This window comes from Canis lupus, chromosome 10 (genome assembly GCF_003254725.2).
Source record: "Canis lupus dingo isolate Sandy chromosome 10, ASM325472v2, whole genome shotgun sequence".
NCBI classification, from domain to species: Eukaryota; Metazoa; Chordata; class Mammalia; order Carnivora; family Canidae; genus Canis; species Canis lupus.
In genome coordinates this window covers 34695244-34983601 of record NC_064252.1, presented here as the reverse complement: position 1 = coordinate 34983601, position 288358 = coordinate 34695244, and the positions used below count along the sequence as shown (strand labels likewise).

The following is a 288358-nucleotide window of genomic DNA, read 5'->3' as shown; positions in this document are numbered from 1 at the left end:
ACTGGGGTGCCTGGTGGCACAGTTGGTTAAGCATCCAATCTTATTTTCAGCTCAGGTAGTGATCTCAGTGTTGTGAGATCAAGCCCTGCATGGTGAGATTGAGCCCCACGTTGGGTGATGCACTCAATGGAGAGTCTGCTTAAGACTCTGTCTCCCTTTCTCTCTGACTCTATTCACCCCCTTTCTCTAAAATAAGTAAATAAATCTTTAAGATACTTGTAAGATTTAAATTACTTTAAGATTTTAAGAAATAACATGCAATTTCTCATATATCTTTTAAATTGAGGGATAATTGGCATATCACATTATATTAGTTTCACATGTACAACAGAATGTTTCAATATTTGTATATCTTGCAAAATGATCACAAGTCTAGTCAACATCTATCATCATATGTAGTTACAAAAAAATTTTTTTTGTGATGAGAACTTTTAGGGTCTTCTTTCTTAGCAACTAATGCATGACATGGTAACTGTAGTTAATAACACTGTATTGCATATCTAAAAGTTGCTAAAAGAATAGGTATCGTGTTTTTTAAAGGAAGTGTCCTTAAAGTACTTTAATCAAATACTTACCATAGTATCATTTATTCCTTTGTTTGATGGCTTTATTTTAATGAAGGTAATCTATGTTCATTGCAAACATTTCAGAAAACACAAAGCATTTCATTCATGCTTACCAATGGGCAGTGAGGTGGTTCTCACTTACTAGTAGTATTAGCATTGATAATGAGCATCCAGACTTGTCTGGATATTTCCAGAGGAGAAATCTCAAACTGTGGAACTATTGGGTCAAATGGGATACACACATTAAACATTGATATGCATTGCCACACTACCTTCCAGAAAGCCTTCACCAAGGGACCCATTTTCCCCACATATGTGCCAATAACTGGTTTTGGCATTTGTAAATATTTTTTGTCAATCTGATAGTTAAGTTGAATATATTTGGTATGTTGCTAAACACTTAAATTTTTATTTTCAAAATCTTTTACATATATTTTTAGATGTCTATGTTTTACTTATGGGTTTATAAGAGCTTTCATTAGTAAAAATATTAACCTTTGATTATCAATATTTCCTTCCAATTGTCTTTGAACTATATTTATGGCTAAGAGGTTCATTTTTACAGAGTCCAATATCTACCTTTACCTTGAGGTCTGGTTTCAGTGATTAACTTTTCTTTCTTTTTCACTTTTATCTTCAGATAATTGTAGATCCACATACAGTTCTTTTAAAGATTTGTTTATTATTTGAGGGAGGGAGGGGGAGAGAGAGAGAGAGAGAGAGAGAGAGAGCTCAGGAGTGGGGGGAGGGGCAGAGGGAGAGAAACTCAGGCAGAATCTGGGCTGACTATGGAATCCAATGCTTGGCTGGATCTCACCACCCTGAGAGTATGACCTAACCCAAAATCAAAAGTTGATTGCTCAACTGACTGAGCCACTCAAGCTCTGATTCATATACAGTTCTAAGAAACAGTACAGAAAGATTCCATACACCCCTCACTCAGTTTCCTCCAATGCTAGTATCATGCATAACTATAGTACAGTACCACAACCAAGAAATTGATATAATCCATTGACCATATTCAGATTTCATCATTTTTATGTGCACTCATTTGTGCCTGTGTGTATTTAGTTTGTATAATTTGATCACATATGTAGACTAGTGTCACCACCACATTCAGGATACAGAATGGTTCTATGGCAAAGATACTTCATGCTACTTCTTTAAGCCACACCCTTTCTTACCCTTTCCCTGGAATATCCTCAATACCAGGCAAGCATGACTCTGTTCTCTGTCCCTATAATTTTGTCATTTCAAGAAAGTTACATAAATGAAATAATACAGTATCTAACCTTTTGAGGTTGGCTTTTTAAATTTTTGGTGTGATATCTTTGAGATCTGTGCAAGTTGTATCAATAGTTTTTCCTTTTTATTTCTGAGTAGTATTCCATAGTATGGAAATATCATGGTTTGTTTAACCATTCACCCACTGGAGGATATTTGTGTTTTTGCAGCTTTTGGCTATTGCAAATAAAGCAGCTGTGAACATTTGTGTACAGATTTATGTGTGAACATAAATTTTCATTGCTTTAGGATAATGCTCAAGAATGTAATTGCTGGATCATATAATACATGTTTAGTTTTAGAAAAACTGCTATACTTTTTACTAGACTTATTACCTTTTCACATTACCACAAGCCTGTATAAAACGTAATATATGCCATAAGCAAGTGGGAATTATGGCAATCCAAAAATGAGCAATCCATTTTCTTCCCATCCTTGCCAGCATTTGGTGTTATCATTTTTAATTTTAGTCATTCCAAGAGATACATAGTAGTATCACACTGTGGTTTGAATTTGGATTTCCCTAATGGTTAATGATGCTGAATATCTTTTTATGTTATGTATCTGTATGTCCTATAATGAAATATCTTTTTATGTTTTTTGGCATTTTAAAATTGTATTTTACTTTTTAAATGTTTTTCATTATTGAGATTTGTGAGTTATTTATGTATAATTCTACAAATAGTTCCTTTGCTGGATATGTGGCTTGTAATGCTCATTCCCAGACTATATCTTGTCTTTTCATTCTATTAACAGGGTCTGTCACAGAGAAAAATTTTTATGAGATCAAATTTATCAATTTTTCCTTTTATAGATTGTGTTTTTGGTGTCAGATCTAAAAACACATTGCCTAGCCTTAGGTCCTGATGATTTCTTTTTTTTAAGTTTTACTTAAAAAAAATCATTTGTGTGAGTCTATTTCTAGTTTTTCTTTTATTCCTTTCTATTGATTTCTGTATCTGTTTCTTCACGATTATTATATTGTCTTCATTTTTATAATTAGATATTAAACCTTAATATTAGACAGAATAATTTCCCCTACTTAATTTTCTTTTTCAAAATTGTTTTAGCTATTCTAGGTTCTGTGTGTTTTCTCCTGGATTTAGAATAAGTTTGTCTATCTCTATAAAAAAAAAACATCTTTCTGATTTTGATAGGAATTACATTGCACTGATATATCAGTCTGGGGAGACTTGATGTTTTTACTGTGTTCAGTCTTCTGATCCTTGAACACAGTATACCTCTATATATTATTTCTTTCATCAGGACTTTGAATTTTCAGGATATTTATCACATAATTGTTTATATTTTTTTAAAGGTTTTATTTATTTATGAGAGACACAGAGAGAGAGAAAGAAAGAGAGAGAGAGAGAGAAGCAGAGACACAGGCAGAGGGAGAAGCAGGATCCATTCAGAGAGCCTGATGTGGGACTCAATCCCGGGACTCCAGGATCACACTCTAGGCCGAAGGCAGGCGCTAAACCGCTGAGCCACCCAGGGAAACCCTGTTTTGTTTAGATTTACCAAATGCTTATACCTAGGACATTTGATTTTCCTTAGAGAAATTATAAATGTCGGGGGGGGGGGGTCCCTGGGTGGCTCAGCGGTTTGGCGCCTGCCTTTGGCCCAGGGCGCGATCCTGGAGTCCCGGGATCGAGTCTGACGTTGGGCTCCCAGCATGGAGCCTGCTTCTCCCTCCTCCTGTGTCTCTGCCTCTCTCTCTCTATGTCTATCATAAATAAATAAGTAAATCTTTAAAAAAAGAAAAGAAATTATAAATGGTATTGTGTTTTTACTTTTGGTTTCCACGTATTCATTGCTAGTATAAGAAATGTGATTGACTTTTGTGTGTTGATTTTCAATTGTACAATCTTGCTAAACTCACTTCTTATTCTAGGAGGTTTTGTCATTGTTTTGTTTTGTATTTTGTTTTGAGTTTTGTGTGTGTGTGTGTGTGTGTGTGTGCGTGTGTAGATTTCTTGGGATTTTCTCCGTAGATAATCATGTCATCTGCAAATAGGGAAGTTTATTTGTTCCTTCCAATCTTTATACTATTACTATTATTTTTGATTGTCTGGCTAGAGTTCCCCAGTACTATAATAAATAAGACTAGTGAGAACAGATGTGCTTGGTTTGTTTTCAATCTAGGAGGAAAGGATTTTGCCTTTTACTCTTATGATGTTAACTATAAGGTTTTTTTAGATGTTCTCTATCGAGTTGAGGAAGTTCCCCTCTATTTCTAGATTGCTGGGAGTGTTTATCATGAGTGAGTGCTGGATTTTGTTAAATGCTTTTCCTGCATTGATTAATATAATCATAAGACTCTTTTTAATGTGTTGATGTGGTGGATTACGTTGCCTGCTTTTTGAGTGTTGAATTAGACTTACATACATGCCATAATTCCCACTTGCTTATGGCATATGTTACGTTTTATACAGACATGCCTCAGAGATACTGGGGAGTTAGTCCCAGGCACCACAATAAAGCTAGTATAGCAATAAAATGAGTTAAATGAAATTTTTAGTTGCATTCAGCATATAAAAGTTGTGTTTATCCTGTACTGTTGTCTATTAAGTGTGCAACCACATTATGTCTAAAAACACCAATGTGAATATCTTAATTAAAAATACTTTATTGATAAAAACTGCTAACCATCATCTGAGCTTTCAGTGACTCCTTTTGCTGGTGGAGGGTCTTGCCTCCATGTTGATGGCTGCTGACTGATCAGGGTGGTGGTTGCTGAAGGTTGCAGAAGCTGTGGCAATTTTTAAAAATAAGATAACCATGAAGTTGCTGCATCAACTGACAAAATGATTCTTTATAGCAAGCAATACTCTTATAGCATTTCACCCAAATTTCAAAATTGGAGTTAATTTTCTCAAACTCCGCCACTGCTTTATCAATTAACTTTATGTAATATAATATTCTAAATCCTTTGTTGCCATTTCAATAATATTTACAACATCTTCATCAGGACTACATTCCATTTCAGGAAACCACTTTCTTTGTTCCTCCATGAGAAGCTTCCCCTCATCCATTCAAGTATTATCATGAGCTTGCAACAATTCAGTCCCATCTTCAGATTCCAGATCTAATTCTAGTTCTCTTGCCATTTCCACCACATCTGCAGTTTACTTCTTCCACAGAAGTCTTGAACCCCTCCAAGTCATCCATGAGGATTGGAATCAACTTCCAAATTCATGTTAATGTTGATATTTTGTCCTCTTACCATGAAGCAGGAATGATCTTAATAGCATCTAGAGTGGTAAATACTACTTTCAATTTCGTGAAGGCTTTCAATTTACTTTGCCCAGATCCATCAGAATAATCATAATCTATGGAAGCTATAGCCTTACAAAATGTATTTCGTAAGTAATAAGACTTGAAAGTCAAAACTACTCCTTAACCCATGGTCTGCCAAACGGATGTTGTGTTAGTAGGCATGAAAATAGCATTGATCTTGTTGTCCATCTCCATCAGAGCTCTTGGGTGACCAGGTGCATTGTCGATGTCCAGTAATGTTTTGAAATGAACCTTTTTTTCTGAGCAGTAACTTACAATAGTCAGCAAACTATGTTGTCAATAGATGTGCTGTCATCCAGGCTTTGTGTTCCACTGATAGAGCACAGCAGAGTAGATACAACATAATTCTTAAGGGCCCTAGGTTTTTCAAAATGGCAAATGAACATTGGCTTCAATTTAAAGTCTTCAGTGACATTAGACCCCAATAAGAGAGTCAACCTGTCCTTTGAAGCTTTGAAGCTAGACTTTGACTTCTCTTCTCTTCTCTTCTCTTCTCTTCTCTTCTCTTCTCTTCTCTTCTCTTCTCTTCTCCTCTCCTCTCCTCTCCTCTCCTCTCCTCTCCCTCCCTCCCCTCCCCTCCCCTCCCCTCCCCTCCCTCCCTCCCTTCCCTTCCCTTCCCTTCCCTTCCCTTCCCTTCTCTTCTCTTCCCTTCTCTGAAAGTCCTAGATAGTTTGCTTTTCCAAAATAAGGCTGTTTTATCTACATTGAAAATCTGTTGTTTAGTGTAGCCACTTGCATTAATTATCTTAGTTAAATCTTTCGGAAAACTTGCTGCAGCTTCTACATAAGCACTTGCGGCTTCACCTTGCCACTTTATGTTTTAGAGAAGACTTCTTTCCTTAAACTTCATAAACCAACCTCTGCTAGGTTCCAACATTTCTTCTGCAGCTTTTTCACTTCTCTCAGCTTCACAGAATTAAAGAGAATTAGAAACTTTTTCTGGATTAGGCTTTGCTTTAAAGAAATGCTGTGGCTGTTTTGATCTTATATTCGGACCACTAAAACTTTCTCCATATCAGCAATAAGGCTGTTTCACATTCTTATCATTTCTGTGTTCATTGAAATAGCACTTTTAATTTCCTTCAAGTGTATTTCTTTTGCAATCACAGCTTGACTGTTTGGTGCAAGAGACCTAGCTTTTAGCCTTTCTGCTTTTGGCATGCCTTCTTCACTAAGCTTAATCATTTCTAGCTTTTGATTTAAAGTGAAAGATATGCATCTCTTTTCACTTGAACATATATGGGCCATTGCAGGGCTAATTACAATATTGGCCTAATTTTCCTATTGTCTCAGGGAATAGGGAGGCCTGAGGAGAGGGAGAGAGATGTGGGAATGGCCAATTAGTGGAGCAGTCAGAACACATACAACATTTATTGATTAAGTTTGACATCTTATATGGATGCAGGTTCTGATAACCCCAATTGCAATACTAACATCAAGGATCACTGATCATAGATCAGCATAACAAATATAATAATAATGGAAACGTTTGAAATATTGCAAGAATTACCAAGATGTGATACGAAGACATAAAGTGAGCAAATGCTGTTGGAAAAATGATGCCAAGAGACTTATCAGAGAGTTACCAAAACCTTCAGTATATATATATATAAAAAAAGCAATATCTTCAAAGCACAATGAAACATGTTACGCTTGCATATCATCTGTATGTTGTTCTACCTGCTCATATTTTGTTGAGGAATTTTATCCTTAAGTTCATGGAAGATATAGGCCTGTAGTTTCTCTTTCTGTATTGTCTATATTAGGTTAATAATAGTCTCATAAAATTAGTTGAGATGTGTTCCCTCCTTCTCCACTTTATGAAAAAGATTGTATAAAATTGGTAATAAATTCATTTCAAATATTTGGTAGAATTCTCTATCAAAACCATCTGGAACTGGAGATTTCATTTTTAGGAATTTTTAAATCATGAATTCAGTTTCTTTAATGGTTATAGAACTAGTCAATTTGTCTATTTCACCTCTGCAGTTTTCAAAGAATTGGTTCATTTCTTCTAAGTTGTTGAATTTGTGAGCATAAAGTTCTAGTAGTCCCTATTACCCTTTCAATACTTGCAGGATCTGTGGTGATATCTCCTGTTTCATTCCTAATATTGGTGATTTGTGTCTTCTTTAACTTTTACAGTCTTGCTAGAGGGATATCAATATTATCCTTTAAATTTTTTTAATTTAAATTTTAGTTAGTTAACATACAGTACAATATTGGTTTCAGGAGTAGAATTCAGTGATTCATCACTTACATACAACACCCAATGCTCATCACAAGTGCCCTTTTTAATACCCATTCCCCACCCATCTTGCTCCATCAACCCTGTTTGTTCTCTGTCATTAAGAGTCGCTTATGGTTTGTTTCCCTCTCCTTTTTTCTCCCTTCCCATATGTTCATCTATTTTGTTTTTGAAATTTCACATATGAGTGAAATCATATGGTATTTTTTTTTCTCTAACTAACTTATTTTGCCTAGTATAATATACTCTAGCTTCATCCATTTGCATCTGTCATTCCAAATGGCAAGATGCATTCTTTGTGATAGCTGAGTAATATTCCATTGTGTGAATATACTACTTCTTTTTTTTTTAATTTTTATTTATTTATGATAGTCACAGAGAGAGAGAGAGAGGCAGAGACATAGGCAGAGGGAGAAGCAGGCTCCATGCACTGGGAGCCCGACGTGGGATTCGATACCGGGTCTCCAGGATCGCGCCCTGGGCCAAAGGCAGGCGCTAAACCACTGCGCCACCCAGGGATCCCTATACTACTTCTTTCTTCATTCATCAGTCATTGGACATTTGGGTTCTCTCCATAGTTTGTTAATAATGCTGCTACAGACATTGGGGTGAATGTATCCCTTCAAATCTGTGTTTTTGTATCCTTTGGGTAAATACTAGTGCAGTTCCTGGCTTATAGGGTAGCTCTATTTTTAACTTTTTGAGGAATCTCTGTACTGTTTTCCACAGTGGCTGCATCAGTTTGCATTCCCACCAACAGTGCAAGAGGGTTTCTCTTGCTCCACATCCTTGCCAATACTTATTGTTGCTTGTATCATTAGTTTTAGCTATTCTGACAGGTGTGAGGTGGTATCTCATTGTGGTTTTGATTTGTATTTGAGGGATATCAATATTATCTATTTTTTTTCAAAAAGCCAGCTTTCTATTTTGTTTATTTGTCTGAATAGATTTCCTATTTTTAATTTCATTTGCTTCTGCTGTTGTTTATATGATTTCCTTCCTTCTGCTTGCTTTGGGTTATTTTTCTCTTCCTTTTCTAGTTTCTTGAGGTAGGATTATCAGTGATTGGTTTGAGACCTACTTTTCTAGTATTTAATGCTATAGGTTTCCCTCTTAGCACTGCTTTAGCTCCATCCCACATATTTTGATATGTTGTATTTTCATTTTCACTCAGTTCTATGTTTCAAAATTTCTTTTGATATTTCTTCTTTGGCCCATGGATAATTTAGAATTGTGTTAATTTCTAAGTGTTTGAAGATTTTTCTGTTGTTTTTCTGTTACTGATTGATTTTGTGCAGTTTATTCTGTGGTCTAAGTTTATGGTCCAATGGTCCACAATATGCCACATCTTGGTGAATGTTCCACAGATGCTTTTAAAAAGTATATTCTGCTGTTGGTGGATATATTGTATATAGGTCAATTTGATCCTGTTGGTTTATTGTGTTGTTCATTTTTTCTATTTCCTTGTTGATTTTCTGTCTGGTAGTTTTATCAATTCCTGAGAGTGGGATATTGAAGTCTCCCAACTATAGTTGTGGATTTATCTATTTCTCTTTCAGCTCTACCAGTTTTTACTTCTATTAGTATTTTGAGGCTCCGTTGTTTGAAGGTGCATGCACATATAGGACTTTTATGTCTTCCTGGTAAATTGACCCTTTTATTATTGTTATGTACTCTCCTCTTTTTCTCCAGTAATTTTCCTTTTTACTTTTTTTTACTCAAGAGTCTATTTTATTGCTGAGTGAAGTAAGTCAGTCGGAGAAGGACAAACATTATATGTTCTCATTCATTTGGGGAGTATAAATAATAGTGAAAGGGAATATAAGGGAAGGGAGAAAAAATGTGTGGGAAATATCAGAAAGGGAGACAGAACGTAAAGACTGCTAACTCTGGGAAACGAACTAGGGGTGGTAGAAGGGGAGGAGGGCGGGGGGTGGGAGTGAATGGGTGACGGGCACTGGGGGTTATTCTGTATGTTAGTAAATTGAACACCAATAAAAAATAAATTAAAAAAAAAGAGTCTATTTTATTTAATATTAACATAGTCATTCCTGATTTTAAAAAGTCAATGTCTGCATGTATATTTTTCCACCCTTTTACTTTGTACCACCTGTATTATATTTGAGTTTCTTATAGATAGCATGTTATTGAATTATTTTTATCTACTCTGCCAACCTCTTTTTATTAGTGTATTTAGAACTATTTATATTTAAAGTAATTATATATATAAATCTATATATACAGATATATACAGATACAGATATATATATCTGTCATTTTGTTATTTGTTTTTCTGCCTGTTTCTTGTTTCTCTGCTCACCTTTCTTACCATAATGTGGGCTCTTGAATTTCTTTTTTTGGTAGTGTTTTGAGTATATCACTTTGTATAGTTTTTAAATGGTTGCTTAGAGTTTTACTATATGTGTATATATATATGACTTATTGCAGGCTACTGGTATCAACATTTCAATTCTTTGAGTGAAGTGTAGAGACTCTCCTTCCATTTTAAGTCCTTTACCCTCACTACTTTTACTATTTTTATTTCTTGAAAAGTTTTTTAAAAATATTTTATTTATTTATTTGAGAGAAAGAGAGAGAAGGAAAGAAATCAAGCAGGGGGGAGGAGCAGAGGGAGAAGGAGAAGCAGCCTTTATGTTCCAGCAGGGAGTCCAATGTGGGGCTCAGTTCCAGGACCCTGGGATCATGACCTGGATGGAAGGCAGACACTGACTGAGCCACCCAGGCACCTTACCCTTCTGCTTTTAAAACATACTTCCCTAGTGTATTTTCTTTACACATTGGATACCATATCAGATGGTATTTTAATTTTAAAGATTAATTAGAGTAAGATAGCCTATTTGCCCATTTCAATGCTTATCTTTCAATTCTGAAGTCCCAGGCCTTCTTCTGTTATGATTTCTTTCTTTCTTTCTTTCTTTCTTTCTTTCTTTCTTTCTTTTTTGTTTGTTTGTTTATTTTCTTTTCTGCTTAGAGGATGTTCTTTAGCCATTCCATAAGACTAAGGTTTACTAGCAACAAATTGTCTTAGTTTTCCTTCATTTGAGGATGGCTTTATTTCCTCTTCATTCTTAAAGAATCTTTTCATTAGGTGTAGAATTCATGGTTGACAATTCTTTCAGTAGTCGAAAAATGTGTTGCTTCCTTCTGGCATTTATGGTTTCAGATAAGAAATCTGATGTTATTAGAATTTGTGTTTTATTATTAATTTGTCATTTCTCTTTAGCAGCTTTCAGTATTTTCTCTTTGCCTTTAGTTTTCATAAATTAAATTATGATGCATCTTGGCATATATTTCTTTGGATTTATCCTACTTGAGTTTTCTTAGCTTCTTTAATATGTAGCTTATTATTATTATTTTTTGTAAAAGCAAATTTGTCAAGTTTTGGTCATTACTTCTTTTTTTTTTTTTTTTTAATTTTTATTTATTCATGATAGGCACACAGTGAGAGAGAGAGAGGCAGAGACACAGGCAGAGGGAGAAGCAGGCTCCATGCACCGGGAGCCTGACATGGGATTCGATCCCGGATCTCCAGGATCGCGCCCTGGGCCAAAGGCAGGCGCCAAACCGCTGCGCCACCCAGGGATCCCTGGTCATTACTTCTTTAAATATTTTTTCAGTCCCACTGTCCTTTTCTTCTGGGACTCCAGTGATAGAAATATTAGTTCTTTTGTTGTTAGCCTACAATTCCTAAAGACTTATGCAGGTCCTAGAGTCATTTATTTTATTTTTTATTCTATTATTTCTCTGTTGTTCAGATTGGGTAAATTCTTCTTATTCAAGTTCCCTGATTCTATCTCTCTTCTTCTCTGTGCTATTGAGTTCATTCAGTGACTTTTAGAATTTCATTTATTGTATTTTTTCTGTTCTATATGTTTCATTTGGTTATTTTTTAAAAAATGTAATACTGGGGCACCGAGGTGGTGCAGTCAGTTAAGCCTCTGACTCTTTGTTTTGGCTCAGGTCATGATCTCAGAGTCCTGGGATTGAGCTGTACATTGGGCTCTGTGCTCAATGTAGAGTCTGTTTGAGATTGTCTTTCTCCCTCTTCCCCTCCTGCTTGTGCTCTCTATTTCTAAAATAAATAGATAAGATCTTTAAAAAAACAAAATCCATAGCTCCTACTTCGTTGCTGAGATTTTCTTTTTTTCATTTAAAAGAATTCCTAATGGCTTATTTAACCTTTATAATAGTTTTAAAATCCTTGTCAGATATTTCCAACATCAAATTCATCTTAGTATTGAGGTCTCTTTACTTTTTTAACTCAAGTTATGATTTTTCCTCCTTCATGGTATGATAAATAATTTTCAATTGTATCCTGGAGATAAATATAGATACATAAATATAAAATCTATATCTATATCTATATCTATCTAATATATTTTTTTTTTACTTTGACTATTACTTTGGGTATAGTTGACATGCAGTGTTACTTTACTGTCAGGAGTACAACATAATGATTTGATAAGCTTATACATTGTTGAATAAAAGTGGCAAGAATGACATCCTTGTCCTCTTCCTGATCTTAGAGGAAAAGATCTCCATTTTTCGCCATGTTACCTGTGGGTTTTTCATATATTGTGTTTATTTTGTTGAGGTATGTTCCCTCTAACCACACTTTATTCAGAGTTTTTATCATGCACGATGTTGAATTTTGTCAAATGCTTTTTCTACAACTATTGAGATAATCATATTATTTTTATCCTTCATTTTGTAGATGTGGTGTATCATATTGATTGATTTGTGAATGTTAAACCATCCTTGCATTCCTGGAATAAATCCTAGTTGATCATGGTGAATGATTTTTTAAAAATATTGTATGTGGCTTGATAATATTTTATTGAGGATTTTGCATCTATGTTCTTTTTTTTGTATATATATTTTTTATTGGAGTTCGATTTAGCGTCTATGTTCATCAGAGATATTGGCCTGTAGTTTTCTTTTTTGGTAGATTCTTTGTCTAGTTTTGGTATAAGGGTAATTCTGCCCTCATAAAATATATTTGATGGCTTCCTTTCCTTCTTTTATTTTTTGGAATAGTTTGAAGACAATAAATATTAACTCTTCTTTAAATATTTGGTAGAACTCACCTGTGAATCCATCCAGTGTTGGGTTTTTATTTTTTGGTAGTATTTTGATTACCAATTCAATTTTCTTACTTGTATTTAGTCTGTTTAGATTCTCTATTTATTCCTAATTTAACTTTGGAAGTTTATATGTTTCTAGGAATTTATCCATTTCACCTAGGGTGCTCAATCTGTTGACATATAATTTTTCATAGTATTTTATAACTCTTTGTAATTGTGTAGTATCAATTATTATTTCTCTCTCAGTTTTGATTTTATTTTTTTGGGTCCTTTCTCTTTTTCTTGATGAGTCTGGCTAAGCATTTAGCATTTGTTTATCTCAAAGAACCAGTTTTTGGTTTCATTGATTTTTTTTCTACTGTGTTTTTAGTCTGTATGTCCTTCATTTCTTTTTGTGATTATTTCCTTCCTTCTACTGGTTTGGATTTTTGTTGTGGTTGTGCTTCTTTTTTCTAGTCCCTTTAACTGTAAGGTAAAATTGTTTACTTAAGCTTTTTATTGTTTCTTGAGGTAGGCCTGTATTGGTATATATATCCCTCATAGAATTGTTTTTGCTGTGTCCCAAAGATTTTTAACCATTGTGTTTTCATTTTCATTTTTCTCCATGTATTTTAAATTTTCTTCAATTGTTTCATTGATCCACTGGTTATTTTGCATCATGTTCTTTAGCTTCCACATGTTTATGGTTTTTTTTTTCAATTTTTTTTCTTATGACTTATTTTTACTCATAACATTGTGATCAGAAAAAGGGCATGCTATGATTTCAGTCTTCTTAAATTTATTGAGACTTGTTTTATAGTCTAAAATGGGATCTCTTCCAGGTAATATTCCACGTACACTTGCAAAGAACATGTATTCTATTGTTTTGTATGGTATTTCCTATATGTTTTGTCCATCTGGTTCAATGTGTCATTCAGAGGCACTATTTCCTTGTTGCTTTTCTGCATGGATTAACTGTCTATTGATCTAAATGGGGTGTTAAAGTTCCCTACTATTATTAAATTACCATCAACTTATCTTTTTATGTCCATTAATATTTGCTTTAAGTATTTAGGTGCTCCAGAGTTGAGTGTGTAGATATTTGCCATTGTTATATTCTTTTGCTAGATTGATACCTTTATGATTATATAATATCTTTCTTTGTTTTTGTCTTTTATTTAGTCTATTTTGTTGGATATAAGTATTGCTACCTTAGCTTCTTTTTTTTTTTTTTTTTTTGCAACCATTTGCATGGCAAAAGTTTTTCCATCCCTTTAATTTCTTTTTTTTTTTTTTTTTTTTTTCATCCCTTTAATTTCTATTTGCATGCATCATTAGGTCTGAGGTGAGTCTTTTTTAGGTAGCAAATAGATGGGAATGGTTTTCTTTTTTCTTTTTTTTTTTTTTTTTAATCTATTCTACCAGCCTATGTCTTTTGATTGGAACATTTAGGCCATTCTCATTTAAAATAATTATTGATAGGTATATACATATTGCCATGGTGTTCCAGGACCAAAGAGTTTCCTGAAGGGTTGCCCAGGATCTGAGGTGGGTGTAGGCTGCTAGGTACTGAGATATTCTGTGCAGGAAGCCTCCTGGCAGTAAAGTTAAAGCTAAAATGGGCACGGATTGATAGGTATCCTGGATATTTTGGATATTATAAGAATCCATATCCCATTTAATCTTCTTGTTTTTAGTGAACAGTTCCCCTGTTGAGATGTACCATGAAGGCTGGATGGATATGTTATTTTCAGTTTCCCATGGGTCCTTCTAATATCATTTCAGCAAAAATGTAGTCAGTAGGTGCTATTGGATGGAAACGGTGGTTCATTTTGATGCCAGATCCCACAGACCTCTTGGTTGGGAAATTGGGGCATCATCTGCTTCAACCAGGTGAGAGATGGATGGAAGATCAATAATTTTTTCTTGAGCTATCAAATATTTGCACAGCCCTGCTAACATGACTTTGGAAGGGGAATAGCTATGCTAATTGCTTCTGTCAGGTAAAGATGGAAGATTGTCTCCCTGCTCAACCATACAGACTGTGTGGAAAAATTGGAATAAGGCTTGCTTCCATAGGGCAGAGGGTTAGAGGGAAAGGCCAGCTTCTTGCTTAGTCTTGCTGAAACTGCAGTAGGTAGGGGGTAGTTTTTACATTTACTTTTGGCTGGAGTACAGTGGATATTGCCAAAAGTGTTTTCTATTTTCGACTCCCTTTTTCTTGGACTTTGGTTAGAGGTACTAGGCTTTTATTGGAGTTTACACACACACACACACACACACCTTTTTTTCTGTGACTATTGACAGTTCTGGATTGGAGGCATCTGTGGCTTTTTGTCTAGGATGTAGGGAAGCAGTAAGGAAACCCTGAGAGCTCACCACACATTATCCCTGAAGTTCTGAAATCTCTATGTAGTCCATCTTTTCCCCACTCTTCAGTATTCTTATGTTTTTATGTCATGTTTTGCTTAGTGTTTTGAGTTATAAAGGTGGACATGGAAAGATTAGGATTATTTCATCCTATCCCAAACTGGACAACAAATTGCTTTTGCTATTATTTTTAACTTGGTTTGTTGAAAATATAAGTCTTTTCAATCTATATCCTACTGGCATATAAAATTCCTAGTCATGTTACTTTCAGCCATCCTTTTGTGTTTGGAAGATAATTTTCAATAATAGAAATGATAAGGGTAGGAAAAAAATTAATCAGCTTTACTGATAAATAATTATTTTTCAATCAAGTTCATCCATTTTAAGTTCAATGAATAGTTCAATGAATTTTGACAAACACATACAATGTGTAACAACAACCACAATTTAAAATATAGAATATTTACATTATTTACATATTTACATTAACCCAAAAAGTTCCCTCCTGCTCATTTTCAGTCAATTCCTTCCTCTACTTCAGTTCCTTCCCTACTTCAACCCCAATGTCAAAAACCATAATGAAATTTTGAAGCATATAGTTATTTTGACTCTAGTTTCTTTTTGTGTGTGTGTGTGTGTATTTTTATTGGAGTTCGATTGGCCAACATATAGTATAACACCCAGTGCTCATCCTGTCAGGTGCCCCCCACCAGTGCCCATCACCCAGTCACCTCATGCCGCCACCCAGCTCCCCTTCCAATACCCTTTGTTCCTTTCCCAGATTTAGGAGTCTCTCATGTTCTGTCATCCTCTCTGATATTTCCCACTCATTTTCTCTTCTTTCCCCTTTAATCCCTTTCACTAATTTTTATATTCCCCATATGAATGAAACCATATAATGATTGTCCTTCTTTGATTGACTTACTTCACTCAGCATAATACCCTCCAGTTCTATCCACATTGAAGAAAACGGTGGGTATACGTCCTTTCTGATGGCTGAGTAATATTCATATATATATATATATATTCCAATAAATATATATATATATCACATCTTCTTTATCCATTCATCTTTTGATGGACACTGAGGCTCCTTCCACAGTTTGGCTATTGTGGACATTGCTGCTAAGAACATTGGGGTGCAAGTGCCCTAGTATTTCACTACATCAGTATCTTCGGGGCAAATACCCAGTAGTGCAATTGCTGGGTTGTAGGATAGCTCTATATTTAACTTCTTGAAGAATCTCCACACTGTTTTCCAGGGTGGCTGCACCAGTTTGCAGTCCCACCAACAGTGTAAAAGGGTTCCTCTTTCTCCACATCCTCTCTAATATTTGTTGTTTCCTGTCTCGTTAATCTTCACGATTCTCACTGGTGTGAGGTGGTATATCATTGTGGTTTTGATTTGTATTTCCCTGGTGGAAAGTGATGTGGAGCATTTTCCATGTGCTTATTGGCCACGTGTATGTAAGACTTTAGTGACATTTCTGTTCATGCCAACTGTACATTTCATGATGGGATTCTTTGTGTCGTGGGTGTTGAGTTTAATAAGTTTCATGCAGATCTCCGGTACTAGCCGTTTATTGATATTCGATTTGCCAATAACTTCTCCAATTCTGTAGGTTGTCTTTTAGTTTTGTTGATTGTTTCTTTTGCTATGCAAAATATTTTTATCTTGATTAAGTCCCAATTGTTCATTATCTCTTTTGTTTCCCTTGCCCTGATAGATGTATCTTGGAAGAAGTTGCTGTGGACAAATTCATAAAGGGTGTTGTTACCTGTGTTCTCCTCTAGGATTTTGATGGATTCTTGTCTCACAATTAGATCTTTCATCCATTGTGAGTTTATCTTTGTATGGTGTAAGAAAGTGGTCTAGTTTCATTCTTTTGCACATGGCTGTCCAATTTTCCCAGCACCATTTATTGAAGAGACTGTCCTTTTTCCCGTGGATAGTCTTTCCTGCTTTGTCGAATATCAGTTGACCATAAAGTTGAGGGCCCATTTCTGGGTTCTCTATTCTGTTGCATTGATCTATGTGTCTGTTTTTGTGCCAGTACCACACTGTCTGATGATTGCAGCTCTGTAGTACAATTTGAAATCTGGCATTGTGATGCCACCAGCTATGTTTTTTTTTTTTTTTTTCAATAATCCCCTGGCTATTCGGGGTCTTTTCTGATTCCACAAAAATCTTGGGATTATTTGTTCTTACTGTCTGAAGAAAGTCCATAGTATTTTGATAGGGATTGCATTAAATGTGTAAATTGCCCTGGGTAACATTGAATTTTCACAATATTAATTCTTCCAATCCATAAGCATGGAATATTTTTCCATCTCTTTGTGTCTTCCTCAATTTCTTTGAGAAGTGTTCTGTAGTTTTTAGGGTATAGATCCTTTACCTCTTTGGTTAGGTTCATTCCTAGGTATCTTATGCTTTTGGGTGCCATTGTAAATGGGATTGGCTCCTTAATATCTCTTTCTTCAGTCTCATTGTTAGTGTATAGAAATGCCACTGGCTTCTGGGCATTGATTTTGTATCCTGCCACACTGCTAAATTGCTGTATGAGTTCTAGCAATCTTGGGGTGGAGTCCTTTGGGTTTTCTAGGTACAGTATCATGTCATCTGCGAAGAGGGAGAATTTGACTTCTTCTTTGCCAATTTGAATGCCTTTTTTTTAATTTCTTTTTTTTTGACTTCTAGTACTATGTTGAATAGCAGTGGTGAGAGTGGACATCCCTGTCGTGTTCCTGATCTTAGGGGAAAGGCTCCCAGTGTTTCCCCATTGAGCATGATATTTGCAGTGGGCTTTTCATAGATGGCATGTAAGATGCTGAGGAATGTTCCATCTATCCCTACACTCTGAAGAGTTTTGATCAGGAATGGATGCTGTATTTTGTCAAATGCTTTCTCTGCATCTATTGAGAGGATCATATGGTTGTTGCTTTTTCTCTTGTTGATATGATCTATCACGTTGATTGCTTTACGAGTGTTGAACCAACCTTGCATCCCGGGGAAAAATCTCCCTTGGTCATGGTGAATAATCTTCTTAATGTACTGTTGGATCCTAGTATCTTGTTGAGAGTTTTTGCACCTGTGTTCATCAGGGATATTGATCTATAATTCTTCTTTTTGATATGTTCTTTGTCTGGTTTTGGACTTAAGGTGATGCTGGCCTCATAGAATGAGTTTGGGAGTATTCCATCCCTTGCTATCTTTCTGAACAGCTTTAGGAGAATAGGTATTGTTTCTTCTTTAAGCATTTGATAGATTTCCCCTGGGAAGCCATCTGGCCCTGGACTTTTGTGTCTTGGGGGGTTTTTGATGACTGCTTCAATTTCCTCCCTGGTTATTGGCCTGTTCAGGTTTTCTGTTTCTTCCTGTTCCAGTTTGGTAATTTGTGTTTTTCCAGTAATGCATCCTTTTTTTCTAGATTGCCTAATTTATTAGCGTATAGCTGCTCAGAATACGTTTTAAAAATCATTTGTATTTCCTTGGTATTGGTTGTGATCTCTCCTTTTTCATTCATGATTTTATTAATTTGAATCTTTTCTTTTTTTTTTTAATAAGGCTGTCTTATGGCTTATGTATCTTATTGATTCTTTCAAAGAACCAACTCCTGGTTTTGTTGATCTGTTCTACAGTTCTTCTGGTCTCTATTTCATTGAGTCATTGAGTTCTTCTCGAATCTTTATTCATTGTCTCCTTCTTCTTGGTGTACGGTTTATTTGCTGTTCTTTTTCTAGTTCCTTTAGATGTGATGTTAGCTTGTGTATTTGGGTTTTTTTCCAATTTTTTGAAGGATGCTCGTATTTGATATATTTCTCTCTTAGGACTGCTTTTTGCTGTATCCCAAAGATTTTGAATGGTTGTATCTTCATTTTCATTAGTTTTCATGAATCCTTTTTAATTCTTCTCTAATTTCCTGATTGACCCATTCATCTTTTAGCAGGATGCTCTTTAACCTCCACGTGTTTGAGTTTCTTCCAAATTTCTTCTTATTATTGAGTTCTATTTTCAAAGCATTGTTATCTGAAAATACGCAAGGACAATCCTAAGCTTTTGGTATTGGTTGAGACCTGATTTGTGACCCAGTATGTAGTCTATTCTGGAGAAAGTTCCATGAGCACTTGAGAAGAATGTGTATTCAGTTGCATTTGGATGTGAAAATATGTAACTATCTGTGAAATCCATCTGGTCCAGTATATAATTTAAAGCTCTTGTTTCTTTGGAAATGTTGTGCTTAGAAAATATATCATTTGCAGAAAGTGCCATGTTGATGTCTCCCAGTATTAGTGTATTATTATGTAAGGATGTCTTTACTTTAGTTATTAATTGATTGACATACTTGGCAGCTCCCATAATTAGGGACATAAATATTCATGATTGTTAGGTCCTCTTGTTGGATAGATCCTTTAAGTATGATATAGTGTCCGTCTTCATCTCTTACTACAGTCTTTGGATTAAACGTTAATTTATCTGATATCAGGATTGCTACCCCTGCTTTCCTTTGAGGGCCATTTGAATGGTAAATGGCTCTCTAACCTTTCATTTTCAGGTGTCCTTAGGTCACAAATGAGTCTCTTGTAGACAGCAAATACATGGGTCTTGCTTTTTTATCCAGTCTGAAACCCTCCATATTTTGATGGGATTATTTAGCCCATTCACGTTAAGAATTACTATTGAAAGGTATGAATTTAGTGTCATTGTAATACCTATACTGTCCCTGGTTTTGTGGATTATTTCTTTGGGCTTCCTTTTTCCTTTACAGGGTCCCCCTTAATATTTCTTCAGAGGTAGTTTGGTGGTCACTAATTGTTTCAATTTCTGCCTATCTTGGAAGCTCTTTCTCTCCTTCTAGTATGAATGAGAGCCTTGCTGGATAGAGTATTCTTGGCTTCATGTTCTCATTTAGGACCCTGAATATATCCTGCCAGCCCTCTCTGGCCTGCCATGTCTCTGTGGAGAGGTCTGCTGTTAGTCTAATATTTCTCCCCATATTAGTTATGGATCTCTTTTGTCTCTTGCTGCTTTACAGATTTTTTCTTTATCTTTGGAATTTGCAAGTTTCAGTAGTAAATGTCAAGGTGTTGAACGGTTTTTATTGATTTTAGGGGGGTATCTCTCTATCTCCTGGATCTGAATGCCTGTTTCCCTCCCCAAATTAGGGAAGTTCTCAGCAATGATTTGTTCAAATATGCTTTCTGGCCCTCTGCCCCCCTCAGCATTCTCTGGAACTCCAATTATATGTAGATTTTTACTTCTGAGGCTGTCATTTATTTTCTTTAACCTTTCCTCGTGGTCTTTTAATTGTTTTTCTCTTTCTTTCCTCAGCTTCCTTCTTTGCCATTAACTTATCTTCTATGTCACTCACTCTTTCTTCTACCTCATCAACCCTTGTTGTTAGGACCTCCAGTTTGGATTGCATCTCACTTAATTGATTTTTAATTTTGGCCTGATTAAATCTAAATTCTGCAGTCATGAAGTCTCTTGAATCCTTTATGCTTTTTTCCAGATCCACCAGTAGGTTTATAATTGTACTTCTAAATTGACTTTAATACATCGAATTATAATCCAAATTCTGTAACTCTGTGGCAGAGAGTATTGTTTCTGATTCTTTCTTTTCTATTTAGTTCTTCCTTCTAGTCATTTTGTTCAATGCAGAGTGGCTTTATGAGGGGTGGAGTCAAGAATATCAACCACAACCTAAGTAAATTTCACCCTAGATGATTCTGACGAGGTCAGGGACTAGAAATTGAAAACAAAGATCAGAATGAAATAAAATAAATGGACCACTAAAGTGAAAAACAAATTTTAAAACAAAGTAGTAAAAAAATAAAAGGCCAAGAATTCCAAAGGAAAAAAAATAACAAAGAAAAGAGATAAAAGGAAGAGAAAAAAGGAAAAATAAAGAGAAAAAAAGAAAAAAGCAAAAAAAAAAAAAAAAAGGAGGAAAAAAAAGGGTGAGGCGACTGGGAGATGTTGGTGGTGATGAAGTTGTAGTGGAGGGAGATGTAGTCTACCTGAGGAGTCCTAGAGGGTGATCCTCTTGGTTTTGAGTACATTAAGTTCTGTATGTTAGAAGATTCTCAGTCCAAAATTTATATAAACCAGAAATACTTGTAGAGAGCCTCAGCATTGACCACATAAACATAAATGAGATAAAAGAGTGGGGCAAAATGGGAATGAGGAATCTCACTGAATGAACCTGCATGGTATATGATTTGGTTCTGGGTCCATGCTGGTCATGTTTTAGAAGGTATTAACTTCTGCCATTGTAGAACAAAATGAGGCAAGAAAACAAAAAGCACTAAACATGCGTACAATATATGCAAAACAAACATATCTTGTATATCTCCTGAAATTAAGCTGAGTATGTTCAAGGCAATCTAGAAGTGGAAAATATATCTGGGACTTGTAATTGTAGAAATATGAAAGTCAAAAAGGAAGAAACTTAAAAATGAAGAGGTGGTAAAATTTGTAGTTAAGGATGGGAAAAGAGAAAAAAAATTGGTAATTTACAGTCTGATATAAAAACGAGTTGTACTGGAAAAAGGAAGAAAAAAAAATCGGAGGGATATCCTCTAGTTGTATTTACTGTAAACCCCTTCACTTCCCCTGGAGCTTTCCAGTGGTGCTTGGTCTAGCAGTTGCTCTTCCCTGGTTCTTCCAGCTGGTCTTCTGGGGGAGGGGCCTGCTGTGCTGAAACAATAATGGCAGTGGCCAGATTTCCAGCTCAGGTTTCAGCTCCCCACTAGCAACTAATGCAGTCTTCCAGTCTACACTGGCCCACATGCTTCCGGGACGGCATTGGTGTGCTGATATGCACAGCTTGGGGGCGCTCAGCGGCTGGAGAGTCCTCACTGTCCTGGGCCCTCCTGATTCCACCTTCCCGGGGGAAGTGCAGGATAATGGGCTGAGTCTGCTCCTTGTCCTGAGATCCGGGGCCCTGTGCTGCTGGAGTCTCGCTCCCAGGGCTGTGGCTCCTGAAGGCAGCAGGGCGCAGAGCCTCCACCTGGAGCTCCACCTGGAGCCGCCACCTTACTGACTGGCTTCTTCCAGAAGCCCTGTCGGGTGTGTGCTCCAACACTTTACCAAGATGGGTCCAGAGTTTGTGGCGTGCTTTCCCCCAGTGCACTTCCTCTATTAGTGACTGCAGGAGACTGGAGGCTTCACTGCCCCTTCTGCGATTCTGCTCGATTTCCCTGCTAATTGCCTTTCAGTCCAAGAAGAATCTGGTGCGGATTTCTTAAAGTTCTCACTTCTCCAGGGCTGGGCTCTCCTGTCCCACAGGCTTTTGCCACTGGCCTTAGCTGGGTTACTCGTGGGGCCCCTCCCCCACTTGATTCTTTTTTCTTTTATTTTTTTTCCACCTTTCTACCTTGTTAGAAGCAAAAACCCTTCTCTCTGTAGCGTTCTGGCTGTGCTCCCTTTAAATCTCAGGTCGAATTCATATGTTTTCAGGATGGGTTGAAAGTTACCCAGGTAAGTTGGTAGGGCCAGGTGAGTTGAGGATGCTACTCCTCTGCCATCTTGCCAGCAGCCTAGTTTCTTTTACTTAGTTTAATGTTTATAAGATTAATCCATGTTGTTACACCTTTCCTTTTTGTTCCTTTATTATTGCTAATTAGTATTTCCTTGCATGAATGTATCTCATTTTGTTTATTTATTCACTGGTTGTTAATCATTTGAGTTGTTTCCTATTTTCAGCTATTTTTTTGATAAATTAATTTTTTTATTGGTGTTCAATTTACCAACATACAGAATAACACCCAGTTCAGCTATTTTGAATAAAACTTCTGTAAAATTTCTCTAAGCATTATTTCATGGGTGTGTGAAAAGCATTCATTTCTCTTGGCAAATACATAAACATATGATTGCTGGGATTATGGTAAGTACCTTTTAAATTTTGTGAAAATCTGCTAAAGTGTTTTCTAGACTGGCTGTACCATCATCATTCTAACAGTCAGTGAATGAGAAATTTAGTTGTTTAGCATCCTTGCCAACACTTACTATTATCTGCCTTTGAAAATTTAACCATTCTAGTAAGGGCGAGGTGATATTTTATTGTGGTTGCAGTCTGCATTTTTAAACTTTAAAAAAAATTTCATTTATTTATTCATGAGAGACACACAGAGAGAAAGGCAAAGACACAGGCAGAGGGAAAAGCAGCCTCCCTGTGGGGACCCTGATGTGGGACTTGATCCCAGGACTCCAGGATCACACCCGGAGCCAAAGGCAGACATTCAACTGCTGAGCCACCCAGGTGTCTCTTGATCTGAGTTTTCTAATGAGTGTCTTTTAATATGTTAATTTACACTTCCATATTTTCTTTTTTACATATCTTCTTTGGTGCAATGTCTGTTAAACATTTTATCAATTTTTTTGAGTAGTTACTCTTCTTATTAATGAGTTGTAAGTGTTCTTTATATATTCAGGATACAAATCCTTTTATAAACATATGCTTTACAAATATTTTCTCTGGCTTACATATTTATTTTATTTAAAAAAAATTTTTTTATTGGAGTTCAATTTGCCAACGTTTAGCATAACACCCAGTGCTCATCCCGCCAAGTGCCCCCCTCAGTGCCCATCCCTCAGTCATCCCCACCCCCCACCCACCTCTCTTTCCACTACCCCTTGCTCATTTCTCAGAGTTAGGTGTCTCTCGTGTTTTACATATTTATTTTCTTAAAATATTTTTTGAACAATAAAAAGTTTTATATTTTTGGTAATAGCTTTGTTGAGCTAAAATTTACATACCACAGAATGTACTGTTTTAAGGTATGCAATTTACATTTTAATTTTGATGAAATGCAATTTCTCAACTTTTTTAGTATAATTCTTTTTTGTATTCTTTCTAAAAATTCTTGTCCAATTTATATTCATCATACTTTTTCTCCTGGATTTTCATCAGGAGTTTTATAGTTGTAGCTCTTATATGTAGGTCTACAATCTACTTCAAGTTATTTTTTAATATGTGTTAATGGTTTAGGTTCATTTTACTTACTTATGGAGATCTAATTTTTCCATTACCATTTGTAGAAGACTAATTTTTGCCTGTTGTGCTACTTTGGTTCCTATATCAAAGATCAATCAAACATTGTGGGTCCATTGCTGAGCTTTTTATTTTGTTTTATTTATCTACATATTTATTTTTATGCCATTTTCAGTCTTAGCTATTTTAGTTTTGCAGTCTTAAGATTGGGTAGTACAGGGGCACCTGAGTGGGTTAAGACTTGATCCCAGGATCCTGGGATGGAGCCTCACACCAGGCTTCCTGCTTGGACGGGAGCCTGCTTGTCCCTCTCCCTCTGTTGCTCCCTATGTGCTCTCTACTCACTCACTCACTCACTCACTCACTCACACTCTGTCTCTGAAATCATCAAATAATGAATCTTTTTAACAAGTAAAATCAGGTAGTACAATTTCTCTAACTTTGTTCTTTTTTAAAGTTGTTTTGGCTATTTTAGCTCCTTTGCACTTTTATACAAACTTTAGAATTAAAAGAGTACCTGCTGAGATTTGATTGGAATTGTATTGAATCTATAGATCAATTAGGGGAGAACTGGCATCTTAATAATGAGACCTGTGATTCATTAACATGCTATAGCTCTCCATGCATACAAACCTTCAAAAACTTCTCTCTGTGGTATTTTGTAGCTTTCTGTGTACAAAACATGTACTTTTGTCAGATTTATCTCTAGGCCTTTGTATTTGTCTATGCCAATATTAAAGATATTTTTTCCTGAATTTAAACTTCTAAATGTTCATAGCTAGTATATAGAAATGCAGTTAATTATTATATAATATCATATCCTATAACCTTGCTAAAGTCAGTAGTTTTAGTAACTTTTTGTGCATTCTTGAGAATGTTCTACATGGACAATCGTGCCATCTGCAAATAATTCTTCCTTTCTGTTGTTTACCTTTTGTTTTTTATTTCTTTTCTTTGCTTATTGGCACTAAGATGTCTAGCACAATGTTATTTAGAAGTTGTGAGAGCAGGAATGTTTGCCATATTCTTAGGAGGAAAGCATTTGGTTCTTTTGCTATTAAATGTGATGTTAGCTCTATTTGTTTTTTGTACATGTTCTTTGTACGTGTATTTTTTCAGGACACGGAAGTTCCCACCAATTGTTCATTTGCTGAATTTCTTTCATGAATGGATATTGAATGTTTTCAATTTTTTTCCATATTTAAACCTATGTTATTGTTTTCAGTTTGTTAACATGGTAAGTTACATTAATTGATATTTGAATGTCATACCAACTTTGCATTTCTGGTACAGCCCTATTTGGTCATGATATATACATTGTTGGGTTTGATTTACTAATATTTTGTTAAATATTTTAAAAAGTATTTTCACAAGGCTTATTGGTATGCAGGTTTCTTTTAAAATCTTTGTTGGTTTTGGGGCAGCCTGGGTGGCTCAGTGGTTTAGCGCCACCTTCAGCCCAGGGTATGATCCTGGAGACCCATGATGGAGTCCCACATCAGGCTCCCTGCATGGAGCCTGCTTCTCCCTCTGCCTGTGTCTCTGCCTCTCTCTCTCTCTCTTTGTGTCTCTCATGAATAAATAAATAAAATCTTTTTTGAAAAAACCTTTGTTGGTTTTGGTATCAAAACCTCATTGGTTTTGGTTTTGGTATCATTAGTTTCTGCACTGGCAAAAAATTGATATTATTTCCTCCTAAAATATTTGGTAGAATCCATCAATAACGCTATCAATGACTGCAGTTTTCTTTGTGCAATGACCATATGCATATTCAGTATTTAAAATAGGTGTAAAGCTATTCAGCTTACCTTTTTCTTGAATGAGCTTTGGTAGTTTGTGTCTTTCAAAGAATATGTCCATTTTTTGGACATATGAATGTAATAATGTAAATTATAAATTTATAATATGTAAATTGTCAAGCTTATTAGCAAAAGTTGTTTATGATATTCCTTTGTTATTTTTGTAAAGATTTTTATTTCTTTATTCATGAGAGACACGTACAGAGAGAGAGGCAGAGACACAGGCAGAGGGAGCAGCAGGCTCCATGCAGGGAGCCGGACGTGGGACTCGATCTGAGGTTCAGGATCCGGCCCTGGGCTGAAGGCAGCACTAAACCACTGAGCCACCAGGGCTGCCCCCTTTGTTATTATTTTAATGTCTGTAAGATTCATAGTGATAGCTTCCCTATCATTGCACACATTGGCACACATTGTCCTAAGGATGACATTATGCTCCCGTTTCCTTTTCTGTCCTTTTGGCTATTTTGTCACTCATTTTGCTTCTCCATATTTTATAACTTCCACAAAATAGTTTTCTATTCTCTCTCTCTCTTTCTCTCTCTCTCTCTTTTTTTTTAGTTATCGCTATACCCAACATGGGCCTTGAACTCCTATCTAAAGATCAAGAGTCACATGCTCTACTAACTGAGCTAGCCAGGTACCCTAGGGTTGCTATTATTGCTTTAAGCAGTGATATTATTTTTAAATGTTTTAAAATGAAAAAAAAAGTGGTTTTCTTTGTCCCATCTGCTGGGTTTTGTTGAGGCTCTTGCATCTTGCATTTGTAATTTCATCAGATTTGAAAAAAAAACTGGCCATTACCACAAGTCTTAAGAAATTGAAAAAGACTGATTAATCAATCACAAGAAAAAAAATCTAGAAAGACACAAATACATGGAGGTTAATCAACATGTTACTAAACAATGAATGGGTCAAACAAGAAATGAAAAAGAAAAAAAAAATACCTGCAGACAAATTAAAATGAAAACACAAAGTTCCAAAATCTTTGGGATACAGTAAAGGCAATTCTAAGAAGGAAGTTTATAGCAATGCAGGCCTACTTCAAGAAGTTTTAAAAATCTCATGGGATGCCTGGGTGGCTCAGTGGTTTAGCATCTGCCTTCAGCTCAGAGTGTGATTCCGGAGTCCTGGAATCAAGTCCCACATCGGGCTCCCTGAGGAGCCTGCTTCTCCCTCTGTATGTCTCTGCCTCTGCCTTTCTCTGTGTGTTTCTCATGAATAAATAAATAAAACTTGAAAAAAATTTTTAGAAAAGAAGCAAGAAAAATCTCAAATAAACAATGTAGCATTACCCATGAAAGAGAAAAAGAACAGCGAAAAAAACTAATTAAATTATAGATTATAATATTTATAATTATAGATTTATAATATTTATAGTAACACATATTTAATATTCTTGTGTGCTAATCAATCATGTGTCAGTTCTGGGTTCATTTGTATTAGTTGAGATTCGTTTGTATTAATTGCACCTGTTGTATCAATTGAAAATTTTACATTTGGATACTGGATTTTATTGTATTATTTTAAGAGCATTGTACTTTGTTTCAGTGAGCAGTTCAGTTTCCTATAGATGGTTTTATAGGTTGGTTTTAAAGTTGTTGTGTTTTTTTTTCCAGGTGGGTATGAGGCAGCTTTTATTGTAGTGTTTTACTTTAACTCCACTACTAAGGTAGGACTATTCTGTCTTCTGGGGTCTTGGCCCAGAAGTATTATAAAGTCTTTCATTTGCCTGAGTGAGTTCTGTTGTACTGATATTCCACTTTCTGGTGTTCTTCTCATGCCTTGTGTAATTTAATTTTATGTAGTTTTGTGTAATTTATTTTAGCTGACAGGGAATCCCACACATCTCTGAAATGCTGTTTCTTTTAAGCCCTTCCCTTTTAGTACTCTGCTGCACTGGCTTCACATTATGATCTTTTTCTTTCAATTCAGTTAGTCATCTGGGATCACGTTAGGTTCCATTTCCCTGTGCCGCAGGCTAGACACTGCCTCCAGGAAGGAAGCCGAGACAATTGCAGGGTTTACCTTGTTTGATACTCTTGTCTCAAGGATTATTTTCCTGCATTGCTTGTTGTTCAATCTCTGAAAAAAAACTTTTCATTTATTTTGTTTGTTTTCTAGTTTTATTGCAGGAAGATAATTTCTACAGTAGTTTATCTTTAATGGGTGGAGCGGATGTTATGGATAATTCTTTATTTTTACTATTATATTGTCTTAAAAAGTTCTTGCCAGAAGAAAACCTGAAGTACATTTTAAGTTGAATAGCATTCAGTGTCCAGGATATTTTATAATAAATTCAAGGTCAAAGTAAAAACAATAATTATCATAATTGCAACCTAGTGTGAGTATTTGGAAACCTATAGGGGATATTGGAGAGATTAATTGTTGTTTGCACATCCTGTGTGTTGTGCCCAAGACTGTGAATCCAAGAAACCACCAAGGAGCCGACACCGATGGAAGCACATGAGGGTTTATTTACAAGCTCGAGCTTGGGTCCAAGTATACTCCATACAGCAGACCGGGGACTTGGACCCCGAAGTGGGTTACAGTTGGGTTTTCTATGGGCTGGTCTAGGGGATCTTCAGAAGAGGTGGAGGAATTTTTTCCATTCCAATATGGGGGAAAGGGTGGGGGAGTTTCTTAAGATCTGATACGGGATTCTCTGCCGAAGGCATTCTGAGCTTTATTGAGCTTTATTGTCTTTCCGATTTGTCCTGCATAGGACAATCGGCAGTTTTCCCTGTAAAGTTCAGCTCTTATTCCCAGGGACATAAGATGGCTGTACTTGTGCTAATGCTAAACTTGAGGTGGAATGGCCTTAATTTTTCTCGGCCTCCACACTGTGATGCACTTCTATATTGAAATGTAGTTGCAGCTAATAAGGACATGGTAAGAAGAAAAAGTAAGGAAAGGCCCATCGGAGTCAACAGGGAGTTACCATAGTCAGAGGGCAGAAGATTGATTGGTTGATTGATTGATTGATTGATTTTTCGCATTTTTTTATTGGAGTTTGATTTGCCAACATATAGTATAACATCCAGTGCTCATCCCATCAAGTGCAGAGGACAGAAGATTGATGACTTTTTTCCCTTAAGGAAATGGCAAAAGAACAAATCAGAAGATGAAGTAGGAGGAAAGCTGGGGAAGGCAAAGGCAAAAGAGAACTTGTGAATAACAGTAACTTCAAAACCAACAATAGAGATACATATATCCTCACAGCCCTTTGTGCCTGAGGGAAATCCATGGAATCCAAACTGCAGGGGATAGGTTCTCAGAAGCAGGGGTTCTGGGCTCAGCATTGCCACTTACTTTGCAGAAAGAACTTAAGCTAAGAGGATCAGTCACCTTCTACAGTCAGGATACAACAAAATGAGCCTCATCCCATGAGGATTACCACATGCAATTGGATGCAATTCCCTTACCCAGGGCAAATTAGAAAAAAATAAATCAAATTATTTTCTCTAACAGTGACTTTGCTTTTAGTTTCCAAAGCAAGTATTTTAAATTTGAACTTGAATTTGTTGACTATTAACCAAAAATGTGTACTTTTTTCTTTTTAGTCACAGAGGCCAATTAGTCCCTTGAACATCTACCTGACTTTTTTTCATTAATGACTATGCTTGCATACTATTTCACAGCATATCTTTTTTTCTTAAGATTTTTTAATTTATTCATTTGAGAGAGAGAGAGAGTGAGAGAGAGGGAAAAAGAAACATCACAAGCAGAGAGAGGAAGAGGGAGAAGCAGACTCTCCACTGAGCAGGGACCCTGATGTGGGGATTGATCCTAGGACCCCTGAGATCATGACCTGAGCTGAAGGCAGACGTTTAACCAATGATCCACCCAGGCATCCCCACACCATATCTTCTGTGTGGTTAAAGTAAGCAATCACCTAAAAAGTTTGATCTGAAGGATACTAAGAAGGGTCACCTGCCTGAAATGCTACTTCCATATGTTTTCTGCAAAGTCAGAAGTCCCACTGTGTGATGCCTCCAAGAAGGGAAATGCCACAAGCTGGTTGCCCTGCCCTGGTAATGTATTCGCTTATTTTCCTTGTGAAAAACGACTGAGACCAGGCCACGGAGAAATATCAATTGGGTGGTGGTAAAGAAAGGAGTATAACTTTCTTGGAAAGTTCTCCGGAGTGGACAACTGTGGAGGATTTAAAAACTCAGGATTAGAGATTATTAAAGCAGGAGATTAAAAAGAGGAAGTGAAGGGAAACCAAACACAAATTTCATCCATGTGTTTACTTGGGGCAAGCCCTGGTCCAATGTCTCATATGGCTTGCATTCCCAGATTTTCAGTCCAGCTTATGAGTCCATGGCTGATCTACCACTGATCCACCTGGCCTCCTGGCCAAAGGCATATTTTTTTTCTCTTTTACAATTTTACTTTTATTCCAACTTCAAGGTATAATTGACAAAATTAGAAGATATTTAAAGTGCACATGATGATTTGATACACATCGTAAAGAGCTTCTCTCATCAAGTTACTTAGCACAGCTATCACCTCACATATTTATCTTTTTTTGCGGGGGGAGGAGTGTTGAAAGTATTCTCAGGTTTCTTCCTTTAGGACACTTCACAGTGGTAACCTTCAATGTCCCCATATTACACGTGAGAAACAGACCTTAATCATCCTAAACTGTGGCTAAAAGTTTGTATTCTTTTACTAGCCTTTACCGGTTTCCTCCACCCTCCAACCCCCCAGCAACCACTTTTCTACTTGATATTTCTATGAGCTTGATTATTTTTTTAAATGTTTTATTCGTTTGAGAGAGCATGCACTAGTGGGGTCCGAATGGCAAAGGGAGAGGGGGAAGCAGGGAGCCTGATGCAGGACTCGATCCCAGGACCCCGAGACCACAACTTGAGCCCAAGGCAAATGCTTCACTGCCTGAGCCACCCAGGCGCCTCTTGACTTTTTGTTTAGATTCCACATATACATGATATGCCGGAGAATGTCCCATGCTACCTGACTATATAAACACTGGGTATAACCCTGCCTCTCTCTTAGATCCCACACGAAGATAACAAATGGCCAACTATACAGTAAGACAAGCCTTTAATTCACACTAAAAGGAAATTCACCCCAGAGCATTCCTTCCTTGTTCTGATCCTATCAGTAATATATATGTTGGAGGATTTATATTACTTGGTGGTTTCAGAAAGCGCTGGGCTGATATTCATAACCAGTTTATTTCTGTAGATCTTTCCTTTTCTCACCCTACATTCTTTGGGCTCTAGTCAGTTACTTTTATTATAGGTATATTATGTAGTGTGACAACAGAGGTGTGGCTAGTTAGATGATGGTCCATTCTCTCAAAAGTTCTTTGCTTCTATATAAGCATGCTCACCACATTCTTTTTTTTTTTTTTTAGTTTAGCTTTATTAGACTTTATTGATCTGATAAATATTTTAATGTACATTAATCCATGGAAAGTTTGGTTGTATCCAGCTAGGTCAGGTGTTCTAAAAACAAATGAAAATTTTCTGAAACCTCAATTATATAAAAAAATGTGAAAATTGAGATTTTGATTTTACTTTTTAAATTTTTTGTAGGTGATTCAGAATTGAAATAACCATTTATCTAGTTTCCCTACTCTATTTTTTTTTTTTTTTGCTCACCACATTCTTACCCACTTCCTAACCTCAGACAGAGTAGCATAATATTTATATCACAAAAATAGCAAAAAACATTGATCAAATTTGGGGTCAGGACTAGGAATGGACTGTACAAAAAATTTGTTACTCTGAAGTTTGAGTGGTTAGTTTTGTTGTTGTTTTTTTTTTTTTAGATTTTATTTATTTATTCATGAGAGACAGAGAGAGAGAGAGAGAGAGAGGCAGAGACAAAGGCAGAGGAAGAAGCAGGCCCCATGCAGGGAGCCCAACATGGGACACCATCCCAGGACTCCAGGATCACGCCCCAGGCCAAAGGCAGGCACCAAACCACCAAGCCACCCAGAGATCCTGAGTGGTTAGTTTTTTATATTACATTCTGAACTGTAATGTGTAAACACTAATAAAATAGTACCATATCTTTTGAACTGTGACTGTGTCCTGTTATCTAACAGGATGTGTTCACACTCACACAGACAATGCTTAAATATTGCATGGCGGTGGTCTGGGTTTTTTTCTATATGTTAATTGCTCTTCACCTTGTGATTTGTTGTATCTTTCCAACTTAATCTTCCTCCTTTACCATCTTCCTTCCTCCCTTCATCTAATACACACCATCAGAATAGACTCTCTAAAAACCACTATACAAATGTCCTCTTCCTGCTCAAAAACATATAAAGTTTGCTAATTACCTATTTGTTAAGCTCAAGTCACATAACTGGCCACTTTTGGGCAAAAACTGGTGACACACTATGAAGAGCAAAGCAGACTTCCATCATTGGAGTTGTCTAGAGGGTACAGTCCTGCTGTAAAATGTACTAGAGGTAGCATTTCTTCCATCACCATTTTCTCACTGTTCTATCCCTCCTTATCAGAGAGCTACCCAGGGTGTGGGCCTGAATGAACTGACCCTGCTCACCAGAGGTTTTTGGCCCAGGGTAGAAACTATATCCATCAGATTAGTTAGGTCATCTCTCCCCACACATTTGGAAGTGGGCTCAGAAGCCCCAGTTAGTCTATATTGAGCCTTGAACTAAGCTGGTAGACTGCCATATTTGTACCCCATGTGTTACACAACACAGACAACTGCCTCTAGAGAGAAAAGAGGAAGGCAGGTATCAAAAAGTCAGTAAGAGAAATACAATGATTTGGTATAAGTCAGTACTCACATAGGATGCTCAGACCCCTCTAGGAATCATAAAAATGCATAATGACACAACAATCATTCCTGCCAATCAGATTAGCAGATAAAAAGAAAATGGAATACATGCAGTGAGGATGGTGGATGGACAGAGAGAACAGAGCCTGCTCAGCGGACTCCTGGAGGCTTTCTTGCTGCCTCCCAGGGCTGCTGGAAACCTTGTGGGCATGTATCTGTGGGCCTGGTTCCCTGTTGTTCCAGGCTCAGACTCAGAGTTACAGTGCCCAGAGTTCACCCCAGTGTTTCAGCCATGGTTCTCTAAAGCACAGAACTGATCAGGGTGACTGTGCTGGACCAGAGCCTGGTGCCCCCGCAGACCTTTGGCATTGTGCTGGCTTTCCCTAAAATTTAGGCAGAGCCACTCTGGTCCAGCCAAGCAGGCTTTTCCAAGTTTGCATTTAGGAGCAGGAGTTAAAGTCTCAGTCCCCAAGGAAGTCTAGGACCTGTAAAAATAGAGCCATTGTCTCTGAAGTTCAGCCAAGAAAGTTTTAGGGAATGATTACCTAGTGGTCATCTAAAATTCCGATGTCTAAAATAGAAATCCTAATGTCAGTCCACTGTGAAAAATCACACTGTTCCACTTGTCTCTAGTCAGATAAAAGTAACTCTAGCTGTTCATGTAAACCAACAATAAGAAACTTTGGTGTCATTTTGGATTCCTCCTTCTCAGATTCATACCCAGACTATTAGGATATCATTTAGGGTATACTAAATATCCAACCACTGCTTCTAACTGACTCACTAGTGAGAACTACTGTCACCTCTCACCTGGGTTATGTTGTGGCCTCCTGGCTGCTCCTCCTGCCCCCATCCCCTGAGCCTATTCTCAGCACAGCAGACATAAAGTAGGCCAGCCCATTCCTGCTCATATCCAGCAGTAGTGTCCATTCACTCAGATGAGGAGCCAAAGTCTTACCAGGAAGGAAGATCCATATGACTTCTCTGGTGTTGCTTCCACTTCAACAGACTGGATCATACTGGTCCTTGGAGACACTAGGCACATCCTTATCTCAGGGCTTTCACACTGGCCTTTTTTAAGTCTGGAATGTCCTTCCTCTGAAACCCATGTGGCTGACCCCTTTCCTCCTCTAAGACCAATCTCATCTACTAGTTCCAGTTTCATCTACCATTGGAGCCTGCCTTGACCTCCCACACTTCTCAATGCCTCTACTCCCCGTATGTCCTGCTCTGCTTCCCCTCATGGCACCTAGTCCTTTCTAATGTGGTGTATAATTCTGTCATTTATTATGTTTGTCTACCTCCTACTCCTTGTTCCATGAGGCCAAAGATGTTTCTCTTTTGTTCACTGAGGCATTCAGAGCACTTGGAATGATGGCACATGGTGGCATTCAGTGAATGTTTGTTGAATGAGAAAGTGAATGATTAGTTACATCTTTCATCTCTGGAAAATGGGTATCAAGTTGCCTTAGATACCAGGTACAAAGGCAGAGTGAGAAGCTAACACCAAAATACTTACCATATAACTTGCAAGGGAGAGAGTGCTCTAGAAGGGGACTTTTACTTTCGACTCTCTATTCTGTATTGCTAGAATTTTTTTATATTTAACTAATATTACTTTTATAATTAAATTGCTTTTCATTTTTTAGAGAATGAATTCAACATATGAGGGAAAGAGTCAGAGACTGAGAGGACTGTTGAGCGTGAGGCCAACTGGAGGCCTGGTCCTAGAGGCCCTGGGGCCCATTCCAGACCTTTTACAGGCAGTCTGCATTTCTTGCCTCCAGGGAATGTTCTTAGACACAAGCAACAGAAACTGGATGGCTGATTTGAGCTGAAAGGGAATTTATCACAAGGATATTCTCAGATACAGGCTTGGATAAAGGGCAGGAACAACCAGAAGCTGACTTAGCCAGAGCTGCAGTAGGAACTGTGCCATAGGACTGCTGTCTTCCTCACCTGGCACCCCTGCTGCAGGTTACTGGGTGCCTCTCTGCCTGCTGCTTCTGCCTCTGGATGCTAGGTGTTGCTGCCCTTACCACCATCATCGAAGAAGATTCTCCCATTACTGCTTCCTCTCATCACTGGCTCTCGATTTAAAACCTGGGGTGGGTGCATCTGGTTGGCCTAGCTTTGCTGCTTGTCTTCTAGTGGCAAGCGAAGCTGGGAAAAGGAATATTTGACTTTTTTTTTGTCCCCACAGTAAGGGATTCTCCAAATAGAAAAAGGGGTTCAGAAACTTGGCAGCCAAAGCATCTCAACAGATATCTGCAACAAACAGGTTTATGTTATGAGAAACAATAGTGGTCTGAGAGAGAAACAAATTTGAGGTGGTTTTAAAGGGGGATAATCTGTTGGGAAATGAGCCTTTAAAGAGAATGTCCTGCTATGATGGGACAGTGCTTGTTTTGTAGCTTGCCAATGAAGTACTCCATCTCCACAGGAACTTTCCAAAACAGCTCTGGGAACTGGAGGGATGTGTACCCATTGATTGACTTGGTGGACCCTCTGTGGAGGCTGTGCTGTGGAGCAGGCAGTGCTGGATCTAAGGGTGGGAAAGGGGTGCTCTAGAACTATGGCCAGCCTGGCTTTAGCTTAAGGAAGAAAGAGAATGACAGAACCAGGGAAAGCACTCAGAAGACAGGTAGTGGGGATAGATGGGTGGGATGTGGCTGGGAGATGAAGACAATGAGGGCCCAATAGGTAGGCTCTCTTTTAGCTCCTTGACTATCTCCAAGTCACCACATGGGGGTGGTGTGCAGTGAAGGCTCTTGGAAGCCTGGCCTTACCTACATCTCATATCTCCCCATCCCAGCCAATATGGCCCACCTACTGACTCCTCCCAGACAGGTCAGAAGCACTCCTATCCCTGAGACTTCAAGCCCACATCCCTACCTTCAGCTTTCAGTGTCTATCGTTCAGCAATAAAGCTAAAAAATTGGGAAGAAAGGAAAAAGTGTCAATTTCTTTCAGTGGGCTGAGATTAGAGTTTCCTTAGATGTCTCTTTTTCCCAAACATTGGTTAATATGGATACCACTAATTAGGATCTTCTGAGAAGACCCATGCAAAATCACTGAAGATAGAATTGAAGCCCCAGGACTCATCAAAATACAGATGAAACCACTCATCATTCTTCATAATCTAAAGTATGCTGCTGCCTTAGCAACTGAGCACAGAGAATGCATGTTTCAATGTCAAGCTCCAAGCTTATATCACAAAATGTGGAACAGTCACAAATTGCTCTTGAGTGTGGGGGAGGGGGCAAAAAAGGGAAAGTGAACCAACAGCCACTCCCCTACCATGCATCCTAGTATATCCACCATCTCTTTTGGTTCTAGATCCCTCTACCTTTCTTTCTTTTTTTTTTTTTTCCCTCTACCTTTCTATAGAACTACTTATTTTCTATTTCCAAAATTACTCTACTTCAAGTTACTTTTTACTCCACCTATAATTCATATATTAATAGGGTTTCCTATTCCTCCTTAGATATGTAGACTTTGACCAAATCTTTGGAGGTCTGAAGATCTCCCAGGACTTTATTTTTTTTTTAATTTATTTATGATAGTCACAGAGAGAGAGAGAGAAAGAGAGAGAGAGAGAGAGAGAGAGAAAGGCAGAGACATAGGCAGAGGGAGAAGTAGGCTCCATGCACTGGGAGCCCGATGTGGGATTCGATCCCAGGTCTCCAGGATCGCGCCCTGGGCCAAAGGCAGGTGCTAAACTGCTGCGCCACCCAGGGATCCCTCTCCCAGGACTTTAAAAAAATTCTCTGCCATTACTTTTTTTTGAAAATTTACATAAATGGATGTAAAATACACAGTGCAATGGATTTCCACAAGCTCAATATACTGTACAAATAGAACTCATGTCAGAAAAAGATATTTTTCCCAGAGCCTCAAAGCTTCCTTCAAGAAACCATCTGTGACCACCCTCCTGTTTGCTCACTAAGGAACAACTTCTCATGACTTATTATTTTTGTCAGGCACAATTCTGCTTTTCAAGAATTTTTAATTAATACTCATAATGATTCTCTGAAATAAATACTGTATCTCCCCCATATTAAAGATGAGGAAATTAGGGAACATAAGCATTAGGTTACTTGTCCAGTGCTCACTGCTATTCCATAGCAAAACCAGTATTCTATCTAGAGTCACGTTCTTGAACCTGTGCTATGAAAAATACCTTGGCAAACAGGAAAAACACTGTGCTTAAGGAAAAGCATGAGTGTCTATGTATACTCTGCAACTGGTTTCTTGAACGCTCTTGAGTTTGTGTCCTTTACACTGTGGGTCAGAACCTGTAGGACATGTGAGGCTCTGAGCAGAAAAGGGACTTGCCCCAAGGGCCACAGCTAGTAAGACACAGAGTCCAACTATAACACAGAATAAACTGTGAATCATTCTTTTTAATTCCTGTCTGCAAAGAACTCATGGAGCATTTGGCCAGTAGGGTTACATGAGATGTTGTAGGCCCACCTCAGTGTTCTACCCAGGGTTGCTGCTAAACTTTCATAACGTCCTCACCATTTTATTTCTGAACTATGAGCAAACACAGTTTACTACTAGAATAAGACAAGATTTGACATCAGTTTTATACATATTTTTCATTTTTGTATTTGTATGTTGTATTTGTTTACAAATAAGTAGACATGAATGGAAAGAGTCCTTATGCAATTACTTGAATTTTGTCAAAGTTATAGATAAAAAATTATACAGCAATACTAATAAAAGTTATTATAGATGACCCATATGCTAACAACTGGATTAGTTCCAATGCTTAAATTGTTTAAATGAAGAACTGAAAGTTACCTGAGTTGTAATGAGACTTGATATCCAGGAATTAGAATGAGGCTTATTCTCAATACCTACTACAATATTTTAAATTATCCCTTTGTTAGGCACCGGAATATGGATCCATGGCCCAAGGTAAAATGAAAGATTCTTGAAAAGCAATATTTCTTTTGTGAAGTGGGAGAAGGTTTATCGGAAAGGGAAATATTCGTTTTTACACTAGATCTTAGATCACTTTTTGGAAAAAGTATATGTAGAAGTTAAAGATCTGGAAATTAATTCCTTTAAAACCATCCATGCATAGGTTTGGAATGAAGATGGTGGAGTTAGAAATTCCAAAAGTCTTCCTTCCATAAAAACAGTAAAAACACTGGTGAAAAATTGTCAAAATCAATTTTTACATAACTCTGGAAACTAACTGAAAGTGTGCAGCAAGCAGGGAGCACAAGACAGTGAGAAATCTCTTGCTAATGATGCTCATGACTAAGCTCAAAGACAAGGTGTGAAGAATCCTCAGTGGTTTTGAACAAGAGTAAATAAATGATTACACAGTGGATTCTATTTTATGTTCATAAATAATCTAATACACATAAAGTGTACCAGAAAAATATAAATTCTGTGTGGAAAAGGAAAATGTCTGGGTCCCAAAACAATCAGGGTTTCTGGTCTGGGTGCCCATTCTGCTGTCCCACCAGAGCAAGGAAGCTAATTTTATCTATCATCTATCTATCTATCTATCTATCTATCTATCTATCTATCTATCTATCTATCCATCTATCTATCTATTGGTTATATGCTGAGCTTTATCTTTTTTATAAATTTATTTTTTATTGGTGTTCAATTTGCCAACATACAGAATAACACCCAGTGCTCATCCCATCAAGTGCCCCCCTCAGTGCCCATCACCCAGTCACCCTCATCCCCCGCCCACCTCCCCTTCCACCTTCCCTAGTTTATTTCCCAGAGTTAGGAGTCTCTCATGTTCTGTCTCCCTTTCTAATATTTCCCACTCATTTTTTCTCCTTTCCCCTTTATTCCCTTTCACTATTTTTTATATTCCCCAAATGAATGAGACCATATAATGTTTGTCCTTCTCTGATTGACTTATTTCACTCAGCATAATACCCTCCAGTTCCATCCACGTCGAAGCAAATGGTGGGTATTTGTCGTTTCTAATGGCTGAGTAATATTCCATTGTATACATAAACCACATCTTCTTTATCCATTCGATGGACACCGAGGCTCCTTCCACAGTTTGGCTATTGTGGACATTGCTGCTATAAATATCGGGGTGCAGGTGTCCCAGCGTTTCATTGCATCTGTATCTTTGGGGTAAATCCCCAGCAGTGCAATTGCTGGGTCTAGGGAAGATCTATTTTTAACTCTTTGAGGAACCTCCACACAGTTTTCCAGAGTGGCTGCACCAGTTCACATTCCCACCAACAGTGCAGGAGGGTTCCCTTTCTCCACATCCTCTCCAACATTTGTGGTTTCCTGTCTTGTTAATTTTCCCCATTCTCACTGGTGTGAGGTGGTATCTCATTGTGGTTTGATTTGTATTTCCCTGACGGCAAGTGATGCAGAGCATTTTCTCATGTGCTTGTTGGCCATGTCTATGTCTTCCTCTGTGAGATTTCTCTTCATGTCTTTTGCCCATTTCATGATTGGATTGTTTGTTTCTTTGGTGTTGAGTTTAATAAGTTCTTTATAGATCTTGGAAACTAGCCCTTTATCTGATACGTCATTTGTAAATATCTTCTCCCATTCTGTAGGTTGTCTTTTAGTTTTGTTGACTGCATCCTTTGCTGTGCAAAAGCTTCTTATCTTGATGAAGTCCCAATAGTTCATTTTTGCTTTTGTTTCTTTTGCCTTCATGGATGTATCTTGCAAGAAGTTATTGTGACCAAGTTCAAAAAGGATGTTGTCTGTGTTCTCCTCTAGGATTCTGATTGATTCTTGTCTCACATTTAGATCTTTCATCCATTTTGAGTTTATCTTTCTGTGTGATGCATGACAGTGGTCTAGTTTCATTCTTCTGGCATGTGGATGTCCAATTTTCCCAGCACCATTTATTGAAAAGACTGTCTTTTTTCCAGTGGATAGTCTTTCCTCCTTTGTCGAATATTAGTTGACCATAAAGTTGAGGGTCCACTTCTGGATTCTCTATTCTGTTCCATTGATCTATGTGTCTGTTTTTGTGCCAGTACCACACTGTCTTGATGACCACAGCTTTGTAGTACAACCTGAAATCTGGCATTGTGATGCTCCAACTATGGTTTTCTTTTTTAAAATTCCCCTGGCTATTGATTGATTCCACACAAATCTTAAGATGATTTGTTCCAATTCTCTGAAGAAAGTCCATGGTATTTTGATAGGGATTGCATTAAATGTGTAAATTGCCCTGGGTAACATTGACATTTTCACAATATTAATTGTTCCAATCCATTAGCATGGAATATTTTCCATCTCTTTGTGTCTTCCTCAATTTCTTTCAGAAGTGTTCTGTAGTTTTTAAGGTATAGATCCTTTACCTCTTTGGTTAGGTTTATTCCTAGGTATCTTATGCTTTTCGGTGCCATTGTAATTGGGATTGACTCCTTAATTTCTCTTTCTTCAGTCTCATTGTTAGTGTATAGAAATGCCATTGACTTCTGGGCATTGATTTTGTATCCTGCCACACTGCTGAATTGATGTATGAGTTCTAGCAATCTTGGGGTGGAGTCTTTTGGATTTTCTAAGTAGAGTATCATGTCATTGGCGAAGAGGGAGAGTTTGACTTCTACTTTGCCAATTTGAATGCCTTTTATTTCTTTTTGTTGCCTGATTGCTGAAGTTAGGACATCTAGTACTATGTTGAATAGCAGTGGTGAGAGTGGACATCCCTGTCGTGTTCCTGATCTTAGGGGAAAGGCTCCCAGTGCTTCCCCATTGAGAATGATATTTGCTGTGGGGTTTCCGTAGATGGCTTTTAAGATGTTGAGGAAATTTCCCTCTATCCCTACACTCTGAAGAGTTCTGATCAGGGATGGATGCTGTATTTTGTCAAATGCTTTCTCTGCATCTATTGAGAGGATCATATGGTTCTTGTTTTTTCTCTTGCTGACATGATGAATCACATTGATTGTTTTACGAGTATTGAACCATCCTTGCATCCTGGGGATAAATCCTACTTGGTCATGGTAAATAATCTTCTTAATGTATTGTTGGATCCTATTGGCTAGTATCTTGTTGAGAATTTTTGCATCCATGTTCATCAGGGATATTGGTCTATAATTCTCCTTTTTGGTGGGGTCTTTGGTTTTGGAATTAAGGTGATGCTGGCCTCATAGAGTAAGTTTGGAAGTATTCCATCTCTTTCTATCTTTCCAAACAGCTTTAGTAGAATAGGTATGGTTTCTTCTTTAAACATTTGATAGAATTCCCCCTGGGAAGCCATCTGGCCCTGGTCTTTTGTGTCTTGGGAGGTTTTTGATGACCACTTCAATTTCCTCCCTGGTTATTGGCCTGTTCAGGTTTTCTATTTCTTCCAGTTTTGGTAGTTTGTGGTTTTCCAGAAATGCATCCATTTCTTCTAGATTGCCTAATTTATTGGTGTATAGCTGCTCATAATATGTTTTAAAATCGCTTGTATTTCCTTGGTATTGGCAGTGATCTCTCCTTTCTCATTTATGATTTTATTAGTTTGAGTCTTTTCTCTCTTCTTTTTATAAGGCTGGCTAATGGTTTATCTATCTTATTAATTATTTCAAAGAACCAACTCCTGGTTTGTTGGTCTGTTCCACAGTTCTTCTGGTCTCAATTTCATTGAGTTCTGTTTGAATCTTTATTAACTCTCAAGGAAGCTAATTTAGAGTCACATCTACTGCTAAGTACCATGCTCAGTCCCAAACACATAGGAAGTCTGACCAGAGAATTTAGACAAATAGGGAACACATTCTATTGAGCAAGAAATCTAGCCAACAGTGCTACTCAATTGTTCTCTGTCGATGGTACTAACTACCTCAAAGCTCAGCAGTGGCTTCACTCCAAGATTGACTCAAATAGCAACACTCAATAGGACATTGCCAATTGACACACTCCAAACCCCAAGCTAAGCTCACTGGCAAAGGATTGTCTCTGCCAAAGCAAACCTATAAATATTAGAAGAGGTGGCTCCTGACTCACATATGCATATATCAATGTAAATAATCAAGAATCACAAAAAAATCAGGCAAACACGATACCATGAAAGGAAACTAAGAAAGCTCTAATAGCTGAGCTAAGGAAATGGAGGTCTATGAGCTCTTAGACTAAGAACTCAGAATAATCCTCCTAGAGGTTTAGTGAAATATGAGAACACACAGACTATGAAACAAAATTAAGAAAACAGTGCATGAACAAAGTGAGAAGTTTTACAAAGAAATGGAAACCATAAAAAAAATAGTCCCCTGAAAATTTTAGAGCTTAAGAATACAATGATTGGACTGAATAATTCAATAGAGAGCTTCAACATCAGACTTTCATGCAAAAGATAGCATCAAAGAACTAGAAGATGGTACACTGAAACTATCTTGTCACAAAAGCAAGACAAAAAAAATGAAAAAAATGAATAAAGCCTATGGAACTTATGGCATGCAATAAAAAAAAACCTATATGTGATTATGAGAATCCAAGATAAGAGAAAGAGAAAGGGACAGGAGGCATATTTAAAGCAATAATGACTGGAAATTTCCTGAACCTGGAGAGAGAAATGGATATTCACATCCATGAGGCTCAAAAGACCCCAAGTCTGTGGAACCTGAGTAGGTCTACACCAAGATTTATCATAATGTCAAAATTCAAAGACAAAGAAATTATTTTGAAAGCAGAAAGTGAGAAGAGAAAATATACACAGGATCTCCATGAGCCAATCTTGGATTTCACAACAGAAACTTTTCTTTTTTTTTTTTTTTTTTAATATTTTATTTATTTATGACAGATACAGAGAGAGAGGGGCAGAGACACAGGCAGAGGGAGAAGCAGGCTCCATGCACCGGGAGCCCGACGTGGGATTCGATCCCGGGTCTCCAGGATCACGCCCTGGGCCAAAGGCAGGCGCCAAACCGCTGCGCCACCCAGGGATCCCAACAGAAACTTTTCAGGCAAAAGAGAATGGATTGATACATTAGAATACTGAAATTTTAAAAACCTATCAACCAAGAATGTTTTATTTGACAAAACTGTCCTTCAGAAATAAAGGAGAGATAAAGACTTTTCCAAACAAACAAAAGCTAATGAGTTCCTCACTACTAGACTTGCCCTATGAGAAGAATTAATACCTATACTACTTAAACTCTTCCAAAAATATCAAAGAAGGAGGAATACACACAAACTTATTTTAAGAGGCCAGTATCACCTTGATACCAAAGCCAGATAAGAAGACTACAAGAAAACTATATACTAGTATCCCTGATGAATATAGGTGGAAAAAATTATCTTTAAATATTGGCAAACTGAATTCAGCAGCACTTTAAAGGGTCATACAACATGATCAAATGGAATGCAAGGATGGTTCAACGTATGCAAATCAATCACTGTGACACATCATAGTAATAGAATGGAAGATAAAAACACATGAAAATAATAAATTAAAAAAAACATGAAAATATTTCAGCTGAAGCTCTCTATTGGATTATTCAGTCCAATCATTGTATTCTTAAGCTCAATACATATAGAAAAAGCATTTGACAAGAATTTGACAAAATACAACTTGCTTTCATGATAAAAACCCTCAACAAACTGGATCTTGAAGAAATGTACCTCAACATGGTAAAGGCCATATATGGCAAACCCACAGCTAACATCATACTCAATGGTGATAATTGAAAATTAGTCATGTAAGATCAGGAACAACACAAGGGTGCCCGTTCTCAACATTCCTATTCAATATAGTACTAGAAGTACTTCTGCTAGAAGTCCAAGCAGAACAATCAGGCAAGACAAAGAAATAATAGGTATCAAAATTGGAAAGGAAGAAGCAAAGCTGTCTCTATTTTCAGATGACATTATTTTATGTAAAGAAATCCTAAAGACTCTATCAAATAAAAAAAAACCTTGTTATATCTAATAAATAAATTCAGTATAGTTGTCGGACACAAAATAAATGTACAAATATCAGTAGCATTTCTATACACCAACAACAAACTATCTGAAAAAGATATAAAGAAAACAATCCCATTTAAATTGGGATAAAGGGATCCCTGGGTGGCACAGCGGTTTAGTGCCTGCCTTTGGCTGAGGGCACGATCCTGGAGACTTGGGATCAAATCCCACGTCGGGCTCCCTGCATGGAGCCTGCTTCTCCCTCTGCCTGTGTCTCTGCCTCTCTCTCTCTCTCTCTGTGACTATCATGAATAAATAAATAAAATCTTAAAAAATAAATAAATAAATAAATTGGAATAAAAATAATAAAATACTTAGAAGTAAACTTAACTAAGGAGGTGAAAGATCTGTACACTGAAAACTGTAAGACATTGATGACAGATATAAAAAAAGAAACTCACAAATAAATTAAACAATATTCCATGTTTATGAATTGGAAGAAATAATAGTTAAAATGCCCACATTACCCAAGCCACCTATAGACTCAATGAAATTCCTATCAAGATTCCAATGACATTTTTTACAGTAGAAAAAAATCCTAAAATTTGAGTGTAACAGTGAAAGATTCTGAATAACCAAAACAATTTTCAGAAAGAAGAACAAAGCTGGAGTGTCCATACTTTGTGATTTCAACTGTACTATAAAGCTATAGTAATCAAAATCTAATGGTACTGGCATAAAAACAGACACATAGACTAATGAACACAATAGAGAGACTAGATATACGGTCTTTGAGAAGAGAGGCAAAATACTCCATGGAGAAAAATAAAATTGCCTCTTGAATAAACGTTGCTGGGAAAAGTGGATATATTCACATGTAAAGGAACAAATCTGGAACCCTATCTTAACATCATTCACAAAATTAACTCAAAATAGATTAAAGACTTACATGCAAGATCTGAAATCATAAAACATAGAGAATAAACTACTTGATATTGGTCTTGGTAAATGTATTTTTAAAAAATAACACCTAAAGCACAGGCAACAACAACAAAAATAAATAAGTGATGCTACATTCAAGAACCTCTTCATAGTAAAAAAAAATAATCTACAAATGAAAATGCAACATATGGAGTGGGAAAAATATTTGCATATAATATTAAGAAATTAATATATAATATATAAATAACTCATACAACTCAATTTTATGCAAAAAAAGACTAAAGAAAATGCAAAGAACCTGAATAGATATTTCTCTAAAGAAAATGAATAAATGGACTACCAGCATAAAAAGATGCTCAACATCTAATCATTAGGAAGATACAAATCAAAACTACAATGAGATATCATTCCTGTTAGAATGATTATCATCAAAATGACAAAAGATAACAAACGCTGGTGAAGGTATAGAAAAAAAGGAACCCTTGTACACTGTTGGTGGGAATGAAACTGGTATAGGTAGTATGGAAAACACTATGAACTTTCCTCAAAAAATTAAAAATAAAATTACCACATGATTCAGCAATTCCACTTCTGGTCATAGAGTTGAACAAAATTAAATTAGCAAGTTGAAAAAAAGAAATTAGCATGTTGAAGAGGTATCTGTACTCCCATGTTAATAACAGCATTATTCATAATAGCCAAGATACGGAAACAACTTATATCCATCAATAGATTAATGGATAAAGAAAATTTGGTCTATATATCAATGGAATAGTATTCAACCATAAAAATAAGGAAATCCTGCCATTTGAAACAGCATGGGTGGTCCTTGAGGACATTATATTAGGTAAAATAAGACAAATACTAGATGATCTCACTTATAGGTGGAATCTAAAACATAAAACAAACAAAAATCCCCCTGCTCAAACTCATAGAAAAAGAGATCAGATTTATAGTTACCAGAGGTAGGCGTGCTGAGAGGGGATACTGAAAGAAGAGGTACAAACCTCCAGCTATGAGATAAATACCAAGAATACAATATACAACATAACTATTATTATCACCGACATATGTTTTATTTGAAAGTTACTAAGAGCTCATCACAAGGAAAAGAATTTTGATGTAATTATATGAGGAAATGGATGTTAACTAAACTTATTGTGGAAAAAAAAAAAAAAAAAAGAATGCCTGGGTGGCTCAGTAGATTAGGCTGCCAGCTCTTGATTTCAGCTCAGGTCATGATCTCAGGGTCCTGGGATCAAGCTCAGCATTGGGCTCCCTGCTCAGTGGGGAGTTCGCTTAATGATTTTCTCTCTCCTTTTCCCTCTGGCCCTCTCCCTGCTCTCTCTCTAGGATAAATAAATACATATTTTAAAAAACACTAAACTTTTTGTGGTATTCATTTCCCAACATATGTATGTCAAGTCATTATGGGGTATACCTGAAATTTATACAGAGCTGTGTGTCAATCATATATCAATAAAATTGAAAAAAAAAGAAATTTTGGTCATAAAGACAATATATAGTCAGTGACAAGCTAGATGTAAGTAAATAAAGTGTATCTCAGATAGTTGTAGGTACTATGAAAGAATACAGATGACAGAAGAGAGGGAAGTAGTAGCATATGTAGAAGCTGTTCTGGACCCTTGTTGAATAAATAAATTGTGTTGACAAGACTCACCCATGGAGACTAGGTGATTGAAGTTCTCCTGTATCACTCTCTATACAGCTTTCTCTAGGATTTGTCCAGCAGGACTCTCTCTTCCTGGGTGACATCCATAGCCATATTCTAAGGTCACTGATCCCTACAACATCATATGCATTCTGATTCACTCAGGGCCATCTTTACTAAAGTCCCAGATAGGATTCAACATGCTGGGGACAGAGGGCTGTGTGCAATAGAAAGCTCAGGTTGCCTTTGATGGTCTGACCCAATGTTTTTCCTTGATGACCTGGTATGCACCTTTCACATATGCTCAGAGTTATACACATACTCTGAATACATAATAACTTCAGTAAAAAGAAATACCACATAGACTGAGGTTTGAAATAACCTGGATGTTCCCCAATAATGTTTGTGTTGTTTTGAGTTACTAAGTTTGTTACACAGAAACAGAAAACTAATACTGGTATCTAGTCTTCCTTCCCGTTTTTACCCCAGTACTGAATCTAAATAATGCCTGAATCCTTGCTAACAATCTCCCAGCACATACATGAATAGCCCTGGTCTGAGGCATTTACTCATATCCAAGTAGCTGTATATGGATTTGGATAGCTCAGGAAAATAGTGATAATAGTGATATCTGATAGCTCTTGAGCACTAACTAGGTGCCAGTTACCACACAGCCTTTTATACCCATAACTCCATTAAACTCCCACAATGGTCCCATAAGAGGACTGTAACTAGGAATTAATATTCAAGTTATCTAATTCAGCCTTATTGAAACATTAGAAATCCCAGGCTTAATCCCAGAAGGCTTAAGCCCAAGGTTACAGAACTCCCACATGTTGCTTTTTTCAACTCTTACTGCAATACAGAACACTTAGAAGGTGCTCCTATATTCTATGGGCACGGTCAAGATATCCTTTATTCACATACTCTTCTAAGGCTGTGACTGTGTACCCTTTTCTTGTCATAGTCAGAATTCAGTTAGAAACTGTCTTTCTGATTCTAACAGTACTAATGTATTATGTTTTCAACACAAGCTACCTGTAATATGAAGTATTGTCTGACTATGAATGATTTAAAAATATAGGCAAACTCAAATATCTCATGCTGAAAATTTACAATTTATAAGCAATTCTACAAAATACTTTAGAAGCTTAAAGAAAGGTGTGAGGACACATTTAGGAAATGTCATGATATATTTGGGTTTTGTTTTGATTAATTTTTGACTGGATGTAGTATTCATTTCTGTCATCAAAATGTATTTAAAACACCACACATGCATATCAAAACATCAAAGTTATTAGAAGGAAAGAAACAACAAAGATTAGAGCAGAAAAAATGAAACAGAACTAAGAGGATAATAGAGAATACCAATGAAACCAAGAACTGGTACTCTGAAAATAAAATCAACAAACCATTACCTAGACTTGCCAAAAAAAAAAAAAGTGAAAGAGAGGAAAAGATAGAACTCAAATACAAAACAAAAGAGGAGATGTTAAAAGTGATACCAGAGAAATACAAAAGATCATAAAAAACTACTATAAATAATTATACAACAACGAATTGGACAACCTAAGGGAAATTGCTAAATTCCTAGAAACATACAGCCTGCTAAGACTGAATCATGATGAAATGGAAAATCTGAACAGATTACTAAGCAGGTAGAATTAGTAATCAAAACCTCCAAAGAAACAAAAGTCCAAGACCAGATGGCTTCACAGGTGAATTATACAAAATGCTCAAAGAGGAGTTAATATCAATATTTCTCAAACTATTTCAAAAAATAAAAGAGGAGAGAATTCTTCCAAACTCATTTTTTGAAACCAGAATTACTCTGATACCAAAACCAGACAAGGATTCCACAATGGTCCCAATGTTCACTTAGCAAAAATCCTCAACAAAATATTATCAAACCAAATTCAGTAATACACGAAAAGGACCATATATGATTTCCCTTTGCCTCAGGACACATATCTAGGAAAATGTTACAGATGATATGAGAGAAATTATTTTTGCTGTCTTCTAGAATTTTTATGGTTTCAGGTCTCACACTGAGGTATTTTATCTATATGAGTTTATTTTGTTCATGGTGAAAAAAGTGGACCAATTTCATTATTTTGCACGTTGCTGTCCAGTTTTCCCAACATCATTTGTTGAAGTGACTCTTCCCCATTGGTTATTTTTGTGTCCTTTGTTGAAGTTTAATTGATCATATAGTTATAGGATTATTTGGGGGATTCCTATTCTGTTCAATTAATCTATATGTCTATTTTTGTGCCAGTACCATACTGTTTTGATTACTACAATTTTGTAGCTTAAATTGAAATCTGGAATTGTGATACTTCCAGCTTTGCTTTGCTTTCCCAAGATTGTTTTGGCTATTCAGGATTTTTTGTGATTCCAAAAAAATTTTGGCTTTTTGTTCCAGTTCTGTGGAAAATGCTGTTGATATTTGATACATTAAATCTGTAGATTGCTTTGGATAGTATGGACATTTAAATAACATTAATTCTTCCAATCCATGGAATGTCTTTCCATTTTTTGGTGTCATCTTCAGTTTATTTCAATGTTTTTATAGTTTTCAGAGTTCAGGTCTTAATTTTATTCCTAGGTTTGTTTGTTTTTTTTTAATCTTTGGTGCAATTGCGATTAGGATTGTTTTCTTAGTTTCTCTTCCTGATACTTCATTATTAGTGTATAGAGATGCAACCAATCTATGTATTAATTTTGCATTCTGCAACTTTATTGAATTTATCTGTTCTAGTAGTTTTTTTTTTCTTTTTGGTAGGGTCCTTAGGGTACTCTATATATAGTATCATACTATATACAAATATATTTAGCATTTAGATGTTTTTTATTTTTTTCCTGATCTGATTGCTGTTGCTAGGACTTCTAATACAATATTGAATACAAGTGGTGAGAGTAGATATCCTTGTCTTCTTCCAGATCTCAGAAGAAAAACTCTTAATTTTTCACCTTTGAGTATGAAAACCACTGTGGGTTTTAAATTTATGGCTGTTATTATGTTGAGGTATGTTCCCTCTAAACCTACTTTGCTGAGAGTTTTTGTCAAATGCCTTTTCTGCCTATTGGAATGATTATATGGTTTTTATCCTTTCTTCTGTTAATGTGATGTATCATGTTGATTGATTTGTGAATATTGAACCACTCTTGCATTGCTGGAATAATTCCTTCTTAATTGTGGTAAATAATTTTTTAATGTATTGTTGGATTTGGTTTGCTAATATTTTATTGATAACTTTTGCATCTGTGTTCACCAGGGATATTGGCCTTTCATACCTCTCCCCCCTTTTTAGTGTCTTTATCTGGTTTTGGTGTCAGGGTAATATTGGCTTTCCTTCTTCTTTTACCTTTTGGAATAGTTTTAGATGAGTAAGTATTAACTCCTCTTTGAATATTTGGTAGAATTCACCTGTAAAGCCATCTGATTTTAGACTTTCATTTGTTGGGTGTTTTTTGATTACTGACTCAATTTCATTGCTAGTAATTTGTCTGCTCAAATTTTCTATTTATTACTGACTCATTTTGGAAGTTTATATGTTTTTAGGAACCTAAATATTTCTTCTAGATTGTGCAACTAGTTGAGATACAATTTTTCATAATATTCTCTTATAATCTTCTGTAGTTTGTGATGCTGCTTGTTATTTCTCCTCCTTCATTTCTGATTTTTTCACTCTCTCTCTCTCTCCTCTTTTTAACATGTCTTAGTTTTCAAGGTAGGCTTATATTGCTATAATCCTTCCTCTTAGAATAGCTTTTGCTGCATTGTAAAGACTTTGGACCATTGTGTTTTCATTTTCATTTGTATCCATATAAATTTTTAAATTAGGCTCTATGCCCAGTGTGGAGCCCAATGTGGGGCTAGTACTCATGACCCTGAGATTAAGACCTGAGCTGAAATCAAGAGCTGGATGCTTAACCAACTGAGCCACCCAGGCACACCCTCCAAGTATTTTTAATTTTCTCTTTGAAAAAGAGAAATGAAGTGACCCACTCATTGTTTATTTACATAGTATTTAGCCTTCATGTGTTTGTGTTCTTTTCAGATTTTTTTCTTGTGATTGATTTCTATTCTCATATGATTATGGTCAGAAAAGATGTATGATATGATTTCAGTCTTTTTAAATTTATTGGTACTTATTTTCCAGCCTAGCATGTGATCCATTCTGGAGAATGTGCACTTGAAAAAAAAATGTATATTTTGATATTTTTTGGATGGAATGATCTGAATATATCTATTAAGTCTATCTGATCCAATGTATCATTTATATCCTTCTTTCCTTGTTTATTTTCTTTCTGGATTATCTATCTGCTATGTTAGTGGGATGTTAAAGTCTCTTACTTTTACTGTATTACTAGAAATTTCTTCCCTTATGTCTATTAATAGTTGCTTTATGTATTTAGGTGCTCTCAACATTGGGTGCATATTTACAATTGTTATATCCTCATATTAGATTGTTCCCTCTATCAATATGCAGTGTTCCATTTTCTCTTGTTACAGTATTTTCTCTGAAGTCAATTTTTTGGATATAAGTATTGCCATCTCAGTTTCCTTTTCCTTTCATTTATATGGTAAATATTTTTCCATTCCTTTATTTTCAATCTGCATGTATCTTTAGGTCTCAAATGAATCTCTTATAGGCTGCATATAGTTGGGTTTTGCTTTTTTATCCATTTAATCACACTATGTCTTTTGATTGGAGCATTTAGTCCATTTACATTCAAAGTAGTTATTAATAGGTATATACTTATTGCCACTTCATTACTTGTTTTATGGTTGCTTTTGTAATTCTTCTCTGTTCCTTTTTTCTTCTGCTCTCTTCTCTCATGGTTTATTGGCTTTCTTAGTGATATATTTGGATTTTTTTACACTTTACTGTTTTGTATACTTATTACAGATTTTTTATTTGGGTTACCATTAGGTTTATATAAAACCTCATGCATATAGCAGTCTATATTAAGTTGATGGTCACTTAAGTTTGAACACATTCTAAGAAGCACAAAAGTTTTACTCTCCACCCTGTACATTTTATGTATATGTGTCATACTTAGCATCCTTTTATATATGAGCCCTTTGACTTATTTTTATGGATATAATTTTACTGTGTTTGTGCTTTAACCTCTGTACTGTTTTTATAAGTGATTAATCTACTATTTTAATTTTGTTTGTATGTATCTATGAAAGTTTTTCCTTTCCTAATTTTCTTACTCTTGATTATGGCCTTTTATTTCTCTTATATACTTCCCTTTAATATTTCTTGTAAGACTGGTTTGGTGATGATGAACTCCTTTAACTTTTCTTTGTCTGGAAAATTCTTTATCTCTCATTCCATTCTGAATGACAGCCTTGCTTATAAAGTATTCTTGATTGAGGGCTCTTTTTCTTTCAGTACTTTGAATATATCACATTACTTCCTTCTGGTCTGTCTAGTTTCTGCTGAAAAATCAGATGATAGCCTTATGGTATTTCCCTTGTATATATATAATCATCTGTTTTTCTTGCTGCTTTTAAAATCCTATCTTTATTATTACTTTTTTTTTGGCAGTTTTAATTATTAAGTGTCTTGGTGTGGATCTCTTTGAGTTGCTTTTGTTAGAGACTGTCTATGCCTCTTGAATCTGGATTTCTGTTTCCTTGCCTAGTTAGACGAGTTTTCAGCTATTATTTTCAAATACATTTTGCCTCCTTTTTCTCTGTATTCTCCTTCTGGGATCCTTATAATTCAAATGACATTATTCTTGATGATGTTGCTCAGTTCCCTTAACCTATTCTCATTTTTATTATTTTTTCTTTTTGCTCTTCAGCTTGCTTGCTCTCTATTACTCTCTTCCAGGCTACCATCCATTTTTCTGCCTCCTCTAATCTGCCATCGATTCTCTCTAGTGTATTTTTAATTTTGGTTATTGGTTCTTCATCTCTGATTGGTTCTTTTAAAATATTTTATCTCTTTATTGAAGGTCTCACTGAGATTCTTCACCCTTTTCTCAAGTCTACTAAGGATCTTTGTGACCATTACTTTGAAGTCTTTATCAAGCATATTGCTTATCTCCTTTCCGTTTATCTCTTTTGCTGTGAATTTGTCCTATTCTTTTTTTCATTTGGGACATATTTTTCTGCATCTGTATAAATAAGAAAATTAATATTTAATAGCCTCTGCAAACAGGTAATATTTTAAACAGTTCAAAATATGAAAAACTTAAAAGTTCACAATAAAAATATCTTGATTTACCTGAATATGGCTTGAAAAAGTTCTACCTGAGCTTTGACTCAAAAGCCACTTCTGATGATTCTCTCAACTTAGAACAAATCATCATAAATCTTAATAAGCTTGTAACTAATGATACTGCTTTTTCAGCAAGAGTAGACATATCAAAGACATAGGATACAGTGCTGGGAGTAAGCATTAATACTAAAGCAGATTTAAGAATCTGGAGTGTGGAAGCGAATGTTCTCACATAGAACTCATCCATGGAGCCAATGATTGTAGTGAGGAAGTTCTGTAGTCTCCGAGAAAGACTGGACCATTAGTAGGAAATACTCCAGACACAGATTTTTCTGGAGACACAAGAAATTCCAAAAAATCTTATAACATAATCAATGTGAACACTGGAGAACTAGGAATCTATTGTCTTTTTTTTTTTTTAAGATTTATTTATTCATAAGAGACACAAAGAGAGAGACAGAGACATAGGAAGAGGAAGAAGCAGGCTCCTCACAGGGATCCCTCACAGGGATCCAGCCTGAGACTGGATCCCAGGACCCTAGGATCATGCCCTGAGCCAAAGGCAGACACTCAACATGCTGATCCACCCAGGCGTCCCTAAAGTCAATCTACCTTGGCAGCTGAATGAAACAATTACAGTAACATCCACATTTGATGGATTTAAGAGTGAGCTTCAGTGGACAAAAGAAACTCCTCTGTGTCCAGATGTGTGAATGGTTGGGTTTATAAGTAACTTAGGTATCTATCTATCTATCTATCTATCTATCTATCTATCTATCATCTATCTATCTATCATCTATCTATCATCTATTGCCATGAAAATATATGGCAAATAAGCTGAGTATATTTTAGTGGTCCCCAAAATTCAGTGTTTTCTACCTGACATTAATTTCAGTTATTTGTGTATAATGTATCCTGTGGTTTTGGTCTGTTGTTCTGTATTCTGCTAAGTCTGTCCACTCTTGATTCAGAGCTGTTCCCTGGGTCTTTTATGTTCCATTTTGCTGCTGTCAGCAACCTTCACATGGCAGCTTTAGGTGGCTGCTGGGCATCCAGGCAAGTCTTGCCTTGAATGTGGCAGATACAAGAAGTTCTGTTTGCCACATTTTTGACGTGAATATCTGTCTATGATAGACCAATACTATTAATGCATAGAAGAGAAAACACTGAAATTTTAAATGTTTTGTCATAGATAAGACAATAAAAGTTTTTTCCATAGAGTTACAAATATTGATTTCATCTTAGTTTTTCTATGCATAGTTCTAAAAGTTTGTGCAAAAACACATTTAGTGTTTCTCTGTAACTGTTTTTAGTCATAAATAAAAGCATAGCACTCTCCTGCTTAGGGAGGTAAAAGTGATGTAAAAGAGAGATCCTGCAAACAATTTTTCCCCCATGGTGTCAAAATTAGTGACCTTCTTATCTGAAGGCTTCAGATATGGGCAATTGTAATCCACAAAAAAGTTTGGGAGAAAATGGTTTACACATGGATAATCTATGTAACACATAACATGGGACACTGTCATCAAAATTATCTCAATCAGGTTTAATGTGAGGCTAGAGAAAGGTGAAGTACTAGGAAAGAAATGACTCTCAATTCATGTCTCCCCATCAGGTCACCATGTGGGTTTGTGGGGTGGTCATGCTGATGAGGAAGACAGAGGGCTTTATTTCTAAATTTAAGGAATAGGAGTAGGAATGATGAGAGCCAGAGCAAGGTCAGATTCTGCCTGGCTCAGTTCTGAGGTGTGATTTCTGACACTCCTTCAAAGAGTTGCACAGTGTCTTGGCAGTATTTCCTCCTGTCCCTCCCTTTCCATCCTGAAAAGACCTCTCTTTGTCTCATGCCCTCCCCATTGAGTCACTTCCAAAATAATTCTTCCTTCTCATCCTAAGACTTCCACTTCCTCCACAGTTGGTTTTTCCTCTGATCTTACTCTTCCTGGCATCAATTCTTCTACCTGCCTCCCCTGAATTCACTCCCCTTCTCCTTCTGTCCCTCAGTTCTTCCCCACTCAGAGTCCCTTCTGTTTACCATGCCCCATGGCTCATGTCCATTGCCTTACCCTCAGCTCCACTCTCTGCTCTTTTAACCTGCCCTGAGTTTACCACCCCAACCCTTCCTCACTGCTTCTTCTTCTCATACCTCACACTCATCTTTCTTTGTCTTCAGTTCACTCTCCTCCAAAATGTTTGCTTCCCTTCTGTGTGATTCCCCTTTTGCATCAGTTTACCTCTCTGCCCTGTCACCAATTATCCTCTTATCCTCTTCCCTCTGCTGAGGTGGCTGCCCCTCTAAACACATCCTCTCCCCACCCACCTCATTCCAACCCCCGCTCCCGGCTCACTCTTCTTACCTCTCTCCACTCCTTCTCCCATAGTTCACTTCCTCTTCCCTCTTTTTAGGTCTTCTTCCTCACACAGACTCCTTCTTGCCCCTCATTCAATTTTCCTTTCCAATATCTCCTCAGCTCTCTTCTCTCCTCAGTTTGCCTCGTGGGTCCTCTCCTTCCCTTGGGCCACTTTTCTCCTCATTCCCTGTCTGTCCTCTCTCTCCTTAGTATACTTTCCTTCTTCTCTCCTTCACTATCTCACTTCCTCTGCATCCATAACTCCCTTCTCTTTCACCATCTCTGGCCCCTCTTTCCTGAGTCAGTCTACCAGCTCTCATTCCACCTCCCCAACTCAAGTCATCTCAGCTTGGCTCTCTCCTCCCTCCTGATCTTTTCCTCCACAGATCTCCTCACTGGCTTCAAGTGACCTGTCCCATAGTCACCAGACCTGTCATTGCATCTCTCCCCAGATTTGCCACCACTGGGCATGTGGGCAGAGATCCACTCTCTTCCATGAGTCTTGCCTTCCTCCAACAGAACTCAGCTCAACTCTAAACATTCATCCCTTCACTAGCACCAATTGGCCCTGTCTGTCATGGCCCTAGCTGGTCATGGGGCACAGTGCCAGTCTGAAGCTTTGGTGGGAGGTGTGGGGGAGGGCTCTGGTGCTTGTCTCGGCTCCTGGACAGCCACCTGGAGCCAGAGCAACAGGCAGTCCTGCCCTTCAAGCTCATATAAAACTCCTTGAATGCTATTCCTGAAGATTCTGAGAGGGCCCTGGAGAGGGCAGAAGTTCATCCCGTGATTGTAACCACATCAGGCCAGTCCTGAGTTATCTACCCACCAGTCTCCTCAGGCAAGGCCACAGGTTAAATTCATAGCACAGCAGCCCACAAGATAAATCCCCACCCAGGTAAAGTCCTCTAACCTGTAAGCCACCTTATAAGCCCCTCTTATCAATAATTTAGTGCAATGCTCCTATAGCAATATGATAGTTCTCACATAAGGGGTCTCCCTGTTTTGTCCCCCAGCACTGGGCAACATATTGACCTTTGCCAGACTATCACTACTCCCCCTGGGACGCACACTGAACCTAAACTTCAAAGGGAAATACTCCCAGGGGATCAACTAGGCTACTGTGTGCTCTCCCCAAATAGGCAGAAATCCCAAAGCTATGGAATCACCTCTAGACCAATTAAATGAGCACATCCCTCGATGAGGCTGAGCCTTTATTAATTTTTGGTTCTACCATACAGCCAGGGTGAGCAAAAGTCAAATTGTGAATGCAGGGGATGAACATCCAATTCAGGGTCTGGGCACATCATGGAAGAGAAAGGGCTATGATTAGGCAGGTTCATGGGGTGTCAACACTAGTTAACAAGGGAACAAGAGAACAAGCTAGTGGTTAGGGGTCCAGACCCTGGGGACAGCCCCAAGGGGTTTTGATCCCAATGAGAAATCTGTGGACTTGGACTTGTTACTGAACCCTTCTGTGTCTTTCTATGAGTGTCCTCACTTCCAAAGTAGAGATAGGACTAGTACCACTATGTTAAAGTTGTTAATGAGAATAAATTAATTTATACTGTAAATATAATTTTTTTTGTAAATATAATTTTTTATAGGTAGTCAGTATTTCATCAATGTTTGGAAATAAAAATACCGGAGGATATGACAGTTGGGTACATCACTGGTCATCATCTCATTTTTGTATTGAAATGTTTTCATAGCCAATCTGTAAAGTATTTTCAGGTCACAGCATTTCTAAATAGCCTGATCTGCTAAAACAAGAACTAATTTCCCCTGAGGCTGTCTGTATTAATTTTAGCTGTAGTCACTGCACCAAAACCAACTCTGAGTGTCCTCTGGTGGCTAAACTAAGAACTGCCTCCCTCCTCCCTTAGGAGTTTTCAGGAGTGGGGTGCCTGTTGCAGGGACCTCCCCAGAAATAAAGCAGATGGTCCCTCCTGGGAGGAGCTTGCGCTCACATTCCAGTGGGATTTACCTATGTGTGTCAGGTAGATTAATGCCAGGAAGAAATGATAAATTAGGAAGGGAGTGGCTCCAGGGCAGCCATTCTGGTTCATTTCATTTTGCAGTTGGGGAAGGATGAAAGCCATGTGGAGGGAACAATCCCAACACAGAAAAGTGATATGTGTATTGTTGATTTAATTTTTATTGTAATTTCAAGGACTCTTCAGGATATTACCAACCTTTTCAAACACAAATTGGTGCCCACTTCCTCACCTCAGCCATGGGAGCTTCACTCCTCTCTGACACTTCACCCCATAACCGCAGCTCCTTGCCCTGCACCAGCCATGACCACAATGTAATTGAGTTGGTGAATCTGCCTTCCCCCTTTTTGATTCGGTCACCCCTTTCTCACCTCTTGGGGTCCCACTTTGCCTTAGATATTCAGAGGGTGTCTCTTCTCTGGCACTACCTCAGCCCTCCTTTTGTCTCTTGGTCTCTTCACCTCCATGCTCATGGCTTAGCTCCTCTGGCCTGACTTTGCTCTGTACAGACAGCATGGTTTTCTGTGGTCCACACACCCTGTCCCTCTACCTCCTCTCATCCTCCCTCAACATTGCACTCTGGTCTCCCCTGGATGCCTGGCTTGGTCTCCTCCCTACCTCTTTCTTAAGTCCCTTCTCCCTGAGATTCCTCCCAGCCCCTCTGCCTCACCCCTTCTGTGGGACAAGGTCTCTTGCTCCCATTCATTGCTTGGTCCTCCCAGGCCTTTGTCACCATCCATGCAGTTTCTGCCTTCCCCTCAACTCACCTTCCAGTGGTCCTCTGCCCCACCCTCCTCAAGCCTTGCTTTAGGACTCCAACTCCCTTCCACTGAGTCAAAGATGTCTTTGTCTCCAGTTCAGCTCATCGGAGTCTTCTTAATCTTCTTCCCTTCCCCAAAATTGGCCCCAGGTCTTTGTTCCCATAGGAATGTTCACCCATAGTCTCTCTTCACTTAGGATGGCACCTTTAGTCTTGGTCACCTTCCTGAGATGCCATGCCCATGAGCCCTGACTATTCTCACACCATCCCTCACAATTCAGAGCAGCTCCCTCCAACTTCCTTTCCCCAAATCAAACTCCCCAGGGCCTGTAATATCACCTCCATAAATCTCAGCCCTGCTTACCTCTCATTTGGATGCCCAAAGCCTTAGCCTAAGTGAGGATGGCCAGGTTCTTTCTTGTAGCATCCAAGGGTCATGGTCTGAAACTTTGCGGTGGCTCTTCAGGCTGTGCTTTGCTCCAGGGCGCCCACATAGGGCCACTCCTCCTCACTGCTACAAGGAAGGGCCATTGGTAGTTGCCCTGGCATCCTCTGAGATGGGCCAGGAGAGAGCACAAGTTCATCTCATGATTCCCGTCCAAACTCTTGTTGAGGCCCAGTCCTAAAGGATACTCCAGCCAAGTTCCCCATAAAGGATCTGTTTCCCTGACACACTAGAGGAAATCCCAGCATCTGATGGCCCCCAAGGACCTTGATCACCATCTGGTAAATCACAGTCAAGGCAATATGTCATGCCTCACATGCACTAAAACCCCAATAGAATCCTGGAAAGGAAATAGCCACTGAAGGGATCCCCAAACTCTGTCCACACATCTCTTTGCATGACCTCTGGAATACACAAGCATGAAACCAACTGAAAAAGCTGCAGCCAGGATAGAAAAAGCTGCAGCCAGGACAGAAAATTCATCAAATGAATTGATGGGCCTCCTGAGGTGTTTGAGAGTGAGCTTAGCTATGACTCTGGAGGGCAGGTAGCTCCCTTGGAGGATAGAAGTAAGAAGATAGTGCAAGTAAATGCCCCTTCTACCTCTCCCACCCCCTGGCCTGGGCTTCCAGCCTGGCTCCAGAGTGCTGAGCAGAAATGGAATTCAAAACCCCATTGTCTCCATGGAATCCAGAAATAATTCACAACACCAAAGCCTTAGCAGCCATCACTATAATATTCCCACATTGCTTCCTTAATAAAATTCAGACTCTTAGGATGGTGAGTAGAAGTTTCACAACTGTGAATGAAGTGAGTTTGAATTGAGTTTAATCTCCTTAAAAAGCAGATTAATGTCCCTTTGTTACTGGCACAGTAGTGACATCGTCATTTAAAAAATATTTTGTTTTGAAATAATTATAGAACTTATAGAAAAATTGCAATAGCAGTATAATGAATTCTTTCTGATCCTTTCACTTGGATTCCCCAGCGGTTATGGTTTTACCACATTCCACTCACCACAACCCCCAACACCCATCCTTGTGATGGTCTTTTCTTCAGTCTTGCTTACTTGCTTTTTGGTGGAGAGATGTGCAAAACCACAAACACCTTCTGTTGGTTTCAATAACTGAGGGCTCTCCCTCATCAGGACAAACTGTATTCTCCTCCTATGCACCTTTACCTCCATCACACACATACACAATACCAATATGCCATGACTCTGCAATAACTGGCCCTCACATCCTGTGTCATTCCCCACTGGGTCTTTCAGCACAAGCTTAGGTATATTCTTTATTGAAAATGTCTTTAAAATTTGGTGAACACAGATTCGGGTCTGTAGAATAAAACAATATCTGTCTTAATGTTCATGTATACATTCATATTTTATAGAGACAGGTCAATAACCTCCAAGTGAAAGACCACTTGGAACATATATATAATTAAATACAATCTGGATTACTCCATTCAGCAAGAGAGAAATGCACCATGGGAATCATGGGCCATTTTCAAAACAATTGTTAGAAGAGTCTTATTATATATAGACTTTGCACTTAATGTTAGTTGATTTTGGATGTGGGTTAAAATAAGCAGAATTTTAATCAGGGTGGTGTGTATCAGTAATCAGGGATGCTTTTATGATTGGTAATTTCATCTCTAGATAGGTAATCCCAGAGCAAAACTATAGTTGTAGTCAATAAAGAAGCACCAGTTGTCATATTGGCTTGGAGAAGGGGGATAGTCAAAATTTTATGACTTGGATGATGTCTTCTTTGTCTCTGTTCACATCGGATTACAGAGTAGACTTGTACTTCCCTTGACCCAGGCCATCTGATGGTCTTATGATACTGATGTTCTGTGAAGGTATTTATGTGCACCAGGAACTGAGGGAACCAGGTCACTTTCTGGATGGCATGGGCTGCTTTTCTCCTTCTCTCACATTCTGATGAGAGGTGGGGGCAGGAGGTAAGCTGAAGAATAATATCTCATCTGCTGGGGGCATTCATGGGATCTGCTTTGGACCCCAGATCTTGGGCAAATACAAAAGGGGAATAAAAACTTGGCAGAAAATAATGCAGCCATAATGGCCTGGTTGGGGTGAAGGGAGCCTGGGCTAGTATCTTCCAGGATCTTCAGCAAAAGGAAAAGCTAGCATGTAGGCACCAAGAAACCATTCTCTTTAGGTCCACTCCCTCCCCAGTCTCTCTTGATGCCTGAACATGAGTCTCTCCTGTATCAGGAACACAGATTATTTTCCTTCCTTCTCTCCAGCTCTCCTCTACTCACTGCTACCCTCTTCCACTGCCACATCAGCCAGCTCAATTCCTGAAACTGCTCAGACATTAGCCCCACAGGACTCAGGGTTGCAAAGTGCTATGTACTCCTCAAGGCCAGATGCCAGCTTGGAGTAGATGGAGGAAATAGGAAAGGCTGAGCAGGAACCCCATGTCCATGTGCCACAGCAGCTATACTATGGCACACTTGAGAACATTTCAAATAACAAGTGAAACTGATATGAAACAAATTTCTCTCTCTCTCTCTCTTTTAAAGATTTTATTTATTCATGAGAGACATGAATAAAAAATAAGAAAAATGACTTTAACTTTTACACTGAAAATAAATGTGTAAACCAGTCATAACATAACAGAATGGAAGGACACTTACACATCAGATCCAACAGGGAAGTGCACATGCAAGTGTCCTCAGGGCTTATTCAGTTCATACACTTTAATTGTCAGGTTGACCCCGTGAGTCATTCATACCAGTAGGATGACCATCTGAAACTCAGAGAAAAACTGTCTCAAGGACTTGCAGTTTATCTTTGTGAAACAAACTTTGCTTCTGTTTTTTTGGGGGACCTGAAGGCATTTTGACCTTTAGGGGGGTTTTCCAGACTTTCTTCTCTATCTTGTAATTTGACCAAAAAGAGTAATAATAAGGAAAGGTATGAGTAATTAGGATTACTTCAATCATATTTTATTTCAAATATTTTATTAAAAGTAATTTTAAAAACTAGGAAAATACCTAAGAATATTCATTCATTGCATGCAATGGAAATAGATACAGATTAAATATATTTCTTCCCATTCAATCCAGAGCTGCTTTTCAGAACTGTTCTCCATCAATAGTTCAGTTAAACTATCATGGCTGATGTGCTTATGGGAGCACCAAAACTGGTATATATATATGAGACTTTGGTGAATATTACTTTAAACCAAAGCCTAAAAAACTTAACGAGTAACAGAGCCACCTAATGGCACTTGACCGTCCTATTGCATCTTTCTACCTCTAGCTTCAAATCATTATAGCATTTAAGTCATCATCTGTTTCTTTTTTAAAAAATATTTTATCTACTCATGAAAGACATAGAGAGAGAGAGGCAGAAATATAGGCAGAGGAAAAAGCAGGCTCCCTCTGGGGAGCCTGATACAGGACTTGTCCATCCCAGGACCCTGGGATCACGATCCGAGCAAAAGGTAGATGTTTAACCGCTGAGCCTCCCAGGTGCCCCATCATCTATTTCTGAGGGAAAATCTGGTGTACTCCTTCCTTTGTAAACTTTAGAACATGAAACATGATAGAGAGAGAGAGAGAGATATTACCAATAATACTAATATTTAAAAAGCTAAAGAGAGATATGGAAAAATAATTACATGTAATAATGACAGTATATTAAGGCTTCATGCATAAAAACACAAAAAAGGATGGATAATTAAAATAGTTTTCCAGTCGTTCTTCCTAACCAAATTCTGCAGTAGTTAGCAGTATGCACAGAGCCGTGTCTTCTACTTTTTTAATTTAAATTAAATTTGCCAACATATAGTATAACACCCAGTGCTCATCCCATCAAGTGCCCTCTTTGGTGCCCATCACCCACTTGTCCCTTCCCCTGCTCACCTCCTGCTCTGCAACTCTTTGCTCGCTTCCCACAGTTTGGAGTCTCTCATGGTTAGTCTCTCTGTCTAATTTTTCCCCACTCAGTTCCTCTCCTTTCCTTTACAATCCCTTTCACTATTTCTTATAGTCCCCGTATGAGTGAAACCATATGATGATTGTCCTTCTCTGATTGACTTACTTCATTCAGCATAATACCCTCCAGTTCCATCCCCATCAAAGAAAATGGTGGGTATTCGTCTTTTCTGATGGCTAATATTCCACTATATATATAAACCACATCTTCTTTATCCATTCATCTGTCAAAGGAAACCATGGCTCCTTTCACAGTTTGGCTATTGTGAATATTGCTGCTGTGAACATTGGGGTGCAGCTGTCCCGACCTTTCACTACATCTGTATTTTGGGATAAATCCCCAGCAGTGCAAATGCTGTGTCTTAGGGTAGCTCTATTTTTAACTTTTTGAGGAACCTCCACACTGATTTCAGGAGTGGCTGTATCAGCTTGCATTCCCATCAACAGTGCAAGAGGTTTCCCCTTTTTCCACATCCTCTCCAGCATTTGTTGTTTCCTGTCTCATTAATTTTCCCCATTCTCACTGGTGTGAGGGGGTATCTCATTGTGGTTTTGATCTGTATTTCCCTGATGGCAAGTGATGTGGAGCATTTCTCATGTGCTTGTTGGCCATGTCTATGTCTTCCTCTGTGAGATTTCTGTTCATGTCTTTTGCCCATTTCATGATTGGGTTGTTTGTTTCTTTGGGGTTGAGTTTATTTTTTGTGTGTATTTTTTTATTGGAGTTCGATTTGCCAACATACAGTATAACACCCAGTACTCATCCCATCAAGAGCTCCCCTCAGTGCCCATCACCCAGTCACCCCAGGTGTTGAGTTTAATAAGTTCTTTGTAGATCTTTGATACTAGCCCTTTATCTAATATGTCATTTGCAAATATCTTCTCCCATTCTGTAGGTTGTCTTTTAGTTTTGTTGACTGTTTCTTTTGCTGTGCAGAAGCTTTTTATCTTGATGAAGTCCCAATAGTTTATTTTTGCTTTTGTTTCCCTTGCCTTCATTGATGTATCTTGTGAGAAGTTACCGTGGACGAGTTCAAAAAGGGTGTTGCCTGTGTTCTCCCCTAGAATTTTGATGGATTCTTCTCTCACATTAGATCTATCAACCATTTTGAGTTTATCTTTGTGGATGGTGTAAGAAATGGTCTAGTTTCATTCTTCAGCACGTGGCTGTAAAACTTTCCCATCACAATTTATTGAAGAGACTGGTCTTTTTTCCAGTGGATATTCTTTCCTGCTTTGTCGATATTTGTTGACCATAGAGTTGAGGGTCCATTTCTGTGTTCCCTATTCTGTTTCATTGATCTATGCGTCTGTTTTTGTGACAGTACCAAACAGTCTTGATGATCACAGCTTTGTGATACAGCTTGAAATCTGGCATTGTGATGTCCCCCAGCATTGGTTTTCTTTTTCAATATTCCCCTGGCTATTTGGGGTCTTTTCTGATTCCACAAAAATCTTAGGATTATTTGTTCCAACTCTGTGTAGAAAGCCCATGGTATTTTAAAAGAGATTGCATTGAACGTGTAAATTGCCCTGGGTAGCATAGACATTTTCACAATATTAATTCTTGCAATCCATGAGCAGGGAATATTTTTCCAACTCTTTGTGTCTTCCTCAATTGGTTTCAGTAAGTGTTCTGTAGTTTTTAGGGTATAGATCCTTTACCTCTTTGGTTGGATTTATTCCTAGGTATCTTACGCTTTTTGGTGCAATTGTAAATAGGATTGATTCCCTAATTTCTCTTTCTTCAGTCCTCATTGTTAATGTATAGAAATGACACTGATTTATGGGAATTATTTTGTATCCTGCCACATTGCTGAATTGCTGTTTGTGTTCTAGCAATCTTAGGGTGGAGTCTTTTGGGTTTTCTATATACAGTACCATGTCATCGGCGAAGAGGGAGAGTTTGACTTCTTCTTTGCCAATTTGAATGTCTAATGTCTTATTTCTTTTTGTTGTCTTATTCCTGAGGCTAGGATGTCTAGGATGATGGCGAATAACCATGGTGGGAGTGAACATCCCTGTCATGTTCCTGATCTTAGGGGAAAGGCTCTCAGGTTTTCTCCATTGAGAATGATATTTGCTGTGGGCTTTTCATAGATGGCATCTAAGATGCTGAGGAATGTTCCCTCTGTCCCTACACTCTGAAGAGTTTTGATCAGGAATGGATGCTATATTTTGTCAGATGCTTTCTCTGCATCTATTGAGAGGATCGTATGCTTCTTGTCTTTTCTCTTGGTGATGTGATCTATCACGTTGATTGTTTCACGATTGTTGAAAGAGCCTTGCATTCCAGGGATAAATCCCCCTTGGTCATGGTGAATAATCTTCCTAATGTATTTAGGATCCTACTGGAGAGTATCTTGTTGAGAATTTTTTGCATCTGTGTTCATCAGGGATAGTGGTCTATAATCCTCCATTTCGGTGAGGTACTTGTCTGGGTTGGGGATTAAGGTGATGCTGGCCTCCTAAAACGCGTTTGCAAGTATTGCATCCCTTTCTATCCTTCAGAACAGCTTTAGTAGAATACATATTATTTCTTCTTCAAATGTTTGGTAGAATTCCCCTGAGAACTCATGTGGCCCCGGACTTTTATGTCTTGGGAGGTGTCTGATAACTACTTCAATTTCTTCTCTGGTTATTGGCCTGTTCAGGTTTTCTGTTTCTTCCTGTTCCAGTTTTGGTAATTTGTGGTTTTCCAGAAATGCATCCATTTTTCTAGATTGCCTAATTTGTTGGCTTATTGTTGCTCATAATACGTTTTAAAAATCGTTTGTATTTCCTTGGTATTTGTTGTGATCTCTCCTTTTTCATTCACTATTTTATTAATTTGAGTCTTTTCTCTTTTGTTTTTAATAAGGCTGGCTAATGGTTTATGTATCTTAATTCTTTCAAAGAACCAACTCCTGGTTTTGTTGATATGTTCTACAGTTCTCCTGGTCTCTATTTCATTGAGTTCTGCCCGAATCTATATTGACTCTTTTCTTCTACTTGGCGTAGGCTTTACTTGCTGTTCTTTCTCCAATTCCTTTAGGTGCGAGGTTAGCTTGTGTATTTTTTTTCCCACTTTTTTTGAGGGAGGCTTGTATTATAATGTATTTCCCTCTTGGGACTACTTTTGCTGTATCCCAAATATTTTGAAAGGTTGTATCTTCATTTTCTTTAGTTTCCATTAATCTTTTAAATTCGTCTCTAATTTCCTGTTTAACCCATTCATCTTTTAGTAGGATTCTCTTTAACCTCCATGTGTTTGAGTTTCTTCCAAAATTTTTCTGGTGATTGAGTTCTAGTCTATAAGCATTGTGGTCTGAAAATATGCAGGGGACAATCCCAATCTTTTGGTATCTGCTAAGACCTGATTTGTGACCCAGTATGTGGTATATTCTGGAGAAAGTTCCATGTGCATTTGAGAAGAATGTGTATTCAGTTGCATTCAAATGCAAAGTTCTGTATATATCTGTGAAATCTAATTTGTCCAGTATATCATTTAAGGCCATTGTTTCTTTGGTGATATTCTGCTTAGAAGATCTGTCATTTGCAAAAAGTGTCATATTGAAGTCTCCTACTATTAGTGTATTATTAGCTAAGTATGTCTTTACTTTGGTTATTAATTGAATGATATGCCTGGTGGCTCCCACATTAGGGGCATAAATATTCATGATTGTGAAGTCTTTTTGTTGTATAGACCCTTTAAGTATGACATAGTGTCCCTCTTCATCTCTTACTACAGTCTTTGAAATAAACTTTAATTTATCTGTTAGGATGATTGCCACCTCAGCTTTTTTTGAGGACCATTTGAATAGTAAATGGTTCTCCACCCCTTCATTTTCAGGTTGGAGGTGTCCTTAGGTCTAAGATGAGTAGACAGTAAACAGATGGTCTTGCTTTTTTATCCAGTCTGAAACCCTGCATCTTTTGATGGGATCATTTAGCCCATTCATGTTCAGAGTACCTAATGAAAGATATGAATTTAGTGTCACTGTAAACTTACTCAGTTACTGTTTTTGTGGATTGTCTCTTTCTTTCACAGGGTGCCCCTTAATATTTCCTGCAGAGCTGGTTTGATGGTCATATATTCCTTAAATTTCTGCCTATCTTGGAAGCTCTTTATATCTCCTATTCTGAATGACAGCCTTGGCTGCATGTTTTTCTCATTTAGTACCCTGAATATATAATGCCAGCCCTTTCTGGCCTGCCAGGTCTCTGTGGAGAGATCTGCTCTTAATCTGAAATTTCTCCCCATATACATTAAGAATCTCTTGTCTCTCGCTGTTCTAAGGATTTTCTCTGTATCTTGGAATTTGCAAGTTTCACTATTAAATGATGAGGTGTAGAACAGTTTTTATTGATTTTTTGTAGGGACCTCTCTATGTCTTGGATCTGAATGCCTGTTTCCTTCTCCAGGTTAGGGAAGCTCTCTGCTATGATTCGTCAAATATACTCTGTGGTCCTCTCTTTCTCAATCTCTTCTGGAATCCCATATATTCTTCCTTCTCAAGCTATCATTTATTTCCCCAAGCCTTTCTTCATGGGAATATTTTTCTCTTTTTTCCTCAGCTCCCTTTTTTTTTCCCATCAACTTGTCTTCTATGTCACTCACTCTCTCTTTCACCTCATTAACCCTAGCAGTTAGGACATCCAGTTTGGACTGCATCTCAGTTAAAGTATTTTTAATTTCAGCCTGATTAGGTCTCAATTCTGCAGTACAAGAGTCTCTAGAGTCCTTTATGTTTTTTTCCAGAGCCACCAGTAACTTTATACTTGTACTTCTGAATTGAATTTCTGACATCGTTTTAAAATCCACATTCAGTAACACTGTGGCTTGAGAGTATTGCTTCCAGTTCTTTCTTGGTGGCAAAGTCTTCCTTCTAGTCTCCTAGTCATTTGGTCCAGTGCAGAGTGGTTGTATGAGAGAGCAGGGTCAAAAATAGGAATCCTGACAAAGTAAAACACACCCTAGAAGATTACAAAGGCGTCAGGGAACAGAAAATAAAAGAAAAAGAAGAACAGAACAAAGTAAAACAAAAGACCACTAAAGTGAAAAACAAATTATAAAAGAAAGTAATAAGAATTTAAAAAATAAAAACAAAGAAGAAGGAAGGCCAGGGAAGAGGGGCAAGATGGCGGAACAGTAGGGGTCCTCAACTTACCTGGTCCCACAAACTTACCTAGATAACTTTCAAAACATCCTGAACACCTATGAATTTGACCTGAGATTTAAAGAGAAAACAACTGGAATGCTACAGAGAGAAAAGTTTTCACTTCTAACAAGGTAGGAAGGGGGGTGGAGAATAAAGTGGGAGGGAGGCACCATGACTAGCCAGGCTAAAGCTGAGAGGCAAAGCCTCTGGGGCAGGAAAGCCCAGCCCTGGAAAAGTGAGAATTTTTAAAATTTGCACCAGAGTTTTCCCAGATGGAAAAGTCCTTAGCAGGGAAATCGGGCAGAATCGCAGGAGGGGCCGTGAAGCCTCAAGATTCCCGGAGTCTTTTTTTTTTTTTTTTAAGATTTATTTATTTATTTTTATTTGTGATAGACAGAGAGAAAGAGGCAGAGACACAGGAGGAGGGAGAAGCAGGCTCCATGCCGGGAGCCTGACGTGGGACTCGATCCTGGGACTCCAGGATCGTGCCCTGGGCCAAAGGCAGGCGCCAAACCGCTGAGCCACCCAGGGATCCCCTCCCGGAGTCTTTATTAGAGGAGGGGCGCCTGGGGGAAAGCTCACCACAAACCGCGGGTCCATCTTGGTAAAAGGCTGGAGCTCCACAGCCCTTGGGGCATTTGGGAGAAGTCAGGGGGTTAGGCAGGTGGCTCCAGAAGGAGGTGGCTGTGCCCTGTTCCCTTCCAGACAGGCAGCCCGTGAGAGCCCAGTTCCAGCCCACAGGGTCCTGGATCCCAGGGTGCCAAAGTGGACAATGCCGGCGATCCTGCATTCCCCCTGGGACAAGTGGCAGCCAGGAGGCACAGGACAGTAAGAACTCTCCTGACGCTGGGAGCCCCCAATCTGTGCAGATCAGTGCACCTATGCTGCCCAGGGAGCATCTAGGCCACTGCGTACTGGGAGACTGCATTAGTTACACAGGGGGGGCCTGACTCCAGAGCTGGAAATCTGGCCACCACCACTATTGTTGCTCCTCTTTGTTTCACCCTGTCCCCGGGAGAGGAGGGGCCTGAAAAGGAACAAAGGCCTCACAGGGTAAACAGCTCACACTGAGCCCAGCACCTGGTGAGGGATGGGGCATCTCAGTCCAGGCACACACATCAGAGAATCAGCACAGCAGACCCCTCCCCCAGAAGACCAGCTGGAAGAACAGAGGAAGAGCAAATTTTTGACCTAGCAGTGCTGGAAAGTTCCAAAACCAAAGGAGAATGGGGGAATATAGTATATAGAACTAGAGAGTCCCCCTTTAATTTTTAAAAATTTTTTCTTCCTTTTTCCATTACAACTCATTTCCAATATTTTTTCTCTTTTCCCATTTTACCTACAATATTTTACCAGCTCTTCATTTTTAAGTTTCTTCCTTTTTGACTTTCAGATTTCTACAATTACATATCTTAGATATATTTTTCGCTTCTGGATTCCCTTTAACATATTCAATTTAATTTTGGTAGATATAAGAGATATGCGTTTTTGTTTTTTGTATTTGTTTTATCTGCCTCATTTTGTTTTACAATGGTGGAAGTTAATACCTTCTAAAATATGACCAGCATACACCCAGAACCAATGGAATACCGTGCTGGTTCATTCTGTGAGATTATATTCTCTCTTCAATCCCATTCTGCCCCCCTTTTTTTATCTCGTTTATGTTTTGGTGGTCAATTTTGGGGCTTTCTACAAGCGTTGCTGGTTTATATAAATTTGGGATTGACCATCTTCTAACATACAGAACTCATTACACTCAGAGCAAAGAGGATCACCCTCTAGGACCCCTCAGGTAAACTACATTCTCTCTCCACTACCACTTTTCACCACCACCATCCCCCGTGCCCACCCCATTTTTTTCTTTTTTTCTCTTTTTCAGCTTTACTTTTTTTTTCTTCTTATTTTTTCTTTTTCTTTTTCCTTTTTCTTTAGGGTTTTTGGCCTTATATCTTTACTCCTTTGTTTTAAATTTTGTTTTTCACTTTAGTGGTCCTTTTATTTTGTTCTGACCTTCTTTTTCATATTCTGGTCTCTGACTTCATCAGAATCAGCTAAGGCGGAATTTACTTAGGTCGTGGTTGATATTTTTGACTCAGCCTGTGCATAAAGCCACTCTGCACTGAACAAAATGACTAGAGGAAGAATTAACTACAAAAGAATCAGAAACAGTATTCTCTGCCACAGTTACAGGATATGGATTACAATTCGATGTCAGAGGGCCAACTCAGAAGCAAAATTCTAAAGCTACTGGTGGCTCTGGAAAAAGGCACAAAGGACTCTAGAGACTCTGTTACTGTAGAATTGACATCTAATCAGGCCGAAATTAAAAATATTTTAAGTGAAATGTAATCCAAACTGGATGCCCTAACTGCTAGGGTTGATGAGGTGCAAGAGTGAGAGATAAAAGAAAAGTTGATGGTAAGGAAGCTGAGGAAAAAAGAGAAAAACAATTAGGAGACCATGAAGAAAGGCTTAGGGAAATAAATGGCAGCCTGAGAAGGAAGAATCTACATATAGCTGGGGTTCCAGAAGTCCTGAGAAGGAGAGAGGGCCACAAAGTATATTAGAACAAATCAGAGGGGGGCGGGGTGAGATGGCAGAGGAGTAGGGTCCCCAAGTCACCTGTCCCCACCAACTTACTTAGATAACTATCAAATTATCCTGAAAACCTACGAATTCGCCATGAGATTTAAAAAGCAAACAGCTGGAACGCTACAGAGGGAAGGGTTTTCACTTCTAACAAGGTATGAAGGTGGAAAAAAATAAAAAATAATCAAGTGTGGGAGGGCCCCCATGAGGAGCTGGGCTAAGGCCGGGCAGCAAGAGCCTCCAGGACAGGAAAGCCCAGTCCCAGAGAAGCGGGAACCTTAAAAATCCACACCAGATTCTTCCCTGATGGAAAGGCACTTAGCAGGGAACTCGGGCAGAATCCCAGGAGAGGCAGTGGAGCCTCCAGTCTCCCAGGGTCACTAACAGAGGAAGTTCCCCCCGGGGGAAAGCGCACCACAGACTGTGGGCGGATCTTGGTAAAGGGCTGGAGTGTGCACCCGGTGGGGCCTCCAAAGAAGCTCAGGCAGAAGCTCTGGATGGAGGGAGCTGCACCCTGCTGCCTTCGAGAGCCATGGTCCCAGGAGGAGGATTCCAGCAGCGCAGGCCCTGGATCCCAGGGCGTCGGGGGACACAGCCCACGATCCTGGCTCCCCCCCAGGACAGGCAGAGGCGGGGAGGGCACAGGACGGTGAGGACTCTCCTGTGGCTGGGAGCACCCAAGCTGTGCAGGTCAGCACACCTGCACTGCCCCGGGAGCATCTAGGCCAGTGCAGACTGGGGGACTGTAGTAGTTACTGTGGGAGCTAACGCCAGGGCTGGAGAGCTGGCCACTGCCAGTGTTGTTGTTCCTCCTTGCATCACCCTATGCCTGGGACGCAGCATGGCCGCCAGGTACAGGGGCTTCACAGGATAAACAACTCCCGCTGAGCCCAGCACCTGGCAGGGGGTGGGGCAGCTCCCCCAGGTGCTCACGCCTGAGAATCAGCACAGCAGGCCCCACCCCCGGAAGACCCCACAGCAGGCCCCACCCCCAGAAGACCAGCTGGAAGGACAGGGGAAGAGCAAGTTCTTGAATAAGCATCGCTGGAAAGCTACAGGGAAAGTTGAGGGATTTACAGTATATAGAGCTCTGGTTACCCTGGGTACCCTTCCCCTTTTTTTTTCTTCTTTTTTCCAGTATAACTCATTTTTATACCAGCCTAAATTTCCAATTTTTTTCTCTTTTCCCACCTTAACTACAATATTTTACCACCTCTTCATGTTTAAGATTCTTCCTTTTTGACTTTCATATTTCTAGAATTACAGGTCCTAGATATATTTTCCACTTCTAGATTCCCTTCAACATACTCAACTTAATTTTGGGAGATATACAAGATATGTTTGTGTGTGTGTGTGTGTGTGTGTGTTTTGTTTTCTCTGCCTCATTTTGTTCTACAATGGCAGAAGTTAATACCTTCTAAAACATGACCAGCATGCACCCAGAAACAAGTGGTATACCATGCTGGTTCATTATGTGAGATTCCTAATTCCCAACCTGCCCCTCCCTTATATCATTTTTGTTTTGGTCGTCAATTGTAGAGTTGTCAACAAGTATTTCTGGTTTATATAAATTTGGGACTGAGCATCTTCTAAGTAACAGAACTTAATATACTCAGAAACAAGATCACCTTCTAGAACCCCTCAGGTAGCCTATATTCTCCCTCCACTACAACTTCTTCACCACCACCATCTCCCAGTTCCCCCTTTTTTTCTTCTCCTTTTTTCCCACTTTTTTCTCTTTTTTTTTTCTCTTTTTTTTTTTTTTTACTTTTTTCTCTTTCTATTCTTTTCTTTTCTATTCTATTCTTCCTTAGGGTTCCTGGCCTTTTATATTTACTACTTTGTTGTAAAATTTGTTTTTCACTTTAGTGGTCCATTTGTTTTATTTCATTTTGATCTTTGTTTTCAATTTCTGGTCTCTGACCATGGCAGAATCATCTAGGGTAAAATTTACTTGGGTCGTGGCTGATATTCTTAATACAGCCACTCTGCACTGAGCAAAATGACTAGAAAGAAGAACTCACTGCAAAAGAAATAATTGGAAACAGTACTCCCTCCCACAGAGTTACAGAATTTGGATTACAATTCGATGTCACAAAGCCAATTCAGAAGCACAATTATAAAGCCACTAGTGGCTCTAGAAAAAATCATAAAGGATTAAAGAGACTTCATGACTGCAGAATTTAGATCTAATCAGACTGAAATTAAAAATCAAGTAAATGAGATGCAATCCAAACTGGAGGTCCTAATGATGAGGGTTAATGAGGTAGAAGAGTGAGTGACATAGAAGACAAGTTGATGGCAAGGAAGGATGCTGAGGACAAAAGAGAAAAACACTTAAAAGACTATGAGGAAAGGTTAAGGGAAATAAATGACAGCCTCAGAAGGAAAAAAATCTATGTATAATTCGGGTTCCAGAGGGCGCTGAAAGGCACAGAGGACCAGAAAGTATATTTGAACAAATCATAGCTAAGAACTTCTTTAACTTGGGGAGGGAAACAGGCATTCAGATCCAGGAGATAGAGAGATTCTCCTCTAAAATCAATAAAAACCATTCAACACCTTGACATTTACTAGTGAAACTTGCAAGTTCCAAAGATAAAGAGAAAATCCTTAAAGCAGAAAGAGACAAGAGATCCATAACTTATATGGGGAGAAGTATTAGATTAACAGCAGACCTCTCTACAGAGACCTGGCAGGCCAGAGAGGGCTGGCAGGATATATTCAGGGTCATAAATAAGAATATCATGCAGCCAAGAATACCCTACCCAGCAAGGTTCTCACTCAGAATAAAAGGAGAGATAAAGAGCTTCCAAGATAGGCAGAAACTGAAAGACTATGTGACCACCAAACCAGCTCTTCAGGAAATATTAAAGGGGACTCTGTAAAAGAAAGAGGAAGCCCAAGTAAATAATCCACAAAAACACGGACTGAATACGTATTATGATGACACTAAATTCATATCTTTCAATAGTAACTCTGAACGTGAGTGGACTAAATGATCCCATCAAAAGATGCAGGGTTTCACACAGGATATAAAAGCAAGACCCATCTATTTGCTGTCTACAAGAGACTCATTTGAGACCTAAGGACACCTACAGTCTGAAAATAAAAGGTTGGAGAACCATTTATCATTCAAATAGTACTCAAAAGAAAACAGGGATAGCCATCCTCATATCAGATAAATTAAAGTTTATCCCAAAGACTGTAGTAAAAGGTAAAGAGGGACACTATATCATACTTAAAGGATCTATCCAACAAGAAGACCTCACAATCATGAATATTTATGCCCCTAATGTGGGAGCTGCCAAGTAAATCAATCAATTAGTAACCAAAGTGAAGACATACTTAAATAATAATACACTAATACTGGGAGACTTCAACATGGCACTTTCTGCAAATGCCAGATATTCTAAGCACAATATCTCCAAAGAAACAAGACCTTTAAATGATACACTAGACCAGATGGATTTCACAGATACTTACAGAACTTTACATCCAAATGCAACTGAATACACATTCTTCTCAAGTGCACATGGAACTTTCCCAGAATAGACCACATACTGGGCCACAAATCACGTCTCAACCAATACCAAAGGTTGGAATTGTCTCCTGCATGTTTTCAGACCAGAATGCTTTGAAACTTGAACTCAACCACAAGAATAAATTTGGAAGAAACTCAAACACGTGGAGGTTAAAAGAGTATCCTGCTAAAAGATTAATGGGTTAACCAGGAAATTAGAGAAGAATTTAAAAGATTCATGGAAACTAATGAGAATGAAGATACAACCATTCAAAATCTTTGTGATACAGCAAAAGCAGTCCTAAGAGGAAAATACATCACAATACGAGCATCCCTCATAAAATTGGGGAAAAAATCAAATACACAAGCTAACCTCACACTTAAAGGAACTAGAGAAAGAACAGCAAATAAAACCTACACCACGTAGAAGAGGAGTTAATAAAGATTCGAGCAGAACTCAATGAAATAAAGACCAGAAGAACTGTGGAACAGATCAACAAAACCAGGAGTTGGTTCTTTGAAAGAATTAATAAGATAGATAAACCATTAGCCAGCCTTATTAAAAAGAAGAGAGAGAAGACTCAAACTAAAAAAATCATGAATGAGAAAGGAGAGATCACTACCAACACCAAGGAAATACAAACGATTTTAAAAACATATGAGCAGCTATACGCCAATAAATTAGGCAATCTAGAAGAAATGGATGCATTTCTGGAAAGCCACAAACTACCAAAACTAGAACAGGAAGAAATAGAAAACCTGAACAGGCCAATAACCAGGGAGGAAATTGAGGCAGTCATCAAAAACCTCCCAAGACACAAAAGTCCAGGGCCAGATGGCTTCCCAGGGGAATTCTATCAAACGTTTAAAGAAGAAACCATACCTATTCTACTAAAGCTGTTTGGAAAGATAGAAAGATATGGAGTACTTTCAAACTCGTTCTATGAGGCCAGCATCACCTTAATTTCAAAATCAAAGACTCCACCAAAAAGGAGAATTATAGACCAGTATCCCTGATGAACATGGATGGAAAAATTCTCAACAGGATACTAGCCAATAGGATCCAACAGTACATTAAGAAGATTATTCACCATGACCAAGTAGGAATTATCCCTGTAATGCAAGGCTGCTTCAATACTCATAAAACAATCAATGTGATTCATCATATCAGCAAGAGAAAAACCAAGAACCATATGATCCTCTCAATAGATGCAGAGAAAGCATTTGACGAAATACAGCATCCATTCCTGATCAGAACTCTTCAGAGTGTAGGGATAGAGGGAACATTCCTCAACATCTTAAAAGCCATCTATGAAAAGCCCACAGCAAATATCATTCTCAATGGGGAAGCACTGGGAGCCTTTCCCCTAAGATCAGGATCACGACAGGGATGTCCACTCTCACCACTGCTATTCAACATAGTACTAGAAGTCCTAGCCTCAGCAATCAGACAACAAAAAGAAATAAAAGGCATTCAAATTGGCAAAGAAGAAGTCAAACTCTCCCTCTTTGCCGATGACATGATACTCTACATAGAAAACCTAGAAGACTCCACCCAAGATTGCTAGAACTCATACAGCAATTTGGCAGTGTGGAAGGATACAAAATCAGTGCCCAGAAGTCAGTGGCATTTCTATACACTAACAATGAGACTGAAGAAAGAGAAATTCAGGAGTCAACCCCATTTACAATTGCACCCAAAAGCATAAGATACCTAGTAATAATCCTAACCAAAGAGGTAAAGGATCTATACCCTAAAAACTATAGAACACTTCTGAAAGAAATTGAGGAAGACACAAAGATGGAAAAATATTCCATGCTCATGGATTGGAAGAATTAATATTGTGAAAATGTCAATGTTACCAGGACAATTTACACATTTAATGCAATCCCTATTAAAATCCCTATCAAAATACCATGGACTTTCTCCAGAGAGTTAGAACAAATTATTTTAAGATTTGTGTGAAATCAGAATAGACCCCGAATAGCCAAGGGAATTTTTTTTAAAATTTTTTTTAGCCAAGGGAATTTTAAAAGAAAACCATAGCTGGGGGCATCACAATGCCAGATTTCAGGTTGTACTACAAAGCTGTGGTCATCAAGACAGTGTGGTATTGGCACAAAAACAGACACGTAGATCAATGGAACAGAATAGAGAACCCAGAAGTGGACCCTGAACTTTATGGTCAACTAATATTCGGCAAAGGAGGAAAGACTATCCACTAGAAGAAAAACAGTCTCTTCAATAAATGGTGCTGGGAAAATTGGACATCCACATGCAGAAGAATGAAACTAGACCACTCTCTTGCACCATACACAAAGATAAATTCAAAATGGATGAAAGATCTAAATGTGAGACAAGATTCCATCAAAATCCTAGAGGAGAAAACAGGCAACACCCTTTTTGAACTCGGCCACAGTAACTTCTTGCAAGATACATCCATGAAGGCAAAAGAAACAAAAGGAAAAATGAACTATTGGGACTTCATCAAGATAAGAAGCTTTTGCACAACACAGGACACAGTCAACAAAACTAAAAGACAACCTACAGAATGGGAGAAGATATTTGCAAATGACGTATCAGATAAAGGGCTAGTTTCCAAGATCTATAAAGAACTTATTAAAATCAACAGCAAAGATACAAACAATCCAATCATGAAATGGGCAAAAGACATGAAGAGAAATCTCACAGAGGAAGACGTAGACATGGCCAACAAGCACATGAGAAAATGCTCCGCATCACTTGCCATCAGGGAAATATAAGTCAAAACCACAATGAGATACCACCTCACACCAGTGAGAATGGGGGAAATTAATAAGGCAGGAAACCACAAATGTTGGAGAGGATGTGGAGAAAAGGGAACCCTCTTGCACTTTTGGTGGGAATGTGAACTGGTGCAGCCACTCTGGAAAACTGTGTGGAGGTTTCTCAAAGAGTTAAAAATAGATCTTCCCTATGACCCAGCAACTGCACTGCTGGGGATTTACCCCAAAAATACACATGTAGTGAAACTCTTGGACACCCGCACCCCGATGTTTATAGCAGCAATGTCCACAACAGCCAAACTGTGGAAGGAGCCTCGGTGTCCACCGAAAGATGAATGGATAACGAAGATGTGGTCTATGTATACAATGGAATATTACTCAGCCATTAGAAACGACAAATACCCACCATTTGCTTTGACGTGGATGGAACTGGAGGGTATTATGCTGAGTGAAATAAGTCAATCGGAGAAGGACAAACATTATATGGTCTCATTCATTTGGGAATATAAATAATAGTGAAAGAGAATAAAGAGGAAAGGAGGAAAAATAAGTGGGAAATATCAGAAAGTAAGACAGAACATGGAAGACTCCTAACTCTGGGAAACGAACTAGGGGTGGTGGAAGGGGAGGGGGTTGCGGGGTGGGGGTGACTGGGTGGCAGGCACTGAGGTGGGCACTTGATGGAATGAGCACTGGGTGTTATTCTGTATGTTGGCAAATTGAACACCAATAAAAAATAAATTTATTATTAAAAAATAAAAAATAAATAAAAAGTTAATCAGATAAGGAAGAACATTATGATAATAACCCTCTCTATTCAATTAAATTTTTATGCAAATTAAATTAAGTAGAACTGATACCATTTGTAAAATATCTGAAAAAATTCTATGTATTATATATACAATATGATATAATGTGTATATCCAGACTTCCTTAAAGTTAGCTGCTATAATGGCAAACATGAAAATATCAGTTTTTAACATTACACAAATTCATATTTACTTCACATAAAGCATAAACATAGGCTTTCAAGTAGCAAGTGACTTGTCCTATTGAATTTTCTCCAAATAGAGATTCAGAGACTCAGCTGAACAACTGGATTTGCCATAATCAATGTGTACCTTCAGCTGTGGGTATTCTCACTAGGATTATTCCTCTCAGTTGTAAGAGGGAAGTGTTGTAGATTGTGAAGCAAGTTTTCATGGTGTGAACATGTATAGGGTAAATATCACTGCCACCCATACTTACTTACCATGGACTACTTGTGAAATGTGAATTATCTTCATCTGTGGGGCATTCATAGGTTGCAGGTGAGAGCATCACAAAGAACTTGCTTACTGAGCAGATCTCTTGGTGCAGGGTGAATGCCTACACAGGCGGCTGGAGCACAGGAGTACTCATTGTCCTGGGGACTGTACATGGCTTCTTGTCGATTTTGGAACCTCCACAGGAGTCCTGTTGCTCCCATTCCATGTCCAGCCACTTTAGCCATGTTAGAGGAGACTTGTATACCTGTGCCTGCCAGAGGCCACCCAAACGAACACCCCATCCAGTGAGGATGGAGCCAGAGATCATATCCTCCTGTGCACATACTTTCACAGTTCCACATCCCAACGCTCTTTATACATCTGGGAGTCAGAGGCCCTAAAAGAAGCAGGGATGGTCCAGGTCTCAGTACATAGGAAGATCCCAGAAGAAATGTGACTACTTTGGCTTCCTTAGAACAGAGTTCAACCCTCTCAGCACATTTACTTTGGAAACTAGAGTCCCTAAGATCCTTGTTATCCTTGCACAACCCCTTCCAATATGGGCCATTTTACTCACCTCATCCCCAGAAGTACATGGGCATACACAAATGGAAACAGACTTTTTCACAGTTGGAGACATTGAGGGATGGTTAAGGAGAGCAGAATCCCTGCAAGGGACAAAAAAAGAAGAAAGAAGTTGGAGGCACAGACAAGGGGCATCTATTCTCCTGGTGATACATCTAGAGGTCCACAGCATGAGAGGGACTCTCAAAGTCCCCATAGCCCTGCCTGGCCATATCCCAGTAGTCTCCAGAGGATAAGGCCAGGGCTCCTAATGTCAACAGCTCTCAGCTCCTGAAACTGGGCACATATCCTTCAGTGTAGACAGGGGCTATAGGAAAGGACTCAGTTTCCTACACTACAAAATGTGTACTTGATGTGTCTGACCACAAGGATTATGTCTGTTTGGAAAGTTTTTAGACCTTAGTTCAGAACCAAAAGCTCATTGTTCTCTGAGAACATGGACAAATGCTTTCCACTCCATGAGTTTTTCAGAGAAAAAGGAACATTGGAGCTTGGCAAATGAGGAGTTTGGGTGGAGAGGAGGCAGAGCCATGGACTGAATAAGAAGGGTATAAGGGACAATATCTGTCCTAGTTGGATCCTTAGAGTCTTCATTTGAAAGATGGGTGTAATCACGACCCTGGGTGAGGTGAGGATGCCTTGTGAGTAAATAAAACGCCTCAGAGTGTAGAGGAGAATAGGTTATCAAGAGTGTCTTTTGAGGTTCCTTCCACAGCCCTGGAAGCTGCTGGAACTGAAGCTTTATGCTGAACTTTATGCTGTGGAGAGCCTCTGCCCCAAAAATACCCAATTAGTTTGCTGTGTGGTGCTGCAGCGCTAGTGCTGGCTACTAGGAGGCAGGTAGCGGTGTCTGTGGTGTTACTGAGCATTTCTGGAGCAACTTGAGAAAGGATAATACAAAGATTATTTTGGCCATGCCTCTACCTCAGAAACAACATGCATGTCCTATTATTAGTCATTATCCCTACAGAATGAATTAGTCAGAATCATGAAGGAGAGGCTCCAAGATCTTCCCATTTATTCTTTAAGCAGCTATGATCTGAGCACTCACCCTGTGCCAGATGACTTGGTGGGCCCCAGTGCAGTGCTGAAAATGGCCAAGTTGTTTCTGCTGTTCAGGTGTTCAAAGTATGTAGGACAAAAGCTTGAAAGCAAAGATATGTGACAGAAAAGAGCAAATACTATACCCCAATTAAAACCACACTGTGGTAGGGAGGGCTGGGGAGTCACAGGATAGGAAGATCTGGAAGGCCTCCCTGTTGGGGGCAAAATGACAAGAGGGAGCAACCTGCACAAGTCTGGGAGCAGAGTGTCAGGCAGAAGGCACTTCTGGGGCAGAGTCTCTTAGACAGAAGCTAGTTTGGATAGATAAGTTTAGAAAAGTGGCCAGAGTGTGGTGGAAGCTGGGAGGGGAGAACAACGGATGGGGGTAGATGGTGGGGCCAGATGCTGAAGTTTGGTAGACTGTGTTAGCTATCTCTTTCTCTCTGACAACACTGCTGTAAAACTGAGTCTGGAGCTGGAATCTGTACACAGCTTAACCAAGGTGTCTCTGCCTCAAGTTCTCTGTGTGGTGTAGTCTGTGGCCTCACCTGAGGCTCAGCTGTGGTAATATTTGCTCCCAAGTGCCAAGTATCAGGATTTAACTTAAAATTACTGTTTAAGCTCCTTTCTGCCTTTTGGCCTGGGCAATCCCTAGGTTCTTCCTTTGTGGGCCTCTATATAAGGCAGTTCTAAACACCAATCTTGCTTTGTATAGTTGAGGGAAGACAAGAGTTGACATCATAACTCAGAGACCTACTAGCAACCAATCAGAGCTTACAGAGAGATATAGACCAGGGACGACGGATACCACCGGGGACCATGGTGGAGTGAACCTCATGGTTTATTCACTACAATTGCCTAGACCAAAAAAACTGAAATGGGATTTAAAATTAATGATTGTGGGGACATCTGGGTGGCTCAGCAGCTGAGCATCTGCCTTTGGCTAAAGGTTTGATCCCGGAGTCCTGGGATTGAGTCCCACATCAGGCTCCCTGCATGGGGCCTGCTTCTCCCTCCGCCTGTGTCTCTGCCTCTCTCTCAGTGTGTGTCGCATGAAAAAATTTTAAAAATATTTTTTAAAAATTGACTGTTAGGTTAACATATGAATTTACTCATGTGTGGCAGTTAAGAAACAAAAGAACCAAGAAAAAAAAGAGACAAACTAAAATCAGACTCGAATATAGAAAAGAAATTGGTAGTTACCAGGAGGAAAATGGGTGCAGGAGTGGGTGAAATACGTGAAGAGGATTCAGTATACTTACTGCTAAGAGCACTAAGTAATACACAGAACTAATGAATCACTATTGTTCACCTGGAACTAATAAACATTGCATTTCATAATATTATTTCAAAAATAAAGACAGTCGGAGTAGGATATTAAAGACTACCATATGATTTCTAAGTTTAAGAGGTCTCATCAGTAAATGTAAATCTAAAATAAAGTTGAACGAAAATGTACTAGACAAAAGTAAAGCATGGTTATATGATAAGATCCACCTCAGTGTTTGAAAAAAAGAAAACATCTTGTGAGAGTAATAGGTGTAAAAGAATTTTAATCAAGTCCTTGGGTGTTTTTTGTTTTCTTTCTTTTATGTTTTCATTGAAATTCGCTTTGTCAAAATACAGTATAAGGCCAAGCACTCATCACATCAAGTGCTCCTCAAAATGCTCCTCACCCAGTCATTCCATGCCCCCACCCACCTCCACTTCCTTTATCCCTTGTCCGTTTCCCAGAGTTAGGAGTCTCTCATGTTTTGGGACCCTCTCTGATTTTTCTCCCTCATTTTCTCTCCTTTCCCCTATGATCCCTTTCACTATTTCTTGTATTCCCTGTATGAGTGAAACCGTATAATGATTGTCCTGCTCCGATGGACAGACTTCACTCAGCATAATACCTCCAGTTCCACCCACGTTGAAGAAAACAGTGAGTCTTCGTCATTTCTGATGCCTGAGCAATAGTGCATTGTATATATTACACCACCTCTTCTTTATCCGTTCGTCTTTCCATGGACACCAAGGCTCCTTCCACAGTTGTCTATGGTGGCCTTTGCTTCTATAAACATCGGGGTGCCAGTGTCTCGGCCTTTCACTATCTCTGTATCTTTGGGGTAAATCCCAAGTAGTGCGATTGCTGGGTCATAGGGCAGCTCTTCTTTTCACTCTTTGAGGAACCTTCACACTGCTTTCCAGAGAGACTGTACCAGTTCACATTCCCATCAATGGTGCAAGAGGGTTCCCCTTTCTCCACATCCTCTCCAGCACTCATGGTTTCCTGTCTCATTAATCTTCACTATTCTCACTGGTGTGAAGTAGTATCTCATTGTGGTTTTGGTTTGTAGTTCCCTGATGGCAAGTGATGTGGTGAATTCTCTCATATGCTTGTTGACCATGTCTACGTCTTTTTGGTGACATTTATGTTCATGCCAACTGCCCATTTCAGGATTGGATTGTTTGTGTCTTGGGTGTTGAGTTTAATTAGTTCTGTGTAGATCTCGGGTCCTAGCCAATTATTGATATGTCATTTGCAAATATCTTCTCCCATTTTGTAGGAGGTCTTTTCGTTTTGCTGAATGTCTTATGCTGTTTTTACTTTTTTTTTTTTTTTTTTTTTTTTTTTATTTATTTATGATAGTCACAGAGAGAGAGAGAGAGGCAGAGACACAGGCAGAGGGAGAAGCAGGCTCCATGCACTGGGAGCCCGATGTGGGATTCGATCCCGGGTCTCCAGGATCGCGCCCTAGGCCGAAGACAGGCGCCAAACCGCTGCGCCACCTAGGGATCCCTGAATGTCTTATGCTGTGCAGAGTCTTTAACTCTTGTTTAAGTGCCAATAGTTTGTTTCCTCTCGTTTCTTTTGCCTTCATTGATGTATCTTGCAAGAAGGTGTGTGGCCAAGTTCACAAAGGGTGTTGCCTGTGTCTACTCTTGTATTTTGCTGGCTTTGTGTCTCCCACTTAGGACTTTCATCCATTTTGTGTTTACCTTTGTGTCTGGTGTAAAGAATGGTTAGTTTCACTCCTCTGCATGTGGCTGTCCAATTTTCCCAGCACCATTTCTGAAGAGACTGTCCTTCCAAAGGTCTCTCCTCCTTTGTCGAATACCAGTTGACCATAGAGTTGAGAGCCCATTTCTGGGTTCTCTTTTCTGTTCCACTGAGCTAGGTGTCTATTTTTGTGCCAGGACCATACTGTCTGAGGATCACAGCTTTGTAGTACAGCTTGAGATTCGGCCTTGTGATATCCCTGGCTCTGGTGTTCTTTTTCACTATTTCCCTGGCTATTCAGAGTCTTTTTCAGTGCAGGCAACTCTTCTGAGTCCTTGTTCCAACTCTCTGAAGGAAGTCCATGGAATTTTGACAGCGACTGCACTGAACGTTTAAATTGCCCTGGGTACACCTGCACCCCAATGTTTATAGCAGCAATGTCCACAATAGCTAACCTGTGGAAGGAGCCTTGGTGTCCATCAAAAGATGAATGGATAAAGAAGATGTGGTCTATGTATACAATGGAATATTACTCAGCCATTAGAAACGACAAATACCCACCATTTGCTTTGACGTGGATGGAACTGGAGGGTATTATGCTGAGTGAAATAAGTCAATCGGAGAAGGACAAACATTATATGGTCTCATTCATTTGGGAATATAAATAATAGTGAAAGAGAATAAAGAGGAAAGGAGGAAAAATAAGTGGGAAATATCAGAAAGTAAGACAGAACATGGAAGACTCCTAACTCTGGGAAACGAACTAGGGGTGGTGGAAGGGGAGGGGGTTGCGGGGTGGGGGTGACTGGGTGGCAGGCACTGAGGTGGGCACTTGATGGAATGAGCACTGGGTGTTATTCTGTATGTTGGCAAATTGAACACCAATAAAAAATAAATTTATTATTAAAAAATAAAAAATAAATAAAAAGTTAATCAGATAAGGAAGAACATTATGATAATAACCCTCTCTATTCAATTAAATTTTTATGCAAATTAAATTAAGTAGAACTGATACCATTTGTAAAATATCTGAAAAAATTCTATGTATTATATATACAATATGATATAATGTGTATATCCAGACTTCCTTAAAGTTAGCTGCTATAATGGCAAACATGAAAATATCAGTTTTTAACATTACACAAATTCATATTTACTTCACATAAAGCATAAACATAGGCTTTCAAGTAGCAAGTGACTTGTCCTATTGAATTTTCTCCAAATAGAGATTCAGAGACTCAGCTGAACAACTGGATTTGCCATAATCAATGTGTACCTTCAGCTGTGGGTATTCTCACTAGGATTATTCCTCTCAGTTGTAAGAGGGAAGTGTTGTAGATTGTGAAGCAAGTTTTCATGGTGTGAACATGTATAGGGTAAATATCACTGCCACCCATACTTACTTACCATGGACTACTTGTGAAATGTGAATTATCTTCATCTGTGGGGCATTCATAGGTTGCAGGTGAGAGCATCACAAAGAACTTGCTTACTGAGCAGATCTCTTGGTGCAGGGTGAATGCCTACACAGGCGGCTGGAGCACAGGAGTACTCATTGTCCTGGGGACTGTACATGGCTTCTTGTCGATTTTGGAACCTCCACAGGAGTCCTGTTGCTCCCATTCCATGTCCAGCCACTTTAGCCATGTTAGAGGAGACTTGTATACCTGTGCCTGCCAGAGGCCACCCAAACGAACACCCCATCCAGTGAGGATGGAGCCAGAGATCATATCCTCCTGTGCACATACTTTCACAGTTCCACATCCCAACGCTCTTTATACATCTGGGAGTCAGAGGCCCTAAAAGAAGCAGGGATGGTCCAGGTCTCAGTACATAGGAAGATCCCAGAAGAAATGTGACTACTTTGGCTTCCTTAGAACAGAGTTCAACCCTCTCAGCACATTTACTTTGGAAACTAGAGTCCCTAAGATCCTTGTTATCCTTGCACAACCCCTTCCAATATGGGCCATTTTACTCACCTCATCCCCAGAAGTACATGGGCATACACAAATGGAAACAGACTTTTTCACAGTTGGAGACATTGAGGGATGGTTAAGGAGAGCAGAATCCCTGCAAGGGACAAAAAAAGAAGAAAGAAGTTGGAGGCACAGACAAGGGGCATCTATTCTCCTGGTGATACATCTAGAGGTCCACAGCATGAGAGGGACTCTCAAAGTCCCCATAGCCCTGCCTGGCCATATCCCAGTAGTCTCCAGAGGATAAGGCCAGGGCTCCTAATGTCAACAGCTCTCAGCTCCTGAAACTGGGCACATATCCTTCAGTGTAGACAGGGGCTATAGGAAAGGACTCAGTTTCCTACACTACAAAATGTGTACTTGATGTGTCTGACCACAAGGATTATGTCTGTTTGGAAAGTTTTTAGACCTTAGTTCAGAACCAAAAGCTCATTGTTCTCTGAGAACATGGACAAATGCTTTCCACTCCATGAGTTTTTCAGAGAAAAAGGAACATTGGAGCTTGGCAAATGAGGAGTTTGGGTGGAGAGGAGGCAGAGCCATGGACTGAATAAGAAGGGTATAAGGGACAATATCTGTCCTAGTTGGATCCTTAGAGTCTTCATTTGAAAGATGGGTGTAATCACGACCCTGGGTGAGGTGAGGATGCCTTGTGAGTAAATAAAACGCCTCAGAGTGTAGAGGAGAATAGGTTATCAAGAGTGTCTTTTGAGGTTCCTTCCACAGCCCTGGAAGCTGCTGGAACTGAAGCTTTATGCTGAACTTTATGCTGTGGAGAGCCTCTGCCCCAAAAATACCCAATTAGTTTGCTGTGTGGTGCTGCAGCGCTAGTGCTGGCTACTAGGAGGCAGGTAGCGGTGTCTGTGGTGTTACTGAGCATTTCTGGAGCAACTTGAGAAAGGATAATACAAAGATTATTTTGGCCATGCCTCTACCTCAGAAACAACATGCATGTCCTATTATTAGTCATTATCCCTACAGAATGAATTAGTCAGAATCATGAAGGAGAGGCTCCAAGATCTTCCCATTTATTCTTTAAGCAGCTATGATCTGAGCACTCACCCTGTGCCAGATGACTTGGTGGGCCCCAGTGCAGTGCTGAAAATGGCCAAGTTGTTTCTGCTGTTCAGGTGTTCAAAGTATGTAGGACAAAAGCTTGAAAGCAAAGATATGTGACAGAAAAGAGCAAATACTATACCCCAATTAAAACCACACTGTGGTAGGGAGGGCTGGGGAGTCACAGGATAGGAAGATCTGGAAGGCCTCCCTGTTGGGGGCAAAATGACAAGAGGGAGCAACCTGCACAAGTCTGGGAGCAGAGTGTCAGGCAGAAGGCACTTCTGGGGCAGAGTCTCTTAGACAGAAGCTAGTTTGGATAGATAAGTTTAGAAAAGTGGCCAGAGTGTGGTGGAAGCTGGGAGGGGAGAACAACGGATGGGGGTAGATGGTGGGGCCAGATGCTGAAGTTTGGTAGACTGTGTTAGCTATCTCTTTCTCTCTGACAACACTGCTGTAAAACTGAGTCTGGAGCTGGAATCTGTACACAGCTTAACCAAGGTGTCTCTGCCTCAAGTTCTCTGTGTGGTGTAGTCTGTGGCCTCACCTGAGGCTCAGCTGTGGTAATATTTGCTCCCAAGTGCCAAGTATCAGGATTTAACTTAAAATTACTGTTTAAGCTCCTTTCTGCCTTTTGGCCTGGGCAATCCCTAGGTTCTTCCTTTGTGGGCCTCTATATAAGGCAGTTCTAAACACCAATCTTGCTTTGTATAGTTGAGGGAAGACAAGAGTTGACATCATAACTCAGAGACCTACTAGCAACCAATCAGAGCTTACAGAGAGATATAGACCAGGGACGACGGATACCACCGGGGACCATGGTGGAGTGAACCTCATGGTTTATTCACTACAATTGCCTAGACCAAAAAAACTGAAATGGGATTTAAAATTAATGATTGTGGGGACATCTGGGTGGCTCAGCAGCTGAGCATCTGCCTTTGGCTAAAGGTTTGATCCCGGAGTCCTGGGATTGAGTCCCACATCAGGCTCCCTGCATGGGGCCTGCTTCTCCCTCCGCCTGTGTCTCTGCCTCTCTCTCAGTGTGTGTCGCATGAAAAAATTTTAAAAATATTTTTTAAAAATTGACTGTTAGGTTAACATATGAATTTACTCATGTGTGGCAGTTAAGAAACAAAAGAACCAAGAAAAAAAAGAGACAAACTAAAATCAGACTCGAATATAGAAAAGAAATTGGTAGTTACCAGGAGGAAAATGGGTGCAGGAGTGGGTGAAATACGTGAAGAGGATTCAGTATACTTACTGCTAAGAGCACTAAGTAATACACAGAACTAATGAATCACTATTGTTCACCTGGAACTAATAAACATTGCATTTCATAATATTATTTCAAAAATAAAGACAGTCGGAGTAGGATATTAAAGACTACCATATGATTTCTAAGTTTAAGAGGTCTCATCAGTAAATGTAAATCTAAAATAAAGTTGAACGAAAATGTACTAGACAAAAGTAAAGCATGGTTATATGATAAGATCCACCTCAGTGTTTGAAAAAAAGAAAACATCTTGTGAGAGTAATAGGTGTAAAAGAATTTTAATCAAGTCCTTGGGTGTTTTTTGTTTTCTTTCTTTTATGTTTTCATTGAAATTCGCTTTGTCAAAATACAGTATAAGGCCAAGCACTCATCACATCAAGTGCTCCTCAAAATGCTCCTCACCCAGTCATTCCATGCCCCCACCCACCTCCACTTCCTTTATCCCTTGTCCGTTTCCCAGAGTTAGGAGTCTCTCATGTTTTGGGACCCTCTCTGATTTTTCTCCCTCATTTTCTCTCCTTTCCCCTATGATCCCTTTCACTATTTCTTGTATTCCCTGTATGAGTGAAACCGTATAATGATTGTCCTGCTCCGATGGACAGACTTCACTCAGCATAATACCTCCAGTTCCACCCACGTTGAAGAAAACAGTGAGTCTTCGTCATTTCTGATGCCTGAGCAATAGTGCATTGTATATATTACACCACCTCTTCTTTATCCGTTCGTCTTTCCATGGACACCAAGGCTCCTTCCACAGTTGTCTATGGTGGCCTTTGCTTCTATAAACATCGGGGTGCCAGTGTCTCGGCCTTTCACTATCTCTGTATCTTTGGGGTAAATCCCAAGTAGTGCGATTGCTGGGTCATAGGGCAGCTCTTCTTTTCACTCTTTGAGGAACCTTCACACTGCTTTCCAGAGAGACTGTACCAGTTCACATTCCCATCAATGGTGCAAGAGGGTTCCCCTTTCTCCACATCCTCTCCAGCACTCATGGTTTCCTGTCTCATTAATCTTCACTATTCTCACTGGTGTGAAGTAGTATCTCATTGTGGTTTTGGTTTGTAGTTCCCTGATGGCAAGTGATGTGGTGAATTCTCTCATATGCTTGTTGACCATGTCTACGTCTTTTTGGTGACATTTATGTTCATGCCAACTGCCCATTTCAGGATTGGATTGTTTGTGTCTTGGGTGTTGAGTTTAATTAGTTCTGTGTAGATCTCGGGTCCTAGCCAATTATTGATATGTCATTTGCAAATATCTTCTCCCATTTTGTAGGAGGTCTTTTCGTTTTGCTGAATGTCTTATGCTGTGCAGAGTCTTTAACTCTTGTTTAAGTGCCAATAGTTTGTTTCCTCTCGTTTCTTTTGCCTTCATTGATGTATCTTGCAAGAAGGTGTGTGGCCAAGTTCACAAAGGGTGTTGCCTGTGTCTACTCTTGTATTTTGCTGGCTTTGTGTCTCCCACTTAGGACTTTCATCCATTTTGTGTTTACCTTTGTGTCTGGTGTAAAGAATGGTTAGTTTCACTCCTCTGCATGTGGCTGTCCAATTTTCCCAGCACCATTTCTGAAGAGACTGTCCTTCCAAAGGTCTCTCCTCCTTTGTCGAATACCAGTTGACCATAGAGTTGAGAGCCCATTTCTGGGTTCTCTTTTCTGTTCCACTGAGCTAGGTGTCTATTTTTGTGCCAGGACCATACTGTCTGAGGATCACAGCTTTGTAGTACAGCTTGAGATTCGGCCTTGTGATATCCCTGGCTCTGGTGTTCTTTTTCACTATTTCCCTGGCTATTCAGAGTCTTTTTCAGTGCAGGCAACTCTTCTGAGTCCTTGTTCCAACTCTCTGAAGGAAGTCCATGGAATTTTGACAGCGACTGCACTGAACGTTTAAATTGCCCTGGGTACACCTGCACCCCAATGTTTATAGCAGCAATGTCCACAATAGCTAACCTGTGGAAGGAGCCTTGGTGTCCATCAAAAGATGAATGGATAAAGAAGATGTGGTCTATGTATACAATGGAATATTACTCAGCCATTAGAAACGACAAATACCCACCATTTGCTTTGACGTGGATGGAACTGGAGGGTATTATGCTGAGTGAAATAAGTCAATCGGAGAAGGACAAACATTATATGGTCTCATTCATTTGGGAATATAAATAATAGTGAAAGAGAATAAAGAGGAAAGGAGGAAAAATAAGTGGGAAATATCAGAAAGTAAGACAGAACATGGAAGACTCCTAACTCTGGGAAACGAACTAGGGGTGGTGGAAGGGGAGGGGGTTGCGGGGTGGGGGTGACTGGGTGGCAGGCACTGAGGTGGGCACTTGATGGAATGAGCACTGGGTGTTATTCTGTATGTTGGCAAATTGAACACCAATAAAAAATAAATTTATTATTAAAAAATAAAAAATAAATAAAAAGTTAATCAGATAAGGAAGAACATTATGATAATAACCCTCTCTATTCAATTAAATTTTTATGCAAATTAAATTAAGTAGAACTGATACCATTTGTAAAATATCTGAAAAAATTCTATGTATTATATATACAATATGATATAATGTGTATATCCAGACTTCCTTAAAGTTAGCTGCTATAATGGCAAACATGAAAATATCAGTTTTTAACATTACACAAATTCATATTTACTTCACATAAAGCATAAACATAGGCTTTCAAGTAGCAAGTGACTTGTCCTATTGAATTTTCTCCAAATAGAGATTCAGAGACTCAGCTGAACAACTGGATTTGCCATAATCAATGTGTACCTTCAGCTGTGGGTATTCTCACTAGGATTATTCCTCTCAGTTGTAAGAGGGAAGTGTTGTAGATTGTGAAGCAAGTTTTCATGGTGTGAACATGTATAGGGTAAATATCACTGCCACCCATACTTACTTACCATGGACTACTTGTGAAATGTGAATTATCTTCATCTGTGGGGCATTCATAGGTTGCAGGTGAGAGCATCACAAAGAACTTGCTTACTGAGCAGATCTCTTGGTGCAGGGTGAATGCCTACACAGGCGGCTGGAGCACAGGAGTACTCATTGTCCTGGGGACTGTACATGGCTTCTTGTCGATTTTGGAACCTCCACAGGAGTCCTGTTGCTCCCATTCCATGTCCAGCCACTTTAGCCATGTTAGAGGAGACTTGTATACCTGTGCCTGCCAGAGGCCACCCAAACGAACACCCCATCCAGTGAGGATGGAGCCAGAGATCATATCCTCCTGTGCACATACTTTCACAGTTCCACATCCCAACGCTCTTTATACATCTGGGAGTCAGAGGCCCTAAAAGAAGCAGGGATGGTCCAGGTCTCAGTACATAGGAAGATCCCAGAAGAAATGTGACTACTTTGGCTTCCTTAGAACAGAGTTCAACCCTCTCAGCACATTTACTTTGGAAACTAGAGTCCCTAAGATCCTTGTTATCCTTGCACAACCCCTTCCAATATGGGCCATTTTACTCACCTCATCCCCAGAAGTACATGGGCATACACAAATGGAAACAGACTTTTTCACAGTTGGAGACATTGAGGGATGGTTAAGGAGAGCAGAATCCCTGCAAGGGACAAAAAAAGAAGAAAGAAGTTGGAGGCACAGACAAGGGGCATCTATTCTCCTGGTGATACATCTAGAGGTCCACAGCATGAGAGGGACTCTCAAAGTCCCCATAGCCCTGCCTGGCCATATCCCAGTAGTCTCCAGAGGATAAGGCCAGGGCTCCTAATGTCAACAGCTCTCAGCTCCTGAAACTGGGCACATATCCTTCAGTGTAGACAGGGGCTATAGGAAAGGACTCAGTTTCCTACACTACAAAATGTGTACTTGATGTGTCTGACCACAAGGATTATGTCTGTTTGGAAAGTTTTTAGACCTTAGTTCAGAACCAAAAGCTCATTGTTCTCTGAGAACATGGACAAATGCTTTCCACTCCATGAGTTTTTCAGAGAAAAAGGAACATTGGAGCTTGGCAAATGAGGAGTTTGGGTGGAGAGGAGGCAGAGCCATGGACTGAATAAGAAGGGTATAAGGGACAATATCTGTCCTAGTTGGATCCTTAGAGTCTTCATTTGAAAGATGGGTGTAATCACGACCCTGGGTGAGGTGAGGATGCCTTGTGAGTAAATAAAACGCCTCAGAGTGTAGAGGAGAATAGGTTATCAAGAGTGTCTTTTGAGGTTCCTTCCACAGCCCTGGAAGCTGCTGGAACTGAAGCTTTATGCTGAACTTTATGCTGTGGAGAGCCTCTGCCCCAAAAATACCCAATTAGTTTGCTGTGTGGTGCTGCAGCGCTAGTGCTGGCTACTAGGAGGCAGGTAGCGGTGTCTGTGGTGTTACTGAGCATTTCTGGAGCAACTTGAGAAAGGATAATACAAAGATTATTTTGGCCATGCCTCTACCTCAGAAACAACATGCATGTCCTATTATTAGTCATTATCCCTACAGAATGAATTAGTCAGAATCATGAAGGAGAGGCTCCAAGATCTTCCCATTTATTCTTTAAGCAGCTATGATCTGAGCACTCACCCTGTGCCAGATGACTTGGTGGGCCCCAGTGCAGTGCTGAAAATGGCCAAGTTGTTTCTGCTGTTCAGGTGTTCAAAGTATGTAGGACAAAAGCTTGAAAGCAAAGATATGTGACAGAAAAGAGCAAATACTATACCCCAATTAAAACCACACTGTGGTAGGGAGGGCTGGGGAGTCACAGGATAGGAAGATCTGGAAGGCCTCCCTGTTGGGGGCAAAATGACAAGAGGGAGCAACCTGCACAAGTCTGGGAGCAGAGTGTCAGGCAGAAGGCACTTCTGGGGCAGAGTCTCTTAGACAGAAGCTAGTTTGGATAGATAAGTTTAGAAAAGTGGCCAGAGTGTGGTGGAAGCTGGGAGGGGAGAACAACGGATGGGGGTAGATGGTGGGGCCAGATGCTGAAGTTTGGTAGACTGTGTTAGCTATCTCTTTCTCTCTGACAACACTGCTGTAAAACTGAGTCTGGAGCTGGAATCTGTACACAGCTTAACCAAGGTGTCTCTGCCTCAAGTTCTCTGTGTGGTGTAGTCTGTGGCCTCACCTGAGGCTCAGCTGTGGTAATATTTGCTCCCAAGTGCCAAGTATCAGGATTTAACTTAAAATTACTGTTTAAGCTCCTTTCTGCCTTTTGGCCTGGGCAATCCCTAGGTTCTTCCTTTGTGGGCCTCTATATAAGGCAGTTCTAAACACCAATCTTGCTTTGTATAGTTGAGGGAAGACAAGAGTTGACATCATAACTCAGAGACCTACTAGCAACCAATCAGAGCTTACAGAGAGATATAGACCAGGGACGACGGATACCACCGGGGACCATGGTGGAGTGAACCTCATGGTTTATTCACTACAATTGCCTAGACCAAAAAAACTGAAATGGGATTTAAAATTAATGATTGTGGGGACATCTGGGTGGCTCAGCAGCTGAGCATCTGCCTTTGGCTAAAGGTTTGATCCCGGAGTCCTGGGATTGAGTCCCACATCAGGCTCCCTGCATGGGGCCTGCTTCTCCCTCCGCCTGTGTCTCTGCCTCTCTCTCAGTGTGTGTCGCATGAAAAAATTTTAAAAATATTTTTTAAAAATTGACTGTTAGGTTAACATATGAATTTACTCATGTGTGGCAGTTAAGAAACAAAAGAACCAAGAAAAAAAAGAGACAAACTAAAATCAGACTCGAATATAGAAAAGAAATTGGTAGTTACCAGGAGGAAAATGGGTGCAGGAGTGGGTGAAATACGTGAAGAGGATTCAGTATACTTACTGCTAAGAGCACTAAGTAATACACAGAACTAATGAATCACTATTGTTCACCTGGAACTAATAAACATTGCATTTCATAATATTATTTCAAAAATAAAGACAGTCGGAGTAGGATATTAAAGACTACCATATGATTTCTAAGTTTAAGAGGTCTCATCAGTAAATGTAAATCTAAAATAAAGTTGAACGAAAATGTACTAGACAAAAGTAAAGCATGGTTATATGATAAGATCCACCTCAGTGTTTGAAAAAAAGAAAACATCTTGTGAGAGTAATAGGTGTAAAAGAATTTTAATCAAGTCCTTGGGTGTTTTTTGTTTTCTTTCTTTTATGTTTTCATTGAAATTCGCTTTGTCAAAATACAGTATAAGGCCAAGCACTCATCACATCAAGTGCTCCTCAAAATGCTCCTCACCCAGTCATTCCATGCCCCCACCCACCTCCACTTCCTTTATCCCTTGTCCGTTTCCCAGAGTTAGGAGTCTCTCATGTTTTGGGACCCTCTCTGATTTTTCTCCCTCATTTTCTCTCCTTTCCCCTATGATCCCTTTCACTATTTCTTGTATTCCCTGTATGAGTGAAACCGTATAATGATTGTCCTGCTCCGATGGACAGACTTCACTCAGCATAATACCTCCAGTTCCACCCACGTTGAAGAAAACAGTGAGTCTTCGTCATTTCTGATGCCTGAGCAATAGTGCATTGTATATATTACACCACCTCTTCTTTATCCGTTCGTCTTTCCATGGACACCAAGGCTCCTTCCACAGTTGTCTATGGTGGCCTTTGCTTCTATAAACATCGGGGTGCCAGTGTCTCGGCCTTTCACTATCTCTGTATCTTTGGGGTAAATCCCAAGTAGTGCGATTGCTGGGTCATAGGGCAGCTCTTCTTTTCACTCTTTGAGGAACCTTCACACTGCTTTCCAGAGAGACTGTACCAGTTCACATTCCCATCAATGGTGCAAGAGGGTTCCCCTTTCTCCACATCCTCTCCAGCACTCATGGTTTCCTGTCTCATTAATCTTCACTATTCTCACTGGTGTGAAGTAGTATCTCATTGTGGTTTTGGTTTGTAGTTCCCTGATGGCAAGTGATGTGGTGAATTCTCTCATATGCTTGTTGACCATGTCTACGTCTTTTTGGTGACATTTATGTTCATGCCAACTGCCCATTTCAGGATTGGATTGTTTGTGTCTTGGGTGTTGAGTTTAATTAGTTCTGTGTAGATCTCGGGTCCTAGCCAATTATTGATATGTCATTTGCAAATATCTTCTCCCATTTTGTAGGAGGTCTTTTCGTTTTGCTGAATGTCTTATGCTGTGCAGAGTCTTTAACTCTTGTTTAAGTGCCAATAGTTTGTTTCCTCTCGTTTCTTTTGCCTTCATTGATGTATCTTGCAAGAAGGTGTGTGGCCAAGTTCACAAAGGGTGTTGCCTGTGTCTACTCTTGTATTTTGCTGGCTTTGTGTCTCCCACTTAGGACTTTCATCCATTTTGTGTTTACCTTTGTGTCTGGTGTAAAGAATGGTTAGTTTCACTCCTCTGCATGTGGCTGTCCAATTTTCCCAGCACCATTTCTGAAGAGACTGTCCTTCCAAAGGTCTCTCCTCCTTTGTCGAATACCAGTTGACCATAGAGTTGAGAGCCCATTTCTGGGTTCTCTTTTCTGTTCCACTGAGCTAGGTGTCTATTTTTGTGCCAGGACCATACTGTCTGAGGATCACAGCTTTGTAGTACAGCTTGAGATTCGGCCTTGTGATATCCCTGGCTCTGGTGTTCTTTTTCACTATTTCCCTGGCTATTCAGAGTCTTTTTCAGTGCAGGCAACTCTTCTGAGTCCTTGTTCCAACTCTCTGAAGGAAGTCCATGGAATTTTGACAGCGACTGCACTGAACGTTTAAATTGCCCTGGGTACACCTGCACCCCAATGTTTATAGCAGCAATGTCCACAATAGCTAACCTGTGGAAGGAGCCTTGGTGTCCATCAAAAGATGAATGGATAAAGAAGATGTGGTCTATGTATACAATGGAATATTACTCAGCCATTAGAAACGACAAATACCCACCATTTGCTTTGACGTGGATGGAACTGGAGGGTATTATGCTGAGTGAAATAAGTCAATCGGAGAAGGACAAACATTATATGGTCTCATTCATTTGGGGAATATAAAAAATAGTGAAAGGGAATAAAGGGGAAAGGAGAAAAAAATGAGTGGGAAATATCAGTGAGGGAGACAGAACATGAGAGACTCCTAATTCTGGGAAACGAACTAGGGGTGTGGAAGGGGAGGTGGGCGGGGGGTGGGGGTGACTGGGTGGTGGGCACTGAGGTGAGCACTTGATGGGATGAGCACTGGGTGTTATTCTGTATGTTGGCAAATTGAACACCAATAAAAAATAAATGTATTTAAAAAAATAAGAAACGACAAATACCCACTATGTGCTTTGACGTGGAGGGACCTGGAGGGTATTATGCTGAGTGAAATAAGTCAATCGGAAAAAGACAAATATTATATGGTCTCATTCATTTGAAGAATATAAAAATTAGTGAAAGGGAATAAAGGGAAAGGAGAGACAATGGTGGATAACCGTGGTGAGAGTGGACATCCGTGTCGTGTTCCTGATCTGAGGGGAAAGGCTCTCAGCTTGTCCCCATTGACAATGATACTTGCTGTGTGCTTTTCATAGATGGCTTTTTTTAGAGTATCAATAACTAGAGTTTTTAATTTATAAATGTAATAACACGTATTTTTTAGTTTCAAAACAATCTCAGAATTACAAAATTTGCAAGTACAGCACAAAGACCTTTTCCCCCTGAAATATTTATCTATAATTTGCTGACATGATGCCCTTTCACTCCCAAATGCTTTAGTGTAATTTCCCCCAATCAAGGACATTTTTTTAATATAACCACAACAGAATCATCAAAATCAGGACATTAACATTTTTACAACTAATCTTCAGAATCGATTCAGTTTTCACCAGTTGTCCCCAAATAGGATAAAGATACAACTTAAAATCATGTGTTGCAGTTGATAATGTCTCTCTAGTCTCCTTTAGATTGAGACAGTTTCTCAGTCTTCTATCTCAAGATCTTGACACCTTGAAGACCTCAGGTCAGTTATTTGCTATAATGCCCACGGATTTGCTTTTTTCTGAGTTTTCTCTTGATTCAATTCAGGTTATGCAACTTTGCCAGGATTACTACAAAAGCCATGATGAATTCTTCTATTGCATATTATTTGGTGGAGAACAATTTCAGTTGCTTATAACTAAATATATTCTCTTTGATCATTGTTGAAAGTGGTGCCTTCCAGGCTTTTCTATTACTTCTCTATAACGAATTCATATTTTATGGGAGATTCTATATAAATATCCCATTTCTCATCAAACTTTCCACTTAATCATTTCTTTTATTCTTCTTATTTTTTTTATTGGAGTTCTATTTGCCAACATATAGCGTATAACCCAGTGCTCATCTCATCAAGTGCCCCCCTCAGTGCCCACCACCCAGTGGTGGCCATGTGCCATCAAGAGAGGCTAGATGAAAACAGGCTACAAAGCATACTTACTTCTGAGAGTTGACTACAGGTGCTGTCCCTTGCAGTTCCACACTGACTGGGGATTTACACTCATACATCCTCGTTTTATATGCTTGTAAGAAGCTGCATGTGAGGCAAGTGGCAAGCTACAGGCATGGGATGCTAGTGCCTCCGAGTTCAAGACACCTTTTGCAATGGAAATTCCTACAATAGAATGCTATTTCCTTGTAACTCCCATAGGTGCAAGTATACTTATAAACTGGCTACAGACAGACTTCCTTCAGAGAATTGAACACAGAGGCTGTCCCTGGAAATTTCACATTGCCTGGGGATATAATATCTGACATCCATTTTAGATGATTGTCTGAAGCTGCGTGAGAGCTAAGCAGCCAGTTGCAGGCCTGGAAGGCTGTGTCTTCGAGTAGAGTACAGCGCTTCAAAGGAACCTCCTCACAGAGTAAGATGCTAAGTTCTAGCTCAAAGAAGAACGAAGCAAGTTGAAATCTGGCTAAAGACATCCTAACTTCAGAGAGTGCAGCTTCTTGCAGGACACTCCCGCATCTGACTGCCTGTAGATTTAGCATGCAACATCCCTACATTGGATGCTGGGATAAGCTGTGTGAAAAGCATGTGGAAGTTGCAAGCCCAATCCCCTGTTGTATCTGATTCAATACAGCGATTTCCAAGAAAGATACTCAATAAGAAAGGAGCCAGGTTCTTTTTTTTTTTTAAGATTTTATTTTTTCACGAAAGACGGGGGTGGGGGTGGGGAAAGATACAGACAGAGGGAGAAGCAGGCTCCATGCAAGGAGCCTGATGTGGGACTAGATCCCGGGACCCCAGGATCATGCCCTGGGCTGAAGGTGGCGCTAAACTGCTGAGCCACCCGGGCTGCCCAAGGAGCCAGGTTCTAAGTGGCATAAATGAGGAGCTAGCTGACATCTGGCTTGAAGGAATAAGTACTTCCGAGAGTTGAGCCTAGGTGAGTTCCCTCCCACTTCCACACTGCCCAGGGATTTATTTTCAACATCCTCAATTAGGTAGCAGACAGAAGAGCATGAGAGGCAAATGGAAGCTGCAGGCCTGGAAGGGGTGAGTTCAAGACACCTTTGCCACAATCATACGGCAGAATGAAGTTAGCCACTAACTCCCAGATTACGGGGTCTAGCTGTATGCCGGATTCGAGGCATACTCACTACTGGGAGTTGATTACCACCTGTAGCTCCCCAATCCTGACTGCCTAAACACTTAGCTTTAACATCCTAATGTTCGATGCTTGACATGTTGCGTGAGAAGAAAGTGTACATTGCAGGTCCAGATGTCTGGTGTCTCCCTGTTCAATAGAGAGATTTCCCACAACATCCTCACTAAGAAGGGGGCTAGATTAAAATTGCCATCAATGAGAGCCTAGTTGAAACCTGGCTTCAAGCGTACTTACTTTTGAGACGTGAGCTGATGTACTGCCACTTGCAGTTTCACACGGCCTGTGGATTTAGTTTCTAACATCCTCCTTTGGTAGGCTTGACAGAAGCTGTGTCTGAGGCTAGTGGCAAGCTGCAGTCATGGAGGCCTAGTGTCTCCGAGTTCAAGCCACCTTTTGCAATAGAAATTCCTACAGTAGAATAGTGTTTGCCTGTAACGCCCATAGGAGCATGTATACTTGTAAGCAGGCTACACGGCAGAATTCCATCACCGAATTGAACACGGGTCCTGTCCCTCCCACTTTCACACTACCTGCGGATGTAATTTCCAACGTCCTCTTTTTATGATCGTCAGAAGCTGCCCAAGAGGTTAGCGGCCAGTGACAGGCCTGGAATGCTTGTGTCACCAGGGGAGTACAGCACTTCAATGGAACCTAATCACGGAGTAAGGTGCTAACTTCTAACTCGAAGAAGAACGAAGCTAGTTGAAGGCTGGCTTGAACACCTACTTACTTCTGAGAGCTGAGCTTCTGGCACGACGCTCCCGCATCCTGACTGCCTGTGGACTTAGCTTCCAACATCTTTATGTGAGATGCTGGCAGAAGTCGTGTGAAAAGCACGTGGAAGTTGCAGGCCCATATGCCTGTCGTATCCGATTCAATACAGCGATTTCCTAGTACTATGCTCAATGCGAAGGGAGCCAGGTGCTAAGTGGCCTAAATGACGAGCTAGCTGACATCTGGCTTGAAGGCGTACTTCCTTCTGAGAGTTGAGCCTAGGTGAGGTCCCTCCCAGTTCCACACTGTCTGGGGATTTACTTTCCAACAACCTCATTTCGAAGCTTGTCAGAAGCAGCATGAGGATCTGGTGGCAAGCTGCAGGCCTGGAAGGCGTGTGTCTCCAAGTTGAAGGCTGCCTTTGCCTCGGTCGATCCTACCTCACAATGACGTTTGCCACTATCTGCCATAGGAGCGAGTCTAGCTGTATGCTCGTTTCGAGGCATGCTTACTTCTGGGAGTTGAGCACACGTGCTTTCCCTTGCAGTTCCACACTTCCTGTGGATTTACTTTGTAATATCCTTAATTTATTTGCTTGTCAGAAACTGCGTTGAGGCAAGTGGCAAGCTGCAGTCATGGAGGGCTAGTGTCTCGGAGTTCAAGACACCTTTTCCAATGGAATTGCCTACATTAGAATGATGTTTGCTTGTAACTCCCATAGGAGCATGTGTACTTGTAATCTGGCTACTAGACAGACTTCCTTCAGCTTGTGGGACATAGGTGCTGTCCCTGGCACTTTCAGTGCTTGTGAATGTAATTTCTAACATCCTCTCTTAGATGATCGTCGGAATCTGTGAAAGAGCTAAGTGGCCTGCTGCGGGCCTGAAAGGCTTGTGTCTCTGTGTAGAGTACAGCGCTTCAATGGAACCTCGTCCTTAAGTAAGGTGCTAAGTTCTAACTTCAACAAGTAGGATTCTAGCTGAAAGCTGGTTTCAAGACATCCTTATTTCTTAGAGTTTAGCTTCTTGCAGGACTCTCACACATCCTGACTCCTTGTAGACTTAGCTTCCATCCTCCTTAAGTTAGATGCTGGCAGAAGTTGTGTGCAAAGCATTTGGAAGTTGCAGGCCCAGATGCCTGTTGTATCCACTTCAGTACAGCGATTTCCTAGTAATATGCTCAAATTGAATGGAGCTAGGGTCTAACTCGCATAAAAGAGAAGCTAGCAGAATCTGGCTTGAAGGCATAGTTACTTCTAAGATTTTAGTTAGGTGATGTATATATACCATGGCCTTTCTCCACAGAGTTGGAACAAGTAGTCTTAAGAGTTGTCCTGAATCAGGGAAGCCCATGTGGTTCAGCGGTTTAGCACCACCTTCGGTCTAGGGCATGATCCTGGAGTCCCGGGATCGAGTCCCGCCTCAGGCTCCCCTGCGTGGAACCTGTTTCTCCCTCTGCCTGTGTGTCTCTGCCTCTCTCTGTGTGTGTCTCTCATGAACAAATAAATAAATCTTAAAAAAAAAATAGTTGTTCTGAATCAGGGAAGATATCCACTATCTATCTAAGATAGCCACAGCTAGCTCGTCATTTAGGCCACTATTCCCCTGAATAGCCAGGGGAATGGTCAAAAGAAAAACAGAGCCGGTGGCATCACACTACTGGATTTCAAGTTGTACTACAAAGCTGTGATCATCAAGACAGTGTGGTACTGGCACAAAAACAGATACATAGATCAATGGAACAGAACAGAGAACCCAGAAGTGGACCCTCAACTCTTTCATCAACTAATATTTGACAGAGCAGGAAAGACTATCCACTGGAGAAAGGATAGCCTCTTCAATAATTGGTGCTGGAAAATTGGACTATTATGTGCAGAAGAATGAAACTAGGCCATTGTCTTAGGCCAGACACAAAGATAAACTCAAAATGGATGAAAGACCAAAATTTGAGAGAAGACTCTGTAAAAATCATTGAAGAGAACACAGGAACACACTTTTTGAACTTGGCCACAGCAAGTTCTTACAAGGTTTTCTATTTCTGCAAGGGAAACAAAGCAAAAATGAACTATTGAATATTAATCAACATAAAAACTTCTACACAGCAAAAAAAAAAAAGAGTCAACAAAACTAAAAGACAACATACAAAACAGGAGAAGATATTTGCAAATGACATATCAGATGAAGGGCTAGTATCCAAGATGTAAAAAAAAGAACTTATTTAACTCAACAGCAAAGAAACAAACAATCCAATAATGAAATGGGCAAATGGTATGAACAGAAATTTCACCAAAGAAGACATACACATGGCCAACAAGCACATGAGAAAATGCTCCACATCACTTGCCATCAGGGAAATACAAATCAAATCACAATGACATACCACCTGACACCAGTGAGAATGGTGAAAATTAACAAGGCAGGAAACCACAAATGTTGGAGAGGATGTGGAGAAGGGGGAACCTTCTTGCACTTTTGGTGGGAATGTGAACTGGTACAGCCACTCTGGAAAGCCTTGTGGAGGTTCCTCTAGAGTTAAAATAAGACCTACCCTACAATCCAGCAATTGCACTACTGGGGATTTACCCCAAGATACAGATGCAATGAAAAGCCAAGACATTGGCTCCCCAATGTTTATAGCAGCTATGGCCACCATAGTCAAAATGTGGAAGGAGCCTCGGTCTATGCAAAGATGAATGGATAAAGAAGAGGTGGTAAAATATATACAACGGGCTATTATCCATCAGAAAGGATGAATATCCACCATTTTCTTCGACTTGGATGGAACACTGAGTGAAGTAAGTCAATCTCAGAAGGACAATCATTATATGGTTTCACTCATACAGGGGATATAAAAAGTAATGAAAGGGATCATAGGGGAAAGAGAGAAAATGAGGGAGATAAATCAGAGACAGTCACAAAACATGACTCCTAACTCTGGGAAACGAACAAGGGGTTGTGGAAGGGGAGGTGGGCAGGGGAATGTGGTGACTGGGTTACGGGCACTGAGGGCCGTACTTGATGGAATGAGCACTGGGTATTATAATATAATATATGTTGGAAAATCGAACTCTAATAAAAAATATAATAAATTGATATGTGGGATCCCTGGGTGGTGCAGCAGTTTGGCGCCTGCCTTTGGCCCAGGGCGCGATCCTGGAGACCCGGGATCGAATCCCACATCAGGCTCCCGGTGCATGGAGCCTGCTTCTTCCTCTGCCTATGTCTCTGCCTCTCTCTCTCTCTCTCTCTCTCTCTGTGACTATCATAAATAAATAAAAATAAATAAAATAAATAAATTGATATGTAAAAGTAAAAAGGGGTGATGGTTGTGGTGAAGTAGTGGTAGTAGAAAAAGAATGTAATGTCCCTCGGGGATCCTCGAGAGTGACCTTCTTGGTTCTGAGTGTTTTTTGTTCTGTATGTTAGAAGATGCTCAATCCCAAACTTATATAAACCAGAAATACTTATATAAAGACCCAACATTGACCATCAAAACATAAAAAAGATAAATGAGGGGGACAGAATGGGAAGGAAGAGAGAATATAATCTCACACAATTAACCACTTAGTTCTGGGTGTATGTGGTCTTGCTTTAGAAGATACTAACTTCCACCATGGTAAAACAAAACAAGGCAGAATAAATAAAAAATAAAACCCATATCTCATATATATCTACCAAAATTAAATTCAATACATTGAAGGAAATCCAGAAGTAAAAAATATATCCAAGACATGTAATTGTAGAAATATTAAAGTCAAAAAGGAAAACACTTAAAAATGAGGAGTTGGTAAAATATTGTAGTTAAGGTGGGAAAAGAGAAAATATATCAGAAATTTTTATCTGATATAAAAATGAGTCATAATGGAAAAAGAAAGAAAAAATAAAATAAAATAAAGGCCCCTCTAGTTCTATATATTATTTTCTCTCAGTCCTGAAGCTTTCCAGGACTGCTTGGTCAAGAACTTGCTCTGTTGTGCTGGTTCTCAGGTGTCCAGGGGAAAGCTCACCACCAACCAATGGCCCATCTTGGTAAAGGGCTGGAGCGCCGCAGCCCTCGGGGGCATTTGGAAGAAGCCAGTCGTTAGTTGGGTTGGCTCCAGTTGGAGGTGGCTGTCCTCCATTCCCTTCGGAAGAGGCGGTACCCGGGGGTGTGGGTCCAGCAGCACAGGGCCCCTGGATCCCAGAGCATTGAAACAGACAGAGCCCAGGATCCTGTGCTCCCCGGGACAGGCGGAAGCCGGGAGGGCCCAGGACACCGAGGCCTCTCCTGCCACTGGGCACCTTCAAGCTGTGCAGATCAGCGCACCCTCGCTGCCCCAGGAACACCTAGGCCAGTGTGGACAGGGAGACTGTTAGTTACTCACCGGGAACTGACTCCAGAGCTGGAATTCTGGCTGCCACCAGTGGTGTTTTTCCTCCTTGTTTCACCTTGTGCCTGGGAGACACCCAGGGGACAAAGGCCTCACAGGACAAACAGCTCCCACTGAGCCTGGCACCAGCAGGGGGCGGGAAGCTCCCTTAGGCGCAGACACCCAAGATCACTACCCCAAGATCAAGAGTCGCATACTCTTACCAACCACACGGAACCAGCCAGGCCCCCTTTGATTGATTGATTGATATTAGTTGAACCAGACATGCAGCGTGTGTTCAGGGAAGAAATTAAGCCCACCCTTTGAAGTTTTGTGGAATCATTTGGACCTTGATAAGTGTTAAAGAAAGCATAGCTTCCCTGGGAGCCCAGAGAGCTGGGCCCATATATGTTAAATGTTGACAATTTCCTTTACCAGTAGTCCTTTAACTGATGATTTATTTAAAGTGCTATTCAATGGCAAACATTGTTCTAGGATTGGGATATAGCAAGAACATTCCATGATTTGGAGATAACTAAAGCTCCCCCCTTGTGGACTTAATGTTCCAGCCAGATGCAGAGATAGGCGTGCAAGCAAAGATACAAAACATGGCACTGGGTGCCTGACTGGCTCAGTCAGTGGAGTGTGAAACTCTTGATATCAGGGTAGTGAGTTTGAGCTCCACGTTTGATATAGAGATTACACAAAAATACAGTATTTAAAAATAATAAATGGATGAACAAAACATGGCATCAAAGGTAAGTGCTTGCTTCAGAAAGAAAAAACAAACCGGAATGTCTAATCTGCAACCCATTCCTCATCAACCCTACTTTCACTGCTTTGCCCAGATGACATCCTCCACAGTGATGGTCCCACCAAAGTGGGAGTGGACTTCTTTCATTATAAGACCTGTGTTCTCCCTCATCTGCAAGGAGAGAAGAGCTGTGAAGGCAGGAGTTTGGTGGATCAGCATACATCTAAGCAATAATCATTCCTGAAACCAGTAGCCAAAGCTCTGCCTCCTTTTAGGACCTAATGTCTTTAAAAAGCCTGTATGGCCATTGGCTTGGAAGAAGGGGGGAGGCTGAAATATAATTATGAAGAACAAGTAGAGGAAGAAACAGAAGCTGCAAAAGAGAAGGACAGATTTCACCAGCTATAGCCTTCAAAATGTTCTGGTGTCCTTTCCTAAGAGAGGGCCCACCCTCTGTCAAATGTTTCCTACAACTCTTCACTAATTGTCAGAGCCCAGCAAGCACATCTCCATGCCTCCAACACCTCTCTGCAGTCATGATTTGTAGCATCTTCAGTCTATTCTCTCGTGTGACTAGAGTATCGTGTATGTAAAAATTCTGCTGCTGACAACATTGAGGGGGGATTCCGACTTTTGTTCGTTTTGAGGTGTGTGTGTGTGTATCTATCGCTGTGCAGCTATCTGATCCCCAGGCTGTGTCATCTTCACACTGAACTGGCTTGAAACAACATTTCTTTATTATTTCTGGTGCTGGCATTGGGTGGCTAGCTGGGTTCTACTGGTCGACCCTGGACTCACTCGTGCAATGACTTTCTGCTGGAGGGTCAGCTGAGTTTGAAGGTCCAGCTTGGCCACATTCATGTGTCTGGCAGTGGGTCCCAGCTGAGCACTGGCTTCTCTTCTCGATGCCTCCCAAGCTGGGAGCCAGACCTCAGGGCCACCCTGTGGGGGAGCTCCTGAAGAGCAAGCTGCCCGATGGGGGTGAGCCCTGGGGCTGCCTGTGTGTGGGAGTCAGGATGGGGAAAGGGCTGGGGTCCCTCAGTCTCCTGTGCTGCCAGGCCCCTGGGCCAAGCCCCTCTCTCACCCAGCCCCTTCTTGCTAGGGCGTGGTGGTTGCTTTCCACAACTTGGTGCAAGAGATCCAGCAGCACGAGGTGCGCAAGCTGAGCCCACCTAGTGACGGTGGCCCAGGTGCATGAGCTGCAAGTGCCTTCTGTCCTTACATCTCTTCCAGGGCCATGCTGACAGCCCTGCTGGCCCTCTGTGCCCCAGGAGCACAGGCACAGGGCAAGGAAGGGAGGAAGCACCCCCAGAACCCGGCCAGTCCAGGCTCCCTGGACAGAGGGAGCACAGACCTCCCAGGGCGCTTTGCACAGACTGTCATGAACTGAGGCCACCGGGCCCCCTTGGGTGTTACTCTTTCCCAGCCCCGTCCTGGCCTATGGGGCATAGGCTGAGTCACAGTAAAGTCTATGATGGTTCTGACCCTGGCATCTGGCCAACCTTGGAAGGCATGTAGGAACATCAGCTTTGTCTGCCTGGTGGCCCCTCTGCAGAGCTGGTCAGGGGCCTGGGAGGTGCCCCCTCCTACTTTCTGGGGGTCTGTCTGGTGCTTCTTGCGCAGAGCTCTGGGAGATGCAGAAATGGGCTGGGTGTGCATTTGAACACAACAACACTTTATTGAACTTTCAACAGCAAACAGGGGCTCAGAGCTGAGGGTGTGTGCCTTCCCCTGGGGAGGGAGACCTTGTCCTTTATAGGAATGCTGAAATCACATGGGGTTGTGGGTGCTAGAGTGCCCCACCTTGGAGCCTGTGCCGACTCTGGGTGGGGGCATATTTCCTGAGGTTGGGCCATGAGAAGCAGTTCTGAGGACAGCAGACCTTACCCAGACCTGCAGCTTTTGGGTTCCTGGGGCGAGTCCCAGCTGGACCCCAGCCTCTGGCTCATTGATGACTGACTGCTGGAGACCCAGCATGTGGAGGAGCCTGCCTCCTAGTGTGGGTGAGGGTGGGGCCCACTGGCCTGACCCTGTTGCCCCTATCCTGGGGGGTCCTGTTATTCCCAGTGCTGCCCTAGGTCAGAGACCTGGATCTGTGGGGCACACCCAGGTCCCAGGAGGCCACATACTGCTCTGAGAGGGCTCAAACAGGCTTGGGGCAGAATCCAGGACTGGCCAGGACCACGGGGGGCTTGACTCCATCAGTCTTCATTCTGGCCCTGGGTGGGGCTCATGTTGACCCTGCCCCCTCAGAGCCTGGGGAGAGGCCAGCCCCGGTCCCTCTGGGTCAGAGACTTGCATCCCTGAGTGTACCGCCCTCCAGGAAGTACAGTGAGACAAGGCAGGGCATGGTGCTGGCTGGCCAGAGCCTTAGGGCCCCCACACTCCCCATCATGCTCTGCTCCAGAGGCCTGTGAGCATTGAGCTTCCCTGGGGCTGTAGAGGTCAGAGGGTCCCAGGCATGTGTGGGGCCTTGGGGCAGCTGGCTCAGTGCTGCCCTGACTCTCCCCTGGCTGGGTCAGTCACTGCCCAGTGAGGGGCTTGAGCTGCTGTGGCCACAGAGCAGGAAGGGTGTCTTGGGCACTAGAGCATTGTCTTTAGTGGGCTAGGTGGACCCCATGATGGGAGGAGTCCCAGGGGAGTCCAGGGCCTGGCCTGTCATATGGCCTCTGGGGTGGCCCAGGCAAGTGCCAAAGGGAAGGGGACCCAGTGTTCTGGCTTCAAGCCCATGTCTGTGGACTGCCTGTCTGCACCCTCTTGGTTCACTGGGAGGATGAGGAGGGAGTTCCGTCACTGTGGGGGCAGCCTGGCCAGTGAGGGGTCCTGGGCTGGGGGCGGCCTGGCCAGAAGCAGAGCCCCCAGTGTTCCTGGACACAGGTATGCAGCCATGGGCTCTGGGTATTCCTTCCTACAGTGGCTCCTCGGCCTTTAGGATGGCCTGGCCAGGAGGGGAGTCCAGGCAGCTCAGGCTGGGTGGCTGGGCCTGGGGAGGCCTGCTCGTCCACTCTGGGCAGCATGTCAACAGTAGGAGAAGGGAGGAGAGGCCCTGGCGCCGGGGACGCTCACTCCAGGCCCAGGGGCCTCATGGGGAACTCTTCAGGTTCCTCTGGAAAAAGGCCAACTGAGTTAGCATCACCAGCAGGCTGTGTGTCCCCAGCAGGGGGGCCCCAGGGGTCCTCACGGATCCTGTGTGCCCCCCCACCCCCGCCCCGGTCTGACCCTGTCCGCAGCTCTCCACACTGCTGGTGCCCAGCCTCTGCAGTAAGTGCTCGCACCCCTAGCCCTGGCCTGGCATCCCCGAGGTTGGAGCAGAAGAGGAGAGGCCCAGAGATGAGGAGGAAGGCCCTGGGGGCTCTTTCCACTGTGGGCAGCCCCAGGAGGCTGAATCGGGAGGGGATAGGGCCCTGAGCCCACCTGGGGGGTGGGGGAGGTCATACGTCATCCTTCGGAGCTGCCCGGGGGCGTCTGAACACCACCTCATCCTCCAGGGCCCAGGGCTGGGCCAGCGAGTCCTGCAGAAACTCCCAAAGACCTTCCAGGGGCAGCTTCAGGAGTGCTCTGGGCAGTGGGTGAGTCAGACCCAGAGGGGCCCCACCCTGTGGCTCCAGGGTGCCCCCCAGGGGCAGTGGCTGGGGGTCCAGCTGTGCCCAGGAGTGCCGTGGGCAGTGCGTGGCCAGCGCGATGGGTACTCAAAGTAGTAGGTCAACGTCCCTGTCCCCCTGCTCGGGCACACCTGGGTTCCCAGAGGCTCACTTACTCCTGTGCACCTTGAGGATCCTGTAAGCCATGGCTGTGAGCACACGCTCCCTGTCCAGGATGTAGGAGTCCCAGAGCTTCAGGGTGAGCGAGAAGGGGGTCTAAGGGACAGCGGGGTGAGAGGAGCACCCTGAGCAGGGCCCCTGGGGGTCTCAACTCAGGCTGGGACTCCCACCTGCCACAGCCAGCCTGCCTGCAGGGCTGCTCCAGCCGTGAGGCAGGCGGGGACCCCCACCCAGCCTGCCTCCACACCAGCAAGGGCACCGCCTCCCCAGGTGGCCCTTGGGGTCCTTGAGCCATGGCCACCCGCCCCACCATCTGCAGAACAGTCTTGCACTCCCACTGCTCCTCCAGCCTCCCATCTGGCTGCCTGCTTTCCCCACCCAGGCCACCCTGCCAGCCCACAGCCAGATGAAGCCCAGATGACAGCACCTACCTGAGTTTTAGGACAGCAACTGCACATGAGAGCCCCAGGCAGCCCCAGCACTCAGGCACTCCCACAGGGAGGTCTGCACCCCAGCCCCCTGCCCAGGTCCTGAAGGAGACAGACCCTCCCTTGCATCTTGGGACAGTGGGAGCTGGGGCCCTAACTATGTAACCTGTTGGTCACTAATACTCAGGACAAGGACACCTGCAGGGCAGGAGGCCCGGGGGCAGGGACATTCATGGTGTTGTACATGGAATAGGCCGACAGCATGTGGAACAGGGCTTGCTGGCTAGGAGGGGGGACAGCAGGGTAGTCTGCTCAGTCCGGCCCCCTGCCCAGCAAGCCTGGCAAGGTGTGGACACCAGCCAGGCAGGCCCTGCACTCTTCAGGGCACCTCAGTGGGGGACAATTCTCTGGGGTCAGGCCTGCACACGGTGATAGGCAGCGACCTCACACATACAGCATGCTGGGGTTTATTTGCATTCTGGTGTTTTCCGTGTGCCTCCAGGAGAGCTCCTGCTGTGGGGTGTGCAGCTCCTGGGCTCTCCCTGAGTCACCAGCTCCCCTTCCAGCCCTGGAGCAGCCCCCCACCTTGAACGCCCCCCTGGAAGCCAGGCGCTCCCCCTGACCCTGCTCTGACAACTCTCGTCTCCCTGCTCTGGCTTGTTCCTTATGTCCTGGGAACACCACCAGCCCCCATCTAGCTTCCTGCCCTGAGCAAACGCAGTGGGTGCATCCATGGCACTGAGCGCATCCACAGTGCCTTCCTTGTGTCCCTGAACTGGATTCTGTGTTAGGGATTCCCGTGCTTGCTCATCCAAGAACATCTTGGGTGCTTCCAGGTTTGAGCCATTGTGAAGAAAGCAGGGAACGTTCGTGTAGGTTTGACTTGGATACAAGGATTTGAACCAATTGGTCCACTCTCTATGAGCACTTTGGGGTGTACTGTGGTAAAGCCCCGCTCAGCTTTCCCAGAAGCCGCTCGCCTGCCTTCCCACACTGCTGCCTGAGTCTGCACCCCCAGCTCCCACTGCCCTCGTGCCAGGGCTGCTAGAGGCTGGCTCACTCTGGACCTGGTCACGGGTCAGCCTGACGCAGCTGTACTCTGAGAGCCAAGGGTGACACAGGGTTCACCAGGTTCCTTGCATGGAGGAGCATCGACCCCTCATGGTTGAGATGGTCCAAGGGGCCCCCCAGGAAGCCCCAGTGCACCCCTGCCTGGTGGCTCCTCAGCCCTGTCCCTGGTGCCCCTCCAGGTCAGCCTCTGTGGGTCTCGGGCTCTGATACACACCACCAGCCACCCCACGCTGCACACAGATAGAGCTCTATCCTCTATTCCATCCACCTGGACTCACCTGTCTGGGGGCACACTTCCTCCCCTCCCTCCCGTGTGGCCCCTGGGACTCTACAGGACACCCAGGCTTCTGATGGGAACAGACCATCCAGAGAACGCTAACGTGGTGGGGGAGGTACAAACATACCCCACACTAAGCAGCTGCACCACATCCTTGCAAGGGGGCGATGGTGTGGGGGGCGATAGTGCAGGGTGACAATGGTGCAGGGGGACGACGATGTGGCAGACGATGGTGTGGGTGATAGTGTGGGGGCATTGGGTGGGGGTGATGTTGTGGAGGGCGATGGTGTGGGGCGATGGTGTGCAGGGCAATGGTGTGGGGGCAATGATGTGCAGGGAGGATAGTGTGGGGGTGACGGTGTGGGGGGATGATATGCAGAGCGATGGTATGGGGGATGGTGTAGAGAGCAATGGTGTGGGGGGATGGTGTGCAGGGCAATGGTGTGGACGGTGATGGTGTGCGGGGGGGGGTGGCTGTGGAGGGGATGCTGTGAGGGGATGGTGCGGGGGTGGGGTGGTGGTGCAGGGGATGGTGTGGGGGATTATGCTGTGGGGAGCATGCAGACACAGGGCATCCCCATTCTGTAAGATGCATACGGAGATGTCCACAAGTAAAGTCTACCCCAGGTCTGGGGTTTGCTCTGTGACACACTTGCTTTTTGGGTCCCGTGCAGTCAGTGCAGGACCCTGGCTGGACCCAGGGCGGTATGTGGGGGTTCATCATACTATGTATATTTACAAACAGTACAAATTGTCTAAAATAAAATGCAAAAAATTCAGAAATACATTAAAACACTGAGGATTGCTGTCACTTTGACCTGTCCAAACCTCATTCGGTCCATGTGTGTCCTGGTCCAGCCGCAGCTGTGCTGCCTGGCCCCCATGTCCTCTTACTGCCCTTCCACAGCCCCTGATCTTCATGGGGCAACCCCACACCACCTTGGGGTTCAGCTCACACAGTGACACCTGGAGGCCCTGTCCTAGTGGCCTCCCCATTGCAGAGACCCCAGAGGGTAGGGGGCACATGGGTCATCCAAGCACTTTACCATGCGGCAGTATTTTGTTTGCTGCTGTAATTCCCCTTGGCCTCAGAGATCCCATGTTCGCTACCCAGAAGCCCCTTGGGGCTACCCTGGGGCCCCCAGAACCCTGTGGTCCCAGAACATGATGTGGTAGTGGAAGGTTCTGTTAACATCCAGGTCGTGGGCAGCCCCAGTGGCACAGCGGTTTAGCGCCACCTGCAGCCGGGGCGTGATCCTGGAGACCCAGGATGGAGTCCCATGTCGGGCTCCCTGTATGGAGCCTGCTTCTCCCTCTGCCTCTCTCTCTTGCTCTGTGTCTCTCATGAATAAATAAAAAATAAAATCTTTAATAAAAATAAAAAACATCCAGGTCGATTTGTTTGATGTCATAGGAGACCTGGGCCTCCTCCTTCATTTCCTGTGGGGAGCACCCGGGAGGAGGAGCTGGCATCAGGGACACAGAACCCGAACTCTCACCAACTGCCATCCTAAGCAGGGAGCACTGCTGGCTACCATGTGAGTGAGTCCTGCAGAAACCTCCTTCCTTCTCCTGTGAAGCCAGAGATGGCACAAGTGCCCACTGTGCCCATGGGGCCTGTGTGAGGGCTTGTGCTCAGCTGTCATGGGCAGGGAGGGGACACAGGGGGTCAACCTCGGGTAGGGAGGGGACTCCTAGGGCTCAGCCCAAGGCTCCTCCCCTCCTCCAGCACAGGGCCTGTCCAGGACTGAGCCCCAGGCTAGACCTTGAGCTTGCCCTCAGGGAGAAACCTCCCTGAAACCTGCTCCCAGGGCACCGGCTGCTCTCAGGGCACCTGGGGAGACAAGGAGAGTTGGGGGGCCTCTGTTCCTGATGCCCTCCTGAGTGAGGTGTGGCACGGGCCAACTGTCCTCCTCTTCCCATCCCCACCTGAGAGCTCATTCTGCTTCATCCAGCAGGAACTTGGCCCCATCCCACCTGCTCGGCCCCACTTGGGGCTCCAGGGCTGGGCTGCTGCGGCTCCAGGCCTGTCCAGAGGGCCAGCTCCCATCACTCCAACACCAACCCTGCCCAGGAGGAGCTCAGAGCCCCGCAGCCCTGTCCCTCTCTGGACCCCAGGCCTACCCTGCTCCAGGGACAGTGGGACTGAGGTGGGGACAGCAGGGAGGTGGGCAGGGTCCTTGGGTCTGAGAGGCACCAGGAAATGCTGGGGCCACCCCAGGTCTCCAGGCAGGTGACCTCACCCCCTCCTCCCAGGTTCCCCTCAGCTCCTGCCCCGGCCTCCATTAGGGGCCATGTGTCTGCCAGGAGTGGAAGGGCCCTACCTGTCCAGCAAACACAACCACACCTGTCCCCATACCTGGGGAGGGACCCCCTTATAGACCTGGCGACACAGCTGCAGGAAGGAAGGCAGTGCTGATTAGACAACTGATTAGACAAGCCCAGGGCAGCACCATGGAGCCCAGGGAGCAGGAGGCATCTAGAGATTCCAGCTTCGGTTCTACGGTGTCTCCAGAGAGGCTGGGCATCCCTAGAGCTGGGCCCCTTCCCCCACAAGGAGCAGGGGACCGTGGCTCTCACCTGATGCTCCCCCACTGCCATCCTTGGACCTGGGGAGGCTTCAGCTCCAGCAGCAGACTCTCCCCATGCAGGGGACTCTCCTGGGGACGGGGCAGGAAGAGACTGTGGGTGGCCCCCTAGCTCGGTCAGGACAGGGTACCCTCGGGGGGCACGCTTTGATGGTAGTGGCCCCATTTTCTGAACATTGTTAGCCACTTGTCAGCTCACCAGGTCTCCTGGCGATGTTTCTGGTAAAGGACAAGTGGGGGCAGCAGATGAGCCTCCAGCCATGGGAGGTGGGCACTTGGTGCCACGTCCAGTTGCCCCCGCAGGGACTCAGAGGATCCAGGAAGGTACAGGGCCTCTCCTGCTGACCGCGGCTCCAGGTCTGGGGCACATTCCCAGCAGCCCATGCAGTGCTGGGACAGGGGGTTTGAGGAGACACCCCGGGGGACATCCTGGGGGACAGGGTCTGCAGACACCTGGCCCCAAGCCCACCGTCCACATCCTGTCTGGTGCCCAGGACAAGCTCTCACCTTGGCCTCAAGGGGGCTGGGGCCAGGCAGCTCCTTCTCCCTGGAAGGCAAGAGACGCAGAGCCCTGAGGCCCAGGCCCTAACCCCCACACCCCCATGTCTGGGCCCAGGGGCCTCGGGAGGGGAGGGCTCTCCCCCAGGGAGGGCAGGGGCTGTCAGCTGCCTGTGGTCAGATAGGAGCAGCATTCTGGGGTGTCTGAGAAGGGTTGTTGCTGGTGGTGGGCTGGACAGGGGCCCCTCGGCACCCCTGGGAGGTGACCTGCCACTGTCCTGGGATGGACCAGCCTGAGACCTGTCAGCGTGCCCCGAGTGCCCCCATGACTGTCCGACTGAGGTCTCCCCACCTTCCCAGGGCCTGACTGCCCGGTGTCCAGCCAGCCTCCCCCCGCATCCTGGCCATGCCCCCTGCTGCCCCCTGGCTGTGTCTCCTCTTGCTATCATCTCTGCCACTTTGGCCCATTTTACCTCTTGTCTCATCACAGTCCCTGAGCACGACCCACCCCTGACCCATCCAAGCAGCCACTGGGCAGGGAGCAGGGCTGAGAGGGCAGGAAGCAGCCCTTTTGGCCCCACATGGAATCTCCAGCCTCCGTGAGGTTCTTGTGGGGCTGTCGACCCAGCAGCCTCCTCCCCTCTGACCAAGGCCACTGGGTCCCCCGTCCCCTTCCCTCTTTCCTGCCCCAGGGCAGCCTCCTCCTCCTCTTCCCTCCTCCTGCCCAAGCTGGTCAGCCCCTCCCACTGTGCCCACCCTCCCTCCTTGAACTTGCCTTGTCCCTGGCATCTACCTGCAGCCCTGCAGAAGCCTTTGGGACTGTGGAGGCCCTGGCCTGGGGGGTGTGAGTGAGTAGCACTCCTCCCAACTCACCCCAGACCAGGCCATCCTCCTACAGAAAGCACACCACTGTCCCAGAGCCCCTCACCCTCTAGAGCACTTGCTGAAGGGACTGGACACCCCCTTCACCCCACCCCAAAGCAGGAGACAGACACCAGGCCCTCCCCGAAGCAGGCGTGGAGGCCATTCCCCTGAGTGCCCGGGAGCCTGCTCCCAGGCCCAGCTCCCTTTCTGCCCACTTCCGCGGTTTGCCTCCTGGTCTCTCAGCTCTATCCCAGTGCAGACATGGCCCTAAGTGGGCTCCAGGGGATGAGGTCCTGACCTGGGGAGATGGGTCACCTTCCAGAGAGGTGTTCCTGCAAATGCAAACCACCCCTGAGATGGATGAAGTTGTGTCCAGGGGACTCACTGGAGAAAGCCCTGATGGTCCGTGACCTTCCACAGTGACAGGTCAGCATCATCCCAAGGGTCCCGTGAAGACCCTGCTTAGTGTGCCTGAAACAGAGAGGGCCCCGTGATGGGGACCGATCAGAGCCAGGGACATGGGGAAAGGAGGGAGCAGAATGGCTCATCCCTCCCCTGAATCCTGAGGGAACCCAGGACCCCCTGAGATTGGCTGGGCATGAGAGGAAGGGCCCCTCTGCCCAGTGGGAGCAGCCTGACAGCCTGACCTGCTCCTACCAGTGACAATCCCTACCTGGGCCTCACCTGGACCTGGTGACTATGATCGCTGCCTGGGCCTCACCTGACTATGTGAGTGACTATGGTCCCCATCTGGGCTCTTGGGCTACCAATGACTATGATTCTGGATGGACTCTCACTTGATACTGATGTCCAGGACCATCCCCAGGGTCTCACTTGTTCCTGATGACTATGATCCTTGTCTTGGTTGATCTGGCTCATCCTTGGCTGTGATCCCTACCTGGGCCTCACCTGGCTCTGATGCCTCCAGTCTTTTCCTGAAGCTCTGCTCCTCTTATTTTCATTTCTGCCTAGGCTCTATCTGCTTGGCCGAGATTAGGATCCCTGATTGGGTCTCACCTCTACTTGCTGGCTAAAACACCCACCTGGAAATCTGGTGCTCCTGAGGACTATGATCCCCACCTGGGCTTTATCTGCTCTAGGAACAATACCCACTTGGGTCTCATCAGCTGGACTGTGGCTATGATCCCCACCTGGTACATAACTGCTCTTGCTGCTCATGATACCATTTGGGCCATACCTGGGTCTGATCACCGCCTGGGCCTCACCTGGACTCATCAGTTACCAATGACTATGATCCAGGATGGACCCTCACGTGCTATTAATGGCCAGGACCATCCCCAGAGTCTCACTTGTTTCTGATGTCTATGGTCCTTGTCTGGGCTGACCTGGCTCATCCTTGGCTCTGATCTCCTCCTGGGCCTCACCTGCTCTTGCAGATATGGTCCCCACCTCTAGTGGGTGCTCTAGTGTCTATGGTACCTGTCTGGGCCTCACCTGATGGTATTTGGTATGATATCAGCCCTTTCCAGGGCCAGCAGGGTCTCCAAGTCCTCTTGCATGGACTACAAACCAAACATATCCAAATATGATACTGCATGCAAACCTTCAGAGGACACATGCATCTATCTGCTCCCTGTGGGCAGATCCCTATATGTCTGACCAGAGCATGGAGACAACCCTATAGCTCCTAGGGGGACATGCTGGGTTGGAGGATCACACACGGGCACTCACTGTCTATAGCTCACCCAACTACAGTCCACCTTCCCAGCCACTGTTCCAGGACACACCGTCATACTGAGATGACAGAGCTCTCCCACCCCATTATCAGAAGCACACGGGGGGCCCAGGAGTCTCCAGGGAACTGCCGACCTGATGCTTGGGGTGATGTTTCCCAGCCAAGGGCTGGTGCCAAGATGGTGGTGAGTGGCCCGGCCAGTGAGTGTTCCTACAGGCTTGAGAGGATTGGAGATTTCTCTTAGATTCCACAAGCACAATGACCAAAGGGAAAAAGCAACAAACTGGACTTCATCAAAATTAAAAACTTATGCCAGCAAGAGTGTGACCAACTGAATGCAACGAACCCCCTGAACGCAATGATTTGTGAATAGCCTGAGGGGGGAGTCTAGGGGGAGCACAAGGGACCCCATGTTCCAGTTCATAAAGAGCAAGCCTGCTCACAGGCCAGGAGGATCCAGAAAGCCCTGACCGTCTACCCTAGACCACAGGGTGGGTGGATGGGTCATCATGTGTTGGGGTCCATGGGTCTCGGATGGGCTGGAAAGGTCATGGCTTGGGTCTCTCCTGCACAGGACAGGGCTTTCAGGGGAGCAGAGGTCCCAGGTGAGCTGCCTGAGCTCTGACTTCAGCCTCCTTTCCTGGACTGAGGCAGCAGCTTGGCAGCCCTCACCCCATGGAGCTGTGGAAGGGCTTCAGGAGCTGTCTCATGGTCATTGCATGGGGGTTGGGGTATTCTTGACCCAGCCCAAGAGACCAGCACCCCCACCTGTGGCCCAAGGGAAGCAGGGAACAGCTCCCACTCACCTGTGACCTGTCACTGTGTGAGCACCTATCGTTTAAAGACTGGATAATTGGGGAGAGTGGGACAGTTCCATTATGGCAGAGCCACGGTATGGAGCATGAGTGCCTCCAAATGCCTGCGGACACGTAGTGAGCATGGCACCACAGTTCCACTCACAATGGGGTCCCACATCATCACTGTAGATTGATGGAGGTCCAGTCATCACTGAGCCCTTCACCCTGAAGGGCAAGTATCCCAGGGGAGGGTCCTGTCACCATGCAAGGTGGGAAGGGGATGCTGGCACCCTCCCAAATCCTTAGCTCCCATCATCAGGCCCTCCAGGCCTCTTGTCTTTCTAGGTAGACTGGGTGTCGCAAATGTCCTCCCATCCCCAAGGGTTCATAGCATGGGTTTTTCACTTAAGAACATTTGAGGTGTTCCTGGGCGGTTCAGTCGGTTAAATGTCAACTCTTGATTTTGGCTCAGGTCATGATCGTCAGGTTGTGGTATCAAGCCTCATGTGGGGCTCGGGCTCCGGCTGGGTGAGGAGTCTGCTTCCGATTCTTCCTCTCCCTCTGCCCCTCCCTCCTGCTAGCATCAGAATGCTCTCTCAAATACATATTTTAAAAACTAACATTTAAAACATTTCAGAAATCTTTATCCCTTCTGCAGAGGTGCCTTCATATTTGTAAAGGCTGTGTAAATGCCTTTCACGGACCCATCGTGATTTATATCAGAAGCCCCTATTCTTTAATATTTATTGAAGTATAATCAACACACAATGTTACATTAGTTTCAGGACTACAATATAGTGATTTGACAATTCTGTACATTATTCAGCTCTCCCCATGAGAAGTATAATCACCATCTGTCCCCGTACAAAGTTATTACAATAGTACTGACTCCATTCCCTAGGCTGTACTTTTCAAATTTCTGTAACTTATTTTAGAACCAGATACTTATGGCTCTTAATATTCTTCATCTATTTTGCCCATCTCCTTCCCTCTGGCAATCAATCAACACGATCCAACACATTAACTAGAGAAAGGACAAAAACCATACAATCATCTCAATAGTTGCAGAAACAGCATTTAACAAAATACATCCTAAAAAGCATAGTGGGTTTTGAGGAAATGTCCATCAACAGAATAAAGGCTGTGTATGAAGGCCCACAGCTGACATCATTCTCAATGGTGAAAAGCTGAAATTGTCTCCCCTAAGAGCAAGAATAAGACAAGGAAGTCCCTTCTTAGCACTGGAAGTCCTTAGCACTGGAAGTAAACAGACACAAAAAAATAAAAGGTGTCCACACCTGTAAGGGGGAAGTCAAACTGTCCCTATTTGCTGAAGACATGGTACTATAAACAGGAAACCCGAGAGACTCCACCAAAAACTGTTAGAACTAATAAGTGAATTCAGTAAAGTTGTGGGACACAAAATCAACATTTGAAGATCAGTAGCTTTTCTGTGTACCAACCATGAACACTCAGAAAGAAAATTAAGAAAATGACTCCATTCTCAGTAGCATCAAAAAGGACAAAATAATTAGACTGAACCAAGGAAGTGAAAGACGTGTACACTGAAAACTAGAAGACATTGGGAAGACATTCTGGGCTCATGGGGTGGGAGCCTTCATATTGTTAAAATGTCCATAGTACTTGAAGTGACCCTCAGTTTCAGTGTAATTCCTATCAAAATAATGATGGCAGTTTTTAGAAATAGAAAAAGCAACCCTAACATTCATACACCCCCATAAATGACCCTGGACAGCAAAAACAATATTGAAGAAGCAGAACAGAGCTGGATGCAGCACTTTCTTATTTCAAACTATGTTACAGAGCCACAGAATTAAAACAGTGTGGTTCTAGGGCACCTGTCTGGCTCAGTCGGTAAGTGTTTGACTCTTGATCTCACCTCAGGTCTTGATCTTAGGGTCATGAGTTCAGGTCCTGTACTGGGCTATGGACAAGGCATGGGGCCTACTTAATAAAACCAACCCCACAATAGTGTGGTTCTGGCATAAGCTGATGGAGCAGAATAGAGAGCCCAGAAGGAAATGCATTCTGATATGGCCAACGGATCTTTTAAAAAATTTTTTTAAATTTTAATTTAAATCCAATTAATTAACATATAGTGTATTAGTTTCAGAGGTAGAATTCAGTGATTCATCAGTTGGATATAATACGCAATGCTCATTACATCACCTGCTCTCCTTCATGCCCATCACCCAGTTACCCCATCCCCCCACTCCTCTCCCAATCATCAACCCTAAGTTTGTTTCCTATGATTATGGGTCTCTTCCCCCCCGCCCCGTTTTCATCTTATTTATTTTTCCTACCATTCACCGATGTTCATCTATTTTTTTCTTTAATTCCACATATGAGTGAAATCATATGGTATTTGTCTTTCTCTGACTGACTTATTCCACTTAGCATAATACCCTCTAGTTCTATCCATGTCATTGCAAATGGTAAGATTTCATTCTTTTGATAGCTGAATATATATATATATATATATATATATATATATATATATATATAATCTTCTTTATCCATTCATCTGTCAAAGGACATCATGGCTCTTTCCACAGTTTGGCTGCTGTGAATATTGGGGTGCAGGTATCCTGGTGTTTCACTACATCAGTATCTTTGAGGTAAATACACAGTAGTGCAATTGCTGGGTCAGAGGGTAGCTCTATTTTTAACTTCTTAAGGAACCTCCACACTGTTTTCCAGAGTGGCTGCACCACCTTTCATTCACTCCAACAGTGTAAGAGAGTTCCCCTTTCTCCACATCCTCACCAAAATTTGTTGTTTCCTATCTTGTTAATTTTAGCCATTCTCACTAGTGTGAGGTGGTATCTCATTGTGGTTTCGATTTGTATTTCCCTGATGATAAGTGATATGGAGCTTTTTTTTCATGTGTCTATTGGCCATTTGTTGGTTTTCTTTGGAGAAATGTCTGTTCATATCTTCTGCTCATTATTGATTAGATTTGTTTGTTTTTGGCTGTTGAGTATGATAAGTTCTTTGTAGATCTTGGATACCAACCCTTTATCTGATATGTCATTTGCAAATATCTTCTTCCATTCTGTATGTTGCCTTTTAGTTTTTCTGTTTCCTTTGCTGTGCAGAAGCTTTTTATCTTGAAGTCCCAAGAGTAGTTCATTTTTGCTTGTTTCCCTTGCTTTTATTTTATTTTATTTTTATTTTTATTTTTATTTTTTTTTAATTTTTATTTATTTATGATAGTCACAGAGAGAGAGAGAGAGAGAGAGAGGCAGAGACACAGGCAGAGGGAGAAGCAGGCTCCATGCACCGGGAGCCCGACGTGGGATTCGATCCCGGGTCTCCAGGATCGCGCCCTGGGCCAAAGGCAGGCACCAAACCGCTGCGCCACCCAGGGATCCCTATTTTTTTTATTTTTTTATTTTTATTTTTCCCTTGCTTTTAGAGATGTGTCTTGCAGTAAGTGGTTGTGGCCAAAGTAAAAAAGGGTGTTGCCTGTGTTCTCCTCTAGGATTTTGATGGATTCTTGTCTCACATTTAGGTCTTTCATCCATTTTGAGTTTATCTTTGTGTATGGTGTAAGAGAATGGTCCAGTTTCATTCTTCCGCATGTAGTTGTCCAATTTTCTCAACACCATTTATTGAAGAGACTATCTTTTTTCCATTAGATATTCTTTCCTGCTTTGTCAAAGATTAGTTGACTACTTTTTAACAGTAAGGTAATTTTGTTTTCTTGGGGTAAACCTAACTCATACATGGAAACTATCATTTTGTGTACTGTTGAATTAAGTGATTTTGTCTGGATTAGATCTTCATGAATGATATTGATGTGTCTTAGTATTTTCCTTTCTTGGTTTTATTTTAAAGTTTTACTAGTGTAATAAAATTAGTTGTGGAATGCTTGCAATTTTTACTATTTGCCAAAATGTAAGTGTGGAATTACTTTACTTTGTGTAATAGAGTTCACCATGATATTCTCTGGTTCTGTAGTTTACTTGTGGAAGGGTTTTGGTGACTGTGCTGTAGGGGCTGCTTCATAGGAATCCAACTTAGGATTACCCCTGCCCTTCAGGGGTAACTTGTCTCCTTCCTGAAAAACATTCTTTAGAATTTCCTTTTGTATTGACTGCAGTAGCTTTGGTGTGTGTGCTTGTGTGCATGTATGTGCATATATGTCTCTGAAAATATCCTCAGTGTATCTTTACTCCTAAGTAACATTTTCATTGGTATTTAATTTCTAGGAGTTATTTTTTAAATCACATTAAATATATAATTATACTACATATTTTATATAATATATAATATATATTAATAATATATTATTATATATTATCTTATATATTACATATAATATATTTAATTCATATATATTGTGATTTCTATTACAAGTGGAAAAAAAAAAGTGGAGAAATACTCTGAAGAATGATAATATGTCTCACCTTTGAGCTAAATTCTATATTTTCTTCATATTTTTTACTGTGACAAAATACACATAAAATTTGCCTTTTTGACCATTTTAAGGTCTATAATTCAGTGGCATTATGTACATTCACGATATCAGGTGACCATCACCACTATCTAGTTTTGGAACATTTTCATTATTCCATATGAAAACGTCATGCCGTGTAGATGGTTCATCCTCATTCCCTCTTCACTCCCAGCCTCTGGCAACCACTACTCTGCTCTTCATCACTGTGGATCTACCTATTCTGAGTGTTTATATTTATATACACATTTATATTTCATGTAAATAGAATCATATGTATGGATGCTTTTTGTTTGGCTTCTTTTGCTCAGCATAATGCTTGCAAAGCTTACCTATGTTGCAGTGTGTATCAGCACTTCATTCCTTTTTATAGCTGAATAATATTCCATCACATGAGTGTGCACATTTTGCTTATCCATTTTTCTATTTTTGGGCGTTTAGGTTGTTTCCATCTTGTAGCTATTGCAACTGCATATGCTATATCGTTTGTGTATAAGTCTTTGTCTGAACTCTTATTTCTACTCAAGTATATGCTTAGGAGAACAATTGTTGGAACATATAGTAATGTTTAACTTGTGGAGAAACCACTAAACTTTTCCACAGTGGCTGACCACTTTATATTCCAACCAGCAATATTTGAGAGTTCCAACTTCCCCACATACTTGTCATTATTTTCCTTCTTGATGATTATGATACTCCTAGTGAGTGTGGAGTCACATCTCATTGTGGTTTTTATTTATTTGCATTGCATAATGACGTTGAACATCTTTTCATATTTTTCAGGAGCGAACCCAACTTCATCATGACAGTTTCCCCTGTGTTTATCATGTATTCCTGGATTCAGTTTGCTAATACTTAGCTTGAGATATTTGTGTCTGTGTTCATGTAATAGATGCCTTTAGTTTTCTTTTGCTGTCTATTTTTTTAAACTTTCATTTATTTTTTTAATAAATTTATTTTTTATTGGTGTTCAATTTGCCAACATACAGAATAACACCCAGTGCTCAAACCGTCAAGTGCCCACCTCAGTGCCCGTAACTCATTCACCCCCACCCCCCGCCCTCCTCCCCTTCCACCACCCCTTGTTCGTTTCCCAGAGTTAGGAGTCTTTATGTTCTGTCTCCCTTTCTGTTATTTCCCACACATTTCTTCTCCCTTCCCTTCTATTCCCTTTCACTATTATTTATATTCCCCAAATGAATGAGACCATAAAATGTTTGTCCTTCTCTAATTGACTTTTTTCAATCAGCAAAATACCCTCCAGTTCCATCCACATCGAAGCAAATGGTGGGTATTTGTTGTTTCTAATGGCTGAGGAATATTCCATTGTATACATAGACCATATCTTCTTTATCCATTCATCTTTGGATGGACACCGAGGCTCCTTCCACAGTTTGGCTATTGTGGACATTGCTACTATAAACATTGGGGTGCAGGTGTCCCGGCATTTCATTGCATCTGTATCTTTGGGGTAAATCCCCAGCAGTGCAATTGCTGAGTAGTAGGGAAGATCTATTTTTAACTCTTTGAGGAACCCCCACACAGTTTTCCAGAGTGGCTGCACCAGTTCACATTCCCACCAACACTGTAAGAGGGTTCCCTTTTCTCCACATCCTCTCCAACATTTGCGGTTTCCTGCCTTGTTAATTTTCCCCATTCTCACTGGTGTGAGGTGGTATCTCATTGTGGTTTTGATTTGTATTTCCCTGATGGCAAGTGATGCAGAGCATTTTCTCATGTGCGTGTTGGCCATGTCTGTGTCTTCTTCTGTGAGATTTCTGTTCATATCTTTTGCCCATTTCATGATTGGATTGTTTGTTTCTTTGCTGTTGAGTTGAATAAGTTCTTTATAGATCTTGGAAATTAGCCCTTTATCTGATACGTCATTTGCAAATATCTTCTCCCATTCTGTAGGTTGTCTTTTAGTTTTGTTGACTGTATCCATTGCTGTGCAAAAGCTTCTTATCTTGATGAAGTCCCAATAGTTCATTTTTGCTTTTGTTTCTTTTGCCTTCATGGATGTATCTTGCAAGAAGTTACTGTGGCTGAGTTCAAAAAGGGTGTTGCCTGTGTTCTCCTCTAGGATTTTGATGGAATCTTGTCTCACATTTAGATCTTTCATCCATTTCGAGTTTATCTTTGTGTATGGTGCAAGAGAGTGGTCTAGTTTCATTCTTCTGCATGTGGATGTCCAATTTTCCCAGCACCATTTATTGAAGAGACTGTCTTTCTTCCAATGGATAGTCTTTCCTCCTTTATCGAATATTAGTTGACCATAAAGTTCAGAGTCCACTTCTGGGTTCTCTATTCTGTTCCATTGATCTATGTGTCTGTTTTTGTGCCAGTACCACACTGCCTTGATGACTACAGCTTTGTAGTACAACCTGAAATCTGGCATTGTGATACCCCCAGTTATAGTTTTCTTTTTTAAAATTCCCTTGGCTATTCGGGGTCTTTTCTGATTCCACAGAAATCTTAAAATAATTTTTTCTAACTCTATGAAGAAAGTCCATGGTATTTTGATAGGGATTGCATTAAACGTGTAAATTGCCCTGGGTAACATTGACATTTTCACAATATTAATTCTTCCAATCCATGAGCATGGAATATTTTTCCATCTCTTTGTGTCTTCCTCAATTTCTTTCAGAAGTGTTCTATAGTTTTTAGGGTATAGATCCTTTACCTCTTTGGTTAGGTTTATCTTATATTTTTGGGTGCAATTTTTTTTAATTTATTTTTTATTGGTGTTCAATTTACTAACATACAGAATAACCCCCAGTGCCCGTCACCCATTCACTCCCACCCCCCGCCCTCCTCCCCTTCTACCACCCCTAGTTCGTTTCCCAGACTTAGCAGTCTTTACGTTCTGTCTCCCTTTCTGATATTGCCCACACATTTCTTCTCCCTTCCCTTATATTCCCTTTCACTATTATTTATATTCCCCAAAAGAATGAGAACATATAATGTTTGTCCTTCTCCGACTGACTTACTTCACTCAGCATAATACCCTCCAGTTCCATCCACGTTGAAGCAAATGGTGGGTATTTGTCATTTCTAATAGCTGTTTAGGTGCAATTGTAAATGGGATTGACTCCTGAATTTCTCTTTCTTCAGTCTCATTGTTAGTGTGTAGAAATGCCATTGATTTCTGGGCATTGATTTTGTATCCTGCCACGCTACCAAATTGCTGTATGAGTTCTAGCAATATTGGGGTGGAGTCTTTTGGGTTTTCTATGTACAGTATCATGTCATCGGCGAAGAGGGAGAGTTTGACTTCTTCTTTGCCAATTTGAATGCCTTTAATGTCTTTTTGTTGTCTGATTGCTGAGGCTAGGACTTCCAGTACTATGTTGAATAGCAGTGGTGAGTGGACATCCCTGTCTTGTTGCTGATCTTAGGGGAAAGGCTCCCAGTGTTTCCCCACTGAGAATGATATTTGCTGTGGGCTTTTCGTAGATGGCTTTTAAGATGTTGAGGAAATTTCCCTCTATCCCTACACTCTGAAGAGTTTTGATCAGGAATGGATGCTGTATTTCGTCAAATGCTTTCTCTGCATCTAATGAGAGGATCATATGGTTCTTGGTTTTTCTCTTGCTGATATGATGAATCACATTGATTGTTTTACGAGTGTTGAACCAGCCCTGTGTCCCGGGGATAAATCCTACTTGGTCATGGTGAATAATTTTCTTAATGTGCTGTTGGATTCTATTGGCTAGTATCCTGTTGAGAATTTCTGCATCCATGTTCATCAGGAATATTGGTCTGTAATTCTCCTTTTTGGTGGAGTCTTTGGTTTTGGAATTAAGGTGATGCTGGCCTCATAGAATGAGTTTGGAAGTATTCCATCTCTTTCTATCTTTCCGAACAGCTTTAGTAGAATACGTATGGTTTCTTCTTTAAATGTTTGATAGAATTCCCCTGGGAAGCCATCTGGCCCTGGACTTTTGTGTCTTGGGAGGTTTTTGATGACTGCTTCAATTTCCTCCCTGGTTATTGGCCTGTTCAGGTTTTCTATTTCTTCCTGCTCCAGTTTTGGTAGTTTGTGGCTTTCCAGAAATGCATCCATTTCTTCTAGATTGCCTAATTTATTGGCGTATAGCTGCTCATAATATGTTTTTAAAATCGTTTGTATTTCCTTGGTGTTGGTAGTGATCTCTCCTTTCTCATTCATGATTTTTTTAGTTTGAGTCTTCTCTCTCTTCTTTTTAATAGGGCTGGCTAATGGTTTATCTATCTTATTAATTCTTTCAAAGAACCAACTCCTGGTTTTGTTGATCTGTTCCACAGTTCTTCTGTTCTCGATTTCGTTGAGTTCTGCTTGAATCTTTATTAACTCCCTTCTTCTCTTGGGTGTAGGATCTATTTGCTGTTTTTTCTCCAGCTCCTTTATGTGTAAGTTTAGCTTTTGTATTTGAGTTCTTTCCAGTTTTTGAATGGATGCTTGTATTGTGATGTATTTCCCCCTCAGGACTGCTTTTGCTGCATCCCAAAGATTTTGAACAGTTGTATCTTCATTCTCATTAGTTTCCATGAATCTTTTTAATTCTTCCTTAATTTCCTGGTTGACCCTTTCATCTTTTAGCAGGATGGTTCTTAACTTCCACGTGTTTGAGGTCCTTCCAAACTTCTTGTTGTGATTTAGTTCTAATTTCAAGGCATTATGGTCTGAGAATATGCAGGGGATGATCCCAACATTTTGGTATCGGTTCAGACCCGATTTGTGACCCAGTATGTGCTCTATTCTGGAGAAAGTTCCATGTGCACTTGAGAAGAATGTGTATTCAGTTGAGTTTGGATGTAAAGTTCTGTAGATATCTGTGAAATCCATCTGGTCCAGTGTATCATTTAAAGCTCTCGTTTCTTTGGAGATGTTGTGCTTAGAAGACCTATCGAGGGTAGAAAGAGCTAGATTGAAGTCACCAAGTATAAGTGTATTATTATCTAAGTATTTCTTCACTTTGGTTATTAATTGATTGATATATTTGGCAGCTCCCACATTCGGGGTATATATATTGAGGATTGTTAAGTCCTCTTGTTGGATAGATCCTTTAAGTATGATATAGTGTCCCTCTTCATCTCTCACTACAGTCTTCGGGATAAATTTTAGTTTATCTGATATAAGGATGGCTACCCCTGCTTTCTTTTGAGGACCATTCGAATGGTAAATGGTTCTCCAACCTTTTATTTTCAGGCTGTAGGTGTCCTTCTGTCTAAAATGAGTCTCTTGTAGACAGCAAATAGATGGGTCCTGCTTTTTTATCCAGTCTGAAACCCTGCACTTTTTGATAGGGTCATTAAGCCCGTTCACGTTCAGAGTTACTATTGAAAGGTATGAGTTTAGTGTCACCATGATATCTATTCAGTCCTTGTTTTTGTGGATTGTTCCACTCAACTTCTTCTTAAAGGGGAATTTTAAGAGTCCCCTTAATATTTCTTGCAGAGCTGGTTTGGAGGTCACATATTCTTTCAGTTCCTGCCTGTCTTGGAAGCTCTTTATCTCTCCTTCCATTTTGAATGAGAGCCTTGCTGGATAAAGGATTCTTGGTTGCATGTTCTTCTCATTTAGGACCCTGAATATATCCTGCCAGCCCTTTCTGGACTGCCAGGTCTCTGTGGAGAGGTCTGCTGTTACCCTAATACTCCTCCCCATAAAAGTCAAGGATTTCTTGTCTCTTGCTGCTATTAAGGATCTTCTCTTTATCTTTGGAATTTGCAAGCTTCACTATTAAATGTAGAGGTGTTGAACGGTTTTTATTGATTTTAGGGGGGGATCTCTCTATTTCCTGGATCTGAATGCCTGTTTCCCTTCCCAGATTAGGAAAGTTTTCAACTATGATTTGCTCAAATACATATTCTGGCCCTCTGTCCCTTTCGGCGCCCTCGGGAACACCAATTAAACATAGGTTTTTCTTCCTCAGGCTGTCGTTTATTTCCCTTAATCTATCTTCCTGGTCTTTTAATCGTTTGTCTCTTTTTTCCTCAGTTTCCCTCTTTGCCATCAACTTGTCTTCTATGTCTCTCACTTGTTCTTCCACCTCGTTAACCCTCGTCGTTAGGACTTCTAGTTTGCATTGCATCTCATTCAATTGACTTTTAATTTCTGCCTGATTGGATCTAAATTCTGCAGTCATGAAGTCTCTTGAGTCCTTTATGCTTTTTTCTAGAGCCACCAGTAGCTGTATAACAGTGCTTCTGAATTGGCTTTCTGACATTGAATTGTAATCCAGATTTTGTAACTCTGTGGGAGAGAGGACTGTTTCTGATTCTTTCTTTTGAGGTGAGGTTTTCCTTCTAGTCATTTTGCTCAGTGCAGAGTGGCCAAAAACAAGTTGTGTTGGGAAAAGGAGAAAAAGAGAGGAGAGAAAGAAGGAAAGAAAAGAGAAAAAGAAAAAAATTAAAAAGGAAGGGAAAAAAGAGAAGGAAAAGAAAAAAAACGAAAGAAAGGAAAAAAAAGGGGGGGTGGGGGAAGCAATCAGAAATCAAAAAGAAAAAAAAAACACACGGGGGAGTATCTTCTGATTCTGTGTACTTTAAGTCCCTTGACTTCCCCTGGAACTTGTCCGTCTAGCTGGTCTTCTGGGGAGGGGCCTGTTGTGCTGATTTTCAGGTGTTAGCACTTGGGGGAGCTGCTGTGCCCCCTGCCTGGTGCAGGGCTCAGTGGGGGTTGTTTACCCCGTGAGGCCCCAGGAGGAACAACCGCAGTGGCGGGGCCAGCCCTGGAGCCCTGGAGTCAGCCCCCGCAGTAGCTCCAGAGCTCTCCGTCTCCAGGGCCTGGAGGCTCTGGGGCGGGGCCGCTGATCTGCTCAGCTCAGGGCAGGAGCGTCCTCGCTGTCCTGGGCCCTCCGGGCCTCTGCCTGTCCCAGGGGGAGGCCAGATCCTGGGTTGTGTCCCCGGCGCCCTGTGCTCCGGCGCCTGCGCTGCTGGATTCGCGCTCCCGCCTGCAGCCCCCTCCGCGGAGCCACCGCCCGAGCCCCACCGAGCTGCTCCCGGAGCGGCGCAGCCCCCTCCGCATGGAGCCTCTTCCTCTGCCCGAGCCCCTCCGAGCTGCTCCGGGTCCAGCCGTGCACACTGCAGCCCTTCAGGGAGCTCGGCGCACTCTCCTGGGGCGCAGTTCCTCTGTTACTGTCCCGGGGAGCCTGAGGGCATCCCCGCCCTCCTGGGTCCTTCTCCAACTCCCTGCGAGGCCCTTTCTGCCCGGGAAGGTTGGTGCAGCTCTTGCTTCTCCGGGACGGGGCTCTCCTGTCCTGGGGACACTCGCCCCGGCCTTAGCCCAGCTCCTTGCGGGGCCCCTCCCCCTTGGATGCCTTTTGTTTCTTTATTTCTTTTTTCCCCCGTCTTCCTACCTTGATAGAAGCGCGAACTCTTCTCACTGTAGCATTCCAGCTGTTCTCTCTTTAATCTCAGGCCGAATTCGTAGATTTTCAGGAAAATTTGAAGGTTATCTAGGTAATTTGGTGGGGACAGGGGACTTGGGGACCCTACTCTTCCGCCATCTTGTCCCTCCTCCTAAAGTTTCATTTAAATTCCAGTTAACACACAGTCTAATATCAGATTCAGGTGTATAATGTAATGATTCAACAATTCCATACAACACTCCATGCTCATTACAACAAGTGCCCTCTGTAACCCCCATCATTTATTTCACCCATCCCCAAACCCACCTACGCTCTGGTAATCATCAGTTTGGTCTCTATAGTTAAGAGTGTCTTGGTTTGCCTCTCTTTTTCTCTTTGCTCAATTGTTTTGTTTAAATTCTACGTAGGAGTGAAATCATATGGTATTTGTCTTTCTATGATTGACTTATTTCATTTAGCATAATACTCTCTAGCTCCATCTATGTACTTGCAAATGGTAAGATTTTGTTCTTTTTTATGGCAGAGCAATTCATATATATCTTCCTTTTTTTCCTAAACAAATCTTGGTGTATTACCAAAACTTAGCAGATTCTAACAATACCCATTTATTAGCTCACAGTTCTGTAGATGAGAAGTCCAAGTGAGCTCAATAGAACTCTGTTTAGTGCCTTACAAGGCTGCAGTCAGGATGTCAGCCTGAGTAGGCTTAGAGCTAGAGGATTAGAGAAGAATGTACTTCTAAGCTCATTCAGTATGTTGGCGGAATCCAGTTCCCTGTGGCCATAGGTCCTTTGCTGTTATGGGAGCATGCTCTGCTCATAGATACTATCAACATTCTTGCTGTCAGATGGGAGCATGCTTTGCTCATAGATACTATCAACATTCTTGCCACCCACATTCTTTCTACATGGCCCTTCCATCTTCAAAGCAGTGCACTGAGTCCTTGCAGTTTAAATCCTACTGACATCCGCCTTCTACTACCACCTGGAGAAACTCTGTTTTTAAAGGTCTCATGTGTTTGGATTAAGCCCAGCTGAATAATTTAACTTTTGCCACATTAGCATATGAGTAACATCATACGATATAAAAATCATCAGTATAAAATCATCAGTGCCATCTTAAATTTATGTGTTCCATAAAGATGTACATGAACCATTAGATAAGAGCACATTTAAGAGAAATTTGTGATAGTTTAAACTATATCTGACTTTAAAAAGAGCTAAAATTATCACATATTTGCATATTTCTGAAGGCATGAAAGTCCCTTTGGCACGAAGAAATATTAGAAATATATATACATACAGACAATGTATACCACTCTTCCATATGCACTCAGCAGTTGATAGACACCAGACTGTTTCCATAATTTAGCTATTGTAGATAATGTTATCAATGGTAGCATACTTCTTATGTGAAAATAACTTTTTTTGAAAATAATTTTTTATTTCTCTGAGATACATTTCCAAAAGTGCTACTGCTAAATTATGTGGTATTTGTATGCAAAATATTTTGTGAAGAAACTGCTAAACTCTTTTCCAGGAGTGATTGTAAGATTTTACATTACAACTGGATGTATACAAGTGGTAAATTTTCCGTATCTTTGCCAACACTTGGTGTTGTCACTTGTAAAATTGTGGCTATTCTGATGGGCGGGTAGTTGTAATAATAAGGCTGACTCTATTTTTTTTTCTTTTATGTTGGCTATCAGCTTTTAGGCTTTCCTCCTTATTCTTCCCCTTGTGCCTCAACTCTGGGCAAAGCGATAAGAAATCCAAAGTTCTCCCTGCTGTGGCACCATGCAACCAACCCCTTGCTGGCATGTATAAGCCATTCCCCCAGCCACACCTGTAACCATAACAATAATAAGAAAGAAATCTGGTCAGTTTCTTTTACATTTATTCATTCCCTAACCATTTTTGGATCATCTCTGGAGACTTATCCTGATCTCAGAGCCTCATTATGTAGGTAATAAGCCTCCTCTTACCTCTTGGTCTATTGGTGGCATCTCCAGTCTTACCTGTGATTTCAGGAAATACTCAAGTAGAGGGCTAAGGGAGTCCTGAGACACATAGGTAGGCAGCATAAGACACATGTCAGTCAGTGTCAGTGAGCTGAATATGGAGATTATGGTAGTTCCAAATTTTCCAGTTTTAGCAGATCACTGGGACCACTTGCTGGAGGTAAGAGATTTAGGATATGATGGAAGTAATCTATGACTTGGCTGTGGGTTTTGATATTTTGCATTTGACCATATATACCCTAATGTTTCTGAAATTAGTCAACATTAATAAAACCAATATATAACTAGTGTGAAATAGGTTTTATCTAGCAGAATCTGTGTGACATGTTTATATATGCCACAAAAATACAATCTGTAGGGCAGACCCGGTGGCGCAGCGGTTTAGCGCCACCTGCAGCCCAAGGTGTGATCCTGGAGACCTGGGATAGGGTCCCACATCAGGCTCCCTGCATGGAGCCTGCTTCTCCCTCTGCCTGTGTCTCTGCCTCTCTCTCTCTGAATGAATGAATGAATAAATAAATAAATAAATAAATAAATAAATAAATAAATAAATAAATCTTTAAAAAAATACAATCTGTAAAAATGAGCTATGTGATACAGTAAGCTTTTGGGAAGAATATCATTACACAGATACTACTGGAATTCAATGTGCATAGGAAGACAGGTATATTAAAAATACAGGGACTAATAATTTTTAAGTATATATATTTTATTGCAGCTCTATTTTCAAACATATATTATAACACCCAGTGCTCATCCAGTCAAGTGCACCCCTTAGTGTCCGTCACCCAGTCACCACATTCCCTTGCCCACCACTCCTTCCACTACTCCTTGTTCGTTTCCTAGAGTTAAGAGTCTTCTCATGTTTTTTCACCCTCTCTAATTTTTCCCACTCATTTCTCTCCTTTCCCCTATGATCTCTTTCACTATTCTTTATACTCCCTGTATGAGTGAAACCATATAACGATTGTCCTTCTCTGATTGACTTACTCCACTCAGCATAATACTCTCCAGTTCCATTCACGTCAAAGCAAATGGTGGGTATTTATCATTTCTAGGGGCTGAGTATTATTCCATTGTATATATAGACCACATCTTCTTTATCCATTCATCTTTTGATGGACACCGAGGCTCCTTCCACAGTTTAGCTATTGTGGACATAGCTGCTATAAATATTGGGGTGCAGGTGTCTTGAATTTTCAATGCATCTGTATCTTTGGGGTATATCCCCAGTAGTGCAAATGCTGGGTTGTATTGTAGCTCTATTTTTAACTCTTTGAGGAACCTCCACACAGTTTTCCAGAGTGGCTGCACCAGTTCACATTCCCACCAACAGTTCAAGAGCGTTCCCCTTTATCCACATCCTCTCCAACATTGGTTATTTCCTATCTTGTTAAATTTCCCCATTCTCACTGGTGTGAGGTGGTATCTCATTGTGGTTTAGATTTGTATTTCCCTGATGGCAAGTGATGCAGAGCATTTTCTCATCTGATTGTTGGCCATGTCTATGTCTTCCTCTGTGAGATTTCTCTTCATGTCTTTTGCCCATTTCATGATTGGATTGTTTGTTTCATTGCTGTTGAGTTTAATAAGTTCTTTATAGATCTTGGAAACTAGCCCTTTATCTGATAGGTCATTTGCAAATATCTTCTCCCATTTTGTAGGTTGTCTTTTAATTTTGTTGACTGTTTCTTTTGTTGTGCAGAAGCTTTTTATCTTAAGTCCCAATAGTTCATTTTTGCTTTTGTTTCCCTTGCCTTCATAGATATATCTTGCAAGAAGTTGCTGTGGCAAGTTCAAAAAGGGTGTTGCCTGTGTTCTCCTCTATGATTTTTATGGATTCCTGTCTCACATTTAGATCTTTCATCCGTTTTGAATTTGTCTTTGTGTATGGTGTAAGAGAACGATCCAGTTTCATTCTTCTGCATGTGGCTGTCCAATTTTCCCAGCACCATTTATTGAAGAGATTGTCCTTTTTCCACTGGATAGTCTTTCCTGCTTTGTCGAATATTAGTTGACCATACTGTTGAGGGCCCATTTCTGGGTTCTCTATTCTGTTCCACTGATCTATGAATCTGTTTTTTGAGCCAGTACCACACTGTCTTGATGATCACAGCTTTGTAGTACAACTTGAAATCTAGCATTGTGATGCCCCCGGCTCTGGTTTTTTTCAATATTCCCCTGGCTATTCAGGGTCTTTTCTGATTCCACACAAATCTTAAGATTATTTATTCCAATTCTCAGAAGATCATTCACCATGACCAAGGGGGATTTATCCCCAGGATGCAAGACTGGTTCAACACTCGTAAAGCAATCAATGTGATTCATCATATCAGCAAGAGAAAAAAAACAAGAACCATATGATCCTCTCAATAGATGCAGAGAAAGCATTTGACAAAATACAGCATCCATTCCTGATCAAAACTCTTCAGAGTGTAGGGATAGAGGGAACATTCCTCAACATCTTAAAAGCCATCTACGAAAAGCCCACAGCAAATATCATTCTCAGTGGGGAAACACTGGGAGCCTTTCCCCTAAGATCAGCAACAAGACAGGGATGTCTACTCTCACCACTGCTATTCAACATAGTACTAGAAGTCCTAGCCTCAACAATCAGGCAACAAAAAGAAATAAAAGGCATTCAAATTGGCAAAGAAGAAGTCAAACTCTCCCTCTTCGCCGATGACATGATACTGTACATAGAAAACCCAAAAGACTCCACCCCAATATTGCTAGAACTCATACAGCAATTCAGCAGTGTGGCAGGATACAAAATCAATGCCCAGAAGTCAGTGGCATTTCTATACACTAACAATGAGACTGAAGAAAGAGAAATTCAGGAGTCAATCCCATTTACAATGGCACCCAAAAGCATAAGATACCTAGGAATAAACCTAACCAAAGAGGTAAAAGGCCTATACCCTAAAAACTACAGAACACCTCTGAAAGAAATTGAGGAAGACACAAAGAGATGGAAAAATATTCCATGCTCACGGATTGGAAGAATTAATATTGTGAAAATGTCAATGCTACCCAGGGCAATTTACGCGTTCAATGCAATCCGTATCAAAATACCATGGAATTTCTTCAGAGAGCTGAAACAAATAATCTTAAGATTTGTGTGGAATCAGAAAAGACCCTGAATAGCCAGGGGAATATTGAAAAAGAAAATCAGAGCTGGGGCATCACAATGCCGGATTTCAAGGTGTACTACAAAGCTGTGGTCATCAAGACAGTGTGGTATTGGCACAAAAACAGGCACATAGATCAATGGAACAGAATAGAGAACCATGAAATGAGCAAAAGACATGAACAGAAATTTCATCAAAGAAGGTATACATATGGCCAACAAGCACATGAGAAAATGCTCCACATCACTGGCCATCAGGGAAATACAAATCAAAACCACAATGAGATATCAGAAAGGGAGACAGAACATGGAAGACTCCTAACTCTGGGAAACGAACTAGGGGTGGTGGAAGGGGAGGAGGGCAGGGGGTGGGGGTGACTGGGTGGCGGGCACTGAGGTGGGCACTTGACGGGATGAGCACTGGGTGTTATTCTGTATGTTGGCAAATTGAACACCAATAAAAAATAAATTTATTATTTAAAAAAAACCCACAATGAGAAATCACCAGTGAGAATGGTGAAAATTAACAAGACAGGAAACAAAAATGTTGGCGTGATGTGGAGAAAGGGAAACCCTCTTGCACTGTTGGTGGGAATGCAAGATGGTATAGCCACTCTGGAAAAGAGTGTGGAGGTTCCTCAAAGTTTTAAAAATAGAGGCCCAATGGAAAGGCCCTGTGCTCAACTCTCAAAAAGAAGTATTTCTTGAATGCAGCTTTCCACCAGCCCTTCACCTATGGAAGTTAGAAGCTAACTCCACTATACGTGAAGAGGTGCCATGGAAATGCTCTGTACTGAACTCTGAGACAGAAGCATTTCTGCCCTGCACCTTTCCAGGAGCCCCTCACCTAAGGGAGAGAGAAGCCATCTCCACAGGAGTGGAGAGGCCTTGGAAATGCTATGTAGTGAACTGTGAGCAACCAGCGTTCCTTGAGTGCAGCTTTCCACACCCCCCTCACCTATCAGTATTAGAACTTATATCAAGGGGGGAAGCGGCAAGATGGTGGAAGAGTAGGATCTCCAAGTCACCTGTCCCCACCAACTTACCTAGATGGCTTTCAAATCATCCTGAAAACCTACAAATTCAGCCTGAGATTTAAAGAGAGAACAGCTGGAATGCTACAGTGAGAAGAGTTCGCGCTTCTATCAAGGTAGGAAGACGGAAAAAAAATAAAGAAATAAAAAAGCAGGGGATCCCTGGGTGGCTCAGCAGTTTGGCACCTGCCTTCAGCCCCTGGCATGATCCTGGAGTCCCAGGATTGAGTCCCGCATCGGGCTCCTTGAGTGGAGCCTACTTCTGTCTCTGCCTCTCTCTCTCTCTCTCTCATTAATAAATAAATAAAAACTTTTAAAAAATTAAATAAATAAAAAAGCATCCAAGAGGGAGGGGCCCCTGCGAGGAGCCGGGCTAAGGCCAGGCAGCAAGTGCCTACAGGTCAGGAAAGCCCAGTCCGGGAGAAGCAGGAACTTTACCAATCTTCCTGGACAGAAAGGCACTCGCAGGGAACTTGGGCAGGAGTTCCCAGGAGGGGCAGTGATGCCCCCAGGCTCCCAGGGTCACTAACGGAGGATGTGCACCCCAGGGGAGAGCGCGCCACACACCGTGGGCTGAGCTCCATAAAGGGTTGGAGCATAACACCCAGCGTTCATCCCTAGTGCCCCCCTCAGTGCCCATCACCCAGTCACCCCAATCCTCCGCCCACTTCCCCTTCCACTACCCCTTGTTCATTTCCCAGAGTTAGGTGTCTCTCATGTTTTGTCACCCTCTCTGATGTTTTCACTCATTTTCTCTCTTTCTCTTTATTCCTTTTCACTAATTTTTATATTCCCCAAATGAATGAGACCATATAATGTTTGTCCTTCTCCGATTTACTTACTTCACTCAGCATAATACCCTCCAGTTCCATCCATGTCGAAGCAAATGGTGGGTATTTGTCGTTTCTAATGGCTGAGTAATATTCCATTGTATACATAGACCACATCTTCTTTATCCATTCAACTTTCCATGGACACCGAGGCTCCTTCCATAGTTTGGCTGTTGTGGACATTGCTGCTAGAAACATCGGGGTGCAGGTGTCCCGGCATTTCACTGCATCTGAATCTTTGGGGTAAATCCCCAGCAGTGCAATTGCTGGGTCGCAGGGTAGCTCTATTTTTAACTCTTTGAGGAACCTCCACACAGTTTTCCAGAGTGGCTGCACCAGTTCACATTCCCACCAACAGTGCAAGACGGTTCCCCTTTCTCCACATCCTCTCCAACATTTGGAATGTTGTTTCCTGCCTTGTTAATTTTCCCCATTCTCACTGGTGTGAGGTGGTATCTCATTGTGGTTTTGATTTGTATTTCCCTGATGGCAAGTGATGCAGAGCATTTTCTCATGTGCGTGTTGGCCATGTCTATGTCTTCTTCTGTGAGATTTCTGTTCATGTCTTTTGCCCATTTCATGATTGGATTGTTTGTATCTTTGCTGTTGAGTTTAATAAGTTCTTTATAGATCTTGGAAACTAGCCCTTTATCTGATAGGTCATTTGTAAATATCTTCTCCCATTCTGTAGGTTGTCTTTTAGTTTTGTTGACTGTTTCTTTTGCTGTGCAGAAGCTTTTTATCTTGATGAAGTCCCAATAATTCATTTTTGCTTTTGTTTCTCTTGCCTTCTTGGATGTATCTTGCAAGAAGTTGCTGTGGCCAAGTTCAAAAAGGGTGTTGCCTGTGTTCTCCTCTAGGATTTTGATGGAATCTTGTCTCACATTCAGATCTTTCATCCATTTTATCTTTGTGTATGATGCAAGAGAGTGGTCTAGTTTCATTCTTCTGCATGTGGCTGTCCAATTTTCCCAGCACCATTTATTGAAGAGACTTTTTTCCAGTGGATAGTCTTTCCTGCTTTGTCAAATATTAGTTGACCATAGAGTTGAGGGTCCACTTCTGGATTCTCTATTCTGTTCCATTGATCTATGTGTCTGTCTTTGTGCCAGTACCACACTGTCTTGATGATCACAGCCTTGTAGTACAACCTGAAATCTGGCATTGTGATGCCCCCAGCTATGGTTTTCTTTTTTAATATTCCCCTGGCTATTCGGGGTCTTTTCTGATTCCACACAAATCTTAAGATTATTTGTTCCAACTTTCTGAAGAAAGTTCATGGCATTTTGATAGGGATTGCATTAAATGTGTAAATTGCCCTGGGTAACATTGACATTTTCACAATATTAATTCTTCCAATCCATGAGCATGAAATATTTTTCCATTTCTTTGTGTCTTCCTCAATTTCTTTCAGACGTGTTCTGTAGGTTTTAGGGTATAGACCCTTTACCTCTTTGGTTAGGTTCATTCCTAGGTATCTTATGCTTTTGGGTGCCATTGTAAATGGGATTGACTCCTGAATTTCTCTTTCTTCAGTCTCATTGTTAGTGTATAGAAATGCCACTGATTTCTGGGCATTGATTTTGTGTCCTGCCACATTGCTAAATTGCTTTATGAATTCTAGCAATCTTGGGGTGGAGTCTTTTGGGTTTTCTATGTACAGTATCATGTCATCGGCGAAGAGGGAGAGTTTGACTTCTTCTTTGCCAATTTGAATGCCTTTTATTTCTTTTAGAGGTTTTTCAGAAGCTGCCTGTAAGGAACACTTTTTTTCTCAGAGTTCAGTAGCCCACATTTCACTCGAGTCTCCACAGGTACTTTTGATAGAGCTTGTAATGCAGGTAGGTGAGAGGTGAGTGGAAAGCTGCTCTCCAGGAATGCTGGTTGTTCACACTTCACTACATACCATTTCCATGGCCCTTCCACTCCTGTGGAGATAGCTTTTACCTCCCATAGGTGAGAGGCTAGTGGAAAGCTGCAGGGCAGGAATGCTTGTACCTCATTGTTCAGTACAGTGCCTTTCTATGGCACCTCCTCACCTGAGTGGAGCTAGCTTCTAATTCCTATAGGTGAGAGGCTAGTTGAAAGCTGCGTTCAAGGATGCTTTTTTCTCAGAGTTGAGCACAGGACTTTTCCATTGGGCCTCCATACCTCCTGTGGACGTATCTTCTTACTCCCTTATGTTAGAGGCTTCTCAGAAGCTGCCTCCAAGGAACACTTTTTTTTTTTTTCTCAGAGTTCAGTAGCCCACAGGTTCACTCGAGCCTCCACAGGTGTTTTTGATATAGGTTCTAATGCCAGAGGGTGAGACGGAAGTGGAAAGCTGCACCAAGTAACGTTGGTTGCTCACAGTTCACTACATAAATGCTCATTACACAGCATTTCCATGGCCCCTCCACTCCTGTGGATATAGCTTTTACCTCCCTTAGGTGAGAGGCTAGTGGTAATGTGCATGGCATGAAAGCTTGTATCTCAGAGTTCAGTGCATTTTCATGGTACCTCCTCACCTACAGTGGTGTTAGTTTCTAACTCCCATAGGTGAGAGGCTAGCTGAAAGCTGTGTTCAATGAATGCTTCTTTCTGAGAGTTGAGCGCAGGACCTTTCCATTTGGTCTCCACACCTACTCTGGACATAGCTTACATTAGGAAGGCCTGAGCCTCAGAACTCAGGCCAACTCATTTCCAATGCGCCCCACAGCTGCTGGGGAGGCGGGGTCTCACAGGCCTTTGGGAGAGGGAGGCCTATGAGTGAGCTTAGTCAGGGGGAGCTCTGTCCTCAGAGGAAAGTAGCCTGCTTTCCCTTGTGCTCCCCCATCACTGCTGAGACACCTGTTCACACTCCCTAAGGTGAGAAGCTAGCCACCAGTGGGTACTACAGGAAGGCCTAGGTGCCCTAGAGGTGGACCGTGCCTTCCAGGGCCCCTCCAAAATTCCTGAGGAGCTGGCTTCTCAAGCTCTTCCTGGAGAGCCCTGGAAAGCTGCCCTCACAGGACGCTTGGGCCCAGGGTTTCACAACAGCGAGTTCCATTTGCTCTCCGGCCTAAGGTGGGGTCAGGGCCTACCTCCCAACTGGTAGGGGCTAGCTGAAAGTTCAGGAGGTTGCATGGTCTTTTCACCTCCACAGCAATTGTGGAGACAATGTGCTAACTCACCCCGGTGACAGACTTCTTGTAAACTGAAGGCCCAGAAAGCTACTTTCTGAGTGAAAAGTACCTGGACTCTCCACTCTCTCCAACACCATGCCTGGAGCTAGCTGCTAAACTCCCTCAGCTGTGAGGGCTCATTTAAAGGTTCCCTAAGGGAGGGCTTGGTTCTCAGACAGAAGCCCACAGCTTTGCCACTGCCCAGACTTGTCTGCCGGGCTGAGAGATTCAACTTTCCTCATGGAAGGCACCTGTGAAGAGCTACACTCAAACTGTAATGTCCCAGATGCCCTACAGCAGTTTTGGACCACCCCTCCAAACTTTCTGGGGAGACAGGCTTAAACTCCCTTCATTGAGTAGTTAGCCTTCTGAGAAGGCCTGAGCCTCAGAACTCAGGCCTCCTCATTTCCATTACCGCCCTACAGATGCTGGGTAGGCAGGGTCTCAAAGGTCTCTGAGAGAGGTACAGTGGTGAGCATACTAGTCAGGTAGAACTTTGTCTTCAGAGAAAAACAGCCTACTTTCCCTTGGTGTTGCCACCACTGCCTCGACCCGTGTTCCACCTCCCTGAGGTGCAATGCTAGTCACACAGTGCACTCCAGCAACACCTATGTCACCTAGAGGTGGATAGCACCTTCCAGGCCCCTCCAAACTTCCTGAGGAGCTGGCTCCTCAAGCCTTTTCTGAAGAATTGAGTGGAAAGTTGACCTCATGGGATCCTTGAGCCATTGGGTCTCCAGCCTAAGGTGGAGCCAGGGCATACCTCCCACCTGGGAGGGGCTAGCTAAAAGTTTCATTCAAAAAGCGCTATTTCCTCAGCATTTAGTCTGTCACATGGTCTCTTCACCTCCACACCAACTGTGGAGAGGGTGAGCTAAGTCACCCAATGACAGACTCATTGTAAGCTGAAGGCATGAAAGCTGCTTTCTCAGTGAAAAGTTCCTAGGCAGCCTCGGTGTCCTTCGAAAGATGAATGGATAAAGAAGATGTGGTCTATGTATATAATGGAATATTACTCAGCCATTAGAAACGACAAATACCCACCATTTGCTTCAACGTGGGTGGAACTGGAGGGTATTATGCTGAGTGAAGTAAGTCAATCGGAGAAGGACATTCTATGTTCTCATTCATTTGGGGAATATAAATAACAGTGAAAGGGAATAGAAGGGAAGGGAGAAGAAATGGGTAGGAAATATCAGAAAGGGAGACAGAACATAAAGACTCCTAACTCTGGGAAACGAACAAGGGGTGGTGGAAGGGGAGGAGGGCGGGGGGTGGGGGTGAATGGGTGACGGGCACTGAGGGGGGCACTTGACGGGATGAGCACTGGGTGTTATTCTGTATGTTGGCAAATTGAACACCAATAAAAAATAAATTTATTATTAAAGAAAAGTTCCTAGGCTCTCCACTTCCCCTCCACCACCAAGGTTGGAGGTACCTGCTAACCTCCGTCAGCTGTGAGGACGCCTTGGTTCTTTGAATGAAGCCCACAGCTTCATTCAAGAAGCTGCCCAGGCTTATCTGCTGAGTTTCTACTTTCCTCACGGAAGGGACCAGTGGAGAGCTGCACTCAAGGAACTATGGTGTTACAAAGGCCCTCCAGTGCTTTTGGACTGCCCCCCAAACCTTATGGGGAGAGGGGATTAAAGTCCCTTCATTGAGAAGCTAGCCTTCTGGGAAATCCTGGGCCTCAGAACTTAGTCCAGCTCGTTTCCATTGTGTCTTCACAGCTACTGGGTAGGCAGGGTCTCACAGGCCTCTGAGAGAGGTCTAGTGGTGAGCTTAGTCAGGGAGAGCTTTATTCTCAGAGGGAAGTAGCCTGCTTTCCCTTGGTGCCTCCACCACTGCTGAGACCCATGTTCCAACTCTCTGAGGTGAGAACCTAAGTCACAACCTTAGGTTCCCCTACAGGTGCACAGTGCCTTCCAAGGCCCCTCCAAACTTCCCTAAGAGCTGGCTTCTCAAGGAAGGGCAGCCAGTGGAAGGCTGCCCTCATAGGACCCTTGGGCCCAGGGTTCAGGACAGAGTGCCATTGAGTCTCCAGCCTAAGGTGGAGCCAGGGCATACCTTCCACCTGGGAGGAGCTAGCTGAAAGTTTCATTCAAGGAATGCTATTTCCTCAGCATTTAGTATGTCAGATGGTCTTTCTACCTCCACACCATCTATGAAGAGGGTGTGCTAAGTCACCCTGGTGACAGACTCCTTGTAAGCTGAAGCCATGAAAGCTGCTTTCTCAGTGAAAAGTTCCTAGCCTCTCCACTTCCCCTCCACCACCAAGGCTGGAGGTACCTGCTAACCTCCGTCAGCTGTGAAAGCTCCTTGAAAGTTTCCCTCAGCGAGGCCTTGGTTCTCTGAATGAAGCCGCACAGCCTTTCCACTGCCCAGGCTTGTCTGCTGGGATGAGGGGTTTGACTTACCTCAAGGAAGGAGCCAATGGAGAACTGCACTCAAGGAAATGTGGTGTCCCAGAAGCCCTCCCAATGCTTTTGGACCACCCCACCAAACATTCAGGGGAGACAGGTTTGAACTCCCTTCTTTGAGAAGCCAGCCTTCTGGGAATGCTTGAGCCTCAGAACTCAGCCCAGCTCATTTCCATTGCACCCCCACAGCTGCGGGGTAGGCAGGGTCTCACAGGCCTCTGAGAGAGGCCTAGTGGTGAGTTTAGTTAGGGAGAGCTTTGCCCTCAGAGGAAAGTAGCCTGATTTCCCTTGGTGCCTCCACCACTGCTGAGACACATGTTCCAACTCCCTGAGGTGAGAAGCTAGTCACAAAGGGTACTCCAGGAAGCCTTAGGTCCCCAAGAGGTGGACCGGCCTTCCGAGGCCCCTCCAAACTTCCTGAGGAGCTGGTTTCTGAAGCCCTTCCTGAAGAAGTGAGTGGAAAGTTGCCCTCATGGGACCCTTGAGCCCAGGGTTCGGGACAGAGAGTGCCATTGGGTCTCCAGCCTAAGATGGAGCCAGGACATACCTCCCACTAGGGAGGGGCTACTGATAGTTTCAGTAGGTCGCATGGTCTTTTCACTTCCACAACTGTGGAGATGGTGTGCTAACTCACCTCAGTGATAGGCCCAGTGGTGAAGACCAGGAAAGCTGCTCTCTCAGTGAAAAGTACCAGACCTCTCTACTGCCCCTCCACCTCAAAGGGTGGAGCTGGTGTTAACCTCCCTCAGCTGTGCGGGCTCATTGAAAAGTTCCCTCAGGGAGGGCTTGGTGCTCGGACTGAAGCTGACAGTCCTTCCACTGCCCATGTCTATCTGCTGGGGTGATAAGTTCTACTTTCCTTAGAGAAAAGGCTAGTAGAAAGCTGCATTCAAGGAACTATGGTGTCCCAGAGGCCCTCCAGCACTTTTTCACTGCCCCTCGACACCTTGTGGGGAGACAGGTTTGAACTCCCTTCATTGAGAAGCTAACCTTCACGGAAGGCCTGAGCCTTAGAACTAAGGCCAGCTCCTTTCCATTGTGCCCCCACAGCTGCTGGGGAAGCAGGGTCTTACAGGCCTCTGGGAGAGACCTACAGGTAAGCTTAGTCAGGGAAAGCTTTGTCCTTGGAGAAAGGTAGCCTGCTTTCCCTTTGCACCACCACCACTGCTGAGACAGATGCCCCAGCTCTCTGATGTGAGAAGCTAGTCAGAAGGTGCATTCCGTGAAGGCCTATATCCCCTAGAGGTGGACAGTGCCTTACGGGACCCCCCCAAACTTACTGAGGAGCTGGGTTCTAAAGCCCTTCATTTAGAGCCAGTGGAAAGAACCTTGTGCCCAGAGTTCAGGAGAGTGAATTCCATTGTGTTTACAGCCTAATGTTGAGCCAAGGCCCACCTCCTACATGGGAGAGGCTAGCTGAAAGTTTCATTCAAGGAACACTTGTTTCTCATTGTTCAGTATATCGCATTGTCATTTCACTTTCACAACAACTGGAGAGAGGTGCTAACTCTGTCCAATGATAGACCTGGTGTAAGGTGAAGGCCAGGAATGTTGCTTTCTCAATGAAAAGAACTGCCTCTCCACTGCCCTTCCTCCACCAATGCTGGAGCTCACTGCTAACCTCCCTCAGTTGTGAGGGCTTGTTGAAAGGTGCTTTCATGAAAAGCTTGGTTCTCAGTGTGAACCAGACCACCTTTCCACTCCCCGTACAGATTCCTGTTGACATAGGGTCTACCTCCTTTATGGAAGAGGCTAGTGGAAAGTTGCATTCAAGAAACTGTTGTCAGGATGCCTGGGTGGCTCAGTGATTGAGTGTCTGCCTTGGCCAGGGGCATGACACCAGTTTGTGGATCCAGTGCCACATTGGGCTCCCTGTGGGGAGCCTTCTCTCTCTGCATATATCTCTGCCTCTCTCTGTGTCTCTCTTGAATAAATAAAATCTTTAAAAAAAAAAAAAAGCTGTTGTGGGGTAAGGGGCAAGATGATAGAAGAGTAGGGGTCCTCAACTCATCTGGTCCCACAAACTTACCTAATTTTCAAAACATCCTGAACACCTACGAATTTGACCTGAGATTTAAAGAGAGAACAGCTGGAATGCTACAGAGAGAAGTTTTCACTTCTAATGTAACCAAATTTCACCAAAGAAGACATACATGTGGCCAACAAGCTCATAAGAAAATGTTCTGTATCACTTGCCATCAGGGAAATACAAATCTAAATAAACCACAATGAGATACCACCTCACACCAGTGAGAATGGTGAACATTAACAAAACAGGAAACAACAAATGTTGGAGAGGATGTGGAGAAAGGGGAACCCTCTTGCACTGTTGGTAGGAATGCAAACTGGTGCAGCGACTCTGGAAACCCGTGTGGAGGTTCCTCAAAGAGTTAAAAATAGAGCTACCCTATGACTCAGCAATTGCACTACTGGGTATTTACCCCAAAGATATAGATGCAGTGAAACACCAGGACACCTGCACCCCAATGTTCATAGCAGCAGTGCCCACAATAGCCAAACTGTGGAAGGAGCTTCGATATCCATTAACAGATGAATGGATAAAGAAGATGTGTCTATATATACAATGGAATATTACTCAGCCATCAGAAAGGGTGAATACCCACCACTTGCTTTGATGTGGATGGAACTGGAGGGTATTATGCTGTGTGAAATCAGTCAATTGGAGAAGGACAATCATCATATGGTTTCACTCATACTTGGAATATAAGAAATAGTGAAGGGGATTATAAGGGAGAGGAAGGGAACTGTGTGGGAAAAATTAGAGAGAGAGACAAATCATGAGAGACTCCCAACTCTGGGAAACTAAGACTTGTGGAAGGGAAGGTGGGTGGGGGGATGGGATAACTGGGTGACAGGCACTGAGGGAATGACCACTGGGAGTTATACTATATGTTGGCAAATCGAACTTAAATAAAAGAAATGTAAAGAAAATAAAATAAATGTAACAAAAAAAACAAAGGACCATCTAATTCTATAAACTATTCTCCCTCAGTCCTGGAGCTTTCCAGTGCTGCTTGTTCAGTAAACTTGCTCTTCCCTTGTTCTTCCAGCTGGTCTTCTGGGGAGGGGGTCTTCTGTGCTGGTTCTCAGGTGTGTGTGCCTGGTTGGAGATGTTCCACCCCTTGCCAGGTGCAGAGCTCTGTGTGAGCTGTTTATCCTGTGAGACCTTTGTTCCCTAGAGGCCCCAACTCTCCCAGGTGCAAGGTGAAAAGAAGAGAAAAAAATGGTGGCAGCCAGGTTGCCAGGTCTGTAGTCAAGCTCCCCCCCGGGTGACTAACTGCAGTCTCCCAGTCCACACTGGCCTAGATGCTCCTTGGGGCAGATGCAGGTGCACTAATCTGCACAGCTTCAGGGGTGTCCAGCAGCAGGAGAGTTCTCGCTGTCCTGTGCCCTCCCCACTTCCCCCTGTCCCAGGGAGAATGGAGGGTAGCTGGCTCTGTCCCCTTCTGCACCCTCAGATCCAGGACCCTGTGCCCCTGGACCCATGCTCCCAAGGGCCGCCTCGCCCAACAGACAGCTGCCTCTGTCTGTTGCCAACCTCTAGGGTAAAGGGCGCTCCAGAGCTGGCCCCCTGATTAACTGGCATCTCCCAGATGCCCTTGCGTCGCTCCAGCCCTTTACCAAGTTCAGTCCACGGTTTGCAGTATGCTTTCCCCGAGGCGCCCGTCCTCTTATAGTGACTCTGGGAATCTTGAGGCTTCACTGCCCTCCTGCGATTCTGCCTGATTTCCCTAAGCACTTTTGCATCAGGGCAAACTGAGGTGCGGATTTTTAAAGTTCCTTCTTGTCCGGGGCTGGGCTTTCCTGCCCCGGAGGTTTTCTCAGCTCTGCTTTAGCACTGCTAGTCATGGTTCCCCTCCCCGACTTGATTTATTTTTATTTTTTTGCCTTCCTACTTTATTGGGTGTGAAAACTTTTCTCTCTGTAGCATTGTAGCTGTTCTCTCTTTACATGTCAGGTCGAATTCGTAGGTGTTCAGGGTGTTTTGAAAGTTATCTAGGTAAGTTTGTGGGAGCAGATGAGTTGAGGGCCTCTACTCTTCCACCATCTCTCCAGTCTCCTAACTCCCTTATGTCAGAGGCTATTTGAATGCTGCAGTCAAGGAATGCTTGCCTCTCAGAGTTTAGTATATCACTTTACCATTGCACCTCCACACCAACTGTTGAGATAGGATCTAACTCCCATATGTTAGAGGCCAGTTTAAAGTTTCATTCAAGGAACACTTGCTTCTCAGAATTAAGTACAGCGCATTTCAATTGCACCTCCACATCTACTTTGAGAGAGGTTCTAACTCCATTCTGTAAGAGGCTAGTTTAAAGCTGCATTTAAGGAACTCTTGTTTCTGAGAGTTAAGTACAGCACATTTCCATTACGCCTCAACACCTTCTGTTAGAATGGGTTCTAACTCCCTTATGCTAGTTGAAAACCCCAATCAAGGAACTTTTGTTTCTCAGACTTAAGTACAGCACATTTAGGTTGCACTTCCACATCTACTATCAATATACATTCTAACTCCCTTGTGGTAGAGGCTAGTTGAAAGCTGCATTTAATGAAAGGTTGTTTCTCAAAGTTAAGTATGTCACATTTCCACTGCACCACCACACCTACTGTTGAGATAGGATCTAACTTCCAGGGACACCTGGGTGGCTCATCAGTTGAGCATCTGCCTTTGGCTCAGGGCATGATCCCGGGGTCTGGGATCAAGTCCCGCATCAGGTTCCTTGTGGGGAGCCTGCTTCTCCCTCTGCCTATGTCTCTGCCTCTGTCTCTCTGTATCTCTCATGAATAAATAAATAAAATCTTTAAAAAAAAATACCCACCCCCTTTAAAAAAAAAAAAAAGATCTAACTTCCATATGTTAAGGGCAGTTGAACGTTTCCTTCAAGGAAAGCTTGCTTCTCAGAATTAAGTACAGCACATTTCCATTGCACCTCCACAACTACTGTTGAGATAGCCTCTAACTCCTTTATGTGAGAGGCTGTTTGAAAGCTGCATGCAAGGTTATATATAATCACTTTAAAATGGACAGTGGAAGGATCCCTGGGTGGCGCAGCGGTTTGGCGCCTACCTTTGGCCCAGGGCGCGATCCTGGAGACCCGGGATCGAATCCCACGTTGGGCTCCCGGTGCATGGAGCCTGCTTCTTCTCCCTCTGCCTGTGTCTCTGCCTCTCTCTCTCTCTGTATGACTATCATAAAAAAAAAAAAAAAATTTAAAATGGACGGTGGAGTTGGCATGTTACTCAAGCAGAAAGTGCTAATAGCAGAGACATTATATCTAGGAAAGTTGTTTTAAAATGTAAATTTCACAGCAAATCCAAACAACTGGAAAACTAAAAAAACTGGAAGTTTTTTCAATGTGTAATTGATGACCAATGTTAGGCTTTTCAATGCATAATTGATGGTGGATGTTGTGTAATATTTTCACAGTGATTTTCTTAGATACTGAGCCATGTGCTGAGGACACAGAGGTGAATTAGTCACATACCTGCCCTTAACACATTCACCATGGTGTAGGGAAAGGAGCAGGAGACCAAGGTACCACAGGTATCTCCCCAGGTAGGGCTGGGAGGAGCAGGTGGATTCAGGGGTTTAGCAGGTAGAGTAAGTAGAACCTGGTGGGCTAGGGGTGGCCTCTGACCATGGGACCAGAAATAGGCAGGGGGAGGACGGTCCAAGCAAGGCACACAGAGTTACATGGAAAGAGAAATTCCTCTTCTGGATAAAGGATGTACTGTACCCAGATTGTCAACACTCAGAGATTAAATTAAATAAATAATTGTTGAACCTTAATTGTTGTGACTTTAAGACTTTGTTCATAAGCTCCATTTATGGAGTAGCCCTCTGAGGTGCACTGATGGTTTAAGATAAATGAGATGTTCTGACTTTGACCTGACAGCAGCTTTGACATTAATCATCCCAGAACGATAATTATAAGTATGGTAACAGTGAGGGTGGGCATCCATAAGTTACTATCTGGTGGTCTGCAAGTGATGCCCTGCACACAACAGGGGATCCATAAGTATTTTCTGCAGGAATGAATGAATACTGCTCCAAGATCACCAATTTGTACCTCAAAGAACAGAGTTGCCTTTTTATTGGATGGGGGGACATACAGGTTTGGGGAGGGGACAATCTGTTTGGACACTTTAGGTATGAGAGGTTTCTTAGACACTCAGGTGCAGATGACAGGACAGGAAATGTGAATTTGGCAGATGGCCCAGAAAGCTTTGAGACTGGGTGAAGTCACCAAGGGAGCGAATGCAGATTGAGAATGGGGGGGAAGGGCAGAGAAAGTTTAAGGACTGAGCCCTGGGCACTTAAATACTAAGTGCTATGGAAAATGGGAGGCAACCAGCAAAGGAGACCCGGAGGGGCATCTTCAAGCTCAGAGGAAGGGAAGAGTGTGGTATTCTAGAAGCCAACAGTTGCAAGAAGGAGAGAATGACAAACGGGGGTCACATGGGATGGATGGGTCACATAAGCCAAGGACTAAACATCGACTGTTATTGAGTGAAAAGAGATGCCCTCTCTTTTGATGCACTTTAAACAGATCTTATATAATTAAATCAACACTCAAAATATTTCCCAAAGAAGAGTCCTTCCATGTATAGAGATTGGGGATTGCAATATCACAATGATTATATAAGTTAGTAGTTAAGAGCAGAGGCCCTGGGGATCCCTGGATGGCTCAGTGGTTTCATGCCTGCCTTTGGTCCTGGAGACCTGGGATCGAGTCCCACATCGGGCTCCCTGCATGGAGCCTGCTTCTTCCTCTGCCTGTGTCTCTGTCTCTATGTGTCTCTCATGAATAAATAAATAAAATCTTAAAAAAAAAAAAAAGAGCAGAGGCCCTAAAGTAAGGAGACCTGGATTTGTATATCAGGCTTTGTGAATCTGGGCAATTAATCCACAAGCCTCAGGATTCTCACTGTAAAGTAGGAATAGGGCAGCCTGGGTGGCTCAGCGGTTTAGCGCCGCCTTTGGCCCAGGGCATGATCCTGGAGACCCAGGCTCAAGTCCCACGTCCGGCTCCCTGCATGGAGCCTGCTTCTCCCTCTGCCTGTTTCTCTGCCTCTCTGTGTGTGTGTCTCTCATGAATAGATAAATAAAATATTTTAAAATAAATAAAGGCAGCTGAAAGAACTAAAACCCCAACAGTCACTTCAGCAGTCCAGGATGGCGTAGCAACGGTTGACCTTGACCAGAAATTCTTTGTCTAGGCAGCTAGGCAGGTGACAGTGTGCCTAAGATGTGTTTTTAAAAAAAGAAAAAATAAAATAAAATAGGAATAATGGTTGTCCCTACCACACAGGGCTCTTGTATAGGTAACATAAGGTGAAGGTGCCAGGCTCATCTTAGCATCCAACAAATTGTTGACATGTGGTAAGATGACTCAGGCAAGCATGTGACTGTCAGCTTCTGTTGCATAGATATTTTTTAAAAATTTTTGGAAAAGCCATCATTTTAGTTTAATGTGTGCTTTAAATAGGGAAAAAGAAAAGACAACCACAATTAGAATTTTGTTGACAAAATATGTAGTAATTTTAGCATAAGTTGAATAGCATGTTTTTTTTTTTTTTTTAAATCTCTGAAATAATCAGCCCAACTGCAGAAAGGAACTGTGAGCTGGCTCACCAAGGGAGCGAACTTTTCTTTGCCTTTGAAAGTTCCCAGCTTGATTATATTACTGACCATCATGACAGATTGCAAACAACTGGATGAGGTTTTCCAGCTCCACTTTGGCTTTGTGTAGTGTGTTTTTAAAAGGTTTTGGTTCAGCCTTTGCTTTCTGTATTTAAGCAAATAAACACCCAACATTTTCCAAGAGCATTTTGACTCTGGATTGCACCCAAGAAAAGCAGGAAATAAGCTTGCACACAAATCCAGATGCAAACAAAGAGCCTGCACCACTACCACACATCTAATGACCAAATGTGTTCACTAAATCTCAGCTGGGATGGAAGTTCCTCAAGAACAGGAAACATGTTTCAGACACCCTGTAGCCCTAGAACGAAGCCAGATATGGGCTGGATGCTTCACATATGGTAATTCATTGAAAGAAGGGAAAACTAAGCACTGCCCTGAGAACAATGACCCCACCTGATGTGGCACAATGTGGTTTTGGTGTTAAAAATCAGTCTTGGGTAGTATGGAACTCTCATTCCTTACCACTGGGAGTACAAATGGGCACCACCATTCTGGAAAGCAAGAGAGAGCCTTAAAGCTCTAAAAACAAAGATACTCACTGTCATCTTATTCATTATATTTTAAAATAAGAAATGAATTAAATGTCCATCAGTAGAGGACTAGGTAAGCCTAGTACAGTAGCTCTATTGAGAGGACTTTTTTTTTTTTTTTAGATTTTATTTATTTATTCATAAGAGACACAGAGAGAGAGAGGCAGAGACGCAGGCAGAGAGAGAAGCAGGCTCCATGCAGGGAGCCCGACGTGGGACTCGATCCCGGGTCTCCAGGATCACGCCCTGGGCTGAAGGCGGCGCTAAACCACTGCGCCACCCGGGCTGCCCGAGAGGACGTTTTTAAAAAAAAAGTCTATTTATTTATTTATTGAGAGGACGTTTTTTAAAAAAAGTTTATTTATTTATTGAGAGGACTTTTTTTTTAATTTTTATTTATTTATGATAGTCACACACACATTGAGAGAGAGAGAGAGAGAGGCAGAGACAGGCAGAGGGAGAAGCAGGCTCCATGCAGGGAGCCCGACGTGGGACTCGATCCCGGGACTCCAGGATCACGCCCTGGGCCAAAGGCAGGCGCTAAACCGCTGCGCCACCCAGGGATCCCCCGAGAGGACGTTTTTTAAAAAAAGTTTGTTTGTTTGTTTGTTTGTAGAGAGAGAGAGAGAGAGCGCGCGCAAGCAAACAGGAGCCGGGGTGGGAGGGACAAAGGGGTAGGGAGAGGCAGGCTCCCCACTGAGCAGGGAGCCCAATGCGGGGCTCGATCCCAGGACCCCAAGATCAGGACCTGAGCCGAAGGCAGACGCTTCATCAACTGAGCCACCCAGGGGCCCCTGGTGAGAATATTTTAATATGAAAAAAATTCACCTGCTTGAAAGAGAGGAGGCGGGACGTCAGGGTGTGACCGCCCCCCCCGCCCGCCCGCCCCCCGCCGGCAGGGGGCGCGCGGCCTCCGCTCAGGGGCCGTCCGCCGCGAGTTCCCAGAGGCCTCCGCGGGCTATGGGCTGCGGGAAGAGCAAGGTGAGGGCGGGCGCCCCGCCCCAGCCGGAAGCCAACGGCCGCCGGGGCCCGGGCAGCCAATCGTCAGGTACGAGCGTGGGCGGAGGTGCGGCCTCAGGGCGCGGGGCGTGCGGGGCCGGGGGGCGCCCTCCGAGCGGCCTCCCCAGGTGGGCGCCCCAGGACCTGCCCCGAGACGGCTTCCCGCGAGCGAGGCCGGGGCGGTGTCGGGGTGCCCTGGGCTGCTCCCTTGTTCCAAGCACCGTGTTTCGAAGGGGAATTCCCCCTCACCTCTCAAGGAGTGGCGGGCGGGGGTACAGAACCAAAATCCAAGGAACTTAAGGGCCGTTTTAACCGGAGATCCTGAATTGGTGGCTCGTGGGGGGGGGGGGGGGGCTCGTGCACCCCTTTGCCCACGCACACCCTCCGCCTTGGAGAATCTTTTGTTCTTTGTTGTTTAAAGATGTATATAGTCACGAGGGACACAGAGGCAGGGACCCGGGCAGAGGGAGCAGCAGGAGCAGCAGGCGCCCTGCGGGGAGCCCGAGGCGGGGCTCGATGCCGATCCGGGACCCTGACCTGAGCCAAAGGCAGACGCTCAACAGCTGAGCCACCCGGGTGCCCTTCTCCTGCCCTCCCCGGCCTTCTCCACCTCTTGAGTCTTAGGCATGTTTCTGACCGCGATGGCCCACTCTCTCCAGGACTCCGGCAGGGGAAAGGCGCTGGGATTCCCTCCACTTTGTAGATGACGGTGACGGTGCCTAACAGGTACTAAGCACGGTTTCAAGCCCCCCACGTGGATGATCTTGTGTCACTTTACCAGCAGCACTAAAAGACAGCACAAAAGGATGATGAAACGTGCCCAAAGTTCCCCAGTAGTAAGCGGGAGCGCTGGGATAGGTGCAACGTTTGACTCCAGACTCCATCAAAATCTTCGTGCTGACCTCGGCAACTCCCAGATTTACAGGTGTTAAAAGCGAGACATAAAAGAGTCACTTGCCCAAAAGATGGAATTGTTAAATACCGCAGCACCTGTCTTCCTGTGGCTTATAATTTAGTGACAAGGCAGCATATGGCGAAGGGCTTAGAGGAATGGTAAAAAAACAGCCAAGTGGGGAAGGCGAATCTCTTGGAAGAATTAGGATTTGGCTCCGGTGTCTGAGTGGGAAGCGGCTGATAAAAACCATTGTGGAGACACTGAAGGTGCTTATCCTGCTGGAATTTAGGACTTGAGGTGGGAAAAGGGAGAATGGGAGAGAGGCAGCTCCTACTCAAGATCAAGCAGCTGATGTGTGGTAATCACTTGAGTTTCTTCACAATGGAATTTGAGTAGCTGTGTCCCAAATTAACCTTTCCTTTCCCAGTTTCAGGATTTTTCCAGTGTCCATGTGCTATCATTTATTATTTAACTACATCCCCTTAAAAAAATACTTTTGGATCGAAATATACTGTACATTACAGAAAAGAGCAGCTAGAACCCAGCTAAAGAAACATTTCCTGCCCCCCAGAAACCCACCTTGTGCCTCTTACTCTCATACCAAGGGCAACCACTATGATTCCTAATAGCATAGTAGTTTCACCCGTTCTACATTTACTTTTTGAAATAAATTGTTTTAAGCACTAATCTGTGAAAGCACTGCTTTGTTTTAGATATTTTCTATACACGCCTACATATGCGTCCTATTGAAATTTAAAATGTTTTTCATATGTCACCTATAAACATTCTAGAAGCTATCTTCCTTGAGTGCCACTAATAATCTGCACACCAAATTTGTGACATGCCAGACCACATGTTACCCCCAAATGTGAAATTACATGGCTAGGTTTCAAGGAACTGACTTTCCTAAATGAGCAGCCAGAAATTAATGTGAAGTTTCTCACAATCTGGGGCAAGTTGTAATGATGAAGCGTGTGTTGATTAAATGACTCTTCTACTTAGCATTTATTATGTACCAGGCACTAACAACTCAGGAATGAACAAGGCATGACCTCAGCCCTGGAACTTGCAGTCCAGTGGAGAGCAAGGGTTTGGAAAATGCTGTATCATCATGTGTAATCATAAAGATAGATCGTTGAGATGCTGGGGAAGAATGGTAGAGGGAGTTAACTTCTGAGTGCTTAGAGTTTAATTTGGACTCCTGCCATGACACATATTCCATTCTATTTTAATTAACTGGTAAATGCTTATTTTTCCCCGCTGGATTTGTGAGGGTTAGGAATGTGTTTTGTTCATTATTTTGTCGGCCACAGTCCTTGACACGCTGCCTTACACATGGTTAGGACTCAGTAAATGTGTCCATATGCTCCATACGGCAAAGGACAACTTTTTGTGAGAAACTTTCCGAAAGCCGATGTTACTAACGTTGACCTGCGTCACGAGCATGCTCTCAAGGCGCACACGTGAGTTGTATCTTTCCATAATGTCAGCTTTGTTCGGTCATAAAGCAGGATTAATGTAATTATGAAGCAGGTTCAGGATTCCAAATTCAAAGACATGTCCCGATATCATTAACTTGGCTTCTTACATGGCACACAAAGCAGAACGTAAGTCACACGGTAAACAAGATAACAGTGGGTAGAAGTTAACAAACTAAACGTGAATTCAGCCTGTGAGCCCACGGTAGAGTCTGGTCCGGGTCAGCTCTCAGCACTTACTGCTTATGATGTTCGAGCAATGAAGGATCTCACCTCTGTTCAGAGATCAATCAGGAAGAGCCTTTGGTGGCAGCTGCCTTTTTAAAGAGGCCAGACATAAAGGGGTCATGTCTGAGGATAGTTTGCAGCAAAAATCCTCCCTTTTCAGAGAGATTTAATTAGTCTTGGGCCCTTGCAGACCTCCTCCACTTCGGCTTATTATCAGTTCTGGGTGTCAGCTGCTGCTGGTCTCAGCGATATCTTGTAGCTGCAGTATCTCAAGTACTTGCGTCATCACCTGACACAGGCCCCTGTTTTACATGAGTGACTCCATTTTGGTTTCTACAACCAGCTTCTCCAGTGAGGCAAGGACACAGTGTTTGCCAGTGTGTCTCCTCTTCTAAGACCACCTGCAAGAGAATTAATTACACAGAGGGTGGGTTATATGTAAGTTAAAAGTTTGTTTTCCTGGCTTCATCCTACTAAATCAAGCCTCATGGTATTGGGCCAGGAATTGCCATGTTTGGTGCTTCAGGTGATTCTGTTTGAACCAAGGTCTGAGAACACAGGAGGGAGGTGTTTGAGCCAGAGTGAACCCACCTTTTACTGGGGAGAGGCTCCTGTCCTTAGCAGTGGGGTTGAGGCTTGGGTGGAGGATGTAATAAGAAATTGAAAGCTGTGGTGTAGAAACTAAGATCATCCTGAGTGACGTGCTAGGAATCTGCAGTCAAAAGTGAATATTGCATAATTTGCTGGATAATTCAAGGGAAAACTTGCTCTTAGCCCACAATAGCCAGATAATTTAAATAAAAGTCTTTAGCCATTGTTTGAATCTTTACACTTGAATGTTCACCTCTTTGTATTAATGTTTTCCGAGTATTTAAAGCTTTTAAATGTGTCCTTTTTAAAAGTATATTTTGGATTTACAATTGGATTAAGCCCTTGAAAGGAGGGATTAATGTGTAACGTTGGTTCTTTTTTTTTTTTTTTTTTTTTAAATTTTATTTATCTATCCATGATAGTCACAGAGAGAGAGAGAGAGAGAGAGAGAGAGGCAGAGACACAGGCAGAGGGAGAAGCAGGCTCCATGCACCGGGAGCCCAACGTGGGATTCGATCCCGGGTCTCCAGGATCGCGCCCTGGGCCAAAGGCAGGCGCCAAACCGCTGCGCCACCCAGGGATCCCACGTTGGTTCTTTTTTAACCTTCATACAACATCATTGAGCATTTCATGAATGTTCCTTATATCCTGTTCTTTAGCTCAGAGCTTTGCTAGTCTTACATGTGTACAGCTGTAAATCACTATTATGAATCCCTATTTGGTGTTGTAAAACAATTTATTGTTGGTTTAAATGAGAGTGCAAAGGTTTTCAGCTTTCAACCATTAGGGGTGTCAAGAATGCCTTAAAAATGTGCTACCAACTTTCGATCAATATTTTAGTTATTTTTTTGCCATAATTGAATGTATGTGTGTATAGGATATGTATACACACACAGACACTCTTCAGATGTCAGTGTCTATTGAATGAAGAATTGAGCTAAGCAGGTAGTGGGAGGTGGGACAGACTGAGAATCAGCTTGTTATGGGAAGAATGGACACAGTTGAGGGATTGAAAATTTGAATTAACTGCGAAGACAGGCAGGTAACAATAGACAACAGTGGAGACTGGGATGAACAAGGGACAACATGCGCTAAAAGGGGCTCGGCTCTTCTTTGTTGGGTGGGAAGATGACTCTAGTGTTGCTAGATACTTCTGATTTTCTTCAAGAGAAACTAGAAATCCACATATATTGGCTTGTGACTTCTTCCAGTTTGTAAATGTCAGTGATAATTCAGTTAAATAAAACAAAACACTGAGGGCCAAACAAGATACAATTGCAGGTAATTATGGCCTGTGAATATGTCGTGTCAAGCTGGCACACATTAAGGAAAAAAAGATGGGGGATCCCTGGGTGGCGCAGTGGTTTGGCGCCTGCCTTTGGCCCAGGGCGCGATCCTGGAGACTCGGGATCGAATCCCACGTCGGGCTCTCTGCATGGAGCCTGCTTCTCCCTCTGCCTGTGTCTCTGCCTCTCTCTCTCTCTCTCTGTGACTATCATGAATAAATAAATAAAATCTTTAAAAAAAAAAAAAAAAGGAAAAAAAGATGGTGCCTTTTGAAGGTGTAGGAAAAGTAGACAAGGCAGAAAATCTACATTGTTTTCATAGATAGCAACGCAACACAGAGGAACAACTGAATGAACGATGTAGTGACTAAAGTATGATTTTCAAAAAGTTAAAAACATGATTCTTGTAAAAATAAGATGAACATGTATAAAAGTTTATTAAACTGAATGTATGAAGTAATCAGTAGGTGGTAAAGCTGCTGTTTTGAGGGAGAATCCAAGGAATAGAGAATCAGTCAAAGTATTACTGAATTGAATTTTGCTAGTAGTTACAGAACTGGTTAATGTCCTACAGGGCAATAAAACTGTAACCTTTGGTATTACTGGATAGACGTGTATAAGTTAAAATAAAACTTCAGAGTCCCAGGGGTGCCTGGCTGGCTCAGTAGGTAGAGTGTGAGACTCTTGATCTTGGGGTCATGAGTTCAGGCCCACATTGGGTGTAGAGATTATTTAACAGCAACATCTTAAAACAATGACAAAACTTCAGTGTCTGGACACTAATGAACTAGTAAATAACAAAGTCAAGAACAAGCACATTCTCTTCAAGGATTGAATGATCCTTTATTGGGCTTGTTAAACAAACAATGCCCCAGTATGACATTGAAATGGCATCGTCATCCTCTTCCTTTATTTTCAAGTTTTGGATGCTTTTTTTTAAGATCATGGATATTATACCAGAGTTATGGTTACCATGGAGTAATTGCTCACTTACTTAGTGGCATTTGAAGCTGGTTATTCCTCCATCCCCAATGTGCTGCCCAAATTCAACTACTTTTTCAGGTATGTGCCACAGCCTACATAAGGTTTAAACCTCTGTGACCATATTAAAGACTTGCGCCCCTCTATATCCAGTTAATGATTGTTTCGTTGAATACTTTATAACAAAGATTTAATTGGAAGTGGATACAGTACAGTCATGTACTGTACTGTTTTAGGTTCATGGAAGTAATTGTACATATTTGAGCAACGGCTAGTTCTTTGGTTTTTTTTTTTTTTTCTTTTATGTAGGCAGTGAGGTCAAAGAAGTGAGGGGGGTTGCTTGGTAAGCTGCTTTCCACCCCCATCAGGTTTTGTCAGAAATGTTAATACTGGGCTAAACAGTCTTTATGCTGGGAGAGCCAGGAGGCAAGGTTTCCTTGTACCTATTTGCAGTAGGATTCCATGGTATCTTTCTGGATGTGATTTGATTTGCTAGACTGGTAATATGATCCTCAGGATTTGGTGGGGCTGATCTGGCTGGGCAAGAGCGGGTGTCCAAACCAAAGTGAAATGAAAAGGAAGTTAAACTGGGATTGGGTCCTCAGTCAAGTGCAGGGAATAGCAGTAACAGCTCGTTGGTATTACAAAGAGGCAGCTGCGGGTAGAGATTGGCAAGGAGGGAGGAAAAAGCATGGGCCAGTGTGTGTTTGGCAACTGGTTTGGGAGCACAACAGCAGGAATGACTTGCTAAAGCATGTTAATTGTATTTATTAAAACAACCCAACAAAAAGCCAAGTCAATGTCTTTAGCTCTGGGTGTGGGCAGAGTAGTGTGAGAAGGGGAGGGGTAGATTTTTTTTTTTAAGATTTATTTATTTTACTTAATTTTTTTAGAGAAAGTGCATGAGCAGTGGGAAGGGAAAGAAAGGAGGGAGAGAGAATCTTAAGCATCAAGTCTGATGCAGGGCTTGATCCCATAACCTATGAGATCATGACCTGAGCCAAAAGCAAGAGTCCAACACTTAACTAACTGGGCCACCCAGGCACCCCAGGAGGAGGTAGATTTTAAAGAGAATTGTGTGTTGGATCTTTTCTTTTTGCATAGGTACTGATTAGTAATCATTCTCACTACATTGGACCAATCCTGGAGCTCCTAGTGAAGTTTGTTTTAAGAACAAAGGACCTTTTGACAGGGTTAGGTCTCTTTCTAAGCCCTTCTCTTGCATTTGACACATTTTTTCTTCCTGTTCGCTGATCTTGCCAAGCTCCTTCATTCATCTGTTCTTGAACATTTGGTTGTCTGCCTAGAATATTCTCCTTCTTCTCTTTGCTGAGCAAGCTCTCCTTACCCATAAAGACCCATTCCAAGTGACAGTGTTGAGATTCCCCAAGTAGAGTTAGTGTTGTGCCTTGTGGAAAACTATGGCCTTTTCCATTTTCTGTTACAGGACATATAGTGCATTGTGTAGTGCGCTCTACTAGGCTGACTTCCCAGGGTAAGGATGTCTTGCTCAGAGTTGAATTTCCTTTTTGGGATGATGTATCATGACACATAGTAGATGCTCAAAAATAATTGTATCAAGTGAGTCAAGTTTTTTCCATCTCTCTGATTTTTCTTTTACTTTATTGTTTTTTGAGAGAGAGAGAGAGAGAGAATCCATGCACCCACACAAGCATAAGACGGGCAAAGGGAGAGGGAGACAGAGAGAATCTTAAGCAGGATCCAGGCTGAGCATGGAGCCTGAGACAGGGCATGTCTCACGACCCTGAAATCATAACCTGAACCAAAAACAAGAGTGGGACGCTTAACCAACTGAGCCACCCAGGCACCCCTCCTGTCTGATTTTTCTATCCTGGTGAAAGTCAATGGAGGACCATCTTTCTTTCCTTTTGGAAACCTCTTATCTACTTCTCTTTCCCCACCTCTTTGGAATCCTACAAATGGGACATCTCAGGCAGGTAAAATTGTCTTCGTCAATTTTCCAATATACCATATGGAATGTTGTAGTTTCCAGTAATAATTTTTTTTGAAAGGGAAGATAATTCTTGTAAATTAGGCTACATTTCCTCATTCAACACTTAAGCTAACCATCTTATAGACGTTAGGCATTGTAGGCAAATGAGGCGCAGAAGAGGAAAGGGCATGTAACTGGTAAGGCTCCAGTCCTTACTGGAGCCAGGATTCTCACCTAGGAACTAATGCTCTTAAGTACTGTGCCATACTCCTTCCCATAATAGACTGATTAGCCATTTCTAATCTAATGGCAATATGGATCCCCCCTTGAAAGTAAAGCGTTGTGTTATTATGAGAACCAGCCCTAGAATTAAAATAAAACTTTTTGGAGGATTGCCAGTACCTGGAAATAATGGGGAAAGGAGCATGTTTATGTAGTTTAACCTTATATTTAGGGACAAGTAGAATAAAAATCAGTCATAGAAATCCTGAATAGCCCTCAATACCCAGTTTAGGTGGTGAATGCTGAATGCAATGGGCTCACTGATCTGCCTACAAAGCAGAGTAGATCCCTTTATCACTTCATGTCCACAAGACCAATTGTGTCCCTGGAATATAACCTTGAACCAATAGGAAGAACTTGATATAAAACAACTTAGCAGAGTACCTGAGTGGCTCAGTGGTTGAGTGTCTACCTTCGGCTCAGGGTGTGATCCTGGGATCCTGGCATCGAATCCCACATCGGGCTTCCTGCATGGAGCCTGCTTCTCCCTCTGCCTGCGTCTCTGCCTCTCTCTGTGTGTCTCTCATGAATAAATAAATAAAATCTTAAAAAAAAAAAAAAAAAAAACAAACTTAGCTTCCAAGTTAGGTCCCTGATATAGTCACTGTCATGACAGTGATGATGTAGCTAGCTGCTCATTTAGATTATGCTCCACAAGTCACTTGAGAGACAATGGAAAACAAACCTCTAATTCTTGTTGTACCAACAACTAGCTATATGATCTTAGACAATTTCCATAGCACTTTTGCGCCTTGGTTTCCTTGCAAAATAAGGTGAATGGATAAATGTTAAGTCCTTTCCAGCTCTTGGGACGCCAGGGTGGCTCAGCGGTTAAGCGCCTGCCTTTGGCCCAAGGCATGATCCTGGAGTCCCCAGATGGAGTCCCACTTTGGGGTCCCTGCAGGGAGCCTGCTTCTCCCTCTGCCTATGTCTCTGCCTCTCTCTCTCTCTGTGTCTCTCACTAATAAATAAAATCTTAAGACAAAAAGACCTTTCCAGCTCTAATATTCTGTAGATCTGTCTCCCAGAAAAGTTAATCAAATCACCAGATGCATAGGAAATGTATTAATTCCAAATAAAAATAACTAGCATTTTATAGGATCCCACAATATACAAAGGAATTTTGCATGTATTATCTAAGACATATCCTTTTTCTCATCTTGGCTGCTGGAACGCATGCCTGAACAACTAGGATTTTAACTCATTTGCTTCATTTTATGTGGGTATGTCAGTAACTTCTGACATAGCAGGAAGGAGCTTGCTTTAAAGTAATAAATATGCTAAGATCCAAATAATATCTTAATTGCATTTTTTAAGATTTCAGTAGAGGAATATGCATAAATTCAAGTATATTTTTAGAACCCATTCTCTGAGGATAAAGAAGATGTGGTTTATGTATACAATGGAATATTACTCAGCCATTAGAAATGACACATACCCACCACTTGCTTCGACGTGGATGGAACTGGAAGGTATTATGCTGAGTGAAATAAGTCAATTGGAGAAGGACAAACAATATATGGTCTCATTCATTTGGGGAATATAAATAATAGTGAAAGGGAATAGAGGGGAAGGGAGAAGAAATGGGTAGGAAATATCAGAAAGGGAGACAGAACATAGAAGACTCCTAACTCTGGGAAACGAACTGGGGGGCGTGGAAGGGGAGGAGGGCGGGGGGTGGGGGTGAATGGGTGATGGGCACTGAGGGAGGCACTTGACGGGATGAGCACTGGGTGTTATTCTGTATGTTGGCAAATTGAACACCAATAAAAAATAAATTTATTATTACAAAAAAAAAAAGAACCCATTCTCTGAGAAGGCTGATCCTTAAATTCATGTCCCTCTTGTTCATATAAGATCTCTATTGCAGTCTTGTTTTTTCATTTTATAACAACTGCATAGGAAATGAGTGTATCTTTTGAGATACCTTGTTAAATTTTATTTTTTTAATTTTTATGATACAAGTAAAATTGATAGTTTTAACACATGTGTACATAATCAGCATATATTAACAGTTCCATAATCCTGAAAAAACTCTCTTATGCTGTCCTTTTCTGGACACAACCAACCCCCACTTCTAACTTCTGGGAACCACTATCTGTTCTCCGTATAGTTTTGCATTTTCAGGAATGTCATATAAATAGAATTACACAATATATAACTTTTTGAGATTTTTTTTTCCGCACAGTAAAATGCCTTAGAAATTTATCCAATTTGTTGTGTGTAACTATAGTTTATTCCATTTCATTGCATTTATTACATTGCATGAATATGCCATAATTTATTTACCTTTCATTCATTGAAGAATATTTGGAGGGATCCCTGGGTGGCGCAGCAGTTTAGCGCCTGCCTTTGGCCCAGGGCGCGATCCTGGAGACCCGGGATCGAATCCCACGTCGAGCTCCCGGTGCATGGAGCCTGCTTCTCCCTCTGCCTATGTCTCTGCCTCTCTCTCTCTCTCTCTCTCTCTGTGTGACTATCATAAATAAATAAAAATTAAAAAAAAAGAATATTTGGATTATTTCCACTTTTTTGGATTATAAGTAGAGCTGCTATAAATATTTACATAAGGGTTTTTAAAAGTTGAGACATAACTAACGTACCATTAAAAAAAAAAATCACCATTTAAAAATGCATAGTTGGGCAGCCCTGGTGGCTCAGTGGTTTAGCGCTGCCTTCGGCCCAGGGTGTGATCCTGGAGACCCCAGGCTCAAGTCCCGTGGGCTCCCTGCATGGAGCCTGCTTCTCCCTCTGCCTGTGTCTCTGCCTCTCTCTGTCTCTCATGAATAAATTTAAAAAATAAATAAATAAAATAAAATGCATAGTTCAGGTACAACCATGTAATTTTCACTACCCCTAAAAGAAACATTGTATCCATAAATACTAGCCTCCACCCACCCACCCCCACCCCTGCCAGCCCTGTCAGCCACCAATCTACCTATCTCTATAGATTTGCCTATTCTAGACATTTCATAGAAATTGAATCATTGCAGTCTTGTTAAACTTTTTCCCAAGTATTTTATTCTTTTTGAGGTTATTGTAAACGGGGGGAAAATGCTTGCCTAATTTCATTTTCAGATTCATCTATAGGAATATAATCTCATATCTTACAACCTTGCTGAACTTGCTTATTCATTCTAACAGGTGTGTGTATGTGTGTTCTCCTGAGGATTTTCTACAGAGAAGATCGTGTTATCTGTGAATACAAGTAGTTTTATTCATACTTTTCAACTTGGATACCTTTTATTTCTTTGCCTAATTGCCCTGGCAATAACTGTCAATACAGTGTTGAATGGAAATGGTAAGACCAGACATCTTTATCTTGTCCCTGATCTTAGAGGAAAAGCATTCTTTCACCATTAAGCATGATGTTAGCCTTTGTTTTTTGCAGATGGCCTTTATCAAATTGAGAGTTTCCTTCTATTCCTGGTTTGTTGAGTATTTTTTTTATCATGAAAGGTGGTTATTAATTTTGTCAAATGTTTTTTCTGCATCTATTGAGATGATCATGTAGTTTTTGTTTTTTATTTTTTATTCTTTTTAAAAAATATTTTATTTATTCATGAGAAACACGGAGAGGCAGAGACACAGACAGAGGGAGAAGCAGGCTCCATGCAGGAAGCCCAATGTGGGACTCGATCCCAGGACTCTAGGATCATGCCCTGAACTAAAGGCAGATAGATGCTCAACCACTTAGCCGCCCAGGGGTCCCTTGTTTTTTATTCTGTTTAAAAATGATTACATCAATTAATTTTTTAAAAGATTTTATTTGTTTATTCATGAAAGACACAGAGAGAGAGGCAGAGACACAAGCAGAGGGAGAAGCAGACTCCCTATGGGGAGCCCGATGTGGGACCTGATCCTCGGACCCTGGGATCATGCCCTGAGCAGAAGGCAGATGCTCAACCACTGAGCCACCCAGGGGTTCCTCAATTGATTTTTTCATATGTTAAATCAACCTATGCAAAGTTAATCCTGGGATAAATTCCACTTGATGATTGATACATAATTATTTCGATTATGTTGCTGGATTTGGTTTGCTAATATTTTGTGGAGGATTTTTGTGTGTATAGGGAATATTGTTCTGTGTTTTTCTTTTCATGTAATGTTCTTGTCTAGTTTTCAAGGTAATAGTGGTAATCATAAAATGAGTTGAGAAATGTTCTTTCCTTTTCTGTTTTTTGGAATAGTTTGTGAAGAATTGGTGTTAATTCTGCTTTGGATGTTTGTTAGAGTTCACTAATGAAGACATCTGAGTCTGAGCTTTTCTTTGTGGGAAGTTTTCTTGGTGATTCAATTCTCCACTAGTTATAGGTCTGTTTAGATTTGCATTTCTTCTTGAGTCAGTTTGGGTAGTTACAGGGCATCTAGTACATTGGCATATAACTGATACGGGTTTTTCTTTTAGACCATTAATATGGTAGATTATATGTATATATTTTAAAGATTTTATTTATTTATTCATGATAGACATAAAGAGAGAGAGAGGCAGAGACACAGACAGAGGGAGAAGCAGGCTACATGCCAGGAGCCTGACGTGGGACTCGATCCCAGGACTACAGGATCACGCCCTGGGCCGAAGGCCGGTGCTAAACCGCTGAGCCACCCAGGGATCCCTATGGTGGATTATATTGATTGAGTTTGAATATTGAACCAGTCTTGTATCCCCAGGATAAACACCCTGGGATCATGACCTGAGCCGAAGGCAGATATTTAACCAACAAAGCCACACAAGCACCCCTCATTGGCTATTTTTTTTTTTCTCATTGGCTATTCTTAACACTCATTAGGTCACATAAAGAATATGAAAAATGCAGAATATTTTCTGTATAAATGTTTGAAGCATGTTTATTGAAATTATGAGAATTAATGGTGTAGTATAGGTGAGATCTTTTTAGCTAGCTCTTAAGTGGTATGTAGTAGGAGTGTGTGTGTGTGTGTGTGTGTGTGTGTGTGTGCGCGCATACGTAGGTATGTGAGGAATCAGTTGTGTCATTTTCCACAGATTCTTTTTGTAGTTTAATGACTATTATTCAGGTTTAATAGTAAGTATGTTATACAAAGTATGTTAATAGTAAGTATGTTATACATTTTCTGCCATGTATATGCTTTATGTTCACAAAGGGCACATTTGCAGAAATGTCTAGACCAACTCATATCACAGATGGAAAAATTGAAGTCCAGAAGGCATTATTAAGCCAGATCTATCTCTCAAGTCATTGAAAGTCATTTTTAAAGGACATACTAAGGAAAGCTTCTCAATTTTATTCTTTCATGGGAGACAGAACATGAGAGACTCCTAACTCTGGGAAACGAACAAGGGGTGGTAGAAAGGGAGGTGGGCGGGGGTGGGGGTGACTGGGTGATGGGCACTGAGGGGGGCACTTGACGGGATGAGCACTGAGTGTTATTCTATATGTTAGCAAATTGAACACCAATAGAAAATAAAAAGATTTTATTCTTTCATGTAATATCTTTTGTTTTCACACTTCCAATTTTAAAAAACTTCTATAGTATTTCCTTTAAAATGATGTTTTTATTAATAGCATCAATATAAAATTTAACAGCGAGGTGAAAAGAAGTTGGATTTTCTTCTTCTTCCATTTGATCATTCAGTAGTAGACCCTAACCCTGACCTGATAATCTTTGGGCTGAGTGATCCAGTAAATAAGAATAACCTTCTGCCCACCCCTGCCCACCCCCACAAGAAGAGTCAGTTTCTAGTGACAACTCATTTGAGCTTCTGGCATATTTTCTTCCATCATAGATCATTCCATAATCCAGTCCTTTGGGGAAGGGCTATTTCCTTTCAAATGTATCTTCTCAGTCTCATATAGCTATCTAATCCTGGACATGGCATATCATCATAATAGTATACAACTGTGGGGTGAGGCAAGTGGGAAATCCCTAAGAGGTAGCACCTTCAGCATAACCCAGGTTTAATTTTAACCCTCTAATGAGACTCCTCTGAGATAAAGAAGAGCTATAATCAGGACTTGTAGGCCTGTTTGTAGCAGCTCTTCTGAAACATACTAAGTACTTAACATGGCAAGTTCTTTGTAAGAATTAAAAATCCCTCTGAGGCTTAAAAAAACATCCTAGGTGTTTTGTTTTAATTTGGCAAATAAATAGTACTAAAGACTAAGATGCATTTATTCAGTGTTAGAGAAGTCATCATCATGTCACATTAAGGAGTCTTTAGTCTTCCTTCTTATGTTCTTATGTTTTATTTTTCTAACATGTCTCATACCCTGCAGCCTTTAAAAAGCGTGCATAATTATCTTGTCTTCTCACCATATAGATCATGTCATACTTCCCCATGATAGCTTCCCCACTCTTAGGATTTTTATGGAATATCTTGTTATTTCATGGAGTCTTATTAGACCCAAGTGTAATAATATTCCGGGTTGAAAAAAATACCATTACAAATGTTAATTTATTAAAAGAAATCTGAGAGCAGTGGCATGTTTGCAAAATCCTTGAGCCAAATAAAAAGTTTTAGAGCTATAGGATTTGCGGAAATCCTTGATTTCTTCTGATGTCTTATAGTCTAGGTGCTTTTCACCATAGGCAACAGAGTAAACACATGAATGTGACAAACCTATGAACCAGGAAGTGATGACAGCGGGCAGAGTGGAGTGCTATAAAATTTTTATCATCACATTTGAAGTGATCATGTGGCTTATTAATGGCAGAAATTCAAGTTCTAACAAGTGGCAGTTTTAGTTTGTATTTAACTCTGCATTTTGCTTCCTTTTGCTGGGCTCTGCTTTGCTTTCCCCCTTGACTCCCCTGCTCTGAAATTTACAAGCTACTCCTCTCATCTCTTGACAGCCTTGACCCCGTGCTCTCAGAAGTCTAAGCTGTCAACTCCAATAATCTGCTGCTGTTTTTTTTTTTGTCCTGGTGACTACAGCATAGACCTGCAGGCCTTGAGAGCCTCATGCAATGTGTAAGGATCAAGGAAGGAGGGGAACATTGAATCTGTTTGTTCTACAGTTGGTAAGGTCACTTTACCTCCTCCTTCCTCTTCTTCCTCTTGTTCTCCTCCTTTACTTTCCTCCCCTCCTCCTCCACCATCTCCTCCTCCATTTTGTTTTAAGTGGCATGGAGTTAGAACTAACAACAGTGACAAAAGCAATTTTTTTGTTTTTTAAGAGGAGCCTAGACTGAAGGACTGCCCTATTCTAATTAGTGTTGGGGACTCTGGGGAGAGAAGCCAAGTTGTGTTCGCTTTAAGAATTTTTTTTTTCATGGGATCCCTGGGTGGCTCAGCAGTTTAGCACCTGCTTTTGGCCCAGGACACGATCCTGGAGTCCCGGGATTGAGTCCCGTGTCGGGCTCCCGGCATGGAGCCTGCTTCTCCCTCTGCCTGTGTCTCTGCCTCTCACTCTCTATGTCTATCATAAATAAATAAATAAATAAATAAATAAATAAATAAATAAATAAATAAATAAATAAATAAATCTTTAAAAAAAATTTTTTTTTCAGGCCTAGATAAAATTAGCTCCTATGGAATTTCTACCTTTCATGTTTTCTTTCTTTCAAATCTTTGAAAACATCAAGATTGGTCGTTGTCAAACTTTTGTCAAACTTTTGGTCTTAATACTCTTTTACTCTTCGACGTTATTAAGAATGCCAACAGTGAAAAAGGCAAATGCATCTTATTATTATGAAAACAGTTTTGACCTCAGGGATTCCAGAGGTATGCCTACCACATTTTGAGGGCCACTGCTCTAAGAGATGTTTATGTTGCCTAAACAAAGGAAATCAAGAAATAAGTCCCAGGGATTCCTTATTAGCTACAAGTTGATGTACCCAAAGTTGGCTGACTTACAACTTCCGGAGTTTTTCAAACTCAAACCAGCCATCTGCAGAGACATGACTGAAGGTAATGGAATGAAGACGAATGAGCCAGACTTTTCCCGCAACTCTGAACAGGAATACAGTATTATGGGCTTTGTAGAAAAGCTTTGAAGGCTATTATCCCAATAATTCTAGCAATTTCCCCAGTCAACAGAAAGGTTGAAAGACTAGTATAATGGATACCCAAATTCTCTTCTTAAGATTCACATTTTGCTACATTTGTTTTATTTTCCTTCCTTACATCCTCTTTTTTCTCCCAAACAATCCCCCTCTACTCTTTTATCTTGAACCATTTGAAATAAATTACAGACATCACAACTTTTAGCCTTAAGTATTTCAGCATGTGTCTCCTAAGAACAAATACTCTTCCATATAAAGTCAGTGGACTTAACACAATAATATCATCCTATGTAAGTTCATATTAAAATTTACTCAGTTGTGGGGCACCTGGCTGGCTCAGTCCATGGTGCATGCAATTCTTGATCTTGGGGTTGTGAGTTAGAGCTCTAATTAAGGATCATATATTGCAAATTGTGGCCAATTATTGTGTCTTGCAAAAAAAAAATCTTTTTTAAGTTTGAGAAATACAAAAAAGGAAAAGTCATGCATAATTCTATCTTGCCAATATAACTTCTATAACCATATTGCATATCCCTTTTTAGGATTCCTATATGCAAAGTTTCATGTAATTGTAAAACTATGGTATATAGGATTTGGTATTCTGTTTCTTTGCAATTAACAATACGTTAAGCCATTTCCATATTGTTTTGAATCTTGCATAAGTATAGAACCATTAAAATTATTGAAGAAAAAGAGAGGTACTATAATTTAGCCATTCTCCTAATGTTGGACATATGTTGTTTTCCAGTTTTTTTTTTTTACTATAACCAATGATGCTGTGTTGGTAACATATAGATAAAAAGAATGGATTGAGGATGGGAATAGAAAGGTGTGAAGGAGGCTGGAGAGGAGGAATAGAAGCTGTTTGCAATTTAGCCTTTGGAGAGAGAAAGGTGGCTGAAACAAGATATGATTTTGTCCCTGTCCTTAGAAAGGTGATACACATGTTCAGGAGGTAGGGAGTGGAAAATGTTGATAGGTCAGTGGTCTGTTTTGCTCCCTTGGATTTCACAGGAAGTTAACATGATTATTCCTAAGGCTATAGAACTCATATTGAAAAGAGATTTGGAAATTTTCCCATTAACCAGATGATGCTAATTATATAAATAAAAATTACTAAAAACTTTTCCTATGAGAAGACTAGAAAGTGAGGGTCATTTTATGAATATAATGTTTTCATTAGTTTAATTTTTTTGTTGTTGTTCTTAAGATAAATTCCTATAAGAATCCTTGGTTGAAAAGGATGGCTGTTGGGTGACTGTGTGGATCAGTGGTTGAGCGTCTGCCTTCAGCTCAGGTCATGATCCTGGGGTCCTGGGATCGAGTCCCACATCAGACTCCCTGCATGGAGCCTGCTTCTCCTCCCTCTGGCTTGTGTCTCTGCCTCTCTCAGTGTGTCTCTCATGAATAAATAAATAAAATCTTAAAAAAAAAAAAGGAAAAGGATGGCTATTTCAATGGTTTTTGATCCACACTATCAAATGGTTTTCCAAAAGAATAGTAACAGCTTATACTAGATACTCCCTTATGTTCATGGACTCCCATTAGTGTACATTTACCAACACTGGGAGTTTCCATTTTTAATACATAAAAAATGGGGACACCTGGGTGGCTCAATGGTTGAGCATCTGCCTTCAGCTCAGAGCGTGATCCCAGAGTCCTGGGATCGAGTCCCACATCAGGTTCCCCACAGGGGGCCTGCTTCGCCCTCTGCCTGTGTCTCTGCCTCTCTCTGTATCTCATGAATAAATCAATAAAATCTCTTACATATATATGTGTATATAAATATGAAACTATACTTCATTGCTTTAATCTTCAATTCTGATTTTGAAAGAAAAGTGAAATAGACATTTTATTCTAGGTTTGTTCTTTATTTTCTAATGAATTAGTTGTTCTTGTTCTTTATTCACTTTATCATTTGTGATCCTGCTGTTTATTCACCAATTTGCTTGAGTTCTTTTTGTTTGTTATATAGTAAGAGATAAGTGAAAAAACTTTTTTCCAAATTATGGAGCCATAATTACGATATTATTTTAATTTTTTAAAATTTTTAAACACTTTTTTAGAGAGGGAGGGGCGCTGGGGGAGAGGAAAAGAGAAAATCCCAAGTAGGCTTCACATCCAGTGCAAAGCTCAACATAGGGCTTGACCTCATGACCATGAGATCATGACCTGAGCCAAAATTAGTTAACAGACTGAGCCACCCAGGTGTACCGTCACCATACTATTTAAAAAATTTTTTTTTTCTCAGACAACAAAATGAAATGAAAAGCATCCAGATTGGCACAGAAGTCAAACTCTCACTCTTTGCAGATGACATAATACTGTATGTGAAAAACCCAAAATACTCCACCCCCAAAATTTCTAGAACTCATACAGGAATTCAGCAAAGTGGCAGGATACAAAATCAATGCACAGAAATCAGTGGCATTTCTATACACTAACAATGAAACAGAAGAAAGAAAAATAAAGGAGTTGATCCCATTTACAATTGCACCAAAACCTATAAGATATCTAGGAATAAACCTAACCAAAGAGGCAAAAGATCTGTATTCAGAAAATTATAGAATACTCATGAAAGAAATCAAGGAAGACACAAAGAAATGGAAAAACATTCTATGCTCATGGATTGGAAGAACAAATATTGTTAAAATGTCTATGTCACCTAGAGCAATCTATGCATTCAGTAAAATTCCTATCAAAATACCATCAACTTTTTTCACAGAGCCGGAACAAATAATCTTAAAATTTGTATAGAACCAGGAAGGACCCTAAATAGCCAAAGGAATGTTGAAAACCAAACTGATGGCATCACAATCCCAGACTTCAAGCTGTATTACAAAGCTGTGATCATCAAGACAGTATGATACTGTAGCACAAACAGACACAAATCATTGGAACAGAAGAGGGAACCCAGAAATGGACCCTCAACTCTATGGTCAACTAATCTTTGACAAAGCAGGAAAGTATATCCGATGGAAAAAAAGATAGTCTCTTCAACAAATTGTATTGGGAAAATTGGACGGTCAAGTACAGAAGAATGAAACTGGACCAATCCCTTATGCCATACACAAAAATAGACTTGAACTGGATGAAAGATCTAAATGTGAGACAGGAATCCATCAAAATCCTAGAGGAGAATGCAGATAGCAACCTCTATGATCTCAGACACAGCAACTTCTTGCTAGACACATCTCCAAAGGCACAAGGGAAAGAAAGGCAAAAAAGAACTATTGCCACATCAGCAAGATTAAAAGCTTTTGCACGGCAAAGGAAACAGTCAGTAAAACCAAAAGACAACTGATAGAATGGGAGAAGATATTTGTAAATGTCTTATCAGATAAAGGTCTAGCTAGTATCCAAAATCTATAAAGAACTAATCAAACTCAACACCCAAAGAACAAATAATCCTGTCAAGAAATGGGCAGAAGACATGAACAGACATTTCGCCAAAGAAGACATACATACATAGCGCCAAAGGCAGGCGCTAAACCACTGCGCCACCCAGGGATCCCTCATTGTGGTTTTGATTTGTATTTCCCTGATGGCAAGTGATGCGGAGCATTTTCTCATGTGCTTGTTGGCCATGTCTATGTCTTCCTCTGTGAGATTTCTGTTCATGTCTTTTGCCCATTTCATGATTGGATTGTTTCTTTGCTGTTGAGTTTATTTTTTTTTAAGATTTTATTTATTTATTCATAGAGATGCAGAGAGAGAGAGAGAGGCAGAGACACAGGCAGATGGAGAAGCTGGCCCCATGCAGAGAGCCTGACATGGGACTCCATCCCGGGAGTCCAGGATCATGCCCTGGGCTGCAGGCGGCGCTAAACTGCTGCGCCACCGGGGCTGCCTGCTGTTGAGTTTAAGAAGTTCTTTATAGAAAAAAAATAAAAATAAAAAAAAATAAAAAAAAGAAGTTCTTTATAGATCTTGGAAACTAGCCCTTTATCTGATACGTTATTTGCAAATATTTTCTCCCATTCTGTAGGTTGTCTTTTAGTTTTGTTGACTGTTTCTTTTGCTGTGCAAAGCTTCTTATCTCGATGAAGTCCCAATAGTTCATTTTTGCTTTTGTTTCTTTTGCCTTCGTGGATGTATCTTGCAAGAAGTTGTGGCAGAGTTCAAAAAGGGTGTTGCCTGTGTTCTCCTCTAGGATTTTGATGGAATCTTGTCTCACATTTAGATCTTTCATCCATTTTGAGTTTATCTTTGTGTATGGTGCAAGAGTGGTCTGGTTTCATTCTTCTGCATGTGGATGTCCAATGTTCCCAGCACCATTTATTGAAGAGACTGTCTTTCTTCCAGTGGATAGTCTTTCCTCCTTTATCGAATATTAGTTGACCATAAAGTTGAAGGTCCACTTCTGGATTCTCTATTCTGTTCCATTGATCTATGTGTCAGTTTTTGTGCCAGTACCACACGGTCTTGATGACCCCAGCTTTGTAGTACAACCTGAAATCTGGCATTGTGATGCCCCCAGATATGGTTTTCTTTTTTTAATATTCCCCTGGCTATTCGGGGTCTTTTCTGATTCCATACAAATCTTAAGATAATTTGTTCCAACTCTCTGAAGAAAGTCCATGGTATTTTGATAGGGATTGCATTGAATGTGTAAATTGCCCTGGGTAGCATTGACATTTTCACAATATTAATTCTTCCAATCTGTGAGCATGGAATATTTTTCCATCTCTTTGTGTCTTCCTCAATTTCTTTCAGAAGTGTTCTATAGTTTTTAGGGTATAGATCCTTTACCTCTTTGGTTAGGTTTATTCCTAGGTATCTTATGCTTTTGGGTGCCATTGTAATTGGGATTGACTCCTGAATTTCTCTTTCTTCAGTCTCATTGTTAGTGTATAGAAATGCCACTGACTTCTGGGCATTGATTTTGTATCCTGCCACACTGCTGAATTGCTGTATGAGTTCTAGCAATCTTGGGGTGGAGTCTTTTGGGTTTTCTATGTACAGTATCATGTCATCTGCGAAGAGGGAGAGTTTGACTTCTTCTTTGCCAATTTGAATGCCTTTTCTTTCTTTTTGTTGTCTGATTGCTGAGGCTAGGACTTCTAGTACTATGTTGAATAGCAGTGGTGAGTGGACATCCCTGTCTTGTTCCTGATCTTAGGGGAAAGGCTCCCAGTGTTTCCCCATTGAGAATGATATTTGCTGTGGGCTTTTCATAGATGGCTTTTAAGATGTTGAGGAATGTTCCCTCTATCCCTATACTCTGAAGAATTTTGTTCAGGAATGGATGCTGTATTTTGTCAAATGCTTTCTCTGCATCTATTGAGAGGATTATATGGTTCTTGTTTTTTCTCTTGCTGATATGATCAATCACATTAATTGCTTTATGAGTGTTAAACCAGCCTTGCATCCCGGGGATAAATCCCACTTGGTCATGGTGAATAATCTTCCTAATGTATTGTTGTATCCTATTGGCTAGTGTCTTGTTGAGAATTTTTGCATCCATGTTCATCAGGGATATTGGTCTAGAATTCTCCTTTTTGGTGGGGTCTTTGTCTGGTTTGGAATTAAGGTGATGCTGGCCTCATAGAACGAGTTTGGAAGTATTCCATCTCTTTCTATCTTTCCTAACAGCTTTAGTAGAATAGGTATGGTTTCTTCTTTAAGCGTTTGATAGAATTCCCCTGGGAAGCCATCTGGCCCTGGACTTTTGTGTCTTGGGAGGTTTTTGATGACTGCTTCAATTTCCTCCCTGGTTATTGTCCTGTTCAGGTTTTCTATTTCTTCCTGTTACAGTTTTGGTAGTTTGTGTTTCCAGAAATGCTTCCATTTCTTCTAGATTGCCTGATTTATTGGCATATAGCTGCTCATAATATGTTTTTAAAATTTTTTGTATTTCCTTGGTGTTGGTGGTGATCTCTCCTTTCTCATTCATGATTTTATTGAGTCTTTTCTCTCTTCTTTTTAATAAGGCTGGCTGATGGTTTATCTATCTTATTAAATCTTTCAAAGAACCAACTCCTGGTTTTGTTGATCTGTTCCACAGTTCTTCTGGTCTCTATTTCATTGAGTTCTGCTCGAATCTTTATTAACTCTCTTCTTCTGCTGAGTGTAGGATCTATTTGCTGTTTTTTCTCCAGCTCCTTTAGGTGCAAGTTAGCTTTTGTATTTGAGTTCTTTCCGATTTTTGGATGGATGCTTGTATTGCGATGTATTTCCCCCTCAGGACTGCTTTTGCTGCATCCCAAAGATTTTGAATGGTTGTATCTTCATTCTCATTAGTGTCCATGAATCTTTTTAATTCTTCCTTAATTTCTTGGTTGACCCTTTCATCTTTTAGCAGGATGGTCCTTAACCTCCACATGTTTGAAATCCTTCCAAACTTCTTGTGATTTAGCTCTAATTTCAGGGCACTGTGGTCTGAGAATATGCAGGGAACAATCCCAATCTTTTGGTTTTGGTTAAGACCTGATTTGTGACCCAGTATGTGGTCTATTCTGGAGAAAGTTCCATGTGCACTTGAAAAGAATGTGTATTCAGTTGCGTTTGGATGTAAAGTTCTGTAGATATCTGTGAAATCCATCTGGTCCCGTGTATCATTTAAAGCTCTGTTTCTTTGGAGATGTTGTGCTTAGAAGACCTATCGAGTGTAGAAAGCGCTACATTGAAATCACCAAGTATAAGTGTATTATTATCTAAGTATGTCTTAACTCTGGTTATTAATTGGTTGATATATTTGGCAGCTCCCACATTCAGGGCATATATATTGAGGATTGTTAAGTCCTCTTGTTGGATAGATCCTTTAAGTATGATATAGTGTCCCTCTTCATCTCTCACTACAGTCCTCGGGATAAATTTTAGTTTATCTGATATAAGGATGGCTACCCCTGCTTTCTTTTGAGGATCATTTGTATGGTAAATGGTTCTCCAACCTTTTATTTTCAGGCTGTGGGTGTCCTTATGTCTAAAATGAGTCTCTTGTAGACAGCAAATAGATGGGTCCTGCTTTTTTATCCAGTCTGAAAACCTGCCCCTTTTGATGGGGTCGTTAAGCCCATTCACATTCAGAATTACTATTGAAAGATATGAGTTTAGTGTCATCATGTTACCTATTCAGTCCCTGTTTTTGTGGATTGTTCCACTGGACTTCTTCTTAAAGGGGAATTTTAAGAGTCCCCTTAATATTTCTTGCAGAGCTGGTTTGGTGGTCACATATTCTTTCAGTTTTGCCTATCTTGGAAGCTCTTTATCTCTCCTTCTATTCTGAATGAGAGCCTTGCTGGATAAAGTATTCTTGGCTGCATGTTTTTCTCATTTAGGACCCTGAGTATATCCTCCAGCCCTTTCTGGCCTGCCAGGTCTCTGTGGAGAGGTCTTCTGTTAATATTATATTTCTTCCCATATAAATTAGGGATTTCTTGTCTCTTGCTGCTTTAAGGATCTTCTCTTTATCTTTGGAATTTGCAAGCTTCACTATTAAATGTCGAGGTGTTGAACAGTTTTTATTGATTTTAGCGGGGGGGGGGATCTCTCTATTTCTTGGATCTGAATGCCTGTTTCCCTTTCCAGATTAGGAAAGTTTTCAGCTATGATTTGTTCAAATACATATTCTGGACCTCTGTCCCTTTCGGCGCCTTCAGGAACCCCAATTAAACATAGATTTTTCTTCCTCAGGCTGTCACTTATTTCCCTTAATCTATCCTCATGATCTTTTAATTGTTTGTCTCTTTTTTCCTCAGTTTCCCCCTTTGCCATCAACTTGTCTTCTATGTCACTCACTTGTTCTTCTACCTCTTTAAACCTCGTCGTTAGGACCTCTAGTTTGGATTGCATCTCATTTAATTGATTTTTAATATCAGCCTGATTAGATCTAATTCTGCAGTCATGAAGTCTCTTGAGTCCTTTATGCTTTTTTCTAGAGCCACCAGTAGTTTCTAGAGCCACCAGTAGTGCTTCAGCTAATTTGAATTTGGTTTCTGTCACTTGCAATGGGGTGAGCCCTGAATAATACAGTGGTATTATCTATTGGGTGAAGTCTGAGATATTCTGAATACAAAAATGTAGATGTGACAAGAATTTGACAGACATGTCAATTCTAGTTTTTCTTAATAAACTGAAAAAAAGTCTACAATTCATTGAATATGAAAAAAAAAAAAAAAAGCACGCATGCCTATGAGACACCTGGGTGACTCAGTGGTTGAGTGTCTGCCTTTAGCTCAAGTCGTGATCCCGGGGTCCTGTGATCGAGTCCCACATCAGGCTCCCCGCAGGGAGTCTGCTTCTCCCTCTGCCTGTGGTCTGCCTCTCTGTGTGTCTCTCAAAAATAAATAAATAGGGATCCCTGGGTGGTGGAGCGGTTTGGCGCCTGCCTTTGGCCCAGGGCCCGATCCAGGAGACCCTGGATCGATTCCCATGTCGGGCTCCTGGTGCATGGAGCCTGCTTCTCCCTCTGCCTGTGTCTCTGCCTCTCTCTCTCTCTCTCTCTCTGTGACTATCATAAATAAATAAAAAAAAATTAATAAAAAAAAATAAAAATAGATAAATAAATAAATAAATAAAATCTTAAAAAAAAAAGCACCCATGTCTCAGATTTAGAGATTTCTATATCCCTTTTTACTTTATTTCAGTTAGTAATATTTGAATGGCATATAAAAATACAGTCACTTAGTTTTTGACCCTGTCTTGACCACGTATAATAGGGGTGATTTTTTAAAAATTTAAAATTAACTAGCACTTAAAAAACTTTTTATAAAAATAATACTTATGGTTTAAAAACACATAATACAAAAGATTTTATGATGAAAAATGAAAGTCAAGCTTAGGGGGCAGCCCCTGTGGCATAGTTGTTTAGCATCACCTTCAGTCCAGGGCGTGATCCCGGACAGGATCGAGTCCCACATCGGCTCCCTGGAGCCTGCTTCTCCCTCTGCCTGTCTCTCTTTCTCTCTCTCTCTCTCTCTCTCTCTCTCTCATAAATAAATAAAATCTAAAAAAAAAAAAGTCAAGCTTAGTAGAGATAACCATCGTTAACATTCTTGAGATTAGCAGATTTTGTTAATACTTTGTGCAAATATTGTTCTGAGTGCTGTGTCAGTATGGCACACTAGTTAAAGGCAAGGGTTCTACTCTTATATTCATGGTCAATTTATTTTTGACAGAGTTCCTAAGACATTTCAATGGGGAAAGAATAATGTTTTTAACAAATGGTGCTGGGACAACTGGATATCTACATGCAAAAGAACGAAGTTGGACCCCTTCCTTATACCCTACACAAAGATTAACTCAAAATGGATCATAGAACTAAACGTAAGAGATAAAACTATAAACTCCTAGAAGAAAATTATAGGAGTGAATCTTTGTGATTTTTGATTAGACAACAATTTCTTAGATACAGCATCAAAAGCACGAGAAAACAAAATAGATAAGTTAGATTTACTGAGTTAAAAATGTCCGGGCTTCACAGAACACCATCAATTAAAGGGGGAAAAAAAACCCTATAGAATAGGAGAAAAATTTCACAGGTCATATAGATAAGGGATTTATATCCAGACTATCTGAGGAACTCTTGTAACTTAGGGGTGTTTGGCTGCCTTAACAGTATAGCAGGTGACTCTTGATCTCAGGGTCATGAGTTCAAGCCCTACATTGGGTGTGGAGTCTACTTAAAAAAAAAAAAAAAAACTTTTACGATTTAGCAATAAAAAGACAAATAGCCCAATTAGAAAGCGGGAAAAGGATCTGAACAGACATTTCTCCAAAGAAGAAATATATCTATATCTTCTATAGATATAGATATATAATCAATAAGCACATGAAAAGTTGCTCAGCATTATTAGCCCTCAGAGAAATACACATGAAACTACAATGAGACACCACTCCACATCTACTAGGATGGCTCAAATCAAAAAGTAAATAGTAAGTATTAGCAAGGTTGTGGAGAAATTGGGGCCCTCATCTATCACTGATGGGAATGTAAAATGTTACTGCTTTGGAGAACAGTTTGATGGTTCCTCCTAAGATTCATACTCCTAGGCATTTACTCAAAAAACAAAAACAAAAACAAAAACTGAAGACAGGTATTCAAAACCTGTGCACAAATGGTCATAGCAGCTCTGTCCATAACAGCCAAAAAGTGGACACAACCTAAATGCCCATCAACTGATGAATAGATTAAAAAATGTATATTCCTACAATGGACTATTATTTAACAATAAAAAAGAAAGCACTGACACATGCTACAGCATAGATGAACCTTAAAAAATATAACAATAAATTACAAAAGACTACATATTATATAATTCCATAGAGTAGTTGTTGCCGAGGGGAATAAGGAGAAGGGCTGGGGGGGCGGCGGGGAATGGAGAGCAGCTTCTAATGGCTACAGGGCTTCTTTTTTGAGGTGATGAAAATGTTCTAGATTTGATTGTGATGATAGTTGCCCAACTTGAACTAAAAAAAAAAAAAAAACATTTAATTATATACTTTCCATTGGTGAATTCTATGGTATATAAATTATATAGCAATAAAGCTGGGTTTTTTGAAGTATGGGTTCCAGAGAATTAAGATGTACTTTGAATCTCAGTTCTGTCACTTACTGTGGGGAAGTTGCTTAACCTCTCTGAATCTGTTTCCTTATTTGCATAAATAGGGATGATGGTATTTACATTATGATATCCTTGTAAAGATTAAATGAGATGATGCATGCAAATATCGGATACTCCCTGTCTAGTTCTGAGTAAACATTAATATCAACTATGAAGATGATGAGGAGGTTGAAGAAGAATGGGTAGTTAGACAAGCAAAAATGAGAGGAAATAACTTGTGGAGTAGGTAATAAGGGTAGGATCAAGCTTGCTTTGCTTGTGGCCCTGGAGAAGATAGCTAGTTTAAAATATTTACAAGCCAGAGGTAGCAATCTCTCCGTGGTTTTTGTCTGGCTATGATGCCTGAGATGATAGTGGTGTCATGTGGGGTAACATACCACTGAGTTGGGTCATGTGTACTAAGGTGCCAGTTTGGGCTGCCACAGAATCCTGGGGAGGAAAACAGAATCTGAAGTCATTTTTTTAAAATCTTGCTGTGCCTGTGGTCTGAAGATCCTGTTTCTGCTTGTCCAGAAGTTAGCTAGAGGGAAAGGAATGAGCCTTGATTTGAGTTGCCTGTTCCAGTGCTCCGAGCAGGGTTGTGTGAGAAGGGGATGTAGTCTCTGAACTTTGGCCCCTCTGCATTTATACCATGGGCAGGGTCGGGGTGAGGTCATATGTGGCCCTCAATGTCCAGACCTGTCACTTAGTTTCCTGCCTCAGGAAGTTTCAGTCTCTTCCCTTTTTTTATCAGCCCCCAACTAATCTCGAATGTAACAAAAACAAATTGGAAATATCCAGTGAGTTGCCAGGAGTCTCCGGTCAGATGACAGAATTTAATGTGTAATCCACCTTAGAGTCCTTCCTCAGACTCCTTATTTTGGTGGTTGGAGCTAAAATTGTGAGGCTTGTCGAGTAAACTAATTTTAGGAAATGCATCATCATGTTTTCCTTTCTGATAATTACCATCTTTGCTTCCATTTCTTCTAGCTAAGGACCATTTCCCTTGTCAGCCTTTGCCAGAAAACCCAGCCATTGGTGTGAGCAGACCCTCAGGGTCCACCAGCACAAGCCTCTTGGACCCCAGAGCCTGGCTCAGGGCCTATATAGATAGCCACCCTGTAGTCATTGTCAGCAAGTCCGCATGCAAGCGCTGTGCTGAGGTAAGCCTTCAGCCTCTAGGAGCTGCGATAAACTGTTGCCTTAGAGAAATTTGACAGACTTCTGAGCTCAGCTGTGAGTCATTGGATTTCACCTGAGGAAGGGGTTTGCGTGGTTGTAAGTTGCTTCAGAAACCTTGGAGGGTGATGCTTTGAGAACAAAAGGTTGCTTGAGTAATCTCCTGACTTTCCAAAATACTAGATACTTTCAGGTAATCAAGGGTCAGGCAAAGTCGGGGTGGGAACTCCCAAACCAGGTGATTGGCTGCTCTTTTAGGCACTTCTACAGAGAATATTTCCTAGGAGCTGTTACTTAAGATATTGCTAAATTTTGTTAAGTATCTCTTCATGCTCATCATGGGGAAAATGACTTCCCAAAGAATAAACTGTGCTTCCTACTTGGTTCTTAGAGAAAAGGTCAATGATCACAGCCATGGAGAGGGTTGGTTTAGTCCTCCCTGATTTAACCACAGAATGATGTCGAGAATTAATAGACAAATCTGATCAGGTGCTTTATGGGAAGGTTGAGGATGTTTAAATGTCACTGAAGCTTAGCTTTAGATTATACTCAGGGTAGCTCCAGGATTTGACACAGTGGATTCTTAAGTGAACATAGCTGACCTTCTGTCAGGGTTCACCTGTAATTTATTAAGTTCAATTTTCTCTGTTTATCTCTTGATTTATTTTCCAGCTCTCAAGGAGACTGAACTCAGAAGCCTTTATATTCTGGAAGCCTTACACAGAGACAGGTTTCTTGGACTCCTGGTGTGTGTGTGTGTGTGTGTGTGTGTGTGTGTGTGTGTGTGTGCTTCTCTTGTAAATAAAAAGGAAAGTGGGCAAGCAGTGGAAATATTGAAAGTAGGCAAAACCTTTCATGCTTGTTTCTCATCCCAACATAGTCTGCCTCAGTGTCACCTGGGGCTTCACCTCTATTAACATCATCGTGGAACCTTTCGTGTAGTCCATCATGTTGGGAACAGGGTTGTAAAGAGGTAGGAGACACAAGTTCCATCCCCAGAAGGTTTAATCAAACTGAGAAGGCAGACATTGGCCTTAAAAAGAAAAATGAACTGGAACACCTGGGTGGCTCAATCGGTTAAGCACCAACTCTTGATTTTGGCCCAGGTCATGATCTCAGGGTCCTGGGATGGAGCCCTGCTTTTTGGCTCCATGCTCAGTGGAAAGTCGGTTTCTCCCTCTCCCTCTGCCCTGCCCCTCCCCTGCTCATGCTCTCTGTCTCTCCTCTCTCAAATAAATAAATAAAATCTTGAAAAGAAAAGAAAAATGACCTAAGGTAAACCATTAAATTCTAAATCATTAGCATAGGCAGTAAACATTAGAGAATTTGGAAGAGGACTGGGTATCAGAAATCCCCTGCATAATTCCCGTCCTCTGGGAACTTCTTTTGAGGCTCTTCTCCCTTGTTTGTGCAATCTGTAAAATAAAGGGCTTGGACTAGTTGACTATTGAGATTCCTGTTAGTTCTGAAATTATGGAGTTGTCTAATCTTTTCTGTTTCCAAATAATGGTCAGGTGCCTGAACTCTGAAGTCAGAGTTTGAATCTTGCCTCTGTGACTTATTAGCCATATGATCTTGGTTAAGGTTTTTATCTATTGTGCATCAGGTTCCTCATCTGTAAAATATGGGTAATAATACACCTATCTCAGAAGTTTGTCGTGAGGATCAAATTAGCTAATATTTATAGAAGCCACAGAACATGCCTGGCACATAGTAAATGCTACATAATGTTTTTTGATTTTTATAAAGATTTTATTTATTTATTTGACAAAGAAAAGGAGAGAGTACAAGCAGGGAGAGAGGAAGGCAGAGGGAGAGGAAGAAGCAGGCTCCCCGCTGAGCAGGGAGCCCTGATGTGGGGCTTGATTTCAGAACTCTGGGATCATGACCTGAGCCTAAGACAGGTGCTTAACCAACTGAGCTACCCAGGTGCCCCTACATAATGGTTTTTTTGTTTTTTGTTTTAATAAAAGAACTACTTGCCCTTCCTGTTTTCCTAACATGACTTCCAACCTTGGATGAGATCTTCTTTCATCAATATTGAGCCTCAGGTAGGTGGAAATCAACAAGTATCCGATTCTATTCCTACTATAGCTACTCCTATTAAAAAGTGGCTATTTTTTTTCCTAAACTAACAACTCCCTTCAAAACTCTATGCACCTGGTGGTGTAATGAAAGAACACCTGGATTTGAAAGGGCTCAGTTCTCATTCTGTAAATCAGCTTCCTCAACAGTAAGACTGACAATGCCACCTTATCTGCTATTCTTGTTTATGCACAGCTTCCTTATGAGGACCAGTCATTTTAGATCTATTTGGAAGCCTACAGTACTACACTTGTATTAGGAGCCACCATTGAGTGTTTACTGTGTGCAAGGCAATGTTTGGTCACTCTAGTTGTATTTTAAAACACTACTAAAAAATTGGAAAATTGCATTTTTCACCCTGCTCTAGTCCTGCAGCAAAGAACTGGGCTAGCCTGGCCAGGATTGCTAGTAGCTATAGGCAGTTTCATTGCATGTTCCCTACAATCGCCCATCTCTTTGACCTATAATTATTCTTATTTTACACTCTTTTCCCTGAATTCATTTCCTAAGTCTCCTCCCTGACTCTGAAAAGACAAAACCTTCTTTTCCTCAATTAAATATGCTCTAGGAATGGTGAACATTTCCTGTAAAATTTGTGGTAGATCTTGCATATTTATTGTGTTAAAATGCAGGGTAATTCTGGCAACTTTATTTAATGTCATTATCTGAATAATTCCTGGGTATACCAGGGCCTTTGGACAAATATCCCCTAGTTTTACCTTGACAAATACCAGTTCCTTAGCTTTTCTGAATATGTAATATATAAGCTATTCTCAGATTTGTGCCAATTAATATGGAAATTAATTTTCAATTCCTTTGTGAAGGATGGTTAGGTGTCTCTTCTGGTAAAAATAGTGATTTTTTTTTTTTTAAAGATTTTATTTATTTATTCATGATAGTCCCAGAGAGAGAGAGAGAGAGAGAGAGAGAGAGAGAGGCAGAGACACAGGCAGAGGGAGAAGCAGGCTCCATGCAGGGAGCCCGACGTGGGATTCGATCCCGGTTCTCCAGGATCGTGCCCTGGGCCACAGGCAGGCGCCAAACCGCTGCGCCACCCAGGGATCCCAAAATAGTGATTTTTCTTGAGGGTACAACTTCTATACTTGGCTGTTCATGGTTTTTTATTTTAATTTTAATTTTCTATTTTATTGTTTTTAAAAGTTACCTTGAAGTAGCATTTCCCCAGGTTATTTCCTTCAGTTTTTTTTTAATTTCCTTCAGTTTTGATTTGATTGTCTAACAGTTGTGAGTAAATCAGAATGGAGAAACTTCAGTTTTATATCTGCACTTAGTCTAATGAATATATATTTCTCTCTGAGATGAGTAAGTAATTTGCATTAATTCAAATTGAGAAATGCCCGCAAAGAAATGAACTTCTACATAAGTTAGTTTCCCACTTATTGCATAACACATTACGGTGTGTGCTTTGCTTTCATCCTGCTGTGATGGCTGGGTTTTAAAGTGCAAAGATAACTTCCTATCTCTTCAGAAATGTGATATTTATTTCTTACAGATATTTCAATGGGAAATTAGATGTATGAAGTTGGAATTAGCAAATGAAGTCTCATATAACTTATCAATTGCCTGACACCCAGATCCACTGCCATTTCTCCATAGTGTGTATATTTTATAGGCAAAGTTGACCATCCTTTACTTCTACCAATTAGAGTATTCTGGAAACCGGTGCTAATGATATTCAATACAGATCTTTAATGTTGTACTGTGGATCAGTGAGAAAGTTTCATCAGAGGTTTCTGTTTGTTTGTTTGTTTTTAAGATTTTACTTATTTATTTGTGAGAGACACAGAGGCAGAGACACAGGAAGAGGGAGAGGCAGGCTCCTTGTGGGGATCCCAATATAGGACTCGATCCCAGGACCCCGGGATCACAACCTGAGCCGTAGGCAGATGCTCAAGCTCTGAGCCACCCAGGTGCCCCTCATCAGAGTTACAATAACCTACCAAAGAGTTTCTTGAAGTAGGGTCATGTGTACTCTGGAATCTAGAGCTTATATTTTCTACATTTCATATATTGTCACATGTTGATATTTTTAGGAGCTGTTTTTAGGATTACTCTCTATATCTGGAAAATTGTTTGTTTTTATAACAAACTGCAAATGGTTTATTTCTAAAGTTAAGTGGCTAAGGAAGCCTTAAGAGCCCATAATTTTATATGTGTTTGTCCTTGTTTATTTTTAGTCTTAGAAAATGAGCATTGGAATAGGAATTAACTTTTGTCCAGATGGTCTCTCAGCTGTAGCTTTCTTTGCCCTTTCCTTAAAGTCCCTCTTTACTCACCTTATCACTCTTCCAAATGATTCTTATCTTTTTAACTGTATGTTGCCAGGGGGAACTGAATTCCTACTGGGGCACAGAAGCTGCTCAGAGGAGTGCTAAGAGGAGGGCCCTGAGACTGTGTGAATGAGCTTATTCTTCCATTTTTATCAAAATATAGTCTTTGGTCCTATAAAATTGAAAATTTCTTTCAACCTGCTGTTTCAGTAGTTACATTAGAATGGGACAGGAATACATTCTCTAGATTGGTAATTTCTATGAACCCCAGGCCATAGTTCAGACCTTTTTCATTTTATTGTAGAAGCTGGAGGAAATGTAGTTCTAAATTTTCCTGAAGCATTAATGACAAGCTATTGTGTCTTATTTATAAATGTCATTTTACAGTCCCTTTTATCAGTAATTTGTTATTTAATGGCACAAATTTGGCAAAAGTAACTCTTTATCTTTCCAGTAATTTTTTTACCATTATGGTTTGTGTAATATTGAGCATACGACTTCTGTAATTGATGTGTTGGTTGAGGTTTACTTGGCCAAAAAATAAATAATACTTTGACTATTGCAGGATGTGTTTTTTTTCTTAGAGTTTCCACATATGTTTTGGAAATATTAAATATGACAGTGCCTTTTTAAACATGGTTAGTACTAAACCCATTTTATAGTGGGGTAGATGGAGTCACTAAACATGTAAAATGTATTTTATGAAGCTATCTGAGGTGAATCACTGAACATAGAGTAGAATCAACATACTTCAAATAGCCATTAAGTATCATTACTGCCAACAACAAGGAGAATCTTGTGGGTTCTATAAAAATGGGCTGGTAAGTTTGCAAAGGAGAAGCCTGATTAAAGAGGAAAGTAAAAAGCTGGAGAGAAGACTCTTGAAAAACAATTCTCCCCCTTGTTTTTTCAGGTAAAGAAGTTATTTGAGTCGATGAGTGTTCCGTATTTTTTGCTCGAACTTGATCAAGCAGGTAAGATTCTACTGAATATGTAAAATACATCCGGTGACTGTGCAGTTTATTTAATCTAGTTTGTCTGGTTTTTATTTTTCTCCTTTGAAGTTTTTATTGTTTAGGGAGCTCTTTCCAGTAGATCTCTTTTTTTTTGACCATTTAGCCAGACCATTCCAAGGGACTAACTGTATTTCCTTTTTGTCTTTACCTTGTTTATAGCCTTTATATGAGCTTCATGTTGAAATCATTCTTCCTATTAATCCTGAGTCTAGTTACAGATACAGTATTTTCTGGTTTCATGGTAACTATTATTTTTGCAAATTTGCCACCTTTCCAATAAGTCATACCAAATAGTATTTGAAAATAAAAGAGACTCAACTATAGAGATGTGATAATTGGGGTAGAAAGCTCATTTCTAGGGTCAAGAGGAAGGAAGTGGTTGTAGGACAGAAAATTATTATTCCAAAGAATTTTTAAAAGATTTTATTTATTTATTTGAGAGAGAGTGAGTGAGAGCATGAGCGGGGTTGGGAGTGGGCAGAGAAAGAGGGAGAAGCAGACTCCCTGCTGAACAGGGAGCCAGATGCAGGGCTCCATCCCAGGACCGGGGGAACCATGACCTGAGCTGAAGGCAGATGCTTACCTGACTGAGACACCCAGGCGCTCCTATTTGATGCTTCTAAAGACAGATTCCCTAACACAGAAAGAGACAAAGAGTATGACAGAAATGCCAAAGGTAGATGGGAGATCAGTAAAGGCAAGTGCCAACTATTCAGACATTTTAATTCTGGCAACACTAATCAGACAGGCAGTTCTTTCCCTTTATTGTGGATGTGGCAGTGGATCTACAGATCACAGTTGGGAGCTCCCACTCACCCCTTGGTCAAGTCCTACCTCAGAAAACCTGAAGGACATGAGCTGCAATAGGTTTGACCTGAACCAGCCTCTGTAGTTGAAAGATGGGAGTCTCTTCCTCGATGAGAGAGCTGATGATCCTCTGTGTCCTCACTTGCTGCTTCATCACACAGAATAAGCTCTCTTCCTTCCCATGCCAGGCAGTTTGTAGGAACAGATCAGGATTTATTTATTTTTTATTTTTTTATTTTTATTTTTTTCAGATAAGGATTTATAGAGTAAGGTAGCAGTTCTCAAAATGTCTGCACACCCCTGGTGTACCTGTGATTTTGGAGGGATCCTTAAGCTCAAAACTGTTTTCTAATAATGTTTAAGATGTTTACTATTTTACTGTCTTGATATATTTTTTTAAGATTTATTTATTAATGAGAGAGAGAGAGAGAGAGAGAGAGGCAGAGACACAGGCAGAGGGAGAAGCAGGCTCCATGCAGGGAGCCCGACGTGGGACTTGATCCCGGGTCTCCAGGATCAGGCCCTGGGCCGAAGGCAGCACTAAACTGCTGAGCCACCCGGGCTGCCCCGTCTTGATATTTTCATTGATGGTGCAAAAGCAGTTGTGGTGAGGCACCTGGGTGGCTCAGTGGTTGAGCATCTGCCTTTGGCTCAGGGCATGATCCAGAAGTCCTGGAATCGAGTCCCACATTGGGCTCCCTGTGAGGAGTCTGCTTCTCCCTCTGCGTATATCTCTGCCTCTCTCTGTGTGTGTCTCTCATGAATAAATAAATAAAATCTTAAAAAAAAAAAAGCAGTTGTGGGTAAAAATGCATAAAGTGTTTTTGTTGCATGAAACACAATGGTTGTCTCAAAGAAAAGCACTTGTACAATTAACAGTTTGCATTGCAAAGTGAACTAGCTGCTTTTCTCATGAAATACCATATATACTTGAAAGAATGACCAGCAGTCAAATTATTCAAATGATATAGATTATTCAGAGCTGGGTATTTGACAGATATTTCCCCTCAAATGAACAAAACGAGTCTGTCACTTAAAGGTAAACTACTGACAATATTTGTTGTCCATGATAAAATTTAAGCTTTCAGGTGAAAATAAGAAATTTGGAAGCTGTCCCTGGCATGTGAGCTCAATAGCTTTTCAGTATTTAGTGAATGAATATTTTCTGAATGATCAATGTATGATCTTACAGAGTTGTTCATGGGTAAAAGAGCTATTCAAAGTTTTGGTGCAGTATCAAGGAATATCTGCAATTATCTAAAAAATCTACTGAATATTTATCTTATTTCCAACTATTTGTCTTTGTGAGAGTGGGTTTTTTTTCATATACTTCTACAACAACATATATTACAATATATTGAATACAGAAGCAGATATGAGAATCTGTCTAGTATTAAACCAAGCAGACAAAAAATTGCAAAAATATCAAATAATGCCAACTTTTCATTATTTTTTTTGGAAAAATACAGTCATTTTTATTTAAAGGATGTTATTTACGTTAACATGTAATGGGTTTACCAATTTTAAGAGAATAAATAAATATTTTAAAAATGTCTTGGTTTTAATTTTTAATGTGGTAAGTTTTAATAGCTATACCCCATATAAACAAAAATTCTTTGAAGTCCTCAATAATTATTTAAGAGTATAAAGGGCTACTGACACCAAAAATTTGACATCTTGAGTTCTAAGGCAAGTAGGAAGAGTGTGTATTAATCTAACAACATGGGAGGCATCTGGCTGGCTCAGTTGGAAGAGCATGAGACTATCTGGAGGTTGTGAGTTCAAGCCCAATGTTGGGTGTAGAAATTGCTTAAATTAAAAAAAAATAAACTTTTTAAAAAACAAACAAACAATTAAGAACTTTGGATTCTACGTGATTTACCTGTCTCCAGCACAGGAGGAACACTGTACAACATGTCCTGGGCCTCAGAACCAGCCACACAGGAGAGATACGTGATCAGGTTTGTGTTGGCAAGCAGCTTGTAATTACAAAGCTGGAATTGCTGCTGTGGTCTCTAAGTGCTGGTTTTGTGAATGAATAGTTTTTTATCTGTTTTGGCTTGGCTCTATGAAGAACACTGCCCAGGCATTATTTTCTCACCAGTCTTGGCTACCTAATCTCCTCAGCTCTTGGATCACAGTAGATTCTCAAAGAGCCAGAGGGTCATTTGGTAGGCCAGGGGTGTTTGGTATAGAATGAAGTGGGTACATTTTTTCACCCAGCTTGTTGAGTATTTGCTGCATGCCAGGCTCTGTACTAAGCACTGGAAATATAGTGGGGAACTGTGTTCTTGTCAAGTTAGACTTGCATTTCCCCCCACTCACAAAAACCCCCTCGTCTTCTTTTAGAGTTGAATGTCTGTGGCAGCCAGTGCAGTGTGCTATCTGATGGGGCTGGTAATGGAGTGCTGCGCAGAGTTCCTGGTGGCAGTAGTATGATCTCTTAAGGAAAATCAAGAAGGGAAGCTCTGTTGCCAGGAACCTCCCCTCCCACCCTGACAGTTTCTTCTTCCTTATTTTGGGCTATATTTTGGACAAGTCTATATAAATTAAGATTACTATTTGAGAACCATCAAGATCAACTCAGATCTACCAAGATTGGTACTGGAGAGAACTCAGCACCTGGAATGCATGGCATTAGCATCTGTGTATGGGCAGCGGTAATGGGCATAAATGTTTTTCCTCCCTGTGCCAGGGGCTTATGCATATCTTCCTACTTAATCTTCAAAATACCGTCAGTGAGGTAGGTGTGATATCACCTTCTTATGATGAAGAAACAAAATGTAGAAAAGTATTAATATAGAGGATGTATGGCTTGCTAGTGAACCCATGGGTAATTCCTGGTCCCTCCCCTCAGTTTCCTCTGATTACATCCTCAGAGGCTGTCATGACTCACCCTATCTGCCTTATGTATGATGTATGATGTTCATGGCATTGATACTATGATGGGTGTTCCTGGATGGGACAGTGACTTATTGTGACCGGAGGTTATGCAACCTACCACTGTGATAGCTGCACCTTAGCTATCCCTGTGGATGAGCTGTCATTCACAGGGCTTGTTGGTCTGTGAAACCTCTCTCTTGGACTTGGGTATCTGCCCAGCGGCTTCGATCCGAGGAACAGACAACATCAGTGTAGTCATTTTAATCTGGTCTGGAAGCTGCTGCCGCTCTTCAGCTGTTGATATGGAAAACAGATGTAAGGTTTAAGAGGACTCATGTGATAGTTTGCCAGGATGTATGTCTGGATGCCATATGTCACTCACTGGCTTGGGGGTTCTGATGGGTATCATCCTTACCCCGGCTGCTTATGGAGGGCATAGCTTTAATGCCCTTACCCAGAGGGAAAGGAACCAACCTTGACTTAACACATATTTGAGTTATATTGATGAACTTTTTTTTTTCTCATGTCTGTGTTTCACATCTCTCTTGCTTAATCCTCACACTGACCTTGTGTGGCTGCTGGATTTAATTCTACTTTACAAGCAAGGAAGCAGATACTCAGCATTTTAGTAACTTGCTCAGTGTTGCTATGTCAAGCCCAGGCTTGTCTGGTTCCCCAGCTGCCTCTTCAGGGATTTCTTTCTTTTCTTTTTTTCTTTTTCTTTCTTTTCTTTTCTTTTTCTTTTCTTTTCTTTTCTTTTCTTTCTTTTCTTTTCTTTTCTTTTCTTCCTTTCCTTCTTTCCTTTCTTTCTAGATTTTATTTATTTATGGATGAGAGACAGAGAGAGAGAGGGAGAAGCAGGCTCCATGTAGGGAGCCCAATGTGGGACTCAATCCCGGGACTCCAGGATCATACCCTGGGCGGAAGGCAGACGCTAAACCCCTGAGCCACCCATGGATCCCCAGGGATTGCTTTCTTTAAACAAATAAAAACCCCTTACATGCAGAGGTACCCTAGCCCAGCTCAGACCTTACCACTTAGGTACCAATGCTTATTCATTCAACAGATGTGCTTGGGCACTGATTTCTGTGCCAGCCACTGCAGGAGAAAAAAGATGAATAAGGCACAGTCTCATTCTTTAAGATCATCCTATTGGCTTGCATCTGCCTCCCTTCTAATTTCAGTGTGATCTGGTACCTGGAGAGGCTGCAGGATCACAGAGTACTTGTAAGAGCATGTTGCACAAGTGTTTTCCTGATAGAAAAAATGTGGCAAGTAAGGAATTTGTAGTTGTAAACAAAACAAATTAGAAAGCATCCTGCTTTGTTCATTTAGAGTGAATCTAGTGAGGAGTACCTGGCAGAGAGAATAATAAGAGATGAAAGTGGAGAAATCAAGAGGCTTGATGGTAGAGGAAGTGGGGGTCCGTAGATTGTTCTGCTTATTTCAACGAATGAAACTCAAAATGTTCTTTTTTTTTTTTTTAAAGATTTTATTTATTTATTCATGAGAGACACACACACACACACAGAGGCAGAAACACAGGCAGAGGGAGAAGCAGGCTTCATACAGTGAGCCCAATGTGGGACTTGATCCCAGGACCCTGAGATCATGCCCTGAGCCAAAGGCAGATGCTCAACCACTGAGTTACCCAGGCGTCCCTCAAAATGTTCTTTAGACATTTTGATTTTGCCCATAAAAAGGTTCATTTTAGAGATTTTGTAGAATGCAGTATAATAAAACACAAAAACCACATATAATTGCATCCAGGAGAACCACTATAAATATTTTTGTATGCCTTTTATGTATTCTGCGTTCTGTTCTGTTAAGATGTTTTTGCATGTTATTAAAAGTTTTTAGTGGGCAGCCCCGGTGGCGCAGCGGTTTAGCACCGCCTGTAGCCCAGGGCGTGATCCTGGAGACCCTAGGTCAAGTCCCACATTGGGCTTCCTGCATGGTGCCCGCTTCTCCCTTTGCCTGTGTCTCTGCCTCTCTCTCTCTCTCTCTGCATGAATAAATAAATAAATCTTTAAAAAAAAGTTTTTAGTAATCTTCCCAGTTGCTATAAAATAATAGTCCATATAATATTTTTATTTAGCTATTCCACTTTGGTTGGACAAATAGTCTATTGCTGGTGTTTTTGCTATTATGGGATAATAGGTTAGAAATATTTTTCTTTGTACTAAATTTTTTGTTGTATTTAGAATTCTTTTCATAGGATAGATTACTAGAATCAATACCTGGATCAGAGTATTAACATTTCTAAATTTCTAGAGCCTTTTAAATGATGTGGACTAATTGTTAAACTCCACAGATTCAATGAGTTTTCTCTGTATTTAGTGAGTATTAGAAATGATAAGAGGTTTTTAAAAATGATTGTTTGCCAATTTGAGAGATAAAAAAGTGTCATTTTTATTTGTATTTCTTTGACTATTAATGAGGCAGTTTTTTCTATATGTTGTAGCACTTTATCTGCATTGTATTTCATTTATTGTCCTTTATTATGTGAATTATGTGTTCATGCTCCTCATGTAACAGTAATGATACCAGGAAACCCTTTTATAGCAATATCTAGGAGCTACTGCCATGGCCAATGTTAACTAGTTTAACTACACAGTTCTGTGAAGCCGATATTTCTATTATCTCCATTTCACAGATGAGGAAATTAAGGTACAAAGAGGTCAGACAACTTGCTCAAGGTCATAAAACCAGACTTACTGCTGAACTCTGTTCTAACCTCTGCTGATGATCGTGCAGGTCCTGGTGCTCCTCACTAACTTCCACACCCCCTCCCCCCCGATTGCTTTTTATACCTGTTTCCATGCAGTTTGTGGAAGTAACCACTGCACTGATTGCACCACTTGTGTATGCTTTGCTCTTAGATAAAGAGCACAGAGAGGACAGAGACCAGTGGTCATGTAGCATTCACATAGGAATCCATATACATACACCTCTATTCAAGTCCATTTCTGTTTTAGAATGAATACGAGGTGGGTGGGAGAGCTGATTATCTATTTAAGAAAACAACTCACACATCTTATGAAAGGATTTCTTTTAAGTAAGAAATAAAAAATACATTTTCCTATCACACAGACCTAGGTTCAAATCCATGCCAGATGGAATAATGTTGTTCCTCTGTTTGAGTTGTAAGGATTAATAGGAGATAATGTTTGTGCCTTAAGTACAGAGAACAAACTAGTAGTTGCCAGAAAAGGGGGAAGTGGGTGGGGGAGATGGGTGAAATAGATAAAGGGGATTAAAACTATACTGAGTAATGTATAAAATTGTTGAAAAAATTATATTGTACACTTGAAACTAACATAAGTGTATGCTAATTATACTTAAATAAAAATAAATTTAGAAAAATAAAAAACAGACTAATGTATATAACACATCTAACATAGTGTTCAATTACTGTCCTCTTCCCAATGTACTTAGGTAAGAAAATGTTAGATTAAGCTTTTTATGAAGCAAGATAAAGCCAGACATACATTCTAGTAAATTGTTGATTCTTTTCAATCTTTGAACAAATGTTGGAGGGCCTGCTCTTACACATAAATGATAAGAGTTCTGCCCTTTGTGGAGTCTATATGTTGTGGGTTATTAGTCACAGGCCACAGGCACCACAGGTGCAAAGAGGGCTCTTTGCTTCTCTGAGCCCTTGTTTCCTCATCTGTCAAGTAGGGGATCTAATGAGGATGTATATAAGAACACCTAGCACTGACACACACTCAGTCCTTAGTAGTAGATGCTAACTCATGTAATATTATGCAGCCATTAAAAAAGATTCACAAAGCTCCCTGTCGTCTCTGCCCTGGGAGCAGCTCTCCGTCTACATCCCCTCATCCCCTGAAAATGTACGCCTGTGCAAAGTTTGTCTCCACTGCCTTCTTGGTCCGGAGCACCTCTCAGCTGTTGAGCTGATGACTGTCGGCAGTGGTGCTAAAACTGACACTGACAGATAAGAGCCTCAGCAGCTGGGCTGCCCCACATTCCCTGACCTCACATATTTCTAGCTGCAGCTTCCGAACCAGCGCCATTTCAAGGGACATTGACATAGCAGCCCCAAGTTCACTGGGGCTGGGGCTGCCACTGTAGGGGTGGCAGGCTCTGGGGCTGGAATTGGGACTGTGTTTGGGAGCCTTATCATTGGTTATGCCAGGAATCCCTCTCTGAAGCAACAGCTCTTCTTCTACGCCATTCTGGGCTTTGCCCTCTTGGATGCCATGGGGCTCTTTGGCCTGATGGTGGCCTTTTTCATCCTTTGCACCATGTGAAGGTGTCCTCTCCACCTCTCATAGGTCTTTCTCCCCTGTCTTGTCTGCTCTGTATGTTCCTTTTCCTATGCCTCCCCAGGAAGCCTGGGGAGAGTGGTTGGCTCAGGGTTTGACAGAGGGAAGACAAACAAATACTATATTCATAAGAAAAAAAAAGTTTTTAATAGCATGGGGAAATTTTCTATACTATAATACTTAGTGGAAAAAAGCAGAGTTTAAAATAGTTTTTATAAAATAGTCCCATCTTGTTTTTAAAAGTATAGGAAAAAGGACTAGAAAGGTACACTAAATATGAATAATCACTCAACTATTTGTGCATCTATTTTGCTAGTGCAATAGGCACTGAGGAAATACAGGTGAAATGATGTGTTTCTTTGTCAGGGAAAAGTTTGTTTTGTTAAGATCTTATTTATTTATTCATTAGAGTGGGGGCAAAGGGGCAGAGGGAGAGGGAGGAAGAGAGAATCTCAAGCAGACTGGACCAAGTCTCTGCCATTATGACCTGAGCCAAAATCAAGAGTTGGATGCTTAACCCACTGAGCTACCCAGGCACCCCAGGGAAAAGGGTTTTTCTTGTTTTTGTTTTGAGGAAAAGGTTTTAATAAGGGAGACAGACAGTCACAAAGTAGTGTAGGATGAAGTACAGAAAGAAGCCAAACATGCTGCTTTGATTTCTGCTACAAAGAATGGAGGATTGTGGTGGTATTCATTGAGAGAGGAGATGGTTTAGACTAAGGAAGATGATGAATTTGGTTTTGGACATATAATGATTATCCAATGTGGATATATAGGCTGGTTGGTTTATAGGTCTGCATGAGTGGGAGATACAGATTTGAGAGGGTTTAATTTCTAGGTGAAGTGAATGAAGAAGAGCACTCAGGGAAAGTCTGTGAGTGAAGCAGGAGACTTAGATCTTTTTTTTTAAGATTTTATTTATTTATTCATGAGAGATACACAGAGAGAGAGGCAGAGACACAGGCAGAGGGAGGAGCAGGCCCCACGCAGGGAGCCCAATGTGGGACTCGATCCCAGGACTCCAGGATCACACCCTGGGACGAAGGCAGACGCCAAACCGCTGAGCCACCCAGGGATCCCCCAGGAGACTTAGATCTTGATTGCATCCAGAGGGTAAGATTCTGAATGATGTCTTTTTCTTCCTTTGCTTTATTTATATATATTTTTAAACATCCTATAATGCAAATGTGTTTCCTATAGTGTAATATAAGTGTTTTAGTTAGTTTTTAGTTTGGTCTCATGTGACAACAAACCCAAAATAACAATGGCTTATACTAGATATAAGCTTAGTTTTCTCTCACCTAAAAGAAGTCTAAATAGAGTAGTCTGTCCAGGACTGGTGTGATACTCCACAGCGCTGGATCCAATATTGAGTCCTCCTGTATTCATGGCCCATACTCCTCAGCATTTGTCTTCCATCTAATGTCCCAAGATGGGGATTCCAACTACAGCCATCAGTTGAAAGAAGAGCTGAAGGAGGACTGCCTTTACTATTTAAGAACATTTCCTGAAAGTTGCACTTGATAGAGTGCTTATGTCTTATTGACATAAGCAGAATTTAGTCACTTAGCCATATATATGGTGAAAGGAGACGGGGAAATGAAACCTTTATTTGGGGAGTCAAGTACACAGTTAAAAATCAAGAGTCCAGTTAGTGATGCTAGTTCATCTTGGTTTTGCCTGCAGAATAGCTGAGGTTGGTTCACCTGAAGATTAGTATAATAATTTCCATATAAACCATACATTTATTTCCTATTTAAATCACAAGTATAGAGGCACCCTGCTATGGTCATTACATGATGGTAGTGAGGTGGGAAATATTTTGCGGTCTTAGAAAGGCCAGTGACTGAAAAAGGACTGAACTAGAGGCCTGGTAATCTCACTTAATGTTTAACATTGACCAGGACTTATCAAGAGGAGTAGGAAGTAGTCCAGCTTTGTCCATTACAACATGGCCTCAAAAAAGTTTCTGAGAATATTGAAGATTATTATAGATATTGTAAATCTGTAGATAAAGAAGTTCAGAAATATTTTAGTAGAGAACTATATAATGTTCTCATTTGTCTTTACAGTGGAAAAGTTAGTCTTACTACATCTATGTTTATAAATGAGACATAGATCACTCTCTGTTCAAATCAGGGTCTGGATGATAGTTACCATCCAGGGAGATCCAAGGCCACTTCATGAGGTGACACTAACCCTCCACCAATGACTTGTGGTCATCAACTGTCTGGAGATTCTGGAATTTGTGCTCTGGGAAAAATTAGAGGCGAATGTTCTTCTCAATATCAACTACCTAATAGGGCTTAAGAATTTAGAGGTTAACAATGGTAATAAACTGTATGGCTCTTCTTTCATCTGTAGGATCTAAAAGCTGTTTACCACTGTTAATTAATACTTATACAACCCCTAGTGGTAAAGGTGGCTGATCTCCAGTTTTTTCAGACAAGACATCTGAGAGTTGACTTCAAGAGAGCCTGTGTCTCCTTAGGTTCTGCTGGCTGGTGGTTTTCTGCATTAAAAACATTTTCTTTCTTCTAGAATTGAGATGAGACACCAAGAGACCTAAAACAAATGGAGTGCAGAAGGGGACTATTTCTGCATGCTCTAGTGTGTTTACATTTTGTGTGTATGAACACTCAATATGAGATGCATGTACTGATTCTTTTAGAAGTTCCTCATGTCCTTTGCATTTCTTTTAGCAAGTTGTTTAAGGAAATTACATTTTTCTTCTGGCAGGTAAAGAACAAGTTCTGAGTAATACGGATAGATAGCCGTGGAAAATGGTGTGCTTAGTCACAGATTGCTAATTAAAAGAAAGATGAATAGGTTGCCCCCTTGAATTAAGTTTTGAATATCGTCTAGTGCAACACATTGTTGATGGTTACTATGAATAATTTGTTAAAGGAGGAAATCCAAACTCTTAACCACTCTGTGTTCTTCCTAGATTTACACCATGCATAAAGACATAATGATGATAATAACACAGATATTGAATACCTACCACATTCTGAGCCCTTTACATCTGATTCCCACTGCCACACCATGAAGTGTAGGTGCTGTATTTATCACCATCTTACAGATGAGTAAACAGAGAGGGAACAGAACTTGCCTAAGGGCATGCATCTTGTGGGCAGAAAAGCCAGGTTTACAGGACTTCAGAAGAAGTGTGCTGACTATTGGGCCATACTGCCCGTAGAAAGCTGAATAAGGCTGTGGGGTCAGTGAGATATTTACAAAAGAGGAGACATGGATGTGTTTGAAGGCAGGAGGGCTTGAATGGTCCTGGATAGAAGAGAGGGAGAGGATGTTTAAGGGATGTGGGGTTTCCTAACACCGCCTGGAATTGGGATAGGTTGTGGGGCTCTGGTAAAGGTAGAAGTAGAACAATCCTTAGCCTTCTGAGATTGCTGTCATGTCTAAGAATAGAGAACTGCAGTGAAGAGGAGATGTAGGAGGGGAAGAAGCTTGTACCTGATAATCTTGAGGCCTTAGAGGTTGTGCTGGAACTGCTCCTATCAGCTTGAGACAGCCATTGTTAAACGTGGAGGAATTCTGTAAGCAGGTTGATAGCTAGAAATCAGCCAAAGTGGGAGTATTTATACCACAAAAATTGGCAAATGCTACAAATTCAGCCCCCACCCCCAAGCTGGTTTACCAGAACTCTTTGAACTCTCTTCTCTACTTCATTAACATTAGCCTGCTGTACTGACAGTTGAATTCAAATCTCAAGTGCAAGCTACTATGGGAAAGGCACTGTGCCAGGTACTGGGGCTACAAAGACCAACGCCTCAGGTAAAAAATACCTTAGCAGAGAGAATAGAGTAGGAGACATAAATTCTGCACTAGCTGCCAGAACTTGCTTGGGCCAGTCACTTAACCTTGCTTTTCCCATCTGCAAATAGAAATGGTAATACACATCCCAAAGGGTTATTGCAATGATTAACGAGAACATGCAAAGCTCCTGGCACAGAAGTACTCACTAAGTGACCATTCTGAGCATGGCAGACATGTAAACAGTTTTAATGTAGATCGATATAAGAAATAAAAGAAGGACTACTTCTGTGTTTGATCAGAGAAGGCATCACAGAGATCATGGTCCCCACCCCCCCAAGCAGGATTTTGAACTTTTTTTGAAGTTTTGAAGTTTTCAGGATTTTGAAGTTTTCATCATGCTTCATGGATGAAGTCCGCCCTGATTTTTGTCAGGAAGTTAATTCTTTTTTTTTTTTTTTGGATTTATTTACTTGAGAGAGAGAGACAGAGATAGTGAGAGAGCTCGAGCAGGGAGGAGAGTGAGAAGCAGACTCCCCTTTGAGCAGGGAGCCTGACATGGGACTGGATCCCAGGACTCTGGGATCATGACCTGAGCTGAAGGCAGACATTTAACTGACTGAGCCACCCAGGTACCCCAGAAAGTTAATGGTTTGTTTCTTTGTTCTGTTTTCCCTACAGCATGTTGCTTTTGCCTGTTTTTGGCCCCTACCTCACTATATATTGTTGAATTGTAATACAAACAATGAATTTGGAGATAGGCACACCTGGATTTATATCCTAACTCCAACATACTGGTTTGTGATCTTTGGCAAGATTCTTAAACTTCCTGAAATCTCAGTTTCTAGTTTTTAATATGGTGTAACAGATGATTTTTGAGGATTAACTGAGAATGTAGAGAAAAGAACCAGATACTTAGCTGTCTTGTGAACCCCAAAGTGAACCCAACATATAGTTTCATCTCCTCTTATGCTTCTGCGTCTCCTATAGGACACACCATTTCTTTCCTATGGCTGTGTCTTTGTATGCATTGCTCTCTCTGCCTAGAAAACATTCTGTTCAAGAGGTAGAACAGCATCGTGGTGATTGCCAAGGATTGAGGGTCAGTCTCAGCTCTGCTGATGGTTATTTAGGTGGCTGTGGGCAAAATAATTACCCCTTCTATACCTCAGGTTTAATTGGCTTAAATGTAGGTTGCCCCATGTAGGCAGGATCAAGGGTTATTTATGCTCATCACAGTGTTCTCAGTACTTAAAACAGTGCCCACACAGCACACACTGCAATTGCTCAATAAATATTTCTTGAAACATTCAAACACTAAAATATTCTCAGGCATTTCTCCCACTCCTATTACTTCTACCTTTATTATTCCTCAAGATATGGTTCGGTATCATCTGCTTTTTGAGGCCTTTCCCAATCTTCCCATACCATTATTTGCTTTTTCTATTTGAAGTTGATGGATGACCTCCACATTTTAAGCACCTACTATGTTCCAGGCACACTCTTAGGCATATTACAGATGCTATTTCATTCAGACCACTCAGTAAGTTCTCATTTATTATCCCCGCTACCCTCTGGGATAGATCAAGTTCTAACTTAAAGGGCAAATTCATCTTTGTAGGAGGACTGAGAACCTACAGGAGTTGCCATATAAAAGTCTTTTTTCCTCTCCTCTATGGAAAAGATGGAATCCACAAATTAACTAGTATTCTTCCCATTTTACAGATTGAGTTTTTCAAGAAATATTTATTGAGCAATTGCTGTGTGTGCTGTTTTAAGTACTGAGAACACTGTGGTGAGCATAAATAACCCTGGATCCTGCCTACATGGGACAACCTACATTTAAGCAAATTAAGCTTAAATAAAATAAAAGCTTCAGATGTGCAATTGCACTAGCCATATTTTAAGTGCTCAACAGTCACATGTGGTTAGTGGGACAGTGACAGTGCTGGTTCGACAGTGCTGATACAGAACATTTCCATCATAGAAAATTCTGTTGAACTGTGCTGTCCTAGAGGGAGGCTGACATTGATCAAATAATCATCAGTAAAAATATAGCTGCAATTGTGATAAGTAGCAAAAAGAAAGAATACATGATAACACAGGAGCATTTCATCGGGGGAGGTGACCCATTTTGATGGCTTCCTCAAGGAAGACTTGAACTCAGATCTGCTGAACCACTGGCAGTTAGCAAAGCCCCAGGGTTAGGTAATTAAAGGCTAAAGGCTGGGGTATAGAGATGGAGGGCAGGTTTGGGTGAGATAGAGAGGTAGAAAGACCACAGAAGGTCTTGGAGAAAGGTGATGAGGGAGCTAGAGGCTGAGTATCTGGACAGTCTAATCACAGATAGAGCCTGGGTTTGACTAAGTCTATGCTGCATCATAGATGCCTGTTCAGAGGACTTTGTAACGACCTCCTCTCATTGCTTTCCTCTTTGAAAATTGCCAACTCTCCCTCAGCTAGATTGGGTTTTTTTTCCCAACATAAATACATGTTCTAATAATTTCCTTCTTATTTTTTTTTTTTAAAGATTTTATTTATTTATTCATGATAGTCACAGAGAGAGAGAGAGAGAGAGAGAGAGAGAGGCAGAGACACAGGCAGAGGGAGAAGCAGGCTCCATGCACCGGGAGCCCGACGTGGGATCCGATCCCGGGTCTCCAGGATCGCGCCCTGGGCCAAAGGCAGGCGCCAAACCGCTGCGCCACCCAGGGATCCCAATAATTTCCTTCTTAGACAAAACTAAACAAAACACCTTCCTTGGTCCTTTATCCCTCTTCATCTACTTTCCCACGTTTCTGTTTTTATAACTATACTCACTACCTCCATGTCCTTTTTTCTGTTTCTTGTTGAACCTCCTCAATCAGGCTTTCTTTCCTCCCTCGTTTTCATAAAAATCAGCAATGATGCCCAAGACTCAATTTTTATCTTGGTGTATTTCTCAGCAGTACATGGCATAGTTGGTCTTCCTCCTTGGAGAGCACTTCTTCCCTAGCTTCCGAGATACCACATTCTCTTGGTTTTCCTCCCACCTCCCTCCAGTTTCTTTTCAGGCTTCTTTGCTGGACCCTCAACCTCCTTTGCACTGTGCTGGGCTCAGTCCTGGACCGTCTTCATTTCTTTAGCTATGTTAATTAATTCCCTGGGTCATTTCATCTAGTCCCATGTGTGACGGTTACTTTATGTGGCATGTTGTTTGGCCAAACACCAGGGTAAATGTTGCTGTGTGAAGGTATTCTTTGATGTGATTAACACTGAAGACAGTAGACTTTGAATGAAGCAGGTTACTTTCTGTAAGGCCAGTGGGCTTCATTCAATCAGTTGAAGGCCTTAAGAGAAAAGATTGAGGTCTTCTGAAGGGGAAGGAATTGAGATTGCCTTGAGACTCAAGACTGCAACATGAAGAATGCTGCATTTCCAGCCTGCTGGCCTGTCCTATAGGTTTTGGACTTGCCAACCCTCACAATCCTGAAAGCCAATTTTTTAAAAGATTTTATTTATTTATTCATGAGAGACAGAGAGAGAGAGACAGAGACAGAGATACAGGCAGAGAGAGAAGCAAGCTCCATGCAGGGAGCCCGATGTGGGGCTTGATCCCCAGTCTCCAGGATCACACCCTGGGCTGAAGGCGGCACTAAACTGCTGAGCCACCTGCACTGCCCTCCTGAGAGCCGATTTGTTTCTCTCTCTCTCTATCTCTGCACCCTATCGGGTCTGTTTCTCTGGAGAACCCTGACTAATATACATGGCATTAAACATCTTTTATATTTGACTCCCAGATTCTTATTTCTAGCTCTAACTTCCTCCCTGAACTCCAGATTTGCATACCAGCTGCCTACTCAGCATCTCTATTTGGATAACAATAGGCCTCTCAAACCACACTGTGGATTTGTCCCAAACTATTTCATTCCAACTGTCCCACTCCCATCTTTCCTCTCTTCCTGGAGTATTTCCACTTGTCTTTAAAGAGTGCCCCCATTTACTCAGTTGCCAAGTCTTCCCCTTCATTTATGTCCTTCATTTCACCCATCTGCAAAATGTATGAGCTTTACCTTCAAATATCTCTTCCCACCCCCTAATCCAAGCCTTCATCATCTCTAGCTTGGACTACCACAGCAACTTCCTAGCTAGTCTGTGCTCCATCATTCCACCTTAGTCTATTCTCCACATAGCAGAGCAATCCTTTTAAGACACAAACTAGGTGATTTCCTTGTCCTCTCTTGTGATGCTTTGGTTTATCACACTTAGAATGAAATCCAAAGTCCTACGGCCTTTGGGCTCTGACCCCTGGTTACTCCTCTGGCTTCATTATCTACCACTTTTTTCCTTGTTCACACTGCTTCCCTTGCAGATCTTTGGACAAGTCAAGCAGGCTCCCAGCTTAGGACTTTAGTACTTCGTATTTCCTCTGTTTAGAAAGATTTCTCCCCTCTTAATAAGACTTGTTCCCTCTTTTCATTAGGTCTCTACTCAAGTGCCATATTCTTCAATCTTTCCTGACTTCCATATTCTACTTTCTTCTTCTTCAGGGTAGAAAGGATTCTTTCAAGACAGTATTCCCCCTCTCCCCCACCCAGGGAAGGGGAACAATGAAATGGAATAGTAACTATGGGATAGTAAACATGGGATCACAGGAGGCTTTTTTTTTTTTAATGGAAAAACTACAGTATATTTGATGATGGAATGATCAGGCAGAGAACAAGAATCTAATGATGCCAGAGAGAGGCTAATTTCAGAAGTGAAATTATTAAAGATCGAGAAGGCAAGACAAGATGAGAATCTGTACACAAGTGGAGAAGTTGGCCCTCTTTAAAACAGGGGCAAAGGTAGAGAATATGGCAGCGTGGTGATTCAGAGGAAAATGGGAGGGATTTCTGTCTGGTTGATTCTATTTTCTTAAATTAGCAGATTATGAGTTAATGGCAAAGTGTAGGTGTATTAGAGGTTTGAGAAAAAAAAAAGGACTAAGTATGAAATATTTACTTTGGAAACTAGGAAAACATATCACAGATGCAAAGCACTGCTGGGCAGCTTTGGAGACTTGCTGACATTTGCACTCTTGACTTTGAAGTGAAATCACTTTTAATTTCTGTGTTTTCTCCAGCAATCTTTTGCTGTATAAGTAGGGTACAGAATATATGGACAGCAAGGTTTAACAAGGTGGGCCTTGCCAAGTCAGTACAATTGAGGAGCTTGGAATTTGTTTTGAGGGTTCTAGAGAGTAACACGTTTTTTGTTTTTTTTTTTCTTTTTTTTAAGATTTTATTTATTCATGAGAGACAGAGAGAGAGAGAGAGAGAGAGAGAGAGAGGCAGAGACATAGGCAGAGGGAGAAGCAGGCTCCCTATCAGGAGCCTGATGCAGGACTTAATCCCTGGGGTTCTGGACCCTGGGATCACAACTTAAGCCAAAGGCAGACTCTCAACCACTGAGCCACCCAGGTGCCCCAGAGAGTGACAAGTTTTGAGCAGAGAAGATTTGAGTGTCAGAAAGATTGTTTTAGCTCAGGGTGGTATATGTGTGTGAGAGGGAAACTTACTGTAGGAAGAACAGTAGTTTAATGCAATAGGACCCTGCATAGATCTGTTTATACTGTGTTTATGCGACAGCTCAGCAACATAGAGGGTCTTTTCCAGCCTTTCCTGAGCAAGTTACTATGTATAGCAGGTTCTGGGAAGACAGGGTAAATTAAACAAGGGTTTGCCTTCCCAAAGCCCTCTTGGATTTACATGATTTACAATTACTTTTGGGTATTTGGGATCCCAGGATAGGGAAGGAGCTATCAACACTGAGTGGGAATCTGGGAAGCCCTCCCAGAAGAGGTCACATTTCAGATGAGCTTTGAAGGAGTAGGCCTTAGGGAGGGAGATTATTTTAGGCCGTGGGAATAACATGAGCTCAGTCAAGAGATGAAAGAGTTATGTCTGGAACAAAGTGCTGCATGTTGAGAAATGGTGGGAGATGATGAAGCACTTCTTCCACTACCCAGAAACTAACAGTAACTAAGGAGTTCTCTGTGTTTTGTGACAAGGGTGAGGCATCTGGGCCCTTCACTGCACAAAAAAGGTTTGAAAGTGAAGGTTTTTAAAAAATGGTGATTTTTTTTAACTTAAAAAAAGCTACATGGAGCTATTGTAGGTATTTGTGCTATAATTTGCTCACTTAATGACAGTGTGAAGTTAAAATGCTTTTTTGATATGCTGTTAGGAGATATGAACTATAGCAGCTCTGACCTGATATGAATTTCATAGAAATCAATCTTTATCACTTGCTTTTAGTACATTATTTCAAGTTAAATAATTTTACAGTTCCTCTCTATCTTGAGACATACCTTTGGAAGAAGCTGTAGTTTCTATGCATTTTAGGGAGAAGTTTATGACCCTGATTCATGGATCATTATCGTGTAGATTAAATGAGCTAAGGTATATAAAACGGTTAACAGAGCTGGGCACAGCAGCCAGGAGGAAATGTTTTCTACTTTGGAGTCCTGGGTTTCTTGCCCTCTCATTATTCATCCTTTGCTCCTTAAATCACATTGTTTCCCAAACACCTGTGCTAGACCCATTCTCTGTTCAAAGGACCCCAGAACAGGTGAGGCATGCACTTAGGTGAGCAACTACCATGCAGGGAGAGTGCCCATTTATATACGCTATGTGTGTGTTTGCACAAGTGCACAAACTGTGCAGACGCTGAGAGGCTGTATACCAAACCTCTAACTTGTGCCTGGGAATGTACTCACAGGAGCAAATTGTGGTTGCCTGCCACTTCAGAGAAGGCAGGTCTTCTCCTAGCCTTAAGAAATCAAGTCCTTTCACTCCAGTGCGCTTCAGTTTGTCAGTATCCAGACAAAGAAGGGGGAGAGACATTCGTTCACTCATTTTTTTTTTAATTTTTTTTTCTATTTTTATTTATGATAGTCACAGAGAGAGAGAGAGAGGCAGAGACATAGGCAGAGGGAGAAGCAGGCTCCATGCACCGGGAGCCTGATGTGGGATTCGATCCCGGGTCTCCAGGATCGCGCCCTGGGCCAAAGGCAGGCGCCAAACCGCTGCGCCACCCAGGGATCCCCGTTCACTCATTTATTTATTCATCAAATATTCCTAGCTACCTACTGAAGCAAGGTGCTGAGTAAGAATATGACTAAGCAGGAAGATGAGAGAGCATGACCCACCAGGGCAGCTGCAGGTGGTTTGGCATGGCCGGAGTCGATCATACTTATTGTTTTCCCGAAAACAAACAGAACAAATCAAAACCTGAGTGGGTTAAAGAGGAAGGCTAGAAGGGGAAGTTATGTGTTGGTGGGAATTTGTCACTTTTCAGGATTACTCGGCATGACTTAGAGGTTTCTTTTAAAAGCCTGATAGATAACTTCCTTTAGGGAACTGCCAGACTGACTAATCTGTTACCTTAGGGCATTGGGTCCCAAACTTTGCTGTTCACGAGAATCACCCCGGGAGTTAAAACACGACAACAAAACAAAACCAAAAAACCAAACAAAACCCTCAGATACCTGGGTCGCACCCACTACCATGACCTCAGAGTGTCTGGGTGTGGGGACGAGGCGTCAGTATTTTTAAAGATCCTCTCGTGACTGCATTGGGCGCAAAGTTCCGGAGTCACTGCCTTAGGGCAGAGCCGGTTTTGTGTGGTTAAAGCACTCTCCTTTGGGTTCCGCTTCCAAACATTCCTCACATTGTTTCTGCTCCTTTGTCGGGTTGGGGGCGCTGAGAGCAGGAAGAGCATGTGGTGTCGCCCAATTAGGAGGTCCCGGCCCGCAGAGCCTGTCGGCTTGGTCGGCAGAGCTGCACGGGAGTGGATTTCTGCTTTGTCATTCTGACTCCGGAGGCGGCCCGCCCGCTCCGAGCAGGGCGTGGCTTCTCGCGGCCGCGGGGAGCCCGCCGTCTCCGCCTCGCCGAGCCAGTCCGCCGGGCCGGAGCCGAAGCCGGGGAGCCGCCCGCGAGGAGGGCCCGGGGGCCGGGCGCTCGGGTTCACGCCAGCGGTGGGTTCGCGGGAGCCGGGCGGAGCGGCGGGCCCCTGGGCCCTGAGGCCGGGGATGGGGGTGGGTCCCGGAAGGGGGCGATGTTTTGAGGGGTGTCCGAGCAGGGGCGAGCTTTCCTCGGGCGGTGAGCCGCGTGGCCGCCTTCGTGGCTGCCTGCGCGGGTCGGTGAGCGCCTGGCCCGGGGCGGGGGCGGGGGCGGGGGCGGGGCGCCCTGCCCGGGGCGGCCTGGCGGTCCTTCCGCTACCTGCCGGGAGAGCCGCCGCGCAGCAACGGGAAGGAGGGGGGTGGAGCGGCCCCGGCCCCTACTGCGAGCATCGGACCGAGGGTGCCAGTGCGCCGCGCGGCCGGGCCGACCCTGGACAGCGCTGAGGGAGCAGAGGGATCGACAGGGGCCTCTTGAAGACACGCTTGCACCATTTAGTGCCCGGAAATCCTGAGTTGGCAAATCGTCTGCACCTCCCGGTTTGCCTGCGGGGAAACCGAGGCTTAGGATCTCGCGGCTTGCCGCAGACTCAGGGGGACCCGGCGCGTGGGTCGGTTGTCGGCAGGCCAGGGTGGCGGCGGCGGGGCGAACCCTACCCTGCTGCGGACGCCCTGCCTCTTGGGCCCGGGCGCGCGGGCCGCTCTGCGCCTGCCTGCCTGCCTGCCTGCTGCGCGGACGCCAGAGGACCGCGGTGCGGCCGTGTCCCCGGGGGAGGGCCGGCCGCCACCGCCGTCAGCCCGCCGCGCTGGGGAGCGTCGCGGTGCTTTCTGCCTCATGAATGGACCTGATGGTGTTAGAGTAACTGGAGTCTATTTTTAATTCCGGCGCTGACTCACACCCTTACCTGAGTTCACCCGGTCGTAAAATTGGGCCACTAGCTCCCGCTGTGTCAGGCGAGGTGCTGCTGTGCGGCTTCCAGGCCCCGGAGTGAGGGCGCTCCAGCGGGGCAGCGCGTTCTCACCTCGCCTCGTGGCTCCGAACTTGAAAGAAGCCCGAGGAGCGGGCTCTGCAGCCTGGGCACAAGCAGAGTTCAAAGGCGAATTACCTAGGGACGGAGGCGGTTGACAGCGCGGAGACGCCCCGGTGTGCGCTCTGGGACCTACCGGGGTTCCGAGCGCCTGCCCCGGCCCCGGGCCGACCTCGACGGTCAGGGCGGGCTGTGTGTGGGGGGGGTGGGGGGGTGGGGGGAGCAGCCGCGGGCTGCGCCGTCGCCGCCGCCCAAGCCCCGCCCCCGTCGCGCGCTTCCCGCCGCCGCGGGCCGGCGGGGCTGACCCGTGTCCGCCCCTGCTCTTGTGTCGCAGAGGACGCCCGGGGCCTGGAACTAGCGCTCTCGGAGCTGACGCCGGAGACCGACGCGCCCGTGGTGTTCGTGAAGCGGCGGAACATAGGCGGCCATGGTCCAACCCTGAAGGTAGGTGAGGGGCGTTCATGTTCTTTACTCGCCGGCTCGCGGCCCTCGCGTCAGGTCAGGGCCGGCGGGATGCGAACAGCCCCGCGCCCGGTGGGTCCTTAAAAACCACCGAGACGCACGGCGGCCACTGGCGCGTCGGGGGAGCTCGATGGGTGGAGCTCGGTGGGTCGGCGGCTACATTCAGAACCCGGGAGGCCTGGAAGGAAATATGTAACTTTTTGTCCTTTAAAACACGTGTTCGGAAAATTTGTTTCCTCCTCTTCTGCCTTCCCTTTGCCCCTTCTAACCAGTCTAAAACCTTTAAAAATTATCTAGCGGCCGTGTGAACTGCTGAAAGTGAGTCGTTTTAAGTACTGAGAAAAGGGGATCAGGAAATGCCTACCTTTGTCCATCCCCTATCCTCTTTCTCTTTAATTCTGATGCCCCAGGGCCCTGGGGAGAGCAACCCACAAGTTTCTCCAGTGAGTTTATTTCCCTTCAGTTCTCTCTTTTCTAGCCCGGAGTTAACAGTTGGATAGAGGGAAGGGAGAAGTCCTTTCTTTGGCTGGTGGCAAGCGTGGTGGCACCCTCCGGTAGGACCAGGCACCGACCAGGCACCGTGGGGTGGATGAGTCATGGCCCTGGTACTGGCAGAGTGCTTGGAGACAGCTGCAGGACTGAGAGGACACCCAACGTGGATGTTGTTCTACATCAAGTGTGGTTGGTTAGCAGGTTAAAAACCATCATAATCTCACCACCTTGATGCTTTTTTGCTTAATTTTTTTTTTTACTGATTATCAGTTTGTTCTTGTTTGTGTAATTTTTAAGAAATGGAACTCATACTTGAGCATTACCTTCTTAGAGGTAAACCTGAGGCCTCCGTTAAATGTAAAAGTCTAGATATGTGCATGTTTAGGAAGAATATTCACAATTTGCATTTTTATTTACTACCTTTTCTCCTAAAAGATTCTTATTTACCATTTTTAAAGAATGGGCAATGGAATAGGAAATGCAGATAGACTTCAAAGACAAATAGCAAATTTTTTTTTAAGATTTTTAATTTATTTATTCATGAAAGTAAGGCAGAGACACAGGCAGAGGGAGAAGCAGGCTCCATGCAGGGAACCCGATGTGGAATTCAGTCCCGGGACTCCAGGATCACACCCTGAACCAAAGGCAGACAGTTAACCACTGAGCCACCCAGGTGTCCCACAGAGCAAATTAATGGAAAATTAAAAATTAAAGGATAAAAAGGCTTTTAGCTTGAGTTTCAAGTAAGATGAAACAAAGGCTTATTAATATTACTTTATGTCTGATTGTTCTGTTTTCTCCACCTGTGTCATAAATTTCCACTTAAAAAGTTATACGTGCATTTGACCTTTATGTAAATTCTACAAATAGTTCTGGTTTTAGCATCAGGGGGAGTAAAAAGAATCAGTTTTTATAAGCTTTGAGTCCACTTTTATTAGTATGATTGATGTTTTCAATCCATATGATTGTAGTTAATTTCAAATTTTTTAAAAAATTTTTTTTATTTATGATAGTCACAGAGAGAGAGAGAGAGAGAGAGAGAGGCAGAGACACAGGCAGAGGGAGAAGCAGGCTCCATGCACCGGGAGCCCGATGTGGGACTCGATCCCGGGTCTCCAGGATCGCGCCCTGGGCCAAAGGCAGGCGCTAAACCGCTGCGCCACCCAGGGATCCCTGATTGTAGTTAATTTCAGACATTTAGTGAGGTACAGTGTCAAGATTGAGAAGTACACCACCCAAGTCTTAATTAAAATAAAGTCATTTAGCACATCATTTTTAAGTAAGCTTGTCACTCTACTTTATATCACCTATATTGGTTTCTAATGAGTACTAAGAAATGGAAGAAGAGACACAACAAAGTAAGGACTACTAGTTGGAAATGTTTGTGAATTTCCAGCCAACTGTTGCCCACATTTGGGGCTAAATGGAGGCTTCTGAAAATCTTTAGGGAACGTTGGGTTTGAGTGGAGAAAGGAATTTATTTAGTGGAGAATTAAGTGTTTATAGGATTAGTGTCATAGTCCTCTAAAGTCCACACTTTAAAAAAAAATGAAGATTTTATACCTTAATTGCAACCTAAATAGGGGAGAGGGAGCTCTTTAAAATGTCTGCTTTTTCCTTTCTCTTGTTTCTTCCTTTATCTCCCTTTCCCCTCAGTAAACAGTAGCAGCAGCAGCCACAGCAAAACCTACCTTGTTTTAAGGAACTATATTTCAGAAGACTAGTATATGGGCCACCTGCACAGAATCCCCCGCAGTGCTCATTAAACCTGCATGCCTGGGCTTTACCTGAGGTCTTAAGGAAACCCTCTGGAAGGGACTAGGAGCTGCCTTTTAACTTACTTTAAACAAGTCCACTCAAGTAGTTCTTTTTTTCTTTTTCCACTCAAGTAATTCTTAAGGTAAATATTACATTTGAGACTAATGTATGAGGAGGTTTGGTCAAGATTGGTTGCTAAATAATTAGGATGTGGGGATCCTTGGGTGGCTCAGCGGTTTAGCGCTTGCCTTCGGCCCCCTGGGCGCGATCCTGGTCTCCCAGGATGGAGTCCCGCGTCGGGCTCCCGGCATGGCGCCTGCTTCTCCCTCCTCCTGTGTCTCTGCCCCTCTCTCTCTCTCTCTCTCTGTGTGTGTGTGTGTCTATCATGAATAGATAAATAAATCTTAAAAAAAAATAAATAATTAGGATGGGGAGGGAAATTGAGAAGAAAAGAGAAGTGTATGAAATATGTTTATTGGCACACTGAGGACAGGATGACATAATGAAGACTAGTAGTTTGAGATAATAGACTAAAACTGGCACCAGGGTACTTAATTTCTTCAAGGCAATAAGAGGAGAGATGCCAGATATAAAGCAGTGCCTGCCTGATTGGCCTCCAGGTGAATTATGGAGACAGTTGTGGGTGGAGCTCCAGTATGATGCTGTTGCATTGAGGCTCCTGCCCCCTGGTCTAGGCTGTGCATGTAGACACTACAACAAAGGCAGGTCTCCTTTCAAGCCTGACTTCTAAAGTTACAGGAACCAGATTCTTTAACTGAATAGACATCAGGAAATGAGTGGTAATTTAGTAACTCTCCAACCATCCCCTTCCTTTCTTAATACTCTACCAAAATTGGCAGAAAACTATGTTTCTTTTGATTCCTTCCTGGGACATAATCCTTTAGGAGAGATTAGTGGTGTACCTGTTTTGACTGAGAGAAGGTTGAGGCCTGAGAGGAATGGGAAGGACTCCTTTGAAGATGAGGGAAGTGAACGGACTCTGGCTGACCTAAAAAGGTAAGGGGCGAGGACTAATAAGATTTAGAAGAGGCCTGGATTGGGGGATCCCTGGGTGGCTCAGCGGTTTAGCGCCTGCCTTTGGCCCAGGGCGTGATCCTGGAATCCCGGGATCGAGTACCATGTTGGGCTCCCGGCATGGAGCCTGCTTCTCCCTCTGCCTGTGTCTCTGCCTCTCTTTCTCTCTCTCTCTCTATCAGGAATAAATAAATAAATATTAAAAAAAAAAAAAAAAGAAAAGGCCTGGATTGTTAGGACTGCAGACAAATTTCCCTGGGGCTGATTTGTGTAAAGAAGTTTTTAGAAGTTGTGAATTTGTGTTGAGACTCCACGCCTCTTCATCCCCCTCAAACAAAGTGACAACACAAACCTCCTTGCTCTTCATCTGTTCTTTCACAGTAGTGTCAATGTTCTGCTGGTCCTGCTTTAGGTCACCTTTGGCCTCTCCTGTCTGTTCACTGGGTGGGGCCTGACTTTTTTCTCTCATACTTGCCCACTGCCTCTATTAACTTTTGCCCAAGCTCTTCACACATCCTCATTTCCTCTTGCCTAAAGCGCTTCAGCAGTCTCTCTACTAGGCTTTCTACTTTTAATCTTCCTCTCCTTCCCGTCTGCTGTTGGAGGCATCTCCTGCTTGCTCCTTCCCTGCCCTCGGGCATGCATGCAGGGTACAGGGCACCCTCCTCAGCTAGGTATTCTATATTCTCCCGGGTCTGACCCCTGCCTGCTTTTCTGCTTATCTCCTGCTCTGCTCCCTTACCTACAGGAAGTGGGATTGCCGTCACAGCTAGAGTCCCTAAAATTTCCCTCTTTTGTTCAGTTCTTTATTCCAGTTTCTGATTTATCTTCCTGCTCAGACCCACCTTCCCAATTGCCTGTGTTAGAGTACAAGGCCAGATTTGCCCAATCTTTGCCACGACCTCTTATCTCTGGAAAAGGGGGAGTCCTACCAATTATAATTTTTTTGACTTACATATCAAAAGTGGAAAGTCATATTCTTTGTGCCTAGGATCCCAGGCCTATATTAGAGTTCAGCAAATATTTAAACAAGCATGCCCATTAATAATAGTAACTACCATTCATTTGAGTATCTACTATACATTAGGGTCTCCATGCCATATAATGCCTAGGTGATTAAATTCTCACAGTAGTCCTGTGCAGAAGGGGTTATTATCTAGTCTTACAGATGAGACAGCAAGTTACATGGCAGAAGCAGGAATGGAATCCAGGCCTGTCTGAAATTCACTGTGTTATACTCATACCTGCAGGCACTTCATTTTACAGCTACTAGGATACATGCCTGATCTCCCCAGTGTGATTGTGTGCTCATCATTCAGGCCTGAGCCCATGCAAATCTTGGTATTTCTAGCGTAGCTCTGGCAGATGGCTTTCATTCATTAAATGCTTGCTGAGTGGAACTACATTCCTCTGTGCCTACTAAATTGTGTGTTCCTTTAGGACAAAAATGATTTTTTTTTTTAATCCTGTGTATGTGTGTGTTTTAACACCTAGTGTGCATTCAGTAAGTATTTGTTGAATGAATGGATGGTGGTAGGGCCAGAGGAGACTCACTTCAAGTGAGATATTTAGCTACAGGGTATCTAATTTTGAGAAGATGGACTATCTCTACCTGAGACCAACCCCTAAGATACTCTGGAGAGATTCTAGGCAGTGTATTATAGACAGTTTAGAATTTTAAAGAGCTATATGACAGCAGCATTATCTGCCTTCATTGTGTTAAGCAAGTGTGTCCGGGTCAGTTTAGAAGGAAATCACATTACATTTATTTAGCTACTATTTTTTTTTTAATTATTTATTTATGATAGTCACAGAGAGAGAGAGAGAGGCAGAGACACAGGCAGAGGGAGAAGCAGGCTCCATGCACCGGGAGCCCGACCTGGGATTCGATCCCTGGTCTCTAGGATCGCGCCCTGGGCCAAAGGCAGGCGCTAAACCGCTGCGCCACCCAGGGATCCCATTTAGCTACTATTTATTGAATACTTGTGTTCTCAACTTTGGGCTAGGCATTGTCTTTGCTCTCTGTAACACAAATCTGTAGGGCAAATGTATATATTTTAAGATAAATTTGTCAATGTTTCTTTATCATTTTTTTTAATAAAGAGTGACAACCACTCTGTGTGGCAGAGAAGATCTCCAATAGACTCATTTTTACAAAGGAGGAAATTCAGACTGAAGAAAATAAATGGAAATTAATAAAGCACTAGTCTTGATTTGAGCCCAGGCTTCCAGAATGAGTTCCTTCAAGGCTGCCTTCTTTAATACCCAGTACTTTCCTGCCTGTAGTCTATCAAAATGATGCTCCTGGTCATTGCTGACTTCTGAGATGTGTCCTAAGAGAGTTGGTAATTGCTCTCATAACCTGAAAGGTTCTGTTCTCAACTCACACCCTTGTTTATGTTTGTTCTTGAGGCTTCGTAAGTCAGCCAGGACAGGGTTTTCTGGTGACAGTGAAGTGTATGACTGACCACAGAGTAAGGGTGGAGGTTTTATGTACTCTTAAGTATTTAAATGCTTGGATCTGCATTATTCTGTGGCACTTGACTGTCATTTTATCTTTTACTTCACTAACAGTAAAGCCATGTTATTTGAATAGAACAGTTATTTGAAGCCTCTCTTGGGTACTGTATGTGTTTTGTTTTGTTTTGTTTTTTAAGAATCTGCTAAAATCCAAGGAACCACTCATGAGAAAAGTGTACATAAGAATTTTGCGTATAATCTCAGACTCTTAATAGACCTAGTTCAGATTATCTATCTAGTACTGGGTTGGTTTTTTTTTTTTTACCTCTTCAAAGTATGATGTGCCCTTCCATTAGTTGAAACCTTAGTAGGTTTTTAAATTGCATTCTATGGCAATTTTCTTTTCACTGGCATTAGTTATAGTGGGACATATTCCTGTATTCTTGCTTATGGATTTAACCTTTAAAATATTTTCCTGTTCCTAAAACAGCATTCAGGAGTGAGGCTACTGGTTTGTATACTTTTTTTCTGTTTAGTTCTTAATGTTTACTAATAAACATTTAGTACCTTTGGGATAATTTAAAACTTACTAAGTGCCTACTCAGAGTTGAAAGTATGATCAGATCTGTCCCATAATTCTCATTTAGTACTTAGCAGTAGCTTTATGGTGTGTAACTAGTAGTATTTCAGATGAGGAACCTGGAAGCTGAGCAGTTAAGCCACCTACCTAAGAGAAACCTAATAACTAATAATAGGTCAAGATTGGAACCTGAGTTTGCCTCCTTCCACTGTCCATGGTTATTTTAAAAATATGTATCTGCCTTGATCGTGGCGAAGCTTACCTTAAATACAAAAATACCAACCAAAGCAAAAGCATAACCTTAAGATGAAAGAGAAAATATACCTAATAACCCTGCTACTCTGACAAATCAAACTAGTGCTTTTGTCAGCAAGACTCTTCTCTGCTGAGTATAAAATAGATACCCTGGCAGGATGAGAGAAGAGAAACAGCCATGAAAGAAAGAATAGGAAAGTTCAGGGAAGTAGCTAATAGGCTAAGCATATCTGCTGTAGTGTGGGACTCAAACCTGATTGGTCCCTGGCTTTGGCCCAGAAGTCTCTAGGTCCATTATCGATTAATCCTGCAGTAAAAACCCCCACTGACCCTGTGTGAGTTCTTTTTTTTATTTGGCCATAGAGAGGCCTGGAACCTGTGACATCCACCCCATCATGTTTGTGTTGAGCCCTGGTGTTGTGGGAGAGAGCCTAAGAGCTGGAAATGAATGATTCTGAACTTGTAGTAAAGGGGGACTGGAAAATAGAAAAAACTGAAGAGAAGAAAGGAGATGTTGGGCCATATTGAGCACTTGGCAGCAACTCCTTTTGAAAGAGGAAAAGGGGGAAGGGGAAGAGCCAAATTATCTTGAAGCCCAAGCTCTGTGTCATGGTGACCTGAACCAGCCTTACTGAATGAGGAAGGTAAACTTTAGTGATTTCTTTGTAGTGCTAGTGCATGTTTGCTTTCTTTTACAATCCATAAAGAAGTTTACCAGCATAACAATTTATTGCTGTTCCTTCTTTTTAAGCTGCTTTTATATAATTATCATGAGTAATCGGACTTTAGGGTAGAAAATCACTATATAGTGATTTTAGCATTTGCAAGTATAGAAATCCCATTTTTTTTAAATGACTAAGGAAAATCATTAGCCTTGAGATTTGCGGTTTGTAGCGACATTTAAACTTTGCTCTGAAGGCAGAGTTAAAAAGGCTGAATATATATAATGCAAATATGACTTTCTGAGGATGATGATATGTTACATGTTACCAAGGTCCTTAGGGATTGAGATCTAACTAGCATCTAATGAATGAATTCAGCATTGGAAATCACTGCTTAATAATATGATGCTTGTCTTGATGTGTTCTGTTGCTCTGAGCAAGTTGTGTGGGCTGTTATCTCCTGAGAAATCCCTGTAAATGGTACAAGTAATACTTTATAAGTAGGGTGGGAGAATTATTTTTCTAAACCATTTTGAAATTCTTAGATGAAAGCCTCTGTGTAGAGCAAATTGTTGTCTGCCTGTTTTCCCTCTGGTGAGACAGGAGAAAATAGACACCTTAGGGTGGGAAGGTTGGCTTGTCTTTTGGAGTTCTTTTATAGATTGCTTTTACTGAATTTGAAGAAGATATAAGAGCTCCCAAGAATATGGTTAACTAAAAGAAAATATTTTTTGTTTTGGAACTTATAATTAACTATGTCTCTTCATCTAAGATTTAAAACATTTAAATAGTTTGTAATTGGCCAGACTTGGGGAGGAAAATATGGCCCTTTGATGATACTAGGGCTCACCTTTGTTTTTCTCTTGCTTTTCCATTATTTCAGAGAAGAGTAAAGGTTGACTTTCTGAAAAGCAGTCAACTTTTATTTTCAGTGTGTTGGATCTATTTTTTCCCACTAATCTGTGAAATTAATCTTTTCTGCCAAATAACTTGGCAGTAGGTGCTGGAACAGTGTTTCTTATCTACATTCATTTATACATTCCAATGTGCATATTCAATTATGTTCATGTGAAAACAGCTTTGCTTGGAAGATTTAAAACCAGATTCTTGCTTTAGAGTAGTTCGGTCTAATACAGCAGGATAATATTTATGCATGAATAGCCATAATGCCTGGTGTTTTTGAAAAATACATATTTTTCCCTCTGAATTATACCTCTACTTTAAAAAACTGTGTGTGGTGGTGGTGGTGTGTTTTGGTGGCTCAGTCAGTTGAGCTTCCAAACTCTTGGTCTTGGCTCAGGTTGTGATCTCAGGGGTGTATGATAGAGCCCTGTGTGAGGCTTAGTGTGGAGTCCGCATGTCCCTCTCCCATTGCTCCTCCGCCTCTTCTCTCTCTCAAATAAAATAAATAATCTTAAAAAAAAGAGAAAATTGTGGTGGATGAAGAGTAATACAAATAGGTCAGAGAAATTTAATACTAGGTTGTGCTGCTAATGCATTTACAAGAAACTTTCTGCCAAAAACAAGGAAAAATGAACTAGTCTAGATGCATAGGAAGGAAGGTAGGGCTAGTTTACTTCCTAGTACCCTGAAACCAGAGTTGACAGGTGCAGTATGGTGTTCAGGCCCCCCCCCCCCAGCCCCCATTAAAGGGGCACCTGTTGGAAGTGAAAAGCTTTTGATCCTGTGGGCTAAGAGTGCACTTTATTTTGTTCTCTTTAACAACAAAATATATTCCTTTTTTTTCCCCGCGGGGCCAACAAAATATATTCTTTATTGTTACATATACTTTGCTGCTTATGAAACCATTGAGCTAAGCCTTTTCTCCCAACTGTATGTGAATTCCCAGTGAACTAGTGGGTGAGTTTTCCAAAGTAGTCACTTGATTTGCAGCATTCACTTTCATACCCTTACATCAGATTTTTTTTTTTTTAAGATTTTATTTATTTTTATTCATGAGAGACAGAGAGAGAGAGGCAGAGACACAGGCAGAGGGAGAAGCAGGCTCCATGCAGGGGGCCTGACGCGGGACTTATCCTGGTCTCCAGGATCACGCTCTGGATCGAAGGCGGCGCTAAACCTCTGAGCCACCGGCGCTGCCCCAGATTGTGTTTAAAATCTTAATAGCTTTGCTCACCTTTCAGGGCTTAGCTTTCTCTCCACAGTCTGTGGCTTTTAGCCTTTGGTAAGCTTCCAAATAAACCACTCTTTGCAGAGACTGTACCCACTTTATTCTTCCACCCTTGGGTGGTGGAGACCCAAAGGTCACTTGGGTAATGCCTGACATTCCCCCACCTTTTGCCCCAGCGCCAGCTCAGCCACTCACTTGCCTGGCAGCTGCCTCCTCTGTTGGTTGAAAGGGGTCTGGCTTCTGAGGGCCAGTGTAGGGTAATTAACCCAATATGCAATTGTATAATGAATAAATTCCAAACCTTGCAAATGAACCCTGAGAATTCGGCCTATTTGTAGTGGACTTTCTGCAGTTCACTATGCTTAGCATTATGGGCAGTTGACAGCAAAGCCAGATTTAGTTTTTAAAAACACACAAAAAAGAAAACTCTAAAGACCCTACCATTTAATCAGAGTAAAAACGAAAACCATAGGTTGACCTAACTGCAGTATGTGACAGCAGGTATTTCAAAGCGCAGGACCTTTAGTCCCTCCCCCTCCCCCTCAGTTTTAAAATGTCGTAAGATTTTCAGGTATTTCTTTGAAAGCTAGAGGACACTGTCGGTAATTGCTAAAATGAAGCTGTCGTTTGAGCGGGTATTGTTCGCCTGCGGAGGGGGGCCCATTATTGCTCGCGTTCTACGCTGCCCGCTGCCCGCTGCCCGCTGCCCGCTGCCTGCTGCCCGCTGCCTGCCGCGGCGGTCGGCTGGTCGGAAACCACCGACGGGTCTGGGCTCCCGGCGCCGAGGGGCGGGGCGGGCTGGGGGCGGGGCGCGGGGCCTGGCCAGTGCGCATGGGCGGACCTCCTCTGCTCCCACCGACCCCCTTCGATTTCCGCTCTTGTCGCAAACGTCGCGAGGGCCGTTAGCGGAGTGTCAGTGAGTGCGCCGGCCCCGAAATGTCTGAGGAACAAGGCTCCCGCGCCGGAGCGGTAGAGGAAGGAGAGGCGCCCCCGGGGACCCTCGCTGCTACTGTGCACTCGGTGAAACAGGCGGACGACGGCGAGGAGCCCGTGAAAGTGGAAGTGGCTGATGGCTGCTCTGACGACCTCAGCTGTGGGGAGGCCGACATAGACCCCAGCCTCCTAGAGCTTGCGGATGACGAGGAGAAATGCCGGAAGATCCGCAAGCAGTACCGGCAGCTCATCTATAACGTCCAGCAGAACCGTGATGACATCGTGAACACTGCCAGCGACTCGTTAACCGAGGCTCTTGAAGAAGCCAATGTCCTATTTGATGGAGTGAGCCGGACAAGAGAAGCAGCTCTCGATGCCCAGTTTCTTGTTTTGGCTTCTGATTTGGGTAAAGAAAAAGCAAAGCAACTAAACTCTGATATGAGCTTTTTTAATCAAGTAGCGTTTTGTGACTTTCTGTTTATATTTGTGGGTCTGAACTGGATGGAAGATGATGAACCTGGTGAACTGAGTGGCTGTGATGATAATATAGCTCTTTCCTTCTGGGAGACAGTACAGAAGGAAGCAACATCCTGGATATTGCAAGCTGAAACATTTCACTTTATTTTCGGTTCATTCAAGTCCAAACCTTCTGCACCAAAGCCCCGACTTGAACACCACAAAAAAGCTCACAAAGTAGAAGAAAGTGGGGATATGCCTACAAAGCTGAGGAAGTTGGACCTGAGTAACAATCAAGAAGCAACAGAAAAAGAAGTAGAGAGAATCTTGGGATTGTTGCAAACGTACTTTCGAAAGTATCCTGATACTCCTGTGTCCTATTTTGAGTTTGTGATTGATCCAAACTCTTTTTCTCGTACTGTGGAGAATATATTTTATGTTTCTTTCATTATAAGGGATGGTTTTGCGAGAATAAGGCTTGACCAAGACAGGCTGCCAATATTAGAGCCGATTAATATTAACCAAGTGGATGAGGGAAATGATCCCAGTTCTCATGGCAGGAAACAAGGAGTTATATCTTTAAGTTTACAGGACTGGAAAAATATTGTGGCAACTTTTGAAATTTCAGAGGCTATGATCACAAACTCATACTAGGGATTTTTGTTCTTAGTATAGGCTGCATTATCTGGCTTTCCTAATGTACTCAAAATGGAGAGTAAAATCCAAGCAGAAGCACATACTGTATTTCATGTAGAATGAAAAAGTGTTTTCAGAAACACCAGAAATTGTTTTACTGTGCAGTGTATTTTTTTTGGTACTTTATAAGGTTGTCATGATCTTCTGTTATTAAAAAATATTCACTTGCATGTTTGCAAGATTTTTTGAATGCCCTTTAAGTCTTTATCAATAAAAATCAGTTCTGAATTTCATAAGTTAAAAGGCATTTGATAATTTACCAAAAATATCAATTTTATGATGCTCTATGATACTGCCTTGCTTCCTCCGTTAGAGGGAACAAAAAGAATCCCATATGGGGTTCCTGACAAGGTTAGGGGAAGCTGTAAAAAAAAAAAAAAAAGGAAAAAAGTTCAAGGAAGACTTTATCCTTAGGGCAGTGAATAAGCAATGTTAATGCTGCAGAAAAAACTAGATGCCAAGCTTCATTGCAAGGAGGATTCAGTATGATTAATGAGTGGATATCTATATTCTAAAGAATTTTCCTGTGATGAGACTTACCTACTGTAGAGTCATTCTACTTTTGTCAGGTGAGGCATCAAGTGTATGCTGAAAGGTGAGCAGCGATTAGTCAAAGATAGGAAGGGTATTCTAGGCAGGGGAATACAGAGGCCAAATACATGGAATTACAAGAAATAATGGCACCAGAGAGAGAATCAGGAGATTTGGTGTTCGATTTGAATGTTAAACTGAGCAAAAATTGAAATACCTTGTTATTAGTATCCTCAGAGGTAGAAGGTATTTTTTTTTTTCAAACACAAACCAGTTATAGGCTTTATCTACTTGGTTAATTTCTTCTCTAGCCTCTAATCTCCAAACCCTTGGTAATTTCTGCTAGTGCACAGAGTGACCTTCAGAATCAGTGGTGTTTCATTATGTTACAGCCTTGAAAATTCCCAGTTCAATTTTGTTTCTTATTTGGGCTTTAAATGCCTGGAAACAATCTCTCTTTATACTGAAATGTGTAATTGGGGATCCCTGGGTGGCTCAGGGGTTTAGTGCCTGCCTTTGGCCCCGGGGCATGATCCTGGAGTCCCAGGATCGAGTCCCGCATCAGGCTCCCGGCATGGAGCCTGCTTCTCCCTGTGCGTGTGTCTCTGCCTCTCTCTCTCTGTCTATCATGAATAAATAAATAAAATCTTTTAAAAAAATGAAATGTGTAATTGACTTCCCCAAATGTTCTTTATTTAACCATGAAAGCTTTTTTTTTCTTTTTGTTGCTTGCAGTTGTTTTAAGGTTATAAATTACAATTTTATTTTGAGGTTACACCAAAAATTTAAGTTTTTAAGAAAATAATTTTGAAGGTACAGAGCATGCCTAAATAAGCTGCTTTTCTTCCCTTCCCTTCTTTTCTTCTTCTTGTTCTTGTTCTTTTTCATAGGCTCCGTGCCCTATGTGGGGCTTCAACTCAGGACCCAGAGATCAAGAGTCACATGCTCCACTGACTGGCCAGGCAGGTGCCCTGTAGGCTGCTTTTCTTGATCCCTAAGGGAGCTTAATCTTTGGTAGTGAATTTTGCCCTAAAGCATGATTTGGCAAATGGAGAAGTATCTGTTTTCCATAGAAGTAACAATAAATTTTCCTAAGTCTAGTGTGGTACAGGGAAGGGAAATCCAAAGACTGAATAAATGACATCAGGATTGACAGGAGCGATCTTAATGTATGTGTGGGGAAGATTCTTCAGTAATAGTTGTTTTTAGCCAAAAGCCAGATTTCTCTTGAAACTTGCTCAGTTTTCTAATGTAGCCATCGCTTCCCCTTTTTCATGTCTTGAAGGAATGCTAACCGTTCTGGTGTCTACCACTCTTAGATTTATTTAGCAGTCAGGGAAATACCATACTCTCGCTGATCCTCACTTTAGCTTGTCTCTCCCAACCAAATTTCTTGGGTTTTCCAGAGATTTGACATTCTTGGTAGCAAGAAGATCCTGCCTCCCTTTTTGACTCATCCCCAGGTGGTTCTGTTAGGTGCCCTGTATCTTTCTTTACAGGGAGTATTGGAGACTTGACTAAAACAATAGAAGATGTACAGGTTTAGGGGGAAGGTAATTTTGGGGGTCTTCTCTAAAGTTATAGCTTTTAACATACAAATCATGGTGTGACCCCTTGTTTGTATTTCTGCTGGTTATTGTGACACCTCAGTTGCCTCATCTCTTTGAAATTAAAGTGACTGCTTACTTGGAAGAAAAAAAAAAAAAGAATAGACAAATAGATAATTATGGAGATAGGTATGAGCCCAACTGCAGATCTGGTATTTTCCCAGTAATATAATTAGAGTGGCTTAAGTTTCACAGGTTCAATAAACTCAGTTGAATTTTAGGAGAATATTATGGGGAAAAAATGTATTTATTCATGAGAGACATAGAGGCAGAGACCTAGGGAAAGGGAGAAGCAGGCTCCATGCACTTGATCATGGGACTCTGGGATCACGCCCTGAGCCAAAGGCAGACGCTGAACCACTGAGCCACCCAGGTGTCCCTATGGAAAAAAATTTTAATTAGAACTTTATTGTGTAACGATCACTTTTCTGATTAAAGCACCTGGCATCTCGGTGTCCATTGAAAGATGAATGGATAATGAAGATGTGGTATATGTATACAATGGAATATTACTCAGCCATTAGAAACGACAAATACCCACCATTTGCTTCGATGTAGAGGGACCTGGATGGAGAGTATTATGCTGAGTGAAATAGTCAATCGGAAAAGGACAAACATTATATGGTCTCATTCATTTGGGGAATATAAAAATTAGTGAAAGGGAATAAAGGGAAAGGAGAGAAAATGAGTGAAAATATCAGTGAGGGTGACAAAATATGAGAGACACCTAACTCTGGGAAATGAACAAGGGGAGGTGGGCGGGGTTGGGGTGACTGGGTGATGGGCACTGAGGGGGGCACTTGGCGGGATGAGCATTGGGTGTTATGCTATATGTTGGCAAGTTGAACTCCAATAAAAAAATAAAATAAAAAAAATAAAAGCACCTGGCATCAAATCCTGACTAACCATTCTGGTTAGAGGCTTTGGACAAATTATTGAACATGTAAACCTTAGGTTTTTGACTTGTTAAGTGGGAATGATACCTCTATTATGTTTATATAATATGTCTATTATGTTTAAGTGTAAAGTTAGAAAATCTCTGTGACGAGTATAGTAACTCTTGAACAATGAGGGAGTTAGGGACACCATCCCGCCTGCACAGTTAAAAATTTAGGTGTAACTTTTGACTCCCCCTAAACTTAATAGCTTACTGTTGACCAGAAGCCTTACCATTAGCATAAAGAGTTAGTTGAAACATGTTAAATGTATTATGTACTGTATTCTTGCAATAAAGGAAGCTAGAGAAAAAAGATTATAAGGAATGGGGTGCTTTGGGTGGCTCAGTCATTAAGCGTCTGACTCTTCCATTTCAGCTCAGGTCATGATCTCAGGGTTGTGGGATCAAGCCCCATGTCGAGCTTGTGCCCAGTGCTGACTACTCAAAATTCTCTTCACTCCTTCTCCCTTTTCCTCCCCCCTCTGCACCTCCCCCTTCTCTCTTTCACATGTGTGCCCTCTCTCAAATCAATGAAATTTTTAAAAACTGACAAGAGAAAATACACTTAAAATACTATATTGAAAACAATCTGTATAAGTGGACTGCATTTCAAAGCCTTGATGTTCAAGGGTCAACTGTTCTTTGAAATATGAGTTACTGGGCATGGTATAGTGAGAAAAGCAAGAGCTTGTAATCACTTACTCTTGGGTTCAGTTTTTGATTCATGGCAAGTTCATCTCCAAGGATCTCTATATTGTCACTTAGGAGATGGGAATGACGTTTGCTTGGATGACTGTTGTGAGGATTAAATGGGATAATATATATAAAGCATCTAACACTGTGTCTGGCCTGTTGTGATCATGCATGTTAGTGCCTCAATCTTACGGTCAGAAATTCTGCGTTGCCACCTCCTTCAGTGGTGACATCTCTGTTATGGTTCATTCACTCTACGTCAGGATAGGACTTCATCATGCTTTGCCTTTGTTTTGAGGACTCCATTACCAAGCTATTGAAATTGGCACTTGCTAACTTACTCAGTTGTTTGAGTGCTCTCTGTACCAGACACTGCTCTAACACTGCTCTAGGCACTGGGGGAAACGTGGTGGACCATCTCGTACGCACTTTATATTTCACTGAGTGTATTGGTGTCCTATTGCTGCTGTAACAATTTACCAAATGTTTACTGGCTTAAAACAACAAAAATTTATTATCTTACAGTTCTAGTGGTTGAAAGTCAAATCTGTTTCTCTGGGCTAAAATGAAGATGTCAGCAGGGCTGCTTCTGCTGAGGCTCTGGAGGGAGAATCTGTTTTCTTTCCTCTTTCAGGTTTTGGAGGCTACCTGTATTCCTTGATTCCCCATCTCTTCCTCCATTTTCAAAGCTGCCAGTGCAACTTCTTAAATCTGTCTTCACATTTACTACTGTAGTGAAGTCTCCCTCTGCTGCTTCATGTGAGGATATGCTATATGTTAATGGAGTGACAAGAAACAATAAGAGAACTTTAGGGGAGATCTAATGGAAGAAACGGGCGTTGTGTTGGAGTCTTAGAATGTTGGTAAAAGAACCCTTCCCTGCCCCTAAAGGAATGCTTTAGAAAGAATAGTGTGTTTGTGTACATTGAATAAAAATAATTTAGCATCGAGGTTTATGTGCTGTTCCTGTACTCTTATCAGGATTTGATGGGAAGAGGTGAGGTGCGGTACAAGGGACATCTTTTAAACACTCCAGGAGCTTTTTGACCACACAGATTTCCTTTTGTTTAGGAAGGGGAGAGTTAGTAACCTAAAGAGATTTTTCCTACTAGCCATTCTGCCGATATGCATTATTTTACTTAAAGCCTGCAGGTTGGTGAAGTACAGGGGTATGTTAACTTCATTTTACAAAATGAGAAAACAGACTCTTAAGAATTAAGTGATTAGCTTATTTCACTGAGCTTAGAAAGTAGTAGAGCAAGTATTTTAACCCAGGTGAGTCCAACACCAGAGCTAATGTATAATGGTAAAACTAGTACACATCTGTGCCCAGTGGATATGAATCCTGTTTGGGGGAAGGGGGATAGAGATTATTCTAATTTTAAAGAAATCTGGCACACTTGAATTACTTTCTATGTTGTGCCTTTTCAGAGGTGAGTCTGGAGCAGTGTTTCACTTAGGAGTGGGATGGGCGGGCAGAAGCTTTCCTGAGAGACAGATGGAAGAAATGGAAGGATATCCAGTAACTAGGGCAGACAGACACCTCCTGGTGTAAGGTGTTGTATAATTGCACTTAAGACCTAAAGCAGTGGATCTCAAAGTGTGGACTGAATTCCTCTGGTGGCCTCCTGAGGCCCGAAGAGGAAGGCCTTGAAAGTCAGAATTATTTCCGTAATACTAAGATGCTTTTGTGTTATAATCCTTTCTCAATTTTCTGGAATTTTCCAGACAGGTAATGCTGTAATGGATTGACTGCAGAAAGGATATGAACTGTCTTTTATTAAGATAGACATTAAAAAGAGTTACAAAGATATAAAATAATGCCACCCTTCTCACTAATCAAAAGATTATTGTTAATAAGGTATGTTTAACAGTAGTACTTAAGGTATTTAATATTTGTTTATTTATTTAAGATTTTTATTTATTTATTCATGAGAAATACAGAGAGAGGGACAGAGACATAGGTGGAGGGAGAAGCAGGCTCCCCCTGGGGAGCCCAATGTGGGACTCAATCCCAGGACTTCGGGATCATGTGCTGCGCCAAAGGCAGATGCTCAACCACTGAGCTACTCAGGCATCCTGATATTTAATAATTTAAGATATTTTAATATTTTCTTAGTTTTAATTTTTAATCTACTAAAATTGATATATAAGTCTCACACTAACCAAAGCTCTTTGGGGTCCTAACTAATTTAAGGTTGTAATTTAAGGATCCTGAGACTAAAAAGTTTGAGAACTGTTCTTTATCAGTTACTATGGTCAGTGGCCACTATTTCTAGCACTCATAATTGGAGAATGGGGGGTATTTTTCTCCTCCTCTCCATAGCCATCAGTGTGTTCCTTCCTGACCCTGTCTTGGGGAGCTGTGTTCTACTGTCTATTGTATTTATATTTCAGGTGGGAAACCACTTAATTTGGACCTTATTGACACCAATTTCAGTTTTAAGTTGGATTAAAATTTTAAAGCACCATGTTCTGGGGTCAGTGGAATGCTTTAGGTGCCTGTGTCTTACTCATTTTACTTGTACAGAGTGAAGTGTTCAAGCTCACGCAGCTTTCTTTGTAAAATCTGTATACTAGTTAATATAATTTGACTTCAACTTGAACCATAAGAATCAGGTGTGATCCAGAATTTCAGTGCAGAACAGATTACGCTCTGGTGGAGGGAGTAAGTGGTTTTTCAGTATGACAGTGCATTTTCTTTCCTTTGTTCTAGTGGATATGTTGGGGGGAAGTGGTTATGAAATGGGTAATTGCCATTTAGACAGCCAATGACTGTTCTGGCACTGTGTCATGTACTTGCAGATAAAATTGAGGCTGAAATTTAGAATGGTTATACTTTGTTTTTCCAGAAGAACATCTAGCTGCATTTATTAATTCCTCTAAGCCAGCAAGTCAGCCAGTCAACCTGTGCTCTTTGAGACCAACAAGAGAGTAATGCTTGCTATCTGAAGCTTATATTGATCCTTTAATCTAAATGGCTATTATTACCAAATTGTTTCCCTTCCCCCACAGTGCCTTGTATTGGAGGAGAAGCCTCTGCCATAATGCCAGTTGATGAATACTGGCTGTGTTTACCAGCCTCTCACGTTAGACCTTTTGTACAGATGGTCAGGGTGAAGTCTTCTCCCTTCTTCCCCCATTGTTGCTGGTTTCCACGTGTTCTTCCTTCAGTCCCCAAGCCACCGGGTGCACCTGCCACATTGCCAAGGGGCAGCCACAGTGCTGGGCCTCCTCCACCTTCCTCCACTGTACCCCCTTCCACATCCCAAGCATCCTGCTCTTCTGACCCTAAACCCTGCCTTTCACCCCCTGCAGCTGATGGTAGGCAGGAGAAAAATGTGCAGTCTGGGTTGGTAAGTTTGGTTTTTTTTTTTTATTATTATTATTGAGATTAAAACTTGATTTTTATAAAAATTTTTCATGCCTATTAACATTTCTAACCATTATCTCACCTTAGCACAGATTTTTGTTTTAATAAAAGCTAATTAAATAGATCATCAAAAGTCTTCCAAACTAATACGAAATGTGTATAAAAGCTAGGAATAAAATGGTTTTTAAAATTAAAAGTACATAACATTTATATACCTTGTTATGTGTCAGGTACATGGAAACTAAATTTTAAATAAAATACCAGAGGCCTTGTGCATAGGTAGATTAAAGAAGTAAGCTTTAGGGGAGCCTGGCTGGCTCAGGGGGGTCATGAGTTCAAACCCCATGTTGGATGGGAGAGATTACTTAAAAAACTAAAAATAAAATAAAATAAAATGTGTTCTTTAAAAAAAAAAAAGAGAGAAGCTTTACAGGGACGTGTTTGTTTATTTACCCTCTTCCATCCTCCTTCCTTTTTTTTTTTTCCCCTTTGCTTATTTAAAATGCCTTGGAAAATTAGGGACTTTTACATTTAGCTATTCATGCAGTTAAATGTCAATTAATGATTTTGTTCTGAATTTTTACCTAAACAATGTAGGAAAGTATTTGGCTGATCTGTTTCCGTTGCTATTTCCCAGTCCTCTATCTTAACCTGAGACCTTAGCCCATTCATTGTGGTACCTTTGATGATAGAAAATAAAGATGCTGCTGACTGGTATTGATGATTTTACTAAAAACATATAGGACAAGTGTTTTAAAAACCTAATTTGAAACCTAGTATAATAATTCTAGGAAAAATTTACTTAATTTAAGACTAAGTTGAAAAAAAATAAAAAAAAATAAAAAAGGCTAAGTTGATCTTGTTGGAATGTGAAGACCTAACTTACGTAGAAGTACTATATGAACATTTCAAAGTTAGCTATCTGTGCTATAAAAAGGAATTTGAACAGCCCTAACAAAAGCAAATCATTGATCACCACTTCAGAAAAGGGTTGCACATTTTCTGTTTTGTGTGCTATAATATAATTACTATTTTTCCTTTAAAAATTCCTTTTGTTTTTCTTTAAAGAAAGGTTTTCTCACAAAACTTTTCAGATATTGCTGCTTTTAAGTTAAAGTATTTCCCCTTCCATTGTTTTTCTTTAGGCTTATCAAGAGGGCAGACTTCAAAACCTACTAAACATGAATGGCTCTGAGGATCTTCCTGAGGTCTATGACTATGACCTCATCATCATTGGAGGGGGCTCAGGAGGACTGGCAGCTGCTAAGGCAAGTTCCGTGTTATCTGGGGGATGGGTAGAATAGTCCTATTCCTAACAGACTTCTGGTTCTTACTGGAATCTGGTTCTCACTGGAATTTCTTTTAGCCATTCTTGTGACATTTTGCACATTAACTTGGGCAGCACATGTGTATAAAGGAACTATTTTATAAATCATTTTTCCAGGTTGAACTGGATCTTCTTTATGAAAGTACTTCTATATAACAGAACCAGCCCCAATATTTTGGGACATGTTTTTGTTCATTTTGACTGATTTTTCAAAGATAATCAAGGTGTTGTCTAGAAATGGCCTGAAATTAAATATCTTTCTTTTTTTATAAATATTAATATGAACTTTTCACTTCAGTGATTTTCAATATTCACAAGCCCTCTACCCCAAGAGAAAAGTGGAGAGCAATTCGAGTTCTTAAACTTAATCATTAAAAATGTTTGCCTCCTTTGTATGTGAAGAGAACTAAGAAATAACTACCAACTCTGGCCTGGGGGTAAGAGGGTAGAAGATGTGTATATATAAGAAAGGTTAAGGAGTAACCTTAAGAGAGATTACTTAAAAACTAAAAAAATTTAAAAAAAAAAAAAAAAAAAAACAACTAAAAAAATTTAGGGCTCCTGGCCCTAAATTGAAATACATTTTCCATGTGTGAAGAGCTTGGGACCTGTCATCCTTCCCCAACAGGTACTTTTAAAAGATGAGATGGTTATATTCCCCTAACATGTAGCTTGTGGATCAGGAAAGGTAAATTCAGGGGATCCCTGGGTGGCTCAGCAGTTAGCGCCTGCCATTGGCTCAGGGTGTGATCCTGGAGTCCCAGGATTGAGTCCCACATCAGGCTTCCTGCATGGAGCCTACTTCTCCCTCTGCCTGTGTTTCTGCCACTGCCACCCCCACCCCGCCCCGCCCCATGTCTATCATGAATAAATAAATAAAATCTTTAAAAAAAAAAAAAAAGAGGAAAGGTAGATTCAAATGAAGCTGCCCAGATAAAGATCAGGCCAGTGTCTGGCATCAAGCAATACTTTGCTGTAAATGATACAGGAATAATGCTGGATGTATTTTACTCCAGTTCTGGTGGTTTTAAAGGACACCAGACTCAACCTTTTCAAGTAACCTTTGGAGTTCTAGTTGCCAGTACACAAAGCTTATTCTCTGAGAAGTTTAAAGGATACTTTGCAAAATGACCTTCTGACTGTTGTGATCACTCCCCTAAAATTGATTTGGAAACCTTCTAGATACCATTAACTTTATCATTGGCTCCTCATGTGAAATTTTAAGAAATCTGACAAATTTAGAAGAAAAATATTTCCAATATTCTGCCGGATACTGAATTAGATAAAACTTAGAAGTACTTTAAAAAATACTTGTACGATACAGGTTGAATCAAGAGCTGTAGACTGTCATAAATCTTTTTTACTGAATACTCGTTTGCTTAAAAATGACCACAGGTTTTTCAGATTATTGCTTAACATGCTTTTGTTTGAGTGGAATTCTGTAAGAGGATTCTAGTGTTTACAGCGGATAGTTTTATAGCTGTACTCTGCATATTCTTTAAACTACCTTTATGACTGTCTGAATGTTCCTTAATTTTTATCTTGGAGTCACACTAATCATTTTGTATATGAAATTCCCAGGTAGTAATAACTGGTTATGCCTTAGGCACTATAGCTTAATAAGAAGAGTGTGGAGTTTTAATAACCCATTTCTAGTCTGTCATATTCACCTTTCCAATTTACTTTAATACTTTTATTTTCTAGGAGGCAGCCAGATATAATAAGAAGATAATGGTCCTGGATTTTGTCACTCCAACCCCTCGTGGAACTAGATGGGGTAAGCTTTAAAATATTTTATTTTTTTTTAACATTTAAAAAAAATTTTTTTATTTATTTATGATAGTCACAGAGAGAGAGGGGGGGGGGGGCAGAGACACAGGCAGAGGGAGAAGCAGGCTCCATGCACCGAGAGCCCGATGTGGGATTCGATCCCGGGTCTCCAGGATCGCGCCCTGGGCCAAAGGCAGGCGCTAACCCGCTGCGCCACCCAGGGATCCCACTTTAAAATATTTTAGAAGTGAATTTGGAAGAGCAGGTTTTTCCCTGGCTCTTCCAAATTCCAAAATTGGTTTAAATGGCTCCTAAAACCCAATTAAAAATTTAGAAATTAGTGGCTTATTAACTGAAAGTTTAAACATTTATCTGTGGATTTCCGTTTTAAAACCAGTTCCTACATTCAACAGGAACTGGAATCAGGTATCTTAATGGATAGCCCGTGGTGCTTCCCAGTCTTGGTGAATTAAATATTGTGTTCATTTATTCTATAAGTATTAATTAAACACTTATTATGAACCACTGGAGATTATAGCAGTGGACTTGGTGGACATGAAGTTCCTGCCTTTGTCAAGTTTACATGCTAGTGAGGAGACAAGCAAGAACTTTATGAATTATGATAAGTTGTACTAGAAAAAATTATATGGTGGAATAGGGAGGACCTGGGTAGAGGAAAGAGTTTAACTTTGAGAAGATTATCAGAGAAGACCTCTGAAGAGGTGGCTTTTAGATAGGCCAAAAGAATTAAGAGTGAACGAACTATGCCAAAAACTGAGAAAAAACCTTTCAGGGGACTTTTCTCAGTTTTTCTTGAGAATAGAACATAAAAAGGCCCTGAGACAAGTAGGAGTCCTTCATGGTTGTAGCTTGAGTGGTACGACCTGGAGGTAAGATTGGAGAGGAAGGCAAGTGTCAGGGTGTACAAGTCCTGGTAGGTCAAGACAAGAAATTGGATCTAACTGGAGCATAGTAGGAAGCCTTTGAGACGGGGATTGATGTGATAATGTAAATCTTAACAAGATGACTTAGCTGTTCTAATTAGGAGACAAGAAGCAGGAACTCTGGATAAGAGAGTGTCTGAATTTCCGATTAATCCATTCAGCAAGTACCTATTAGGTGTGAGTTTTGTGTCAGGCACTATTCTTGTGCCAGACATAGCTGTGTTCTGGGCTGTGGAGCTTCCACTCCATAGTGGCAGTCTGGAAGCATTCTCTTCAAAGGGCTTATGTTTCCTGAGCTGTGAAGTCCACTGCTGTCCTGTACGCTTATGCCATTTTGTCTTCCCTCCCTGCCTGTCTACATTTTGTTCTAATGGAGACAGTCTGTTGCCATGTTCTTTCAGCTCAGAGATGCTAAATTTCTTTTTGTTTCTTTGTTTTGTTTCACTCATGAATCCTACTTTAGAAAATGCTCATATATACCAGATTTTGTATGTACTTCTAGTCCATCCGTGGCCAGCTTAACAACCCCTTTACCATTTAGTTCTAGTCACAGATGTGGTGCCGAGTGTAGGGTTGTGGACAAAGTAAAATGTCAATTTGTGGCATCTTAATCAGCAGTTAATTTTGAATCTTTGAAGTCTGTGGAAATTGGGGAGATCTCATTTTTCTTTCGTTTTAGGATGTATCACTATGTTTGATATATAAGGCTTTCTGAGCTTAGAAATACCATGAGTCGTAGGAATAAACTTGTGTAGATAGTATTGGCTACATTAAACAAATAAATGATGATCTTTCCTAGCATAACAATAATTATTGACCTTTTTCTCTCAAGGATTGTGAAGCTGGATATAAACTGATTTCTCAATGTTGTTGCAGGTCTCGGAGGAACATGTGTAAATGTGGGTTGCATACCTAAAAAACTGATGCACCAAGCAGCTCTGTTAGGACAAGCCCTACAGGACTCTCGGAACTATGGTTGGAGCACCGAGGAGACGGGTACGGCAGGAAAAGCTGCTTTTCCATTTGTGCTTTTGATGGGTTTGAGCTGTGATCCTGCACTAATGCACCATCCATTTCTGTGGGACTAGAAAATGACTGGGAAGTTTTTATTGTTGACGTTTTTTATGTCTAAAATTACTGTGATTATCCTGTGTCAGGTAGCTGCATAGCTGGTATGGTAAGGACAGATACTGTACTTAGAGTGCCTTTCTGTAATAGAAAACCAGAATTTTTTAGATAAATTCTTTTTATTATTATTATTTTTTAAAGTAATCTCTGTGCCCAGAGTGGAGATCAGACTCATGACCACAAGATCAAGAGTCACACTCTACTGACTGAGCTAGCCAGGTGCTCCTCAAATAAATTCTTTCTTAGGGTTTCATAAAGAGTGTAAATAACATTTGCTTTCCTTGGAAATGGTTTCATTTTTCTCTCTCCCAAGAAATCAGTTTCATAAGCTGATAATTTGGGTGTGGGGGTGCTATTTATTTGTTGAGGAAGAGATAGACTTTGTTGGATAAAATATTTAAAGTACCCTAGTGACCCCAGGAAAGTTGAAAAGGAATTGTTGCCTTTGGAAAGTAGATTGTATTATCTGGTTGAAAAAAAAAAAAAAATGAGGTTAGCATAGCTTCATAATTAATGACATAGGTCACCATGTCCTTGAAGAGATAAACTCCAACTGTATCTGATACAGTTATGAGATCTTATAGGGTATGGGACATTTGCTAGGGTAAATTATTTTGTAGCTTTTTCTGAATTTTAATTAAGTTTATTAAATATTGTTTTAAAAAGGCATAATAAATAAGTGCTTTGAAAAATTTTGCTCCTACTCACATTAGCTATGCTTCCTTTGTTTGATGCTTTTACTTCCTGTTTAAAATCAACAGTACTTTTTTATCCAAGTTTGGAATTTTAGAAAATCAGTTACTCAAAAAATGTTTTTGTGTTGGTGTCATCTTTCTTTCCTCAGATCCTTACGAGGCTATTCTCTGTCTATGACCTTTGGGGCCTTAGGCTGGTACTGAGAGTTTCATTACTTGTTTCTGAGGTGCCATGCCTTTTCTCTTGCCAACAAACAGGGCAGTCAAAGTGACTCTTTTGACCTACGGAATGTGAATTTAACACATAATCTACCGATAATCCGTCCCTAATCCCATCTCTGTGCCCCTCCCCAAATTATTGTTACTCTCATGTCTGAATGTCTCCCCACTGAGTCTGCCATTAGATACACTCTTTCCCCTCCTGGAAGCCTACTTTTAATGTACCTCCGTGAACAAGAGGTCTCCTTTCAGTTAATTATTAGACTTCTTAATAGACATTTTAAAGTGGTAAAGTTAAATAATATTGCTATTGAGTGCCCACTGTTTGCATTTGAGTCTGTCCTGGAGAGATACAGAGATGAGTAACAGCAATTGTATAGGTACACAGATTCCATAATCACTGATGTACCACTATCATCAAAGTGCAGACCATGTACCCAGGGGGCCCAGAGGTAGAATTGGTAACAGGAGTTAAGTGGCAACACACAGTCTTTGCTGGTATTCTGGGTCCCTTGAGTTAAGAGCTTCCTTCACCCCAGCCCTCCTGATACTAAAATGAGATAGCCCTTGGCACAACTTCTGACTTTTCCATTCACTGCTTGTGATGAGGATTAAGTATAGTAGTGTGGTTAAAATAGCTGCCACTCAACATACAGTTTTTATCCTTGCCTCTGGACTTGTTGCCTTTAATTCTTCCATTCATGGTTTGAATAAATTGGGTAGACTCTGCCAAGCACTTAGTTCTTTAATGTGTAGAACAACATTTACAGGTACTCCAGGAAGTTGTATATTTGAACTAGTTAGTTACTCTCTTAAAAAGGACATGTAACAAGAACATTAATCTGAAAAAGTCTAGAATCTGTTGGAAAAAGTAAGATTGTTCCAAGCAAATTTTGATTTACACAGCTTTGTAATTTCCACATACTGGCATTTACAGTGAACATGTCTGTCTCTTAAATCTAGGTAAGTAACAGGGCCAGGGAGCTATATAACTCAGTCACACAATTTTTATTCATTCATGTAAGGATCTAATACTCAAATTGGCATGTTGTACTAATTGATGTTAGCTTTAAGCTATCCACTCTTATGAAAAATAAAGTGAGTGGAACAGAATTGCTTAATTTTAGCTAGAAATGTAGGGAAGTGTATATATAGTGGGTCTTTAGAATCTTAAAAAGAGTTAAGTACAGGCCTCTGCTGAATGTGAATTTTTATTAACAGGACCAACTAAGTGTAATTCTAATAAATTCAGTAATCAGGTGGGTGGTAAAATATTTAGTGAATCGACAGATCTTTCCAGCAGATGAATATTTCTGTATCTGTCATGTAACAATAAACATTAGCTATGCTTATTTATGTTGAATTTATTTCTGAATTGTATAATAAAGAACTAATAAATATATAGTTACTGGAGTGATAAAGAGCCACTACCAGCATAAATCCAGATCTATACATTAAAACCAGTAAAATCTCCCTGAATTTTAATGGGATTTTAAAACTTGGCCAAATCAAAGTTGTCTTTAAAGAAATTATTTATTCAGCTAAATGAACAGTTTTAATCTTGTGCTTCTTCCTCCTTTCCAGATTTAAACATTACAAATTACAATTTTCTATTTTTATACTCTCCTCTTTTATTTGCTAGCAGCACCAATCCCAAAGGGTTTGATGAAAGCCATGCCCTATATTTAAATCCCTCTCCCTCTGCCCCTCCCTGCGTGTACACGCACACATATGCTCGCTCTCTTTCCCTCTAAAATAAATAAAGCGTTAAAAAAAAAATTGAATCCTTTGAGTCAGGCACTAATATATTAAATTTCAGTGGATAAAAAAATCAATCATTCATCCATTAATAACTTATCAATGAGGGATACCTGGGTGGCTCAGCGGTTGAGCACCTGCCTTTGGCCCAGGCTGTGATCCTGGAGTCCCAGGTTCAAGTTCCTTATCGGGCTCCCTGCATGGAGCCTGCTTCTCTCTCTGCCTACGTCTCTCGTCTCTGCTTCTCTCTCTCTCTCTCTCTCTCTCATAAATAAAAAAAAAATATTTAAAAAAAATAAATTATACTCAAAAGATCTGTCATGAAAATGAGGAGTCTGAATCTTAGATTCAGGATTAATAAGCAGCTTAGCCATGGAGAAAGTGGTGAATCAAGTCTATACAACCCAAAGGCCAGCCTCTGGAACTGGGAATAACAACACAAAAATTGGTCTGTGGAACCCGAGAGAGCAGACTGTCAATACTGAATTCACATAATCATAAAATGTTAGACTTGAGATCAGTGGAAACAAACAGCGGCTATAGAAGCCACTGTGGTTGCAATGCTGAGAGGGTGAGGTGCTGGGAGGCAGGACTGGGGGACACTGAGGGAGCCCTGCCAACCTGCCCATCTGGCCTTCATCTAGCAACACTAGAAAAAGGGGCAAGATTCACTCCTGCTTTGTCTCCAAGGAATGAACAGAATAATGAGTGTAACTCAACCCCCTGTGCCAATCATCTAGCTATAAAAATTACCAACATTTTGCCAATCTCATTTCATATACCCCCATTTTTTTACTAGAATATTTAGGATTTTATTTATTTGAGAGAGAGCACTTGTACATGTGCACAGGGGAAGGGGCAGAAAGAGAGGGAGAAGGAGAAGCAGATTCCCCACTGAGCATGGAGCACAATCTCAGGACCCCACGATCATGACCTGAGCCAAAGTCAGACCTTTGAGCTTCCTAGGCATCCTTTTACTAGAAACCCTAAGCATTTTACTGGTGATGTGGTTGGCTATTACAGTGGTTTGGGAATGACCAAAGGCCAGTGATGCTAAATATCCTTCGCTATATATCGTTCCTTCCAATTAGAAGGTATCCAGTCCAACATGCCAATAATGCCTGCCTGGAAAAATAATGACCTAGACCACAGGCAGGATTGCCCTGAAGATGTTAAAGATTCCACAAAGTTCAGTTAGTCTGATTACTGTTGTCAAACTTAAGGGTGTGGCCCAGTGGCACAATAGAAGCCCTAGATACTAGATAATATGTAAATAAATGATCATGAGTGTATACGCTTGATTTTAAAAAAAAGGTGATGGCGGGCAGCCTTGGTGGCGGCGCAGCAGTTTAGCGCCGCCTGCAGCCTAGGGCGTGATCCTGGAGACCCGGGATCGAGTCCCACGTCAGGCTCCCTGTATGGTGCCTGCTTCTCCCTCTGCCTGTGTCTCTGCACCTCTTTCTCTCTCTCTCTCTCTCTCTCTCTCTCTCTGTGTGTGTGTGTGTGTGTGTCTATGAATAAATAAATAAATAATCTTTAAAAAAAAAAAAAAAGGTGTTGGGGACGCCTGGGTGATTCAGTCAGTTAAGCGTCTACCTTCAGCTCCGATCATGATCCCAAAGTCCTGGGATCAAGTCCCACATTGGGCTCCTTACTCAGTGGGGAGCCTGCCACTCACCCTGCTTGTGCTCTCTCTCTGTCAAATAAATGAATACAATCTTTAAAAAAAAAAAAAAAAATGTGATGGGCTATGTTTGGCTGTGGGGCCATACTTGGCCTTTGTTTGCTGGTCTCTGGTCTAGACTCTGTTACAAGCGTAGTAACTCCAAACCTGGCTACATCAGGATCCTTTGGGGATTGTTAAAACTACAGAATCCTAGGCTTTACCACACCTCATTACCCCAACAATCAGTATTTACAATCAAAATAAATCCTGTTCATTTCTTAAAAAGTTTATACCTGGTTATCTTAGTTTTAAGAATTGCCAGGAGGCCTTGCATGACTTAATTGTATGGTGGTCTTCTAAAAAAGAAAGAATATTTGAGCATGAAAAAGTTGTTGATGTGCTTGAAATGAAGGACCCTGCTCTTTTAGACTAAAAGCTCTGCTCTTCATATTCCATGTGAATAGTTGCTAAGAAATGATCTTTGCCAGGCAGTTGAAAAGCTAAAAGCATTTTGTCTTATCTTTTTGTGCAGTTAAACATGACTGGGATAAAATGACAGAAGCTGTACAGAACCACATTGGCTCTCTGAACTGGGGCTACCGGGTAGCTCTGCGGGAGAAAAAGGTGACCTATGAGAATGCATATGGACAGTTTGTGGGTCCTCATAGGATTAAGGTAATTGTGTGACACCCTGAGTAGCTTTTGTTTGTTTTAAACTTTGGTTGGGGGTAGGGGAGGAAAAAGAAAGTGATTATCTTAATAAAATAAAAGCCATGGTGACCCAAATTGCCCAGTTTGGTGATTTTGCAGTCACATCTTACAGGGCTTTCTTTTGTGGGGTGGTAGTGTAAGAGTACTGGATTTGGGGCCAGATGACCTGGATTTGAGTGTTGCTGCTTATTAGATTTATGATTTTAAACAAATGTATTAATTACTCAGAGCCTTAACATCTTATTGGGTATTACCAGATTTTTGTGACGATCAAATTGGATAATGTGGTGAATGGCCTTTGTTAATTATAAAGTCTGCAATTCTAATGAATAATAACTTATTAAAAGTTGACATTGGTTTCTTTGCAGGCAACAAATAACAAAGGCAAAGAAAAAATTTATTCAGCAGAGAGATTTCTCATTGCTACTGGTGAGAGGCCACGTTACTTGGGAATCCCCGGTGACCGAGAGTACTGCATCAGCAGGTAAGGGGACCTTGCAGGGGAAAGAGAAATTCATTTTAGATTTATGCTTTTCAGGTTTTTTTGTTTGTTTGTTTGTTTGTTTTTTTAGGCTTTTTCTTCAAACCCATTCAGTCCATTTCCTAGAACTTCAAAGTATTTTGCCACATTTTTTGCCCAAAAGGGACAGGGAGTTGGGGAAAAAAACACAGGAAAAATCATTTTATGCAAGAGAACATTGAAAGAATTCAAAGCCGTAAACATTGGTCTTTTTACTACCCGGTTAACATCACTGCTGACATATAGATTTATGTTTGAAATGTATATATGTGTGAGTGTGTGTTATAAATGTATAAAACATAAAACCAGAAGAATATTCATGGGGACACTAAAACAATGACAGGGTGGCAGGCCATATAGATTTATTAAACCCTCGTCCCTCCTCATGCTGTTTACAAGGTTATAATGTCACTGTAGGCTGGCCATCTGAAATAAGTGAGTCAGGCAAGGTTTGGCTGTGTGATTTATTTTTGCCCATCAGGTGATTGTACGGTGACATAGCAATTCACATTTGGAATTCAATCAGGAATTTTACATTATGATGAAATTATGACAGGTTGTTGATAAATACGTCCTCTTGGGTGTTTTTTGCTCAAGGAGTTTCTGATTATGTTATAAATTATTTCCTTTCGGGCCCTTTTTCTGGGCAAGGATATTATTTTTTTTTTCCCTTGTGCTTCATATAGGGGCAGCTCGGATGGTAACAGTTCTCTTTGTTGTCTCGGATAGCTTCCCTTCTCATATTTTAAAAAATAATTTCCCAACAATGCCTTTGTGATCTCTCTCATGTCCTGTATATTCTTGACTAAAAGATTTTGTTGGGTTTTACCTTTTAGAGCTGGTTTTTATTTTACAAAACAGTTATGTTGCAAGTTTTCTCCAACTCTTCTCCCCACTCTTGATAATTGGTGTTCTAAATAAAAAGTAATACAGATTTTTACCTCGGAGAGAGCTAAGTGGTGAGATGAGGGATGGGGGTTTGATTTGCGAAAATACGATATTAAACACATTAGTGGACAGTTATTCCAGACCGTTCAGGATTATTTTGTTTGACCACGAGCTGGGACTAACGTCAGAAATCGGGCGGTGAGCTGTTTGGCCATGAGCAGCTTGAGCTACTCCCAAAGCAACTGAGTGGCAAGAAAGGGACAGTGTCTAAGGCCTTGCAAACACTTTCCATATATTATGTGTGTAGCTAATTGAATGTTTTTAATATTAAAAGTGTATCATACTTAAGAAACCAAAAGTTTTACTTTCATTTAGTCATTATTCACATACGACCATTTTCAATTTCTTTTTTTCCGTCTTTCTTTTCTTTTCTTTTTTTTTTTCTTTTTTTTAATTTCCTTTCAGTGATGATCTTTTTTCCTTACCTTATTGCCCGGGTAAGACCCTGGTGGTTGGAGCATCCTATGTTGCCCTGGAATGTGCTGGATTTCTTGCTGGCATTGGTTTAGATGTTACTGTTATGGTACGATCCATTCTCCTTAGAGGATTTGACCAGGACATGGCCAACAAAATTGGTGAACATATGGAAGAACATGGTGTCAAGTTTATAAGACAGTTTGTACCAATAAAAGTAAGTGGAGTTGCTGGTAGGTTTATTGTTTCTATACTTAGGTTTAAAAGGCAGGAGAGAAAGCATTGGGGTGGATGATGGGAGCTTTCTTTCAGCATTATAAACCGTTAGCCTCACCTGTGATATTTTATTTATTTGGCAGCACAAGCTGGGGGACAGGCAAAGGGAGGGGGAGAACCAGGCTTCCCACTGAGCAGGGATCCCAGTGTGGGGCTTGATCCCAGAACCCCGGGATCATGACCTGAGCCTAAGGCAGATGCTCAACCACTGAGCCACCCAGGCACCCCAACAGCTTTGTTCTTGTCTGCAGATTAATAATTAATAATAATACTCTCCTCTCAACTTTCTTACCTTAGGTTCTCTCTCTCTCTTTTTTTTTTTTTTTTTTTAATGCTTCTCTTTGGACATCCCTTTACTTTATAATTACTAGAGTTTTTTTAAGGAGTGGAGGTAGATATCCTATGTTTGCACTAGGACTGTGATTAGAAAACAACAGCTGGATGTACGTGTTGTCTGATAGAAGAGTAACCTATTCCTATAATGTCTTTTTTTTAATTCCAGTGTAGTTAACATGCAGTGTTATATTAGTTTCAAGTGTGCAATATAGTCATTCAGCAACATGTTATGCTCATCATGATAAGTGCCCTCCTTAATCCCTATCACCTATTTCACTCTTCCCCCCCCCCCCCCCCACCCCAGCCTGCCCTCTGGGAACCATCTATTCTCTAATAAGAGTTGGTTGTTTTGATTTGTCTCTTTTGTTGTTGTTGTTCATTTGTTTTGTTTCTTTAACTTCACATGTGAATGAAATCATAGGTTTTTTTTGTCTTTCTCTGACTTATTTTGCTTAGCATTATACTCTCTAGTTCCATCCATGTTGTTGCAAATGGCAAGATTTCATTCTTTTTTATGGCTAATATTCCATTGTTTGTATAAACCACATCTTTATTCATCTATTGATGGATGCTTGGGCTGCTTCTGTAATTTGGCTGTTGTAGATAATACTGCAGTGAACATAACAGTACATTTATCCTTTCAAATTAATGTTTTTATATCTTTTGGGTAAATACCTGATAGTGCAATTGCTGGATCATATGGTAGTTCTATTTTTAATTTTTAAATTTAAAAAAAAATTTTTTTTTTTAAGATTTTATTTATTTATTCATGAGAGACACACAGAGAGAGTCTAGGCAGAGACACAGGCAGAGGGAGAAGCAGCTCCAAGCAGGGAGCCCAATGTGGGACTCGATCCTGGGTCTCCAGGATCATGCCCTGGGCTGAAGGCGGCACTAATCTGAGCCACCCGGGCTGCCCTATTTTTAATTAAAAAAAAAAAAAAAGATTTTATTTATTCTAGAGAGAGTGTGTACGCATGAATGGAGGGAGGGGCAGAGAGGGATGGAGAGGGTTAAGCAGATTTGCACAGAGTACAGAGCCCACTGTGAAGCTTGATCCCAGGACTTTGAGATCATGACCTGAGCTGAAACTAAGGGGTGGATGCCTGACTGAGTCATCCAGATACCCCTGTATTTTTAAAATTTTTAAAAGATTTTATTTAGGGTGACTGGGTGATGGGCGTTGAGGGGGACACTTGACAGGATGAGCACTAGGTGTTAAAAACTATGTTGGCAAATCGAACTTCAATAAAAAATATATTAAAAATAATAAAAAAATTAAGATTTTATTTGTTCATGAGAGACACAGAGAGACGGGCAGAAACATAGGCAGAGGGAGAAGCAGGGTCAGTGCAGGGAACCCGATGTGGGACCCCAGGATCACGCCCTGAGCCAAAAGCATACACTCAACCACTGAGTCTCCCAGGCATCCCTATTTTTTATTTTTTAAGGAACCTCCATATTGTCTTCCACAGTAGCTATGCCAGTTTGCATTCCCACCAACAGTGTGCAAGGGTTCCTGTTTCTCCATATCCATGCCAATACTTGCTATTTTTTGTGTTTTTTATTTTAGCCGTCGACAGATGTGAAGTGATACCTCATTGTGTTTTTTTTTAAAATTTTATTTATTTTAGAGAGAAAATGAGTGGGGGTTAAGGAGCAGAGAGAGAGGGAAAAGCAGACTCCCCGTGGAGCAGGCAGCTTGATGAGGGGTTCAGTCCCAGGACCCAGGCATCATAACCTGAGCTAAAGGCAGATGCATTTTTTTTTCATGTTTGTTAAAGCAATTTATTTATTTATTTTTAATTGGAGTTCAATTTGCCAACATATACCATAATACCCAGTGCTCATCCCATCAAGTGCCCCCTCAGTGCCCGTCACCCAGTCACCTCCACCCCCTGCCCACCTCCCTTTCCACCACCCCTTGTTCATTTCCCAGAGTTAGCAGTCTCTCATGTTCTGTCTCCCTCTCTGATGTTTCCCACTCATTTTCTCTCCTTTCTCCTTTATTCCCTTTCACTATTTTTTATATTCCCCAAATGAATGAGACCATGTAATGTTTGTCCTTCTCTGATTGACTTATTTCACTCAGCATAATACCCTCCAGTTCTATCCACGTCGAAGCAAATTGTGGATATTTGCTGTTTCTAATGGCTGAGTAATATTCCATTTTATACATATACCACATCTTCTTTATCCATTCATCTTTCAATGGACACTGAGGCTCCTTCCACATTTTGGCTATTGTGGACATTGCTGCTAGAAACATCAGGATGCAGGTGTCCCAGTGTTTCACTGCATCAGTATCTTTGGGGTAAATCCCCAGCAGTGTAAATAAAGGCAGATGCTTGACTGACTGAACCACCCAGGCGCCTCCTCCTCATTGTGGTTTTGATATGCATTTTCCTGATGATGAATATTGTTGACAATCTTTTCATGTGTCTGTTGGCCATCTGGATGCCTTTGGAGATGCCTTTCTGTTTATGTCTTCTCCCTTTTTTTTTTTTTAAAGTAAGCTCTGTTGGGCTTAAATTCATGACTCTGAGATCAAAATCTGGTTTGAGATCAGAAGTCAGATGCTTAGCCAACTGAGCCACTCAGGTGCCCACTTTTTAATTGGATTATTTGGTTTTTTGGTGTTGAGTTGTATAAATTTTTTTATATAAATTCTTTATATGTTTTGGATGCTAACCCTTTATCAGATATGTCATTTGCAAATCTCATCTCTCATTCTACAGAAGTAGAAAGTATTCTCTTATACTTTTGTTGATTGTTTCCTTCGCTTTGCAAGAGCTTTTTATTTTGATGTAATCCCAATAGTTCATTTTTGCTTTTTTTTTTTTTTTCCCTTGCCTGAGGAGACCTATCTAGAAAATTGTTGCTAAGGCCAGTGTCAAAGAAGTTACTGCCTGTGTTGTCTTCTAGGATTTTTATGGTTTCAGGTCTCAACATTTAGGTCCTTAATCCATTTTGAGTTTATTTTTGTGTGTGGTGTAAGGAAGTGGGCAAGTTTCATTTCTTTTCTTTTTTTCTTTTTTTTGCATGAAGCTGTCTAGTTTTCCTCAAACCATTTGTTGAAGAGACTGTCTTTTTTCCATTACATATTCTTTCCTTCTCTGTTGAAGATTAATTGACCATTCCTTTATAATGTCTTAACATTTAGAGAGTTGTGAGCACCTTGAGAATCTTGTGGACTATCCCCTAGTAAAATAAATATGTGCACATAACATTTTACTGGGTTACCAGGGTCTCTGACTTTTTTCTCTCCCAATTTTCTCTTTGAATTTTATTCTGTTTGGGAACTATTTGAAAGAAAGCCCCTCTAGCAAACAAACAATAAGAAAGAAGGGGATAAAATAGAAAAATCTCTTATTATCCTCATGATGTTAAGGTGAGGGAGATGAGACATGAAAGACCTTTCGAGCCAGATTTTGTGTTTTAACTTTGGGTTGACCTGATAGAAAAGGCTTGGTACATGTCCTTATTGTGGAGTAAGTGAAACTTTATTACTTTTATAGGTTGAACAAATTGAAGCAGGGACACCAGGCCGACTCAGGGTGGTAGCTCAGTCCACCAGTAGTAGTGAAACCATTGAAGGAGAGTATAATACGGTAAGGAGAGGACCCAGGTCATTATGCATTAGAAAGCAGATAATGTGCTTATTGGTTATTTGCTGGGTATATACAATGGCTGCTTGCTATTTCCAAAACCCTTGATTATATTCCCATTCTAAGACATTGTTATTGCTTGTGGTATTACAATTTGTTTTAGTATAGGGATGGCTTCAGATTTTCTTTAATGTGACTTTAAAACATCATTTGTCAAAGAGCTGAAAAGGACATCCAACTTTTAAAATGAGCTAGAACTTCTCTGTCCTTAAAAATTTTAATTTCTCTAGCTCACTACTTTAAAAAAAAGTAGTTCAGTCATAGGCTGTGCTTTCTTTGTCCCTAAACTTGGCTAGATTTATAAAGGAATTGTTAACTTTCTTTTTCTTAATAAATGGATAAGGATTTCTACCGTATCCTATTCAATGGCTATATATATATTTTTTAAGATTTTAATTTGTTTAAACTCTTGCAGTATTTTCTTAGTGAAGTATTTCTTTCCAGGACTGGAAAATGCAATGAGATTGGCTTAATGATTAAGTAACTTATATGCAACCTTTTGGTAACAGTCACTGATATATTAATAATTTTTCAGGTATTGCTGGCAATAGGAAGAGATGCTTGCACAAGAAAAATTGGCTTAGAAACCGTGGGAGTAAAAATAAATGAAAAGTAAGAAAAAAATTTATGTCTTACTGAATTAGTGTTCCAGTTATTTTATAATACTGATTAATAGTGAAGTTTTAGATTTTTAGTTAGTTGTCATATTGGAGAAAACTCTCAGTGCTATTCACAGTAGTATTTTCTGTTTTTACTTCTTTCCCCTTTTCAGAATCTAAATGGAAGATAGAGCAGCTTGCATTTTGTTTCTTTTAATGTTTAGGGTACAGAAAAAGAATCTAACCCCACAGTTAATTGCAGGTGTGTGCTTTGAGCCTCATTAAATATATAAATTGAACCAAGTTTAGAGCTACCAAATTTTAGGATGATGAGTGGTCACTGTATTTCTAGTGACAGCTACAAGTATCAAAAACTTTTCAAGGTTAAAAGTTAAAACGTTCTGGACTGTAGCACTAGTTGAGATAACTGACCTGGGTGGTATCTGCTTATCTGCTGCCTGAGGCTGTTTTTCAATATCCCCTTCCTTAAACCAAGTAAAAACAAGCACTGTGAATGCCAAATGTCTGGGAAACTAAAAATGCAGGTTACTTTCCCTTTTACTGGAATAATCTTATCTTCTAGAGAAGAGACTTCCCTAATCTGATTGTGAGGATTTTTGTTTTATTCATTTTTTACTAGGGTGAATGAAGAGACAGTTGTTGAGGAGGTCATCAGTAAGGTTTAGCAGACCAAATGTTCCATCAGCTTAATATACCTGCTAGCCTGTTTCCAGTGGGCCCAAGGCTTAGATTTTGTGTTATGTTAACAGCTAACACTTACTCTGCACTTACTATGAGCCATGGCCTTTTGTGCTAAATATTTTGTACACATTTTCATTCAGTCCTCGCTGCCTCTTAAAGTAGAAGATGGTATCCTTTTCCTTCTTACTGGTATTCCCAGTATTATGGTTCCCATTCCCAATACATGGTTCCCATTTTCCCCTGGGAGAATGAAGCTTAGTGACATTAAATAGCCTTCCCAGCATCATAGAGGTGATAACTAACAGACCTGATTATTACAGTTTAGAATCTTTATATTCTTTTTTTGTTTTATTTAGTTAGGTAATCTCTACACCCAACGTGGGGCTCACACTCAGAACCCTGAGATCAAGAGTCGCACATTCCTCCCACCAAGCTAGCCAGGCACCCCTAGTATCCACCTGCATGTTCTTAACCACTGTTGAAACCCTCCAGAGTTTCTTACGCTTTTCTTATTCCAGAATTGTCTCTAAGCTTTTTAAGAATTTTTTTTAATTTTTATTTTATTTTTTTATTTTTATTTTTATTTTTTTTAAGAGAAGGAGAGTGCTTGGGGCATGGGGCAGAAGCAGAGGGCGAGAGAGAATCTTTAGCAGGCTCCACATTCAGTGCAGAGCCTGATACAGGGCTTGATCCCACAACCCTGAGATCATGACTTGAGCTGAAATCAAGAGTCAGATGCTTAACTGAGCAACCAGTTGCCCCTGACGTATGTATTTTTAAGTTAATGCATTAGAATGTTGGCCTTAGCTAGAATCACAGTTTTGGGCTTCTTTGGGAGAAAGGAGATTTTGTTTTACTTAATAGTGGTAATTAATAATTTTAACTGAATGAATTTTCAGGACTGGAAAAATACCTGTCACAGATGAAGAGCAGACCAATGTACCTTACATCTATGCCATTGGTGATATATTGGAGGGGAAGCTGGAGCTCACCCCAGTAGCAATCCAGGCAGGAAGATTGTTGGCTCAGAGGCTTTATGCTGGCTCCAATGTGAAGGTGAGTTGTAGCTGACACCTATTGATACTGTTTTTTATTTTTTTTTTAATATTTATGTATTTATTAGAGAGGGGAAGAGAGAATCCCAAGCCAACTCTGTTGAGTGTGGAGTCCTATACAAGGGCTCAGTCCTATGATCCATGAGATCACTATCTGAGCCAAAACCAAGAGTCGGACACTTAACCTACTGAGCCACTCAGGCACCCCACCTATTGAGACTGTTTTTAATAATGCTCCCAATTCTCTAGTTAGGAGTAGCTGTGAAGTTTTCCAGGTCTTTTTTTTTTTTTTAAGATTTTATTTTTTCATGAGAAACCCAGAGAGAGGCAGAGACAGAGACATAGGCAGAGGAAGAAGCAGGCTCCTTGGAGAGCCCAATGCAGGACTTGATCCCGGGACTCTGGGATCACAACCTGAGCCCTAGGCAGATGCTCAACCACTGAGCCACCCAGATGTCCCAAGTTTTCCGGGTCTTGAATAATTTAGCTATCTGCTGACAGCATCTTAGATGTGCTTTATTAACTGTATTCAAAACAAGACATTGTTAAGACTACTGTTCTTTTTTGACTTTATTATGAAAATTGTCATTCTTGGAATCACACTCGGAATAAAATGAGTTTGATTAATCAAGTTTCAGCACTATTATGTTTCATAGATGCATAATAGTTGCATTTTACATTAATTTCATTATTACCCATTTTAGTATAATTTTCTGAATCTTTCTATGGCACCCATCTAGGCTATAAAAGGATTTGAGGATGTAGGTAATAATGTCATTGTACAGAGCTGCTTAAACAGATACTTAAGCTTTTATTACCTTGTCCTTTCTAAAAATATGTCTTCTGCTCTTGGAATGTTTAATGTGCTATATTAATGTTTTCGATTTTTTTTTAAGTCAGTGTATGAAATTGAAACTTTTAGGTATGTTTCATAGGACTAGATGGCAAATATAAATGTACTGTAATTTTTTAAGACAAATTTTACAGCAGTTACAGGTTCACAGCAAAATTGAAAGGAAGGTACCAGGATTTCCCATATATTATTCCCTGCACTCATACATTCATAGCCTTCCCCATCATCAGCATTTCCTCCCTAATTGATTATTTGAAAGGATTCCAGGAACATTGATTTTAAAGAACTTAGTCATTACTCATTTTCCTGGCACATAAATCACCGTGGGTTGATCTGGGTTGGTTATAGTAATGGAAACCTCAAAGAATATGGCTAGTAAAATTTATGACAGGCATTTCAAATGTACCTGGGGTTAGTTTGGATAGTGGCATAATAAGATCTTCTATCTTGAAATTAATAGGATTTAGACTAAAAAGGATTTGAATTCCAGATTGTCTGAACATCCAGGGCATAGTAGCTGATTCTTATTACTATTTGGGATAAATTTAACTACTTACTGGAATGAGTTATGTCTTGTATTCATTGTTGCAGTTATTGAGTATCTGGTAAACCAAGAAAAGGGAACCTGGAAATACAGCTTGAGATGCATTGTATTTGTTCCTGACCTTATATCTTTGTGTTTTCCTAAAATGGAGGTATTTTTGTATACCAACAATAACCAAAGAAGACACGTGCAAAAATTTGCTCCTAAACAAATTTGAAATTAAGTAGCACAAAATTCTTTAAAAAACTTTAATTCTTAAAAAACCTTTATTTGCACCTACTTATTTGTGGCCTTCCATGTGTTGGCATGGTACTGTATTCTGTTCTCTCCTAGGTAGAGCCAATTTTCTTAAAGTGCCTTAAGCTTTTATCAACATCAGAGTTTAATGTAGGTTGAAATTAAAGGACTCTTTTTTTATTCTGTTTTATGTTTTTTTCCTTATTTTTAGTCTAACCATAATAATAAGACATACTTTACTGAACAAGAAAATAAACAGATGCAGATGCGCTCTGATCTCTGAGTTTGAAGTCTCCCTGGTCTGTCCTTCAATATAATAAATAAAGTCAAAATGCCAGTAGATATCTAGGTTAAATGTATTTGGGGAAATCACACACTTTTAAAGCAACTGCATAATTTTGTTCCCTTTCATTTTGCCCAACATATGTTAATGAGAGCATTATCACATATTATCTAAGAAGGTGAAAGGATCCATGACTTCCTTCCTTCTAAGGGAGCAGCTCTATTGAAAAGTTTAGTTTAACATCAACACCTAGCTGAGTTCAATCCATTATGGGATTTTAAGGGAGCTCAAATTGAATCGTGGGTGTTGGTGCCTTACTCCAAAATTGCTATCATCTATTCCTTATTGCTTCACAAGAGTGTTGGGAGGAAAAAGAGATAATGCTACATGTGAGTGCTTGTGCCATGCTTGACATTGCGCTAAGGGCTTTGTAGACCTTATCTCATTCAGCCTCAGGGCAGTTGTGGAGATTGATGACATAATACAGGGAAATTAGGTAACTGCGTGAGGTCAGGAGGCTAGGAGGCAGCCAAGGCATAAAAATGAAGTCCATTTCTGATTGTAGGTACTGCTCTCTTAATCACAACAATTTATTGCCTAAGAAAGAAGATCTAGGACGTATAGATTATAGAAAAATAGGGGGTGGAATAGGAAAGATATCTCCATACTTAAAGAATCTACCAATTTGCAAAAATTTCTGTAACAAATAAAATTTTCCTAAATAAAATGAAGCAGAAAATATATAGGGAAAATTTGTATGACCCTTTTTAGCACTTAATAATTATAAACTTTCGGGCAGCCCTGGTGGCTCAGCGGTTTAGCGCCACCTACGGCCCAGGGCCTGATCCTGGAGACCCAGGATCGAATCCCATGTCAGGCTCCCTGTGTGGAGCCTGTTTCTCCCTCTCCCTGTGTCTCTGCCTCTCTCCTCTCTCTCCTCTCTGTGTATTCTCATGAATAAATAAATTAAATCTTAAAAAAAAATAATTAAACTTTCAAAACTTAAAAATATTTGCCATTAAACTATTCCATTCTTTTGGAAACAAAATGAAGAAATGAAAAAAAAAAAGTTGCTCTCAAACACTTGAAATACTTCGTTTTTACAAAGAGTAAACACTAGCATCTTTATTATTAAGGTGGTACTTTTTGTTAACTGAGTATTATAGTATATATAAAATATTTTAGGGGTGCCTGGCTGGCTCAGTCTGTAGCGTGTCCAATTCTTGATCTCAGAGTTGTGAGTTCAAGTCCCATATTGAGTGTAAAGCCTACTTAAAATGTGTATATGTGTGTGTATATATATGTGTGTGTGTGTGTGTGTGTGCATGTATTTTATGTGAAAACCATAGAGAAACTGCAGTACACATATCTTCAACTTCAGAATGTGCATTCTAAAAGTGCATTAAGCTGATGTTGTGAAAACTGCGAAGTGTGTTCTCCAAATGGAAGTGATAGAAACAAGGGTTACATTTTCCAGGCTAGGCCACACAGTCCACTTTAAGTCCATAGGAATCTGCATTTTGGAACCGGGGACAAACCTGTCTTTTATGTAGATACTGATTTCCGTTTGATACACTGTTTTCTGCTTAAAGAATTTCCTTTAATAGTTATTTAGTGTGTGTCTGCTCTTGGTAGATTCCTTTTCTACTCTTTGTTGTTTGTTTTTTTAGATTCATTTTGCCTCCAATTTTTGGGAAGGTATTTTTGCTGAATATAGAGTCCTAGATTTACTGTGTTTTTTAAATATTTTAGTGATTTGCCTATTATCTTTTGATCACATAGATTCTGAACACAAGTATGCTGTCATTTTTATCTTTGTTCTTTATAAGATTGCCTTTTATCACAGTGTTTTAGCAATTACTGCTAAATTACTGTGTGCCTTGGCATGTTTTTCATTATTATTATTCTGCTTATGGTTTGTCAAGATTCTTGGACTTCTGTTTCTCCTTTTCATCAGATTTGGAAAATTTTTAGCCATTCGTTTTTTTTCCTGTCTTCCCCCTTCCCTTTTTCCCCCTCAGCATCCAGTTAATGAATGTTGGTTCACTCAGTGTTATCCTGAGTGTCTAATGCTCTTTTCATATTCTTCCCCCTCTGTTTCTGTGCTGTGTTTTTTTCAAGGACCTGTTGTGATGTCTTCAAGTTGACTATCTTCTGCACTGTCTTAGGCTATTAAATCCAGATTGTGTAATTTGCACTTCAAATAGTTTTTTCATCTCTACAAGTTTTATTTACCTAAGATGTTCTCAAGGCACCTGGGTGGCTCAGTGGTGAGCTTCTGCCTCTGGCTCAGGTTGTAACCCTGGGGTCTTGGGATTGAGTTCTGCATTGGGCTCCCTGTGAGGAGCTTGCTTCTCCCTCTACCTGTGTCTCTGCCACTCTGTGTCTCTCATGAATAAATAAATAAAATCTTTTAAAAAATAAATGTTTTTGTTTTTTCTCCTCAATGGGTTCATGTCTTTATTTACTTGACTATACAGAACATATTTATAATATGCTCATTTCATGTCTTCTGATAATTCCATCATCTCATTTTTAGTGTCTGTTTCTATTCATTGATTTTTCTCTCGTTATTGGCTCACATGTTCTCCTTTGCATGTCTCGTTATTTTGGATGGATGTGGACATTGTACATTTTACTCTGTTGGGTGGTGGGTTTTATTGAATTCCTTTATACAGTGTTGAATTTTGTTCTGGCAGCCCATTAAGTTACATGGAATTAGTTTTATCCTTTTGTAACTTGCTTTTAAGCTTTTTTTAGGGTCTGCAAGTAGCCACCTTCTATCTAGGGCTGATTTAATTCCACTCCTAACTCCTGCCTTTTGGAGGACTCTACCCCATTCCTCCTTATGAGTTCTTTCTACTCTGGCTTGAGGAAACAGGAGCTATTTCCAGTCCTATAAGAGTTCTGGTCATTTGGGGGCCTGCTGCTTTCTGCTTTCCAGTAGCTCTTTCCTCACCCTTGAGGACCACCTATGACACATTTATGGATCAGTTCTCAGCCCCATTCTTTGCAGATCTCAAGAGTTCGTCCTGCTCTACCCTCAGGTGCTCTGCCCTGCAGCCCTAAGCCTAAACTGTGGTCTCTATCTCCATAACTAAGAGAGATTGCTGTGCTCTGTTTGTGTTCCCTCTTCTTGCACCAGTCCTTAGTGCTCTGGACAGTAAATGAGAAATCACTGGGCTCACCTCATTTGTTTCCCTTCTGTCCGGAATCACACATCCTGCACTGCCTGTTGTCCAGGGTCTGCAAGTGGTGGCTGCTGTTTGTCTGGTTTTCTGCTTGTTGAAAGAAGGAAGGGACATCTGGTCCCTGATACACTATTATGGCTGTCTGTTGATGTCTACCTATACTTTTGATTCATAATTCTAAGAGTTTATGTTCTTTTTAAAGAAGAAGGATTATATTGTTTCTAGAGGGAGAGTGTTTTAAAGGGGAATTGAATATCTGATATTTTAAATGCAAAATGTTACTTAGGCTCACCTCTGTGTACAAATGTGATTTGGTAGGTTTTTACCAAATCATTTGTAAACATGTTTGGTATTTGCATAATATCTTTAACACAATTCACATCAGTATACTGGAAGCTCTGAGAAATCCATAGTAGAGAAACCTGTTTATTTAGTGTTTCACAAACTTGTTTGACTTCAGAATCCTTTTGTCATCTCTACTATTAACATCATGAAATATGCTTTGGAAATACCATCATTAACTTTTTTGTTTCTGTGGTCTTCCACTTTAGTGGCTATATAATACTACACTGAGAGTATATACTATAGAATCACTCTCCTGTTTGCTATTTATAACCACTCAGTATATTGCCCCTGTTGAGGACTGCAGCAATGCTCAATGCCTGTCACTTTTTCCATATAATAAATTATTAAGATTTCTAAGGGTGGGGTTCTTGACACAAAGATAAAGAATGTATTTATGGCTCTTACTAGGTATTACCTAATTGATTTTCCAAAGAAGTCTATTAATTTCTGTCACCTGTATGAGACTGTCAGCATTGAATACACTTGTATTGTTTTTGGCTGCTTTATAAAGGGAGAAAAAGTGTGTCCTTGTTGTTAACATCAGTTAGTAGATCGATGGAGAAGGCACATGAATCTATTTATACCTGGTCTTGACAGACTTCAGACCTCTTAAAACTGCCACATGAGTTAATGGTTCTCAGTGTAGTAGGTTTATATCTGGTGTTGTGACTTCCCATACTTTTCATAGAAATTTATTAGTCTGCTTTCCCCTTCTGATTTTTTTTAAAGATTTTTTAAAATTTGTTTATTCATGACAGACACAGAGAGAGAGAGAGAAAGGCAGAGACCCAGGCAGAGAGAGAAGTAAGCTCCATGCAGGGAGCCTGACGTGGGATTTGATCCTGGATCTCCAGGATCACACCCTGGGCTGAAGGCACTAAACCGCTGAACCAGGGCTGCCCTCCCCTCCTGATTTTGAACTTTTTTGACATATTCTTTTTAGAGTTATAATTTCTCCAGTCTTTAACCTTTCATTTTGAAACAGTGTGATTATGAAAATGTTCCAACAACTGTGTTTACTCCTTTGGAATATGGTGCCTGTGGTCTTTCTGAGGAGAGAGCTGTGGAGAAATTCGGGGAAGAAAATATTGAGGTAAGTTATATTCTTTATGCCTATGTTAAGTTATACTGCTCATTTGTTCAAAATTAAAAGTAATTTCAAGCACATAGAAAAGGTGAAAAATTGTAGAAAGACCTTTCTGTATACCTATAATTCAGATTCACGTATTGCCATTTGTTTTATACTTTTCATATTTTCTTTTTTCTCTCTCTGTATCTGTATTTTTTCCCCGTACCTTTTGAAAGAGGATGAAATGCGCCTTTACTACTAAATTCTTCAGTGTGTGTTTCCTGCGAACAGGGTATTTCTTAACTACATTATAGTCACCACTTTTCACAAGTTTAATGTTGATACAATACTTGGATATGACCTACCTTCTGTTTTTCAATATTGTCAGCTGACCCAGGAATACTTCCTTCTACTTTTTGAAACCACTTTTACTGGTTCCTTTTATTATTAAAATAATATTGTTGGAATTATGGAAAATACAAAGAAGAAAACTAAAAATAAACTCCATTTCTACGACTCTGTTAGTAATAGTCGGGGTTTTTGGTACCATTACCCTCTTCTAACTTTGCCATAATCCAGGAACAGGCACCTGAAAGATGCTATTTTTGGAAACAGGATGCTACCCCAGGGACTGCTGCTTTAAATTGTTCAGGAAAAAAGTTTCCAGTAAAACCTTCCAGAAGACCAGATTTGTAAATCAGAGTAAATTTTATTATATAAAAGCCTATTTTAAATATCTTAATTTTTTCTTACTATATACATTAGTGGTAGTATGTAATATCTTGGTCTATTTGTACCACATTAGTAGCATTTTCTGATTGCAAAAATAGTATCCTCATTCTAGGACTTTTGAAAAATTAGGAAAATATAAAAAAGGAAATTGTAATTCATGAAGCAAAAACTGCTATTAATATTTTGGCATATTTCCTTCTAGTTTCTTTCCAAGTTATTTACATGTTTATATATTGTATACTTGTATATATACATTGTGTGTATTGTATAATTGTAGGTACATGTGTCTTAATTTAAGTATGATTAAGTTATTGCAGTTTTCTCTTTTACAGTTAATGTTAGGTCATGAGCATTTCACCCTAAACCCAGCATTTTAAAAAATGACTTATTTTTTTTGGATGCTATAAAATAATTTGATAAGCCATACTTTTATTAGATTGTTCATAGTTTTTCACTTTTACAAATAGAACAGTGAACATCTTCATAATTCACTGTATTTCTCTGGTTATTTTCTGACAATAGAGTCCTGTCAAGAGTCTTATGTTTTAAGGTTCTTAGTATATATTTCATATTTCTTGACAGGCTTTGGCTTTCATTTTATGAAATTTGCATTTTTCATTTAAAAGTAATGCATTTGGGTTGCAATTTTGAAAATGGAAGTAGGAAACCATTATCCATAGACTTATGTCTGTAAATAGCCATTCTTCGCAATTTGGGATAATTTCTTTAATATCTTTTCCCTATGTAATTGTGGTGATACTATAACATTATATATTCAATTTTATAACCCACATTTTAAAAAAATTCACATTGTATTATAACATCAAAGAACACTTATTATAATGGCTACATAATCCATATTTTTTTAAAAGGTAGCCAGCCATGTATGTTTTCAATTGAGGCTAGCAGCTGGAGGTGGAAATAAATCCCTGTAGTCACCCAGGTTTAAGTTCATGAAGCATCAGTAAAGATATCTGTGTCCTTCCACCTCTCATCTTCCCTCCATCTCTCCCTCTTCCTCCTCTTCATTACTTTTGGTGAAAAATACCAAAGGAGGAAATTTCTTTGGAAGCATTAAGCAAGGAACTGGGTAATTGCTATAATTGTTTGTGGCACCTTGCTTGTTTTTTGCCCAAAGTTGCCATTCAAGATGCAAGATAGTGTTGGGTTTTTTCTTTTTTTCTTTTTTTTTTTTTTTTAATGTAAGACAGCAAGTAATTACCTGGTTTCTTTCTCTCATTTGCTTGCTTTTTGTTGTTATTATTACCTAAGGTTTACTGTTCTGAGGTTGAGATGTAATTAAGGGAAGGAGCTTATAGCAAAGGGGCCTGACGACAAGTGTAAGGTCATTTACCTTCTGACCAAATTTCCTATTTATTCCATGAATTTTATTGTTTCATGAAAGTCTAAGTATCAAAGAGCCTTCAGTGTTTTCAAATCACAGCTGGTGTTTGACAAACAGACTTCTTAAGATAATGGGCCTAAATTGTGTATCTTCTCAGGTTTATCATAGTTACTTCTGGCCATTGGAGTGGACAATTCCCTCAAGAGATAATAACAAATGTTACGCAAAAGTAATCTGTAACATCAAAGATAATGTAAGTGAAATCCTCATTGAATCCTTTTTTCAGTAATTCCGTTTTTAATATGTAGTTCTATTTTGATCACATGATGTACCTCACATTCCTTTAGTGTTTTATTGTTGGTCTTCCCAGCCGTGTGGACACTGAGGGCAAGGACTATGGTGACACTGCTTGATCTCTACTCAGGGTCACTGTCACAGGGCCCCGCACGTGGTCGCAGGTCCACAAGACCTCGCCGAGCAAAGACCACAGAGACAGCTTGAGAACTGTTTACACTTGTGTTTGCGAAAGGGAAGCAGTGAAGTCAGTGACTATCTAGAAATAATGAAAAATAAAAGGAGTAACACGTGTTCGTATCCTGGGCAGCTGGCACTAATGATAAAGGTGTAATAGGAAGAGCTCTTAATTGGGTTCTGATTGAAGATTTCATTGCCAGCTCCTACGTGTAACAACTGGTAACTGAAAGCCTATGGGCAAACTCCTTCACCTCACAGTTTTGTTTCCATACCCACAAAATGATTGAATACACGGTTGGTTTTCTTTTTTAGCTACTGTCCTCATTTTATATTGTGATTCAGAATGTATATATCTTTGCACATATGCTTATGGATTAAATCTGATGAGAACTGGTATTTTTAACTTAGTTGGGATCTTACCTTAAAAAAAAAAAAAAAGACCTAAGTAAAAATGTAAATGGTTCTGAAGAATCCATACTTTTCTTATTTGGAGGGTTTGAATAAAATTAAGCCATGTATCCTACTAAGAAACTCCTGCCTCAGGTAGTAGTAGAGGAAAACCTGCACTGTCTACAGGAATGGTGATCCTAGATGCATTTAGATGCATTTAATAAATGAGGATACTAGGATACAGTTGGCATAAAGAATGATTTTATGCAGTTTTTCCTTTGCAGACATGTTTTATTATTAAAAGTGTTTGCGTATACAAAACTCTCATGCGGCTGTAGACAAAAGGAGACAATGTCTGAGGTTGTCACTAGCAGTCTGATAACTGCCTCCAACAAGAAGTAGTTCAGTTGCATGTTGCATGTAGCAATGAAACCTCCACATTTTCCTTCAGACCAAGCAAATCTTCTTTAACTGTATGTGTTTTCTTTTCCCACTGTTGTGTCATGTGTTCAAATAACACTTTTTAAATAAGATATGAAGAGCAGTTTTCACTACTAATGAGCCCATCTTAATTAAAATAGTTGAGGCCTTAAGGAGGATGATACTGTTTTTAATTATTTTCACAAAGACTGTATTAGAAAAAATGAATACTTGTCATTGTTCTTTTGTCACGAGCAGTCTCTTTTTTTTTTTAATATTTTATTTATTTATTCATGAGAGAGGCAGAGAGAGATGCAGGCTCCCTACAGGGAGCCTGATGTGGGACTCAATCCCAGGACTACAGGATCAAGCCCTGAGCCAAAGGCAGACACTCAGCCATCATGAGCAGTCTTATGCAAAAGCATGCTTCTAGAACTTGACCATCTTTGGGGCATATGTTTTATTCATTTTGAGTCCGTCACTTTACAGTGTCTACCTATGCTTGGCTTTTTCAGTGTTTATTATCTGCTGGGGTTCTATTTTTCTGTATGTTGTTCTTATGTGAAATATTTAACATTTACAGAAGGATAGGGAAAGTACCTACCATCCAGATTTAGTGTGTCTGCTTCAGAGCTTTTCTGTTGTAAGAGAGAAACCATCACAGAGGAAATTTAGAATAGCTTATGTTTATTGAGCACTTACTATGTACCACTAGGTACTACTTGGGTGTCTGTTGTATTGACTTAGTTAATTCTTACACAATCCTGTGAGGTGTGTACTCCTGTTATCCCTTCTTCATTGATGAGGAAACTGGAACACATGGAGATTAAGTGTAACTGTGCTCAGGTCACTAACCTAGTTAATGGCAGAGTTGGAACTCAATCCCAGGCAATGTAGATCTCAAACTATTAAGCATTACCGTATGCCTGAGTAATCGTTTGTAGTCCTTCTCAGTCCTGTGATCCTGTACTACTCACTCCTCACTCCTTGCTCCAGAGGCAACACTGTTTTGAAGCGAGTGTCTCACCTGTTCACGTTTTTACATTTGCTGCCTGTTACGTATCCATAAACACGCATTGTGATTTAAGAGTGGTATCCTCAGCTAAAAATAGAACCTTGTAACTTTTTAAAAATCTCTTTCTTTGAGATATATCCATATCATTAAACGTAAGTCTATATATCTTAAGTGCAGTGTGTTTGGTGCTTTATCCATACACTAAACCCCTGATTGGCAGAATGAATATGGAGGAACTCAGCGTGGAATATATTATAGTACTTTGGCAACAGGACAACCATCCTGATTGTTTTCCAGGCAGCAATTGAACCTTAGATAAGGCTGTGTACCCCGCAGTGTCAGTTGCCTTTCCTGTGCTGAGGAGGTTGGACTAGATAGTGTAGCTCAGTCATGAAAGTCTGAACATTAGAATGCATCAGATTTCTTTGCCTTTGGCAGAGGTAGCTGGAGTCTGAGATTTGGAGTTTATTCAAAGTAATTCCCACATCACTTTTCATAGTTGCCAAAAATTTTTCTGTTGGTTTCTAAATGGCTTCAGATTAAAAAGGTCTGAAGTCTAACTATGCTGCCTGCCCTCAAGGCCTTAGAATACTTTCTAAATTTAAATGACTATTTTTATTTATTTATTTTTATTTTAAGGCTTATTTATTTTAGAGGGAAAGAGAGAGAGTGATGGGCAGATGCACAGGGAGAGAGAGAAACCCAAGGGGACTCCACACTAAGCTTGGAGCCTGAGGTCATGACCTGAGCCAAAACCAAGAGTCAGATGCTTTAACTGACTGCAATACCCAGTCACCCCTAGATTTTTTTTAAGTAATCTCTGTACCCAACGTGGGGCTCAGACTCACAACCCCAAGATCAAGAGTCACATTCTACCAAATGAGCCAGCCAGGCACCCTGAAATGACTGTTTTTGAATGTACAGCTATCACACATAGTTTATCTGGAGCTTTGAGACAACCAAATAGAGGAGATGAGGATAGAACTGCTCGTTGAAAATATTTTCCAGAACATTTTGGTGCCCATGGAGTTGCAGGCATGTTTGCTTTTAGTGATTTTCTTTCTCATCCCTCAAGGCCAACTCATGTCTCTCCCTTCTTACTTGCTGTAACCACTATACTCTACTAGCCCATGTTGGAGTCTCTTCAGCCTAAGTCACTTTTAGCATGTGTTAGTATAAGTCTTTCTGAACAGGGTTTTTAGAATAGACTGGGTTCATGTTCTAGGTTGTTAAGGGGGAAAGAATCAGCGTAACTGTTACTTTATTTTATATCTTAGGAACGTGTCGTGGGCTTCCACGTACTGGGTCCAAATGCTGGAGAAGTTACACAAGGCTTTGCAGCTGCCCTCAAGTGTGGACTGACCAAAATGCAGCTGGACAGTACCATTGGAATCCACCCCATCTGTGCAGAGGTGGGTCCCCTGCACTTTGACAGCTCTGTTTAAAAGTGCACAACATCACCTGCCTTTCAAGTGGCAAGTCCAGGACTCTGAAGTTAGTGTCCTTCTGTTGTAGTTGAGCTATATCTGTACCTCCTTACAGTTTAATTTCCTTTTTCAGATACTTTTGTTCCTGACATGAACTGGATAGGAGTATCATGCTAATGGTAAAATGATGGCAGTGATTTATTTATAGAGATGTGCCTTAAATTTTTTTTGTCATGTCTCCTAAATGGTTTTCTTGGCAGTCAATGACTAGTGCCCTTCATACCCAGAAAGAGCTTGCAGTCCTAGTTATCCCAGAGCCACCTCAAGGCTCAGTGATGTTGTCTGCCTCTAGCTTTCTGTATCAAAGGATGAGATTTGAAAGTGTTGCTTTTAAAAGATCAAGCAACTGACACTAGAACTGGAAGTTGACCACTCTGGGCCTCTGGGGTGCCAGCATTTCTTCATGCTTGCCCATGATCATGCAAGAGTTGAAGGTTATTATGTTTACTACTAAGCAGGGCTTGTAAACCAAAAATGTGTCGACTTTGGAGACTGGCGAAGGTTGGGAGAAGGTAGCTCATATTAGACCAGCGTAGGTATGGAGTTGAAAACCATAGCTGTTATCTGGTCACCAGAGTGAGTGGTTTCCAGGGTGTATACCTGCAGGTGCATGCCTGATTTCATTCTGCAGCTGGTTTACTGATGGGTGTCTGTTCTTTTTGCCCTTGCACAACTGAATTCTTTGCTGAATATGTGAAATGTCAGCTTCAAGACTGAGGAAACATTTGGGATTCCTTTTGCTTTTGCCTTTTCTATAATTAGGGATAGGGTCCTCCTCTGTGTTAATAATATACACCAGGCTAGGATGGAAGCATAAAATATTAACATGTTTAGTGACCAGGGCATTATTCATAGAAAACTTCTGTTTTTGTGAAATAAAACTAAGCTTCTAAAAAAATGACCCCAAAATTGAAGAGTCCAGATTGAAGCTCTTAAAGAATATACAGCATATCTTTTTTGTTCATTGTAATGACTAAGACTATCTGCCTGGGGAAGGAACCAGTTAACTTCAGTTTTTTCATAAATACTTCCATTGAGATAAATATTAGTATATAATATGATGTCTTTAAAAGACCAAGCTGATGTAACAAAGTGCCACACATTGGGTGGCCGAAGACAAAAAAGTTTATCCTTGCATAGTTCTGGAGGTTGGATGTCTGAAACCAAGGTGTCAGCAGGGGCATGCTCCCTCCCAAGGCTCTGGAGAAGAATCTTGCCTGGCTGGCCTCTTCGAGCTCTTGGTGGTTGCTGGCAGTCCTTGGTCGACCTTGGCTGAGTCCTGCATCACTGTCATCTCTGTCTTCACGTGCATGGCCTTGCCTCCTGTGTGTCTGTGTCTGGATTCCTCTTATTAGAGAGACCTCAGTCACTGGATTAAGGCCCACTCAATCCAGCCTGACCTTATCCAAATAAGATCACGTTAACAGGTATTGAGCATGTCATTCTGGGAGACTTAACCCACTACACTGAGTATATTTAAAATTTTAGAAGCCAATTCAAGATATTTAAAAACCACAGCAGTCGTCTCTGTCCTGGATGAAAAGGTGACTTTTCAACTTGTGTATGTGAGTGTCTTAACTTTTTAACTCTGAGTTTGAGTTTAGCCCTCAGTGGACTGGTTAAAAGACTGACTCCCATCATCCACGTGGTTTTGTTGTATTGTGACCCGGCAGTGGCAGGTGAGGTGGCATCTGGCAGGATGACAGCCAGCTGTGCAGAGAGATGGTATTGAAGAGGCAGGGAGTCTTCCTGAAGCCCCTGCCTGCAGGTAGGTCAGCCAAAGGTCTCTTCCTTTTGGTATACTTGGCACATTTTGAGCATTTGCTCCTGTGCATCTCCATTTGTTGGTTCTCTTATGACTTTGAAGCTTGGAGGCTGAAAGTTTCACTGATTTGTTAGGGCTTTAAAAAATTTTTTTCCCCAAGCTGGTGTTTGGTTATTAATGAGAGAAAACTTGGGTGCTACGTCACTCTGTGAACACATTTGTTGTACAATTATGAGTGTAGCGCTGTGCCAGGCATTTATGGGGTTAGAGCAGAGATAGAAGATGAGACTCAGAAAGAGCAAGTGGCAGCTGAGTGAAATAGCAATTGCAGTTCAGTGTGACAGGCCCCCAGATCAGGGGCAATCCTGATGGTGTCCAGAGTGGGGAGACCCAGGCAGGACAGTTGAGGAGGTAGTTCTGGTCTATGATGAGTAGTGTGTTGGTAGTTAGCCTGTCAGAGGGAATACCAAGTACAAGGCCTCTGTGGGAGAGATCATGTTTCTTCAAGGAGGAACAGGGAGGACCTCTACTGCTGTAGCTTGAGGAGCCTATAGAGAAGTAAAAACAATGATGCTAGAGAAGCTGGTAGGAAGGTCATGGCCTTGTAAACCAGGGGCTTTATCCTGGGGGCACTGAGGTTTGGCTGGGAGAAGGTTAGAGCCAGGGGTAATGTGATCAGATGCACTGTAGAGAGAAATCACTGGCTACATTGGGGCATTGCTCTACTGGACCAGAGCAGACACATCCAGAAGGGAATGGGGAGGTGGTGCCAGCCTAGGGTAGTGGCAGTGGATGTCAGGAGACCTTGAGACATTTGAGAGAAAAATAGGAGGTGGACTTCATGGTGCTTGCCAACTGACTGCAAGTGGGAGAGGGAAGAAGCAGAGTGATTCACAGCTATGGCTTGAAGTGGGAAGTGGTGGCAAAAAAAAAGCAGGTTCCAGGGGAGTGATTCTAACCACAGCGCTGACATTCTTCAGGCCTTCCTCTGTGTGACAGGCACTCTGCTCTCTGCAAAGTCCATACAAGCATTCCCCGGGGGCGGTAGTAGCTCCACTTGACAGATGGAGAAATGGAGGACAGGGAGGTTGAATGGAACTGGCAGAACCAGGCTTCAAACCCAACCAGTCTGGCTCCTGAGACACCACAAGTGATACTCTACTTGCATACCTCTTCTATGATATTTGACGTAGAATTTAAAACATAGAAATGATTTCCTGGTGGTAACATGAGTGTAGTTGGAGACACAGAGCTGGGTTGTAATCTCAGCAGAATCTCAGCCTGGCCATGGCATCCAGCTTTTCAGACACCTTAACTAAAGCAGAGATGGTGCTAGAGTCCTAGGATTAGTGGGCGACACTGTGTGGAGAGTGTCTAGGCTGGGTTCTTCTATCATTAGTGGACGACACTGTGTGGAGAGTGTGTAGGCTGGGTTCTTCTATCATTATAGAAGATGTAGCTTCACTCAAGGTCATCCTTACAGTATTTCTTAAGAGGGCTGGAGGGTGGGGTGGGTAGGGATGTGTATTTTGAAAAAGGTCCTGTCCCGGATACCTGGCTGGCTCAGTCAGAAGAGTATGCAGCTCTTGATCTTAGAGTCATGAGTTTGAGCCCCACGTTGAGTGTAGAGATTACTTAAAAATAAAATCTTAAATAAATTTTAAACTAAAAACATGTGAAACAAGGAGAAAACAAAACAGTTGGTCCACTTTTCCCACCCTCACCCCTGCCTCTTGTAACCACTAGCCTGTTTTCTCTGGGATCATGTTTTTTTGTTTGTTTCAGATTCCACATATAAGAGAGATCCTATAATATTTTTCTCTGACTCCTTTCACTTCGCATAATGCTCTTGAGGTCCATTCATGTTGTTGCAAATGCCAAGATTTCATTCTTTTTTTTAAGGCTGAGTAATAGTCCAGAGGGTGTGTGTGTGTGTGTGTGTGTGTGTGTGTGTGTGTGTGTGTACACCACATTTTCTTTATCTACTGATGGACACTTGGGTTGCTTCCATATCTTGGTTATTGTAAGTAGTGCTATAGGGAACGTTGGGGTGCAGATATCTTTTTCAGATTGGTATTTTGTGTTTCTTGAGGGGATACATACCCAATATTGGAATTCCTAGATCATATTGGTAGTTCTATTTTAAACTTTTGAGGAACCTCCATATTGTTTTCCATAGTGGTTGTACCAACTTACATTTCTACCAACAGTGAGTGCACAGGGATTCCTTTTTCTCCACATCCTCATCAGTACTTAATTCTTTTCTTTTTGATAATAGCCATTCTAACTGGTGTGAAATGGTATCTCATTGTAGGTTTTGCTTTACATGTCCCTGATGATTAATGATGATGATTAATGATGTGGAACATTTTTTCATGTACCTGTTGGCCTTTTGGGTGTCTTTGGAAAAATGTTCAGATCTGTTTCTTAATTGGATTTGATTTTTTGCTGTTGAATTGTATGAATTCTTTGTGTATTTTACATATTTAGCCCCTTAATAGATATGGATTTACAATTATTCTGTTCAGGCAAGAGAGGAGTGATTTTTTTTTTTTTTTAATCTCTCAGTATGAACTGCTTGCTGGCAAATCGGATTTTGAAAAAATCAAATTCTTCCAATCTCTAACTATGGAAATATTTTTTTACAGCTTCTTGATCAAGGGAAAGTAAAATTTGATTTGGAGGCAGTTTTTAGGGGCTCTTTTTTTCTGTGTTAAATGGGGGGTCTGGCTTGGATGATGATTGGATTAGTTGCTGGACCCAGTTTTTTCATGTCCAGCTTTATGCTATAGAGACATGCCTCTCACAGCCACCCCAGAGTGTGTGTTAGTAGTGCATTTGAGATATGGATGGAAATGAAGAAGGGAAGGTTAGAAACTTGATGATATCTCAGGTTGGCTTTTAATTTTACGTGCCTCTGAGGGATCCCTGGGTGGCGCAGCGGTTTGGCGCCTGCCTTTGGCCCAGGGCGCGGTCCTGGAGACCCGGGATCGAATCCCACGTCGGGCTCCCGGTGCATGGAGCCTGCTTCTCCCTCTGCCTGTGTCTCTGCCTCTCTCTCTCTCTCACTGTGTGCCTATCATAAATAAATAAAAATTAAAAAAAAAATTTTACGTGCCTCTGAAAATTTCATTTTATTGGATTTCACAAATATCAGTCCATGGGCTGGATTAGAAGTCAGTAAGTTAAAAACTGGTCCTGAACACTATTGTAGTGACCGGAACTAGCCACAGCTCTGGGGCCAGTGGCGCTGGTTTGCGGAATGAATCACGGAAGGCTCTTCACACCATTGTGGGAATGTAACCTGTTGTTTGAGCAACCAACCTTTGGTTCTGAGGAGTAATTACTGAGAAAAGTCAACAGATTGCTCAGTTGAAGAATTGCTCTAAGAGAAGGAGAGAACTCTTTTAGCCTGCAATTTTTTTTTTTTTGGTATCAATACTGGGGGAATCTTAATGGCTGGAGCATCAGTAATGCATTAGCATTATTCAGTGTGAAGATAGTGTGGTGATAATTTATTCCAGGTTTTGGAGCAGCAGTAATTGAATAGGAAACTGCACATCATTTGGAGGAGTAATTTCAACTAATCATGTTTATTTGTAGGGGAAAAATAATAGCCCAAGAGGAGAAAACATTAGGAAAGACCCGGGAAATGTTTTTAAGTCAGTCTTAGTGCTGAACATCAAAAGTTGTAAACAATGTCAACATCGCAGCCTTGGAACAGGGGGGCTTGTGAGGCTGGGAGGTGGTGGTGGATCTGAATGTGAGGGGGGTGCCTATAGCAGCACTTGACCTTCGTGAGTGCACTTCTTGCTGGGCTAGGAAAGTTTGAAGGGGTAGCCTCTATGCTCATCTTTAAAATATGTGCTTTTAGGAAAATTCTAAAGCAGCTATGTACAAATAAAAATGTAAAAATTGACCTTATTTCTTTTTTCATTTAGACTAATCAACAGTGGCACTTTGCGTTTTTGATGGGCCTTCCTTCCTTCCTTCCTTCCTTCCTTCCTTCCTTCCTTCCTTCCTTCCTTCCTTCCTTCCTTCCTTCCGAGAGGTAGCTTGTACAAGCAGGGCAGGATGGGGCAGAGGGAGAAGGAAAGAGAGAATTTTAAGCAGGCTCCACACCAGTGCGGAGCTGGACTCGGGGCTTGGGGTCACAACCCTAATATCATGACCTGAGCCGAAATCAAGAGTTGGGAACTTAGCCAGTTGAGCCACCCAGGTTTCCTTTTCTACCAAAAATCTCCCATCAGTTCTATTTCCAAATTAATTCCTGAGAAGTAAAACTGAAGCTTGTACATCGCGAAGCCTGAAATGTGTTGTAATGTATTCCTTGGCTCTTTATCTTTCTTCTTTTATAAAAATTGAGGCCAGTGCATTTGATGATACTTTAAATTGCCCATGATATCATCCTAACACAGCTATTTTCATTATCATGTATTGTCTTTCTGTCCTTGTTCAGTTTCACATTTTTTTAAACAAAAAATTTTTTATTGCTTTTCAAAAGTTGCCATAGCTTACAGTGTCATCAGCATGAATTTGGGAGTGCTAATGAAAATGTTGCAAAATTCGGTGTAAATAAATCTTTTTCTGTATCAAGTAAAAAAGGACTAACTTTCAAGGATTTTTACATATCTTCGTTAACCTATTTTTAAAAATATGAATTGTTCATATTTTCTTCTAGCTTCATATTTTTAATGTTTTAATATACTGTTCATTATTATTTGGGTCTGAATTTTTTAAGGTGCTGATGATATATATAGTTCTATAGATAAGTGTATCTATATGTATGTAAGTAGTAAAAAGGCTTTTTGTCACTAGTTTAAGACTGAAATGGACCAAGGGCTTTCTCAATAATGTTCCTCTTTTACACAAAAGTTTTTCTCCTTTTATTCAAAAGTATTTTTTTAAAAGATTTTATTTATTTATTCATGAGAGAGAGAGGCAGAGACCTGGCAGAGGGAGAAGCAGGCTCCATGGAGGGAGCCCAACATGGGACTCGATCCTGGGTCTCCAGGATCACACCCTGGGCTGAAGGCGGCGCTAAACCGCTAAGCCATCAGGCTGCCCTCAAAAGTAGTTTTGATGCTGATTGCTATTGCTTTGACCGACATTAAGTCAAAGTAGTCTTGCTTTCTTGTGCTCTTTCTTCTTTATATTAAAAACCAGGAAACTAGTTTTTACTCAGGAAGCAAGGGGGTAGCTGACCAAAAAATTTGCCCAGGTGTCCTGGTGTGCCAGCACAGTTGTGGGTACTGCATGAGTCTTGCTTCTGCTGGGGACTCTCATAACTAAGCCATGGCCTCCAGTCTTACTCCAGATGCTTACTGGCTGGAGGGGATCAGCCTGGGTGTAGAGGACAGATGGAGTCTACAGAAACTTACTGGTGTTTTTTCTCCATCCAAGTGCTGTGGCCAAAAAGGTTTGGACTGAAATCTTAAGTATACTTGATATCCAAATAGGCTTCTAAGTTTAATTAATTGAACACAATGCCTTTTTATGTTTTCATGACTGGGCAGTACAGATGGACAGTTTGGGTGGTGGTGTTTGTTTTGCTTATAAAACCAGGTCTCTTCCTTGCCAGTGCTCCATGGTCATCATGGACCAGATGTGACTATTTCCATTCTGTCTTCACTCTAGGCCCTGACTCATAGAAGCAGCCCCTTCCTGGGGCATTTCTGGCTAAGATGCAGAGGGGAACAAGATGTAGGAAGGCACACTTTGGTGCTCCCGGTTTTCAGAGGTGACGCATCCCTCTTCCTTACACTGCAAGCCCTGGGCCCCTAACATCTAATAGGGCAAAAGTGTGTAATGTGTGCCATACAGAAGTCTTCATGGTGAGACGAAGACATTGGAAACTAGCAAAAACCTCCCAGTAGGTCAGTCAGAATGATGAGACATGAGCTGAGTGTCTGTTAACACAAAAAGAGATCAGATATGACAGAAGAGAAGCTATGGAAGACCTCAGAATTGATTGCTTAGCAGCAGGAAGGAGACAAAAGAATGAAACATTAACTGCAGATATGTGGCCTAGTGATGGCCTTCACTGAAGGAGCTGGATTCAGGGAGGGGGATGGTTCAGTCTTGGACGTGATGGGTTTGAAGTGTCATCCGGGAAGAAGTGTTGTGTTGGGTCTTACTGGTAGATACAGTTCAGGAGGGACACACGGTGGCTGGAGAAGTGGTGCCTTCATCTGCCTAAAAGGGAGAGACCAACTGAATAAGACATGTGCCGTGAGGCTGTCTTACGGGGAGAAATGGTGGCCGAAGCCTGGGGCAGCATTGGTGCAGCACCCCACAGCAGACAGGCAGCTGGGCTGCGCAGCCCCCCAAGGGCTCAGCCAGTGCATTAGCCAGGGGAGATAGGTGTTCCTGCATGTGTCCATTGCACGGTGGGAGGAGCCACTAGGGGAGGACATGGGCATGGGAAGAGGAAGGAGTTGTTAAAAGGGAGATGAGGGGGATGACAAGAAGTGCTGCAGAGGGTGTGTGAGGGTGAGAAAACTCAAGGTGTCCCCCTGGGTTTGGCAGCCAGACATTCTTAATGAACCCCAGGCGTGGTGGCAGGGACAGAATCCAGTGAAATGAATCAAAATAGACTGTGAAATGAATCAAAATAGACTGTAAGTACAGTACCAAGAGCTCAAGATTCTGTCTGTAAAGAGGATGAGAGACATTGGTGGTACAGGTGATCATAAGGTGGAAGGAGAATTGTTTCAGGATAAATGCAGTATAAACACATTTTGAAAGCCAAGGAGGAAGAAGCAGTGGTAAAGGCAAACTTGAGAATAAAAAGAGGTGGGTTCAGGTGATGTATGAAAGAACGCTAGGGGTGGGATCCTAAGCCCAGCCTGGCAGCCTGAAGACTGTTCTTGCGGAGTCATGGAGGAGGAGTGGTGGTAAGAGTGGGCTATCCCTGGGTGGCAAGCGACAGGCCGGTGATGGTAGGAAAGATGTTACCTCTTGGTGCATTTCCCTGAGCTGGAAGGACTTCCTTTCCCATTTTTGGTATCGTAGGTCTGCTAGTGACAAGTCGCTTAGCTTTTGTTTATCTGAAATGTCTTCATTTTGCTTTCTTCATGGAAGGAAGGTTTTGTTGACCATAGAATTCTGGGTTGACAGGTTTTTTTCTTTGAATCCATGCCAGGTACCTGGGTTTTGTTGTCTTCCTTTAAAAGGTACGAGTTTTCTTGTGGTAGATAATGTCCTTGTGGATCATTTGATCCTTTGGAAGCTTGTTTTTGAGCTTTGTTAGGGTGGTCTAGGGTAGCTTTTACTCTGGGGCCAGTAACATTACTAGCTTAGCCCTATTTTTAGATGTGGCTTTCTGGGGTCTCTACTGATTGCTCCAGGGCCTCAGAGAAGTCTCCGGACTCCAGTTGGTGACAACTGGAACATCTCCCAGCCCCAAGTGGATTCTGGTGCTGGTTCAGCATACAGTTGTCTGCTGGTGGTTCTTCTCTGGCCTCATGGGGTCTTGCCCCCCACATGTGCAGAGCTTGGTATTCAGGTGGAGATGAGGGGACAGCTCTTTCTCTACATGGCTGCCTCCTCTTAGGAATTTGGCCCCACAAAGCCCAGCCACCTCAGCTTCCCCAGTCTCCACTCTGTCTCTTCAAGTCCCTGAGATGTTTGTGTTGTCTCTGGGCTGTACCAGGGTCATACAGAGGCTTCCGGGTAGAAAGCCAGGACTGTTGAAGGCTCACCTTGTTTCTCTGTTTCTAAATGTGTAGAGTATAGGTTTTTAAAAACCTTGACTGTAGGCTTCCTATTTGGTAAAACTACAAAGATAAGCAAGTGCTGGTTAGTTTACATGCAGTAGACTTCTTGAATTTGGATTTTGCCCAAAATTCCTGCACTAGTGTTCCACAAGAAAGTGTACTATAGATAAACCTGCATTAGAATCAATCACTTGGGACTCCTGCTAAAAATGAGATTGCTGGGCCCTACCCTAAATCTGCCATATTGACATCAGTATAATTTCTGTGTATTTTTATCTATGAGTAGACTTTGTTCACTAATGCTTGAGAATCACTGTTTTTATGAATAGTAGATGGTAAAATAGCTACTTGAAGATGTTGAGGCTCTAAGTCCATAAGCACCAGATGTTTGCAGGATGTGACTTGAGGTGGACTCATCAGTTGGTCTGGCACCTTGGGAATCCAGTCACGTAGAAGTGACATATACTTTCCAACCCAGAAGTTGTACCTCTAACTGCAGGTACAAGGAGACAACTGGAATGTCACAGAGCGTATTGCAAATAGAATATTAGCAACTGCTGGAAGGGCCACCTATAGGAGCCTGGGTATGTAATTTGTAATATATTCACTGAATAATTGGATTCTCTAGTACACAGTGGATATAGTGTACTGTAGTTACTTGAATACTATTCAGTGAAAAGTGGAAGAATTAGAGATACTTGTATCCTTATCGGTGAATGAATTACAGAAATGCAAGATGATGCCAAGGAAGCAGGTGGCAGAAGAGTACATTTATCATCTTGCTATTTAGAGGTAAAGTTGGTAGAAACCCACCAAAGAAATGCAAGAAATGTATAGGAGTGGTAAGCACTGGTCGGGGAGGAGAGGAGAGAGGTGATGAGGGAGGAGCGCACATGGGGCTCTAACCACATTTATACACGCTTAATAGCACATGGGTATTTGTGACAGTATACTGTATACCTTTCTACATTTCCAGAATATCTCACCATGCATTTCTTTTTCTTTTTTTATTTCCACAAACATTTTATTGAGAACCTAAGCCACATACAGCAACACTTAGATTATTATAACTCCATCAAGAATCAAAATTACTTTTTTCTTCTTATAGAAATCCCAGCATTTCTCTAGAAATTTTAAATAGTTGCTAGTTTCCAATTAGTTCCTCTCTTTTTTTCTTTTTTTTTTTTTTAAAGATTTTATTTATTAATTTTTTTCATGAGAGACATAGAGAGAGAGGCAGAGACATAGGCAGAGGGAGAAGCAGGCTCCATGCAGGGAGCCTGATGCGGGACTCGATCCCGTGACCCCGGAATCATGCCCTGAGCCAAAGGCAGACGCTTAACCACTGAGCCACCCAGGCGTCCCCCTCTTTTTTTTCTGATCCTCCTCATACTATCATCTTAGTAAAATTGAAAGTTGTCTCATAGATAATTTAGAAAGTTTCTCTTATTTGATGTGAAACTAAACACTTTATAAAATTACAATAATTGAAAAAAGGCATAACCCTTCTGTCTTCAAATTTTCCATTTGGAAAAAAGTGGAGAAAATTTCCATTTCCATATTTAATCATAGTATCATTAAAACACATCTTTAAAGAAAGGTAAATACATCATAATCTACAGTTTATTAAAATTATAGTTGCTATGTTTTATTTAGTTGCTATGTTTTATTTCCCTCCACGTTACTAAAGGTTTTCTTTTTAAAAATTTTTAATGTAAATTCGATTTGCCAAATTATAGTCTAACACCCAGTGCTCATCCCATCAAGTGCCCTACTCAGTGCCTGTCACCCAGTTACCCCATCCCCCCTTCCATAAGCCTTTTTCCCCCCAGAGTTAGGAGTCTCTCATGGTTTGTCACCCTCTCTAATTTTTCCCACTCAGTTTCCCTCCTTTCCCTTATAATCCCTTTCACTATTTCTTATATTCCCTGTATGAGTGAAACCATATGATGATTGTCCTTCTCTGACTGTTTTATTTCACTCAGCCTAATACCCTCCAGTTCCATCTACATCGAAGCAAATGGTGCGTATTGGTCCTTTCTGATGGCTGAGTAATATTCCATTGTGTATATACCACATCTTCTTTATCTGTTCATCTGTCGAAGGACATCGAGGCTTCTTCCACAATTTGGCTATTGTGGACATTGCTCCTATGAACATTGGGGTGCAGGTGTCACGGTGTTTCACTGCATCTATATCTTTGGCGTAAATACCCAGTAGTGCAATTGCTGGGTCTTAGGTTCACCATGCATTTCTTTGAGAGAGTTGGCCGGCAACCGGGATGACACATTTAATTGTTTTAATCACTCTCATGAAAATAAAATTCTTCATTAGATAAAACTTAAATTTTTTTCCTCTTTTACCTTGTTTTTAAAATACATCTCCCCTTTTATCCTCTGAAAAAGTTGTGATACCTTTGGTCATACTTCTTTTCCATTTTGTTCACTGTAAGTAGTCCTCTGAGTCCATCTTAGTAGGTTTGGTGTTACTGGCACCGCTCCCTGGTGACTTCTTGGCTGGGGTGTCTGAACATCTCCTGTTCTGTCCTTCCCGCAGGTATTCACGACCTTGTCAGTGACCAAGCGCTCTGGGGCAAGCATCCTCCAGGCTGGCTGCTGAGGTTAAGCCCCAGTGTGGATGCTGCTGCCAATACTCCAAACCACTGCTGTGTTTCCTTGCCCAAACCCAAGGGGAAGTTTTTAGGAAGGTCTTGGGCTTTGGCACCTGGACGTCCTGTGCGCACAGCACCCAAGGCCCCCTTGGATCTCCTGGGCAGGAGGTGGTGAATGGAAGGCAGGCAGCGTCACACTGGGGTCACCGTGAAGGACTGGAACTGACATTCGGCATGCATCGGCGTGGTGCGTCCATGAAGTCACTGGCCTCAAGCCATGCGGTGGGCAGTGATGGAGCAACTGTCGAGCAGTTTTAGTGTGATCTTTCCTTTCTGAGTTTGCCTATTCTCACTGTTAAGCTTTTTAATGTTGATTCCTTTTTTTTTTCCCTCCAAGGTGTAAATGATACTAGAGAGGAGAAATGTTAGCAGTTGGTTTTTGTTCAAAAGCAGGTCTTGAGTATGCAAGTAAGGTGCCTTGTGCACGGGAGGCGTGGTTTGGTCACTTGGAGGCTGCTTAGGCTTGTCCTGCACAACAGAACTGTGCCAGGATTCCAGTGTCCTGTCCTTTGTGACCAACCTATCATTCAGTGTCTCCCCTCAGGGGTTTTGTGTCAGAACAAGTACAGTTATGACAAGATCTGGCCACATTTGTCCCATTTGCTACATCACCTACTGTTCTTAGTTTTAATGCTGTTTAGGAAAAAAGGTGGCTCCTTGGCCAGCTTGTTTGAAGTAATACTCCACTGCGCAGACCTAGTCAGAGAGGAGGTTTCCCACCAGGACTCACCGTGGAGGCAGAGGTGCACCTTTAAATGGGGAGGAACAATAAATATTTTCCTTTATTTAGTGTATCGTGTTGGTCTAAGTGAGCTCTTTCTCAGTAAGAAACATTTAACTTGGGTAATACTTTTTGGGGGTAACCTGAGCTTTAAGCTAAAAACAAAGACTATCACAGCCTTACTTTTCATGTGTGTTACATATCTATCCCTTCCTATGAGCTGTGTTCATAGGAAAATAGGTCCCCCACACTTACGATTCAACTCTGTTATGGTAATTGATGTTTTAAGGAAGTATTAATGTCCTAAGTTATTATTTTTGAACACAGGTGGACGTGAAGGATTTTCATTTAAAAACCAAATGGTTTTGACTTTTTTTCTGTTGAATGAATGACTGATCCTGGCAGAATTGTGGTCAAAGCATTCCAGCTTGTAGCATGACAGAGAGGGTTGGCTCTGCAGTTCGAGATTCCTACATGAATGTGCTGACTATTCCACGATGACGTGTGGGCCACTTTGTCTCTCAAAGTTGGATCTGCACCATATGCTGTGGCTGTCAGGCCCCTGCCAGCCCATCACCTCCTCTCAGCTCGAGTTCTCAGCAGCAACGCTGAGTGGCAGTACATTTTTTGGTCACCTCAGGGAACTTCTGCATCTGCCTGGCATGTAGTCAGCAGGGTGCCTACCCCTGTCCCACACGGCTCTGCCTCACGCCCTCACCCATATGGCTCTTTGAAGAGCACAAAAAGGAAAACGGGGATGTGGGGGGGAGGGGACAACAACTGAGGCAGTTGACTGTGTTCAGCTTTATTTATTTTTTTAATCGATTTTTTTTTTCTCCAAGACTACCAGTCTCAGAAGTTAGAACAATAGGCAGTATGATATGTTTGTGCCTAATCATGTTGTGATTCTTTCTTCTTAGTAGAATGGAATGTTTGGCCCCCATAAGAAGGATTATACTTGATAGACTTGTCTTATTTAGGTTCTGTAATTGCCCACTGTACTGAGATTCATATTAAATTCCATGTATTTTTGTTATGTATCTTCTGGGGAAAAAAAAAAAAACTGTGAAACATTAAAAGGTATTAATATGCACCCTGTGTGTGTTCTCAGGATTCTTTGCACGAGTGCCGGCTAGATTTCAGGCTTTGTGTTGACGATGATGATGACTCACTGCTGAAGAAGCTCCACTGAGGCCACTAAGGTGTATTTTTCCATGTTGTTGGCTTTTCCGATTCCATTTTCCAGTTTACTATGATTTTCCCACTCAGTCTTGATCTTTAGGGCGGCAAACTCCCACTCCACTGGCTATGCACCTGTCACTGCCCCACAGAGCAGCTTGCAGGCCTTCCATCCTTCCTCCCAGCAGTCCTTGGAGAGCAATCGACAAGTTATTGGCATTCCCAGCCTCTGGCCGTGTTGGGCATGGGGTAGGCATTCAGTACTTATTTACAATAATGCCAATCGTCATGCTCCACTTACTCATGTAAAGCACTTCATTTTCTTATGCATCAGTTGCAGTTGCTAAGCAGAAACTCCTCTATGTGTTCATTCTTAACCAAAAACCTTTCCAGAATATTTCTGTTCCACCCTGAGTGATTGCAGAGTGCTAACAGTCATAGTGTAATACGCACTCACCGTAGCCTGTGCTGGGTGCTGTGGCTTGACAGGCATGAGCTGCCTTCACCCTTCATCCTTAAACAGCTCTGTCCTAAAGTGCTCCTGTACCCACCCATTTATAGGTGGAGAAACTGGCCAAGGGTGGGAATCCCTGTTCAGGATTGCACAGCTAGTTAGTGATGTAGCAAGTATTGGAAACAAGAGCTAGATCTGTGACTTCACTGGGCCCTGCCTCTTCACCACCTTTCCTTACTGCCTCCCATCCACCTGTGACAAATGGGAGCTTTCAGGGTTGCTGGAGCCATTCCAGGGACTCTCCATTTTTCACACACATGGTGCAGTATCGTCGGCATGGTTAATACTTTGAGATGTCCTAGCACTTTTCCTGACTGGTTTTTACACTGCCAATTTATTTCCACACGAAAGCCAGGATTTTATTGCTCAGATTCCCTTGCTCCAAGCCGTCAGGATCTTCCAGAGGCCTCTAAATAGGCCCTTAGCCCCCTGCCAGACACCAGGCTTGTGCCCTGTACCTCTGACCTTGGCTTTCACGTGCTCGTCTGGTCACACTAGCTCTGTGCTCCACACACACTCTTCCCCTGACCTCCCTGCTGCTCTGGACTGCCTCCATCAAGAATTCTCCTTATACACATCGTGGTACTCTGTGCTTTCTCTAGAGCACTTTGAATTACTCCGCATAGAGACTGGTACATGTGTCTTCTCATCTGTCTTTACTTCTTAATAATCAGGGTTCTCTACCTCTTTCTGCCCCCCAGCTTGTAGCACAAGGCCACATGTATGCACAAGAGCAAGTGCACTGCAGAAGCACCAAAAAAAAAAAAAAAAAAAAAGTTTGTAATTGGCTTGGCTGGTGGAGCCTTAACCTTGGATCAGATCCTGTCGGAGATGGCCACTTTAAGGGAGCCTGTTAATCTCTTACTCTTATCTTAGGAACCTTTGATGCAAATGTTAATGAGAGTAGAAAGGGCAGGAACAGAAAAACTGGTCCACCTCAGCAATGAGGAAAAAGGCAAACTAAACTGCTTGGAGGCACCATTGCGTTGCAGCTACCTGGCAGATTTTATGTCTGACAGTAACCAAATGTTGGCAAGACGTGGAGCATGGAACGTTTATGTATTGCCAGCAGGAGTGTACATTAATGGGTACAGTCACTTTGGGAAACTTTTGGAGCAGCCCCAAAAGCCATCAGACAAGAATGGACACACAAATTGTGTCTCCATGTAACAAGACTACAGCAGCAAAATAATATGACAGATGAGTCTAAAGCAGCACTGAGTGAAAACGTCAGTGTGACCCTACTGCCTACACAGGCAGGACGAAGCAATGTTTAGAGAGAAAATTGGTGTAGAACAGTAAGGGAAAGCAAAAGCATGAAAATTCAAAATGAAGAATATGTAGAGTACAGGCTGGTGGTTGCCTAGGAAGGGATAGAATGGAGGGGGTGGTCAAGAAGGGACATGTAGGAACTAAAGGATTCTTTGTTTTAAGATTATTTGTTTAAGAAGGAGTATGAACTGGGGCAGAGGGAGAAGCAGACTCCACTGAGCACAGTTTCCTAACATGGGGCTCTCAGATGCTTAACGACTGAGCCACCTAAAGATTTTTTTTTTTTTTTAAGAAAAAAATTTTTTAAATTTTATTTGACAGAGCAAGAGAGCACAAGCAGGGGGAGCAGCAGAAGCAGAGGGAGAAACAGGCTCCCCACTGAGCAGGGAGCTCCAGGTGATATGGGACTCGATCCCAGGACCCCGGGATCATGACTTGAGACATCCAAGGGCCCCTTAAAAGCTTCTTACTTAACCCATGTGGAAGACTTCTGTATCTGTTGTATCATTTATGTTTACAAAAGTTCCTTAGTATCTACTCGGTAGCTCATTCAGACAACTTCAAAAGGACAGGGGTGGGGGGCAGCTTGAATATTAGTAGAATGCCAGGGAGCAAGAATGAATCCACTGAAGTTCTGCCCTGGGAGCTAGGAAACCACACTCTAAGAGAATAGTATATTGTGCTTCACTTTATTGTGCTTTGCAGATCCTATGTTGTTTGTTTTTTGTTTGTTTTTACAAATTGAAGGTTTCTGGCAACCCTGCATAGTACTGGTGCTCTTTGTCCAATAACAATTGCTCACTTTGTGTCTGTGTCACATTTTGGCAATTCTTGTAATATTTCAAACTTGTTCATTACCATATTTGTTACAGTGATCTGTCATCTGTGATCTCTGATGTTACTGTTGTGATGGGTTAGGGGCACCATGAACCTTGCCCACACAAGACAGTAAACTTAATCTATAAATGTGTGTTCTGAATGCTCCACCAGCTGGCCATTCCCCAGTCTCTCTACGTCATCTTTTCCATGAGACACTAAAGTGCTGAAATGAGGCCAGTTGATAACGCGACAGTGACCTCCACGTGTTCAAGCGAAAGAAGAGTCATGTGTTTCTCACTTTAAGTCAGAAACTAGAAATGATTAAGCTTAGTGAGGAAGGCATGTCAAAAGCTGAGACAGGCTGGAAGCAAGGCATCTTGCACCAAACAGCCAGGTTTTGCATGCAAAGGAAGAGTCTGTGAAGGACATTTAGAGTGCTACTCCAGTGAACACATGAATGATAAGTGGAACAGCTTTCTTGCTGATAGGGAGAAAATTTGGTTTGGATTGAAGATCAAATCAGCCACAACATTCCCATAAGCCAAAGCTAACCCAGAGCAAGGCCCTAACTCCCAATTTTATGAAGGCTCAGAGGGGAGGCAGCTGCAGAAGAAAAATTTGGAGCTAGAAGGGGTTAGTTCATGAGGTTTAAGGAGAGAAGCCATCTCTATAACATAGAAACAGTGGTTTGTTTTTGTTTTTTTTAAAGATTTTATTTATTCATGAGAGACACAGAGAGAGAAAGAGGCAGAGACACAGGCAGAGGGAGAAGCAGGCTCCAGGCAGGGAGCCCGACGCAGGACTTGATCCCGGGTCTCCAGGATCAGACCCTGGGCTGAAGGCAGTGCTAACCCACCGAGCCACCTGGGCTGCCCAGAAACAGTGGTTTCTTGATAGAGAATCGACTCCCCATGAAGATGCTAAGAAGATCATAATGAAAACAAAGATTTAGAATAACACATAAGCTTAGTTAATAACACAGTGACAGAGTTTGAGAGGATTGACTCCCAATTTTGGAATTTCTACTGAGGGTAAAAAGCTACCAGATGGGCACCTGGGTGGTTCAGTTGATTAAGTGTCTAACTCTTGGTTTCAGCTCATGATCTCAGGGTCATGAGATTGAACAGCCTCGTCAGGCTCTGTGCTGAGTGTGGAGCCTGCTTGGGGTTTTCTCCCCCGCTCTCTGTTTCTTCCCACCCCCACACATGCACTCTTTCTCTTAAAAAAAAAAAAAAAAAAAAAACGCTGCTACCAGACAGCATCTCATGCTACAGAGAAATCGTTGGTGAAAGCAAGAGTCAATTGATAGAGCAGACTTCAATATTTTAAGAAATCTCCACAGCCACCCCAACCTTCCACAACTACTGCCCCAATCAGCAGCCAGCAACATCAAGGTAAGAACCGCCCCCCCCCACCAGCAAAAAGATTGTAACTCATTGAAAGCTCAGATGATGGCTATTTTATCAATAAAATATTTTTAAGTTTAGGTATGTACTTTCTGGCATAATGCTGTTGTGTACTTAATAAACTACAGTATAGTGTGAACATAACTTACATGCACCGAAAAAAACCAAACATATATTGTCGCTGTATTGTGATAGTCACTTTATCACAGTGGCCCAGAACCAGACCCGCAGTATTTCCGAGGTGTACCCGAACAGCGGAAGGTCTTTCCTGAACATCTCTCACCATAATTCCATCCCTGATATGAGATCTAGGAATGAGCAGAACATAAACCTAATTATGGGGTAATTGTGACACAGCAATGGGGGTTAGAGAAGGAGGTCATAAAATGAATAGCCCATATCTCTTCCCTTAAACCCACTTTAAGTCCGAGCACTCAACTTTTATTTATTTATTTTTTAAAGCTTTTATTTATTCAGTGAGAGAGAGACAGGCAGAGACAGGCAGAGGGAGAAGCAGGCTCCATGCAGGGAGCCCGATGTGGGACTCGATCCCGGGTCTCCAGGATCACACCCCCAGCTGCAAGCGGCGCTAAACTGCCGCACCACCAGGGCTGCCGAGAGCACTCAACTTTTAATATTTCATAGGATTTTATTTAGAAAAAGAAAAGAGCCTTTTTTTGTTTTGTTTTTAAACTTGAGATTCTACTGCAAGAAAGCGGGATTTTACTGCAGAGCCTTTCCTGCTAATGCTCCACAGCACTGATCCCATACACCGTCCTTTGGGTACTGTGGGGAGTCTCACAAGATGCTGAGTAGAGCGGGGTTGGGGTGTTTCTGGATCCCCTGGATGGCTGTGAGTGGTACCCCACCATGAACTGCCTTATTACAGCCATGTGCCTCTCAGGCACTATTTCCTAGTACTTGAGATTGGAAAGGCAGGTCAGCTCCTCCAAGTCCAGTTACGGGTGCAGGAGCTGAGGGCTCGACGTGAAGCTACCGCCTCGACATCAAGGTCAAGGTTAAACAGCTCAACATAGAGCTGGAACCAGAAGCCGTTGTGTTCCTGCTCTGTGCTTTCCCACAGCAGCATGGTACTGCTTTGTTCCTGCCACCATCTCCTCTGTAGATTCTTCCACATGTCTAAGAACACCAGCCATGTGAGCACACTCTTGATTGCAAGGGAACCAAGGGCACAAAAGCATGTGTTGACTTGGAAATATGCAGCAAATAGGTTGGTCATTGGCCTGGTGGCCAGCGCACAGAGGATGTGCAGAGTACAGCGGGGCATCAGAGCCCATGGTGTCACTTCCTTGTGGGCATGATGGGGGTATCTTCTTGGATATCAGGAAAATGAGGAAGAGCCTGCCTAGTCCTTGCAAGAGTGAAAATCCTGGGTGAGTTTGCTGAATGAGTGAGGAGACAGACACAGTTATGGAATGTTCCTTACATCCAAGGTGCAGTGGATACAGAGAGTGAATAAACAAGATGGTTAGTTTCTGTATCAACTCAACTGGATCATGGGATGCCCAGATATTTGGTGAAACGTTATTTCTGGGTGTGGTGTGAGAGTGTTTCTGAAGGAAATTAGCAGTGAATCAGTGGACTCAGTAAAGCAGTTTGCCCTCGGTGGGTGGGTGCCATTGAAGGCCTTAATGGAAGGAAGCATTCAGTTTGTCCTACCTGATTGCTTGAGCTGGGACATCAGTCTTCTCCTGCCCTTGGCCTTAGTGGAAGGGAGAATTCAGCCTGTCCTACCTGAGTACTTGAGCTGGGACATCGGTCCTCACCTGCCCTTTGGTACTCCTGGCCCTCAGAGCTCTGGACTCAGACTGAACTACACCCCCGGCTTCCCCAGGTCTCTCCAGCTGGCCCAGGCAGATCGTGGGACTTCTCGATTTCCATAATGGCATGAGCCAGTTTCTTATAAGAAATATTTTCCTATCCATATGGCCAGTAGGTCTAATTTCTCTAGAAAACTCTGACTAAAACTCTGAAGGTGTGTGTGCTCATCTGCCTTCAGCCCAGATCATGATTTCAGAGCCCTGGGATCAAGCCCCACATCAGGCTCCATGATCAGTGGGGAGCCTGCTTCTTCCCTCTTCCTCTTGCCCTCCCCCTGCTCATGAGCTAACTCTCTCTCTCTCTCTCAAATAAATCTTTTCAAAAATGCTATGCAGCAGGAACTGCTCTAGGCAGAATTCAACAGGAAGCAAAACATTACTAATCCTGTACAGCATAGTTGAGGGAAACAGGCAAAAATAAATAAGTCAATTGTATAAAACAGTAGCTGATGTTAAGTGCCAGGGAGAAAGGAACAGCTCATTCATTACATATTGTTTGCTAGGGCTGCCTATTAAAATACAACAGGCTGGGAGCTTAAACATAGAAATGTGTTTTCTCGTGGTTCTGGAGGCTAGAAGTCCAAGATTAAGGTTCTGGCAGGTTTGTTTTCTTGAGGCTCCTTTCTTTGGCTCACAGACAGCCACCTTCCTGCTGATCTCTTTCACGCCCTTTCTCTATGCTCGCCTCCCTGGTGTTTCTGATTATCCAAAATTTCCTCTTTTGGGACATTGGTCATATTTTATGAGGGCCCATCCACATGACCTCCTTTAACCTTAACTAACATCTGTAATCATCTTATCTCCAATATAGTCATATTCTGAGGCTTTAAGATGAGTTTTAGGGAGGATGCAGTTCAGCCCTGAACATGTTCATTCTCAAATATTTCAGTGCCCTATGCTAGACTTGTGTTGATGTGGAAATTAAGAGACAATATTGGTTTCCTTTTATTTTGCTTTAAAGATTGTGTTTATTTATTTGTTTGAGAGACAGAGAATGAGCGAGACAGCATGAGCAGGGTGAGGGGCAGAGAGAAGCAGATTCCTCACTGAGCAGGGAACCCAACGCAGGGCTTGACCCTGGGGACTCCAGGGTCATGACCTGAGCTGAAGGCAGACGTTTAACAGACTGGGCCACCCAGGAGCCCCTAATATTGGTTTCCTTTTAAAGTAAAATATATTAAATAGCAGTATAGTATGGGGGGAAAATCACAAAAGTGAGTATTTTAATGACTCTAGAAAACACTGAAAAAAGCCAAAATAATAAGGATACAGAATATCTGGATGACATAATCAATGAGCTTGTATTACTCTGCCCCTACAAATAGAAAATACACATTTTTCTTTTATGTCTATGAAGCATTTCTGGAAACCACAAAAGAAACCTTTGTACAGGGCAGCCCCCGTGGTGCAGCGGTTTGGCGCCGCCTGCAGCCTGGGGTGTGATCCTGGAGACCCGGGATCGAGTCCCACATCGGGCTCCCTGCATGGAGCCTGTTTCTCCCTCTGCCTGTGTCTCTGCCTCTCTCTCTCTGTGTCTATGAATAAATAAATAAAATCTTAAAAAAAAAAAAAGAAACCTTTGTACATTTCACAGAGATGTGCGATCACAACCATAATCTCTGATTACAGTGTATCAGAAGCAAAAATATAACCCAGAAAACTTACCCACCTGGAAACTGAGAAACAGTCTTTAAAAACTGGATCAAAGAAGTCACTGAAACTATAATAATTGAAAATAACAGAAAAGAATACTGATGGGGTATAGTTAAGGTCCTAGGAAAATTTAGAGCCTTTTAAAAAAATTTTAAGTAAGTGTTTTGTTCAACATGGGGCTTGAACTCACAACCCCAAGATCAAGAGTCTTGTGATCTACTGACTGAGCCAGCCAGGTGCCCCTATAGCTGTTTTTATTTTAAAAAAATTTAACCGATAAAAACAATTTTCCAAAAAAATAGAATAATGATCTGGTCCAAGGAACTGTTGTTTTTATGCCAGAGGCTAAGATGACAGATGGAAAAGGAATCTATGCCCCAGGCATTGTGCAGGGTGTTATAGACACTGTTTTAATTCTTACCACAGCCTAGATAGCCCTTATCCCCATTTTACATAGAAGAAACTGAGGCACAGAGAGATTCCATAATTTGCCTAACACTATATGATTCACATTACAGAACTGAGGTTGAATACAAAACCCAGAGCCCCACCCTAGACCAACAGAATTAGATCCCTCAAGGGATCAACCTGGAAAATCTAGATTTTTATCAAGTCCTACAGGTGATTCTTGTGAGTCAAATTTGGAAATACTTGAGTGCCTCCAGTGGAGAAGACTGCATCTCTGAACAGAACTGTACTGATAGCACAAGGGAATTTGGCATTCACTTGCCCAGGCACTTTGCACATGAGGTAGCTGTCATTCCTGCCCTGTTTTACAAATTAGGAAATGGGCATAGGGAGGTCAACGAACTTCTGCAAAGTCACAGCTGTTAAGTGGCAGAACAAGAATTTGAACCCAGCTAGCCTGGTCCAGGGCGTGTGTCCTTGGCTATTGGCTCTAGAAAAGAATACTGCATGTCCTCGGTGGAGACCCAGGTACAGCACTGACTGGGTTTGGTCAGGTGGAAGATGGGATGGTGGGGCTTGGGTTCATGAGGGAACGGCCATGCTGGGTTCCAAGTAGGTATCTACACAGGAAGGCAAATGGTAGCCACAAGGTTAGTTTTGCAGAGGTAGAGAAGTCTGGGCTGTTTTATCCACTAAGTGGTAGTGTTTATAAAACATTTCAGATCTTTAAAAAAAATGCTTCAAAATATGAAGGAAAAATGTCGACACAAAAATTGCAATGGAGACATCTTTAAACGTGCACATAATATTATCTCAGCCAATCAAATGCAATCAGATCCAGTTCCTATATATTTGCAAACATTATATTCAACATGGAAGGGGATGCATTGCTTATGTCTGGGATGATGTGGGGGCGACTTGCAAACAAATGCATAGGAAAACGAAGGCCTCAAAACAGCCTGGAGATGAAATGAGAAAAAGAGGCAGGAATTGATGGAAACTTTGGACAAAGAAAACAAAAGAACTGCACACCCAGGGCATTTCACAGGCAGCGGTTCGATTAATCTTTGTAAGAATCCTTGAGACTATTGTACCCGTTGTCCTAGTGAAAAAGGTGAGGTTCAAGGTCGGACCTCAAACATTTGTCCAAGCTCCCAGGGCTTGAAAGCACAAAGAGAAGGTGTGTCCCCTGGCGTCCATCTGTGTGAACAGCAGGCTGCTGCTTCTGCCTCCTGCTTATAATCGGTTACTTTTACTGGGACACAAACTATACTTGAATGAGTAAGTCCACAGAGCTAAAAAAGTATAGGACTTGCAAATCAAGAGGAAAGGACAATTTGACAGATGATGCTGGGAAAACTCTATCACTGTATGTATAACTGTAAAACTGGATCCTTGTCTAAAACCCTATAACAAAATTAGCCTTGAAACAGATTAACACTGAAATGCCTATGTGTGCTACAAACAGAAAATGTATATGGTAACATAGGAAACCATCTTTGTGATCTGGAGGTGGGAAGGACTTTGAAACCATGGTCTCAACACGTGAACCATAGACCAACAGCATCACAGGTTCTGATCCAAAGGGCCACCATGAAAAAGAGGTAATAGAGTCCCAGCAACACTGGGAAAAGACAACTTTCAGCATCTAAAGCTGACAAGGGGCCTAGACCAGATGCCACCAAGGAGTTCTGCTCAACCTTCAGGGGCCTGAAGGAAAACAAGCGGAGGACGCTGAGCTGGGAATTCTATGAAGAATCTGACAAGACCAGAGAGATGCAAGCTCACGAGTAACTAAGAAGTGAATCGAAATGACGAGAGGTCACCTTATCCTCATGAGATCTGGCAACATCAGAAGCTGATTGATGCCTAACGAGGGGACTCTCAGGCTGTGCTGGTAAGAGTTGAGACAGACCAGCACCATGTACCTCATGACCTGGCCATTCTGCTCCAGGGCACCAGCCTCAGACAGTTCTCAGGTCCATAAGGGAACGTGCCTAACCTTGTCCACTGTAGCATCACTCTAGTGTGATGTCTCACCAAGAAACAACCCATGGGAAGGGAATTTTGTGGGTGCATCCGCCATCCCTTCCCTGGCATTCCTACTGTAGCGAATTTAAGCCTAATAGTTGTTGAAATGAATTTCTCATGGTAAAGTGAAGAGATAGGAAAATGATTAGGGATGTAATTGCCTTGCCTCCTGTGTGGCTCATGGAGTTTGATGACTGCCTTATTATAAATTTCTTTTTTCGAATCTGGTAGCACTCAGCCTGGGTCCATACCCAGGACAATTAAGCAAAGGAAGGGAAGAGAAAGCCAACAGCAGGTGTTGAGGGCCAGGCCTGCCAGGGCCCTCCCTGCTAGGTGTGGTCACGCAGCTCTGGGAGGCTGGCGTGGGGCCCTCCCACAGCCACACACAGATATCAGAGCTGCACTTCATAAACACTTTGCTTGCGGTTACCATCACCGACTCTGCTCTCCCTTGAGCCTCTGCAATAAGAAGGAAGCGCTTGTGAATGCACCCACTCTGCAGGGTGCCATCAGAGGCTCGGTCATGCCTTCGTCTCGGTTAGCTCACAGATGACCCCGAGAGCTGGGCATTATTGTCCTGTTTTTTTAGAATAATCTCTAGGTGTTGGCACAAGCACAGATTGTGGGCAGTCTTCTCTCTTCAGCAAATGAAATACAAAGGGAGGAAAAGATGGAAGGAAGCAGGTTCCTGAGTGAGCAGCCCCATAGCACCCTGCCCACCTCTATGTGCTGGATGAGAGGGAAAGAAACCTGTATGTGGATCCCTCTTTGAAGATTCGGCACCCGGGAGAAGTGGTCTCTCTGATGTAGCAGCTTAGCCTGCTCTCCAGCTAATCCAGCCACATAAATAATTTTTTTTTCCGGAGAATATTTAATGATCCAAGAAAACGCTTATGGTATATAGCTCATCAGGGGAAAAAAAGTCAGTATATAAAAGCAAGATTTTTAGGGCACTGAAACTATTCTGTATGGTGATATAATGATGGATGCATGTCATTATACGTTCGTTCAAACCCATAGAACGTACGATACCAAGAATGAACCCTGATGTAAACTTTGGACTTTGAGTGATCATGACATGTCAAATGTAGGTTCATGGATTGTAGCATTCTGGTCAAGATGTTGGAATTGAGGGAGGCTTGGGGCACCCAGGTGGCTCAGTGGTTGAGCATCTGCCTTTGGCTCAGGGCGTGATCCCAGGATCCTGAGATCGAGTCCGGCATCGGGCTCCCTGCAGGGAGCCTGCTTCTCCCTCTGCCTGTGTCTCTGCCTCTCTCTGTGTGTCTCTCATGAATAAATAAATAAAATCTTTAAAACGAAAAGAAAAAACCCAGTTGCATAGATGCATGCCAAGTACGAAGACCCACACATTTTTCCGTGGAATGGGCTTAACCTTCTCATGGCTTGCTGAGAGGTCCACGTGTTTATTTGAAGGCAGCCCCCGGGACACGGAGGTTTTTGTGACTAGTGAACAATTGTCTGTAAGATACTTGGATGGGTTCCCAGGGCTCAGCCAGGTCTACAGTTCTCATGATCCCTGCAACTGATGAATGAGCAAGAATCTAGTGATCAAAGGAAAACCGGGTCTGTCACTGTGTGACTATCATGTGGCATCACAGTGACTCTGACAGTGGCAGGCATTTCTGAGCATGTTTTCATTTGACCCTGTGAAATTAATCCTAGAATTGTTCTGTGCGATGGTAAACACATCCCACCTCTTTTGAATCTAACACGGCTCCTAAAACGAATCCACGTGCACGAGAGTGGTCCAGGGTCTGAGTCACAAGGGTCCATCCTGAGAGTCTGCGTGTATCTTCCAAAATTGGAATTTAGTTATGGATAAATGACAGTAAGTGGTTCTCTCTCAATTTTGTTCCTTAGATTTATGAGGTGTTGTGTCTGAGAAGAATGAGGGCGTTCATTGTATTTATAATGAAATTCATTAGTGCACAAATAAAATGCATGAATATTCTATTCATGACTATTAAGTGCTTCCAGCTGGGCCAATGTGGCACAGATAGGAGCTCGGAGTCGTTGGTCCATTTCTGCAGCTTCTCTGCTCCTTTGCTGAGACCCATGTGGGGCCCCACAAGCCCTCCCGCAGTCACGTGTGCATGCCCCTGCACCGAGGCCCCCCACACAGTGGAAGGACAGTCTCCAGACGATATGTTCTTTCTGAAAGCAGATACACGTCAGGCATGATGTAACGGAAGCTCCTCCACGTGGGGGCAACAATAGAAACTGAGGGGCTCGAAAGCTTCTGATGAGCCTAGGAGACCAGAGGCCAGGATCCCACCTCCAGATCCCTTTGACAGGGCCTGTGCCCTCCACCTGGGCTCCCCTTCCTTTCCGGGGGACAGGGTGCCAGGGAGGGGGCTGCTCCGACACGACACGACACATTTGGCTCTGAACCAAATGCCTCCAGCCTCTGCCACTGGTCACCACAGGCGGGCAACCAAGAGAGGCAGTGAAGCCTGGCCCTGGCCCCGTGCAGAGCAGGGCTGGGGGCTGTGTCGTCTCTGTGCATACACCTGACACTGTGCTTTACTCAAGTGACCCCTTCCTTCCTTTAAGTGTGAACGCATGCATCTATGTGTGTATGTATGTAATCTCCACACCCATGGTGGGGCTTGAACTCACGACCCGAGACCAAGAGTCATGTGTTCTACTAACAGAGCCAGCCAGGCGCCCCTGAACACATTTATTTGAAAACAAAACCATACATCAAAATCATAAACAGAGACCAGCTTTACTTGCCATAAATAAATATTAATTTTAAAACAAATGCAAAAAATGCATATTGCATATACTCGCAGTGCATGAGATATTTCTGGAAGGCCACATAAGAAGCACTCGGGGATCACCTAGGAGAGAAGGAAAAGCTGATGGCCGGGGCGGGAAACCACTTTGAGTGAAGATTCCTGGGTGATCCCATTTATACTTTCTGCCTTTGGAATTAAACAAAAATAAATGGTTTGAAAAAAAATGCAGTGAAAAAAAAAGTTGGCATTACATTCTGACTACATAGCATTGCCTCCGTTTTTTTTTTTTTTTTTTGTATCAGCTCTATTCATGACTGGCAAAAATTGGAATCAAACAAATGTCTTTCAATAGATAAACTAGGGTACATCTACACAATGGAGTATTATTCAGCTATAGGAAGAAATGAACAATCACGTTACAAAAACACACAGAGGGGGGCGTCTGGGTGGCTTGGGAGGCTAAGGGTCTGCCTTTGGCTCAGGTCATGATCCCAGAGTCCTGGGTTTGAGCCCCACATCAGGGTTCCTTGCTCAGGGGGTGTCTGTTTCTCCCTCTCCTCCCCACCCTCAATTGTGCTCTCTCTCTCAAATGAATAAACAAAATCTTTTTTTTTTTAATAAACAAAATCTTAAACACACACACACACACATACACACACACTGAGGAACCTTAGATGCATATTGCCAAGTGAAAGAAGCCAGTGTGAAAATACTACATACTGTATGATTCCAACTATCAGACATTCTGGAAAAGGCAAACTATGGAGGCAGTAGGATAAAGATCAGTGGTTGCCAGGCGTTGAGGGAGGGAAGAACAGAGGGGTCAGTAGGTAGAGCACAGAGGATCTTCAGCATGGTGATATGATTCTGTATGACCATATCATGGTGGATACATGATATCATGTCTTTGTAAAACCCATAGAACTGTGGATAACAAAGCGAGAATCCTAATGCAAAGTGTGGCTCCTTAATTATAACAAATGTGCCACACCAATGCAGGATATTAATAATAGAAGAATCTGAGGGATGGAGTAGATGGGAAGTCTGTACTTTCTGCTTTTATCTATAAATCTAAAGCTACTCTAAAAAATAGTCTATTTTTATAAGTAGGTTCCATGCCCAACATGGGGCTCAAACTCATGATCCCAAGATTTAGAGTTGCATGCTCCACTGACTGAGTCAGCCAAGTGCCCACTTTACTGTGCTGCTGGGACCCCTGGGCAGTTAAGGTACTCCTGGAGATACTGGGGGTGTTAACACCTGCTATTTGTCCTCACTTGGAGATGTTGAAACACTTGGAAAATTTCTTGTTGGAACTAGAGTCAAGATTTGAGAATGACTTTTAGGTGTAAATGAAATTTCTGCCTCGTAATTTTTGGTGAGACACTGCAAGGGAACTACCTCCTGATGTAGAGGCTTTTTTTTTCCTCCTCCCAATTTTATTGAAATATAATTGACATACAGCAGTGTATAAGGGGTGCAGCATAATGATCTTACAGTTCCAACATTTTCTGGATAGAACGACTTTTTGTTGTAATTAGAATTCAGGGTGGGTTTCTGCTTTCTGCTACTTACTCATGCCTTATTTTCCCCAGGATTATAAATATCAAGGGGGTCAGATTATATTCCCACATTGCTGTAGAGTTTTGTTGGATTATTGATCTTCTACCACTAATTATTTCATAGCATTGCCTCCTGAAGGGGCTCAGCCTCAGGCCTCTACCATAAAGAGGATTAGATGGCAGCGGAGGGGGTAAGGAGACTACAGCATCCAGCTGAGACTTTCTTTGATGTAATCAGAGAAAAACAGTAAGAAGCCTCTCCCCACTCTGTTACTCATACTCTGTTACTCATGCTGTTCCCTTCCACCCCTGGTCAAGCTCCCCCCCGCCCTCAGCTTCCCAGCCGCCCTAACTGGTGGTCAACATTGTTCCAGGAAGAGAACAGGCTCCAGGAAGTCAGAACTGAAAGCAGGCTTAGAGGCCTCCCACCGAATATTCCTAACCGGGGTCTTGCATCCTCACACACACACCTGTGAAACCCCTGACGTTTTATGCGAGGAACTTTTATGCTCATATATATTTTCCAGGGAGATGGTGCCTGGTCTTTTTCAGGTTTACAAAGAATTCTTCAGCTTCTAAAATCCACCCATTTTGCAGGAGCACGTTTGTGAAGGTTGGGAAGGAGTGACTTCAAAGACGCGCAGCTCATGCCTGGTAGCAGCGTCAGACCGAAGGCTCTTGGCGTCTCTCAGCAAACTCTTGTGGGATGCTCGTGGCTCCAGCATTTATGCAGTGATCAAATGTCACGCTCATGCAAAGCAAAGCAAGCTGAGTGTGGGAAAATTTGCTCTGATTGTGGGGAATGGGAATTTCTGACATCATCGACTACTGGGAATGGCTATGGCACTGGTGGCTTGCACTCCAAGGCACCTCTGTCATTCAGATTGCGTTCTTTTCCAAACATTAAGATGATTCAGAGATGAGAGTGTGCCTCAGACCTAGTTTTTCTGTAACTTTTAAGGTTGTGTCTCCACTAGAAAGTGGAGATGGAGGGCTGTGTTTTGGCCAGTGTGTTTCTGTAGAGACTCTGTTCTTTGGGAGGTTGGAGAGCCCTTCCTTCAGTTAATGGACGTGTTGACTGTATTGGAATCTAACCCAATAGTTCAGGGGAAGTAGTTCTTAACTAGGGGCAATTTTACTCCCAGCAGACATTTGTGTCTGGAGGCATTTTTGGTTGTCACAACTGGACACAGGGGGCCAAGAGAAGGTAGGATGGGAGTGCTATTGGCATTTTGTGGAAGAGGCCATGATGTTGCAAAAGCCTGCAATTCATGGTTCCTGCAACAAAAAATGAACCAGGCCAAATTGCCAACAGTGCTAAGGTTGAAATACCTTGCTCTAGGGTTGCTTTAGAATGTCTTCCAGAGCTGTTTCCAAGACTCCACACAAAAAACTCCACAGAAAATGAAGCAAAACTGGAGAGGTAGGCAAACCATAAGAGACTCTTAACTCTAGGAAACAAACTGAAGGTGGCTGGAGGATGGTTGGGGGGTGGGGTAACTGGGTGATGGGCATTAAAGAGGGCAGGTGGTAGAATGAATACTGGGTGTTCTGTGCAACTGATGAATCACTGAACTCTACCTCTGAAACTATAATACACTATATGTTATTTAATTGAATTTAAATTAAATTAAATTTTTAAAAGCCAACTCACAGAACCCTACAAGGATCCATGCATGCAGCACTGGGGTTGAGTAGTAGAAATATGTATTGCGAACTAATGTTAGCCAACTTCATTAGGCAAATGGCAATTTGGCAAGGTTTGGTTGATAGCAGAGGCTGGTGGTTGTTAGGGGTGGTACTCCCCGACTTTGCTCCCTGGTAGGAATGCTACCCACTTGGACTCACATGTATCAGCAAGGACCTGCAAAGCAATCCTACAGCCTGCTCACTCAGTCCCAATTCATAGTCCTTGTAGGTGCTCTACCTGTACCTTGGGTAAAAGGCTCATTAAGGCCAAGTGTCACCAAATCCTCTCAACTGGTGGCTGGACACAGGCCCTTTAGGAATGGAGCATACAGCGGAGGCCTGGGGGAGGGCGCCCTGGGCTCCATTTCCTGTTCACACATGGATGAGATGCCTCTAGCGTATGTCAGCCACCGCACGTATCTGAAAACCACAGATTTTACCAAGGAGAGCTCATTTCTAGCTTCCATGATGTTCCCTAGCCATGAATATTCACCACCAAAATCTATTTCTAATATCTATTATTGATAAGTAGCAAATTCTCCACTATGGACCAGGGATGAAGAGGAGCCCAAGTGGGTGGTGGCCCCTCCAGAGTATAGCCTTTCAACGGAAGGCCCCAACCACCCCCTGAAATGTGGGATCCTGATCAGGGCAGTTGGCCACCACTGGGGCAACCTACATCCCACAGTCTCCCCTACATCACAGTCTGTGGAGAAATTTTGAGGTAAATTCTGGTGGGCAGGGCTCCTGGAAGGCCTGAAGTCTTGTCTGGAGCTGGCGTGGGGACCAGGAAGGACGCGTGAGAAGCAAGATATGCAAGAGAAGCCCCCAGAGGAAGGGAGGCCATGGGGAGTTTTGCAACAGCAGCTCATCGGCCTTCGGTTGGTGGTCTTCCAGCTTGTCCATGGCCTTGTGTTCTGAGGACTGGGAACCGAAGCCAGAGAGCTTCTCCCCACAGCCCACCGGGCTTCAACCCAGAAGGGCATTGAAAAGGGCAACCCTGGGGATGCCTTGGTGGCTCAGTGGCTGAGCGTCTGCCTTCGGCTCAAGGCATGATCCCAGGGTCCTGGGATCAAGTCCCACATTGGGCTCCTCGCAGAGAGCCTGTTTCTCCCTCTGTCTGTGTCTCTGTCTCTCTCTCGGTGTCTCTCATGAATAAATAAATAACATCTTTAAAAAAAAGAAAGAAAGAAAAGGGAAACCCTGGTATTCAACAGGCTCTTCCTGTATCTGAAAAGATTTATCAGGGCACCTGGGGGGCTCGGTCAGGTAAGCATCTGCCTTCAGCTCAGGTCGTGATCCCAGGGTCCTGGGATCAAGTCCCGCATTGGGCTCCCTGCTCAGTGCAAAGCCTGCCCCACCCCCTGGTCATTCTCCCTCTTCCTCTCCCTCCCTCTCCCTCTCAAAGAAGCCCCGCTTTCCTTCCCCCCAAAATGGAAATGTTGTAGCATTTACCTTAGAGTCTTGGCATGTAGATCAGATGAGGTAATGGTTAGAGAGCACTTAGCACCGTGTTCGGCGCCCATACTAACTGTTTCATAAATGTTAACTGCTATTATTATTATTATTAATATTATTATCATTCACCTCTCTTCTTTCAAGGCCTAGAACCAGAGCCAGATCAGAAGAGGAGGGAAAAACGGCAGTTGCTGAGAGAACAGGTAAACCTCCTGTGCTAGATGGAGAGACGGGGGATTCCAAATTAGCAAGAGGTAGAAAGAGCTCCTGAAACCACCCAGTTATCTGCTCATTTATTCATTCAAAGCACATCATTAAGGATTTACTTTGCCCAAGTCCTGTGCTAGACTTGAGGGGTATGTCTGTGAATAGGGCTAGCAGGGTGTCTGCCCATGTGGAGCTTCCAGTCTAATGTGGGAAACAGACCTTCAGCAGATCATCGCATAAATAATTGTTTAATTACAACTGCAGTTAAATGACACACAATACAGTCCAGATGACTTAAAAGCATTTGAACACAGAGAACTGCTAGAGTCTGGAGGGTAGGGACATGGGAGACTGGGGGTAGGCATCCAGAAAATCACCCTGCACAGGCCAGAAGCAGGTGTTTGTTAAGAAAACGTGCATGGTTGGCTTGTGAGACTCCATGAGCATTTACACAGGTGGATGGAGGCCAAGGGTCACCAGATCCCCTCTGGACACTCAGCTGGTGTCCATGTCCCCTGACTTCGTCCAGTGACGATGCAGGACTGCACTCAGCTGTGCCTCAGGATGGGAGGGAAAGCTTACCGAGTATTACTTCAATCCAACTGAACACCTAAAGCTTCCATCCTAAAGCTTCCAACAGCTAAGATAGTTCACTCTTCCCTTTATGTGGCCAAAGTCCCAACTGGTTAGTGTCTGGAAAGTAACTGAGGGAGCCCTCTTGCTGCACACAAACACTTGGACCATTGACTCAGGAAAACATATTCACGGCTTGAAGGAAGTGCTAGTTATTCAGGGCAGTGGGGTTTTTTTGCTAGGTAGAATTTCTGCCACTACCGTACTATGGAGGCAGCGGTGAAAGGGCAGGGAGAGGCCAGGACAAGGCTCATGCTTCAGTGCATGTTCTGTTGATTGGCAATGGGACCTTGAACAAGACAGTGTCTCTGACCTCATTCGATACCTGAATAATGGAGATAATAGCACCCAAGTAGCACTCCATTGTTTAGAAATGTTTTTGCCTGCAAGGAACAAATACTCTTTAACAGGGGCCTAAACAGACGTTTCTTTTTCTCCCATAAGGAGAAGTCCCAAGGCAGGTGCTTTCAGCTATTGGAGCAGCAACTCAGTGATGTCAGGGTTCTGCTTTGGCTTCTTGGCAATTCTCTTGTCCTTTCCCTCATGGTCACAAGACGGCTGCTGCAGCTCCAAGCATCAAGTCCATATTCAGGGCACTAAGAAGAGAGGGTAAAAGAGGTGGAACTGCCTCTTTACCTTTTATGCAGCTATCCTAGCAATCCCCAGCAGACTTTTGCTTTTACCTCCCTGGCCAGAGCTATGCCCCATGACAACCTTGGGCTACAAGGGAGACTGGGCAAGTGAGGTTTGTTTTGTTTTGTTTTGAGCTTTTCCAATCTATTGGGTGGATTAGCCACACAAGGCAGAGATAACACCAGGCAGTGGAGAGAGGCAGGGGAGAAGCTGATCTTTGTTTCATGTCTGTCTTCCTCCTCCGGGCTCCATCACTCCCCTACAGTTTTAGAGGGATCAGAGAAGACTGTGGGCATGAAAGAGCTCTGTAATGTGCTACACAACAAGCTAGAGTCATGATTCAGAATATCAGAGCTGCTGAAAGGGAAAGCCAGGCTAACCACCCCGGAGCAGTCTGCATTCCCCTGTTTATTTGTTAGAGAAGGTTTGGCTGTGAGTTAGGTCATCATTAAGCATCCTAAGGATTTGCTTTAAAGCTTCACCTCTTGTGATCCCTCCTTGTTTTGTTTACTCTTTGTTCTCAGTGCAATGAGGGCCTCTTAGTGCTCCCTGCAAATAAAATTGGTGAAAAACCTTCTGGGTACATTTCAAGGTGCACAGGGGGCAGTGAAAGCCGGCTGGGCTGTGGCGTGTGTTAACTCATCAACAGAGAAAAAAAAACCCTCTCAATATTTGCAGGGAAGAGAAGTCTTCACGAGAAAGAAAGGCCACATTATGGAAATGGAATGTTCTATGCATGAGACATTTTAGAACCAAGGACAGTCAATAAAAAGGCTAAAAAGGGTTAAGTACTTTGGTACAAGAATAAGCCCCTGAAGAGTCAACTGGCTCAGAAATAACTGGAGACTTCCATAACTGGAGACTGCCCCTCCCTGCTGCTCCACGCCCACATTATACGGAGTAATGGACATTTCCCCGAGACTGGTGGAAAAATCTAGAAGTGTATATGCCAAAAGGACCGAGGGAAAATCCCCATGACCAATCACCACAGTGTCCTGTCCTAGCTGCTTTGTTCATCTTTGGTCCAAAAGGAATTAGAGGAGGTAGTGACAATTACAGCTTCTGAAGTCATACGGGCTGGATTCAAATCCTAGCTGAACCACTTGCTATGTTGTTTAACCTCTCTGGGCCTTGATTCCTCAGCTAGCAAAAAAGGTGATAATATCATTCCCCCTCACATGCTCGTCAGGAGGACTGAGCACTTGCCACTGTGAGTGGTGATCACGTGTGAACCATGGGCAGGTGGCAGATCTGGCCGTCAGGAGACTCGGGGTTTTCTTGGCTAGACCCAAGAATTCTTGCATGTGCCAAAAGACACATTTTCTTTCTTTCTTTCCCCTTTGGTATCGTGAGCAGTGATTTTGAAAGCAATCCATGCATCTGCAAGAAGGACGGGGGTGACCAGTGTAGCCAGCATAGTTCAGAGGCTGGGAACCCCAGCTTTGCCATCAGACCCATTTTGGTTGCAGCCAGTTGCTGCCACTTCCTAGTGTGATCCTGGAGAAGATGTGAAGATAGATGGTAAGTGCTCCCGGTCAGGGCTTTCCAGATGATTCCACAGGACAGTGACATCAAAAGGTTGGCCCCCTGCCTGACACACAGTAAGGCTTCAGTACATTAATTTAGCAACAATAAATCAAAAGCAACCTGGGGCTGAGGGCTCCCAACTGTCTGTACCGTCATCCACCATCACTGCCTTTGCTGCCCATCCCTCCATTTCCATGCAGGGTGGCGGGTGGGGACAGAGGGGGAACCCCTGGAGAAGCAGCATCCCGGCTTCATCCAGAGGAGAGGGATACCTGCTTCCGGAGCATGGCAGAAGGAGCTGTGCATGCTTACAGCATCGTCTCCCCTTGGGAGCCAGCCCGGCCCGTAGGAAGCCTACTTTCTACCCTCCCTGCTCCCCGAATCCCAGCACTTTTTTGCAGGGCCCGTCCCTGGGTGCATGAGCTGTAGGGAGGGGACAAGGAGAGGCCTACAGAGGCCTAGGGCACTCTGTCATGGGGTGGGCCTGGTCCCATTGCGGTGGGGCCTCAGCCCCCTCCGGCATTGCCAGAGCCTCTGTCTTCAGCCCAGCTCCTGTGGCAAGTCCTTCCCTGTGACCTACACATGCTCCGCTGGGGTGCGGTGTGGGGGAGAGAGGGGTGGTGGTGATTAGCCCCAATAATGTGTGTCCCAGGCCCCAATCTACTTTCTTGGCAGTGAATGCTACAATATCTGAATCAGAGGGTTATTGTATTCAAGAAAGACCTGCAGATCATTAAAAATACAGATTACTTAGCCTTTGTGGCAGAGACTGTGTCTGTTGTTGTTGTTGTTTTTTTTTTCTATTATCTCTAGGACCTCACATAATAGGTTACAATAAACATGTGTTGAGCACATAACTGAAAATTAAGTAGTCAGTATGCAAAAATCCCATAGGCATAGAGATGTTCGTTGTAGCATTATTTATAATATTGGAAAACTATTTTTTTACATTCTGGTTGAGAAATCTGTGGTATTGAATGCAATGAAATGGATGCAGTTATGAGAATTACCACGAAGAGCATAAAACCATGGAAAAGTGTTTACAGATGAAATTTTAATTTTCTTTTTTTTAAATTATTTATTTATTTATTTATGATAGTCACACAGAGAGAGAGAGGCAGAGACACAGGCAGAGGGAGAAGCAGGCTCCATGCACCGGGAGCCCGATGTGGGATTCGATCCTAGGTCTCCAGGATCGCGCCCTGGGCCAAAGGCAGGCGCCACCCAGGGATCCCTAGATGAAATTTTAAAATATGGTGATGAAAACAATATAACCATGCAACTCTAGATAAAGATGGGGAGGTGGGTTTAGAAAGAAAGTGATTCTTGTATCAAATTAGTGAGCTAAGAGCAAGCAAGCAACACTCGATGTGCCACAACGGCGTTTAGAATATTTTTAAAGTCTCTTAAAGAAACCCCTGCAGCAATTTCTAAACAGATGAGCCAGTCTGCTATTTTCCAGGGTCTATGTGGTGCTCTATGAAAGGCCTCATTGGACTGGGGGCTTTTGAAAATTTCCAGCTCCCCACCCCCTGGTGCAGACCTGGCAAAATTATTTTTGGCAAATGCAGGCTTGTCTCAGAACACAGTGCAAAGAGCCTCCAGCAACCAAGGTGCTATAATCTGTACTGGGAAAACGTCGTCAACAGGGGATTTGACAGAGTGCTTTTCAGGCTTTATTACCTAGTCTGTTCCTTCTCTTCTCCCCACCCCTCGCCCCAGTTTTAGTAAACAAGCCAAGCGTGCAGTTTTTCTGTCCTCCGGGTCTGTGTGGTTGCAACACGTGGAAGGAAGCCATGCACTGGCCCCTTCCCTCCTGTCTGCTCTGTCCCCGCAGCCGAGCCCAGACCCCTGGTTCCCCAGCCACTCCAGCTGCCTCCTGCCCCCTCCCACCGCGGCACCCACCTGCAGCCTGTCGGGGGGCCCTGCACTTGCAGAAAGCCAGCGGTTGCCCATTCTCACACCTCTTCCCGCTGGATGGCCCGTGGCCTTAAGGAGACAGTTTGTGAGACTCTTTGTGAGACCTGCTGGTGTCCTGCCCAGGTATTTGCTTGACTCGCTCCTGGAACTGCAGCCTCGAACTATCCAGGCCTTCATCTGCAACAACCACACTCTGTGGAGGTCCAAGGGAGGCTGGCCAGGGCTCTGCCGCACCCAGAGCACCCCAGCGCCACCCGGGCGGGCCGGAGCCATCTGGGGCCACTGAGAGGACATCCACGGAGGCTACCAATGGGCCCTTCGTGCTACCCAAATCTCTGAGCCTTCCACATAGGTGAGTTAGAGCGGACAGACTGGCAGGGCCGTAGTGTGTACCTGGGCCCACCTGGCATTGCGAGAAAAGGCCAGCCTTTCACTGCCCAGCTCTGCCATTT

The 288358-nt window shown here is 41.7% G+C and overlaps 2 protein-coding genes and 1 pseudogene across 5 annotated transcripts; all 3 read left to right on the top strand.

The window, feature by feature from the left end:
* Positions 1-147769: 147769 nt before the first annotated feature.
* TXNRD1 (thioredoxin reductase 1) lies at positions 147770-286588 on the top strand. 4 transcript variants are annotated; one of them, XM_025462356.3, is made up of 17 exons: positions 147770-147883; positions 175050-175222; positions 180528-180588; positions 201670-201779; positions 221542-221664; positions 223428-223500; positions 225314-225433; positions 230436-230578; positions 230983-231098; positions 232488-232713; positions 236627-236719; positions 237312-237388; positions 238977-239133; positions 245571-245678; positions 247889-247984; positions 251308-251442; positions 263557-265485. In XM_025462356.3, exons 1-17 carry the CDS (start codon positions 147796-147798, stop codon positions 263617-263619), a joined length of 1962 nt encoding a protein of 653 aa, XP_025318141.3. In that variant the 5' UTR covers positions 147770-147795; the 3' UTR covers positions 263620-265485. The 4 variants fall into 4 exon arrangements, 3 of the variants coding, with proteins under 3 accessions (XP_025318141.3, XP_025318194.1, XP_025318182.1); XM_025462409.3 differs by lacking the exons at positions 147770-147883; positions 175050-175222; positions 180528-180588 and adding an exon at positions 200231-200385; XM_025462397.3 differs by lacking the exons at positions 147770-147883; positions 175050-175222; positions 180528-180588 and adding an exon at positions 201492-201514.
* Positions 188161-188597, top strand: LOC118350024 (ATP synthase F(0) complex subunit C2, mitochondrial-like; annotated as a pseudogene).
* Positions 211984-213668, top strand: EID3 (EP300 interacting inhibitor of differentiation 3). Its single transcript, XM_049115362.1, has one exon. The coding sequence runs from the start codon at positions 212107-212109 to the stop codon at positions 213211-213213; it is 1107 nt and encodes a 368-aa protein (XP_048971319.1). The 5' UTR covers positions 211984-212106; the 3' UTR covers positions 213214-213668.
* Positions 286589-288358: the final 1770 nt, after the last annotated feature.

What these genes read in the sequence shown, in the direction of transcription:
- TXNRD1 (XM_025462356.3), top strand. Translation starts at nt 147,796, where the DNA reads ATGGGCTGCGGGAAGAGCAAGGTGAGGGCGGGCGCCCCGCCCCAGCCG. An exon ending in TGGGTCCTCATAGGATTAAG is followed by an intron (nt 230,579 to 230,982) that starts GTAATTGTGTGA and finishes GTTTCTTTGCAG; the next exon opens with GCAACAAATAACAAAGGCAA. An exon ending in TTGAAGGAGAGTATAATACG is followed by an intron (nt 236,720 to 237,311) that starts GTAAGGAGAGGA and finishes ATAATTTTTCAG; the next exon opens with GTATTGCTGGCAATAGGAAG.
- EID3 (XM_049115362.1), top strand. Translation starts at nt 212,107, where the DNA reads ATGTCTGAGGAACAAGGCTCCCGCGCCGGAGCGGTAGAGGAAGGAGAG.